The 277,872-nt window shown below is 48.2% G+C and overlaps 13 protein-coding genes and 1 pseudogene across 39 annotated transcripts; 7 read left to right on the forward strand and 7 right to left on the reverse strand.

The window, feature by feature from the left end:
* Positions 1 to 78,133: 78,133 nt before the first annotated feature.
* Positions 78,134 to 93,502, reverse strand: PPP1R3F (protein phosphatase 1 regulatory subunit 3F). Of its 2 annotated transcripts, none has more exons than XM_061137982.1 (4): positions 92,514 to 93,502; positions 83,088 to 83,140; positions 82,791 to 82,873; positions 78,134 to 79,904 (listed from the first exon to the last, which is right to left on the reverse strand). In XM_061137982.1, the coding sequence occupies exons 1-4, from the start codon at positions 93,500 to 93,502 to the stop codon at positions 78,609 to 78,611; spliced, it is 2,421 nt and encodes an 806-aa protein (XP_060993965.1). In that variant the 3' UTR covers positions 78,134 to 78,608. The 2 variants fall into 2 exon arrangements, with proteins under 2 accessions (XP_060993965.1, XP_060993966.1); XM_061137983.1 differs by having other exon boundaries at positions 82,791 to 82,870; positions 92,514 to 93,234.
* Positions 93,503 to 97,056: 3,554 nt separating this feature from the next.
* On the forward strand, positions 97,057 to 112,477 carry FOXP3 (forkhead box P3). Of its 5 annotated transcripts, none has more exons than XM_061137985.1 (12): positions 97,057 to 97,289; positions 105,102 to 105,333; positions 105,853 to 105,957; positions 106,047 to 106,185; positions 106,568 to 106,655; positions 106,725 to 106,829; positions 108,048 to 108,135; positions 108,313 to 108,393; positions 109,161 to 109,311; positions 109,988 to 110,064; positions 111,256 to 111,357; positions 111,550 to 112,477. In XM_061137985.1, the coding sequence occupies exons 1-12, from the start codon at positions 97,270 to 97,272 to the stop codon at positions 111,697 to 111,699; spliced, it is 1,338 nt and encodes a 445-aa protein (XP_060993968.1). In that variant the 5' UTR covers positions 97,057 to 97,269; the 3' UTR covers positions 111,700 to 112,477. The 5 variants fall into 5 exon arrangements, with proteins under 5 accessions (XP_060993968.1, XP_060993972.1, XP_060993969.1 ...); XM_061137989.1 differs by having other exon boundaries at positions 106,089 to 106,185; XM_061137986.1 differs by lacking the exon at positions 97,057 to 97,289 and adding an exon at positions 98,359 to 98,471.
* A 63-nt stretch (positions 112,478 to 112,540) lies between these two features.
* CCDC22 (coiled-coil domain containing 22) lies at positions 112,541 to 127,482 on the reverse strand. Its single transcript, XM_061137984.1, has 17 exons — positions 127,288 to 127,482; positions 126,011 to 126,188; positions 120,164 to 120,296; positions 119,295 to 119,401; positions 119,073 to 119,139; positions 118,793 to 118,971; positions 116,586 to 116,780; positions 116,008 to 116,070; positions 115,795 to 115,914; positions 114,961 to 115,080; positions 114,754 to 114,870; positions 114,547 to 114,648; positions 114,130 to 114,237; positions 113,775 to 113,870; positions 113,496 to 113,555; positions 113,341 to 113,415; positions 112,541 to 112,911 (listed from the first exon to the last, which is right to left on the reverse strand). The coding sequence occupies exons 1-17, from the start codon at positions 127,335 to 127,337 to the stop codon at positions 112,798 to 112,800; spliced, it is 1,884 nt and encodes a 627-aa protein (XP_060993967.1). The 5' UTR covers positions 127,338 to 127,482; the 3' UTR covers positions 112,541 to 112,797.
* LOC133052117 (small ribosomal subunit protein uS2-like) lies at positions 122,590 to 125,104 on the reverse strand (annotated as a pseudogene).
* A 1,310-nt stretch (positions 127,483 to 128,792) lies between the features above and the next one.
* CACNA1F (calcium voltage-gated channel subunit alpha1 F) lies at positions 128,793 to 155,777 on the forward strand. 2 transcript variants are annotated; one of them, XM_061137480.1, is made up of 48 exons: positions 128,793 to 128,867; positions 130,335 to 130,339; positions 130,811 to 130,916; positions 131,355 to 131,494; positions 131,747 to 131,889; positions 131,994 to 132,146; positions 133,392 to 133,588; positions 133,697 to 133,800; positions 134,330 to 134,520; positions 134,771 to 134,854; positions 134,967 to 135,060; positions 135,226 to 135,252; positions 135,401 to 135,561; positions 136,696 to 136,921; positions 137,905 to 138,112; positions 138,210 to 138,330; positions 138,447 to 138,528; positions 139,841 to 139,883; positions 140,068 to 140,119; positions 141,043 to 141,190; positions 141,415 to 141,544; positions 142,036 to 142,095; positions 142,310 to 142,416; positions 142,499 to 142,586; positions 143,179 to 143,286; positions 143,379 to 143,431; positions 144,991 to 145,137; positions 145,919 to 146,120; positions 146,211 to 146,369; positions 147,309 to 147,419; positions 147,868 to 147,951; positions 148,761 to 148,781; positions 148,996 to 149,124; positions 149,449 to 149,514; positions 149,772 to 149,863; positions 150,513 to 150,672; positions 150,903 to 151,030; positions 151,315 to 151,411; positions 151,599 to 151,701; positions 151,986 to 152,087; positions 152,274 to 152,404; positions 152,636 to 152,767; positions 153,252 to 153,421; positions 154,127 to 154,234; positions 154,346 to 154,473; positions 154,579 to 154,691; positions 155,074 to 155,271; positions 155,547 to 155,777. In XM_061137480.1, the coding sequence occupies exons 1-48, from the start codon at positions 128,793 to 128,795 to the stop codon at positions 155,775 to 155,777; spliced, it is 5,718 nt and encodes a 1,905-aa protein (XP_060993463.1). The 2 variants fall into 2 exon arrangements, with proteins under 2 accessions (XP_060993463.1, XP_060993462.1); XM_061137479.1 differs by having other exon boundaries at positions 128,793 to 128,817; positions 130,182 to 130,431.
* Positions 155,778 to 160,451: 4,674 nt separating this feature from the next.
* SYP (synaptophysin) lies at positions 160,452 to 172,433 on the forward strand. Its single transcript, XM_061137861.1, has 7 exons — positions 160,452 to 160,524; positions 161,671 to 161,736; positions 162,927 to 163,051; positions 165,862 to 166,057; positions 166,754 to 166,945; positions 168,253 to 168,583; positions 170,819 to 172,433. The coding sequence occupies exons 1-6, from the start codon at positions 160,489 to 160,491 to the stop codon at positions 168,577 to 168,579; spliced, it is 942 nt and encodes a 313-aa protein (XP_060993844.1). The 5' UTR covers positions 160,452 to 160,488; the 3' UTR covers positions 168,580 to 168,583; positions 170,819 to 172,433.
* A 1,888-nt stretch (positions 172,434 to 174,321) lies between these two features.
* On the forward strand, positions 174,322 to 183,473 carry PRICKLE3 (prickle planar cell polarity protein 3). The gene is made up of 9 exons (XM_061136155.1): positions 174,322 to 174,470; positions 175,951 to 176,036; positions 176,916 to 177,099; positions 179,160 to 179,273; positions 179,596 to 179,733; positions 180,550 to 180,753; positions 180,846 to 181,032; positions 181,789 to 182,088; positions 182,627 to 183,473. The coding sequence occupies exons 1-9, from the start codon at positions 174,429 to 174,431 to the stop codon at positions 183,217 to 183,219; spliced, it is 1,848 nt and encodes a 615-aa protein (XP_060992138.1). The 5' UTR covers positions 174,322 to 174,428; the 3' UTR covers positions 183,220 to 183,473.
* PLP2 (proteolipid protein 2) lies at positions 183,474 to 186,614 on the reverse strand. Its single transcript, XM_061136156.1, has 5 exons — positions 186,387 to 186,614; positions 185,159 to 185,311; positions 184,958 to 185,053; positions 184,090 to 184,180; positions 183,474 to 183,892 (listed from the first exon to the last, which is right to left on the reverse strand). Exons 1-5 carry the CDS (start codon positions 186,480 to 186,482, stop codon positions 183,870 to 183,872), a joined length of 459 nt encoding a protein of 152 aa, XP_060992139.1. The 5' UTR covers positions 186,483 to 186,614; the 3' UTR covers positions 183,474 to 183,869.
* A 2,760-nt stretch (positions 186,615 to 189,374) lies between these two features.
* MAGIX (MAGI family member, X-linked) lies at positions 189,375 to 193,404 on the reverse strand. Of its 4 annotated transcripts, none has more exons than XM_061136603.1 (6): positions 193,269 to 193,404; positions 192,286 to 192,432; positions 191,455 to 191,537; positions 191,141 to 191,377; positions 190,869 to 191,040; positions 189,375 to 190,228 (listed from the first exon to the last, which is right to left on the reverse strand). In XM_061136603.1, the coding sequence occupies exons 1-6, from the start codon at positions 193,315 to 193,317 to the stop codon at positions 189,918 to 189,920; spliced, it is 999 nt and encodes a 332-aa protein (XP_060992586.1). In that variant the 5' UTR covers positions 193,318 to 193,404; the 3' UTR covers positions 189,375 to 189,917. The 4 variants fall into 4 exon arrangements, with proteins under 4 accessions (XP_060992586.1, XP_060992587.1, XP_060992584.1 ...); XM_061136604.1 differs by lacking the exon at positions 193,269 to 193,404 and adding an exon at positions 192,989 to 193,109 and having other exon boundaries at positions 189,375 to 190,243; XM_061136601.1 differs by having other exon boundaries at positions 189,377 to 190,243.
* A 22,546-nt stretch (positions 193,405 to 215,950) lies between these two features.
* GPKOW (G-patch domain and KOW motifs) lies at positions 215,951 to 223,258 on the forward strand. 3 transcript variants are annotated; one of them, XM_061136074.1, is made up of 12 exons: positions 216,415 to 216,450; positions 216,640 to 216,729; positions 217,045 to 217,199; positions 217,299 to 217,423; positions 219,377 to 219,486; positions 220,300 to 220,513; positions 220,920 to 221,049; positions 221,617 to 221,764; positions 221,946 to 222,069; positions 222,158 to 222,227; positions 222,738 to 222,823; positions 222,915 to 223,258. In XM_061136074.1, the coding sequence occupies exons 3-12, from the start codon at positions 217,157 to 217,159 to the stop codon at positions 223,047 to 223,049; spliced, it is 1,185 nt and encodes a 394-aa protein (XP_060992057.1). In that variant the 5' UTR covers positions 216,415 to 216,450; positions 216,640 to 216,729; positions 217,045 to 217,156; the 3' UTR covers positions 223,050 to 223,258. The 3 variants fall into 3 exon arrangements, with proteins under 3 accessions (XP_060992055.1, XP_060992056.1, XP_060992057.1); XM_061136072.1 differs by lacking the exons at positions 216,415 to 216,450; positions 216,640 to 216,729 and adding an exon at positions 215,951 to 216,132; XM_061136073.1 differs by lacking the exons at positions 216,415 to 216,450; positions 216,640 to 216,729 and adding an exon at positions 215,951 to 216,132 and having other exon boundaries at positions 221,617 to 221,743.
* A 3,224-nt stretch (positions 223,259 to 226,482) lies between these two features.
* Positions 226,483 to 229,215, reverse strand: LOC133051559 (uncharacterized). Its single transcript, XM_061136075.1, has one exon. The coding sequence runs from the start codon at positions 228,048 to 228,050 to the stop codon at positions 227,406 to 227,408; it is 645 nt and encodes a 214-aa protein (XP_060992058.1). The 5' UTR covers positions 228,051 to 229,215; the 3' UTR covers positions 226,483 to 227,405.
* A 12,453-nt stretch (positions 229,216 to 241,668) lies between these two features.
* On the forward strand, positions 241,669 to 246,882 carry WDR45 (WD repeat domain 45). 4 transcript variants are annotated; one of them, XM_061136091.1, is made up of 11 exons: positions 241,669 to 241,786; positions 243,232 to 243,303; positions 243,433 to 243,507; positions 243,597 to 243,701; positions 244,479 to 244,659; positions 244,782 to 244,876; positions 245,348 to 245,427; positions 245,540 to 245,748; positions 245,830 to 245,931; positions 246,018 to 246,163; positions 246,410 to 246,882. In XM_061136091.1, exons 2-11 carry the CDS (start codon positions 243,249 to 243,251, stop codon positions 246,517 to 246,519), a joined length of 1,158 nt encoding a protein of 385 aa, XP_060992074.1. In that variant the 5' UTR covers positions 241,669 to 241,786; positions 243,232 to 243,248; the 3' UTR covers positions 246,520 to 246,882. The 4 variants fall into 4 exon arrangements, with proteins under 4 accessions (XP_060992074.1, XP_060992075.1, XP_060992076.1 ...); XM_061136092.1 differs by having other exon boundaries at positions 244,485 to 244,659; XM_061136093.1 differs by having other exon boundaries at positions 244,500 to 244,659.
* Positions 246,883 to 247,220: 338 nt separating this feature from the next.
* PRAF2 (PRA1 domain family member 2) lies at positions 247,221 to 250,129 on the forward strand. Its single transcript, XM_061136095.1, has 3 exons — positions 247,221 to 247,518; positions 248,643 to 248,860; positions 249,296 to 250,129. Exons 1-3 carry the CDS (start codon positions 247,340 to 247,342, stop codon positions 249,433 to 249,435), a joined length of 537 nt encoding a protein of 178 aa, XP_060992078.1. The 5' UTR covers positions 247,221 to 247,339; the 3' UTR covers positions 249,436 to 250,129.
* A 550-nt stretch (positions 250,130 to 250,679) lies between these two features.
* On the reverse strand, positions 250,680 to 267,181 carry CCDC120 (coiled-coil domain containing 120). 13 transcript variants are annotated; one of them, XM_061137949.1, is made up of 11 exons: positions 260,546 to 261,265; positions 257,881 to 258,017; positions 257,662 to 257,752; positions 257,387 to 257,520; positions 256,565 to 256,705; positions 255,691 to 255,988; positions 255,138 to 255,200; positions 254,662 to 254,836; positions 254,427 to 254,525; positions 252,346 to 253,260; positions 250,680 to 251,853 (listed from the first exon to the last, which is right to left on the reverse strand). In XM_061137949.1, the coding sequence occupies exons 2-11, from the start codon at positions 257,932 to 257,934 to the stop codon at positions 251,739 to 251,741; spliced, it is 2,085 nt and encodes a 694-aa protein (XP_060993932.1). In that variant the 5' UTR covers positions 257,935 to 258,017; positions 260,546 to 261,265; the 3' UTR covers positions 250,680 to 251,738. The 13 variants fall into 13 exon arrangements, with proteins under 13 accessions (XP_060993932.1, XP_060993928.1, XP_060993924.1 ...); XM_061137945.1 differs by adding an exon at positions 258,470 to 258,548 and having other exon boundaries at positions 250,680 to 253,260; positions 257,975 to 258,017; positions 260,546 to 261,259; XM_061137941.1 differs by adding an exon at positions 258,470 to 258,548 and having other exon boundaries at positions 250,680 to 253,260; positions 257,918 to 258,017; positions 260,546 to 261,258.
* Positions 267,182 to 277,872: the final 10,691 nt, after the last annotated feature.

The raw sequence follows: 277,872 nt of genomic DNA on the forward strand, positions 1-277,872 counted from the left end.
GAATGCAAACTAGTACAGCCACTATGGAGAACAGTGTGGAGATTTCTTAAAAAAACTGGAAATAGAACTGCCATATGACCCAGCAATACCATTTCTGTGCATACACACCGAGGAAACCAGATATGAAAGAGACACGTGCACCCCAATGTTCATCGCAGCACTGTTTATAATAGCCAGGACATGGAAGCAACCTAGATGCCCATCAGCAGACGAATGGATAAGGAAGCTGTGGTACATATACACCATGGAATATTGCTCAGCCATTAAAAAGAATTCATTTGAATCAGTTCTAATGATATGGATGAAACTGGAGCCCCTTATCCAGAGTGAAGTAAGCCAGAAAGATAAAGAACATTACAGCATACTAACACATATATATGGAATCTATAAAGATGGTAACGATAACCCTATATGCAAAACAGAAAAAGAGACACAGAGGTACAGAACAGACTTTTGGACTCTGTGGGAGAAGGTGAGGGTGGGATGTTTTGAGAGAACAGCATCGAAACATGTATATTATCTATAGTGAAACAGACCACCAGCCCAGGTTGGATGCATGAGACAAGTGCTCCAGCCTGGTGCACTGGGAAGACCCAGAGGAATCTGGTGGAGAGGGAGGTGGGAGGGGGGATCGGGATGGGGAATACATGTAACTCCATGGCTGATTCATGTCAATGTATGACAAAACCCACTACAATATTGTAAAGTAATTAGCCTCCAGCTAATAAAAATAAATGAAAAAAAATTTACAGTTAATATCATACTCAATTGTGAAAGACTGAATCTATTTGCTCAGTCGTGTCCAACTCTTTGCAACCCCATGGACTGTAGCCTGCCAGGCTCCTCTGTCCATGGAAATTTCCAGGGAAGAATACTGAAGTGGGTTGCTGTTTCCTTCTCCAGGAGATCTTCCCGACCCAGGGATTGAACCCACGTCTCATGCATCTCCTGCATTGGCAGGCGGGTTCTTTACCAGCTGAGCCACCAAGGAAGCTGCACATAGCTACAGTAACCAAGGTAATTATTGTGTTAGCAGAGAGATGGACATAGATTAATGAAACAATTAAAAACTCATACAGACTCACACAAATACACCCAACTGATTTTTGACAAAGATGTAAAGGCAATCCAACAGAGGAAGGATAGCCTTTTCAACAAATTGTGCTGGAATAATTGGATATTCATAAGCAAAAATATGAATCTTGGAACTTCCCTGGTAGTCCAATGGCTAGGACTCAGTGCTTCCACTGCAGGGGGCTCAGGTTCTATCCTCAGTCAGGAAACTAAGATCCCATGTGCCACGTTGCCAAGAAATAAAAAATAAACCTTGACCCAAACTTCAGACCTTACAAAAATTAACTCAACATGGATCTTAGAGTTAATGTAAAACTCTAAAATTTTTAGAAACAAAATTTAGGAAAAAATCTTTGGGACCTAGGAGGACTAGGTGAAAATTTCTTAGACTTGACACCAAAAGCACAATCCTTAAAAAATGACGAATTGGACTTTATCAAAATTAAGCACATTTGTTTCATTGAAAAACCCTGTTAAGAAGATGAAATGACAAATTACAGACAGAGAAAATACTTGCCAGTCACACACCCAGTAAAGGCCTTATAACTAGAATATATAAAGAGCTCTCAGAACTCAACAATAAAAAAAAAGCAAACAATCCAAGTAGAAACTGGGCAAAAGACATGACCATTCATTTCACCAAAGTGGAGATATGGATGGCAAATAAGTTTCTGAAAAGATACTCAACATCACTAGCCTTTAGGAAAATGTAAATTAAGATCACAATGAGATCTCAGTAAGCACCTATTAGAACATTTGAAATTTTTTAAAAAATAGTGATAAATATCAAATTCTGGTGAGGACGCAGAGAAATTGGATCTCTATATGTTGCTGGTGGGAATACAAAATGGTGCAGCCAGGCTGGAGAAGAGTTGGGGGTAGAGTGGATATGTACAAAGAAGTAATATGAAGGGACTGTTTTGTGGTGATGGGAATCAGTTCTGTATCTTGATTGTGGTAGTGGCATAGAATACACAGAAAGAGAGAGAGAGATGCAGGGTGGTTTTAATAGTAAAAACTGAATGTAGCCTGTAGTCTAAGAATAACGGACCAATGTCAGTTTCCTAGTTTGATGTTATACTACAGCTATATAAGATGTCAACCACTGGGAGAAGCTGGGTGAAGGATGAATTGACTGTTTTTGCAATTTCCGCTAAGTATGTAATTATTTCAAAATAATTTTTTTAACTTTCAGAAATATATCCCCCCAAAGTCTTTTTGATCTTCTAGAGTCTACTGTTAAAATGCACATATCCCTGAGTGGGAAAAATCCTTAAACAATTGTTTTCCAGCTATAGCTTTATCCAGCTCAGCTTGTTAGGTCATTTCCTGCCCCGAGGGCATGTTGGATTGTATGGGGTACTTCAGGAGACAGAAGGAGGGAGCCCCAGGAGAATGCAGAAGGACCTCACAAGAAGGGTTGCATGTGCCAACCACCGCATTAGCCTGCCCTGTCTCAGTATCTCTGCCAAAGCCCATTGGCCTCATCTATGCACAGAAGCTGCAAGACAGAAGTTAGTCTGCACCTGGATGAGAGGGGAGTTTGGGGAAGAATGGATACATGTATATGTATGGCTATGTCCCTTCGCTGCTCACCTGAACCTATCACAACATTCTTAATTAGGCTATACCCCAGTACAAAATAAAAAGCTTTTTAAAAATAAAAAAAGTTAGCCTGCAACTCAAAGTTTGCTTTGCTGTCACATCTGCCTTATGCTTGCTGTGTGCCTAGATTTCTCCTATGAAGAATAGGAGTCATGCCATTGTGCTGTGGTAGCTTGAAATAAATGACTAAAGAAGAATTGGGGGCTCCCCAGATGGTGCTAGTGGTAAAGAACCTGCCCGCCAGTGCAGGAAATGTAAGAGACTCAGGTTCGATCCCTGGATTGGAAAGATCCTCTGGAGAAGGGAATGGCAACCCACTCTAGTATGCTTCCCTGGAGAATCCCATGGACAGAGGAGCCTGGTGGGCTACAGTCCATGGGGTGGCAAGGAGTTGGACACAGCTGAAGCTACTTAGCACAGCACAGCACAGCAAAGAAGAATTTTAAAGTATCATAATTGTAGTGATGCCAAAAGGGTATTTTCTCACTGTGTGTGTCCCCTTATCCTAACCTTTTCCAGATTCAGTTCCTAGGAGACTCACAGTTTTAGCAAGTACTTTACATAGTTACTAATACTTAAATTGTTGTTGTTCAGTTGTGAAGTCATGTTCGACTCTTTGCGATCCCATGGACTGCAGTACACCAGGCTTTCCTGTCCTTTACTATCTCCTGGAGTTTGCTCAAGTTCATGTCCATTGAGTTGGTGATGCCATCCAACCATCTCATTCTCTGCTGCCCTCTTCTTTTGCCCTCAATCTTTCCCAGCATCAGGGTCTTTTCCAGTGAGTTGACTCTTCACATCAGGTGACCAAAGTATAGGAGCTTCAGCTTCAGCATCAGTCCTTCCAATGACTATTCAGAGTTGATTTCCTAATACCTGAATTGTAACTATACCAAAACATTATATAAAATGCTTCATGCATAATGTAATATTCCTTATTCACAGTTGGAGGAAGATATGATAGTTGGCATATGGAGGTTTGAAACACAGATCGTTTTTATTGCCAGAATTTATTTTTGTTATACTATCCCATGGAGCCTAAAAATAAAAGTATGGTTGTAAAATTATAATAAACTAGAATTAAGAGGATAAAATACTATTTGTGAGTCCCTGTTTTGTAAATATTTATCAGTGTTTAATTTGTACAATGAATCCACAAAAACACAAAAATAAAAGTATCATAATTACAACTTGGATGATTAGAGCAGCTTGGATTTCTGACAGGTTTAGGGTCTGAGCTTCTTTTTCAATTTTTATTGAAGTATAATTAATTTACTATGTTGTGTGAATTTCTGCTGTACAACAAAGCAATTCAGTTATACATATATATATTGTTTTTCATGTCCTTTTTCATTATGGTTTATCACAGGATATTAAATATCATTCCCTGTGCTATATAATAGAACCTTGTTGTTTTTCCATTCCATGTATGATAACTTGCATCTGCTAATCCCAAACTCCCAATCCTTCCCTCCCCTATCAACCCCCTCCTTGGCAACCACAAGTATATTCTCTAAGTTCATGAGTCTGTTTCTGTCTCATAGATAAGTTCATTTGTGTCATATTTTAGATTGCATGTATAAGTGATATCATACGGTATTTGTCTTTCTCTTTCTGACTTATTTCAATAAGTATGATAAATGCTTGTTGCATCCATGTCACTGCAAATGGCATTATTTTTTCTTTCTTATGGCTGAGTAATATTCCCTTGGGGTCTGAACTTCTGACAGAAAAGCATCTGAATTGGAGACAAGGGTCTCCAAATTCTTCAGCACTCAACAGGCTCCTGCTATCACAGTCTAGATTTTTGCTCCAAAGACACCAGGCTTTCAGAGTCACTGAAAAGCTGTCCCCTTGCCAAACAGACAGAAACACATAGCAAACAAACATCGTCCCATTTCTCTTGAGAGGTTCATGTGGATGGCCCAACATCAGGGGAGAAGAAACCCCACTGTTAAGAGGAATTCTGGTTCTGACAATAGCAGGCCATTAATTTGGAGACAGAGATCACTGTTACAACTGAATGCCAGATGGGGAAATGTCAGTCTAACTGCTGACACAGCCTCAGCTGCTGGTATCTAAAACCAGGCCCCATAGAGTTTGAGGAGGGAACCAGAGCTTGTCTGGGAAGATCGAGGGTGACAGGCTGAGGAAAGGAAATATGTGCATTGTGACCAGGAAGAACTTTCTAGTGAGCAGTATTTCTTACACTCAAATTGCTCTGTTTTATGGAGCCTGGCCATGGATGGAACTAGTGCATGAAAAAGCAGAGAAGCACCTGTAAAAGCAAGAAGTTCCGGAATCTAGAAAAATGGTACTGAGGAACCTATTTGCAGGACAGGAATAGAGATGCAGACATAGAGAATGGACTTATGGACACCATGGGGGAAGGAGAGAGTGGGATGAATTGAGAAAGCAGCATTGACATACAGACACTACCATGTGTAAAATAGATAGCTAGTGGGAAGCTGCTATATAACACAGGGTGCTCAGCATGATGCTCTGTTATAACCTATAAGGGTGGGAAAGAGGCTCAAGAGGGAAGGAATATGTGCATACTTACAGCTGATTCACATTGCTTTACAGCGGAAACCACCACAACACTGTAAGGCAATTATCTCCAATTAAAATTTTTTTTAATAAATTTAAAAGAGAAAAAAAATAAGTTCTGAGAGCCCAGAGATAAACTCATGCACCTCTTGTTGTTGTTCAGTCACTCAGTCCTGTCCAATTCTTTGCAATCCCATGGACTGCAGCACACCAGGCTTCCCTGTCCTTCACTATCTCCCAGAGTTTGCTCAGACTTATGTCCATTGAGTCGATGATGCCATCCAACCAGCTCATCCTCTGTCACCCCCTTCTCCTCTTGCCCTCCATCTTTCCCAGCGTCAGGGTCTTTTCCATTGAGTCGGCTTTTCCCATGAGGTGGCCAAAGTATTGGACCTTCAGCTTCAGTATCAGTCCTTCCAATAAATATTCAGGGTTGATTTCCTTTAGGATTGACTGGTTTGATCTCATTGCTGTCCAAGGGACTCTCAAGAGTCTTCTCTAATACCACAGCTTAAACGCATCAGTTCTTCAGGGCTCAGCCTTCTTTATGGTCCATCTCTCACATCCATACATGACTACTGGAAAAACCATAGCTTGACTATATGGACTTTTGTTGGTAAAGTGATATCTCTGCTTTTCAATAAGCTGTCTAGTTTTGTCATAGCTTTTCTTCCAAGGAACAAGCGTCTTTTAATTTCATGGCTGCAGTCACTGTCACCATTGATTTTGGAGCTCAAGAAAATAAAGTCTTCCACTGTTTCCATTTTTTCCCCCATCCATTTACCATGAAGTGATGGGATTAGATGCCATGATCATAGTTTTTTGAATGTTGCGTTTTAAGCCAGCTTTTTCACTCTCCTTTTTCACCTTCATCAAGAGGCTCTTTAGTTCCTCTTTGCTTTCCTCCATTAGGGTGATATCATCTGCATATCCAAGTTGTTGCTATTTCTCCCAGAAATCTTGAGTCCAGCTTCATCCAGCCTGGCATTTCACATAATGTATTCTGCATAGAAGTTAAATAAGCAGGGTGAAATATACAGCCTTGTCGCACTCCTTCCCCAATTTGGAACCAGTCCTTTGTACCACATCCGGTTCTAACTGTTTCTTCTTGACCTGAATACAGGTTTCTCAGGAGGCAGGTAAGGTGGTCTGGTATTCCCATCTCTTTAAGAATTTTCCACAGTTTGTTGTGATCCACACAGTCAAAGGCTTTGGCATAGTCAATAAAGCAGAAGTAGATGTTTTTCTGGAATTCTCTTGCTTTCTCTATGATCCAACAGATGTTGGCAATTTGATCTCTGGTTCCTCTGCCTTTTCTAAATCCAGTTTATACATCTGGAATTTCTTGGTTCACATACTGTTGAAGCCTAGCTTGAAGGATTTTGAGCACTACCTTGCCAGCATGTGAAATGAGAACAATTGTGCAGTAGTTTGAACATTCTTTACCCCTGCCCTTCTTTGGGATAGGAATGCGATCTACTCCTGTGACCACCACTGAATTTTCCAAATTTGTTGGCATGTTGAGTGCAGCACTTTAACAGTATCATCTTTTAGGATTTCAAATAGCTCAGCTGGAATTCCATCACGTCCACTAGCTGTGTTCATAGTAATGCTTCCTAAGACCCACTTGACTTCATACCCCAGGATATCTGGCTCTAAGTGAATGACTAAACCATCATGATTATCTGAGTCATTAAGACCTTTTTTGTATAGTTTTTCTGTGTATTCTTGCCACCTCTTCTTAATCTCTTAATATAGCCCCTTTATTCACCTAATCTCTAAAATGGACACCTGACTGTGATTGTTGTAGCTCTGGCCCTCTTTTCCCTGCTCTGGTAAGAGAACTCCTTTATCCTGCAGGGAATTCATCATCCTTGCTGTTTGGTTGGAGCTGAAACTATCTGCTCCTCCTGGCTGTAGGGCTGGGGCCTCCTATGACCTAAGACAGGCCAGAATCCACCTTCCTCTGAGGCATAGTGCTTGGATGAAGTGAGGGCAAAAAGAGGAGCAAGATCATGGATACTGGACTAGTTATGGAAGCCAAAACTTGGCCTTGTGGGTAATCAGATTAGGGAAAGATGTTAGGATATACTAGAAAGAGACAAACACAGAGTTCTAATCTGAGAGCATCCAGAGGAGAAGACATATCACCATGGCAGGTATCCAAGCTGATGAAACAAGACACAAGTCTAGTTTTATGAAATGGACTAGAGAGACCCAGAACCAATTTAGAAGCAAGCAGAGTCCAATACTAAGCCCAGAATGTTAAAGCAGGGCTCCAGAAGTTTTCCCTGCAAACAGATTGTGTTTGTTACAGAGAATGAGGCAAGATTTAACCTTGAGATGGGAACTGAGGGGTCTTTTTAGGAGAAAAGGCTAATAGTGACTAGAAATCCAGCTGGAAATGTCACTGCTACCACCCTGAAACCTCCTTCAGTTTATGTATGCCACTATTAGAACTGGATTTTGTTTTTACCAAAGGGCTATTTCATTCCATGTAAGAAAAATTCCTATTAGTATTGGACCATCACTTAGATGGTTATTAGCCATTTATACCTTAGTATAAATTTGTTTACATATTTCCTTCTTGAGAGCAGGTTTTGACGGAGATTGGAAGAAATTATTCATATAGCATGAGAGGCTAAGGGCCAGGCACTGTGCTATGCTCTGGAGATAAAAAGATTAAACAAAGCACATGTGCTTTATCCCTGAAGAATTTACAACCTTCTAGATTCAAGATGGGAAGGAAGCCACTAAAAGGAAAAAGATGTGCAACAGGGAACCTGGATAGATTATAGAGAAATATTTTCTTATTTTCTAGTGTTTCCAAATGACTTATTTCTCCATGGAAATGTCCTCACTTCTTCCCTTAGCCATTAGCCTTAACTCTTCAAATAATATCAGGGCTTCTCGACCCATGCTTACAGTCAGGAATAGAGATGCTAAGAAGATCATTTTGTCCAAGGGAAATGGTCTCACAAGGAAAACCAAGAATAGAGAGATAAAGCAACTGGAAGAAATCATGATGGGAGTTCATGACAAAAGTTCATGGGTTCCTCCAAACTTCTCAACAAAACCTTTTCACTCTACCACAGCATCTCCTAACAATAGACAAGGGGTGGGGCTACAATAACTGAGAAACCCCAGGTCACTTGTTCTTCAGTGCACACAACATAAAATTCAAACCCCTCTGCCTGGCTTTCAAAGCTTTCCATTCTCTTTGGTCTTTGTAACTGTACTACTTGATCTTGCATTGCTCATCTACTTCAATTATTTGACTCATGATTCCCAGGATAGAATCTGTACTTTCCTATTTCCATGCCCTTGCTCATGCCATCCTCTCTACTAGATATCCCATTGGCACCATCTCTATATAAAGTATTTCTATCAATTCTGTCACACTGACTCATTCACTATTTCATCCCCAATTTCACCCTCCAGAAAAAATCACTAGCTATTTTTGTGCTTCTACCATTCCAGTGGTTTTTACCACATACCACCTTCTCAGATGGCTGTTTTGTAACTGTCTTATCTATCCTAATGAAAGACAGGGACTCTAATTCGTATTAGAGAACTCTTCCAGCACTCCTAGCACGGTACATTCTGAACATCATAAATATCTGATGAGGGACTTCCCTGTTGGTCCAGTGGCTAAGACTCTGTGCTCCCAATGCAGGGGGCTTGGATTTGATCCCTGGTCAGGGAATGAGTCCCACATGCCACAATTAAGACCTACCACAGTCAACTAACATTTTTTTAAAATCTGATGAATGAATTAATTTGAATTCATGTATTTAGCAGAAAGGTGAAGACCAAATCAAAGCAATTCCAAGGCTTAGCCTGGCAGAGGCAGGCAAATAGGCCAGAGAAGGAGAAACCAGAAGAAGGCTGCAAAGGAGCCAAATAAGTGACCTGTGAGTATCATGGAGTGAGGAGACAAAAGTAGAGATCCAGACAGTAGAACTTGACCTGAATAGGAAAGAACAAACTAGAAAGGCATTTCAAGCCAAGATGTGGGGCATGTAGGAGATGAAGGATAGGGTTTCATCTTGGGTAATTAAACATGGAGGTACCCTGGACGTAATAAGCAGAGAACAATTGCCAAACTGTCTGTGCCTTTTTTCCTTCTTGATTCAAGGTCTGAACTTAGTTGATAATCACTCATTTTTTTTAAAAAAATGTGTTGAAAAGTCTTGGAAACCTTTAAGGCACAGATATGGAGGCTATGTTCCTGGTAACTCTGTCTCCCACGTCCTCTCGTCCCATCCATGCTCTGTGTAGACATCTCTAGGCCACTGGGCTGTCAAATGTCAGTACAGGCAGGGTTCTGGGACTCCAAATAATCTCACTTGGTACTGAATTTTTATTTATCTTCCATTTTGGGGTTTCCCATAAAATGTGTCTTGAAAAGACGATCTGCTGTTTAAAAAGTGTTTCATAATACCCAGAAATTCCATTCCTTTTACAAGAAAATGAAAATATATGTCCATGCCTTGTATGTGAATGTTCATAGCAGCACTGTCAATAATAGCCAAAGAGTAGATGCAAGCCCAATGTCCATCAACAGATGAATAGATAAACAAAATGTAATCTATCCATACAATGGAATATTATTCAGCCTTAAAAAGTAATGAACTACTGAGAATTCCCTGGACTGGCAGTCCAGTGATTAGGACTCAGCACTTTCACTGCAGTAGCCCAGGTTCAATCACTGGTCAGGGAACTAAGATTCTGCAAGTTGCATGGCAAGGTGAAAAAAAGGTGGGGAAGGGGGGAGTGAAAAACTGATCCCTGCTAAAAATGAGTGAACTTTGAAAACATTATGCTACATGAGATAATTCAGTCACAAAAGGCACATATTATATAATTCCATTCACATAAAATGTCCAGAATAGGCAAATTTATAGAAATAGTTGATTAGTGCACCTTGGTGCATCTCCACCTTGGTGCAGTGGAGATGGTGGGGTGGGGGGTGGGAATAGAGACTGACTTCTAACAGGCATGAAGTTTCTTTGGGGGAGGACAAAATTGTTGTAAACTTGGATTGTGATGATGTTTGGTTGACCTTATAAATACATTTTAAAAACCACTTTTAAAGATGAATTGTAGAGGATTGGTTCAAGATGGCAGAGTAGAAGAACATGCACTAATCTCCTCCTGTGAGAGCACTGAAATCACAACTAGCTGTTGCACAACCATTGACAGGAGGACACTGGAACCCACCAAAATCAGATCTGCATCCTGTCCTGATTTGCTGAGTAAGGTTGTGCAAATGATCAAATTGGTACTCAAGGAGGAAGAATGGGAAAAAGTGTCCTCTCTCCTCCAAAATGCAAGACAAATTATAATAATATAAGTAACAAGAATAAAAGAATTCTGTTTCCTAGGGAAAAAAGATACCCCGTGTCCAACGATAATAGAGAAGCCACAGCAAGATGGTAGAAGGGGCACAATCATGATAAAATCAAATCCTATACCCAGCGGGTGGACGACCCAAAAACTGGAGAACAATAATACCAAAGAAGTTATCCTACTATTGTGAAGGTTCTGAACCTCACATTAGGCTTCCCAGCCTGAGGATCCAGCAAACAGACTAGAAATTCCCAGGGAATCTGACTTTGAAAACCAATGGGATTTGACTGCAGGACTTCTACAGGACTGGGGAAAACAGACTCCACTCTCGAAGGGCACAAACAAAATTTTGTGTGCACCAGGACCCAGGGGAAAGGAGGAGTTACCCCACAGGAGACTGAACCAGACCTGCTAGTGTGGGAGGGTCTCCTGCAGAGGCGTGTGTTTGCAGTGGCTCATCACAGGGATGGGGGCACTGTCAGCAGCAGTCCTGGGAGTTGCCCTTTGGTGTGTGCCCTCTTGAAGGTCACCATTAGCCCTACCATAGAGCCTGTAGATTCCCAGGCTGGGTCACCTCGGGCCAAACAACTAACAGGAGGGAAGCACAGCTCCACCCGTTAGCAGACAACTGGATTAAAGTTTTACTGAGCACAGCCCTGCCCACCAGAGCAAGACCCAGTTATTCCCATCACCAGCCCCTCCCATCAGGAAGCTTGCACAAGCCTCTTAGCCTCATCGAACAGAGGGCAGACAGAAGAAGCAAGAACAACTATAGTCCTACAATCTCCAGGACAAAAATCACAATCACAGAAAGTTAATTAATATGAAAATGCAAAGGATCATGTCTCAGATGAAGGCAAAAGATAAAACCCCAGAAAAACAACTAAATGAAGTGGATGTAGACAACCTTCCAGAAAAAGGATTCAGGATAATGATAGTGAAGATGATCCAGAATTTTGGAAAAAGAATGGAGAAGATGCAAGAAATGTTTACCAAAGACCTAGAAGAACTAAAGAACAAAAAGAGATGAACAAAACACTAGAAGGAATCAATAGCAGAATAACTGAGGCAGAGGAATGGATAAGTGACCTGGAAGACAAAATGGTGGAAATCATTGCCACAAAACAGAATATAGAAAAAAGAATGAAAAAAAAATGAAGACAACCTAAGAGACCTCTGGGACAACATTAAATGCACCAACATTCGCATTATAGGGGTCCCAGAAGGAGAAGAGAGAAAGGACCCAAGAAAATATTTGATGAGATAATAGCTGTAAACTTCCCTAACATGGGAAAGGAAATAGTAAACCAAGTCCCAGGCAGGATAAACCCAAGGAGGAACACACTGAGGCACATAGTAATCAAACTGACAAAAATTAAATACAAAGATAAAATATTAAAAGCAAAAAAGGAAAAGTGACAAATAGCATACAAGGAAACTCCCATAAGGATATCAGTTGATTTCTCAACAGAAATACTTCAAGCCAGAAGGGATTGGCACCATATATTTAAAGTGATGAAAAGGAAGAACCTACAACCAAGAATACTCTACCCAGTAAGACTCTTGTTCAGATTTAATGGCGATATCAAAAGCTTTACAAACAGGCAAAAGTTAAGAGAATTCAGCACCACCAAACCAGCTTTACAAAAAATGCTAAAGGAAATTCTCTAGGCAAGAAATACAAGAGAAGGAAAAGACCTCCAAAAATAAACCCAAAACAATTAAGAAATAATAAGATCATACATATTGATAAATATCTTAAATGTAAATGAATTAAATGCACCAACTAAAAGACATAGACTGGCTGGGTGGATACAAAAACAAGACCCATATATATGCTGTCTATGAGAGACCCACCTCAAACCTACAGACACTTACAGACTGAAAGTAAAGGGATGGGGAAAGATATTCTGCACAAATTGAAATCAAAAGGAGTAGCAATATTCATATCAGACAAAATAAACTTTAAAACAAAGACTGTTATAAGAGACAAAGAAGGACGCTACATAATGATCAAGGGTTCAGTCCAAGAAGATACAACAATTATATATGCACCCAATACCCTCAATATGTAAGGCAGCTACTAAAACCATAAAGTGAGAAATCAACAATAACACAATGAGAGTGGGGTACTTTAACACCCCCACTTTCACCAGTGGACAGATCATCTAGACAAAAAGTTAATAAGGAAATGCAGGCCTTAAATGACACTTTAGATCAGATAGTCTTAATTGATTTATAGAGCATTCCATCCAAAAGCAACAGACTACACATTCTTCTCAACTGCACATGGAACATTCTCCGGGATTGACCATATGCTGGGCCACAAGGTGAGCCTTTGTAAATTTAAGAAAATTGAAATCACATCAAGCGTCTTGTCTGATCACAATGTTATGAGACTAGAAAGAAACTACAAAAAATACAAGCTCATGGAGACAAAGCAATATGCTACTAAACAACCAACTGATCACTGAAGAAATCAAAGAGAAAATAAAAAACTACCTAGAGACAAACGAAAATGAAAGTACAGTGGTCTAAAACCTATGGGATGCAGCAAAAGCAGTTCCAAGAAGTTTATAGGATTACTGTCTTACCTCAAGAAACAAGAAAAATCTCAAATAAAAAGCCTAACCTTATGCTTAAAACAACTAGAGAAATAAGAACAAACAAAACCTAAAGCTGGTAGAAGGAAAGAGATCAGAAAGACCAGAGCAGAAGTAAATAGAGACAAAGAAAACAATTGCAGAGATCAATGAAACTAAAGATGGTTCTTTAAAAAGGTAAAAAAAAATTGACAAATCTTTAGTTAGACTCATCAAGAAAAAAAAGGGAGAGGACTACTCAAACCAATAAAATTAGAAATGAGAAAGGAGAAATTATGACTAACTCCACAGAAATACAAAGGATCATAAGAGACTACTATGAGCAACTGTGCCAATAAAATGGACAACCTGGAAGAAATGGACAAATTCTTAGAAAGGTACAGTCTCCCAAGACTGAACCAGGAATAAATAGGAAATATGAACAAACACATCATAAGCACTGAAATTGAAACTGAGATTTTAAAAAACTCCCAATAAACAAAAGTCTAGGACCTGATGACTTCACAGGAAAATTCTATCAAACAGATAGATAAGAGTTAACACCTAAGTGAATCACCTTTCTGTGCACCTGAAATACTGTAAGTCAACTATACTTCAATAAAATATATATATTGAGGCAAAAAAAAATACTTAACACCTGTTCTTCTGAAACTGTTCCCAAAAAACTGCAGAGGAACAAAAACTTCCAAACACATCCTATGAGGCCACCATCACCCTGATACCAAAACCAGACAAAGATACCACCAAAAAAAGAAAATTACAGGGCAGTATCACTGATAAATATGAATGCAAAACTCCTCAACAAAATACTAGCAATCTGAACCCAACAATACATTAAAAAGATCATACACCATGATCAAGTGGGATTCACCCCAGAGATGCAAAAATTTTTCAATATCCACAAATCAATCAATGTGATACACCACATCGACCAATTGAAGAATAAAAACTATATGACTATCTCAATAGATGCAGGAAAAGCTTTTGACAAAATTCAGCACCCATTTATGATAAAAACTCTCCAGAAAGTGGGCATAAAAGGAACATACCTCAACATAATAAAACCTATATATGACAAATCTACAGCTAAAATCATACTCAGTGGTGAAAAGCTAAAAGCATTTCCTCTAAGATCAGGAACAAGACAAGTATGTCCACTCTTGCCACTTTTATTCAACATAGATTTGGAAGTCCTAGCTATAGCAGTCAGAGAATAAAAAGAAGTAAAGGGAATTCAAATTGGAAAAGAAATTAAATTGTCACTGTTGCAGATGGCATGATACCATACATAGAAGGTCCTAAAGATACTACCAGAAAACTACTAGAATTCATCAATGAATTTGGTAAAGTTTCAGGTTACAAAATTAATAGTCAGAAATCTGTTGCATTTCTATATACTAACAATGAAGGATCAGAAAGAGAAATTCAAGAAATAATTCCATTTACCATCACATCAAAAAGAATAAAATACCTAGAAATAAGCCTACCTAAGGATACAAAAGACCTGTACTCCAAAAACTATAATACGCTGATGAAAGAAATCAAAGAAAACACAGATGGAACTATATACCATGTTTGTGGATTGGAATAATCAATATTGCCAAAATGACTATACTACCCAAGACAATCTACAGATTCAATGCAATCCCTATCAAATTACCAATGGCATTTTCCCCAGAACCAGAACAACAAAATCTTAACATTTGTATGGAGACACGAAAGACCCCAAGTAGCCAAAGCAACCTTGAAAAGAAAAATGGAGCTGGAGAAATCAGGCTCCCTGACTTCAGACTATACTATAAAGTTGCAGTCATTAAAACAGTATGGTACTGGCACAAAAATAGAAATATAAATCAATGGAACAGGATAGAAAACCCAGGAATAAACCTACACACCTATGGTCAATTAATCTATGACCATAGGCAAGGAGGCAAGACTACACAATGTTGCAAAGACAGTCTCTTCAACAAATGGTGTTGGGAAAACTAGACAACTACAATGTAAAAAATGAAATTAGATCATTCTTTCTTTAATACCACACACAAAAATTAGCTCAAAATAGATTAAATACCTTAATGTGAGACCAGACACTATAAAACTCCTAGAGACAGAACACTCTCTGCCATAAATCACAGCAGTATCTTCTTCAATCTGTCTCCCAGAATACTGGAAATAAAAACAAAAATAAATGGTACCTACTTAAACTCAAAAGCCTTTGCACAGCAAAGGAAATTATGAACAAAACAAAAAGACAACCCACAAATTGGAAAATATCTGCAAATGATGTGACCAACAAAGGATTAGTCTCCAAATTATACAAACAGATCATGTTGCTTAACAGCATCAAAACAAACAACCCACCCAAAAACTGGGCAGAAGACCTAAATAGACATTTCTCCAAAGACAAACAGATAGCCAGGATGTTCAACATCACTAATTACTAGAGAAATGCAAATCAAAACTACAATTAGATATCACCACACCAGTCAGAATGGCTATCATTAAAAAAAATCCACCAACAATAAATGCTGGAGCAGGTATGGAGAGAAGGGGACCCTCCTACACTGTTGGTGAGAATGTATATTGGTACAGCCACTATGGAGAGCAGTATGGAGGTTCCTTAGAAAACTAAAAATAGAGCTACCATATGTCCGTTCAGTCCCATTCTTGGGCATATATCTGGAGAAAAACATGATCCCAAAGGATACATGCAGCCCAATGTTTATTGCAGCATTGTTTACAATAGCCAAGACATGGAAGCAACCTAAGTGCAACAGAGGAGTGGGTAAAGATATGGTACATATATTTGTTGTTGTTGCTGTTTAGTCACCAAATTGTGTCTGACACTTTGATTCAGCCTTTATGACAAAAACCACTACAATATTGTAAAGTAATTAGCCTCCAACTAATAAAAATAAATGGAAAAAAATAAAGACTTAATTTTTCTTAATAAAAAAAATAAAAAGAATGAAATAATGCCCTTTGAGGTAACATGGATGGACCTAGAGACTGTCATACTGAGTGAAGTCAGACAGAGAAGGAGAAATATCGTATTACATCCCTCATACATGGAATCTAAAAAGAAATTATATAAATGAACTTACAAAACAGAAAGAGACTCATAGACTTCAAGAATGAACTTAAGGTTGCCCGGATGAAGTATGGGGGAAGGGATAGTTAGGGAGTTGGGATGGACACATATGCACTGTTATATTTAAATGGATGACCAACAAGGACCTGCTGTGTAGCACAGGGAACTCTAGTCAATGTTATGTGGCAGCCTGGACGGGAGGAGAGTTTGGGGGAGAATAAGTACATGTATGTGTATGGCTGAGTCCCTTCGCTGTTCACCTGAAACTATCACAACATTGTTTGCTAATCGACTATACCCCAAAACAAAATAAAAAAGTTTTTAAAAAGATATATAGAGTGTTTTTTTTTTTTACTTAAAAATTTAGAACCTTTTACTCTAGGGCAGTGGGCAGCAAGGAGATGATTTTGTCCCCCAGGAGACACTTGGCAATATCTAGAGAAATTTTTTAATTGTCACAAGCAGGGAGGTGCCTCTGGCATCTAGTAGGTAGAGGCCAGTGATGCTGCTAAATATCCTACAATGCACAGAACAGCCCCCACAACAAAGAATGATCTGGTCCAAAATGTCAATAGACCTGAAGCTGAGAGACCCCGATCTAGGGTATAAGGGCTTTAAAAATAAAGATGATTATCCCTAATACTCTCATCAGAGTTTTTTGTTGTTGCTCTTTTATGGCATTTGCACCTGCACCGCCTATACGCCCATCAGACTCTGGAGTTGTTTCGCATCTTTTGTAACTAACCTTTCAGGCTAAAGTGGCCACTGAGATGCATAAATTACTGTGTTTATAGCAGTGATCAGCTCCTCTCTTTTCACAGTGGTTAGAAACCACTTTAGGATTACAGTCAGAGGTACTGAAAATATTTATGCAACAAACAATTTTTTAAGATAGTTATGGCTCTACAAAATGGGCAAGGGCTATCTTAACATTCTAAATAAAGCATCATATTATAGAAAGTAAAGAAACACCCATATTTTATAATCTATAAAATGTAAATCTATGCTTTAAAAAGAGACCTTACATGAAGTGCATACACAAGCCAGTAAGTTTATTTATCAGTATACAGTTGACCCTTGGACAATGTGGAGGATTAGAGTCTCTGACCACCCCAAGCACGTAACTTTACACTCCACTCTCCCCCACACCCTCAGTTCCAGCAGTACTGTAGTGTATAATTTGTCCCAAAAAATTGCATAAATGTAATGGACCCAGGCAGTTCTAACTCCTGTTGTTCATGAATCAGTGGACTATTATACAAGAGGTGTATTGTGAAGCTAGGGGATCTGGTGAGACTGTTTATCAACCAGCTCCAAAAGAAGGCAAATAGGTGTGTGCTCAGTTGTGTCGGACTCTTTGTGACCCCCATGGACTGTAGCCCACCAGGCTCCTCTGTCCATGAGATTTCCCAGGCAAGAATACTGGAGTGAGTTGCCTTTTCCTACTCCAGTGGATCTTCCTGACCCCAGGAATCAAACCTGTGTCTCCTGAATCGCAGGTGGATTCTTTACCACTGAGCTATGGGGGCAGCCCTTATGAAGGCAAATGCCTGTGGAAAAATTTTGTGACAGGCAAGTTGAACTTCATGGAGATAAACTCTGTACAGGGGCAACTCTACAACACTGAGAAACCAGAAATACCTGTCTTCGTGTGTCAGAGCCTCCCTTGCCTGCTATAATGGTTTCCCTCAGGAACAGCTCTCACATGTTAGAAGCCTTGTTCTTTCTACCTTACCTCCATCACACTTCTAACAAAATCAATTCCAATAAAAAAACTCCGACAAGGTCTTCACCTGGAATCGTACATCCTATTGTGAATATGAGCTGGGGGGTGCACATTTCTGTGGGATTTGTTAGCAAGAGCAGTATTTGAACGGCATTCTGCAAAACTGTAGGTCTTACTTCATATAAGCAGAATCATGCAGTATTTGTCTTTTTGTGACAGCCTTATTTCACTTAGTTTACTGTCCTTGAGCTTTAGCCATGTTGTATTGGTAGCATGTGTCAGGATTTCCAGGATCTATATTTTTTTAAGGTATAAGTCTCCACTGAAGATGTCACAGACTTGCTCCAGAACACTTGGAGTCTGAGTTGGGATTCTCCCACTGGGGCTTGCTATAAATTATCCACCATCTTTTCCCATCATTGATATTTCCAACATCCTAATGTCACTCATCTCACTCATCCCAGTATCAGTCATCCTAATGTCACTCATCTCACATGCTAGTAGAATAATGCTCAAAACTCTCCAAGCCAGGCTTCAACAATATGTGAACCATGAACTTCCAGATGTTCAAGCTGGTTTTAGAAAAGGCAGAGGAACCAGAGATCAAATTGCCAATATCCGCTGGATCATACAAAAAGCAAGAGAATTCCAGAAAAACATCTATTTCTACTTTATTGACTATGCCAAAGCCTTTGACTGTGTGGATCACAATAAACTGTGGAAAATTCTGCAAGAGATGGGAATACCATACTACCTGACTTGCCTCTTGAGAAACCTGTATGCAGGTCAGGAAGCAACAATTTTTTTTTTCATTTATTTTTATTAGTTGGAGGCTAATTACTTTACAATATTGTAGTGGGTTTTGTCATACATTGACATGAATCAGCCATGGATTTACATATGTTCCCCATCCAGATCCCCCCTCCCACCTCCCTCTCCACCCGCTCCCTCTGGGTCTTCCCAGTGTACCAGGCCCGAGCACTTGTCTCATACATCCAACCTGGGCTGGTGATCTGTTTCACCCTAGATAATATACATGTTTCGATGCTGTTCTCTCAAAACATCCCACCCTCACCTTCTCCCACAGAGTCCAAAAGTCTGTTCTGTACATCTGTGTCTCTTTTTCTGTTTTGCATATAGGGTTATCATTACCATCTTTCTAAATTCCATATATATGCGTTAGTATACTGTATTGGTCTTTATCTTTCTGGCTTACTTCACTCTGTATAATGGGCTCCAGTATCATCCATCTCATTAGAACTGATTCAAATGAATTCTTGTTAACGGCTGAGCAATATTCCATGGTGTATATGTACCACAGCTTCCTTATCCATTTGTCTGCTGATGGGCATCTAGGTTGAGGAAACAACAATTAGAACTGGACATGGAACAACAGACTGGTTCCAAATAGGGAAAGGAGTACATCAAGGCTGTATATTGTCACCCTGCTTATTTAACTTATATGCAGAGTACATCATGAGAAACGCTGGGTTGGAGGAAGCACAGGCTGGAATCAAGATTGCCAGGAGAAATATCAATAACCTCAAATATGCAGATGACACCATCCTTATGGCAGAAAGTGAAGAGGAACTAAAGAGCCTCTTGAGGAAAGTGAAAGAAGAGAGTGAAAAAGTTGGCTTAAAGCTCAACATTCAGAAAACTAAGATCATGGCATCCGGTCCCATCACTTCATGGCAAATAGATGGGGAAACAGTGGAAACAGTGGCAGACTTTATTTTGGGGGTCTCCAAAATCACTGCAGATGGTGACTGCAGCCAAAGAATTGATACTTTTGAACTGTGGTGTTGGAGAAGACTCTTGAGAGTCCCTTGAACTCCAAGGAGATCCAATCAGTCCATCCTAAAGGAGATCAGTCCTGAGTGTTCATTGGAAGGACTGATGCTGAAGCTGAAACTCCAGTACTTTGGCCAACTGATGCAAAGAGCTGACTCATTGGAAAAGACCCTGATGCTGGGAAAGATTGAGAGCAGGAGGAGAAGGGGATGACAGAGGATGAGATGGTTGGATGGCATCACCAACTCAATGGACATAAATTTGGGTAAACTCTGGGAATTGGTGATGGACAGGAAGGCCTGGCTTGCAGCAGTCCATGGGGTTGCAAAGAGTGGGACACGACTGAGCAACTGAACTGAACTGAACTAATGTCTGCCAAGTCATATGGCCCAAACACTAGAGCTGCTTGAACTGTGCCTTGAACCTGATACAGGGCCCTTTCCTGCTCTGGGTTCCAATCAAATGCAGAAACCTATGCCATCTGGCATGTGGCCCAAAGCTATACCACCAGGTGCTGAACACCCTGCCTGCAAAATCTCCCTCTGGTGGGAGATGCAATATGCAAAAATTAATCTTGTATTTTGGAAGGGATGATCTGGAACTGAACTCTGGACCACCACTGAACTCCAGACATTTTTAGGCATGTGACAGATTCCTGAATTTTCACAATGTTCATCTCTCACCCTCTGGATCACATGTTTTTCAGTCACCCAGTGTTCTTGCCACCTCTTACATGATAACTGATGTGATGAATCAATATGATGTTCTGTGGGGTGGCCAGAGAGTCCTGACTATTTTGTACTAATTATGACAGAAGGCAAGAGAGTTAAAAAGAATTTTAGGGCAAAACTGTAAATTAATATTATTATTCATTCTGTATGACAGTAAACTCTATTTTATCTTATTTTCTGATAGGGATAGTAAAGGATTCATTCAACAAATTGAGGGCCACATACCATGAACCTGAGGCCATGTTAATCTTCTCTAGCAATGATGCCACATTTGGCTGCCACTGGGACTGCTGTTAACTTAGTTGAGCTTGGAATAGTCCACTGTCTGCCTTCAGAATACAGCCAGTTTCTGCAGGAGCCAGACTGACAAGTTAAATGGATATACAATGAGGATCTATGGACACAGATTCGTGACATTGTACAGGAGGCAGTGATCAAGACCATCCCCAAGAAAAAGAAATGCAAAAAGACAAAATGGTTGTCTGAGGAGGCCTTACAAATAGCTGAGCAAAGAAGAGAAGCAAAAGGCAAAGGAGAAAAGGACAGATATACCCATCTGAATGCAGAGTTCCAAAGAATAGCAAGGAGAGATAAGAAAGCATTCCTCAGTGATCAGTGCAAACAAATAGAGGAAAACAACAGGATGGGAAAGACTAGAGACCTCTTGAAGAAAATTAGAGATACCAAGGGAACATTTCATGCAAAGATAGGCACAATAAAGGACAGAAATGACATGGACCTAACAGAAGCAGAAGATATTAAGAAGAGGTGGCAAGAATACACAGAAGAACTATACAAAAAATATCTTCATGACCCAGAAAATCACTCACCTGGAGCCAGACATCCTGGAGTGCGAAGTCAAGTGGGCCTTAGGAAGCATCACTATGCACAAAGCTAGTGGACATGATGGAATTCCAGCTGAGCTATTTCAAGTCCTAAAAGATGATGCTGTGAAAGTGCTGCACTCAGTATGTCAGTAAATTTGGAAAACTCAGCAGTGGCCACAGGACTGGAAAAGATCAGTTGTCATTCCAATCCCAAAGAAGGCAATGCCAAAGAATGTTCAAACTACCACACAACTGCACTCATCTCACATACTAGCAAAGTAATGCTCAAAATTCTCCAAGCTATGCTTCAACAGTATGTGAACTGAGAACTTCCAGATGTTCAAGCTGGTTTTAGAAAAGGCAGAGGAATCAGAGATCAAATTGCCAACATCCACTGGATCATAGAAAAAGCAAGGGAGTTCCAGAAAAACATCTACTTCTATTTTATTGACTATGCCAAAGCCTTTGACTGTGTGGATCACAATAAACTGTGGAAAATTCTGAAAGAGATGGGAATACCTGAACACCCTACCTGCCTCCTGAGAAATCTGTATGCAGGTCAAGAAGCAACAATTAAAACCAGACATGAAACAATGGACTGCTTCCAAATTGGGAAAGGAGTATGTCAAGTCTGTATATTGTCACCCTGCTTATTTAACTTATATGCAGAAACCATCATGCGAAACGCCAGGCTGGTTGAAGCATAAGCTGGAATCAAGATTGTCAGGAGAAATATCAATAACCTCAGATATGCAAATGACACCCCCCTTAATGGCAGAAAGTGAAGAGGAATGATGAACCCTCTTAATGAAAGTGAAGAGCCAAAACGCTGGCTTAAAACTCAGCATTCAAAAAAAGAAGATCATGGCATCTGGTCCCATCACTTCATGGCAAATAGATGGGGAACAAATGGAAACAGTGACAGACTTTATTTTGGGGGGCTCCAAAATCAGTGCAGATGGTGACTGCAGCCGTGAAATTAAAAGACGCTTGTTACTTGGTGAAAAGCTATGACAAACCTAGACAGCATATTAAAAAGCAGAGACATTACTCTGCTGACAAAGGTCCATCTAGTCAAAGCTATGACTTTTCCAGTAGTCATGTATGGATGTGAGATTTGGATCATAAAGAAAGCCGAGTGCCAAAGAATTGATGCTTTTGAACTGTGGTGTTGGAGAAGACTCTTGAGAGTCCCTTGGACTGCAAGGAGATCCAACCAGTCCATCCTAAAGAAATCAACCCTGAATATTCATTGGAAGGACTGATGCTGAAGCTGAAGCTCCAATACTTTGGCCACCTGATGTGAAGAGCTGACTCACTGGAAAAGATCTTGCTGCTGGGAAAGATCGACAGCAGGAGGAGAAGGGGACTATAGAGGATGAAATGGTTGGATGGCATCGCTGACTTGATGGACACAAGTTTGAGCAAGCTCCAGGAGTTGGTGATGGACAGGGAAGCCTGACATGCTGCAGTCCATGGGGTTGCAAAGAAACGGACACAACTGAGTGACTGAACTGACCTGACAATGAGGATCACCATTTCTACATCCTTTATATCTTTAAAGGTATCACTAATCTCAGCCATACCCCCAGGATGTAATATTGCTTTGGATTTAGTACCTTTGATGAGTGAAGGGAAGTGTTATGAGTTGACCTGAGTCCACTTAAAATTCATATATTGAAGTCTTAACTCTCAGTACCTCAGAACGTAACCTTATCTGGAAATAGGGTTGCTGCAGATGTAATTGGGTAAGATGATGTCATACTGGAGCAAGATGAGCCCCTAATACAATATAATCGGTGCCCTTATGAAAGGGGAAATTTGGAGACACACACAAAAAGGGAAAATGAGATGTGAAGATGAAAGCAGAGATCAGGGTGATGCTGCAAAAGCCAAAGGGCACCAAAGATTGCCAGCAAACCACCAGAAGCTAGGAAGAGGCACAAATAGATTCTCTCTCACAACCTTAGAAGAAACCTACCCCCTGTGGAGAAAAGGGAACCCTCTTACACTGTTGGTGGGAATGCAAACTAGTACAGCCGCTATGGAAAACAGTGTGGAGATTTCTTTAAAAACTGGAAATAGAACTGCCATATGACCCAGCAATCCCACTTCTGGGCATACACACTGAGGAAACCAGATCTGATAGAGACACGTGCACCCCAATGTTCATCGCAGCACTGTTTATAATAGCCAGGACATGGAAGCAACCTAGATGCCCATCAGCAGATGAATGGATAAGGAAGCTGTGGTACATATACACCATGGAATATTACTCAGCCATTAAAAAGAATTCATTTGAACCAGTCCTAATGAGATGGATGAAGCTGGAGCCCCTTATACGAGTGAAGTAAGCCAGAAAGATAAAGAACATTACAGCATACTATCACATATATATGGAATTTAGAAAGATGGTAACGATAACCCTATATGCAAAACAGAAAAAGAGACACAGAAATACAGAACAGACTTTTGAACTCTGTGGGAGAATGTGAGGGTGGGATATTTCAAAAGAACAGCATGTATACTATCTATGGTGAAACAGATCACCAGCCCAGGTGGGATGCATGAGACAAGTGCTCCAGCCTGGTGCACTGGGAGGACTCGGGGGAATCGGGTGGAGAGGGAGGTGGGAGCGGGGATCGGGATGGGGAATACGTGTAAATCCATGGCTGATCCGTATCAATGTATGACAAAACCCACTGGAAAAAAAAAAAAAAAAGAAGAGAGGAATTGAAAAAAAAAAAATAAAGCTAAGCTATGATCTGTAAAAAAAAAGAAACCTACCCTGCCAACGCCTTGATTTTGGAATTCTAGCTTTCAGAACTGTGAGATGATAAATCCCTATTATTTAAACCAGCCAGTTTGTGGTACAGCAGCCCCAGGTAATGATTACAGGCAGTTCCAAAGGTTTCCAGTTAGCCTTCCACACTATTACAGCTCTTACCCTACAGGCCAAGGGACCAATATAGGAGTTGTAACTGCCTATGTCAATCTCAATTATACATTCAAAGTCTGGCAAAATGACCACAGGTTGGGACCATGGACTCCGTGCCCCCAGTGTAAACTAGACAGAGTCTCACTGGACTTGGGTCAGGACTCTGTTTATTACCTGGTCCTTATACACCCCCATTCTGACAGTGAGGCCATGATGACACAAAGTTTCCAGTTATCAATGTCAACTCAGACCCTATGTCCAACAGTCCTTAAGAAATATGGATATTTCCCTTCCCCAGTGTAGTTGTCCAAGACCAGTTGCAGTCACAGGGTTTCTAGTTCATCCCACTAATCTCCTTCTTCTAAGTTACCCCTCAGGAACATAGGTCCACCAGAGCTTTGGAGGAGTGGCACCTGATCATACGTGCAGGAGTAGATCCATGTGACACAAGGGGTGGTCTCTGCAGACACAAACATGAGCCTCCCAGGCCTGCTTCAAGCTCCTTTGGTGTCTGCCTCAGCTTCAAAAAACCACCTGGGTTACAGCCCTCCCAGGACTGTGCACAAACAGTGACTGAGGGAGGCAGGAGGGATAAAGGCCCAGCCAGCTCTGCCCACCACAGGACACTCTGATGAGCAATGCTTACTGCAATGGATTGAATGTTTGTGTCCCCCCTGCCACACACACAAATTCATGTATTGAAATTCATGTGTTGAAAATCCCAATGGATAGTATTTGGAAATGAGCCTGGGGGAGATAAATAGTCATGAAGGTGGGACCCTCAAGTGGAATTAGTGCTTTTGTAAAAGAGACCAGATACCTATTGGTTCTTTTTCTTCCAGGTAAGGATTCAATGAGAAGTCAGCAGCATGTGACCCAGAAGAGGGTTTTCACGAGAACCTGATCATTCTGGCACCCTGACCTCAGACTTTAAGCCTCCAGAACTGTGAGAAACAAACATTGTTGCTGAAGCCCCCTGGTCTATGGTAATTTGTTGTAGCAGCCCAAATAGACGAAGACACTTACTCCAGGGTTCCCTCCCAGATTGGCTGGCCAAGGCTTTGTCAGGCTCTCAGTCATAGTTCTACTTCTCCCTCTGCCCATTTCCACTTCTGTCTCTCTTTCACAGGTGTTGGTCCTTAATAAATGTCTTGCTCCCAACTGTCTGGGGAGAATACAACATGTGACATATGTGTTCATTCTATACTTGTATCAGAGTCATGTTTGTAACTTTTAGAAAATTGTACTTTAACAGAGATTTCACAGGCAGTATAGGAGTGTTACAAGTGCAAACTCCTGGATGGAACAAAGAATTAGTTTTTTGTTAAGAGCTGTGTGAGGTCAATTAATGTTTTTAATATCATCTCAAGCAAAACTTATTTTCTGGGTTCCTCTCCTTGGGAACACATGGAGACCAGAGTAGACGGGGAGCTGCACTAAAGAAAATAAAGGGAGGGACTTCCCTGGTGGCCCAGTGGCTAAGACTCCATGCTCCCAATGCAGGGAACCTGGGTTCAATCCCTGGTCAGGGAACTAGATACCACATGCTGTAACTAAGTGTATGCATGCCACAACTAAGACCCAGCACAGACAAATAAACTAATTAATTAAAATAATTTTTTTAAAAAAGGAAAGGGGAAGGAACACTTCTCATAACATTGTAAAACTTGTTATGTTCCTTCGCAGTCTTCACTTTTCTCTTTGAGAACCCTCTCTGCACCCCTCATTCTCCCCCATTTATCATGTGAATGCTCACTGTGACCTGGGTTCCAAGCAAACCTCCAGGAACTTGTCCTTCATCAAACTCTTCTGCCCACCAAAAGTGACCCATTCTTCATCATCCCTGTGGGAAAGTGAAAGGCAAAGGAGAGAAGGAAAGATATATCCATCTGAATGCAGAGTTTTAGAGGATAGCAAGGAGAGATAAGAAAGTCTTTCTAAGTGAACAATGCAAAGAAATAGAGGAAAGCAATAGAATGGGAAAGACTAGAGATCTCTTCAAGAAAATTAGAGATACCAAGGGAACATTTCATGCAAAGATAGGCACAAAAAGGACAGGAACAGTATGGACCTAACAGAAGCAGAAGATATTAAGAAGAGGTGGCAAGAATACACAGAAGAACTATACAAAAAAAGATCTTCATGACCCAGATAATCACGATGGTGTGATCACTCACCTAGAGTCAAACATCCTAGAGTGTGAAGTCAAGTTGGCCTTAGGAAGCATCACTATGAACAAAGCTAGTGGAGGTGGAATTTCAGCTGAGCTGTTTCAAATCCTAAAAGATGATGCTGTGAAAGTGCTGCACTCAATATGCCAGCAAACTTGGAAAACTCAGTAGTGGCCACAGGAGTGGAAAATGTCAGTTGTCATTCCAATCCCAAAGAAGGCAATGCCAAAGAATGTTCAAACTACCACATTATTGCACTCATCTCACATGCTAGCAAAGTAATGCTTAAAATTCTCCAAGCCAGGCTTCAGCAGTACGTGAACCAAGAACTTCCAGATATTCAAAGTGGATTTAGAAAAGGCAGAGGAACCAGAGATCAAATTGCCAATATCCATTGGATCATAGAAAAAGCAAGAGAATTCCAGAAAAAACATCTGCTTCATTGATTATGCTAAAGCCTTTGACTGTGTAGATCACAACAAACTGTGGAAAATTCTTAAAGAGATGGGAATATCAGACCACCTTACCTGCCTCCTGAGAAATCTGTATGCAGGTCAAGAAGCAACAGTTAGAATGGGACATGGAACAATGGACTGGTTCCTAATTGGGAAAGGAGTGCATCGAGGCTGTGTATTGTCACCCTGCTTATTTAACTTACATACGGAGAACATCATGCAAAATGCCAGGCTGGAAAGCACAGGCTGGAGTCAAGATTGCTGGGAGAAATATCAATACCTCAGATATGCAGATGAAACCATCCTAATGGAAGAAAGCTAAGAGGAACTAAAGAGCTTCTTGATGAAGGTGAAAGAGGAGAGCCAAAAAGCTGGCTTAAAACTCTACATTCAAAAACCTAGGATCATGGCATCTGGTCCCATCACTTCATGGCAAATAGATGGGAAACAATGGAAACAGTGACAGACTTTATTTTGGGGGGCTCCAAAATCACTGCAGATGATGACTGCAGCCATGAAATTAAAAGATGCTTGTTCCTTGGAAGAAAAGCTATGACAAACCTAGACAGCATATTAAAAAGCAGAGACATTATTTTGCCTGCAAAGGTCCATCTAGTCAAAGCTATGGTTTTTCCAGTAATCATGTATGGATGTGAGAGTTGGACCATAAAGAAAACTGAGCACCGAGGAATTGATGCCTTCAAACTGTGTTGGAGAAGACTCTTGAGAGTCCCTTGGACAGCACAGAGATCAAACCATTCAATTCTAAAGGAAATCAGCCCTGAATAATCATTGGAAGGACTGATGCTGAAGCTGAAACTCCAATTACTTTGGCCACCTGATGCAAAGAACTGACTCACTGGAAAAGACCCCGATGCTGGGAAAGATTGAAGGCAGGAGGAAAAGGGGACAATAGAGGACAAGATGGTTGGCTTGCATCACCGAGTCCTGGACATGAGCTTGAGTAGGCTCTGGGAGATGGTGAAGGACAGGGAGGCCACGGGGTCACAAAGAGTCGGACACAACTAAGTGACTGAACAACAACATCAACCCCGTAAACAAGTGTGAAGGAAGTAAGTCATTAATCTGGATCAACCAGGCTATTAATAGGTACTAATAGCAATGTAAACAGTCCCCTCCTTGCTTTTTCCAGAAGAGGAGTATAATGCAGGGATTTTATTTTATTTTTTTTTAATGCAGGGATTTTAAAGCCATGTTGGGGCCCATAATGCAGACTGTCATAAGTAGAGGCAACCACCAATTGTGGCTTCTCAGCAGCTGCTTTGACATGGAAAGACAGAGAAAGATCAGAGTGAGATTCTAAAAAAGGATTAATAATAAGCACCATGCTGGGTTATGGCCCTTGGCAGCTAGAGTGACCTGTGATACTCCAGGGGCTGGAGAAATGGTGAAGGGATTGGGGAGGAAAGTGAGACTACTCAAGTCACCTGCTTACCCCATCTGAATCTTGTATTCTGAGGTGAGTCCAGACAAGTAACTGATTTAAACAGGCTGTTGGGACTTCCATAGTGGTCTAGTGGTTAAGAATCTACCTGCCAATGTGCAGGACATAGGTTCAGTCCCTGGTCCAGGAAGATCCACCATGCTGTGGAGCAACTAAGCCCACACACCACAACTACTGAAGCTCCAAAACAAGAGAGAAGCCACTGCAATGAGAAGACCACGCATCACAACAAAGAGCACCCCTGCTCACTGCAACTAGAGAAAGCCCACGCTCAGAAACAAAGACCCAACATAACCAATAAATAAATAGATATTTTTTAAACAGGCTGTTTATTCAGTCTGCCTTTGTCTTGGAGATTGGCTTCAGATAAATGACACCATTCTGATTAAAACAAATAGAAATCATTCAGAAACCTTGACAAAGAAAAAAGACAATCAATTGAATACTGAAGACTGTATTGAATTGAATACTACAGCCCTGCTGACACAGTCAGCGAAAGTTATCTGGAAGACTACTTTTCTCTGTGGATTATCAATTAGATCAAGTGTGAAGTTCATTTACCCTCCTACAGTGGTGGGAATGTAAATTGTCACAGCCACTATGGAAAACAGTATGGAGGTTCCTCAAAAAACTAAAAATAGAACTACCACATGATCCATTAATCCCACTCCTGGGCATATATCCAGATAACACTATAATTCAAAAAAATACATAGATCCCGATGTTCACAGCAGCACTATTCACAATAGCCAAGATATAGAAACAACCTAAATGTCCATCGACAGAAGAATGGATAAAGAAGATGTGGTGTGTATATACAGTGAAATACTACTCAACCATAAAAAAGAACAAAATAATGTCATTTTCAGTAACATGGATGCAACTAGAAGTAAGTCAAAAAGAGAAAGACAAATACCATATGATATCGCTTATATATAGAATCTTTTTAAAATATGACACTATCAAACCAATCTACAAAACAGAAACAGACTCACAAACACAGAGAACATACTTGTGGTTGCCAAGACAGAGGGGGTTGGGGGAAGAATGGAGTGAGAGATTGGAGTTAGGTGTAAGCTATTATATATAAAATGAATCAACAACAAGGTCCCACTGTATAGCCCAGGGAACTATACTCAATGGTGGTGGTGGTTTAGTTGCTAAGTCATGTCTGACTCTTTGCAAGCCCAGGGACTGTAACCCTTCGCACTCCCCCATTCATGGGATTTCCCAGGCAAGAATACTGAAGTGGGTGCCATTTCCTTCTCCAGAGGATCTTTCTGACTAGGAATCAAACCCACGTCTCCTGCTTGGCAGGCAGATACTTTACCAGTGAGCCACCTTGGAAGTCCCAATACAAAATAAAAGTTAAAAAAAATAGCTAAGTTTTTTTTTTTTTAAGAGTGAGGTTCATTTCTGTATGCTTGTATTCATTTTTAGAGTTTGCTTTTCTTCCCATACTATCACATTTTTACTTTTTGACTATGTAGCTTCCCCCACTTTCCTATGCACCACAAGAGAAAATATTGGAAATATATGCAGCAAACACAAGTGTGTGTTGTTGCCTTTAGATAAAGATTCCTGTTGTGTTTTAAAATTAAATTGCTTCAAGATAAACCTGGCTTCAAGATAAAGCTGGTTCGAGGCTTAATGTATTTCTGGAATTAACAGCAAAAACAAAACCCACATGGGGAAATATTTCACTGCCAAAGCACCAACTGCTGGAAAGTGGGTTCTCTAAGCAGCCCTGCTCTGTGGTCCTGGGCTCATGGGCCCTCCACCAGGGCAGGATTTTGTGAAATTTCCCTAAATCTCAAATCCGACAATGCAATTTTAGCAATGGAGAGAATGAATGATGAATGCAAGGAGGTAAAATAAAGGTGCCCGCTGGACTTGTGACTGAGCTTAGGGGCAAATGGGGAATAAGATACTGCAGTTGTTCACTCGTGGTCAACCCCCATCACCCTGCACTCAAAGATATAGTTTTTTTTTATTTTTTTATTTTTACTTTACAATATTGTAGTGGTTTTTGTCATACATTGACATGAATCAGCCATGGATCGGGAATACTTGTAAAGATACAGTTTTAAATTCTGCTACAGGAGAAGCTTCACCACCTTTGACAAGTGAAGAAACAGGCAAGCAGACAAGATTTGAATGCGCCCTATATCCGGGAAGCCCCGCCTCCACAGCCCAGAACTCTGCCCAAGCAACCACCGCGCCTGTGCCAAATCAGCGACCAATGGGAGCTTGGCGCTCGCCGGGGGGCGGGGGCCCTGTGCGCTCAGAAAAAGCTCCGGATTGGTGAAAACCCGCATTGACCAATCAGATCCCAAAAAGAGTATTGAGACCGCCCCCTTCCCAGTTCAGTTCAATCGCTCAGTAGTGTCCGACTCTTTACGACCCCATGGACTGCAGCACCGCAGGCCTCACTGTCCATCACCAACTCCTGGAGTTTACTCAGACTCATGTCCATTGAGTCGGTGATGCCATCCAACCAACTCATCCTCTGTCGTCCCCTTCTCCGCCCGCCTTCAATCTTTCCCAGCATCAGGGTCTTTTCAAATGCCTCTCCATAGATTCAATCGTTTTCTCCATCATGTTCAAACCACTGGTTCAAAGGTAAAACACGTGAAGGGCGGAGACCGAGATGCTGCGAGGGAAGCCTCGGCAATGTGAAAGTCTCAGTCCATTAGAGGCTGCCTGCCAGGGACTCGGATAGAAATAGGGAAGATGGGTGCGGTGTGCGGACGGTCAAGGTACATTCCTGCCTCCATCCGGAGCTTGTGCGGAAACCCCCTACCTGGGGGTGGTAGCGGCCTTTAGTGTCCTTCGCAGTGGTTTGTTCCAAAATAGATGCCACCTACCGAGTGGTACCTCTCAGAACTGACTGTTCCATCTGTGCCTCACACAGTGGTATAACCTGAGTGCGTGCGTGTGTGCTCAGTCGTGTCTGACTCATTGCGATCCCATGTACTGCAGCCCACCAGGCTCCTCTGCCCATGGAATTTCCCAGGCAAGAATAGTGGAGTGGGTTGTCATTTCCTCCTCCAGGGGATCTTCCCAACACCCGGATGGAACCGGCATCTCTTGCGTCTCCTGCATTAGCAGGCAAATCCCTCCCCTGAGGCTCGCTTCCCTCATAGCTCAGTTAGTAAAGAATCCGCCTGCAATGTAGGAGACCCCGGTTCGATCCTTAGGTTTGGAAGATCCCCTGGAGAAGGGAAAGGCTACCCACTTCAGTATTCTGGTACTGGCCTGGAAAATTCCTTGGACCGGGTCGCAAAGAGTCGGACACGACTGAGCGACTTTCACTTTAACTTACCTGAGGGTACTGGTCTCTTACCAACTTCTCATCCCTGCGTCCCGTACGCCCTCTAGTGGTGTGATGAAGGAGGTTTCCATACAGATGCCCTGTGAACTGTTCCTTCCTTAGCCTCCTTCCACCCACTCCCTGGACCCTTCCATCCCTGTCTCTCCCCACTCCACACCCATGTCTCCAAATGGACCGTCCCAGGCCCTGACCCTAAAGGCCTTGCAGAAAGCAAAGGCAAAGGAGTCCACCCCACCCTCCTTAAAGCTGCTGCCCTGGAAGTAGGCTGAGGATGTCAGTAATTTGGAGAGCAGTATGGCAGCATCTATTAAAATAAAAACTGGAAATATCCTCCACTGTAATGTCAACTCCACGAAAGTAAGAGCATGTGGCTTTCTAGTTCCTCGAGTCTCCCCAATGCCTTGAGCATTATCTGGCATGGAGTAGGCACTCAGGTTGTTGACTGACTGACCCCTTTGACTAAGCAGTTCACTTCTAAGACTGTCTGCTGAAGAAACACACACATGTGCACATAGCTGTGTGCACAAGGCTGATAAAGGAAACTAACGGAGAGGGTGGGGTGTACCCTAAATAACCATTTATAGCTGGCTTACAAAGTAAAATTAATGACTAGGGTTCATGTTATACCACACAGCACCTGCTGGGTATGATACAAAATGAGTGGGACCTGTGTGTGCTGACAGGAACAAGGGGGAGTGCCTTCTCCAGAAAACACAGTTAACAAAGAACAGCAAGTGGAGTATGTGTGTTGCAGAGAAAAGTGTCTGACCCGATGAGTCTAGTGCCCGATCCCTGGGGGGAGGAACAGGGACCAGGCTTTTTTCACCACAGGGCTTTCTCAGAGGAGGGGCTTGGGGAGGGCTGGCTTAGGAGCCTGGGAGTGAGCCATTCTGAAAGTCATTCGTTTATTCACAAATGCAGTGGGCTGCCAGTAATCTTTAGGACTTGGATGAAGCAAGCAGCTTATCCAGACTGACAATGGAAGGACAGGAATCCCCAGATCCTGTCTCTGGGTAGTCAGGCCCCTGAAGTGACCTTCAACAGGGCCCAGAATAAGGCCCTAACACCCAACTGGGCCCTTGCATTGCAGGGAAAGGGGGTTCCGTGTCGCTTTGAGAAGGGACCTTAGGGAGACACCCGGAAATCTTGGAGCTACTGTAACAGGCGTGCAGTCCATCCTGCTAAGGAATGGAGACTTAGCCCTAGGACTAAGGCTAGGGCTTTCTTAAAGTGACATGAACACTTTAAGAAAGATGTAACAAAATAGGCACAATAAACTTGGGAGGGTAGTGCTGTTATCATCTCCACTTTACATGTGAGAAGACCTTTATGTCTTCTTCCCCTGTGTCCCTTCTTTAACTTCCATGGGCTGCACTTCTAACTCAATGTTTTGAAAGGGTTTCATTAGCAAGCACTTATGAAATAGTTACTATATACCAGAAAGTGTTTGAATTCTTTTGAAATATTAACTCACATAATACTTCTCACAACAACCTAATAAGGTAGGAAGTGTTGTTTTCCCCTTTTTACAAATGAAGCACCTGGGAAACAGGTTTAGAAACCTGCCAGAGGTCACACAGCTGGGAAATCATGAAGCCAGAATTTGAACCAAGGCCAACTGGATCCAGAGTTCCATCCTCATAACCACATACCACAGTGCCATATCATTTTCTTTTTGTGCTTGTGTGTGTGTGTGTGAGAGAGAGAGAGAGAGAGCATGTGTGAGCCTCCTTCACCAGACTATGTGACTCCTGAGGGTTTGCATGATGCTTGTGGGACTGCCGGCTTCCCAGAAGCCAGAATGTACTTGACATTGTGTGGGCATCCCTCAGCAGATGCTGACTTGATGGGTTAAACCCTCCCCCTTCCATCCTGGAGTAGGCATCCGGAGTGCTCTCAGTGTGGGCATCTAGGGGAGTGAGCTTCTGTGCGCCTCACCCCAGGAAGATCCTTCTGGGCAGCTGGGAGCGGCTGAAGGGCCATGAGCCCATTCTGACTAGTACAGTTGTCTCAAATTTTCTGTAAGATTGAATCATTTCTTGTTTTAAATGAAATAGAAAAGGCTATATCACTACACAAAATCAGAAGCAATGTATTATCACAGAGGATAACTGTAAAAATAAACAATGAAAAATACCATATCTGGTCATTCTAAATGCCTTTTTTTAAATATTTCAACATATCAGAAATCAAGAATGCATCTTACAGTCACTGAGATGAGAAGGCTGTGGTGCACAGTTTAATTTGCCACACCCTTTCTTTCTTGTGTGGTAGTCTGTGTTAGTCACTCAGTCATGTCCAACTCTTTGCCACCCCATGGAAGCCCACCAGGTTCCTCTATCCATGGAATTCTCCAGGCAAGAATACTAGTTATTGAAAATAATGATGTGACACACTGTCTATAGCATCTGAGATTTAATGAGCTATGGTTAATAAACATTCCAAAAGTTTAAATTTTAAATTTAAATAATAATTTTGTTTTTGGTAATCATTGATCTGTCTGATTTGTAGTGTTCTAAGCACTTCTTTTTCCCAACTTTAGTGAGATCTACTTGTTATATACCATTGTATAAGTTTCAGGTGTACAACATAATGATTTGATACGTGCATATATGATCACCACAATCAGTTTAGTTAACATCCATCACTTCACATAGTTACAATTTGTTTTCTTGTGATCATAACTTTTAAGATCTATTCTCTTAGTGACTTTCAAATACACAATACAGTATTGTTAACTATAGATAGTCACCATGCTGTACATTGGATCCCCAGGGTTAATTTATCTCATAACTGGTAGCTTGTACCTTCTGACTCCTTTCAACCATTACCCAGCCCCCACCCCATCCACCCTACCCTCACCCCTACCTCTGACAACCACCAATCTATGTCTGTTTCTATTAATTTGTGGTTTTTTTAGATTCCACCTATTTATAAATGAGATTATTCAGTCTTGGTCTTTCTCTGTCTGACTTATTTCACTTAGCATAATGCACTCCAAGGTCATCCATGTTGTCACAAATGGCAAAATCTCATTCTTTTTTATGGCTGATCCCAAGAATCTGTTAAGTGCCACCTCACTTCATCCTCACTAGGCCCCTTGAAGAAAACCCTGTTGCCCCTGTCAGCGAAGACACTCAGGCCCAGAGAAGGCACTTGACAGACTCCGTTGTCCAGCTCCAGTGGAACAGAGCCTGGCCAGGTGCCAAAGCCCATGAGGACAGCAGTTGGAGCCATCCTCGCGTTCGCGTTGCCCTGGCTCCTCCCAGGGCTGTTCCCTGTCCTCACAGACCCAGCTCTGCCCTGTGTCATCCACCTCCTGTGGGACACTGAGCCCAGCTCCTCTCAGATACCCTCTCCCTTTCCCCCCAACCCTAAGAGAACTACCCTGGACTCCTGGTCTGGGCCTGGATTTTCTCTGGATTCTGGAGAGATTTTCAGTTCCTCCCTCACCAGGACTTTATGACAGACCCCTGTGTGTGGGCAGGAGAGAGGTGTCCTGCAGAATACAGGGAGAAGGCAGGGTCCTGAGGGGATCCTCTGAGGCAGCGCAGGTGCTGGGTGAGAGGCCACAAATGGGGTGAGGGTGTAACTGAGGCCCTGTGATTGGGGCTGGGGGAGGGACTAAAGAGGCCCTTAGGGTGGGAGGGGATGCCTGGTGGCAGGCAAAGGGAGATTTGGGAACAGATGTGTTGAGGTGTCCTTAAGTCCTGGTCTAGACCCCTGCACCGGCCTCCCTCCAGATGCCCACAGGAGACTGTCACTCTCCCTGGCTGCCTCCCCCTCATTCTCAACAATGAGGCCATTTTAATGGGGGACGGGGCTGCAGAGCTTTGTGTAAGGCATGCCTCATGTGTGCTGGGGATCATCATCCCCTGAGTTTTATAGATACATAACCCCTAAATTCTATAGATTAAGCCACAAGTATAACATACCGTGCTCTCTGTGCGCGTGTGTAGGAGACAGACAGACAGAGACATAGAGAATCAGAGAGTCAGAGACACAGAGAAAGGTGGAACCAAATAGCTTCTCTGTAGATTCATAAAAGGTAGTGATTTGGCCACTGCATGCAGGCATGCTAAGTCGCTTCAGTCGCATCCGACTCTTTTGCACCCTCATGGACTGTAGCCTGCCAGGCTTCTTTGTCCAAGGGATTCTCCAGGCAAGAATACTGGAATGGGTTGCCATGCCCTCTTCCAGAGGGTCTTCCGGACCCAGAGATTGAACCCACATCTCTTAGTCTCCTGCATTGGCAGGTGGGTTCTTTACCACTAGTGCCACCTGGGAAGCCCTGATTTGGCCACTAGCAAACCCTAAAATTCATCCTAAAGTTCTAGGGCCATTAACAATCCATTCTAAGGAGGCCTCCCCTGACCTCTGGTGGTCATAGTCATAACTTGAGGCAGCGGCTAAGGGCACAGGCTGTGGAGAAAGCTGGTGTTCTAACCCTGGCTCCTCCACTGTTCCTGTCTGCATGACACTGGGCAGATCATAGAAATTTGCTGGGCCTCAGACTCTCACTTGTAAAATGGAGACAGTGGCAGGTATTATTCATGGAAAGCACGGGCACATGGCAAGCCCAGCACAAACAATGACTCTTAAGATCAACATTGTCACTGTTGTCACTGTTATTATTCCTAGGGCCATCTACTGTTCCTGTATTTTTCTCCTTTGTGGGATGGGGACCTGGCTACTCTCAGAGGTAAGCCCCATCTCTCTACCTCTATGGACCCATTTGGAGACAGTGACAGGCACCACAAGGGCTTGGGGATGGGAAAAGAGGGTGTGATGCACAGAATAATGGCTCCCCCGCGAAGATGTCCATATTCTAATTCCCAGAACCTATGAATGTGTCACCTTTCATGGCAAAAGGGACTTGGCAGGTGTGATTAAGTTAAGAATCTTAAACTGGGGAAGATTATTCTGGATTATCTGGATGGCCCCTATGTAATCACACAGATCCTTATAAATGAAAGAAGGAGGCAGGAAAATCAATGTCCATATGACCAAATTCTGAGTCATAACAAAGTCTTAACAAATTTAAAAGAACCAAAACAATGCACAGTATGTTCTCTGGCTGTAATGGAGCTAAACTAGAAATCAATGACAAAAATATCTGGTAAATTTCCAAATGTTTGAAAATTAAAGACACATAAATAACCCATGGGTACCTCAAAGCAAATTAGAAAATATTTTAATTAAATGACAATGAAAACACAACATAATAGAATTTGTGGTATGCACCTAAAGCAATGCTTAGAGGGAAAATTATGACATTAAATGCTTATGTTAGAAAAGACAGTTATAGGAGTGGGAAAAGTTTCCCTTGACCCTCTTAGGGTCTTTCATGAGGTGGAAGATTAGATCATTGGTGGGAGACTCTGATGAGGTTCCGGACATACTACTTCCAAATATGGCACCTTGGATTTTGAATACTTTAAGCTGAAGGACTCTGAGAAAAAAGCAGAAGTAAGGAAGTAACCCTGACCTTCCCCTAACCCTTCTCAGACTCCCCTGGCTGGGTCTGAAAATTAAAATGACAAAGACATTCACAGGAGAAAATTATGCAAATTTATTTAATGTGAATTTTACATGACATGGGAGCCTTCATAAGGAAATGAAGACCTGAGGAAACAGACCTGAGTAGTTTTATTCTAGGTCTGATGAAGCGAAGACAGAAATATGATAGGATCAGAGAGCATGTGGTAAGTGTAGTAAACTGGGGAAAGTTCACAAGACCTGTTTGTTCAGATGCTCCTTTCTTGTGGGTATAGGGAGGGAACTTCTTATATGAGGGTATATGATCTGTTTCAGGGAAGAAGGGCAGTGGGGAGATCAGGGTTACTTCCATACTTCTGCTGTTTTCTCAGAGTCCTTCAGCTTAAAGTATTCAATATGGCAAGATGCCATATTTGGAAGTAGCATGTCGTGAACCTCATTAAAGCCTTCCATCAATGATCTAAGCTTCCACCTCATGAAATGAGAAATAGGCAAACTTAAGCCAAGCTGATGGGAGGCAATAATACAGAAAATAAGTCAAGAAAACAGAATAATAAGAGGGGAAAAAAATCAATGAGGGACTTCCCTGGTGGCACAGTGGATAGGAATCTACCTGCCAATGCAGGAGACACTGGTTCTATCCCTGGTCCGAAATTCCACAAGCTGAGGAGCAACGAAGCCCATGCACCACAACTACTGACCCCTCGTCTGAGCCCTTGCACCACAACTACCAAGCCCACAGGCTGCAACTACTAGAGCCCATGCACCTAGAGCCTGTGCTCTGCAACAAGAGAAACCACTGCAACCAGACCGCGCACTGCAACAAAGAGTAGCCCCTGATGGCCACAACTAGAGAAAGCCCTCACAAAGTAACGAAGACCCAGCACATCCAAAAATAAATCAATAAAAGAAATGCAGATTCCTGGCCTCTTCCCATCCTAGACCTGTGAATCAGGGATTCAAAAAACAAAAACAAAAAAACTGCCTGCCAATACCAGATAAACATAGTCTTCAATCCCTGGTCTGGGAAGATTCCACATGCCACAAAGCAACTAAGCTCATGAGCCACAACTACTGTGAGCCCTTGTGCCATAACTCCTGAAGCCCATGCACCCTAAAGCCCGTGCTCCATAAGAGAAGCCACTGCAATGAGAAGCCCTCACACCACAACGAAGAGTAGACCTCGCTCACCACAACTAGAGAAAGTCTGCGCACAGCAACGAAGACCCAGCACAGACAAAAATAAATAAATAAATAATTATTTTTAAAAAGCTAGTTCCTTGGAAAGATCAATGAAATTGATAGAACTCTAGCCAGACTGACCAAAAACACAAACAAACAAAAATCAAAGAGAAGACAAATTACCAATATCAGGAGTGAAAGAGAGACAGAGGGAGAAATGGGAAGTTCATGTGTAATGGGTACAGGGTTTCAGTTTTGCAAAATGAAGACTTCTGGAGATGGATGATAGTGATTGTTCACAGTAAGGTAAATGTACTTAATGCCACAGAACTGTACACTTAAAAGTGGTCTAAAAGGCAAAATTTGTGTTACCGTATCTTTAAACGCAGTTTTAAAATAAATAATTATTTAAATGAAGCAATGGTTGTTACCAGGACCCCAAAGCAGAACGTTGCATGCAGGAGGGGTAGGCTGCTTATCCACAACTGCTACAAATGCTTGTCCTGCAGCTATTGGAATTCCAGGTGCCCATGACCCTGACCGACCTGAACTGAGCATCCTGGAGGGGCTGGTGCCTCTTAGGGGAATTCATCCCCTGATCCTCAGCCTCACGATGCCCAGCAGACACAGCTGATGATCTCCGGTCATCCTAATGCCTTTGTTCCTGTGACATAGACCAGTCTGTGCAACTCTAAGCCTTACCCGGGACCTAGATAAGTATCTCTTCTCCAAGGCGCCCTGGCTGAGGGGGGGTTGACACTAGTCTTCAGCAAGGCTTCTGACCCAGATACACAGCTCCTGACAAATGTCTGTGATCCAAAGCCAGAGCAATAAAAAGGGATTTCCAAACACTTTTAATGGGTAGACTTGAGTCAAAACAGACCAGATATCCCCGCCCCACGGTGGGGTGCGAGACATGTGGTGTACGGAAGACCCACTCCCCGGCGCCACTCATGGGGGGCCCAAGTCCTTCTGATCGAGGCCCAGAAAAAAAAAAAAAAAAAGACCAGATGTCAAGGATTTATCTTCTTCCATAAAAATAAAACCCCCCTACATCCCCTCATACCCTGCATTTTCTGTCCTTTGAGTGCCTCTTCACTTGTATTTCTGAATCAAACAGTTATTGGGTGACTTGGGGGGGAAGAGCAAGCATCAGCCAGTTTTCCCTGGCTTTCGGCTCATTGAAAATACTCCAAAGTTGATACAGCTTAAGAACTTCTGCTCCCATGGGCATCTTTTGTCCTTTACAAAAGGTTGTCAAGGCTAGGGAATGCCAGGGTTTGTAAGTCTGTGGGCAACACACAACTCCAGTGCTCTGTAAACTCTTCCACTGGGGAGGGAAAAAATGAATTTTCAAGATTTTGTAGGAATTTGCCGTAATATTGGTATCAGAACTCAACAAAGAGCTCTTAATTGGATTAGGTGTATGCTTATATTTTAAGTATCCATTCATTAGAAAAGTAGAGAAATAGATCTTTTTATTATTTTTTTATTTTTATTTTTGGCCACACCTCAAGGCTTGTGGAATCTTAGTTCCCCAACCAGGGATTGAACCCATGCCCCCTGCAGTGGAATCTCAGAGTCCTAACTAGTGGACTTCCAGGGGATTTCCAAAAAGTAGATTTTTCTTTTTGCTCTTTGTGTGTTTAAATTTTTTATTGAAGTGAAAAAAGAGATTTCAAAAAGATCTCTTGGAAATCAGGTAGCTAATATAAAATATTCAATGGAAGACTTGAAAAAACAAGTTGAGCAAATCTTCCTGAAAGTTGAATAAACAGATAAAAGGAGTGAAACAATTTTTAAGTCTTAGTAAAAGTGATCTAGATTTAGATTTTTAAAACTTTTCAGATACCAAAAACAGAGGAAAAGGCAGGGGAAATTCTCAAAGAAATAATGCAAGAATGCCCCTTAGAAATGAAGGCCATATGTATCTAACACAAATGAATAAAGACTTAGACAAAGAGATGTTACTTAAAATTTCAAAATACTAAGTAAAAATAAATAGTAAATCCTTAAGAAAAAGAAGACAACCCAATAAAATATGTACAAGAAATGTGAACAGACAAGAATACATAGGGACAGACTTCCCTGGTAGTCCAGTGGTTAAGACTCCATCTGCCTGCCAATGCAGGGGACATGGGTTTGATCCCTGGTCTGGGAAAATTCCACATGCTGTGGGGCAACTTAGCCCATGCACCACAAATACTGGAGCCTGTGCACCACAAGTAGAGAAATCCGACATGCAGAAACAGAGACCCAGTGCAGTCAAAAATAAAAGAATACATATGGATGAAAGATTGGCACACGAAAATAGATGCAACATACTGAAATGCAAATTCAAACCCCAAGGAGATGCCACTATAACCCTGCTTTTGTTGTTGTTGTTTAGTCACTAGTATCAACTCTTTTGCAACCCCATGGATTGTAGCCCATCCTCTGTCCATGGGATTTCTCAGGCAAGAATACTGGAGTAGGTTGTCATTTCCTCCTCCAGGGGATCTTCCTGACCCAGGGATCTAACCTGTGTCTCCTGCTTAGCAAGTGGATTCTTTACCACTGAGGCACCAAGGAAGCCCCATACCCCTTTTAGAATGGCTAAAATAAAAAAGACTGACCATCCCAAGAATTAATGAGGATATGAAGCAACCCTCATGTATTACTGGTGAGAATGCAAAATTGTATAGCCACTTTGAAAAAGTTTACAGCAGTTTGGCACTAAAGCTGTAATAAATAAATAAACTCCAGATGAATTAAAGAGAAAGAGTTTATGGCATAAGCAGAAAAAAGAAACATGTATGATGCGTGCAAATTAAGACTGAAGACAATATTTAAAACAAACAGATGGTTATAATGAGAAGTACATGGGCTTCCCAGGTGGTTCAGTGATAAGGAATCCACCTGTCAATGCAGGTTTGATCTCTGAGTTGGGAAGATCCCCTGGAGGAGGAAATGGCAACCCAATCCAGTATTCTTGCTTGGAAAATCCCATGGACACAAGTCCATGGGGTCGCAAAGAGTCAGACACGATTGAGCACACACACAATGAGAGGTACACAGGGGTTCTGAGAGTCCTGGGTTCAAAACTAGCTGCACTGGGACTAGTGAAATGACTTGAAATAAGGTATTTCTCTTATCCTCAATTATTTGACCTATAAAATGAGGATAATAGAATAGTGAGTTTTTTTTTTCTTTAATGAAAGAGGGATAGTAACAGAGAGATGGAAAAGTACTTATAGTCAAACAGTACCTAAAGCACACACATCATCCCCTGGGAGAAGCCATTCCTGACCTCCTGGGTTACGGAGCTCTCCTCTGTATTCTGAGCCTTCCCTGGCTCTCATCATACTTGTTCTATCACAATCTTCTGGATGGTTTTCTACCCATTAACTCTGAACTCCTTTAGAACTTATATCGTCCATTAAGCAATCATTCCTATGTCCTCAGAACCTGCTTCGCCTAAAGCAAGGAGCTTGATTCCCAGCAGGTGCTCAAACAAGATTGTTTTTGGCTTTGGGTTTGATTTGGTTTGGTTTGGTTGGTTGGTTTTATTTGTTGTATGGGTTTTTGTCTGAGTAATGACAACACTAGATACCCAATCAAGTATATTGGATGATGGGGTTCAGGACACACTACCCCAAATATGGTACCTTGGCATGTTGACTATTTCAAGCAGAAGGAATTTAAGAAACAGCAGGTACAGGCAGGATTTTCTGACCTTTCTCTGAAATAGGTCATAAACTGTCATGTGAGAGTTACCTTCCCTCTACCCAGAGGAAAGGAGCATCCTTATCTCAAGACACAGAGACACTGACAAGAATCTGAACAGACAGGCCTTGATGTTTCCCCTAGTTTATTACCCTTGGCTCACATTCTTTTTTTATCTTATCACATTTTCCCAGGACTCTTCATCAAATCTAGCATAAAACGCTCAGGTTTATCCACTTCTTCAGACCTTGTAAAACTTATTAAATGAATTAATATGTTTTTCTTGTTATCTTTTGTTACAGCAGCTCCAGCCAAGAATTTTGAAAGGTAGAGAAAAAAGATATTTTTCCTCCCTACACCATTATTAAACCAGCATTTGGTTATTGGAAATAACACATTATAACCAAGATATCATAGGAAATATCTCTGTAAATTTGTTCTCTTAAAGGGGGGTGTGCAGGAAAGGGTGACCTCAGCAGGCCTGGGTTGCTCAATTCCTACACATACCAAAGAAAAGCCTGCCTCTGGGATTGGCACATGGATGGCTCCTAAGAGATAACTTCTGAGCCCCTGGAATATTTTGCCTGATAAGACTTTTTGTGTGTTTAAGACCTCAGTCCATGCTACCAGCAGGATCGAGTAAGTTTCTCCTAACAATGTGATTCATGGTAAATGTCTGGTTTTGCTCTGGGGAGATATGGTCTGAGTAGCCCGAGATCAGCCACATGAACTTTTGTGTTCCTATGTGACTGACTCCCAAGAAAAAAACATGGACACCAAGACTCAGAGTGTGTCCTGATTGGCAAAACTTCACATGTATTGTCCCACATCATTGCTTGGACAATATATAAGCAATATGTCCCCATGCAACTCCTCTAGGAAGGGACCCCTGGGAATCTTGCACCTGGTTTCTCCTGGATTAAATCCCATACACCTTTTCCCTTTGCTGATTCTGATCTGTATCCTTTCACTGTTATAAACCAAACCATGCGTATAACAGCCTCTGAGTCCTGTGTGTCCTTCTAGCAGATCATCAAGTCTGAGAGTGGTCTTGCACAGGGAGCTTGTGCCCTTTACCCCACACTTTCGACAGAAGTATGACTACCTGTGTATTGCCCACTTTTATATTTTTTTTTCCACTTTTATATTTATAATGAATCTTTGTCACTGCTACTTTCTCAGATCAGCCTTAAGTTTGGCACTGCATCAGCTAACTCACTAGTCTTTCTATATAAAAAAGAGGCCAAGGAACAGACTAGGCTCTCAATGAATACTTCTTGGATAAACACAACACTGTCAATCTTGTTATTTAATATTTGGCTCTGCCAGGTCTTAGTTGTGGCATGAAAACTCCAGCATGTGGGAACTAGTTCCCTGACCAGGGATTGAACCCTGCATTGGGAGTGCAGGTCCCCTGCATTGGGAATGCAGAGTCTTAGTCACTGGACCACCAGGGAAGTCCTTGGTTATTTTAGTTCTAAGTGTAAGGCATAGATGTCACTCAGCCTTATATCAACAGAATCAAGTATGTGAACCCATACTTGAGGTGTGGGAAGTCCAGTTGACCTCTTTCACCCTTATGAGTGTCCTCTCCTTGTTTTCCTCTTGCTTTGTGGCCACCATACTCATCACTTTTTTTCTAGGTCCTTTCCCTGTGTTCCTCCTTTGCACTTCAACTATTCTTGTGTCTGTCTGCCCCATCTGTGTCATATCCCTTATGGCAAACACCATATATATCCACGTTACCTCACTTATTTCACCATAGCAATCATTTAGTGTCAATATTTTCATTCCTATTTTAGAAATGGAGAGAGACCCAAAGATATAAATACCTTTCCTACCATCACACAGTGCATGTCAGAGCCAGGGTCAAAACTAATGGCTAGTTCATGTCATGGCCTATAAAGGAGACAGAGTAGGTAGGACTCAAGTCATTTGGCCTTAGTGAGATGCCCTGCTCCCTTTCCCTCTTCTACCTATGTTCTAACCCTTTCATCCAATTCTACAGCCTAGGGACTTGTCACATATTGTGTAGCAAATTTGGACACCCTACATTTAGTCTTTTTATTTAAACCATAGATTTTCAGTCCTTTTGGGTCAGGAAGTATCTTTATCTCTGTATTAAGAGGGAGAAATAATTACATTTATCATTCCTTAAGCAGAGTAGATTCTCCTCAAGCAGAATCTTAGAAAAAAAGCAGTAGTGTCTTTTTCAAAACTGTTTTCAGGGGTGTGAAAATACAAATGGAAGCTTGGAAATGTAACCTGCTCTTCTTGTACATAGTTGGGGGCTTCTGAGTGAGATCTGTGACTGTTAAGGTAATGGATGATTTTGCAGAGGAAATAAGAGACTCGCGGCTGCTCCCACCCTACCTCTGAATAACTCTGAAGAATACACGTTTACAGGGGACGCTATGGCATTTTGTCAGGAGGCTTGTGGCATAAGTTTTTTCTCTGTCTCCCCATAAATTGTCCCCAAGAGGTTTAGTGTTCTATTTTCTGTAGGTAAGCATAAGGTAAGCATATTATTTTTAAAGGTTTGTTTTTATATCAATGATTTCATCTAGAACACCATCTGGGTCAACACTTCATCTGTAATAGGTAGTCTGTGCTTCACATATTGGGAACTCCTTCAAGAGAACAAAGCCTTTTTTTTTTTTTAACGAAGCCTTTTAAATTGAACAATTTTATATAATTTTTAAATTTTATAAAAAACATCAGATTATAACTGAAGTAGCTCAGATGGTACAGTGTCTGCCTGCAATGCAGGAGACCCAGGTTTGATCCCCGGGACGGGAAAATCCCCTGGAGAAGGAAACCACTCCAGTACTCTTGCCTGGAGAATCCCATGGACGGAGGAGCCTGGTGGGCTACAGTCCATGGGGTCGCAAAGAGTCAGACACAACTGACTTCACTCACTCACTCACATCAAATTATAACTGACACCACCAGTTCTGTATTCAACACTTCCAGAGCTACTCTGAGAAGAGAGCTAGGTTTTTGAACTTCAAACTTGAACCCCCAAATCTACTTGTTACTGCAGTCAAGAGATAACTGTTTTGTGCAAACAAACTCTTTGTGAGGCTGAGGTAATACATGTAAAGAACCTAGCACACATACTCCGTAAATGTGAGTTTTTATAGTAACTCCTATTATCATTAGATAAAAAGAACTCAATAAATTAAGTTGTAGTCATAATTGTTTACAGCTCCAGGGTAGCTTGGTTGGTAAAGAATCCGCCTGCAATGTAGGAAACCCCAGTTCAATTCCTGGATCAGGAAGATCCGCTGCAGAAGGGATAAGGCTACCCACTCTAGTATTCTTGGGCTTCCTTGGTGGCTCAGCTGGTAAACAATCTGCCTGCTCTGCAGGAGACCTGGGTTCAATCCCTGGGTAGGGAAGATCTCTTGGAGAAGGAAATTGCTACCCACTCCAGTATTCTGATCTGGACTGTATAGTCCATGGGGTCGTATTAGAGTCGGACATGACTGAGCAACTTTCACTTTCCAGGGTTCATCAGCCATTTGTGACCAAACAGCACAGATCAAAATCAAGAACAGTGACTTATAATTTTCTGTGTACTGAAGATTGATATCAGCATTGAAACAGGAGCAGATAGTTTTCAGAGTGACAACATCATTAGAAGTATTTGGCAGGGAAGATGGGCACACCTCACAAAATTTGAAGGGATGGGTACTCAGTCTTGCCGCTCTAGAGAATTTCGAGGTCTTACATCCCAACTCATTGCATGAAGCTAGCATAACGTTGATACCAAAGTTTAAGAAAAAAAATACATGAAATAAAAGTATATGCTAGGTCAACTCATGAGGACACACATAATCCTAAACAATTAGGACATAGATTACTCATGACAAAATTGGTTTATATTCGGAATATAAAATTGGCTTAAACACAGAAACCTATCAATGTAATTCAACCCATTATCATATTAATAGAGGAAAATGATCATCTCAATAGATGCACTTTAAGTGTTCTATGAAATTCAACATATAATCAAGATGAATACTCTAAGCAAAGTAACATCGAATGACTCTGATAAAGTATCTACCAAAAAAAAGCACAGTTATACATCATGGGGAAATACTGAAAATTCTCCATTTCTCATCAGGGATAAAACAAGGATGTACACTATCACCAGTTCTATTCAACATTATTTTACTAGGTGGGTCTACCTAATGCCATGAGAAAAAGAAATAAAAGCTATAATGCTTAAAATGACAGGAATGAAATTATTATTATTCAAAGATGATACGATTATGTATGCTGAAAATTGAAAATGACTTAAAGGTAAACTTTTGAACTTAATAAGCATATTTAGCAAGGTTGCTGGGTAGAAAAAAATGGCACACAAAAACATAAAATATCCCCAAAAGGTGTAATTTTCAGTGGCATCAAATACCTCGAAATAAATTTAACAAAAGATGTATAAGACTTCTTTGGACAAAACTGCAGAACTTTATTGAATTTTTTGTTTCAAACTTTAAGTCAATGTTATAGTAGTTTCAGACGCAATACTGCGAGAATTTTAACAGCCACATTTCCGTCTCAAGAACAGCCTGCGTGGTTACAGTTTGTCTTCATTCAAATCTGTGGTTGCCCTTCACCTGTAAGTTAACAAGCATTTGGGATTATTAGTTAGAACTTTATTGACACTAAAGGGATACAGAGAACACTACAGTTTTAGTTTTATAAATTAGTTTTATAAAATGGACTAAAATCGGAACTCTAAGGATGACCAACCCTTGGCTTATCTACAGTTAAACCTCTGTAGAGACTTTGAAGGTAGACTTTCAGGCACATTAACAACATTTGCTAAACACATCACTCTTTCTAGTGGTACAGAGAAACAAAGAGACTATTCAAGTTCATAACAAAACCCAATGCTTCTATTCAGACGTAGTTTTAAGTAGAAAGTACAATTTTTTATATTTTCAGTAAAAATCCAATCAAACAATAAAAAAAACCTAAGAAACAAAAGAAACTTTTGAAAGTTCATTTAAATGTTTTGACTTGAAAAAATAGAACTGCTTAAATGAAAAACAGAAAAGCTAGTACTGCATTTGCTTGGGCTGTAATATAGAAAAGTACAAAAACTCTCTGTGAGCCAGTTTAGCCCTTACCTAGTAGTAGGTTAACCATTTGTCCCTGTTTGCATCCATACTCCTGCTGTAACTAGTGACTCTTTATACACACTTTAAAGCATTCCAGTTTGTATAAATTATGCGGTTATGCTAGTTTTAAGCCATTACCATCAAAGGTAAAAATCACATTGTGAAGGAAAACAGTACCATTTCTCAGTCTAGAAAGAGGAAAAAACCTGGAAAGCCAAATATCCATAGATAAGACAATATACTCAATATTTGTCTTTTTCATAATCCTTATTATGGCTACTTGGAATTTTGTATTTTCTCCAAGATCATTTAAATTAGTGGGTCTTCTACTCACAAATATTTTTTAAAGAGCAATCTCGATTTATGGGTTGTATTACTATTACTTTTCCTTCTCTTAATGATTCATACCTGTCTTAAGAATCCCCTTCCTTTCCCATTAGGTTTATTTTGTTGCCTTTTATTATTTTTTTTTATATTAGATGTTCATGTAGTTTATTACCTTTTCCTTTTTTGATAGCATATGTAATTCAAGGCTACAATCTTCCTATGAGTACATCTTAGCCATGTTCAACGGGTTCCTGAAAGTAGCCTGAAAACTGTCTTATAATGTAAAATATAATGTAAAATGGACCAAGATTATAAAGTGAAAATATTTAGAAGACTAATGCAGGGTAACTTCTTCCCTAAACATCAAGTGCTTCACTTATGATCTTTGAAATTCAATCTTACCAATTTGATGCCTCAAGACACAAAATTTTCATGCCACATTTGACATGGTTAGAGGTGATTATATCAGCGTCCACATTTTATTAAGAACAGTAGCTTATTAAGGCTGACAGTGGAGACAGGGAGCATACTCAACATAGGTTATGTTGCTAACACTAACCTCGAGCATCCCTAACTACATGCACTCTCTCTACTTGATCAGATCAGCAACAGAGATTAGAAAACTAGACTGTTTCTTTTGAGGCTTCATTCAAGAAAGGATTTAAAATGCAACTGTTTACAATTTTGTCAAATATACATAAATAAAACTGGAAAAAATAAAATGCAATTGTCTTTAAGAGCCAGAGAATTCAGAATTCAACAGAATCTGAGGAGAGGCATCAGAACTTGAACAGAAAAACAAACTCAAGCAAAGTGTATTTTGTTCATTTTCTTAGTAGTGATGGAACTTCAAATGTAATTTGACTCAGGTCAGGATTTGATGATTTATAATAAAAAAAATCTCATAAAGCAGCTTATCTTTGTATTACATGCAACAGAACCAGAATAAGCAAAAATGAGAACTAAAAATAATGTTTCAATATCTGATTTGAAGTCACTGTTTTTAGAAGAGCAAAGATGAGTTTAGAAGTTAAGGAGTTTGCCCAAAAGTCACACAAATTACATTAGAGTTGGCACTAGAACCTACTTCAGGGTTTCAGTATATTTCATACAAACTGATGTGTGTTACTGCAGAGCTCTATAAAAGTATCTGAACTGTTGGTTGAAAGGCTTATACTTAAAATTTTTTTTGTAATTCAGTATGGCTTTGACCCAAATTTGTTTCTATACCTTATAAGAGGCATTTAAGTCAGGCATTTAAGCTCTGAACTACATTTCAAATCATCTGTATATGTCAACTGTTATTAAAGTAACAGTAATCCTATCTCTATATTATTGAAAATATTATGGAAAACAGACACTCTGTAATTCACATGCTTAATAAGATAACATACCTGCTTCTGGCATTTTCATGGGCTCTGGATCTGGCAGTACCTTCCCCTCAACATCAGGACCATCTCCATGCTCACCACCGGTCTTCGGCTCAGGCTCAGCCAGTTCCTGTTGATCAGCCTCCAGGGCAGGCCCTTGCAAATAAAAAGTTTATCAAGTTAAGAAATAAAACATTAAAGTATGAATAAAGTTAAGTTGCTCAGTCCTGTCTGACTCTGCGACTCCATGGACTGTAGCCCACCAGGTCTCTCTGCCCATGGGGTTTTCCAGGCAAGAATACTGGAGTGGGTTGCTATTTCCTTCTCCAGGTCATCTTCCCCACCCAGGGATAGAACCCAGGTCTCCCACATTGCAGGCCGATGCTTTACCCTCTGAGACACCAAGGAGGCTGAAATATGAATAAGAGAATGGCAATATTCCTTCAGGGTTATGAATAAGAGAATGGCAATATTCCTTCAGGGTTATGAAATAAGAGCCTTAGGCTACTACGGTAATAAATGTGATGCATGAGAATCACAAGAGCATTATTTCAGGAGTCTGTTACCAAACACCAGGAAAACAGGGTTTCATTACCCCTCTTCCTTTCACAAGACTGCCCTCAAACAAATTAGGTACTTCTTTTGTACTTATGCATACTGTAAATTTGACTGTATTTACCAATGATCTGTTGTATCTGACTAGACTGTGAGCTCCCTTACATGGCATGAGCAGATAATATATAGAGTGGGGGGAAAAAGTCTTCAAAAATGTAGTGTTATGAATAACAGAAAAACTAAAGAACTATTTCAGATTAAATTAAATAGACATAATAACTAAATGCATCACATGATCCTGGACCGGACTCTGGATCAAAAAAAAATTCTATAAAGGGAATTATCAGGACAACTGGAGGTATTTGAACATACACTGTGTATTTAATGATTGCATATTCCCACTAATTTCTTGATTTTGATAACCATACAGTGATCAGCCAAAAAATGACTTTTTTTTTGTTTTTGGGCTATATATGTATTACTGTACTTAGAGTAAAAGGTCATAATGTGTTAACCTTTATCTAAATGACTCAGTATTAAAAATAGCAAACACATCAATAAGTGTGTATATGTGTGTGTGTATATACAGGGGAAGGGAAGAGAATATGAAACCAATGTGGTAAAAACTATTAACAATTGATAAATCTAAGTGAAAAGTATCAGTTAATTGTTCTAGGCTTGCAAATTTTATGTAAATTTTGTTTTAGAAATATAAAGCAAAAATTAAAGAGAAAATACGACATCTGCATTGTACTTCAGGAAGCCAAGAATTATTTTTAATTGTGGTTTAAAGACATATTAACAGGGAATTCCCTGGAGGTCCAGTGGTTAGGACTCCACACTTTCATTGCCAAGTGCCCAGGTTCAATCCATGATCAGGGAACTAAGATCCCACTAAGTCATGTGGCATGCTCAAAAAAATTTTTTTAGACAACAACAACAAAAATTTACCACCTTAACCATTTTTAAGTGTATAGTTCAGTAATGCATCAATTAGCAGAAACTAGAAATGGACTTTACATATTTGTTTTCCTGTATTATGAAACCTTTCTTTTAAATGTCAGTCTAAGAATAATTATTTCTGTATAATTGCTGTAGTGTACTGAAAACAGTGAGCCTCTGCTATCTACAAAGCCTGAAGTCTACACCACATATAGAATTTCAATTACAATTAAAATGTAATTTTCTGAAGGGTTATCTGAGTGGATTTGCAGGTCTATGACAATCTTACATTTGTGATGCCCACCCTCTACTATTGGGATAACCAGAAACTTATTTCATTAAAATAAATAAAAGTTATATTTAAGTCCAAAAGTCCAGTACATGACTTTCCATAAATGAATCCCATTTTTGGTACCAATAGTAACAGCGAAATTATGAATAACAGTCAAATATACAGCGAGGATAAAAGAAGTATGATAGAAGGAAATGAATGGGCATAGTTGCCCATCAAATTCTAGAAACTTTTACTAGTGGCCCGAATTACCTAAATGCTTTGCTTCAAAATACTATATATATGCAGGAGAAATAATTTGTCTTTATGTTAATCTTAGGATAATCAATCTTCTGAGGACTTCCTTGGTGGCACAGTAGAAAGGAACCCACCTGCCTTGCATAGGATATGGGTTCAATCTCTGGTTTGGGAAGATTCCGCATGCTGCACAGCAAACTAAGCCCGTGTGCCACAACTACTGAGCCCTCTCAAGTCACAATTACTGAGTCTGTATACCACAACTACTGAGCACACACACTACAACTACTGAAGGAAGCCTGTGCCCTCTAGGGCCCATGAATCACAATTACTAAGGCTGTGTGCCATAACTACTGAAGCCCGCAGGCCTAGAGCCTGTCCTCCACAAATATAAGCCACCACAGTGAGAAGCCTGCACACTGCAACAAAGAGTAGCCCCTGCCCACAAGAGACAGAGAGCTCACTCTTGTCTCTACTAACAAGAGAGAGCCCACATGCTGCAACAACACAACCAAAACTATTTTTTAAAAAAATCACACTAAACCAGTATGCCAGTACCCTGAACTATTCAGCTTTTATCAAACTTCCATGTAAAAATACCAATTACATAAACAATGGCCATCATTCATGACTCATTTCTGGAGTCTCTGTCCTACTACATTGAACTGGGCCAATACTGAGAAACATTACAGTTCAGACAGTTGAGTTTTAAGCAAAATCATTCCACCTTTTTTACAGCCACATTCACAATAAGGAGACTCAAACTTTGGAGTGAAATACAGATTTTGTACTCAATAGTCAAACGCTCTTTAACACAGCCCTTGAGCCTCAGTTTTCTCATTTATAAAATGGAGGAAATTTATTATAGTGAGGGATCACCCCAAGCTACAAACTATACTCTCTTCACTTTTCCAGCCAATTTTCAGGCCATGTTTAAGATCACTTTCTACTGCTTTCTTTCTTTCTATTACTAGTATATCATAATACATGAGACATAAAAGTGCACGCATGCATGCATCTGTGTACACACACACACCCAGAGGCATTCCTCTTCCCTTTCCCTTCACCTGGAAATGCAGATGCAGATGCTCCTTCATCCTTTCTCTCTTGACGAGGTGGAATGTTCTTACTTTCAATTGTTGGCTCCTCTTCAGGTTCCTCAACCTCGATCTAGGGATGTGTGTGCAAAAATGAAAAGCTGTGTTACTAATACATGTCAACAATATACAGAATATAAACATATATTTGATCATAAATAAATCTAAAGACATTTTCCAATACTATTCACACTTACTCTTAATAAACTTACTCTTCCCACAGTGAGGCTATTCTAAGAACAGCTACCCACAGACTTTAGAAGCTATTTTAATCAATGTTGGGATGAATGTGTGCAATTTTGTTAATAAGCTTGAGAAGAACATCATCAGTCACATTCCCCAGGAACATAACAGCATACATCCAGGCAACACCAGAGTCTAATCCTCCTGGATCAATGTTCCTTATTACATGGAATACCTTTATCATTATATTGTTCAACAATACTTAAAGGAAATTAATTTCTAATAAAAAAAAAACATCAAATGTTAAAACGTTAAAGCCACACTTACAAGTGCCCTGGGATATCCACGACCAAAACCTCTTCCTTTAGGCCTGTATGTTGACTTCATTCTCCGACTCATATTTCCCACTGAAAACAGAATACTGTCATTTGGAAAATGCCCTTAAGAGAAAAATTTTATTTGAACACTTCCCTGGCCAAATGATGATGTATACAATTTTTGTAAAATTGAAAATATTTTCAAAATAACTCTCAAGGTAATTTGTGTGCACGCTTTCCAATTACACCAAATCTGGCAACTTGCAAAAGCAACTGTTTATGTTATGGCTAAGCAGACAGAAAAATCATCCTAAAACACACTTTTTTTTTTTTAAATCACGCCACGTGGCTTTTGGGATCTTAGTTCCCAGACCAAGGTTTGAACCAAGGCCCACCACAGTAAAGCATGTAGTCCTAACCACGGAGCAATCAGGGAACTACCAAGAATACACTTCTGATGAGTTTTGGTTTCACAACTTGATTCACCATCATGGAAACTTAAAACTTGAGTGACTACTGACAAGAGTGTCATATTCTCATTTGCCAAGCCCTCCACCCCCCGCCCCCCCCACCTCCATAAAGCTTTATTGAAACAGAAAACCACACACACTCCTTTATAGTTTGTTTATAGCTATTTTTGCACTAAAATGGCAGACTCGAGCTATGTAAGTTGAGATCTTACGAGACACTCTCCTTCCTTTGCACTCTTTTCGAAGCATTACAAATCTAGCAATTCAGTCCAAAACCCCCACAGCCGTCGGTTTCTAGACCTTTCCATTACCTCCTGCCCCGACCCCAGGTCCCGAGCCCCGAAACCGCCTCTGGATTCTGTGCTGTGGTCAGTTCCAGAGCTTCCAAGAACCAGACACAACAAATAATGTACCCGTGACTCGCCCCACCTTCATCTGACTCACTGACCTCGTCCACCGACCACCCTCCCTCTCCCGCCACCAGGACAAGAGCTGTGGCGGCCACGACACCTGTGAGGAGTAAGACAACTCTAGAACCTTTCTCCCCATAGGCTAAAGACCGCACTGCCCAACTCGCCAGAAACCCGCTGGCTCGCACTCACACGCACGAACGCTCAAACTCGAGTCAGATCTGTGGCCCTACCTGGTGAGTCTCAGCCAAATAGAAAGAACCAGACCTTAAGACGCGACACGAACAGCTGGGAACCTAGAGAACGTTACAAATGTTGCACCCCAATGGCCGACGAAGGGCACGCAACACTGGCCATCCGCACTGCGTCTCGGAGCGCTACGTGAGCTGGATTCCCCGCCCCTCCGCCCCCCCCCACCCCCCCCCCTCCGCCCCCCCCCACCCCCCCCGCCCCGCCACATCCCCTCCATGTGTAACTCCCGTTTCTGTGCTCCATCGTCAGTCCTAAGGCCTCCAGGACCCAGATCCCTCTAATAGCACCCCAAGACTCACCGCCAACCGTCATCTGACGCCCACACCACCACCGCCCACTGTCCTAACCCTGCTGCCACCAGGACAAGAGTTATGGCAGCTGACCTCGAGGGCCTTCCTCTTCAAAAATTACAGATGGCACCGCCTGACACGCCCAAAGCCCTCTGGCTCCCCTTGACACATATGCACACTTAAACTCCAGACAGGAAATATGGATGGGCCTACCCTGTTGGTCAGCCAAACAGAAGGAAGCGAAAGTTAAGATGCGACACGCAGGATTCAACACCGAGACCACCTTGCACACGGCACCGCAAAGGCCGACGGGGAAGTGCGCAACCCTGCGCAAGCGCACTGTCTCTGGTCCGCCACTTGGGCTGGTTTCCCCGCCCCTCCCCTCTCTCCGCAAGGATGATTCCCCCCCACCCCCCGCCCCCGGCCCCACCCCCGCCACCTCCCCTCAAAGTATAACTCCCCTTTCTGTGCTCTGTCGTCAGTCCTAAGGCCTCCAGTACCCAGATCCCTCCAATAGCACTCCAAGACTCAACCCCACATTCATCTGACTCCCTGACCCCCGCAGCCCACTTCCCTAACTCTACTGCTACCAGGACAAGAGCTCTGGCCGCTGACCTCGAGGGCCTTCCTCTTCAAAAGTTAAAGGTGGTAAAAGTTATTTAGCAACTATGGTATTCTTATTCTGAAGATTTTTGCACACTCAGCCTATCTGAGATACTGGTAATGATCCTTCTGTGAAAAATGTACAGAGATGCAGGTCTGTAATATAAAAATTTTAAGACATTAAAAAAAAAAAAAGTTAAAGATGGCACCGCCTGACTTGCCCAAGCCCTCTGGCTCCCCCTGACACACGTGCACACTTCAAGTCCAGACAGGAAATATCAGCGGGCCTACCCGGTTGTTCTCAGCCAAACAGAAAGAAGCAAAACCTAAGATGCAATGCGCACAGTTCGGCACCCAGACCACACTGCACACACCGCACCACAAGGGTCGACGTAGAAGTGCGCAACCCTGGGCATGCGCACTATGTCCCTAGTGCGCCACTTGGCTGGTTTCCCTGCCCCTCCTCCCTCGCCACAAGCATGACTCCCCCTCGCCCCTCCCCCCCCCCACCCCGCCACATCCCCTCCATGTAGAACTCCCGTTTCTGTGCTCCATCGTCAGTCCTAAGGCCTCCAGGACACACATCCCTCCAGTAGCACCCCACGATTCACCCCCACCTTCGTCTGACTCCCACACCTCCACCGACCACTGCCCTAACTCTCCTGCCATCAGCACAAGAGCTATGGCCGCTGAACTCGAGGGCTTTCCTCTTCACAAGTTAAAGATGGCAGCGCCTGACCCGCCGAATGCCCTCTGGCTCCGCCTGACACACACGCACACTTAAACTCCACACAGGAAATATCGGGGGCCTACCCGGGTGGTCTCAGCCAAGCAGAAAAGAAACAAAAGCTAACAAGCGATGTGCAGAGTTCGGCACGCTGACCACATTGCACACACTGCACCGCCAAGGTCGACGCGGAAGTGCGCAACCCTGGGCATGCGCACTATGTCTCTGGTGCGCCACGTGGGCTGGGTTCCCTGCCCCAGCCCCCTCTCCGCAAAAATGACTCCCCCCCGACCACCACCACCTCCCCTCAATGTATAACTCCCCTTTCTGCGCTATCCTTAGTCCTAAGGCCTCCAGGACCCAGATCCCTCTAATAGCACCCGAAGACTCACCGCCAACCGTCATCTGACGCCCACACCTCCACCGCCCACTGTCTTAACCCTGCTGCCACCAGGACAAGAGCTATGGTGGCTGACCTCGAGGGCCTTCCTCTTCAAAAATTATAGATGGCACCGCCTGACCCGCCCAAAGCCCTCTGGCTCCCCTTAACACACATGCACACTTAAACTCCAGACAGGAAATATCGGTGGGCCTACCCTGTTGGTCTCAGCCAAACAGAAGGAAGCGAAAGTTAAGATGCGATGCGTAGGGTTCAACACCGAGACCACCTTGCACACGGCACCGCAAAGGCCGACGGGGAAGTGCGCAACCCTGCGCATGCGCACTCTGTCTCTGGTGCGCCACTTGGGCTGGTTTCCCCGCCCCTCCCCTCTCCACAAGGATGACTCCCCCCGCCCCCGCCCCTCAAAGTATAACTCCCGTTTCTGGGCTCTGTCGTCAGTCCTAAGGCCTCCAGGACCCAGATCCCTCCAATAGCACCCCAAGACTCACCCCCACCTTCATCTGACTCCCTGACCCCCGCTGCCCACTCCCCTAACTCTCCTGCTACCAGGACAAGAGCTCTGGCCGCTGACCTCGAGGGCCTTCCTCTTCAAAAGTTAAAGACGGCACCGCCTGACCTGCCCAAAGCCCTCTGGCTCCCCCTGACACACGTGCACACTTCAAGTCCAGACAGGAAATATCAGCGGGCCTACCCGGTTGTTCTCAGCCAAACAGAAAGAAGCAAAACCTAAGATGCAATGCGCACAGTTCGGCACCCAGACCACACTGCACACACCGCACCACAAGGGTCGACGTAGAAGTGCGCAACCCTGGGCATGCGCACTATGTCCCTAGTGCGCCACTTGGCTGGTTTCCCTGCCCCTCCTCCCTCGCCACAAGCATGACTCCCCCTCGCCCCTCCCCCCCCCCCACCCCGCCACATCCCCTCCATGTAGAACTCCCGTTTCTGTGCTCCATCGTCAGTCCTAAGGCCTCCAGGACACACATCCCTCCAGTAGCACCCCACGATTCACCCCCACCTTCGTCTGACTCCCACACCTCCACCGACCACTGCCCTAACTCTCCTGCCATCAGCACAAGAGCTATGGCCGCTGAACTCGAGGGCTTTCCTCTTCACAAGTTAAAGATGGCAGCGCCTGACCCGCCGAATGCCCTCTGGCTCCGCCTGACACACACGCACACTTAAACTCCACACAGGAAATATCGGGGGCCTACCCGGGTGGTCTCAGCCAAGCAGAAAAGAAACAAAAGCTAACAAGCGATGTGCAGAGTTCGGCACGCTGACCACATTGCACACACTGCACCGCCAAGGTCGACGCGGAAGTGCGCAACCCTGGGCATGCGCACTATGTCTCTGGTGCGCCACGTGGGCTGGGTTCCCTGCCCCAGCCCCCTCTCCGCAAAAATTACTCTCCCCGGACCACCGCCACCTCCCCTCAATGTATAACTCCCCTTTCTGCGCTATCCTTAGTCCTAAGGCCTCCAGGACCCAGATCCCTCTAATAGCACCCGAAGACTCACCGCCAACCGTCATCTGACGCCCACACCTCCACCGCCCACTGTCTTAACCCTGCTGCCACCAGGACAAGAGCTATGGTGGCTGACCTCGAGGGCCTTCCTCTTCAAAAATTATAGATGGCACCGCCTGACCCGCCCAAGCCCTCTGGCTCCTCTTAACACACATGCACACTTAAACTCCAGACAGGAAATATCGGTGGGCCTACCCTGTTGGTCTCAGCCAAACAGAAGGAAGCGAAAGTTAAGATGGGATGTGCAGGGTTCAACACCGAGACCACCTTGCACACGGCACCGCAAAGGCCGACGGGGAAGTGCGCAACCCTGCGCATGCGCACTCTGTCTCTGGTGCGCCACTTGGGCTGGTTTCCCCACCCCTCCCCTCTCTCCGCAAGGATGACTCCCCCCAACGGCCCCCGCCCCCGCCACCTCCCCTCAAAGTATAACTCCCGTTTCTGGGCTCTGTCGTCAGTCCTAAGGCCTCCAGGACCCAGATCCCTCCAATAGCACCCCAAGACTCACGCCCACCTTCATCTGACTCCCTGATCCCCGCTGCCCACTCCCCTAACTCTCCTGCTACCAGGACAAGAGCTCTGGCCGCTGACCTCGAGGGCCTTCCTCTTCAAAAGTTAAAGACGGCACCGCCTGACCTGCCCAAAGCCCTCTGGCTCCCCCTGACACACGTGCACACTTCAAGTCCAGACAGGAAATATCAGCGGGCCTACCCGGTTGTTCTCAGCCAAACAGAAAGAAGCAAAACCTAAGATGCGATGCGCACAGTTCGGCACCCAGACCACACTGCACACACCGCACCGCAAGGGTCGACGTAGAAGTGCGCAACCCTGGGCATGCGCACTATGTCCCTAGTGCGCCACTTGGCTGGTTTCCCTGCCCCTCCTCCCTCGCCACAAGCATGACTCCCCCTCGCCGCCCCCCACCCCCCGCCACATCCCCTCCATGTAGAACTCCCGTTTCTGTGCTCCATCGTCAGTCCTAAGGCCTCCAGGACACACATCCCTCCAATAGCACCCCACGATTCACCCCCACCTTCGTCTGACTCCCACACCTCCACCGACCACTGCCCTAACTCTCCTGCCATCAGCACAAGAGCTATGGCCGCTGAACTCGAGGGCTTTCCTCTTCACAAGTTAAAGTTAAAGATGGCAGCGCCTGACCCGCCGAAAGCCCTCTGGCTCCGCCTGACACACACGCACACTTAAACTCCAGACAGGAAATATCGGGGGCCTACCCGGGTGGTCTCAGCCAAACAGAAAGAAGCGACAGCTAAGATGCGATGCGCAGAGTTCCACACCCTGTCTACCTCACACACACTGCACCGCAAGGGCCGACGGGAAAGTGCGCCACCCTGGGCATGCGCACTATGTCTGTCGTGCAGCTACGTGGGCTGGTTTCCCGGCCCCTCCCCCCTCTCCACACGCATGATTCCCCCCTCTCCGCCATCTCCTCTCGATGTATGTAACTCCCCTTTCTGTGCTCTGTCGTCAGTCCTAATGCATCCAGGACCCAGATTCCTTCAATAGCACCCCAAGATTCACCCCCACCCTCATCTGACTTCCACGCCTCCAACGACCACTGTCCTAACTCTCCTGCCACCAGGACAACATCTATGGCGGATGACCTCGAGAGCCTTCCTCTTCAAAAGTTAAAGATGGCACACCTTCACCGGCCCAAAGCCTTCTGGCTCCCCTTGACGCACATGCACACATAAACTCCAGACAGGAAATATCGGTGGGCCTAACCGGTTGGTCTCGGCCAAACAGAAAGAAGCAAAAGCTAAGACGTGATACGCAAAGTTCGGCACCCAGACCACCTTGCACCCACTGCACCACAAGGGTCGACATGGAACAGCACAACCTGGGCATGCGCCCTATGTCTGTCATGCACCACATGGTTTTGTTTCCCTGCTCCTCCCCCCTCTCCACAAGGATGACTCCCTCCGCCCCTGCCATCTCCCCTCGATGTATATAACTCCCGTTTCTGTGCTCTGTCGTCAGCCCTAATGCATCCAGGACCCAGATCCCTCCAATAACACCCTAAGACTCACCCCCACCCTCATCTGACTTCCACACCTCCAACTACCACTGTCCTAACTCTCCTGCCACCAGGACAAGACTATGGCAGATGACCTCGAGATCCTTCCTCTTCAAAACTTAAAGACGGCACCCCCTCACCCGCCCAAAGCCTTCTGGCTCCCCTTGACACACACACACACTTAAACTCCAGACAGGAAATATCGGTGGGCCTACCCTGTTGGTCTCGGCCAAACAGAAAGAAGCAAAAGCTAAGATGCTATGTGCAGGGTTCGACACCCAGACCACCTTGCACACTGCACGGCAATGGCCGACGGGGAAGTGTGCATCCCTGGACATGCGCACTATGTCTCTCGTGCGCCACCTGGGCTGGATTCCCCGCCCCTTCCCCTGACCTAAACAAAGACTGCCCCCCGCCCGCGGCCACCTCTCCTCAAAGTATAACTCCCGTTTCTCTGCTATGTCGTCCGTCCTAAGGCCTCCAGGACCCAGATCCCTCCCACAGCAAACCAAGACTCACCCCCACCTTCATCTGACTCCCTGAATTTCGCCGACCACTGCCCTAACTCTACAGCCACCAGGACAAGAGCTATGGCGGGTGACCTCGAGGGCCTTCCTCTTCAAAAGTTGAAGTCGGCACCGCCTGACCCGCCCAAAGCCCTCTGGCTCCCCCTGACGCACATGCACACTTAAACTCCAGACAGGAAATATCGGGGGCATACCCGGTTGGTCTCAGCCAAACAGAAAGAAGCGAAAGCTAAGATGCGATGAGCAGAGTTAGACACCCAGACCACCTTGCACACACTGCAACCCAAGGGCCGAAGAAGTGGGCAACCTGGGCATGCGCACTATGTCTGTTGTGCGCCACATGCGCTGGTTTCCCCACCCCTCCGCCCTTTACGCAAGGATGACTGCCCCTGCCCCCGCCACCTCCCCTCAATGTATAACTCCCGTATCTGTGCTCTGTCCTCAGTCCTATGGCCTCCAGGACCCAGATCCCTCCAACAGCACCCCAAGACTCACCCCCACCTTCATCTGACTCCCTGATCTCCGCGGCCCACTGCCCTAACTCTCCTGTCACCCAGACAAGAGCTATGGCAGCTGACCTCGAGGGCCTTCCTCTTAGAAAGTTAAAGACCGCACCACCTGACCCCCCCAAAGCCCTCTGACTCCCCCTGACACAAGCACACTTAAACTCCAGACAGGAAATACCGGGGGCATACCCGGTTGGTCTCAGCCAAACAGAAAGAAGCAAAAGCTAAGATGGGATGAGCAGAGTTCGGCACCCAGTCCACCTTCCACACACTGCACCACAAGGGCCGATGGCAAAGTGCGCAACCCTGGGCATTGACACTATGTCTGTTGTGAGCCACGTGCGCTGGTTTCCCCGCCCCTACGCCCTCTCCGCAAGGATGACTGCCCCCCACCCCCGCCACCTCCCCTCAGTGTATAACTCGCGTTTCTGTGCTCTGTCTTCAGTCCTAAGGCCTTCAGGACCCAGATCCCTCGAATGGCATCCGAAGACTCACCCCCACTTTCATCTGACTCCCTGTCCTCCGCTGCCCACTGCCCTAACTCTCCAGCCACCAGGACAAGAGCTATGGCCACTGACCTCGAGGGCGTTCCTCTTCAAAAGTTAAAGATGGCACCGCCTGACCTGCCCAAAGCCCTCTGGCTCCTCCTGACACACATGCACACTTCAAGTCCAGACAGGAAATCTCGGTGGGCCTACCCAGTTGGTCTCGGCCAAACAGAAAGAAGCAAAAGCTAAGATGCGATGCGCAAAGTTGGACACCCAGACCACACTGCACAGACTGCACCGCAAGGGTCGACGTGGAACTGCACAACCCCGGGCATGCTACTATGTCTCTCGTGCACCACGTGGGCTAGCTTCCTCGCCCCTCCCCCGTACCCATATGGATGACTACCCCCCGTCCCCTCTCCACCACCCCTTGATGTATAACTCCCGTTTCTGTGCTCTGTCCTCAGTCTTAAGGTCCCCAGGACCCAGATCCCTCCAATAGCACCCGAAGACTCACCCCCACATTCATCTGACTCCACACTTCCACCGACCACTGTCCTAACTCTACTGCCACCAGGACAAGAGCTATGGCAGCTGACCTCGAGAGCCTTCCTCTGCAAAAGTTAAAGATGGCACCCCCTCACCCGCCCAAAGCCTTCTGGCTCCCCTTGACACACATGCACACGTAAACTCCAGACAGGAAATATCGGTGGGCCTACCAGGTTGGTCTCAGCCAAACAGAAAGAAAATCTAAGATGCGATGCACAGAGTTCAGTACCCAAACCACCTTGCACACACTGCACCGCAAGGGTCGACGTGGAACTACACAACCCTAGGCATGCGCACTATGTCTCTCGTGAACCACGTGGGCTAGCTTCCCCGCCCCTCCCCCCTCTCCGCATGGATGACCTCCCCCCCCCGCCCCCCCGCCACTTCCCCTCAATGTATAACTCCCGTTTCTGTGCTCTGTTGTCAGTCCTAAGGCCTCCAGGACCCAGATCCCTCCAATAGCACCCGAAGACTCACCCTCACCTTCAACTGACTCTCACACCTCCACCGCCCACTGTCCTAACTCTCCTGCCGCCAGGACAATAGCTATGGCGCTTGACCTCGAGGGCCTTCCTCTTGAAAAGTTAAAGAGACACCGCCTGACCCGCCCAAAGCCCTCTGGCTCCTCCTGACACACACGCACACTTCAAGTCCAGACAGGAAATATCTGTGGGCCTACCTGGTTGGTCTCAGCCAAAAAGAAAGAAGCAAAAGCTAAGATGTTATGCACAGAGTTCGGCACCCAGACCACCTTGCACACACTGCACCGCAAGGGCAGACAGGGAAGTGGGCAACCCTGGGCATGCCTACTATGTCTCTTGTAAGCCACCTGCGATGATTTCCCCACCCCTCCCCTCTCTCCGCATGGATGACGCCCCCCCCGCCCCCCACCACCTCCCCTCAATGTATAACTCCCGTTTCTGTGCTCTGCATCAGTTCTAAGGCCTCCAGGACCCAGATCCCTCGAATAGCACCCCAAGACTCACCCCCAACCGTCATCTGACGCCCACACCTCCGCCGCCCCCTGTCCTAACTCTCCTGCCACCAGGACAAGAGCTATGGCCGCTGACCTCGAGGGCCTTCATCCTCAAAAGTTAAAGATGGCACCGTGTGACCCGCCCAAAGCCCTCTGGCTCCCCCTGACACACATGCACATGTAAACTCCAGACAGGAAATTAAGGTGGCCTACCCGGTTAGTCTCAGCCAAACCGAAAGAAGCAAAAGCTAAGATGCCATGCGCAGAGTTCGGCACCCAGACCACCTTGCACACACTGCACCGCAAGGGCCGACGGAAAGGGTGCAACCTTGGGCATGCACCCTTTGTCTCTCTTGCGCCACGTGGGTGGTTTCCCCGCCCCTCCCCCCTCTCCACATGGATGACGCCCCCCCCACCCCCCACCGCCTCCCCTCAATGTATAACTCCCGTTTCCGTGCTCTGCGTCAGTTCTAAGGCCTCCAGGACCCAGATCCCTCCAATAGCACCCCAAGACTCACCCCCACCTTCATCTGATTCCCATACCTCCGCAGCCCATTCTCCTACCTCTCCTGCCACCAGGACAAGAGCTATGCGGCTGACCTCGAGGGCCTTCCTCTTCAAAAGTTAAAGGTGGCACCCCCTAACACGCCCAAAACCATCTCAATGCCCTTGACACACATGCACACGTAAACTCCAGACAGGAAATATCGGTGGGCCTAACCGGTTGGTCTCGGCCAAACAGAAAGAAGAAAAAGCTAAGATGCGATGCGCAGAGTTTGGCACCCAGACCGCATTGCACACACTGCACCGTAAGGGTCAACATGGAACTTCACAACCCTGGGCATGCGCCCTGTGTCTCTTGTGCGCTGGTTTCCCCGCCCCTCCCCTCTCTCCACAAGGATGACTCCCCCCAACCCCCGCCACCTCCCCTCAAAGTATAACTCCCGTTTCTGTGCTCTGTCTTCAGTCCTAAGGCCTCAAGGACCCAGATCTCTCCAACAGCACCCCAAGACTCACCCCCACCTTCATCTGACTCCCTGACCCCCGCTGCCCACTGCCCTAACTCTCCTGCCACCAGGACAAGAGCGATGGCCACTGACCTCGAGGGCCTTCGTCCTCAAAAGGCACCGCCTGACCCGCCCAAAGACCTCTGGCTCCCCCTGACACAGATGCACACTTAAACTCCAGACAGGAAATATCGCTGGGCCTACCCGGTTAGTCTCAGCCAAACCGAAAGAAGCAAAACCTAAGATGCTATGCGCAGAGTTCGGCACCCAGACCACCTTGCACACACTGCACTGCAAGGGCCGCCGGCAAAGTGGGCAACCCTGGGCATGCGCACTACGTCTCTGGTGCGTCACGTGGGCTGGTTTCCCCGCCCCTCCCCCCTATCCACAAGGATGACTCCCCGCCCCATCCCCCCTCCACCACCCCTTGATGTATAACTCCCATTTCTGTGCTCTGTCCTCAGTCCTAAGGTCTCCAGGACCCAGATCCCTCCAATAGCAACCCAAGACTAACCCCCACCTTCATCTGCCTCCCTGACCTCCGCCGCCCCCTGTCCTAACTCTCCTGCCACCAGGACAAGAGCTATGGCGGATGACCTCGAGAGCCTTCCTCTTCAAAAGTTAAAGATGGCACCCCCTCACCCGCCCAAAGCCTTCTGGCTCCCCTTGACACACACGCACACTTAAACTCCAGACAGGAAATATCGGTGGGCCTACCCGGTTGGTCTCAGCCAAACAGAAGGAAGTGAAAGCTAAGATGCGATGCACAGGGTTCAACACCGAGACCACCTTGCACACACTGCACCGCAACGGCCGCCAGCAAAGTGGGCAACCCTGGGCATGCGCACTATGTCTCTCATGCGCTAAGTGGACTGGTTTCCCCGCCCCTCCCCTCTCTCCACAAGGATGACTTCCCCGCCCCCCCGCCCCCGCCACCTCCCCTCAATGTATAACTCCCGTTTCTGTGCTCTGTCTTCAGTTCTAAGGCCTCCAGGACTCAGATCTCTCCAACAGCACCCAAGACTCACCCCCACCTTCATCTGACTCCCTGACCCCCGCGGCCCCCTGTCCTAACTCTCCTGCCACCAGGACAAGAGCTATAGCGGCTGACCTCGAGGGCCTTCCTCTTCAAAAGTTAAAGATGGCACCGCCTGACCTGCCCAAAGCCCTCTGGCTCCCCCGACAGACATGCACACTTAAAACTCCAGACAGGAAATATTGGTGGTCCTACCCGGTTATTCTCAGCCAAACAGAAAGAAGCAAAAGCAAGATGTAATCCTCAGAGTTCAGCACCCAGATCACCTTGCACACACTGCACCGCAGGGGCCGAGGGGAAAGCTCGCAATCCTGGGCATGCACTCTATGTCTCTCATGCACCACGTGGGCTCGTTTCACTGCCCAACTCCCCCAACGGATTACCACCTCCCCCCAACCACTGATGACTTCCGTATCTGTGCTCTGTCAGTAGCTCCGGTTCTTCCAGGGCAAAGGTGCCTCAAGTAACGCCCCCAAGGCTCGCCCTACTTTCCCTTGTACCTTTCCACTCTGGTGTACTGTTTTCCATTATCCCAGACCTGCCACTAGGCCGAGGGATGTGGTGGCTGCCTGCAAAGTGAGATACAATGCCTGCTAAAACCAAAGTGCAATATACTCCATAGAATTTACAGATTCCCTGGTATCTCAGCTGGTAAAGAATCCACCTGCGATGCAGGAGACCCCGGCTGCATTCCTGGGTCAGGATGACTCCCTGGAGAAGGGTTAGGCTACCCACTCTAGTATTCTTGGGCTTCCCTGGGGGCTCAGACAGTGAAAAATCCACCTGCAATGCAGGCGACCTAGGTTCGATCTCTGCGTTGGGAAGATTCCTGGGAGGAGGGCATGGCAACCCACTCCAGTGTTCTTGCCTGGAGAATCCCCATAGACAAAGGAGCCAGGCAGGTTACAGTCCATGGGGTTGCAAAGAGTCAGATATGGCTAAGCACAAGCCTCAGAACCTAATATTCAAAATGTCCAGCATATGATTCAAAATTGATCAGAAATACTCAAGAAAATAAAATTAGAACTACCATGCGACCCAGCAACCCCACTCCTGAGTATATATATATCCAAAAGAAACAAAAACACTAATTGGGAAAGATGCATGTGCCCCAATGTTCATAGCAGCATTATGTACAGTTGTGAAGACATGGAAACAGCCAAAGTATACCCAAAGAAATGAATGGATAAAGATACGTGATAGATACATACAAGGGAATAATCAGTTCTGTTCAGTTCAGTGGCTCAGTCGTGTCCGACTCTTTGTGACCCTATGAATCACAGCGCGCCAGGCCTCCCTGTCCATCACAAACTCCTGGAGTTTACTCAAACCCATGTCCATTGAGTTGGTGATGCCATCCAGCCATCTCATCCTCGGTCATCCCCTTTTCCTCCTGCCCCCAATCCCTCCCAGCATCAGGGCCTTTTCCAATGAGTCAGCTCTTCGCATGAGGTGGCCAAAGTATTGGAGTTTCAGCTTCAGCATCAGTCCCTCCAATGAACACCCAGGACTTATCTCCTTCAGGATGGACTGGTTGGATCACCTTGCAGTTCAAGGGACTCTCAAGAGTCTTCTCCAACACCATAGTTCAAAAGCATCAATTTTTTGGTGCTCAGCTTTCTTCACAGTCCAACTCTCACATCCATTCACGACCACTGGTAAAACCATAGCCTTGGCCAGATGGACCTTTGTTGGCAAAGTAATGTCTCTGCTTTTTAATATGCTATCTAGGTTGGTCATAACTTTCCTTCCAAGGAGTAAGCGTCTTTTAATTTCATGGCTGTAATCACCATCTGCAGTGATTTTGGAGCCCAAAAAAATAACATCTGACACTGTTTCCACTGTTTCCCCATCTATTTCCCATGAGGTGATGGGACCAGATGCCATGATCTTAGTTTTCTGAATGTTAAGATTTAAGCCAACTTTTTCACTCTCCTCTTTCACTTTCATCAAGAGTCTTTTTAGTTCCTCTTCACTTTCTGCCATAAGGGTGGTGTCATCTGCATATCTGGCGTTATTGATATTTCTCCTGGCAATCTTGATTCCAGCTTGTGCTTCTTCCAGCCCAGTGTTTCTCATGATGTACTCTGCGTATAAGTTAAATAAACAGGGTGACAATATACAGCCTTGACATACTCCTTTTCCTATTTGGAACCAGTCTGCTGTTCCACGTCCAGTTCTAACTGTTGCTTCCTGACCTGCATACAGGTTTCTCAAGAGGCAGATCAGGTGGTTTGATACTCCCATCTCCTTCAGAATTTTCCACAGTTTATTGTGATCCACACAGTCATAGGCTTTGGCATAGTTTATAAAGCAGAAATAGATGTTTTTCTGGAACTCTCTTGCTTTCTCAATGATCTAGCAGATATTGGCAATTTGATCTCTGGTTCCTCTGCCTTTTCTAAAACCAGTTTGAACATCTGGAAATTCTTGGTTCACGTATTGCTGAAGCCTGGCTTGGAGAACTTTGAGCATTACTTTACTAGCATGTGAGATGAGTGCAATTGTGTGGTAGTTTGAGCATTCTTTGGGATTGCCTTTCTTAGGGATTGGAATGAAAACGGACCTTTTCCAGTCCTGTGGCAACTGCTGAGTTTTCCAAATTTGCTGGCATATTGAGTGCAGCACTTTCACAGCATCATCTTTCAGGATTTGAAATAGCTCAACTGGAATTCCATCACCTCCACTAGCTTTGTTCGTAGTGATGCTTTCTAAGGCCCACTTGACTTCACATTCCAGGATGTCTGGCTCTAGGTGAGTGATCACACCATCGTGATTATCTGGGTTGTGAAGATCTTTTTTGTACAGTTCTTCTGTGTATTCTTGCCACCTCTTCTTAATATCTTCTGCTTTTGTTAGGTCCATACCATTTCTGTCCTTCATTGAGCCCATTTTTGCATGAAATGTTCCCTTGGTATCTCTAATTTCTCTAGAGAGATCTCTAGTCTTTCCCATTCTATTGTTTTCCTCTATTTCTTTACATGGATCACTGAGGAAGGCTTTCTTATCTCTCCTTGCTATTCTTTGGAACTCTGCATTCAAATGAGGATATCTTTCCTTTTCTCCTTTACTTTTAGCTTCTCTTCATTTCACAGCTATTTGTACAGCCTCCTCAGACAACCATTTTGCCTTTTTTGCATTTCTTTTCCATGGGGATGGTCTTGATCCCTGTCTCCTGTACAATGTCACAAACTTCCGTCCATAGTTCATCAGGTTCTCTGTCTATCAGATCTAGTCCCTTAAATCTATTTCTCACTTCCACTGTATATTCATAAGGGATTTGATTTAGGTCATACCTGAATGGTCTAGTGGTTTTCCCTACTTTCTTCAGTTTAAGCCTGAATTTGGCAATAAGGAGTTCATGATCTGAGCCACAGTCAGCTCCCGGTCTTGTTTTTGCTGACTGTATAGAGCTTCTTCATCTTTGGCTGCAAAGAATATAATCAGTCTGATTTTGGTGTTGACCATCTGCAATAATACTCAGCCATAAAAAAGAATGCAGCAACATGGAGGGATTTGGAGGGCATTATGCTAAGTGATCTCCTTTCCTGATGCTGGGAGGGATTGGGGGCAGGAGGAGAAGGGGACGACAGAGGATGAGATGGCTGAATGGCATCACCGGCTTGATGGACATGAGTTTGAGTAAACTCTGGGAGTTGGTGATGGACAGCGAGGCCTGGTGTGCTGCGATTCATGGGGTCCCAAATAGTCGGACATGACTGAGCGACTGAACTGAACTGATGCTAAGTGAAATGTCAGAGAAAGATAAATATTGTATGATATCACTTAAATGTAGAATATAAAAAATACAACAAACTAGTGAATAAAACAAGAGAGCAGACTCACATATATTCACAAACTACTGCATACCAGTAGGGGGAGGGGCAATATAGGAGTACAGGCATTGGAAGTACAAACTATAGGGTGCAAGATAGGCTTAATCTATTATACAACAGAGGGATATAACAATAATAACTGTAAAGGGAAAGTAACTTCTAAAATTGTATTAAAATTTTTAAGTGAAAAAAATTGCTCAAAATGTGAAAAACCAGAAAATCTGAGTTTACATGGGAAAGACAATCAACTGACACCAATGTAGAAAAGACTAAGATGCCAAGTATTATCTGACATCATCTTATTTTAAAGATGTATTTATTTATGGCTGTGCTGGGTCTTTATTGCTGCTCATGGGTGTTCTCCAGTTGCAGAGATCAGGGGCTACTCTCTAGTTGTCACGGGTTTTTCACTGAAGTGGTTTCTCTTGTGGAGCACCAACTCTAGGTGCCTGCTTCAGTAGTCGCAGCTCACTGGCCCCAGAGCACTGACTCAGTAGTTGTGGCACACAGGCTTAGTTGTCCCTTGGCATGTGGGATCTTCCTGGACCAGGGATCCAACCTGTGTCCCCTGCACTGGCAGTTGGATTCTTTACCACTAAGCCACAAGGGAAACCCTGATATCATCTTTAAAGTTTGTTTTTGTGTTTTGATTGCGCTGGGTCTTGGTTGTGGCACACAGGCTTTCTCTAGTTGCGGTGTGTGGGATTAGTTGGCCCCGAGGCATGTGGGATCTTAGTTCCTGGACCAGGAACCAAATCTGCCTCCGCTACTTTGAAAATCAGATTGTGAACCACTGTTCCACCAGGGAAGTCCTTAAAGCACCTATTTTTTTAATGCTTCAATAAATTAATCATGAACATTTTTGAAACAAATGTAAAAACAGGAAATCTTGGCACAGAGAGAGAATAGTTCAAGAAATAAATGGAAATTTTACAAGTGAAACATATGATAGCCAAATAAAAATCTCAGTGCATGGGTTCAATGGCAGAATGGGGATGAGAAAATAGTGTTCAACACACAAAAATCAAGCTTATTTCTATATACTATCAAGAGACAAAACCAAAATTTAAACACACACACACAATACTCTTTTACAACAGCTTCTCAAAAAATCCAACAAAACGTGTACAGGATCTGTGGATGTTGAAAACTACAAGAAGCTGATGAAAGAAATAGAAGGTCTAAACAAATGAATGTAGTGTCTATGGACTGAGAGATTCGATGTAGTTAGGATGTCAGTCTTCCCCGAATTGATCTTTAGATTTAATGCAATTCCATTCAAAATCTCAGCAGGAATTTTTTAAATACAGAATAATTGGTTCTAAAATGTATGTGGAGGACGTTCCATGGCTTTCCAGTGGTTAGGACTCTGTGCTTTCACTGCCAAGGGCCTGGGGTTCAATCCCTGTTTGGGGAACTAAGATTGCATAAGCTGTGTTGTGTGGCGTGACCAAAAAACTTTTTTTAATTAAAAAATATAGAGAATAAAATGTATGTGAAAAAACAGAGAACTACAATTGTCAAAATAAATTTGAAAAGGAGGAACAAAACTGGAGGACTAACATGGTTTTTCGTGCAAAGTTGCTTCAGTTGTGTCCAACTCTATGGGACCCTATGGACTGTAGCCTGCCAGTCTCCTCTGTCCATGGGATTTCTCAGGCAAGAATACTGGAGTGAACTGCCATGCTCTTCTTCAGGGGATCTTCCCAACCCAAAGATCAAACCCATGTCTTTTACTGTCTCCCGCCTTGGCAGGCAGATTCTTTACCATAGTGCCACTTGGAAAGCCCCAACATGGCTTTTAAGAATTACTATATAGTTACAATAATCAAGACAGTGTAGTATTGGCAAAGGGTTATAGACACACCTTTGTAAAATATCAGTTGGTCATATTTGTGTGTGAAGGTGTGGCTATTAAAGGACAGCACAAGGAAGCTCTGTAGGGTGATAGGACAGTCATGTATCCTGAATGTGGTGGTATTAAAACTCATGTATTAGAACTCACAGAACTCCCAAGGTCAATTTTACTGTATGATATTTTTTCATTTTTAATTTTTTTGATATTTATTTATTTGGCTGTGCCAGATCTTAGTTGCAGCATGCTTGATTTCCTATCTTCGTTGCAGCATGTGAGATCTAGTTACTTGACCAGGAATCAAATCTGTGCTGCCCCCTCCAAATTGGGATGGCCATCTGCAAAAGACCCTGAGCTTAGACCAGAGTCTTCCAGGGTCCCCCAGGAGCAAGAGGCAGAGCTGACCTTAGGCTGCCCCCAGCTGTCCACGCACAGAGAAGGGGGCTCCAAGGGACACCCAGGCCTGGGGCTCACATACCCAGAGGCCTGTGACCTTCTCAGGTGTGAATGTTTCCGCCTCTGTCCCTCCTCTCTGTTCTCAGACACTTTCCCAGTCTTGGAGATGAGACGCCCCTGCTGGCAAAGGCGGGTGTCACTGTAATGTGGACAGTTGGTGGCTGAGCTGTGCCTGGTGATGCCAAGACCTCCCACGGGGCCAAGGCTTCAGGCTGGCTTCCATGAATGAAAGCAAAAGGCTGATTTAACTTAGCAGCATCCTCGGGTTTGGACCTGGATCCAAACCTGCATCACAGACATCCAGAATGGGAAGTGGGGAGGTTATAGGAGGTGGTCCAGTAACAGCCAGGCTGAGGGTCGAGAGCTCAGGACAGAGAGAGAGGCCACTATGAGATCGAGATACTGGGCCTAGTAATGAGGAGAAAGAGCGAGAGGAAGATCAGGGCTGATGAGAACATGGAAGGCACTCAGAGCCTCAGTTTGCCCATCTGTATAGTGGTGATAAAAGTTGAATTTACATCATGCAGTTGGTGTGAGAAAAGCATGATTCATGTAATGTGATCCGCTAACATCTGGTACAGAGTAATTATGAGGCTAATGGTGATGGTATTGTTATTTTTATTATTACAAGAATCACTCAGTCTTAAATAATTGCTGACATGCTCTTCTCCCTCACGAGGTGGGCACCTTGTCTCCTTCAATGGTAAACCCCATGGTCCACCTCTGTGGCTCCAGTGTGGGAACACTGGTGGTCACCACAGAGGTCTGGTGAAGGAGGGGGTATTTTATAAGGCAGAATAATGCCCCCTCAAAAGATATCCCAAACCACAGGACCTGGAATATGTCACCTTACACGGCAACTGAGACTTTGTGGATGTGATTAAATTTAAGTATTTTGAGATGGAGAGATCATCGTGGATTATCTGGGTGAGCCCAGTGTAATCATGAGGGTCCTTATAAGTGAAAGAAGAAGGCAAGAAAGAGAGTGATTTGATGTGAGAAAGACTCGACTGGTTATTGCTGGCTTTGAAGACGGAAGAAAGGGGCCAAGGACTGCAGGCCGCCTCTAGAAGTTTGAAAAGGCAGGGGAATGGTTTCTCCCCGAGAGTCCCCAGAAGGCCCAGAAGGAACGTAGCCCTGAGGACACCTTGTGAGACTTCTGACCTCCAGAACTGAAAGATAATACATTTGTGTTGTTTTAAGCCACTGAGTTTGTTGTAAATTTGTTACATCACTAATATGAAACCACTAGATGGGGAAACACATATCCTCTCCACTCCCTTCCTTCCTCCTTCTCAGACCCTTACTCTATCAGAAATGCCCAGTCCTGTGGCCCCTGGCCTTGGGATAAGATGGTGGCTCTGTCCCTTCCGTCAGTCTCTGAGACAGGGGGAGACCAGAGGGTGCAGGTCCCCCGAGGAGGGTATATTGGGACCCAGTGCTGCTCAAGGGGGCAGACAGGGAAGGGGCCTGGGACACACAGAAGGCCCCCACGCTGCCCATTATCCACCACTATAATAATACACATACTTGAGGGTAGACACAAAGTGTCATGAGTGTCAGTGATGATCTAGAAGGGGCTGATAACAACTGATGTTTACTTGCTCAGGCCAAGCACTGCCCCAGGTAAATGTGTTATCTCATTTAACCTTCACCACAACCCTGTGAGGAGGGAAAGTTATCACTCCTGATGACAGAGGAGCAAAGGGAGGCACAGAGAGATTGTGTAACTTGCCCATCATGTGACATTGTGGAATTTAGTCCTGGACTGTGTCATTCCAGAGCCCCTCCTCTTGCTCACCCTACTCCACTGCCTGGATTACTAGATTAATCAAATGTGGTCATGGGAAATTCCCTGGAGGTCCAGTGGTTAGGACTTGGTGCTTTCACTGTCAGGGGCCCAGGTTCAATCCTTTATTGGGGAACTAAGATCCCACAAGCTGCATGGTGCTGTGAAAAAAAATGTGGTCATAAATAAGGCCATTACACATGTTTTCTCCAAGGCCCAGTGGGCACTAACCCCTTTTAATGAATGAGAAACAAAGACCAGGAGAGGACAGATGATTTGCCTGAGGTCACACAACCAGGACTTGAGGTTCTGGCCTTTATAGCAGATTTGCCAGACTCTAAAACCATATTTCCTCAGTTATTATGAATGTGAATGAGGTTCAAGGGAAGATGGACTCCAGAGTCTGAGGAGAAAATTAGCAGATCCTATCCATCCCCTCAAATCTGTTGGTCCTAAAGGAAATCAGTCCTGAATGTCCATTGGAAGGACTGATGCTGAAGCTGAAGCTCCAATACTTTGGCCACCTGATGCGAAGAACTAACTCATTGAAAAAGACCCTGATGCTGGGAAAGACTGAAGGCAGGAGGAGAAGGAGACAACAGAGAATGAGATGGTTGAATAGCGTCACCAACTCAATGGACATGAGTTTGAGCAGACTCCGGGAGATGGTGAAGTATGGGGAAACCCGGTGTGCTGCAGTCCATGGGGTCGCAAAGAGTCGGACACAACTGAGCGACTGAACTGATCCATCCCCTCAGAGAGGTATCCCCACACCACCGCTGATGTCAGAAGGTAAAGAATAAACAATTCCCCCAAATATGACTTCCACAGACAGGGCTGAGGGAACGTCAGTAACTTCCAGGACTGAAGGTAAGAGGACTCTGTCTCCAGAGGAGGTTCTGACGGAAGTAGTCTACACTTCGTGGTCTAGACAAGGAAATTGGGGTGGCTCAGAGCCTGTGTGGAGGAGTCACATTACTCCTACTCCTCACTGCATTTTTCAGTTGTTGCTTTGGGGTTTTTTTTTTTTTACTTGAGAAATGTTCATCTTAATGAATATTAATGAATTTCACATCCATGAACAACCACCCCAATCAAGCAGTAGACCATTATCCACATTCCAGAAGTCCTCTGGACCCCTTCCCAATCATATTCTTCCCTCCTCCAGAAGTAAACACTATTATGTCTTGGTGATTATTATTCCCTTGATTCTCTTTATAATTTTACCAGTAGTAATGGATTTGCTTTACTTGTTTTCGAATTTTGTGTAAGTGGGTCATACAGTGTGTAAGCATTTATGTTTGACTTCTTTTGCTCAACAGCATATCTGTGCGGTTCATCCAGGCTGTTGCATGTGTTCATAGATCTTTCATTCTCATTGCACAGTATTCCATTCTACAAATAAACTATTTACACACTTCATGGCACTTTTGGTTTTTCTATTTGTAGTTTTTATATATTCTACATTTGAGTCTTTGATCAATTAAATGTGTTTCAGTTATCTTCTCCCAATTTGTGCCCCAATTTGTGGTTTTCATTCTCTTTATGGTAGTTTTGATTTATAGACATTCTTAATGTAATTGAATGTTTTATAATTGTCATTTATGGTTAGTGTTTTTTCTGTCTTAAGAAAAACTATATACTATATTAAAGTTTTGAAGCTCTTAGTTTTTGTCTTTCACATTTAGGTTTTCAATCCATCTAGTATTATTTTTATTTGTGTTGTGAGGTAGGGATTTGATTTCATTTTTTCAATATGGAAAACAGATTGTTCCATTTATTAGAAGTCTAACCATATTGGAAGTCTGATCTCACAGTACCTCCTTGGCCACATATTCTCTGTCAACATACAAGTGGGTCTGTTTCTGAGACCACTATCTTTCATTGGTCTCTTTGTCTACCCTTGCAGCAATATCATACCATCTTAATTGCTATACCTTTAGAATAAGTATAGGTGCCCTGGCTTGTTGGAACTTCCACATAAATTTAACAATCATCTCGTTATGATACACAGACACAAATCTATTGAAATCATGACTTTATTTGTATTGAACCTATAAAACAGTTTAAAGGGAACTGAGAGCTTTATGACATTGATTCTTCCATTTGATAAATACGTATATCTATTTAGTATTTTAAAATTTCTTTCTATAAACTTTTATATTTTCCCCAAGAATGTTGGCTTCTTTTGTTAATTCCTAAGAAGTTCACAAATGGTATCTTTATTAAAATTTTCTTTGTTGTTAGCATATAAAAGCAGTAGATATTTAAATATGGATTTTGTATCAGAAATCTTAAAATTCTCTTTTTTTTTTTTTTGGCCTCACCGTACAGCATGCGGGATCTTAGTTCTCCCACCAGGGATCAAATCTGTGGCCCCTGCAGTGGAAGCGCAGAGTCTTAACCAAGGGACCACTGAGGAAGTCCCAGAAATCTTAAACTCTTAATAATTCTTATAATTTATCCATGGACTATTTTGAATTTTCTAAATATACAGTGGTATCATCTACAAATGGGGCTTCCCTGGTGGCTCAGTGGTAAAGAATCCGCCTATGATGCAGAAGACCGGGGTTCCACCCCTGGGTCAGGAAGATCCCCTGGAGGAGGGCATGGCAACCCACTCCAGTATTCTTGCCTGGAGAACCCCATGGACTGAGGAGCCTAGTGGGCTACAGAGTCCATGGGGTCTCATCTCAGAGTCGGACACAACTGAAGCAACTGAGCATGCGCACATGCATCATCTACAAATAATGGCAATTCTGTACTTCATTTCTTTCCCTTGCCTTACTGTGCTTGCTAGGCCCTCCAGTACGATGCTGAGCAGAAATGGCGATAGCAGGCATCCTGTGTGTGTGTGTGTGTGTGTGTGTGTGTGTTAGTCGCTCAATACAACTATAGACCATGTGTTTGTGTCCCCTCAAAATTCAGAAGTTGAAACCTAATCCTCAATGTGAGGGTATCAGGAGGTCTTGTCTTTGGGAGGTGACTAGGTCATGAAAGTGGAGCCCTCATGAAAGGGATTGAAAAATGAGAAAGTGAAAATCGCTCAGTCATGTCTGACTCTTTGCAACCCCATGGACTATACAGTCCACGGAATTCTCTAGGCCAGATACTGGAGGGGGTAGCCATTCCCTTCTCCAGGGGATCTTCCCAACCCAGGGATCGAATCCAGGTCTTCCGCATTGCAGGCAGATTATTTACCAGCTGATTAACCAGGGAAGCCCATGATGAATGGGGTTAGTGTTTTAATAAAAGAGAGTCCAGAGAGCATCCTTGTTCCTTCACTGTGTGGGGACACAGCAAGAAGAGAGCCATCCATGAATCAGGAAGTTGGCCCTCACCAGACACCAAATCTGCCAGCAACTTAATCTTGAATTTCCCAGCCTCCATAACTGTGAGAAATAAATGTTGTTGTCTATTAGCCACCTAGTCTACACTATTTTGTTATAGTAGCCTGAACCAAGACAGAAAGTTTTTATTTAATTTAAAACACTTACATCTATTTTCTTTTTTAATATTTATTTATTTGTCTTCTTCAGGTCTTAGTCGTGGCATGTGGGATCTAGTTACTGGGGCCCTGCATTGGGAGTGCAGTCTTAGCAACTGAACCACCAGGGAAGTCTCACATCTATTTTCTAATTAATATCTTATTAATATTCTTTTTTCACTCAGAAGGTTTTAGTATCAGGGTTATATAAGCCCCATAAAGTGAATTAGAAATGCTCCCTCTTTTTCTACAATCTAGAATTGCTTTTATAAAATTGGAATTATTATATAATTATTACACATTTTTATTATTCCTTAGAGCATTTTACCACTGAAGCCATCTGAGACAGTTTTGGCAAGTTATATGTCTGCGAGTGATTTGTCCATTTTACCTAATTTTTCAGCCCAATTGGCATAAAGTTTCTTTTTTGGACACTGAGCAAATTATCACATCAGTGGAAGGCCAAGGGCACATGTCTAAACTTGATACATGACAAAGTCAGAGTATCCTCATTAAAATATGGGTGTGTTGAAAGAATCCTCCTGCCAACACAGGAGACACAGGTTTGATCCCTGGGTCAGGAAGATCCCCTGGAGAAGGAAATGGCAACCCACTGCAGTTCTCTTGCCTGGAAAATCTCATAGACAGAGGAGCCTGGCAGGCTACAGTCAATGGGGTCACAAAGAGTCGGACATGATTGAAGTGACTTAGCACGCACAGCTGTTTTCTTGGCAGAGAAACTTGGGTAAACTCCAGGAGATGGTGAGGGACAGGTAATCCTGGTGTGCTACTGTCCATGGGGTCACAAAGAGTTGGATACAACTTGCCAACTGAACAACAACAAACTGTTTTCTACTTCCAGACCTCAGCAATGCTATTCCCTCTGACGGGACTGCCCTCTCTTCCCTTCATCACATGTTGGATTCCTTCTTGTTTTGTAGGGGAGAAGGAGGGTTATTGTTAGTTTTGTTCACTTTTTTGTGTGCCAAGTGGCTTATGGGATCTTAGTTCCCTGACCAGGGATGGAACTTGGGCTGTGGCAGTGAAAGCGCCAAACCACTGAACTGCCACGAACTTCCCATTTCTTGTTTTTCAAAATGCAGCTCAGGCACCACATCCTCCAAGAAGGCTTTCAGAGTCCCTACACTGGACTGAGCATCTGTCCTAGGGCCCCCACAGCTCACTGGATCCATTGCTGCTAATGCTCTAACCACACTGTGGTACTAACCTCCTCTGTGTCTGTCTCCCCCACTAGACTGTGGGCCCCTTCCTCTATGTCCTAGAGCAGAGCACACATCAACACTTGTGGAGCTGAAGTGAGCTGTAACCACTGAATGATCAGCTAAGTTCTCTAGCCACGTCTCTGTATTGCCCCACATACATTTGTTTGTTCACTTATTTCACACAAAAGGTATTTATTGAACACTTACTATGTGCCAGGTACTGTTCTAGAAGAGTGGTCAGTGGGGAAAGAGGAAAACTTACAAAACTGTGGTATCCTAGAAACCAAGTGAAGAAAGGATTTCAAGGTTGAGTTGATGGTCCACTGTGTCAAATACTGTCAATCAATCAAGTAAGATGAGGTCTGAGATGACTGTCAATAGCATAATGTGAGTATCATCAGTGTCTTCAGCACTTTTGCTGAAGTGGCTAGGCAAAAAAATCCAATTGGGGCTGTTTCAGAAAAGCATTGGAGCCCTGGAGAAGGACTAAAGAAAGATGACATAAAGTTTTGCTGTGAAGGCAAGTAAATAAATATATGGTGTTTTATTTTGCTATATAGAGTTTTTCATTTGCATGCAGTATATACATCTATCCTTTCTTTCAAAGGTTCTGGATTTCCAGTTTTGAGTTAGAATGCAATGTCTTGGACAGCAACTCTACTATGACATATTAAGTCCTCTGTTCTTTCTGAGGCCATCCCAATCTTGAGGGCAGAGGGCTCTCCCTGTTAGTGTCAAAGGCTGTTTTTGTTTTTCATTAACCTCAAAACCTTGTGGCTGATTCACAACCAATATCCCCTCATCCACAGCTGGCCATGTGTCATAGAGTCATATGTGTGACATCAAACACTCATGTGGCCCCCATTCTTCCTCCCTCCCTGGCAGAAGGTAGAAAAGACCAAAGGATCTGGCCCCACTCCCGCAAGACCACCAGACTACACATTAGTACCATAAGGTGAGGTGACAAAGATCCTCAAGGACATATTGAAGCAGCAGCAGCAGGTATGCCCATATCCCACCCCACCCATCCACCCCCACCCACTCTCCACCATGGTCCTTCCACAGATCGTGGCCACCCTGCACATTTAGGCCCAAAGAGGAAAACACTGCACAACAAGACACATCGTTTCTCATAGAGTTCTATTGTGGCATATAATAATAGGTACTCTATATAAATTAAATTAAAAATAAAGCTCCAGCAGGTTGCACAGGTTGGCTGTTAATAAATACATCTCTGGGTAATTGTGCCCCAAGACCAGCTCATGACCACTCTCCCTCAACCAGAGAATTATACAAAAATAAATACAGGCTTGAGGGTGGGGTGGGAGGGGAGGACATGCCCAATTCCATTCTGCAAGTTCTTATACCATCCCCCCATGCCACTTCTCGCCACTGGTATTGCCACAGGGAACCCTATACTGACTGGAGAGCCGAGGGACAGAGAGGCCTCTCTCCAGTCGAGCATTCTCAGAAGCAAAGGACTGTTCACTGAACAGACCACACATCCCATCTGAACCCTCTGGGGAGGAGGGGGTGATGCAGGGGCTGCCCCTCCCCAGAGAGGGGAAACCTGTTATTGCTCATCTCACAAACAGCTCCTACAAGAACCAGACCAGAGAGAGGCACAGTGCAAGCACCAGGAGGGACATACCATTGTTCAGAGCTACAGGGACCACCACCAGCACAGCTAGGACCCCCAGAGTCTGGGTCAGGGGTCCCCAGAGCTGGGGAGGCAACACAGCCACACTCTCTGCAGGGTCTGCTAGGGTAGGAGACCTCTTTGGGGGCTCAAGGCTTGGGCCTGAACCCCCTTCATCCTGGGGGCTTACTTGGGGCCTGGCCAGGCTGGAAGGACAGACTTCAGTCCCTAAGGGACCAAGGAGGGAGAGATCTTGCCCCTGCAGGACTAGAGCAGCTGGCTCCTGGCCAGAGATAGAAATCAACCTGTCTCCCAACCCAGTGGTAAACTCCATCTGGGCTTCCGTGGCCCCTGAGAACCCAGTCACCCCAGATATCATCCTATTCACATGCAAAGAGTCAGAGTCCTTGCTCGTCCCCTTCTCTGGAGCCCCACTGAATTGACCCTCTATACCCAGAACCATAGGGCTGTTACATCCAGAACCCTCCGCCCATGGGAGCCACACATCTCCCATAGTGGCTACCACAGAAGGGGCCCCCGAGAGGATTTCTGGAGGTGATTCCTTAGGGGTGTCCCCTTCTGGACTGGAGGGTATGATGGAGAGTCCCTCTTCCCCCTCCCCCTCCTCATCAGGGTCCTCAGTGTCCTTGATGAGTTCCACACCGCGCCCTAGCCGGGCATAGTGCAGCGTGATCTCCTCAGCCAGGGCACTGTTCAGGGCCCGCTCAGGGCCAGGCCACTTCAAGATCAGGTCACGGTCTGTGAGTATGCCCAGGGGATGGCTGGGGGACACCCCTCCATCTATGGGGCCCTCCCCACCACCTCCCACTCCACCAGCAGCCACAGCAGCCCTCAGGCGGCTCAGGTGGGACAGGTAGAGCTGCTCCAGCTCCTGGTCGATGGTGTCCTCTCCAAGCAGCTCCTCCAACCCACTCACAACCTCCAGCCCCCTGGGAGGCTCGTCCATGATAGCTCCCACTAAGGGCTCCTTTCGGCCCCTTCCATTCTCGCTGGATACTTCCCACGTGGCCTCCATCTGTCGCTGGCTCGGTTCCAGGAGAGGCCCAGCTGCCCCCTCACTTGCATCGGGCCCTGAGGCCTGGTCCCGGGGAGAGCGACCCAGGCCGCAGAGAGAGGAAGAGAGGGGAATCCTGATGGCCGGTGCCTGGGGAACCTCTGTGAAAGTCACAGGCAGGCTGCTTCTGGTGACATCACCTTCCTCTGGGGGTCTGCCAGTCACTGTAACTTCAGAAACCTGGAAACCATGAGGGGAGGAAGTGGGAGGGGAGAGAAAGGGAAGGGAATGAAGAAGCAGGGGAGGCAGGGAAACAAGCAGAGACAGTGAGAACTGGTGACAGCCTGCACCCAGCCCCACAAGTGTTTCCAGATGAAAACTCCTTAAAGAACTATAATTTCCTTAACTCCAAAGACTATGCCTATATTAAAATAGATGGAATAAAAGGGAACTCCCTGAAGATCATAAAGCTAAGGAATTCAGTGGGCACCAATATTTGGTGAACAACTATCAGTAAAAACTATTGGTTGACCTCCAAAACATATCCAGGACATCCATATGAATTCATGTATTTTCTCTTTAAAAAAATTGTATTTCCTAGCACTGTCTTTTGACAAGGCCTAGAAACAATGACCAGTCTAGTAGCAACAAGCATTCCTAGCTCCCAGATCTTGGTTTCTAAATACCATTCTCCACTAAAAGGAACCAGGGATCCTGAAATAAATGACTGTTTTCAAGTCTGGGGCAGGAAAAGCACAAGACGAGGTTGTGACATATTGACATACCAGAATGTGAGAAAGTGCTCAAAGAATGTTGGGGATGTGTCATAACAAGTCTGGAGCCAGTGAAAATAAACTCCCACTGGCCAGAGACAGTTCAACTTATGCAGTTCAATTTATTATCAAAATAAATAAATAGGTGCAATGGGTTGAAACTCATCAAATATGTTTAAAATTCATTATATTAATAATGCCACCCCAAAACTTAAATCCCTAATTGGTCACCTTTGGTGTTCATTTCTTCTGAAAACTGGTAAATGAAAGGGAAAATTTTAAATATTTATCCAGCTTTTTCTATACAAACTACATATATCCTCAGTGTATATATGCTCAAGGTAGCCAAATAGTTGATGTGCAAAAGCCTTTCTTTAGAGAAAAATTCCAGCTAATAAATAAAATGGAAATAGAAGTAAATAGAATTGATTCTATTTAACTTACTTTAATAACAGATTTAATAAATTTATTTAATAAAAATTAATAGATTAATAAATTAACTAAATCTAATATTCAGTTCAGTTCAGTCGCTCAGTCGTGTCCGACTCTTTGTGACCCCATGAATCGCAGCACGCCAGGCCTACCTGTCCATCACCAACTCCCGGAGTTAGATCAAATCAAATAGAATAAATTAATAAAAATAAAGTAGAAATGTGTTTCCACGTGGATGCAATCAGCCAAATCCAGACTGTGGGAAACTCTATAGGACAAACAAGTCTTCTTCAACAAACAAATTGTAAGATAGATTTAAAATTCTAAAAAGACTCATCAACCAAATGCAATGTGTTGACCTTGTTTGGACCCTAAAACACTTCCAATATAAGGAAATTTGAAAACTGACCAAATATTTGGTAATACTAAGGAATTATGTTAATCTTCTGAGGGGGAACAATGCATTGTGGGTTGTTTTTTTTTTTTTTTTGAGTGCTTAATTTTCTGAAATACAAACTGAAGTATTCGTGGATGACATAATGTCTAAATCTTCTCCAAAATAATCTCACAGGGAAGGCAAGAAGAAGGGGTGGGTGGAGTACAGAAAAAGTAGCAATGGATGTGCTATAATTTGTTGAAGCTGGGTGATATGTGGATTCCTTACACTAGTTTCCTTATTATTATTATTATTTTGGCTGCTCCTATGGCATGCAGAATCTTAATTTCCCTGACCAGGGATCAAACCCATGCCCTGTGCAGTGGAAGCATGGAGTCCTAATCACTGGACTGCCAGGGAATTCCTGGTTTCTTTACTTTGATACGTTTGAAAATCTTTATAATAAAAAGTTAACACACACACACACTTACATCTCTAGAATCTCTCTCCCTGCCAGCACCGGCATCATTCACCTGGACCACTGCAGTAACCTCCTCTTCCTAAGGGTCCCCCAGCTTCTGCCCTCAACCCCACGGTCTATTTTCCTCAAAGCAGCCAGAGGGAACCTGCTAAACCCTAAGTCAGATCACAGCCCCACTCTGTTCCCCTGCCATTTAGAGTAAAAGCCAGAGTCCTCTCCACAGCCCATGAGGTCCCACACAATCTGTCCTCCCCAACCTCTCCCACCTCACCTCCTGCCGCTTCCCTGCACTCACTCTGCCCCTCTGCACTGACCTCCTCACTGCTCCTCACACATATTAGCCACAGCCCTGGCTGGGGACTTTGCACTAGCCTGAGATGTTCTTCCTTTAGTTATCCACATGCCTCACTATTTCACTTTCCTCAGCTCTTCACTCAAATCTCACTGACCACTAAGGCCTTCCCTGGCGACCCAATCTGAAGTTGCAAACATCTCCCCTCCTCTAAACCCCCCTCCCACACACAGATCCACACACTCTCTCTCCTTATCCCTTTTTTTCCTTAGCACTCATCATCTAAAATACCATATTTTTAAAATTTGTTTTTTAATTGGTAAAATACCATATATTTTAACTACTACTTTGTTTTATTATGTCTCATTCCACTAAAATGTAAGTAAGCCCCATGAAGACAGTGTTTTTGGTCATTACTGTGTTACCAGTGTCCATAACAGTGCTTGGCACAGAGCAAGCACTCAATAAACATTTGCTAAACAAATGACATTTCTATAAGCCCAGGCAAATAACTGCATTCTACCCTTCCGCCACCAAGTTCTGACTTGGGGGTCTCCCCCGACTCAGTGGACATGAGTTTGAGCAAATTCTGAGAGATAGTGAAGGACAGGGAAGCCCGGTGTGCTGCAGTCCATGGAGTCACAAAGAGCTGGACACAACTTAGCGACTAAATAGCAACAAATTCCTACCTAGGGTTGACCCAGAGCAAGTCAGCCCCCACCACCCAGCCTCTCATCGGGCAGTTCATCCAGAGGCTGCCAGGTCTGCTTACCTGAAGTGTCATCTGGGGCCACGGACGGAGAGGTGTGGGGGCCACCAAGGGACCCACTGTCTCCTGGACATCAGGACGCTCTGCTGGAAAGAGGAGGACAGCGTTGGGGCCAGGCAAGTATATGAACTGGCCTGGTTTGATTAAGAAAATATATGCTTCTAGCCAGTTGTCAGATTTGCCTCTGAAGCTTTCTGTGACAATCTAAGGCAGAGGGTGCCTCTTAATTTATGGAGAAAGGCGAGGAAGATAGAAATGGTAAATATAAGCTAAAATTCCCACAGCCTGCCAATTGCTTACCCACAGCAGGGGTATTATCGTCCGCACTCTTCATCTTCAGCTCTTCGTTAGGCCTGTGGGGCGGAGGAGAGAATGCATGGATCTGATGCCCTGAAAGGCCAGTTCTGCCACCTACCGGCACTTTCTGAGCCTCTCTGCTGGCCCACCCTCACCTGATAGCTGCAGTTTCTCTTCTGCTGCCTCTCTCTATCCTCTGGTCATAAAGTCAACACACTCACTGTAGAAAACTGACGAAATACAGGAACGTGTAAAGAAGCAGGAGAAAAGTCATGCATCAGCCAGAGGCAACCACCATTACTGTTCTGGAAAATTTCATTCCACACATTCTACGAATCATTTAGATTCTACAGGCAAAATTTTGCAGCTGGTTTTGTCCATTTAACAGTAAGAAGCAGAATTATATACTTTTGTAACCATCTGAAATGGCTGCTTACTGCTTCTATCACATGGGCTGACCTTAACGTACATAGTCATTCCCTTCCTACTGGGCAGCTAGGTTGTTTTTTCATCTTGCTCTCACAAAGCAGACTTCAGCAGACACCATTGGACATAGCTTAATGAACATTTTGGATTATTTCTCTAGGGTATATTTCTGGCTGTGGAGGAAACCATCTTTTCCAAGAAATGGCAAGTGAGGACTGTGGGGCACAGGAAACAGCAACAGGAAGGAAGGAAGCAAATGGAAAACGGGAAGGTCAGAAAAAAAAGCAGTGATTTGAGGTCACAGAGGCCTAGGTCCCTCCGCCAACCCTCCACCCATCGCTGTATCAGCCCGGCAGGATACTTAACCTTCCTGAACCTCACCTCCTCATCTTAAAACGGAGCACAGAGGAGCCAGGATGTGTACACCAAGCACAGGGCAGTCGTGGGAAATGAGGACTTCAAGCTAGACACCAGGGCCTAGCACAGAGCAGGGGCTGAATAAATATTTGTTGGTCTTTTCCTCCTTCGCCAGGCAAGTTTGACTCCAAGGTCTGAGTGGCAGAAACCAAGTGTATTTCACCCAGTCCCTACCACAGGTGAGGGCATGAGGATCATGCAGAAATCATTGTTCTCATGAGTATCAGCTGTTTCCAATGAGGGAACCATTAACTAAAATCATGTGGAGACCTGAGAAGAGCTGAGGCAATAGCTCAGATGTTTTTTTCTTTCTAAGAAGTAACAGTATGATATTGACACTTCCGGAAGTGGTTGCAACTTTTTTGAAAACATATAATCAATTATCTTCACAATTACCTATAGAAACAGAATTATCACTAGCTGACCTGAATATATTGCTTACTATGGTACTTCGTAGCATAGCTTCACATAGCTTCACATGTATTCACTTAATTCTCATGAGAACCCTATGAGATACTTTTATTCTTTTGAAGTAGACAGTATTATTATCCTTATCCTTATCCTTATCTTACAGATGATGAAACAGAAGCCAAGTAAACAGCTCAGTCATGCAGTGAAGATAGAAACCTACGCCTTTCAGCTCCTAAGTCTGTGCTCTCAACCAACAAACTGACGAGGGAGGTTGGGATCTTACCACAGCCCCATCTCCAATCCTTTCGAGAGTAGATAAGAAGCAGCAATAATGGACAAGATCCCTCCCTCCATCTTCATTCAAGCTCTGCTTTCGATCTGCCTTTTGCCCACACTGTCATTCTCAGTTTCCCTGCCTTTGTGGGACATGTGGCTAGGAGACCACCAGACACAGAAATGGCTGAAAGAACTGCTTTTTATTAGCACTCTTGGGGAGGAAGCTTGAACAATGCATATGGATCGAGTCTGGAAGATGGGGAGGAAGCTTGAACAATGCACATGGATCTGGAAGATCCAGAAAGGACAATCTGTCCTTCTCCACAGACTGGGGCTCACATCTCCCAGAATCAGAGACTACAGGGCATGCAGTGGGTGACTTTAGGAGCTCAGCCATCATCTCCTGCACTTCATGGATGAGAAAGGGGGATTTGGAGCAAACTGGCTTGGTCCTGCACCAGTCCCCTGAGTAGGTTGAAAATCCAGGTCTTTGGATTTGTGGCCCAACACAATTTCTGCTGACTTCTTTTACTAATGTAGTCCTTCATTAAAGAAAATGTCATCTTCCTAGGGTCTTCTCAAGCATCCTTAAGACCCACAAACAAACAGAGAGGCAACCCTCCTTCCAGGGCAGGACTGAGCCAGCCTTCCCCTGCCATCTGGCCCAGTGCATGTACACAACAATCAGGCTTCTAAAAGCCACTCCAGAGCCCTGGGTGTATATGAGAGATAAGAGAGGGAACTCAGCATGCAGCAACCAGCAGGGAAAGAACTCCACGGTCCATTTGAAGGAAGAGAGAGAAGAAAAACAAAGACATAACAACCCTTCTGCCCCCAGAACATCTCTTCCACAGCCAGGGAGGGTGAGAAGAGGGGGAACATCCAAAAATTGGGTCAAGCAATTCAGCCAATCCCAAGATCCACGAAGCCAGCAGAAGTACACAGGTCACTCTCCCTTCCTCCGACATCAGAGAAATGAAAGCAGGAGGCACAAACGTCTATCGTTCTCCTCCTCCACCATGGACCCTTTTCACTGATACACCTAAGTCATCTGAAAACCTTCATATCTATCCTTCAAAGCAATACCCTTCCTTTTGCAGAAACTGTTCACAAAGGCAGAAACTGGGGCTCAAGGAACTGTCTATACACACTAACTACTTAACTACACACCACTCTGATAACATCCAAAGAACGTTCCATTTTGAAGACAGTTTGAAACTTTGGGCCTTAAAAAAAAACACTATCCTTGAACTGTCTTTCACAGTAAATATTCGGAGGCAGCTAGGATTTTAATCAAAAGGAGGATAGTAAAAGAAATGGGAGTACAAATGTAAACTGACTCACTAATCGGTAACAGAGAAAAGGGGTTCTTAGAAAAATGGAGAGGAAGATTAAGAACAAAACTGTACCTCCAGTGTGCTTGCTAATTTTTGAGAAGGAAACCTGCCCTTTTGGCACCAACCCCACACATGCCACATGGTATCACCTTAAGGGTTATGAGCAGTCACAAGCTGGAGCACACAGATCAGGGGGCATCCTGGGCATGCATCTTCTGGGTGCTCTCCTGAGAGCTAGTCAAGACAGTGTGGCCTAGAAGGGGCCATGTCAGGCCTGCACGCCTGTCTCCTGGGCGTGAGAAGTCTTCCTGCCATCAGGAGACTCAATGGCCTCTGACCTGATGGCAGCTGAGACTGGGAGTGGGGTTTTAGAAAGAGCTGCTGGGGGCCCCAGCCTAGGCCAGCCAAGACAGAACGAAAAAGTGCATCGTCACACAGTGAGTGAGCAAGTGATGGCTGACAACCCCCATGGAGAAGAGCAAAGCAGACTTTTAGGGATGTCATATCACTACCACCACTACCAAGTCCTCTGAGAGCACCCCCCAACACTCGTGTTTTCAAAGAACCTGGCCAGCCCAAAGTGGGTCATGCAGTGAAACACAAAGGGAAACTCAGTAGACTCCAGCTCCCATGCAGTCAGCCCAGAGATAATGCTGACTCTCCAAGGGGACAGGCGGCTTTGGAAACTTGCCCGAGATACTTGGAATCCCAGCTACCCTGAGCCATCTGCTTTCAATGGGGTTTGAAGGAGGCTGTGAAAGCCAAGTTATGTGGGGCACTGCTTTGCCTTCCCCAGCTGTGCGTGTCAGTTCTGGAACTTACGGACAACCCAGTAGGGTGGAGGGAGGAAGCTGAGCAGTTTATTGTGCCATGAGTTTTTGTTAAAGCAATGCCTCTATTCACTTCGCAGTGACCCACAGTAAGAGATACATTTTACATCATAACCCAGCACATGCTCATACATGTGTAAACATATAGACATATATCTGAAAACCAGTTGTTCTTTGAACACTTACCTTTACTACATGTTGTGATGCACTCATTTTCTATGCTGTTTTTTAATGTTTGTTGGAATCCAATAAACTGATCTCACATCTCAATAAAGGGTCATGACATGTAGTTTTGAATAACCCCAGCTCTGCCACCTACCAGCTGTGTGACCTAGAGCAAGTTACTTAACCTCTCTGTGCCTCAGTTTCCTCATTGTGAAGAGGGTATAATAGTAATACCTACCTCAGAGAGCTGTTTGGCAGATTGAGGAAATATTTGGAAATTGCCTTTAAAGTGCTTAACCAACAGTACTCCCCTCCAAATTCCCAATTTCTGAAAGAAACTGAGGCTCTGAAGAGGAAGGAAACTTGCCCAGCTGGTAAGACCCATCACCCAGCCTGGCACAGCAGTTGAGAACTGGGGTGCCAGAGCAGGAGCTGCCAGCTCAGATCCCGGCTGTACCATTTTCATAAAATGTGGTCTCAGGCCCACATCCTTGACCATGATGCCCTACTAGTTTTCCATGGAATAAGAGGATCACTTTCCCACTAAAATCCTCACTCTCCAGACAACTAAGATGACCCCTGGCCCGTCCTGTTTCAACTTTGATTGTTCTGATGTCCCAATTGCTAACTCGGATAGCAAGTCAGGTCCCCAATCATTCGCCTACAGGTACACCTAAAAATCATGGAGGCCTTACTGTGCATCAGCCCAGGGACAGACCCTGGAGACAAAATGGTGAGCAAATCCGACTAGAAGGCTTACAATTCAGTGTGCAGGAAGATATCAAAAAAAGATACTCACACTCATTCTTTCAACAAACATTTATTGAGCACCTGTTAAGTGCCAGGCACCATGACAGGCCCTGTGGGAATACAGCGGTGAACAAAAGCAGACCATGTCCCTACCCCTCACGGAGCTTACAGTCTAGCAGGGCAGAAAGGGTCATCCAATAATCCCCTAATGAACGTCTAAGTACAAACTGAGGCCAGGGCCTTCAGAAAAGTAAAGAATGCCCTCGAACAAGGAGCCTTGGCCCAGACTACAGGGTCAGAGAGGACTTAGGACGCTTAGAAGAAAAATGAGCAATGGAGGGGTTGGGGAGTGAGGGGCTGCTCAGGACTCTATGGAAGAGGTGATGGAGTCAATCTTGAACGAGGAGAGTTTGAGACATCTTTGGGACATCAGCCAAGTAGAGGTACTGAGATAATACATATGAGGCTGAAGAAAAGAGCAGAGAGAAAGAGAAGGGCCAGAGGGTTCAGAGGAAATGCGGCAGAGGGTGGTCCCAAGGCAAGGAAAGAAAGTATTTTAAATAGGAGTGCTCAATCACTTCAAGAACTCAAAAATACCCCTGTGGAATCTGGTAGATGCAGGGGCAGAAGTGAGTGGAGAGGTGTAGGTACCTCTTCAGAGATGGGTCAACAGTGAAGGAGAGAAGGGTGATTGGGTGCTAGCCAGGAGCAGCATGCACAGAAGTGAGGTCAAATGACATATAGTTAAGACAGTAGAAACGCTGGCATGTATAAAGGCCAACAGAGAGGCTCAGCCGAGGAGGGCAGTGAAAAGCTGCCAGAAGAGAAAGTGTAACTGATTAGGTCAGGTTCTGAAGCAAGTTGCAGAAAAATGGAACCCAGAGTGTAAGTAGGGGACTGGCCTAAGGGAGGAAACACAAAGCTGGGAAATCAGTTTGCAGGCTTGGGGGATACAAGTCATAGGGAGTTTCATTCTTATGGTTTCTACTTGTTTTTTTGAAGCAGGAAGTCTGAAGGTAAAGAACATTCAAAAGAGTCACTTTAGGGACAAGAGTGAATCAGAATATAGTAGGACTGCCAGGCAGGGTGGAAAATGATCCTGGATCTGTGGAAATGCTCATCTGCTCTGCTATATGAGTCTCTATCAGGGCTTGCCTGCTTGGCTGATCAGTGCTATAAAAAGACCTGGGCCTGAGGTCATTGGGATGGACAGTCTTCCAGGAGGGGAACTGAAGGATCAAAATGAGGCACTGCAAGGGGCACAGGACCAACATTCTTGGTGAGGGAAACAGCAGGGACAAAGGCTCTGAGGCAGGAAAGGGCAAAGCACCTTGGAAAGATCCTAGTGACAGAAGCTCAGAAGGCAAAGGATGGCGTGAGGTGACACAAGTAGACCTGGAGGCCAGACTAGGAGAGAAGGCAGGAGGTGCTAAAGGACATGCTTAGGCCCTCCTGGTCTTTATTTTTAAGAGGAATAGGACACTTCCCAAGGGTGTATGTCAAGGCAGACCTGGAAGACTCTCCTCCCCACACGGGTCCTGGGATTCTGGACTCTGGGAGCCTCAGTTTGCTCATCCAGAAAAGAAGGAAGAAAACACTCTTTCTCACAGAGAACGTTGAAAGGATTAGATAAGACTGTGCACACAAATACTCTGCAGGGTCTCTGCCAGGTCTTGTTCAACAAGTCCTCCATCCCTGCCCCTCCCACCCAGTTCCACCACCAACCCTTTGACAACTTAGCACCAGTCTGCAGTTTTTGCCCTATTTGAACCTAGCACTGTATCCAGCACATGGCAGGCCTTCAATAAATGCTTGTTGATGGGTCATCTCTAAGCCTGAGGGTTATCAAAAGCCTAGTCTAGCAACTTGAGGAATGCAGCCATTTCAGTTTCTGAGCTGTATCCCAAGGGCTAGCACAGACTTCTCCCATGCCCCAACATGATGTGGCTGTGCTGGTGCACAATGGGCCTGCAGCCAACACTTTCTCAATGGGAAGCCTTCTATGACAGGGCTCCCACAGAAGGCTAGCCCCTAAGATCCTCTACCATCTCCTAAGAGCGCTGGGTCGCAGGGAGTGGCTGTTCTTCAACAGCGCTCCATGTCACCGGCAGCACCCAGGTTTTAAAACAATAAGTTGAAATGTACTCGCCAAGAAAGCCACCGACCTACAAAGAAAATCTTATCACTGATCATCGCTGATCTTGCAATGAGCACCAACCTCCCCTTTGCAAGAGCTAAGATCAAGATAAAGAAACTATCAAAAGCCATCTGCCCACTTAAAATAATATCACAAGTCATGTTAGGAACCACAGACCTGGGGCCAGATACCAAAACAATTGTCTGAACGGGCCGCTTCAATTTCTCCTTAAAACCACCCATGTATTTTAAAAGAAAAACACCCTCTCCACCCACCTTGGCCCTGCAAGCTTTTGATTTCTCTGTTCCCTTCATTTCAAACTCTAAAATGACCAAACTCTGCTACCCAAACTGTCGCGTCTTAGACAGAGCTCCCACGACAGCTGCCTGGGATGACAACTTGGGAAAAGTGACAGAAATGAAGGTGATTCTGGGGCACTGGAACAACTCAATTATCTTGATCTAGGTGATGGTTTCACAAAGGCGTACATATGTAAAAATCTATTCAGCTTTACACTTAAGATCAGTAAAGAAAAAAAAAAAGATAAAAGGAAAGCAAGACATGCTGGAAACATAGAAACACCAGGAGTAAAATGTAGAATTTGCCCTGAATCTTATCAGGCCTTCAAGAGGAACAGTAGTTTTTTAAAAAGTCCCTATCTCTCCTCCCTGGTCCTGTCACTAGCTGAGTATACTTGAACAAGTTGGCTCACTTCTCTGAGCTACCTCAGTTTTCCCCTCTATTAAATGGGCATAATCATAGCATCTACAGCACAGAGCATGCACAGCAGGACTCAAGAGAAGACAAACTCGAAGCTCTCACAGAGATCAGTAAATGCTGGCCACTGTCAATCTTTTGAAGCTGCCACCATGCTTCAATTACCCTGCCCATGCTTGCTGCATCCAATCCAAGCACCAAAGTGACTGTCACTTCCCTTTAGCAGATGGGAAAACTGAGGCTCACAGATGAAGAAACTGATGCAAGGCTACACAGCCGATGACGGGCAGAGCAGAGACGGGGAGCGGAATCCAAGAAACAGTCTGTGATTTCCTAAGTGTTAATATTGACACCTATATGGCCCTGCTAAAAGCCAGGCTCAGTTCCGAATGCTCTTACTCGTCTCCTGTGAAGTAGGTGCAATAATTATCTGTTTTACAGATGAGAGTACTGAGGTACAGTGCAGTGAGATGAGTTACCCAAGGTCACAAGGCTAATAGACAGGACCAGGATTTAAACTCAGGCACTGATGTCAGAATCCACACTCTTACCACTGTAAGGACAGCCTTGCTGCCTGCCCTGTTCAGGTTACTATGGGGCTCACTGGATGGTAAGTGGGTACTTATCTGCTTGCTCACTTACCCAGGCACATCTGCGCACCAGACCCAAGCTAGACCTTTCAAACCACTCACAGCCTAAGACCTTGACAGAATCACAAACATCTTGCTGCAGCCAGAGGCTTCTGATCAAGCATATACAAGATCCAAAAAGCATTTTCCCATTCCAATTTCCAGTCCTCCCAAGAGCAGGGAAATGTATGCATTTCCCACAAGAGAATTTACTTATCCCAGGTTAGACTTAGGTGGTTCCCCTCAAAATCAGGCCTAGCTGCTACTCTTAAAGAACTCACGACTTGATAAAGAAAACCTAGGAGAATCTTATATTAAGACCTTCTGGGGTTAACCGGTTCATTCTCCCAGGACCTGAATGGTCCATCACAGGTGGTACAGCAAAAACAAAGATCAAGAACTTCCAGTTCAGGCCCATCTGGTTCTGCCTCTGCCAGAGGCACTGCTTGCCTGTGAAAGCAGGGTCTCAGCCCCTCAACTCCACAGGAGATATCAGACTATATTAGAGCAAAGCAGGAAAGAGTGCACAGGATTCAAGGTCAGACATGGCTGAACTGGAAAAGCCAGGTGCCATCACTTCCGCAACCAGTTTCTCCCTCTGGAACCCTGGCCTCCTGCTCCATCAAATGGGGATCAGATTCCCCGCCTCCCACTGGCAACACCCTTGGTCCACACTACCATATCACTGCAGTTCTTTTCACTCCAGCACATTATCCTTCATTCACACCAGGTTCATTCCCACCTCAGGACCTTTGCACTTGCTGTTCTCCCTCCCTAGAACACCCTTGCTCCCATTACATGTGCATAGCTATTCCTCTTTATCATTCAGGGCTCAGTTTAAACAGCACCTACTCAGAAAGTCCTCCCTGTTCCCTTTTCTACAACCCCCCCCCCATATCTGTACATAACTCTTTATCAGCATCCAGGATTCACCCCCTCAAAGGCCCTCCCCAAACATCCTGCCTAAAGCAGCTATTCCCTCCCGAACTATCCCCTTACTCTATTTTACTTTTCTCTCAGCAGTTAATCTTATCCTATGTATCTTATATACCTGTGGGTTTTTTCAAACCACGATTATAAAAGCTTGTATGAACCTTGAGGGCAGGGAAGATGTCTGTCTTGTTCAGGGCTTTACAGTGGACCTCAATAAATCAATGAAACCCCAGTAATTAAAACACGGACTAGCACATGTTTGGTCTCCATTACTCTTTGACTAACTGACTGAACATGCCCTCCTCCCTGTCCTGGAGAGCAGGCCTGAGGGCTGTTGGAATGCTTGTCCTCCATCCTAAACACAGCCCTGCGTTGGCGGAGGTGGCGCTGGCAGACATTACCTGCGCCTCATCGGCTTCATGCAGCTCTTCAGCTGCCTGGCCTCAGCCTCCACGGGGCCCTGGCACTCGGGCTGTGGCTCCAGCTGCTGCTGCTGGAGCAGCCCTTCGGCATCAGTGGGAATGGGAGCGGGTGCAATCCGGAGCAGAACTGTGTAGTTGCGGCCGTGGTTGTTGGCCCAGAAAGTGCCCTCGGGGGTCTCATAGCGCACCACGAAGTCCAGGCGCGCCCCATCGCCCGCGCCCTCAGCAAAGGGCAGCTGGAAGGCAAAGCGGTCGGTGCGGCCACCGTCGTCGGGCGAGGAGGCGGACACCTGGCCAGGGCCCAGGCCAAGGCCCAGATCCAAGATGGGATCTCCTGCTCCTGGTCCTCCCGCTCCTGCCCCCGGCGGGCTGCGCGGGACGTAGCGTGCTGGGTGGTCGCAGAAGGAAGCCCAGCCGTCGTGTGAGGCCCGCACGTGCACCACCTTCTCGAAAGAGCGGTTCAGCACGCGGACCAACCCTCGCAGCACTGGCGGGCGCCCCCCAGGCACCCACACCCCGGCACCCCCGGGGACTGCTCCGGGAGGCGGCAGCAGCGCCTCCAGCTCCACCATGACGCGCCCCAAGCGCTCCAGACGGCCCGGCGCGGGCGGCAGCGAAAATGTGGGCACCAGGTAAAACCCCCCGCCAGCGGGAACGGGGCACAGCGGCGAGGGCTCGGGGCAAGCCTCCTCTTCCTCCTCCCCTTCATCCCCATCCTCGCCATCGTCGTCCTCAGCCCCGCCGCCGTCGCCATCTTGCCCGGCCGCCGCCGCCATCTTGCCCGCCCCGGGCCCGCCCCACGGCCGGTAGCGGCGCAGCTGCGCCAGCGGCAGCCCCAGGGCCTCGTCGGCGAACAGCACCCTCCGCGGGGCCACCGCTGCCTCTACTGAGGTGCGGGGCTCGCCCGAGGCCAGCGAGGGGGGCGCGGGATGCCGCAGCGGGGGCTCCACAGGGGCCGTGCGCGCCATATTGGCGGCGGCGGCGGCACCGACGGCACCGGCGGCGGGACCGGCGGGGGCAGGGCCTGAAGGGGCGGGCAGCCAATGGGAAGGCCAGCGCGGGCGGGGGGTTACGACTCACGGGGGACGTAGGCGGTGAGACGAAGACAGGTATAGCGGAGAGCCAATGGGGAGCCGCGCATGCGTGACGTAGGCGATGAAGCGCGTGCAGGGGAAGCACACAACCAATGGGGATGCCCGAGAGTGGGCGGTGTAGGAGGCGGGATGCTCGAGGAATCAATGGAGAGGCCTGAATGCGTCGGGGGTGCGGGCCCGGGATGAAAAGAGCAGACGTAGGATAGCTAATGGGGAAGTGTGAGCTGGTGTGGCGGGGAAAATGGAATGGCTACAGGCGATGGGGGCAGCAGGGAGTGAACAGAAAGGCCAGAAAAGTAGGAGATCCGTGGGTTGCGTAGGTAGTGGGACGGAAGAGAGAGACAGCGAGGAGCCAATGGGGAGCCGCGCGCTGGTGCTGTAAGAGGATGACGATAATAGCTGCAGTGAGCCAATAGAGAGTCTTGTAAGTGTGCACTACGCCTTCAAGGGGCGGTGCCAGAGAAGAAGTAACCAATAAGGAAGCTAAAAAAGGTGAACAGGAGGTGGTGCCAGCAGCCTCAGCGGGGAGGGGAGGGGAAGAGCCAATGGGGTGGGCGATGAAGTAGCAAGGAAGAGCTGCCGGGTAGCCAATGGGGGAGCCAGAGTGAAAGCAGTTGAGACCGCAAAGGGCAGTGCTAGAATGGGATGAACCAATGCCGAAGCCAGAAGGTGTAGAAGGACCCGGAGGCGGGACTGCAAACAGCAGAACCAACTGGGATGTTTTAGGTGTTGTGAAGGAGATGAACAGCCAGTAAGGAGGCCAGAGAAGAGGACAGTGCGTAGGCCGCCTGAGCTGTAGGGTGATCAGGCCACTGATCTGTAGAATGTAGGCAGCCCTTAGGAAGAGTACGCCTCTGATGGATGAATTTACATTCTCCTTAATCCTCTGTGACTCCGTGTTGCCCCAGGAGTGTGAATGCCCAGAGCCCCTGAGAACCTAGATTGCATCCTCGTGTGAAACCTAAGAAGGCAAAACGGACCTCTCCTGTCGCAGTTACTGGGCCTGCCCCACCCAGCTCCAAGCCTTTTCTTGAGCGGTACCACTAGCCACTAATGACCCTGATTATCATCTTCAGTATTCTCCAGACTTGGCATCATTCTTGAGTGAATGGCCAAATGAGAGTCAGAGCTTTGTGGGGAAGATTAGCTTTTTCTAACTCCAGCTCAGAAACACTGAGTGATGACTGTATGCATCCAGGAGTTGGTTGGGCATGTTGGCAGACATTGACTAACGTAATCACAAATCAGAGCCCTGTCTTTCTTGCCTGACTCAAACTCCACACCCCACAGTGGCCTCACCTCCCTTCTTTCTGTCCTGGGTCTCTACTCCTACTGTTCCCTCCTCCAAGAGTACTACTCCTTCTTGGTCATCTAATGAACTCCTCTCACTCCCCTTCCACTCTTACTTTGAGACCCTGCCTCCTGTGGGAATGGAATTATAGCTTGTGTCCACTGAACATGACCATTCATACATTCTCCCTCCATCCTGGGAGGATATTCTGAACACCCACTGTATGGAAGGTTCTGACTCACAACATCCCTAGGAGAAAGGCAGTTCTCCCGGCTGGCTCCCCTCCTCAGGTCTGTGTCCAGGATAGGGTCATGGGCCAGGAACTAATATGTTTAGTTGCAAGTAACAGGGAAATCCACACAAAATAATATGGGCTTAAACAAGATAGAACTTTTTTTTTCTCACATAAAATTTCAAGATGTTAAGTAGTCCAGGAACTCCTTTGTCTGTGTCCTGGTCTGGCTTAAGACTGTCATTCTTCAACAAATCCTGTCAGCTCTCCATTTGCTATATTTCCCAAATATGCCCTCTCCCATTCCCTCCACTGCCAGCACCATTATCAGTCAAGTGGATTGCTGCAGTAGCCTTCCTCTCACTGATGCCTCTGCTTCCACCCTCACTCCTACAGTCCATTCTACACTCAGCAATCAAAGGGATCCTGTTAAATCCTATGACCGTTCACATCTCTCCCCTGCTCACAACCCTCCCATGGCCTCCTACTCACTCAGTAAAAGCCAAGGTCCTTACCATGGGCTATAAGGTCCTGTATGGTTCAATGCCCCTTCCCCCCGTCCCGTCTCTTACCTCACCTCCCACCCCTCTTTCTCTCACTTGCACCACTCTAACCACACGGACCTCCTTGGTATATTTTGAGCAGATCAGGCATACTCCCACATCAGGATTTTAGCACTGGCTATTTCCTCTGGAATTGCTCAGATATCATCTACATGACTCCCCCCTCACCTCCTTCAAATCTTTGTCAAAGGCCCACTTCTCTGTGGACTTTTGCCAACCTCTCTATTTAATCCTGTCCCCTCTCCCACAGAAGCCTCCCCTGCAAGAGGATGTAGTCCAGTGCAGAGAGGTGGTGACCCCGGCCTCTACCCACTTGACCCCTTGGTCCTTGCTGTGCACGAGTCCTGGCCCCCAACAGCAGCAGCATCACCTCTCACTCAGCCTTCTCCCTCCTTTTCTGGTGCTCCTCTCACACAGTGAGAGGATGGGTAGGGGCCCTGTGGGGAGGATGCAACCCACACCTTGGACTCTGAAAGGGAAAAAAGAGCCCCCTCTCTCAGGAGGGAACAGGTCCTGGGGCAGGGAATGGGGCCTCAGCTTCTAGAACTGACCTTGTTTATAGTTATATAGTTCAGACCCCTCAAGTCCACAAGGAGCAAGGGGACATCCGTAAAGTCAGACTCCTTCCTGACAAGCACGTTCCTCACCCCTTCTCTTGCTCTTAACCACATGCCACATCTTTTAAGCTCCTGCTGTATGCCGGATCCCTAAAGGCCTCCAGCCTGAGACCTTACCCCACTTGGTGCCTCCCCTGGCTGCTCGGCACACATGGGCCATCTTTGGGTCTCAGACATGTCCTACCACCTCAAGCGCCTCAACCAGTGAAATTGTTTTGAACTAATGGTAGGGAGAGTTGGTTTTTTTTTTTTTCTTTATTGTTGTTGTTGGCTGGGTTTTTTTTTTTTTTTTAAGATCTTTTTTCTCTATTCACTTTTTTTTTTCTTGTCTTTACAAAGCCAGGCCACCAGGCCCCTCTGCGCTTTTCCAGAAAGGTAAGTCTGAGTGGAGGAAAGAGGCTCTCCTCCTTTTGACAACTTCAGAGGTGATGGGGAGAAAAAGAAGTGAAGGGGTGGGTCTTGGACAGGAGGTTTATACCATGTGAATAAGCTCTTCCCAATTTCTGTTCCCCAGGCCTGAAGCCAGTCTTGCAGACGGATTGGAGTAGACGTTGGATGGCAGAACCCTAGGCTCTGCAGAGCACTGGAGTGCCAGGGGCAGAGAGTCTCAGCCATGGCTTATCTGGAAAAGCCCCTGGGGGCTGCACATGCCTGTTGACCATTGATTGGAAGGAATGCTCACTGAGGTGAGGAAATGCAGCCACCAAGTCTTGGACAACCCGAAACCTTCAAGCCCCCTGAAGAATCTCCAAATCTCAGAACTTCCCTGTCATTGCAGCCTAGAGTGAGACCATTGTGCTCAAGGAAACATGGGGGTTTCAAACTCCACCACCAATGGGACACAGGGCCCCTATTCACCAGCTCTGTGATCCCAGGCACATTGCCGGACTACCTCATGTCTCCGTTTTCCTGATATGTATTAACGGCCGTGATGACAGATGGATCTCCGAGGGCTGTGGTGAGGATTGAACGTGATCCGTTGTGAGAAGTGTTCGGTGCTGTGCCTGGCACATGGAAAATCTGAGATACCTGTCAGCTATGGGGATGATGGTGGATATTTGGAATCCTAAATCCTTAGAAACAGGGATTTGTCAGAGTAGAAAATTACAAAGGCTGAGGGCCTCAGAAGCATCAGAACATGATGTACCTGACCATGAGAAGTTTGGGGTCCCAACGGGCCTCTCCAGGCTTTACGAGGATGGATATGTTAATACTGGGGCCTGGTTGGGACCTTCCTGGTAGTGTAGCCTCTGGGTCAGAGTTCTCAGGCCTTAAGATATAATGAAGCAAGACTTTTCTCCCTTTCCTCATTCAGTGATGTTCAGTGGATTCTGGGAGCCAGTGGCTCCCAGACTCTTGGATTCTGTGAATTGTGAGGGGGTAGGGAGGGACTCCCTGCATTTTTTCTCTGTGAATTAACTTCCATGCCCCTCACCCTCAGTGAGAAGATGGGTTGCAAGAACGTCCAGAGCTCCCCATCCTTGGCAGTAAGAGCGTGATGACCATGTCAATTCCACTTAAGGGTAAACAGGCCTGGACCAGAGCAAGGCCTCTGGAAATACAACCCTATTTCATTTCTTTCCCTGGCATTTCCCATCCATGCATAGCCTGTAGTTCATCTCTCCCTTTCCTCGGAGACCCTCACATATCCCTTCACTCATGGAGTAGCACCTCTACTTACCTGAGAAGCCCCTGTGATTTATTTGAGTTCTTTTCCCTTTTTTTCTAACTCTACACAATTGTTTTAAAAACTGTGGTTTCTCATGAGCCTTGTTATCTCATTGATACCTCTCACCTCTGTAGTGAGGGGAAGAAATCATATTTTCAGATGACTCGTAAAGGGCAAAGAAAAAACCCAAAATTTCAAAATTTCCGTTTAAGTCTCATAATCAAGAAGAGAAGAAACAGAGCAAGCGAGTGAGAGAGAGAGAGAAAAAAAAAAAAACTATGAGAACCCCCCCCCCCACCCCGTGATTATCAGCGTACACACTCATCGAAAAAAAATTGGATTATTAGAAGAGAGAGGTCTGTGGCTTCCACACCGTGGTTTTTCTTCTCGGTATAAAAGCAAAGTTGTTTTGATATGTGACAGTTTCCCACAAGCCAAGCTGATCCTTTTCTGTCAGTCCAGTTCACCAAGGTGAGTGTCCCCACTCTCCCCCACCAGATGTGGGTACAACGGAAGAGACGACAGTGAGGTAGGCATTGAGGGGATTGGTGGCCCTTGGGGACTGTCAAGACGCACACAGCTCCTGTGGTCCTGGTCAGGTAAGGTATTATTTACAGTAATAACAAACGCCAGAAGACTGATAGATCAAGCACTTAATCAGTGCTGAGGCAGAGGCAAAGATAAATAAATGGCTCAATGTGTGGATGGGTAAGATGTTTTAAATATATCAACTGCCAGTTTTTATGAATTGCAGAGCTTTGAACAACTTGAAATACTATCCAGGTAAAACTGGAAATTTCAACTACGTCTGCGGCATCTCTTTGGCTCTTCTCTCTTGATACCTCCCATCCCTCTCTGTCTCATTCTTTTCATGTTTCTCTGCCCCACTCTTTTTCTGTCTTTCCTGGAATGCACAGTCTCCATCCCTCTGTCTCTCTCTGGCTCTGACCATCTCCCCTGTTGCTGTCTCCTCCATCTTGACCGACCACACTCCGTCTGTCTCCTTTCCTCCGTCTCTCCCACCGCCTTTCCCATTCACTCGTCTTGCTTTCTCCCTGCCTGCCTCCCCGCACCCCAACGTCTAGCACAGAACTTTGTACAGTTAGTGGTTAATAACAGCATGTTAAGTAACGTTGAGAAGGACATTTACAGTTTACAAGAATGAGCTTCAATTCTGTTTGCCCTGATCAAAAGAGGAGTTGGGTTGGGCTGAGCCCTTAACATGAACTTGTGCTTGCACCGCATGATAAGAGCCTTCTTATCATGTGAAGTGGGGCACTTCACACCACTGTCAACCATGATTTAGCTGCGGGGTCATACCCTTAGGACCTGGTTTGTGTGTGTGTGTGTGTGTGGCCAGGTGTGTGCGTGTGCTTGCGTGTGTGTGTATGGCCAGGATCCATGTCCAGTAACAGAGCAGATCATTCAGGGTTAGTGTGACCTCGTCTCTGCAGGCTTAGCAAGTGCTCACTGAGTGTTAACTGTTAGTATTTTTTTTAACCAAATTAGAATCATGCTATCTGGCTATCTATTGATTTTGTTTCTGCTTTGTTCAATGAATAGCATTTTTGTAGGTCACTGAAAAATGTTTCAACATAAAATGATCTATTATAACTGTCCAGACTATCCTCACATTGGTGTGAACCACGGCTGGTTTGACCAAGTGCTGATTTTTGGACATTCGGGTTGTTTCTAGTTTTTTCCCATAATCATCCCTGATTAATCCCTTGGATTCCTACAAGTCGAGCGGCTAGGGCAAAGGGTTTGTGAATTTTTAAGGCTTCTGACCCTTTCTACAAATTGTTCTCCCAAAAGGTTGTCCTGTTTTATGTTCCCTCTACTTGAGCTAACCATGGGTGGGTATTATCGTTTTTTAGTCCTTTCTCAACATAACAGGTAAGAAAAATATTACCATGTTGTTGAAATTTGCACCTTTTGATAATTTATACTGTTTGTTGACCATTCATGCTTTTCTCCCCCCAGTTGTCTGGTCATGTCCTTAGTCCTAATAGGGTGTTCATTATTTTAATTTATTGATGTGTCACAGCTCATTATATAAAAGGATATTAACCTTCCCTCAGCCATACATATACAGCAAATATTCTCTCTCAATTCATCATTTGCTGAAGTTGTTTTTCTATTTCTGCTGTTTTGTGATGCTTATGATGTTTTTATATTGTCAACGAGGTTAGTCTTTTCTTCTGTGGTTACTGTCTCTGGTTTTATGCTTAGAAAGCCCTTTCCCACTTGAAAATGAGATAAATGTTCACCTGTGTTGGCTTCTATTCTCTTTTATGGCTTCATTTTTTCCATTTACTTTAGAGGTTAAGAGTGTGGGTATTGGAGCCAGACTGTCTGGGACAAACCCAACCTCAGCCCAGGCAATCTGTGTGATTTTCAGCCAGGCATCTAACCTCTCTATACCTCCATTTCCTCATAGGTACTGTGATGGTTATAATAGTACCAACCTCAAAGGGTGGTTACAGGGATTAAATCTCTCAACCTTCTTAAATGCTTAGCATAGGGCCTGGCATACAGTAAACCCAAGATCAATATAAGATATTATTATTTATCCCTTTAATAGATCTGGAATTTATTTTAGGGTATATGATGAGGGTGACATTTCACACTGGGCGGGGCGGGGGGGTGGTGGGAAAATGGACTGGTCAGTCATTAACTTTATTGTCCCCTTAATTATTCCAGAAACATTTGTTAAACAGTCTCTTTCAATGTCTCCTGGTTTGAAATGCCACATGCCACATTCATCACAACTCCATTCTCTGTAGACGTTGGTCTGTATTTGAGCTTTTCCCCTTCTGTTCTATTCCTCAGTGTCTCTTCTGGTGCCAGGGCCACAGCATTTTGTGATTGTTGCTCTTCGCTCCAATGTAGCACCCACTGAAAGCCCTGGCACCTTGCCCTTTGTTATTCCTTTGTTATTGTGGAATAAAAAAGGATCAGTTCCTCCAGCCAGAGACCAACAACTGTTCTTGCTTGGAGCATCTCTTTCTCTCTCTCCGTCTCCCTCTCTCTCTTTCTCTGTCTCTGTCTGTCTCTCTTATCTGTTTCTTTGCCTCTCCCCATCTCCCTGTATTGTTTCCGTCTATCTTGTTACCTGTCTTTGACGTTCTGCTCCTGTGCGTTCCTTGCTCGTCCTCACTGTCTCTCCTCTCTCATTATCTCTCTCATTCTCTTTGTTTCTCTCTCCAAGTGTCTCTCTCTGTCCCACCCCATGTCTCTCCCATCTCTCTCTGTAGCTCTTGTCCTCTGGGTCTCTTAATTTGCCTATGTCTGTTTCTGTCTCTCTTTGTCTCTCTGTATCCCTGTCTCCAGCCATTCCCCTGTATAGAAGGGCAGTTATTGAATCAAAGGCCTGCAGACACCTAGCCGCTCACTCAGACACCGAGCACAAGGCCCCTGGCCCTCATCCACTCTACACCCCTCCCCGTTCCAGCATACAGAGGGGGCAGATTGAGGCCGGGAGATGGGCAGGAGGACTCCATGAAGCCCTCACAGAGACACAGTGGCAGAGCTGAGACCCGAGCTCAGATCCCGAGACACTCAGAGGGGCCCTGGCTCTGTCTCTCTGCCCAACCGTGGGCCTCAGACTACTCCTCAGCACCCATCACAGGCACAGGGGGACCCTAGGCTGCCTCCCATCTGCTGCCATTCTACCTTCAGCCCTCTCATGAGTTGGACCCTCAGGGTCACAGTGTGGGGCCAGCCTCACAAGAGCTAGGCTGGGTGAGGTCCCAGGGCCCCATGAGTCAGGAAGCCTCATGGCCAGAGGGTGGTGATACTATAGGGACATCAGTCAGTCTGTTTGTGAGTCTGACTGTGGACAGGGCTCAACTATGTCCCCAGAGTTGGCACTGGTCCCTGGGACTCTCTCCTGGGGCCCCTCCAGAGAGCCTGATGGTACACTCTCTATTGGCAAAGACCAGGGCCTTTCCTGCTCCAATCATGAGGTCCTAGCCAAATGTGTGCTGGCCTCAACATCCCCTTCCTTCCCTCCCCATCTCTGGCAAAGTGGCTGAGTCTGGGAGCTTTGTCCCAGAATAGACAGGAAGACAGACCCTTCCCTGGTCCATCTACTGATCACTGACATTTCATTAAGCATTTAGTACACATTAACTTTGGAAGATGGGTACTATTATTGTCTCAATTTATATATGAGCCTGAGGAGAGTTACAGCTGGTTACTGTCAGAGCCTGGTTCCAGGCTGGGGGACGCAGAGGATGATTCTGACCTTCCTGCTTTCCCAGAACTGAGGAGGGAGGCTGAAGGAAGGCTTGCTGCAATTCCAGGCCTGGTAGGGAGGAGGCACTGTGAACTTCAGGAAGTTCCAGTGAATTTGAGCACCAGGGACATTGGCCTTCACATACTGAGAAGTTGAGCCCATGGACCCCACAGAGTCTGTGGGTTTGAGATTCTGGGATCCTTTAAATCTAAGAAATAATGTTCTATGAGTCTAAGTTTCTGGCATAGTACCATTTGAAGACTCCGAGGGCCCCAGTCTCTGTGGGGTCTGCATGGCGCTCCCCAAGCATCAAACCTTGGGCCTCTCCATGGCCCAAGAAGGGCCAGGTCTACAGGGCCCAGGGCTCGTCATGGTGGCCAGATGGACGTCACTCACCACATCCGCCAGCACCCACATCACCCCACCTGGGCCAAACCAGCTGCAGGACGGGATGGCCAATTCTCGGAATGAAACCCGTGGGGTGGGGTACCTGCCCCCTTCTTTTCCTCCTTGGTACTGATGAAGCCCAGTGCATCCGGCCGCCATGACGTCAATGGCAGAAATATCTGGGGAAGTCGGGGGCTGTGACAGCAGGGCTCAGATGCAGACCCCGATACGAAAATACAATCTGTGTCCCAGAAACATCCTCCATGTGGCTTCTGAGAAATAGTCAGAAAGGGACGCCCCAACAGACAGTGCAGGAAGCCAGCTGCCCAGTCTGGTCCTCCAGGTGCCCCACCACCAGACAGACCATATCCACGGCCCCTTTCTGAGAATGTATCTATGCTGCCCTGACTCAGGTGGTTCCAGATGTATCTGGGGAAGTGGCTTCTTATATGCTCTGGCCAAGGGTCCAGGCAACTGGAGAACCAACCACAAGCTAGCCTTGTGGACCAGGCCAGAGCGTTGAGAAACATTCATGCATCCACCAAAATTGGTATTGGTTTGCTCAGGTCTTCTGTGAAAAACTACCACAAACTAGGTGGCTTACACAATAGAAATGGTTTGTCGCACAGTTCTGGAGGCCGAAGTCCGAGATCAAGGTGTCGGCAGGGGTGGTTCCTCGTAGGGGTATGAGAATCTGTTCATGCGTCTTTCATAGCTTTGGATGGTTTGCTGGCAGCCTGATGTCCCTTGGCTTGTTCAAGCCTCACCGTGATCTCTGCCTGCCTTCATCCACTCATTCATTCACTCATGTCTTCAGGGTCTTCGACACTCTCTGGCCCTTGTTCTGCGCCTCCATAGACCCAGGCTCTTAATTCTCAGGCAGTAATGTCCTAAGCCCCTGAAAGACTAGGGGTTTAAATACCTGGATTCTTACCCCTACTTCCTTCAGCACCATAGTTCTGACACCCCCTGTGAGCTGACAGCAAAGGTAAAAGAGCTACTGCCCCCTCAGAACCTTCCCTTTTACTCCCCAGGTCTGCTCTCAGCAGCTCTGTGCCCATCCCAGTGCTGTGGGGTGAGACTGGGACATGAACACACACACAAACACACACACACACACACACACACACTTTCTGGAGAAAGTAGAGTTCTCAAGTCACCATGGGGCTGTGGGACACTGTACCTGGTTAGCCACTTCCATAGAATGGAAGTTGGACTTGGCAGTCCCTTCAGTTCTGGCTTCCTCTCAGACTGGGATTACATGAATCTGAGAAACCAAGGCCCTGCCCGTCAGAGAGTGTAAGGTTCTGGAGCCATTTAGGAGGACTTTCTGGACAGGGTTTGTGTACAGGAAGAGGAGGAAGCATTCTGGGTAGGTCGAATAGCATGAGAAATGGCTGGGAGGCAGGCCTGCAAAGCAGAGATTCCGGTAAACTCTGGTGGGAGCCAAGTCAAGGAGCTCATACCAGCCCCTGGCTCAAGAGAATCTGTATTTCCTCCTCTCTGGTACCTGCCCTGCCAGCTCTGTGCAGGGTGGGAGTGTGGAGATGATCTCAGAGATGCCCATCTAAGCTCCAGACTTCTTCACTCAGCTCCTACCCCGCCTTGCCACTTGCACATCTAATGCCAGACTTCCCATGTCCCTCCACACCTGGATCAGGACCCCCGACCCTGCTCCCCCATGTCTCCCCGATCTCAGGTCATGTCAGTTCTGTCCTTCCAGCTGCCCAGCTAACACCCGTAAGTCACCATGACCCTCCCTCTCTCACCTCCCACATCCAAGCTGCCATCCAGTTCTCCTGACTCCACCTTCAAAACATAACTCAGAATCCACCCACCTCTCGCCATCTCCACTGCCATCAGCCTGGTCTGGACTGTTGCTTGCCTGGACTATTGTAGTAGCCTCCTCACTATTCCCCCTACTTCTACCCTCACCTCCCTAGAGCATTCCCCTTTTACAGCAGCCAGAGGGATCTTTTGAGTCCATGCCCCCCTTTTACTCCCAGATGTGCCCGAGTCACTGGGGTAACAATGCTCCCAGGAGAAAATCAGAACCCAATCCTAGCAGGGTCAGCAAAGGTTGTGTGGCTTGTACCCAGTTCCAGGAGGACGGGAGGGCGGAGGCTTGAAGTCCACCACTCAAATGCTGAGATCTACCCTGACTGAAGCCCCAAAAACCAGCCTGAATTCCCCAGCAGGGTTGTGTCAGTGTGTGCAGGCAGGCTGTGTACTCGGTCTATGTATGTCTGCACGGGGGGTGTGCTTGGCAACATAGTAGGCACACCTGTGTCCCTGACAGCAAGTATGTGCATGCACATGCACACACATGTGACCAGAGCTGGGGTCCCTTTGGGACGGTCCCTGGCCAATGCCTGCTCTGACCAGAGTGGGTGTCCACATGGTTCAAACAGTTGAGTATTTCGTACATGCACAGCCCAGCACACATGTAACTCCTTCTTCTTGTGTCCCTGCAGCCTGCCCTTGGACAAGGACCCAATGCCCAACCCCAGGCCAGCCAAGCCCTTGGCCCCTTCCTTGGTACTCAGCCCATCCCCAGGAGCCTCGCCCAGCTGGAGGGCTGCACCCAAGGCCTCAGACCAGCTGGGCACCAAGAGCCCTGGGACAACTTTCCAAGGCCGGGATCTCCGAAGCGGGGCCCACACCTCCTCTTCCTCCTTGAACCCCATGCCACCATCGCAGCTGCAGGTAAGGCCTAGGGTCCAGGATGGGGCAGGCAGGGTGGGGCACCTGGGCCTACAGGTGCCGACCTTTACTGTGGCACTGGGCGGGGGGGCCAAGCCGGGGCACAGGAAGTGGTTTTCCGGGTCCCAGGCAAGTCTGTGACTTATGCAGATGTCACAGGGCCAAGAAAGTCCCCACATAGCAGGTCTCAGAGATTCGAGGCTCTCACCGACCTCCCAACCCGTATCTCAAGAGAGGAGACCCCATCATCGTCCCACAGGCATAGCCTTGTGTGTCTCCACCCCCATGTGACAAAGGGCTGGGGGCCCACAGAGGTGAGGTGACAAGATGGAAGGCAGCTCCGAAACTTACTAGCTGGCTTGACCTTGAAACAGTCACCCAGTCTCCCTGAGCCTCAGTTTCCACATACGGAAAATGGGGATGGTCATAGTACCTAGTAGGCAGGGTTGCAGTGAGGAGTATAGGGATTAGACATGTAGAACGAGCATAAGGATAGCATGTCACCCACCTGCCTTCCCCCAGATGCCCACAGTACCCCTTGTCATGGTGGCACCCTCCGGAGCTCGGCTGGGTCCCTCGCCCCACTTGCAGGCGCTCCTCCAGGACAGGCCACACTTCGTGCACCAGGTACCAGCTCAGCACGGGTAGGGAGGGTGGAGCAGGCGGGAGAACTGGGGAGGGGACCAGGCTGAACCACAGCCCTCATGTGCCCCTAGCTCTCAACAGTGGACACCCATGCCCGGACTCCTGTGCTGCAGGTGCGCCCACTGGACAGCCCAGCCATGATCAGCCTCCCGCCACCCACTGCTGCTACGGGGCTCTTCTCTCTCAAGGCCCGGCCTGGCCTGCCACCTGGTAACACTGTGCCCCGCAGCTCCACAGAACCCCAGAGCCCGCAATCCTTGAACTAAAGCAGTGTGGGCTGCCGAATCATGGCCCTCGGGGGGCCAGAGGGGTCAGGTCTTATCATCTTGGAAACTCCAACCTCTCAAAAATGTCAGAATCTTAAAGACGCAGAATGTCAAAATCCCAGAACCACAGATCTTTTGCAAAGTTAGTCGAAATGTCAGCACAGTCTTTGAGCTGCTCTACAGAAGCTTCGGAGGTTAGGGACCACAGAGCCCCCTGGGAGTCTGGGCCTGCTAAACTCAGGGGGGGTCGGAAGCTCAAAACGAGAGGCCCGGTTGGGACCAAGCTTCAGAGCCTGGCACCCAGAGGTGCCCTGTCCCCCCTGCAGGGATCAACGTGGCCAGCCTGGAGTGGGTGTCCAGGGAGCCAGCACTGCTCTGCACCTTCCCAAGCCCCGGCATGCCTAGGAAAGACAGGTCAGTGCGCAGGGCTGGGAAGGCTCCCTGCCCTGCCACCCCTGCCCCTGACACTTTTTGTCCCCCCAGCACCCTTTCGACTGTGCCCCAGGGCTCCTACTCACTGCTGGCAAATGGTGTCTGCAAGTGGCCCGGATGTGAGAAGGTCTTCAAGGAGCCAGAGGACTTCCTCAAGTGAGTGAGCCGGGCCCACCGGGCCCATTCTGGTCTGGGGGTGGGGGACAGTTTGTGGGAGGAGGTCTGGGGGTGCAAGTTTCAGTTCAGGCCTCATCCTGATAGGGAGTAAGATGAAAGAGGCAAAAGCTGAGACTGTGGGTTCAGAGCCTGACTCCATCACTCATGGACTCTGATCTTGGGCAAGTTAGTTTCTCTGAGCCTCAGTTTCCTCATCTGTATAATGGGGCATCACAATAGAGGTGTGTGCTATGATTGCCTCCATTTTACAGACAAAGAAATTGAGGCCAGAGCGGTTAAGTGTCTTGATCAAGATCACCCAGCCTCTGAGCGACAGCCAGGCTCCAGAATCCACACTCCTAACTGCTTTGCCCTGCTACCCTGTTATGCCAACACACCAGCCTGATTTTATTGATCCCCAAAGTCCCAGATCCTCACAGTGGCTGTTGCTGCCTCCTCTCAGCCCCATCACACACACACACACACACACACACACACACACACTCTGTTTCCCTCTGTTGCTGCCTCCTCTCAGCCCCATCACACACACACACACACACACACACACACACACACACACAGTTTCCCTCTGTTGCTGCCTCCTCTCAGCCCCATCACACACACACACACACACACACACTCTGTTTCCCTCTGTTGCTGCCTCCTCTCAGCCCCATCACACACACACACACACACACACACACACACAGTTTCCCTCTGTTGCTGCCTCCTCTCAGCCCCATCACACACACACACACACACACACACACACACACACACAGTTTCCCTCTGTTGCTGCCTCCTCTCAGCCCCATCACACACACACACACTGTTTCCCTCACTCTCTCACACCCACCCCCTTCTCCAACCATACCCAACTATCAGTGGCAACTCAGTGCATCCTGTCTTCAGGACCAGGCCTTTGCACAGGCTGTCCTCTCCATCTGGAATGCCTTTCCCACTCTCACTTACCTGGTCTGCTCTCAGCTCACTACCCATCCATCATCATCTCCAGCACCCTGACCATACAGTAGATGCCAAGTGGCATGCGTTGAAGGAATGACAGGTCTGAGAGGGAGACTGAGGTCAACAGAGGGGAGGGAGGCTGAGACTCTGAAGAGAACTTCCTCCCAGAGTCTGAGCCCTTTCCCCTCAGAATGTTGAGCCAGAAGGCTGGGCCCACCATGGTCACCCACGTGGACTCTTCCCCCTACCCAGGCACTGCCAGGCAGACCATCTCCTGGATGAGAAGGGCAGGGCGCAGTGTCTGCTCCAGAGGGAGGTGGTGCAATCTCTGGAGCAACAGGTGATGTGGGGGGGTGGTAAATGGTCAGCCTACCCCATGCCAGGAGCCAAGCTCACCCAGGAAGGGGCCTGGCCTGACGGAAGGAAGGAGGCAGGGCACTCCCAGGGAAGACCACAGCCCGGGCAAAGAAGTGGAGAAAGAGCGGGTCAAGGCCTCACTCTGTGCCTGTCCTCACAGCTGGTGCTGGAGAAGGAGAAGCTGGGTGCTATGCAGGCCCATCTGGCCGGGAAGATGGCCCCAACCAAGGCTCCATCTGCGGTGAGCCACCCCAGACCCACAGGTGGCACGGACGGCTGGGCAGTGGGAGAGGCTCCTGCAGGGGGCAGGGGACCTATCCTTGCACCCAGGTCCTGGGATCTCTGGGCCCCCGTCCCCAGCGCCAAACATACCCAGACCTGGGAATCTGTCGCTTTCAGCTTACAAACTCTCTGATCTTAAGATCCCCAGACATCACAATCTTGAGTTTGCAAAGCAACAGCAAATCACCCAACACTGAACACAGACCATGTGCTGCTGGCAGAACCGCCTATATAATTCACAGAGCCTGGTGCAAAATGAAATCATGGGGCTCGGATTTCAAAATGATGATTGCAGAACATTAAACAAAGTGCCGGGCCCTGGGCACCTGCAGCAATCATATAGAAGCCAGCCCGGGGTGTCAGGCACTGTTTCTCAGCTTTGGTGATGTTACCTTATTTAATTCATGATGCCTGTGTGAGGTATTACTATCATCCCCACTTCACAGATGAGGAACATTGAGGCCAGGGAGGCTTAGGTGACTTTCCCAAGGTCCCAGTTGGGTGGCAGAAGAGCCCAATTCAACCCTAACTTGTGGCCCCATCACTGGTGCTCTACACCCATTTGTCCACACCTCCACTCTAATAAATATGGTTTGTGCTGCTTTGTCAGATTCTACATCAGAGTGGAATTGAAGACACCCTTGCTTTTGTTAATAAAAACACTTATTTAAAATTTAAGTGGAAAGTTTAAGCCTCTGGGTCACCAGCCCCTCCCTCTTCCCCCAGGCATCATCTGACAAGGGCTCCTGCTGTATCGTAGCCACTGGCACCCCAGGCACCACCGTCCCGGCCTGGCCAGGACCCCAGGAGGCCCCCGATGGCCTGTTTGCCGTGCGGAGGCACCTCTGGGGCAGCCATGGAAACGGCACATTCCCAGGTAAGGGTGGTGCATGTCCTACACGGTGCCCCGACCCCTCATCTCCCTACCTAGTACAAGGTGGGGGACCACTCTTCCCTACCACTGCCACCCAGACTTTGAGAAATGTCAACTGCTTGCAAAAGCTTCCTCTCTGGAATTCCATGGCCTCCAAGCCCCCATTGTGGTCTCAGATGTCTAGCCCTGTCTTCCCTGGAGGTTGGGACTCACTCACTCTGGGCTTCAGCTACTCGCTCCATTTGGTCACCAGGAGGGAGAGAGCTAGCTTAATAACTCCCAGGGACTCTTTGTTTCCCCACCACCAAGAAAAAGCAGGGTGACTCGCCAAGCTCACCAATCCCCTGCCACCCACATGGTCTGGGCTATGGGTTTAACAGGGAGCAGGGCCTTTGAGTGCCCTCCTGGCCCCACCACTTAACCAGTTACATCCCTTTGGTGTGGAAGTTACTACTTTTAAACCTTGGGAAGAATAAGCCCTATAGTGGTGGGAGCAGTGTAAAGAGGAAATGGTATCATTTTACATAGAGTGCTTAGCAAACAGTTATTGTGGTCCAGGAAAGCGGTGTACATGGTGGGATTTCAGGCACGCAGACTCAACAGCCAGTGGAGAGCAGAGGGTGGGAGAGGGAGCGAGGAGTTCCCAGATGGCACCTGATCCCTCCCCACCTCTTGACAGAGTTCTTCCACAACATGGACTACTTCAAGTTCCACAACATGCGGCCCCCTTTCACCTATGCCACCCTCATCCGCTGGGTAAGCAGGGTGCCAGGCTGAGAAGGAAGAGAGGGCTGGAGTGGAGGACCTTCCCCTCACTGAACACCCCCAGGGGGGCTCCTGTGTGAACAAACCCATGCCTTAGATGTGATCCCCTATCTACACCCCAAACCCACACCTCAACTGCTATCCAAGCCACGGCAAGCCAAGAGCCGGCCCTAAATCCACCCCTTTCCTAATGACCACCTCAACCCCATGCCTAACTGCCTCCTGGGCCCATAAATAGCCCCCAAACTAATCTTATCTCTGCCCCTTCCCCTATGCCCACCTCAGGTTCACCTTAACTCCTTCCTCAGCCCTGACGTACCCCAGTTTGTCAAGACATCCCCCTGCTAGACCCCATCCCCAACCCCTTCCTAGTAATACCTGACCCTTCACCTCACCCCATCCCAACCCCTTCATCTTAATCTCCCTAATGCCTTCCCGGAGGCTTCACCAGAGCCCACCTGGACCTTCATCCCAGGCCCACACCTAACCCTACACAACGCCACCCGTTCACTTGCCTCACCCCATCCAAACCCGGAGGCTCACCGCAGCCCATGATCACCGACCCCTGACGCAATTCCATTCCTAAATCCAAGCAGATCAAATTCCCAGACCCTCAGTCTCACTCTGCACCCAATCCCAGCCCAGATCCTTAAATGACCACACACAGTCAAGACCTAAATACAATCCAGACACACAAAATAACTAGGCCCATCTCTGCCTCCTGACCTAATGCTACACCCCTCGTCCCTAGACTTACCCCAGCTCATCCCCAGCCTGACCCTTAACCAGTCACGTCTCTGACCTCTAACTCTGCTGGGCCCTTTACTCCTTCCAAACCCCTAAATGTACCCCACCCCTGGCCCTTAAACTTCCTAAACCCTGAAATCTCACCCCACCCCCATCCCGAGAGCTTCAACTCCACCCCAGAAATTTAACTTCACTCCAGCCCTGACCCTGAATCACTCCAACCGCAGCCCTGATCCTTCACCTAACCCCATCCCAGTCCCACCCTCACCCCACTTCTAACCCTGTCTCTGACCCGTCACCCCTCACCATCTCCCTCCCTTCCCCTGTGCCCACAATTCCACCCAGGTCAGAGGCCAGCCCAAGATGGGCCAGTGCCCCTGTCAGGCTGCATTTGGGGGAGCAGCTCCCCTCACCCCTACACCCCCTAACCTCCAGGCCATCCTGGAGGCTCCTGAGAAGCAGCGGACACTCAACGAGATCTATCACTGGTTTACACGCATGTTTGCCTTCTTCAGAAACCACCCGGCCACCTGGAAGGTGAGCTCCTCTGGACGGGGCAGTGGCTGGGAGAGCCTCAAACGCCACCACAGGGGGGCCTGGGAGGGGGCTTGGAGGCGTGTTGGGAAAGGACAGGAGGTCAGCTTGGGGTGGGCACTGCTGGCATCAGTGCCTGATCTGATCCCCCCACCCCCTTGGCCCTGGCCCGGCTGGCTGGTCCTCCTTGCACAGAATGCCATCCGCCACAACCTGAGCCTGCACAAGTGCTTCGTACGCGTGGAGAGTGAGAAGGGGGCTGTGTGGACCGTGGATGAGTTCGAGTTCCGCAAGAAGAGGAGCCAGAGGCCCAGCAGGTGTTCCAACCCCACACCTGGCCCCTGATCTCAGAGCCAAGGAGAGAAGGGAGGACAGGGGAGGGGATCGAAGTGGCTGGGGGCAGGGGTGACCAGCCCTGGACATGCCTGCAGGGACCAAGAAGTAAGGTGTGCACTGTCCTGCCAGTCAGGGACCCCACTCCCCAGCTGACTGCCCTCTTGGATCACACGCTCTGCACCAAGGATGCTCAGAGGGACCCCAGGCCCAGCCCTGCACCCACTCCCCAGCCCCCTGCGACGGGCTCTTCAGCCAAACTGAGAGTTCACAACCAGTCATACACACAGCCTGCCTCAGTCACTCTCACAGATGACCTTGGAGCTGGAAAAGGACACATAAGAGTCGCAATCCTGTCCCCTGGGCTCGACACAAACCCCCAAAACATGAAGAGCCTGCCTCAGTACACTCACACCACCTCAAGTTTGCAGTCACACAGTCACACCCGCAGTCAACCCACATCCCCCAAAGCACACACCCACAGCCGGCTTCCAGGCCCACAGGTGCAGTGTCACATAAGGCAGGCCCTGACAACAACACAGAAGCAGCCTCGGGACCTTCAGGATGTCAGGTTCCAGAAAGCCACCCAGACGCATGCATGCAGGTCACACACGGTAACGCATGGCTCCCAACACACATGCTTGGTCACACAGACTCTGAACTCACCAGCACATCTCATGTGCACATGCACACCCACGTGTGTGGGTGCACAACACCCCGATGGGCCTCTGAAGTCCCAGGCAGACACCAAGGGCTACACACACTGACTCACCAAATGTATCCAGGGTCTCACCTGCCACCTACCCCTTCCCCACCCTGAGCCCTGCACCCTCCTCCATGCCTCAGCTTAGACTGCAGACAGAGCCCCTCATTTATTTGAGATCCAAGACCCCAACCCCCGCCCCGTGCCCTCCACAATAAACTGAAGCCAAGCTCCCACACTCTGGATGATTGCCCCAGATAAGGGTTGGGGTGAGGTGGGTGAGGGTCTGGGGCCAAGGCTGCAGCAGGAAGAACTGGATGGTAATCAGAGGGCACAGCGAGGGCCAGTGCCCCCAGCACTCCAAATCCCTGCCTGAAGCCGGGGGATAGACCTCTGGTGGGGGCTGCTCAGGCCTCACGGACCCGGCCCAGGAGCCCAGCGTTCTCCTGGCGAAGGGCTCGGTAGTCCTCACGGATCTTCTCCAAGTTGCTGAGGGTCTTCTTGCCCATCTCCGTCTCAATCTAAGGCAATGTGAACCGCAGCCCTTCAGCATGCAGGGCCCCTTTCCCAGCTCCTGCTTGCCACCAACACCCCACTGCAGCCACTCAGGGCCCCATTGTGCTCCTCCCACCCCCTGCCCCAATAACAGCCTGCTCTGTCCCACCACCGGGCCTTAGCATATGTCATCCATCCACCTGAAGCATCTTTGGCTGCGTGGCAGGATCACCCAGCCCATACTTAAGCTGAAGCCTCTGCCAGTGGCCCTGGAGGCAGGTATGAGGAGCCTCAGGACGGAAGGCAGGGGTCAGAGCAGGCCACTGGGCGGTTCCAGGTCACACAACCAGTTACTAATGGGCAGGGCTAAGACCCCAGCCATTGGCTAGGTCTGGTCCCACAGCCTCTCTGTCCCCTGGCCTGCCTTGCTGAGCCCTCCCACCCACTGGCCTCACCTGCTCCTCCAGGTCTCGAACCTCCCTCATGATCGTGCCTGTGTCCTCGATGGTCTGGATAAGCTGGCTGCAGTTCTGGGGACAGCAGGAGTGGAAGGCTTACACCCAAATTTGTCCCCTCCCCAGCCAGCCCCCAGGCACACTTCTCCCCTCACCTCGTGCAAGGCAGCTAGATACTTGTAGGCCTTCCGAACAGCATCATCCTTTTTGGCGTCCTGACGAAAGAGGGGATCTTGAAGGTATCAGTGGGCTGTTCCTGCCCCACTCCCACCCCACCCCCACCTTCAGGCCCCCACAAGGCCACCCCTTCCCACTCCCCTGACTTCATCTTCCATGGGGCAAAGCCAGGCGCAAGCGTCAGTGTAACTACAAGACTCACACCTGGTCCAGGCCCACCCACCCCACCCCTACACCCAGCCCGGCCTGCCCCAAACCTTGAACACAAGTTCATCAGTCACTGCAAATGTCCGGTCCAGCTTCCCAGACAGAGAGTTGATTTCCTTTTGAAGCTCCTTCGTGTCAGACAAGATCTGGCAGAGACCAGGGTACTCGTGAGCCCATGTCTGGGGCAGGCAGCCAGCCAGCTGAGGCCATTCATATTCATGCTGTCACATCTAGACAGGCTCAGGGGTGGCTGGAATGGACTGTGTGGGGCTGCGCTGTGCCAAGTCTGGCCAGATAGCTCTGCCTTCCATACGGTGTGAGGTCCCTGTGTCACCCTGCAACACACATCCTGCCCTTGGGCATGTCTGCCTGAGTGACCCACTTTCCACAGCCACAACGGTGTACCTTGGTGATCTCTTCCTTCTGCTTCCGGATGTTGCCCACAATCTCCAGGATGCGCTGGGTATAGGCCAACCGGGACACATCTCTGGGCAGGGTCTCAAGCTCTGACACCTACATAGAGACAGCGGGTGCTCCCCTTGGACCCACACCTCCCCCACTCCAAGCCACCCAAGGCCCCCACACAGGTCTTTGGTTGTTGGTCGATCAGTTGCTTCAGTCATGTCTGACTCTTTGCAACCCCATGGACTGTAACCCGCCAGGCTACTCTGTCCACGGGGATTCTCAAGCAAGAATACTGGAGTGGGTTGCCATTTCCTCCTCCAGGGGATCTTCCTAGATCAGGGATCAAACCCATGTCTCCTGCATTGATGGGTGGATTCTTTACTGTCTGAGCCACCAGGGAAGCCCCATGGGTCTTACCAGCTGCTTGTAGACCTCCTCCTTCCGGCGGGCTTCTTCAGCAGCTGCCCGAACACTCTGGTGCAGCTCCTGGATCTCTGCCAGCCGTCGAGAAGATTCCAGCTGCCAGGGTCCCAAGGAGAGAGGGTAGTGAGGCAGAGCACAGGACTAGCCCCCTAGGGAGGGACTGAACCTACCCCACCCATGGTCTGGGACCCCACCACCTACCTCTCTGCAGTCCTGGAGCTTTCGGAGGTGGCGGTACTCAGCGAGGAGCGGGACCCGGTGCTTTTCCCACTGACCCGCCAAGTGGATGACCCGCTGGGCACTGCTCTCTACCACGAGCTGGAGGGTGGTGGGAGCGGGGCTGTAGATCACACAGGCTGGGCCCACCCAACTCCAACCCTCCCAGCCCAGCCTCAGCACCAGCCCCACCTGCAGCTTGGCGAGGTTGGCAGCCCCGTCGGGCAGCAGCTCCACCGCCTGGCTCTTCAGACGCAGGGCTTGCTCACGCTCCATGATGCTGAGCTCACTCTGCCGACATTCGGTCTCCACCTGGCACCCCAGAAACCCTTAATCCCAGTAAGTAGGGGAGCCCAGCCTGCTGAGCCTGGAAAGCCCTGGCCTAGCCCAATCCCCACAGATGACAATACATCCCTCTAGCCCTTATGGCTTCCCAGGTGGCCCTAGTGGTAAAGAACCCGCCTGCTAATGCAGGAGATGCAAGAGATGGGGGTTCAATCCCTGGGTCAGGAAGATCCTCTGGAGGAGGGCATGGCAACCCACTCCATTATTCCTGCCTGGAGAATCCCATGGACAGAGAAGCTACAGTCCAAGGGGTTATAAAGAGTCAGATACAACTGAAGTGACTTAGCATGTATGCAGCCCCTGTAGGCCCCTCAGACCCCTTCCAATAACGACAGAGACATATAAGCAGAGACAGGCACCCACAGCAGATCCCACTGACTCCTTGACCTCAACACTGACTCCCCTGGAAGCCCCGAGGAGGCCCACAGGCCCCTCCAGTTGCCCATGGACAGTCACACCCCTCCCGACTCTCATAGACAGCAAGGCACCTCTAACCCCTATAGGTCCCACACCCCCCTCTCATTCCCCCCGATTCTCCTGAACCCTCATGAGTCCCACAGGTCCCCAGTGGCTTCCATGAACCTTTCTGACATCTGTAGACCTCTACAGAGTACCCTCAGCCCCAAGTCCCTCTAAGCCCCCAGGCCCGACCTCAGTGGGCAGCCCCTCCCCCACCCTCACCTGCACAAGGTTGATTCCCAGCGTCTTCATGTTAGCTTCAACCTCTTCAATGTTGTGGTTCACCCCCTCCAGCTGCTCCCGAAGAGACTCCAGCTCCTGCTCCTGGGCTGCCCATGTGTCCTGGTAGACACAGGCCAGGCGGGGTGGGGGTGTCAGGCTCAGTAGACAGCCCAGGGCTCAGGACACCACCCCACCCACCATTGCTCTGCTCACCTGTTCAGGCCGCTGGGAGGTGGCTGGCACATCTGACACCTGGGCTTCCTGGGCCTCAGGCTCCTGGGGAGGGAGGAAGGAGCATCCTGGCTGTCGGGGAAGGCCTGGGCCCTCACAGCTAACCTCAGTACCCTCCGTCAGCACCCTCCCAGCACAGTACTCATGTACAGTGCACTGACGGCTGTCGGAATACGTGTGAGGATCAAGGCACTCTCTGTGACCTTAGACTGGAGTGTTTGCTTAGAAAAAACCTCCCTGACCCTGACACAGCTCCTACCCACCTGCCCATGAGAGGGGTGAGGGCCCCTCTGGGTGACCATCCAAGAAGAGATGTCCAGAAGAAACTCTCCAGAGAAAGCTGAGCTTTGCACAAAGAGCAGTCCTACACATTCACACAGCTCCCACCCCCGGACCCTTTCTCCACAGAAGTTCCCAAGAAGCCAGGGGACCCCTCTGGGTACCCACCCCAGTGGGGAGCAGGCAGGTCTGGTGGGAACAGGGGCCCCTTGTGTGGAGAGAGTGTGGTATGTATACCTACAGCAACCCTGGTGCCATCAGCATGCCCTAGCCCCACCTACCAGATGGAAGGTGAACTTCTTGGAATGTGTGAAGCGGGAGCCTTTGGGAGCACCAGGCCTGGCTCCAGCACCCCAGGCCTGCAGCACTTCTCCCAGGTCTCGGGCTTGTTGGGGGGGCCCTGGCCGGCCCCAGGTCTGGCGCAGGTGCTCGGCCAGGTGCTTCTGTAGCCGCTGCCGCTGAGCCCGTGTGTCCTCCTGGAAACAGTGGAAGGGGGTGGAGGTCTGCTGGGTACCCGAGGCCCTGCCTCCACCAGGGAGCTGCCTGACGAGGGGCCACTCCCAAGTCTCACCCACCCTCCAGCCTCTCCAAGAAGAGGACCTAGCCCCACTGTCTGGGCCCACCAGCCTGGGAGCTCCCTGAGGACAGCCCCATTTCTCTCCACCCACTCGCTCTCCACGCTGGAAGAGGCTGTGGGAAGGGAGAGAAGTAAGTCGGCAGCCCCCAAATTAGAGACCAACATTGAAAGGACATGTGGGGACAGAGTGGAGACTGAGTCAGATGAGCTGGGAAAAGAAGGGGGCGGAGGCAGAGTGGAGCAGAGAGATATGAGAACAGAGGCAGTTTTGAGACAACTGGAGAAATCTGATTATGAACTCAGTGTTGAATAGTATTAAGAGGTCACTGTTCATTTTCTTAACTGTGAAGATGGCCTGCTGGTTGTATTAAAAAGTGAATGCCCTGGTGCTTCTCTGGTAGCTCAGTGGTAAAGAATCCACCTGCCGATGCAGGAGGCATGGGTTTGGTCCCTGATCTGGGACAATCCCACATGCCATGGAGCAACTAAGCCTGTGTGCCACAACTGCTGAAGCCTGTGTTCTAGAGCCCGTGAGCCACAACTACTGAAGACCGCATGTCTAGAGCCTATTCTCTGCAATAAGAGAAGCCACCTCAATAAGAAGCCTGCATACCACAACTATAAAGTAGCCCTTGCTTGCCACAACTAGAGAAAAGTCCATGCAACAACAAAGACCCAGCACAGCCAAAAATAAATAAATTTTTAAAATTTATTTTAAAAAAGTGAATGGCCTTTTGAATTACGAGATGTCTGCCGAAGTATTCAGAGTTAAAATGACATGATATGCCCCCCCATCCTGAACCCCCCTCCCAACTCCCTCCCCACCCCATCCCTCTGGGCTGTCCCAGAGCACCAGCTCTGGGACACATGTACACCCGTGGCTGACTCAAGTCAATGTATGGCAAAAACCACTAAAATATTGTAAAGTAATTAGCCTCCAATTAAAATAAATTAATTTTTTAAATGACATGATATCTGGGATTTGCTTTAAAATAATACACACAAAAAATAAAGAAGAGATGAGGAAAGATTGGGAAAATGCTTGGATCTTTTTTTTTCTTTTTTTGGCTGCACCACACAGTTTGCAGGATCTTAATTCCCTGACCAGGGATTGAACCCGGGCCTGGCAGTGAATGCATGGAGTCCTAACCACTGGGCTGCTAGGGAAGTCCCACAAAATGCTTTAATTGAATGTTGATGACAGGGCCATAGGGCTCATGAAACTATTCTCTCTACTTCTGTGTTTGAAGTGCCTGTAAGTTTTAAAATGAGAGAAAAAGATAAAGACAGAACAAATGGCAGTGGGGGAGGCAGAAGGGGACAGTTACAGAGGTAGACAAAGTGGGGAGGGGATGGAGACAGACACTGAGGTGGACAGACGGGATATAGGGACAGATATAGAGGTAGTCAGAGGTGGGGAGACAGTACAGAAATGAGACAGTGGTGGGGAAAGAGAAAGAGGGGCAGCAAAACCACAGGACAAGAAAGCCAGTGGTTGGAAGAGATGGTCAGGGATCTGGAGGCTGTAATCAGTGATGACGACAGAAAGAGGAAGCGAATTGGGGGCAGGAAGGAGGTAATAGAAGCAGGGAGAAAGGGAGGAGATCCTGATGGCTCTGGCTGCCCGTGCACGACCTTCAGTGGAACATCACCCTTGGAGGAGAGCAGTATTACCACCCATGTCTCAGAGCAGGACACCGAAGTCCCGAGGGGCCATACTGACTTGTGTGAGGACTGACTCTCTGGCTCCAGCGTTCTTTCAGGTGGGGAACCAGGTAGTTGCACACAGAGGAAACAATGGAAGAAAGGGACAAAGTGGGGAAAGGAGAGGGGCAGAGGACTAAAGGGAGATGAAATGGGAGCTGCGGGGAGGAGCGGCCTCATCAGCGGGGGCCAAGCACCAAGCAGTACCTGGGCGGGGAGGCGGGATGTCCGGTGGCCCCAGTCCTCGTCCCCAGGACGGTCCCGGCCTGTGTGCTGGCAAAGCTGGATGGCGTGGTGTTCGAGGAGTGAGGCCGCCCTGGCAGCCGGCTGGGGCACCTGGGTGGGGGCTGGTAGCAGCAGGGGACTTGCCTGGAACTCCCGGGACTCTAGAGGCAGCAACAGAGTCAGCCAGCCCTCTGGCCTCACCACACGGGCAGGCCCACCTCTGCCCCTCCCTTCAGCCCCTCTCCACAGCCCTCCTGCTCACCTCCTCTGGAGCTCAACTCAGGCATGACCAGCCTGCTGGCATGGAAAGGCTTCTGGTGGGCTGAGCCCTGGTGGGAGAGTAGAATCAGAGAGCCTCTAGGGTGAATCATGTTTGGTGGGGGGGGCGGGGCAGAGGGAAGGGGCCGAAAACCTGAGCAACCAATTGGGGACAAGGCAGGCAGGGCAGTGACAAGCAATATTAACATAAATTGAGGGGTCCCACCTGGAGGTACTGTAGTTTAGGAGTGCGAAGAAGGGGTGGGACCCAGGGCAGGGCCAGGTGGTCCCGGATTCGGCTCCCGATGGCCCGGAGGAGTATAGCAGATTCACCTAGGGGAGAGGGGAGGGAGTGTCAATCAGGTGACAAAGCCACAACTCCAAAAATGCATATACTCTGGGAAAGCAGCCTGACCCCCTCGCAGAGATACATATCTATGTAGCTATCATTTTCACAGTCATTCAAGGAACACTTATTAAGCGCCTACTCTGTACCAGTCCCATTCTAGACCCTTAGGCTACCTCAGTGAACAAACTGATAAATATCCTCCTGCCCTCCCAGGGCGGCAGGCTGATAGAGGTGAGCATGACCGAGGTCATAAGTACAATGCAGAAAACTGGCAGGTGGTTGTCAGGAAAAGAGGCTAAGGACCAGGGAGAGGAAGATATCGTTTTGAACAAGGCAATCCAGGGAAGGCCTCCCTGAGGTGACACATGAACAGGAAACTCCAAGGGGTAAGGGAGTGAACCATGAGGCTACCTGGGAGAATAAGCCAGCAGATGCAAAGGCCCTAAGGCTGGAGTGGCCTGATGTGTCTGAGGAGCATCACCGAGGCCAGTGTGGTTAGAGTTGGGGCGGGCAAGGCAGGAGGTAAGGCCACAGGACCCTTCTAGCACCAACTCCCCACCTGGGTCAGCCCAAGCCCCAGTTCCCTCCCCCTGACCTGTACCCCTCTCCCCAACCCAGTCCTCCCACTTAGCTCTCCCTAAGACACATACTCCACCCCAACCAGTCAAACTTTTCACCCCTTCCTCTTCTCTCAAGCCCCACAACAACCTCTTCCTCACTCCTACCACAGCCCAGGCGCCCCATACCAGCAGACTGGTCTGCATCTTCAGAGGCATCAGTGGGCAGACGCTCAGCCAAGAACAGAAGCAGGTCTCGGAGGTCAGGCTCACTGGGGTAGAGGAAGTTCTGATAGCCAAGCTCCAACGGGTAGCCCAGGTCCTGGAGGTTGGAAAGGGTGGCACCTGTGAGTCTGGCAGGCAGGATCGTCCTGACCTGAGAGCCTAGGGCAGAGACTGCAAAGGCTACCATGCTATCACCAGCCACCACCCTCTGAACTTTCCCTTGGCTCCCCATGGTCTCCATAACTTTAAAGTTAAAGCTCTCGCCTTGCTAAATATGATCAAAATTCAGAGGCCATAAAAGAGAAGATGAGTGTTTCTGAATACACAAAAAAAATTTAAAGAAAAAATAAAATGAGCAAAGTCAAAAGCATAATAACAAGATGGGAAAAATAGTATTTGGAGTTGATATATTTTTTTTTTAATTTAAGATGTTGCAACTGGCTGTCACATATCCAGCCTCTTGTCTGCATTCTTTTTTAAAATTTATTTATGTTTAATTGAAGGATAACTGCTTTACCATTTCATGTTGGTTTCTCCCATACATCAACATATCAAAGGCAAAGAGTGAATCTACCCAGTATATAGCATACATGCTAAGTTACTTCAGTCGTGTCCGACTCTTTGTGACCTTATAGACTGTAGCCCACCAGACTACTCTGTCCATGAGATTCTCCAGGCAAGAATACTGGGTGGGTTACCATTTCTTTCTCCAGGGGATCTTCCCAACCCAGGGATCAAACCTGAGACTCTTGTCTTCTGCACTGGCTTTACCACTGGTGCTAGGTTCTTTACAACCAGCGCCACCTGGGAAGCCCACCTAGTATATAAAGAGTGTCTAAAACCACACAAGCCGAAAGACCAGCAATACAACAGTAAAGGAGGCAAAAGATAGGAACAGATAGACAATTCCCAGAAAAAGAATGAAAAAATGGTCCATAAACATATGCAAACATGTCCAACCTCACTTACAAGGGAGACTTGAACTGAAAGCACACTGAGCCCCAACGTGAGTATCACTGATCTGGGACAACCTGACATTATGTTCTCCTGAAGTTCCACTTGGGTAGAGAGATAATCACTGGCACAGTTACTGCCCCAGACCTGAATCTAGTCATGAACAAACAATCAGATCAGATTGTGGGCATTCCACGGAATGACCAGCCTCCTCGCTTCAAAGACATGGATCATCACAAAAAAAAAAAGAAAAGAAAACTAAGAAGGACTGCTGTTGGATACAGAAGATTAGAGATATAACAGTGAAATAAAATGTATGATCCTTGATTGGATTCTGTAATTGGAAAAAAAACAGAAAAGAAAAGAAAAACAGCTGTAAAGGATATCTTTGTAACTACTGAGGAAATTTGACCATGTACTAAATATTAGATACTATTATTCTATCGATATTCAATTTCATGGGTGTGATCATGGTACTACGGTTATACTGGTGATTGTCCTTTTATCAATACTTAGGAGAGGTGCACTGAAAGTTTTAGGTATGAAGTATCACAATGTCTGTTGCTTTCAAATGGTTTAGAAAAGAAATGTGTGTGTGTACTCAGAAAAGAATGAAGTAAAATGTTAACAGTATAGAAAGCTAGGAGAAAGATGTTATGTTTCTATTTTCATTTTTTCTTAAATTCAAAAGTTTTTCAAAGTGCAAAACTAGCAAGAAAACTATACAGAGATACTATTCCTCACCTATTGAACAGGCAGAACTCTGGCACTACACTTACTCAGTGTGAGACGCTGTGGGGAAACAGATACTCTCTCATACACTGCTTTCAGGAATACAGAAATTAAACAATCCCAATGAAGGTGATTTGTAAAATCTAACAAAATGACACATGCATTTACTCTTTAACCTAGCAATCCTACTTCTAGGAGCTTACCATGAAGATATGCCTCCAACAATTCATGAATATAGATATGCAAGATTATTCATTACAGCATTACTTGCAAAATGTTGGAAACTCCCTAAATGTTCAAGCATAGGAGAGTAGTTGAATAAACTACAGTGTATACATACAATGAACTACTCTGCAGCTGCAAAAAGGAAAAAAATGAGGAAGAGGTCTATTGTCTGATATGAAATGATTTCCAGGATATGCTGCAAGGGGGTAGAAAGGGTAAGAATTTAGGTATATGTTCTCTTTTATGTAAGAAAGGGAGGAAATAAGAATATATATTTATATTTACTTATATCTTCATTTTTTTCTGAAAAACTGGAAAGATACACAAGAAACTAATCAAAGTAATCCCCCTCTCAGCAGCCAGGTAAGGGTAACCAGGTGAATGGTTTGGAGTGCACATGAGACTTCTCAAGGTATCATGTCACTTCTGTCACACCTTGGAGATTTCTTTTACCCTTTCAGTAATTAACCATCTTTCACCTAGTTAACAATTCTTCTTTTTAAAGAAACTGTTTATTTTCTCTCAACTAAATTTCCATTTTAAGAGTTTGTAGAAGAACAGCTCAAGACCCCTCGGTAGTTATCCCTCCCCATTCAGTGGGCTGGGCAGTGGGAGCTGCAGACAAGTCTTCAGTGGCAGGCTGCTGAATAAGAACAGAAGGCACATGAGCACCTTCAGACCAGTCCACCACCTCAGGCTGAGTTGCAGTCAACTCCAGAGCTGGAGTGGTCCATTCACCCTGAAACTCCTCCTTGGTCACAGTATCTCAGTTGCCACCTGCTCTTCCTTTTCAATCTCTTCAAGATCTCTGTAGAAGTAGAGATCAGGCTACACCTCTCATGGGTATTCATGAGAGATCGTGCCACACAGGAACACAGCATCCACCACATCTGACCCACTGAGTGAGCTCCCTGTTGTTGCATGGGATAGCACTGTCCACATCCTGCCGAGAAGAGTCTGTGTTACATAGAGCAACAGTAGGCAGGTTAACATAAGAGGCTTCCGTGAGAGGCTTGTGGTCAGCCCTGAGGTCAGTAACCACCAGGAGTCTTGGCTCCTGGAAGGCTGCCTGGATCTGGTTAGTAAAGATTCCAGGAGTGAAGTGGCCAGCAACAGGAGTGGCTCCAGGGGCAGCAGCAAACTTTAGCCCAGCTCACTGGCCAGTATTCCTGGAGAATGTGACACTGAAATCAGCTGGGTTTTCAATGGCAACAATGGCATGAGCTGCCAACAGAAGCTTCTCCTAGGTTCTTTTCAGATTTATGATGTAGATGTCATCACTTTTCCTTCTGTAGATGTACTGTTCCATCTGGAAGTTAAGGTGGTGCCACTTAAGTGGGTTCCTGCTGCAAAGAATTCAAGGACATCCTCCTCCTTCATCTGTAGGGTATCAAGGGCTCCAGACACTGGGAAAGTTCCCCTTTAAGTTACGATGGGAATCCAGAACAATGCCATATAGACCCCTGTCTAGATAGTGTCGAAAGGCAACAGTTCTTCATATTAAATTTTCCCTATTCAAATTACTGCTAGGATTTCTGTGTCTGGACTCAACTCTGACTGATAAAAATGACCTCCATAAAACAGTAAATAATGGTTTTAAAAGAGACTATGGGCTTTGGAGTCAAAAAGGTTGCAGCTGAAATCTAGCCTGTGCTACTTGACTCGCTATAAAGCTTTGGACTCGTTATTTAAACACCCAGTTCAGTTTCTAGCTATAAAATGGGGCTGACAGTACTGTCCCTATGTGGATGCTTTAAGGGATTTAAAAAAAGGCTTCCCTGGTGCCTCAGATGGTAAATAATCTACCTGCAATGTTGGAGACCTGGGTTTGATCCCTGGATTAGGATCCCCTGGAGGAGGGAATGACAACTCACTCCAATATTATTGCCTGGAGAATCCCCTGGACAGAGGAGCCTGGCAGCCTACAGCCCATGGGGTCACAAAGAGTCAAACACTTTCATTTTCACTTAAGTGGTTAAAAGGCCCATCAAGGTTCTGGTCTGGAGCTGCATGGATTCTCAAAGCAGACTTTCTGGATTCAAATCTAAGCTTTGCTTCTTACCAACTGTGTGACCACAGGCAAATCACTTAACTTCTCTGAGCTTTACTATCCTCACCTGAGTAAAAGGATACCAACAGTACCTACTTCAGAAAGCTGTCTCAAGAATTCAATGGCTTAATGCCAAGTTACCACAACAGCCAGCACAGAGCAACACTCAGAAAACATCATGATATTATATATAATATAACATCATTATTATACAGATATATGTGTATTTGGTCACAATGTAGGACATATTTATTTCAGAGGGTCACAGTCAAAAAGTGTGAAAACCACTGTCTTTTAAGCTACTTTACTTTGGGTTTTTCCCGACACCTGCAATCAAAGAGTTGTGACTGATACAGAAACTCATTCCAGGAGTGGGGTGTGTGAAATGACAGCCACCAAAATATGGAGGTGGCTGAGTCGCAGAAAGCGGTGTCAGCAGTAGGGCACATGACGAGGCAGACACCAGAAGGCGGCAGTGCTGAGCCAAGGTGGGCTACAGAAGCAGCACCCGGCCGAGTTAAGAGACTTTTTCTACTTGCTCTTGCATCCCCTGAAGAAGGAAACGGCAACCTATCCCAGTATTCTTGCCCAGAAAATCCCATGGACAGAGGAGCCTGGCGGGCTACAGTCCACGGCGTCACAAAGAGTCAGTCACAAAGAGTTGGACACACGGCAGACTTTCTAGCCGCTCAGGCCAAACCAAGACTTTGGGGCCAGACAATCACGTGAACTTCTCCATCACTGAAAAGGCCACACTCTCTTCCCCACGCTAAAGCTAATGTGAGGAAAAGCAGATCACCATCAAATCCAGTGGGAAACAACACTGAGAGAAGCGGGTAACAGAAAACTGGGGGAAGCCTAAGCCCCAGCCACTCCTCAACATGTCCCACTGTGCCCCCTTCGAGACACACAGAGGACCCACGTTCCCTCTTATAAAGTGCCATTCTGAAGAAGACACCCCCGGGCCAGAGGACAGACTGCTTGCCTCGAAGGCCACCAAAAGCCCCAGACAGAAGAACCCAAGAACACCTGAGAGCTAGGTGAACCTGAGAGCTGAAAGCTGGGTAGAGGCCTATTTCTAAGAGACAGAAACTGCACAAGCAAAGCACAGATTCAAGAAACCTGACCACCCTGTCCCTTGGGGCTAAGTGAAAAGTTTCACTGTAGTTAACACCATGGGCCCTCTACCACCAAATACTGGGTATGTTGGGTATGCTGACGTTCATTACATAGCCACAGGCTGTTGGAATGCAAGAAGCCAGATCAAGCCTATCTGGCTAACAGGGCAGAGTGAAGTTTTAGTGCAGACACTGTTTAAATTAACCAGCATATCTTCTTTTGGATGACCCTCCCTCCCCCAACTCCATGTGATCCTGAAGGAGTAGCCAATCACAGTGCCCTATAGGGATGACCATCGGATCCAGGCTGGGCCAATCAGAGAACAGGTGGTTAATTTCAGCCTGAGCATTTAATCAAACAGGGCTGTTTCAGGAACTGGTAAATGGATATTATAGGGTTTAGAAAAGTTCTTGGTGCTAAGCTCAAAATATGGCAGCCAGGAGTCACCCAGGTGCAAACTGGATCAACTCATTTGATGATCCTAACAACCCTACTTTTACCATCCCAATTTCACAGAGAAGGAAACTGAGGGCTACAAGGTTTAGGGTCACACACAGCAAGTGCTGTAGCCAGGGTCTCAATTACTCAGGCAATTTGACCACAGAGCAAGCAGCCTTAACCACTAAGTCACAAGGGGAGGTAGCAGAGAGGAAAGTCAAGAGTTTCAAAGGAGTCTGGCGACTGTAAAGGAGGAAGGAAGAGGCTGTGTATATTGGGAGGAAGGCACTCACCATGCAGGCCTGAGCCAGGCTCATGGCCAAACGGAAACGGGCAGACATGGCAAGAGGCAGCAGGGGGCTGAGGCCAGAGCCCACAGCGGGGTTGATCACACGCAGGCAGCGGACCACAGCTTCTACCACCAGCTCAGTGGTGAAGGCTCGCAGGGTCTGCACATCTGGAGGAACTGCCCTGAGGAAGAAGGGGGCAGGCTCAATGAGGGGGATAAGAGCAGTCAGGAAACAGGAATGAGGCTGAGCCATGCAGTCTCCTGGAAGCCCTAATACTGGGATGGGGGTGCTGAGGATGGACACAGTTCAGACAGGTCCTCAGTGTTGCTGGCTGACTTCCACTTGTAAAACTAAAAATGGTGGTGGTGGTGGGAGGTAGTCCTCAGGTCCTAAGACCTCAGTGTAGAATGGTGGATGGAAGGGATCCAAATTCAAAAAATCTCAAATTTCCCTATGCCTAAAAGTTCCAAATGCCTAGGGTCTGGGAAGGCCTAGGAGCCCAGATGGAATGGTCTCTTGGTTTCTGCATCCCCAGATATCATGTTCCCTGCATGTCAGGGGCCCCTAGATATTGAACTGCTAGGGTTTTGAGACTCGACGTTGGGAAGCTTGGATTTTCAGGAGTTCCAAATGTCAGAGTCCCTGGATATCAAGACCACCTAGTCTCAAGCAATCTGGAAGTCAAGCTCCCTACATGTTGTCATCCTGGGTTTGTAGGACTCTCGAATGCAGGAGTCCCAGTGTATCGGGGTCACCAGGCATTAAGGACACCAGATTTTAAAGTCCTGGGATTTTAAAAGCCTTGGGTGTTGGGAAAAGAGGTTTGAAGTTTCCCAAGTATCCAGCCCCAGAGGTTTTTGGAGTCCCTGAGTGCCAGGACCCCAGGGTTTTAAGTTCCCTGGTTCTCAGGATACAGGTGTTTTAGAATCTCCAGATATCAGGGTTCCAGGGTACTGATGTCAAGATCCACAGATTTCAGGAGCCCAGGCCTTGAGATTGCAAGGTTTTAAGGTCTCGAGGTGCCTAGGTCCTGGAGTTTGGGGTTTACCAAGTGTAGGGGTCAAAGGTTTGGGAGAGTGTGTGTGTGTGTGTGTGTGTGTGTGTGTGTGCGTGCGTGTGCATGTGCGTGTGTGTGTATGGAGGAGGGAGGGTCTTAGGGTCCTGGAGGTTGGATCCCTAGATGTTAAGGTCTGGGGTTTTAAGGTTCCCGGGTGACTGGGTCCGGAGTTTTGGAGTCCCGGATGTGGGCATTCCGAGGTAGGCGGGGGCTGTGTCCTTACGTGCCGGCCTGGCGCAGGGAATGGATGAGGATTCGGTCCGCCTCCTCCATGGTGGAGCCGTTTTGGAGTCCGAGGTTGGGTCCAGGGCCGGGTCCGAGGAAGAGAGGCGCAGCTGAGGAAAGCCCGCTCCCCGCTCGCGGTCCAAGGAGTGTCACGGGCTCCGCTAGGAGAGTCGGGAAGTGTAGTCCCGAGAGCGCGTTTGACGCAAGCCGGATGCCTGTCGTACTGCTGTGAATGGGCGCGTGCACGCTTGAGCGCGCAATGGCTGCTGGGAGTTGTAGGTTCCGTTTTGTTTTGTTTTGCCTACAGCCCAGTGCGTTCTTCCAAGTGGGCAAGGGATTGTACTGAGCACTCAAGAGAAAGAGAGAGAGAGAGAGAGAGGCTTCTTGATTCATTCCTTTTAAGGCATTCATCTTCTAGATTGTAAAAGTGTACAAGTTAATTAAGGCAGGGGCTTTCTCACAAAGCAACTAGGTTTGAGTCTCAGTTCCACAGCCTGCTAAATGTGCAACAGTGAGCAGGTTACATAGCTTCCTTTGTCTTAGTTTCCTCATCTGTAAAATGGGACTATTAATAGTACCTATTTCCTAGGATTAAAGCAGAATTAATTCATGTAAAGCAGCTGTTAAACTGTGTGTGTGATACATAATACGGTAAAAAAAAAAAACACTATGTAAGCTATAGTCACTAGTATTCATGCATTCAATAAATGCTTTATTTTAATGTTATACATATGTGTACACTCCAAAGAATAATTACCTAGTAAGCATCCATATAACCACCAGTCATTAAAAAGACCACCCTGTCTTCACTGATCTGTAGTCCCACATTAAATCATGTGGGGCAAAATAGAGTTTCTCTATTTTGTTCTTAATTAATCGAGCTCTATTACAAGTTTTGATATCTAATATGGCAAGTCCTCCCATCTTGTTATTTTTCAAAGATTTTGCGTTTCTAGGTCTTTTGTATATCAATATACATTTTAGAATCAGTTTGTCAAATGTCAAGGAAAAATCTTTAGAAATTTATTTGGGACTGCATTGAATCTCTGGATCACTTTGGGAGGAATTGGCATCTTCATAATATTAACTATTTCAATTAGTAAATTTAATCTATCTTTCTATTTATTTAGACCCCCTTTAATTATTTGATAATTTTTTCCCATGGAGATCTTGCACATATGTTATCTTAGGTCTATTACTGCATACTTCAAATTTCAGATACTTTTGGAAAACAATTATCATTTTTCTTATTTTAGTTTCTGCCTCTGGTGCTGGTATATATTTTGTAAATATATATATATATATATATATGTATGTATATGTATATTTTTTTAATCAGTGCGTTTTCTGTTGCCATGCTCTGGCCCACAAGTGTCCCATCTTCACCCCTCCTCACCCTCCCATCCGACCCTGCTATGGCCCCGCCCTGTGACCTTAATCCCTCCAAAGCTGGGGGAAGAGACGGGGGCTGTGTGCAGATGGCTCTTCAATCTCGAAAGGAGGATGTCGGCATCTGAAGGCGGGAAAGGTGAGAGCAACCTTCCACCCCTACAGACCCTTGGAGCAAGCCTGGGCTCTGCTCTATCCTCTGCCCCTCTGATCCGCCCACTGCCCACCAGGATCCTACCCCTGGAGAGCCTTTTGGGGACTAGAATCATATTACCCTGTTCCCATCCCAGACAGCCCCAACACAGCCCACAGCCTTAGATCCCAATTTGAACCCCAACCCCAATCTTGGCCCTGATCTCTATCTTAGCACCCACCCCAACTTCAACTCCAATGTCAGCCCCAAGCTTAATCCTAACACAAACTTTACCAATGAGAGGGCAAACCCCTGTTAAAGTCCAAATCCCAACATAGATATAGACCTTACCATGAGCTCTAAAGTCACCTAAACTCAACCCCAACCCCTGGATATCAACACTGTTGGTGAGTGGTTCTCTGACTTTCCAGAAAGACCACAGACCCATTTTTAAGGATTAGAGAGAAAGACAGAATGCATACTTGATGGTAGTAGTAAGTCATGAAGGTTTAGAGTCAGAGACTTCCTGGGTTTTACTCCCAATTCAGCCACTTCTTCAAATCACTTAACCTCCTTTTGCATCAATTTCTCCACCTGAAAAATGGGAATAATACTGTGTGTCAGACATTCTCCTGAATGCTGAATTCATTTAATCCTCACAACAACTCTATGTTGTAGGTACTCTTATTGTCATCTCATTATACAAATAAGGAAATTGAGGCTCAGAGAGATTACATAATTTGCTCAAGGACACAGAAAGCTACCAAGTGGTAGAATCAGGATTTAAACTCAAATAGCTTTTTTCCTCCAAAGCTGATGGTATCTTAACCAGGCCAACCCACTGCCCCTTGGAGGCTGAAATAAGACTGTGGGAATTGGGAATGGATTTAGCTGAAAACTCCAATGTAAAACTCAGATCCCACCTGAACTCAAACTCAACTTTAACCCTAACCTTGATCCTAATTCAAACCCCAACTCATTCAACTATCTAGGCCTAACCCTAAATCATATTTTAAGTACACTTTACTCCCACCTTAATTTAAACCCAACCCAAAATCTACCACTCGGGTTTAACCCTAAATTTGCTTCCAGCTATAAACTCAGTCCTACCCCATGCAAATTTAAGCTCTCTGCCCCCCAAATCTAATGCAAACCCTGCTTCAGTTAGAAATATAATCTCACCCACCTATAAACTTGCACTTTACCCTCAGTCAATTCTAATACCCACTCATCCCCCAATCCTTAACTCAGGTATCCTCAACTCTCCCTAATTTTACATGCTCTTCTCTCCTTCCCTCAGATAGAAGAATAGGATCAGGTAGGAGGCAACCAATACCTTGTCCTCACCCTGACTTGGTTTCTTCACACAGACACCACCCCAGAGCCCTGTCCAGTCAATGGGACAGGCCCTGGGCCCGAATGGGGGCTGTGCCCTGGGCCCCCAGCATCAGATGGTGAAATCAGCGGGGCATCGGGCCTAGGGACGCCTAAGCGGAAGACTCAGCACAGTAAGCACAAGACAGTGGCAGTAGCCAGTGCCCAGCGGTCACCCCGGGCACTCTTCTGCCTCACCCTGGCAAACCCCCTGCGGCGGTCCTGCATCAGCATTGTGGAATGGAAGCATCCTTGAAGGCCAGGGGCAGGGCTCAGGGGTGAAGGTCACCAGGGTACCAAGAGTCAAGGTTCAAGCCAGGGTAGGAATAAAAGAGGGCTGAGATCATCAGGGATCAAGGGTTAAAAGCTGGATTCAAGGGAGAGTTGAGAAAGATGAAGGTCTGGAGGAGGGGGTTTGTGTCAAGGGTCAAAGACTAAATCTCAGCCAGACTTGAGGATGCTACGGTTTTCCGGGGGGTCAGAGGCAAGGCCTTGGTCAGAGCAGAGGCCGGGAATGTCAAGGTTGGTCATCTTAGGGTTGAGTCAGCACTGGGTGGGGAGGGCCCCAAGAGAAGGTCACATTCTGAGGCCACTCTGCCTGGGTCCTTAACTGTGTCCACCTGAGGCCCTTCGACATCCTCATCTTGCTGACCATCTTTGCCAATTGCGTGGCCCTGGGAGTCTACATCCCCTTCCCAGAGGACGACTCCAACACTGCCAACCACAACCTGGTGAGGCTTGCCCCGCCCCGCCTCCAGCTAGATACAGCTCCAATAGAGCCACACCTCAAGCCTTCCAGCCAGGCCCTGCCACTGCTGACCCAGATGACCCTCTCCTGCCCAGCCCCACCCTCCGTCCTGCTTTGCTGGCCTCCCCATGAAGTGAAAGTTGCTCAGTTGTGTCGGATTCTTTGTGATCCCATGGACTGTAGCCCGCCAGGCTCCTCTGTCCATGGAATTCTCCAGGCCAGAATACTGGAGTGGGTAGTTGTTCGCTTCTCCAGGGGCTCTTCCCAACCCAGGGATCAAACTCAGGTCTCCCACATTGCAGGTGGATTCTTTATCCTCTGAGCCACCAGGGAAGACCCGCCTCCCCCTACCCCCTATCAAACAAACCCCACTCCCAAATAACTTCCCAATCTCCCGCCTCGCCCCCGGCTCTGCCCCCAGGAGCAAGTGGAATATGTATTTTTGGTGATTTTCACTGTGGAGACGGTGCTCAAGATCGTGGCCTACGGGCTGGTGCTCCACCCCAGCGCCTACATCCGCAACGGCTGGAACCTGCTCGACTTCATCATTGTTGTGGTCGGGTGCGCATCTGCAGGGGACACCCCCACCCTAGTTCAGCTTCCCACCACAGACCCGCTAAATTCAGGGCTCAGGGAAGTGACTGCTTCAGACTGCCCCCATTTGGCAGCCAGAATCAGGAATATTAACATATTTTAAACCTATTTGCATTTCCAGTTACAGGGATTTGTACTTCTCGGAGGAGAAGGAAAGGAAGGGAAGTGGGGATCCCAAGGCCTGACCCCCTACTTCCTCTTCCCGTGCTCCCCCATCAGGCTGTTCAGCGTGCTTCTGGAGCAGGGTCCCGGACGCCCAGGGGACACCCCGCATATGGGAGGAAAGCCAGGGGGCTTCGATGTGAAGGCATTGCGGGCATTTCGGGTGCTGCGACCACTGAGGCTGGTGTCTGGGGTCCCGAGTGAGTGGCACATCCCCCGGGCTTGGAGGTGATGGAGGGCAGCGGGAGGGGTTGGGGGCTGAGTTGACCCCACCCCTACTTTGCCCACCCCTCGCTCCCTACAGGCCTGCACATAGTGCTCAATTCCATCATGAAGGCTCTGGTGCCGCTGTTGCATATCGCACTTCTTGTGCTCTTTGTCATCATCATTTACGCCATCATCGGACTGGAGCTGTTCCTTGGACGCATGCACAAAACGTGCTACTTCCTGGGATCTGGTCAGCAAGCCCACCCATGCCAGGACAGGACATGCCCCCTCCCTTGGCTCCTAAGCCCCACCTTGTTCTCAAGGAGACACACTCAAATACACGAGATTCTGCTCCCCGGTTCAGGCTCTGCCACCAGATCAACAAGCCCTACCCCATATATTCAGGCTTCCCAGTGGCGCTGGTGGTAAAGAACCTACCTGCCAATGCAGGACACATAAGAGTTCAATCCCTGGGTTGGGTTGGGTTGGGAAGATCCCCTGGAGGAGGAAATGGCAGTGCACTCCAGTATTCTTGCCTGGAGAATCCCATGGACAGAGGAGCCTGGTGGGCTACAGTCCATGGGGTCTCAAAGAGTCGGACATGACTGAAGCCACTTAGCACACACACACAGCACACCCCATGTAGTCAAGACTCTACCCTTAATCTCAGACCTTTCTGTGACCCCATGGACTGTAGCCCACCAGGCTCCTCTGTCCTTGGGATTTCCCAGGCAAGAATACTGGAGTGGGTTTCCATTTCCTTCTCCAGTGGATCTTCCAAACCAGGGATCCAACAGGTATCTACCGCATCTCCTGCATTAGCATTCTTTACCACTGAGCCACCAGGGAAGTAAAGACTCCTAGGCAGGCCTTTTTTATCCAGACCCAAACCCAAGGCTTGCCCCCACCCTTCTTTCAAATGACCCTCTGAAATTCACAAGACTCTGCTCCTAGGCTCATGGCTCACTGTTATTCACAAAATTCTGCCTCAGACTTTACAGTCCCACTCCCCAGATCTCTGTGGTTGGGCCTCACAGCTTCCCAGGGGTTCAGAGTCCTGACCCAGCAGTCAGAGGCTAAGGGTTGTCTTTTTTTTTAATTTCATATATTTATTTATGGTTGTGCTGGGTTTTTATCACAGTGTGCAGGCTTCTCTTGTTGTGGCTCAAAGGCTCTAGAGTGTGGACTTCAGTAGTTGTAGTTCATGGGCTCAGTAGCTGCGGTTCTCAGCCTCTAGAGCACAGACTCAATAGTTGCAGTATTCAGGCTTAGTTGCTCTGAAGTATGTGGAATCTTTCTGGACCAGGGATCAAACCCCGGTCTCCTGCACTGGCAGGCAGATTCTTTATCACTGAGCCACCAGAGAAGCCCTAAGGGTTGTCTGATTTAGAAAAATCTAGAACCCTGAGGCAAACTTCCCAGGTAGGCGGGCTTCCAAGGTGCCATGACTGTGGGTGGGTGCACTTCAGATTCCAGAGCTCCAGTCTTCCCACAGACGTAGAGGCGGAGGAGGACCCGTCACCCTGTGCATCCTCAGGATCAGGCCGTGCTTGCACGCTGAACCAGACAGAGTGCCGTGGGCGCTGGGCAGGGCCCAACGGAGGCATCACCAACTTTGACAACTTCTTCTTCGCCATGCTGACAGTCTTCCAGTGCATCACCATGGAAGGCTGGACCGACGTGCTCTACTGGGTGAGGTGGAATGACAGACACCCAGTGCAGAAGCTGAACCTGCCTTTCCTCCCTGAGCTCAGGCAGGAGGGCTTGCATACACTGAGAGATGCATTTCCCCCTCCCCAGATGCAGGATGCCATGGGGTATGAGCTGCCCTGGGTGTATTTCGTGAGTCTCGTCATCTTTGGATCCTTCTTCGTCCTCAACCTTGTACTTGGTGTCCTGAGCGGGTGAGGAGCCTAGACACTTACCCAACCCCTCAGCCCCTGTCCCTTTACTTTGTTCCTAACAAACTTCTAGGCATCCTTCAAAACCCATCTAAAATACCCCTTCATTCATTCAGTCAACACTGAGCATCTACTGTGTGTGAGGCACTGTTTTAGGAATAGAACAAGAGACAAAAGTCTCTGCCTTATTGGATATTACATACATACATACACACATATGTGTTTTGTCTTATATGAAATATGTACTCTGGAAAGAAAGGAATAGGGAGATATTGTAATTACAAATAAGGACAAGCAGGGATGGGCCTCCTTGAGAAGGTGTTATCTGAGTAGAAATGGGAAAAGATACTAAGCCATGTGAATATCTGAGGAAAGAGTGTTCCAAGCAAAGGGAAGAACCAGTGCAAGGTCTCCAAAGCTATAACGTGCTTAGTGTATTCAAAGAACAGCAAGGAGGTCAGTATGGCTGGGATGGTGATGGCAAGGGGACCAGGGTGGTTCCTCTGTCTAGCCCTCTATTCTCCTCCCTCAGGGAGTTCTCCAAAGAGAGGGAGAAGGCAAAAGCACGAGGGGATTTCCAGAAGCTTCGGGAGAAGCAGCAGCTGGAGGAGGACCTCCGGGGCTACCTGGACTGGATCACACAGGCAGAGGAGCTGGACATGGAGGACCCCTCAGCTGCTGGCAACTTTGGTTCCATGGCTGAAGAGGGCCTGGCCGGCCACCGTAGGCAATCTCAACCCAGCCCACGCCCTGCCTCATGCGTCCCTCAGATGTGGGCTGCCCTCCTGAGATCTAGCCCTAGCCCTCAGCAACTCTAGGCCCAACCTCTGGTTATGGTCTATGACCCAGAACCCAGACTCAGATACCCTTCCCAGACTGTACCCAGAACAAAGACTCCAAATAACACCCCTCATCCTAGAGCCCTAACCTCACCCCAGACCCTGTTCCCCAAATGTCCTCCCTGTGCTTACAGGGCCACAACTGGCAGAGCTGACCAATAGGAGACGAGGACGTCTGCGCTGGTTCAGTCACTCCACCCACTCCACCAGCAGCCATGGTGAGGATCCAACCAGGTTGAGGAGGGGGTGGGATGAGTAGACAGAGGGGACGGCCAAGAGCAGAACCCTGGCATCTTCATGTGCTGACCTCTTCTCCCTTCCTGCCCACAGCCAGCCTCCCAGCCAGTGACACTGGTTCGATGGCAGAGACCCAAGGAGACGAGGAAGAGGAAGAGGGCACTCTAGCCAGCTGTACACGCTGCCTGTGAGGCCCCCAGCCCTCGACCCCTGACCCAGCCCAGAACCCGGAACAGATCCTGGCCCCAGTCCTGACTTCAGCCTCCAACTTCCTAGCCCTGACCTCCAACCCCTGCTGCTGAGTGCCCTTCAGCCCCTAATGATGCCCACCTCCCATCTTCCCCTTTTCCAGAAATAAGATCATGAAAACCAGCGTTTGGTGAGTTGGGAAAGCTGTGTGACTCCCAGACCCTATGACTTTGTGAACCCCACCTCCAAGCCCCCCATGACCAACAGGCTCCCCCACCTGAGCCCCCAGGACAGGTTCAGGTAAGTGATCTCTGTCAGTGGGCTCCCTGTCCCCACAGTCGTCGTCTCCGCCGAGCCAACCGGGGCCTTCGGGCACGCTGCCGGAGGGCTGTGAAGTCCAATGCCTGCTACTGGGCCGTGCTGCTGCTCGTCTTCCTCAACACTCTGACAATCGCCTCGGAGCACCACGGGCAGCCCTTCTGGCTCACCCAGATCCAGGGTGCACCCCTCAGCCTGCCAGCCCTCTCCCCAGCCCCTAATCCCTTCCACCCCAGAAGCCCAGATGCAGGATCTCCTGGGTCCTGATATGGCCCCAGATACAGCCCTCCCACCCAAGTAAATGCAGAAAACCTGTCCCGTCCTACCTTGCAGCTTACACTTAAGTAGCGCTTGCTGTGTGTGTCAGGCTCTGTTTTCAGCAGTTTACACGTACTCACTCAATTTCTCTTTACTGCAACTTTATGTGAATTAAGTACTAAGGCACAGAGGCCTAGCACCAAGGTCCTGAAGAGTTAAATGATTAACCCCAGGACTCAGCTACTGAGTGGCAAACCTAGGCAGCCTGGCTCTAGAGTTCAGGCTCTTAACACCCCACTGTCTGGACAAGTTAAACCCTCTGTGCCTCAATTTCCCCATCTACAAAATGGGGATAGTGATAGTATCCACTTCATGGGATGCTAAAAGCAAAAGTGAAAGTGTTAGTTGCTCAGTTCTGTCTGATTCTTTGAGACCGCATGAACTGTAGCTTGCCAGGTTCCTCTGTCCATGGAATTCTCCAGACAAGAATACTGGAGTGGGTAGCCATTCCCTTCTCCAGGGAATCTTCCCAACCCAGGGATCAAACCCACGTCTTGTGCATTGCAGACAGATTCTTTACCATCTGAGCCACCAGGGATGGTGGGGAGGATTAAATGAGTTAAAGTGAAAAATGCTTAGAACGTTGCCTGACCCACATGGAGTTAACACTGTATAAGTGTTATTAATAGCCCTTACTATTATTCATTTTAATCTCAGCCCCAACCTGGATACCGAGCACACTTCTAACCCCAACCCTCAAACCGGCCCCAGTCCCAGCTAAACGCTAGGCTCTAAGTCTACCCATGAATCAGAGATTTTCTGTATTCACAGAGGCTAACTGAGGCCCACACCCCAGCTCTGCCCTCACCCCAGGTCCAAAACTCTCAAAACCTCATGCACCCTGACCTACAAACTCACCCTATCCTCAATCCTAACCACATCACCAGCCTGTGCCTGGTCCAATACCAGCTGCCCCAGATCGCTTCATGGCCCCTACCTCCCCACATGTCACCACAAAACCTGGCTAGCCCACTCACCCCTGCCCCTCTCCCCACAGAGTATGCCAACAAAGTGTTACTCTGTCTATTCACGGTGGAGATGCTTCTCAAGTTGTATGGTCTGGGGCCCTCTGTCTACGTGTCCTCCTTCTTCAACCGCTTTGACTGCTTTGTGGTCTGTGGGGGCATCCTGGAGACTACCCTGGTGGAGGTGGGTGCCATGCAACCCCTGGGCATCTCGGTACTCCGCTGTGTGCGCCTCCTCAGGATCTTTAAGGTCACCAGGTATGTGGGGGTGGGTGGGTGAGGGGGTGTGTTTGTTTGTGGCGAAGGGTAAAGACTGAGACCCCAAACACAGCTGCAACAGCCACCACCCCAGCTCCAATGATGACTATATTTGTATCACCATTCATTTATCAAATATCCATTGAGTGCCTACTGCATACAAGTTGTCCTTCCAGGCCCTAGGGAAACACCAGGAATCAAAGCAGACACTAGCTCTTGCCTTCCTAGAGATTAAAGTCAGTTGGGGAGGGTGTCTACTCCACTTCCCTCCCTTTCCTCAGCCTCAACTTCAGCTAGAATATGATTCCCAACCCCATCTCCAAATTCAACCCCATACTCATCACCAACCCAAACCCCACCCCTCACCCACAACCATAACACTATCTCTAACTCCAACCACCAGCCACTCATCTTCCACAAGGTCATTTACAGCCCCAATATCCAAGTCCAAGCCCAGCTCCACCTCTAACCTCATTTCTAACTTCCAGATACATCCCCATCACTAACCACAACCCCCACATCCCAAACTCATAACCATTAGCCTATCTCCAACTGAAAACTCGTCCCCAATCCCAGCCCTAATCTCATCCCCATCCATCCTCTCCTCTATCCCAACCCTCAACCACAACCTTATCCCCAACTCAGTCATCTACAACTCCAAATATTCCCCAAGCCCATCCCCATCTACCCATCCCTTACCCCAAACCCAGTCCCAGGCCCAACCTGAAACCCAATTCTAGCTTCACCAACTTCCATATACCCACCATACTAATCTCATCTTCCCTAACACCACCCTAACCTCAAATACAACCTTCCCCTTCCTTCTTATTCTTACCTCACTCTAACTCCAAAATCACATCCAACAGTGACATCAAAGTTCATCTTAACCCAGTCTGCCCCAGAACATCCCAAGCTAAAGCCCTGCCCTGGCTCCTGACTCACCACTGAACATGTCAACCCTTCCCCCTCCATCTCTGCTGCAGGCACTGGGCATCTCTGAGCAATTTAGTGGCGTCTCTGCTCAATTCAATGAAATCCATTGCATCCTTGCTGCTTCTCCTCTTCCTCTTTATCATCATCTTCTCCCTGCTTGGCATGCAGCTGTTTGGGGGCAAGTTCAACTTTGACCAGACCCACACCAAGCGAAGCACCTTTGACACCTTTCCCCAGGCCCTCCTCACTGTCTTTCAGGTGGGACCTGGAGATGATGGGATGGGTGGGCAAGTAAGGAGGGATGCAAGGTTGGGGAGAGGGTCCCAAGAGCTTCATGGTGACTTCCCACCCCTAGATACTGACGGGTGAGGACTGGAATGTGGTCATGTATGATGGTATCATGGCCTATGGCGGCCCCTTCTTCCCAGGGATGCTGGTGTGCGTGTATTTCATCATCCTCTTCATCTGCGGCAATTGTATCCTCAGAGCCTTGGGAGGCTGGATCATGGCAGGGTTGGGGGAGGATAGTGAGGACCTGGGCACTCTGTAGGCAGTCTGCTTCTCCATCCTCTCTAGCCTGAGCTCACCCCAGACATCCTATTGAATGTGTTTCTTGCCATCGCTGTGGACAACCTGGCCAGTGGAGATGCAGGCACTGACAAAGATAAGGGCAGGTGAGGTCTGACTCTGCCTCCAAGACACTCTCGCCCTGGAATCCCTGACTGGGACCCTCACACACACATCCCACACCACCAAAGATGCCTTGGTCTCCCTGGAAATCTCCATCTGCAGATCCAACCTGCCAGTCCTCATTCGCTGGACATGCATTTACTGAGCACCTACTTTTTACCTGGTAGCTCAGGGCTTCCCTAGTGGCTCAGATGGTAAAGAATCTTCCTGCAATGCAGGAGACTCATTGTTACCCAGTTCAATCCCTGGGTAAGGAAGGTCCCCTGGAGAAGGGAATGGGGAGGAATACCCACTCCAGTATTCTTGCCTGGGAAATCCCATGGATAGAGGAGCCTGGAGGGCTATAGTCTATGGGGTCCCAAAGAGTCAAACACAACTGAGCGACTAATACACACATGTACACTTTTTGCCAGACCCTGTTCTATATGCTAAGGAGACAGCAGTGGTCCAAGTAGACAGAGTACTTGCTTTCATGGAGCCGACATTCTAGTTGGGAAAGGCAAGCAAAACACAAACTAATGAATATATAATAATATAATTTAATTAAATATATATTTACAATATGTAAAGAAGGAAAAGAAAGCAGAATAAGAGAATAGAGAGATATGATGCTTGCTGTTTTGGTTAGAGTAATCAAGGAAGGTGACTGTTGAACAGAGGCCTGAAAGAAGTAGGGGAGTGAGCCATGCCGATATCTGGAGTAAGAGTGTTCAAGGCAAGGGGACAGCAAGTGCAGAGGTCTTGAGGTGATAATATTCTTAGCACATTTAAAAAACACCATGGAGGAGTTTCCCTGGTGATCCAGGGATTAGGGGCCCATGCTTCCACTGCAGAGGGGCAGGGGGCATGGGTTCAATCCTTAGTCAGGGAACTAAGATGCCACATACTGCTGGGAGTGGCAAAAAAAAAAAAAAAACTCCATGGAGACACCATGGATGCCATGGAGTGGCATGAACAAGGAGAGTGATAGGGGGTGAGTTCAAATAGGGGGAAATAGAGAAGCCAGATCAAGGGTATCTTGGGCCATGGTGAGGACTTTCAGTTTTTCTCTGAGTAAGGGGGGAGCCGTGGGAGGGGTGTGAGCAGAGGAGGAATGTCCCAGACTTAGAACTTAACAGGATCTCTTCTGCTGCTGTGAGAATAGACCAAAGAGATGAGGGAAGAAGCAGGGAGGTTCTATGGGACCTAAGAAAGGTCTGTTCTGACTACAGTAACCCCCTCCTCCACCAGCCTTGCCTATCTGCTTCAATCTTTAACAGTTACTGCCCACCCCACCCCCAATATTTCTTTGCTCAGGGAGAAGATCACTGAGGAAACTCCACAGGAGAATGGAGCACTGGTGAGTTAAAAGTCTGGACACTGTCTACACCCACCACTACCACCAGTATCTGTCTGTGTGCGTGTCTTTAACCCCCATCCTCTGCCTATTCATTCCTTCTTTATTGCATCCCTTCTGTGCCTCCCCCGTGTCCATCCCCTGGTGAATCCCCCATCATCGATGACCCCCATCTTCCTGTCCCCAGGTGCCTGGTGGGGAGAATGAGGAAGAGGAATCTGCAAAAAATGAAGGAGCAGGCAAGTGGGCAGGGTCAGGTGGAAGAGGAGTGGGACCTTGGGGAAACCACCCAGGCAGACCTTGTGACCCCTGAGACACTCTTCTCTGGGGAACAGCCTTCTCTGAGATGGTCTTGAAAATAATGGACTTGGTGAGTGGCCAGGAAGTTTCAAGACACTGAGATTAAAGACGTGCTTAGTCACTCAGTCATGTCCAGCTCTTTGCGACCCCATGGACTGCCGCCCTCCAAGGTCCTCTTTCCATGAAGATTCTCCAGGCAAGAATACTGGAGTGGGTTTCCATGCCCTCCTCCAGGGGATCTTCCCAACCCAGGGATCAGACCCAGGTCTCCCACATTGCAGACGGATTCTTTACTGACTAAACTACCAGGGAAGCCCAAGAAGAGAAACCAATATTTTATTTTATTTTATTGCAGAACTTCTCAGAGCCTTTATTATAAAATAGTGTGTAAAATGCCTGAAGAGGGGCTTCTCCGGTGCTTCAGATGGTAGAGAATCTAACTGCAGTGCAGGAGACCTAGGTTCAATCCCTGGGTATGGAAGATCTCCTGAAGAAGGGAATGGCAACCTGCACCAGTATTTGTGCCTGGGAAATCCCATGGGCAGAAGAGCCTGGTGGGCTACAGCCCTGAAGATGGTGATGTTCACCCAGCACACATTTACTGAGCCCCTAACTGTGTCCCAGGGCTTCCCTTGTGGCTCAGCTGGTAAAGAATCCACCTGCAATGCGGGAGACCTGGGTTCGAGCCTGTGTTCTAAGTGCTGAGGACACAGAAGTGAACAAAACGAACTGAAATCCCTTCTCCAAGAAGCTGCCATTCTAGCAGGGAGATGAGAATTTACCATGGGAAAGCACTATTCTAGGTGCTCTACAGACATCTTCTCAATTCATTCTCTCTCTTTTGATCTTCTTCTGGTGCCAGGCATGGAGGAAGAGGAGGAGGAGGAGGAAGAGGAGGAAGAGGAAGGGGGGGCCGGGCATGTGGAACTCCTGCAGGAAGTTGTACCCAAGGAGAAGGTGGTGCCCATCCCTGAGGGCAGCGCCTTCTTCTGCCTCAGCCAAACCAACCCGTGAGTGCTGCGAATGTGCTGGGTGGGGGGACAGGACTGGGGGGGCAAAGGAGGGGAGGGAAACAGGAGGGGCTGGGGTCGGGAGAGGGGGAGGACCAGGGAGCAGCCTAGGCTCAGGTGGGGTGCACAGCCTGATGCAACAGGGCCCAGGCTGTCTCCCTTGGGCTCCCTCAGTCACTTCTGTGGTCCTGGGTTCTGACCACGGCCATTTCTCCACTCCCCAGACTGAGGAAGGCCTGCCACACCCTCATCCACCATCACATCTTCACCAACCTCATCCTGGTGTTTATCATCCTCAGCAGCGTGTCCCTGGCCGCGGAGGATCCCATCCGAGCCCACTCCTTCCGCAACCACGTGAGCCTTGGGCTGGGGGCTCAAGGGGCCACTCCCAGGGCTGTCCTACTGGATACAAGCTATGGCCAGGGTGCATACAGGGACAAGTCCCCCTAGTTAGGCAGAGAGACGAGAAATAATGGTAGGTGCGGCAGTACTAGCCTTTATTACGTGTGCAACACCCTTGGGGAAGCGCCAGGGAGGTGATCAGTATTTGGCAGAGGAGGAAGCTGTACTCAGAGGCTGAGCAGACCAAGGGTGCCCATGGAGCTGGGTAGAAGGAGAGGAGGCCAGATCCGAAGCCTTGTCTTTCTGATGGCCACGGTTTTTGCCTTGTAGAGAAGTCCTTGATGGTGATGAGAGAGAGGAAAGAGAGGGAGGGAAGGAAGGAAGGAGAGAGTGAGGAAGAGAGGAAAGGAGGGAGGAGGAACAGCAAAACCTACAGAGAGGGACACACAGCTAGGATCCCCCTCAGCCATGACTTGGTGTCCCCCCTCTTTCTTGCCCCCCAGATTCTGGGGTACTTTGATTATGCCTTCACCTCCATTTTCACTGTGGAAATTCTACTAAAGGTATGAATGGGCCCCTGAAGTTCATGGGGTCACAAAGAGTTGGCAGGTATGACTCAGCAACTGAACAACAGTTGATATGCCCCCATCACACCCCCAGTTGCCCCAACCTACTCCCCACCCACCCTTGTAGCCCACCATTCCTGTTTCCATCCCCAACTGCCCTCCCCATCTCCAGATCTGGGGTCTAACTAGACTTATATCCCCCACTCCCAAGATGACAGTGTTCGGGGCTTTCCTGCACCGTGGCTCCTTCTGCCGTAGCTGGTTCAATCTGCTGGATCTGCTGGTGGTCAGCGTGTCCCTCATCTCCTTTGGTATCCAGTGAGTGACACCTTGCCCACTCCATCCCTCCAAGAGCCAAGGCCAGGCCCCGGCCATGGCCTGAGGACTGCCCTCTCCTCAGCTCCAGCGCCATCTCAGTGGTGAAGATTCTGCGTGTGCTCCGAGTACTGCGGCCCCTTCGAGCCATCAACAGGGCCAAAGGACTCAAGGTATCCACATCCCACCCAAATCCATGGGACCCAGACTCTGCCCCACCCCTAGGGCCAAAGATCTTGGTCAGAATGGCCACTCGCAGGGATGCCTGACCCTCATAGTTCAGTCAGTAGAGAATCTGCCTTCAATTCAGGAGACCTAGGTTCGATTCTTGGGTGGGGAAGATCCCCTGGAGAAGGAAGTGGCAACCCATCCCAGTATTCTTGCCTGGAGAATCCCATGGACAGAGGAGCCTGGCAGGTTACAGTCCATGGAGTCTCAAGAGTCAGACACGACTTAGCGACTAAAACCACAACCTGACCACATAGCCTGGAGCTGATGTTGTAACCACCCGGCCCTGAACACTGGGCACAGTTACAAGTGACTGTCCATTCCTTACCAAAGGCCACATTTCTATGATCCAAGTTCCTGATGTGTGGACTCATACCCATCTGGCAAACACTTAGTTCCAGTTGGTGCCCACATGTCCTTCACCCAAGACCGCATGTTCTCAACCCAAGTCCCTGAGCCCCACACATGCCAAGAGTTTGTGTCCCCTGGCTGCCATGGCCTGCGGTGTCCATGAGCCATATCTGTGGGTGCCTGCAGCACGTGGTGCAATGTGTGTTTGTGGCCATCCGGACCATCGGAAATATCATGATCGTGACCACGCTCCTGCAGTTCATGTTCGCCTGCATTGGTGTGCAGCTCTTCAAGGTGAGAGGAAACACTGGAAAGACTCAGATGTGAGTCAAGGCGGGGAGCGGGGGATGAAGGGTGAATCTGTTTGACAAATATCATCCCTGCAGGGGAAATTCTACAGTTGCACTGATGAAGCCAAACACACACCCCAAGAATGCAAGTGAGTGCCCAAATCCTGCCCTCCATGCAGCCCAGGACCCCCCTAGAGTCCAAAGAGGTCCCTGGATCTCACCCAGGCCTCTGAAACCCCTAGACCTTCCTCCAAAGAACTGCAGAGACCCCCAGAGTTTTAAAAATACTTATTTGGCTGGGCTTCCCGAGAGCTCAGTGGATAAAGAATCCACCTGCTGAAGCAGGAGACACAGGAGATGCTGGTTCGCTTCCTGGGTTGGGAAGATCCCCTAGAGGAGGGCATAGCAACCCACTCCAGTATTCTTGCCTGGAGAATCCCATGGACAGAGAAGCCTGGCTGGCTATAGTCCAAAGGGTCACAAGAGTTGGACATGACGGAGCGACTACACACATACACACACACACATATTTATTTGGCTAAGTCAGGTCCTAGCTGCAGCACACAGATCTTCATTGCATCATGTGGGATCTTCCTCTGCAGCTGCAGTGCACGGAACTCTTGTTATGGCACACAGGCTCAGTAGTTACAGCCCGTTGGCTCCACAGCACATGGGCTTAGTTGCTCTATGGCATGTGGGATCTTAGTTCCCCAACCAGGAATCAAACCCACATCCCCTGCATTGCAAAGCAGATTCTTAACCATTTGACCACAAGGTAAGTGCCACCACCCCCAGATTTTATCAAGGCCCCCAAGACCCCAGAATTCCTCAAGGTCCTAAGATACACCCTGAGAATTCTAAGAATTGCAAAGGCTCTCAGAACTCTAATCCTTAAGATACCCCCAGTAACTGCCCCAAACCCCTCTTCACATTCCCCAGAGTTACCTCCACTCCACTCCAATCCCCCCAGCAATTCCCAAACACCCACCACCACCACCACCGAGTCCCCAGCTTCCACCTTGAGACTCCTGTAGAGGGTAGCTGATATTTATCCACTAAGCCATGTCTGACTCTTTTGCAACACCATAACACTGTAGCCTTCAGTCTCCTCTGTCCATGGGGTTTCCCAGGCAAGAATACTGGAGTGGGTCCCCCTACTTCAGGGGATCTTCCCAATCCAGAGATCAAATCTGCATCTCCTACATCTCCTGCATTACAGGCAAATTCTTTACCACTAGGGCACCTGGGAAGCCTGTAGTGGGTAGTAGTTAATTGTATTAGACATTCCTGGTTCAAATTCATCTCATGAGACTTAGTGCTGCATATACTTAGTGCTGATAAATGTTGCCTATTATTAGTATTGCTTTTTCCTGGATGACAATGATGATGATAATAATGGTGACGATAGCTAACGTACATGGTCCCAACAATGCACCAGACACTGTTTTCATTGATTGACAAAATTAACCCTTGTAACAAACCAGGAAATATGTTCTGTCATTATCCTTATTTCATAAATGGGGAAAACTGAAGCAGAGAGAGGCTAACTGCCCAAGGTCACCCAGACAGTAAATGGAAGTTCAGGATTTGAACCCAGGCTATTCACCTCCACCATTATGTCCTGCTGCCTCCATGCTGGAGACACCAGTCACCTTTCCATAGCTCCCCACCCCTCCTCACCCATCCAGCATGTCTGCAACATCCACAGGGGCTCCTTCCTGGTCTACCCCGATGGAGATGTGTCAAGGCCTCTGGTCCGGGAGCGGCTCTGGGTCAACAGCGATTTCAACTTTGACAATGTCCTTTCAGCCATGATGGCCCTGTTCACTGTCTCCACCTTCGAAGGCTGGCCTGCGTGAGGGACAGGGCCCTAGGGATGGGCAGGGGATTGGGCGAGAGTCTCTAGTGGATTGGCTTGGGATATCCTGGGGATGGGTGGAAGGGTATCTTGAGATGTGATGAAAGTCTCTGGAGAATGGATAGAGCTTTCTGGGGACTGGTGTGTGTATCAGATGACTAAGTGGGGAACTCCTAGAAGTTGGTTGAGGGTACTTTGGGGACCTGGGTGAGGGGGCTTCCAGGAATTAAGTAGAGATCTCTGAGGCACTAGGTGGAAGTCTAGAGAGGACTGGATACGATTTAGAGGGTACCCAGTAGGGGTCTGTGGGGACTGGGTGGAGGTGTTGGAGGAGATGGAGCTGGAGATTCAGTGGTTTCCAGATACCTGCACAAGTCTTTGGGGTATTAGTCAAAGATGTTTGGGGGGAGATGGAACAAGGAATTCAAGCTGATGGGACAGAGGACTTAGAGATCTTTGGGGGCTTGTGTGGGAGTTCTGGGGAGCTGCATAGGGACCCCAAGATGGCTGGAGGAGTATTGGGCATCTGTGGGAACTTAAGGGATTTGAGGGTCTCAGAGGGCCTGATTGGGGAATTCTCTGGAGGGTTGGATGGGGATCTCTGGGTCTCTGGAGGGCTGGGCTTTGGAGTCTTTGATGACCTGATGTGGAGGTCTCAGGCAATTAGGTCAGGGGGTTGGGGGATATTTGAGAAGGATATTCTGGGGTATCTAAGGTGTCTATGGGTAGGTCGGAAGTGTCTGGGATATCCCCCCACTTGCCCCCACTGGCTCCCCAGGCTGCTATACAAGGCTATTGATGCAAACGCAGAGGACAAGGGCCCCATCTACAATTACCACGTAGAGATCTCAGTATTCTTCATTGTCTACATCATCATCATTGCATTCTTCATGATGAACATCTTTGTGGGCTTTGTCATCATCACCTTCCGAGCCCAGGGCGAGCAGGAGTACCAAGACTGTGAGCTGGATAAGAACCAGGTGACCTCTGACCCCTGATTCACCAACTCCCCTCCCCAACTCCTTGCCTTGGGACACCACCGCTCACTCATGCCTTGCACCCATATGCAGCGCCAGTGTGTAGAATACGCCCTCAAGGCCCAACCACTCCGTCGCTATATCCCCAAGAACCCACATCAGTATCGTGTGTGGGCCACTGTGAACTCTGCTGCCTTCGAGTACCTCATGTTCCTGCTCATCCTGCTCAACACGGTTGCTCTAGCCATGCAGGTCTGAACTCCCCACCCTGCCCCCTGCCAGACACCTGACCCTATTCTATCCACACAAATCCCTGAGAACCATCAGAAATGCTTTAGGCTACAAGTAACAAAACCCCCAACTGACAAAAACTTAAGCTTTGAAGATATGTGTCACATTTTTTCAAATTACAGACCTATTCACCCTAATTTCAGGGATGTGAGAATGTGAAAAAATATGGCAGATGGTAAATGTAAGTTGCCATTGACTGTGAAATGCACCCCAATTTCAGAGATTCTAAAATGTGAAAAGATGTGTATCTTGGAATCAATAAAATGTGAGTTATCTCATATACCAAGCATTGCAGAGGTAGGCTATTTGCTTATTGCCCACCAGGGACCCAGGCTCTTTCTGTTCCACTATTCTTAGCAAGTTGGTTTTCATTCTCATGATTGTTGCTTCATGGTCACAAAATGGCTGCCATAGCTCCAGGCATCAAAACCACATTCAAAGCAGGAAAAAGGAAGGAAGGTTGCAGTAAGGGACTTTCCACATTTGACCCTTTTGTTGTTTAGTCTCTGAGTTGTGTCCAATTCTTTGTGACCCCATGGACTGTAGCCTGCCAGGCTCCTCTGTCCACGGGATTTTTCCAGGCAAGAATACTGGAGTGGGTTGCCATTTCCTTCTTTGATCCTTTTATTGGAAATCAAAAATATTTTTCACAGAAGCTGTCCAAGCAGCAGCAATCTTATGTTTCAGTCTCATTAGTCAGAACTAGCTGCAAGGAAAGCTAAGAAATCAAGAGCTGGGCTTTCCAATATCCATAATGGGAGGTGGACAGTGTGAGACTTTTGGCCAACTCATCGTGCTGCCACATCCCCAGACTCACCTCAGTCCAAGCCAGAGAATATTTGATTGTTATGGGGGTTTTCTGCCTCATGCTATATCCCCACATCTGATTTTCTCCTGCAGCACTATGAGCAGACTGCTCCCTTCAACTATGCCATGGACATCCTCAACATGGTCTTCACTGGCCTCTTCACTGTCGAGATGGTGCTCAAAATCATTGCCTTCAAACCCAAGGTACCCCCCCACCAGACCTAATCCATTCCTTAGGGTGGAGCTCATTGCATACCTCTCAGGGGGGACTTCCCTCATAGCTCAGTCGGTAAAGAATCTGCCTGCAATGTAGGAGACCTGGGTTTGATTCCTGGGTTGGGAAGATCCCCTGGAGAAGGAAATGGAAATCCACTCCAGTATTCTTGCCTGGAAAATCCCATGGACAGAGGAGCCTGGTGGGCTACAGTCCATGGGGTCGCAAGAGTCGGACATGACTTAGCAATTAAACCACCACCACCAGGGGGGGCAGCAACCAGCGAGTCATGAGACTAAGGAGGAAGAGGGATATAGATGCAGCCCTATCATAGTCCAACCCAGGCCCTGCCTCCCCAATGTCCCCAACCACTACTAGCCCCATACCCTAGCTTGCTAGCTCTGAGAAGACAGGGCAATGCTTTCCTCTTGTCTACAGCATTACTTTACTGATGCCTGGAACACATTTGATGCTCTTATTGTGGTGGGCAGCGTAGTGGACATTGCCGTCACTGAAGTCAATGTGAGGACTGGCCTCTCTACTAACCCACTCTACTCCTACCAACCTTCTCTCACCTCAACCCCAGGGCTTTCTCTCATGGGGAGGTGGTTCCCACTCATATCCTACTCACTCCCAGAGACTCAGAACTCCTTCCTCTAGCTCCATCTTTTCTGAGTCTCTGTTGGGTTCAGCCAAAGCCCTCTTCTCCCACCCCACCCCCATTTATTTGCAAGTTATGCCCTGCCTCCAGCAGCTCCTAAAACGACTCTCTTGTTTTTACCATTATTTTCTTCATTGCCTCTACACCCACCTCCATTGGCCCCATCATCTCCACCAACTCCTGCTTTGACTCCACCATCTCTTCTGATTCCTTTATTGGCTCCATTTCCTCCACCAACACCATCGTCTCTGACACTGGGTCTTTCACGGCTCTGTCATCACCACTGATTGCACCATTGGCTCCATCATCTTCTTCATTGGGTACTTCGTGGTCCTCCATTGACAATGCTGCCGGGTCCATATCTCCATCACTGGCTTCTCCATTGGATCTTCCATCGGTTCTCTCATGTCCATGAAACCACTGGCTCCACCATTTCCTCCACTGGCTCCAATATCTCTCCTCCATCATCTTCTGTACCTTCTCCTTTCCCTTTCACACTTATTACCAACTTTTCCTTCAACCATCCTGATCCATTATTACATAACCTTCCTCATCATCCCTGAATAATAACTCTGCCATCCACTATCCCTCATATTTGCTCCATCATTTCTCCTCTTGTTCATTGGCCCTGTGATCTCATCACCTCTGTTTTGGTAATATCTCCATCCAGAATGGTGGCCACCTGGGCGAGGTAACCCCCCCCCCCACCTCACAGCAGGGACTCTATGCCTGTCTCTTCACCTACCATCCTTTCCTTTCTGCCTGAAAGTCCTTAGAAATGTTCCCTAATCACTCTGGGGCCTGGGTTCTGAGGGATTTGATGGCTTGGGGAGGTCAAAGTATGAGACCGGGAGGTGGCTGAAGCAAATGTGAACTGAGCATACTCACCACAAACTCAACCCCAGAGCTCTGAGGACAGTTCCCGCATTTCAATCACCTTCTTCCGCCTCTTCCGAGTCATGCGATTGGTCAAGCTTCTTAGTAAGGGTGAAGGGATTCGCACATTGCTTTGGACATTCATCAAGTCTTTTCAGGTAACTCCACCACTCCTTTGTCCACTCCTCATCCCTACCTCACACCTCTCAGCTTGTCCTTTTACCACCCCCAGAACTACCCCTTCCAGCATGTCATACCCATCAGCAGCTTACTATTTCCAGTTTTCTATCTTCCGTGGGCTTTCAATTCCCAACATGTCTTGTCCTTACAGACCTTACTCTATTGTATTTAATACTGTGTTGTAGGCACCTTGGGGATGGACCACATCTCTCATATGGCTCAGGCTTGAGGGAGCAGTGCATTCTGGGGCTTACAGTTCTCTGCCTGGACCTGAGTACCTATCGTCCTCTCCACCCCCATAGGCCTTACCCTATGTGGCTCTTCTCATCGCAATGATATTCTTCATTTACGCAGTCATTGGGATGCAGGTAAGTGCAAACACTAGGGAGCATCCCTCGGGCATTCTTCTGTTGAAAGGGGTTAGACAGGAATGAGCCCAAAGTGGGGGTATAAAGACAGACAAGCCACATAACCCTGAGTCAGTCCACACATCTGTGTAATGGGGTCAGCAGTGCCTGCTTGTCAGCGTGGTGAGGATCCTTTGGGTATTAGGTGTTGTGAAATGGGTGGGATCCTGTAAAGGGCACAGAGTCACCCCTCTGACACAGCCCTTGTGTGCCCACAGATGTTCGGCAAGGTGGCTCTTCAGGATGGCACACAGATCAACCGAAACAACAACTTCCAGACCTTTCCACAGGCTGTACTGCTTTTGTTCAGGTGACACAAACACCCCTTCCCTGCTGCTTTGATCTCCAGCATGCTTTTGGGAGGGGCCACATAGCCTCTCTGGGCCCCAGACTGCCTGAGTTTTGGAAATAACAGGGCAGCATGGGACTCCATGTGGTGTCCCTGGTAGTTCAGATGGTAAAGAATCTGCCTGCAATGCAGAAGACCCAGGTTCGGTCCCTGGGTAGGGAAGATCTCCTGCAGAAGGAGATGGCTACCCACTCCAGTGTTCTTGCCTGGAGAATCCTTTGGACAGAGGAGCTTGGCAGGCTATAGTCCATGGGGTTGCAAAGAGTCAGACATAACTGAGCAACTAACACTAGTGCTGGTGCTATGGGACTCCATATTGCCGGAGACCTTTTCTTGTTGTGTTCTAAAGAATCTTTTAGAATAGTCTAGCCTCAGCCATCCTTTTTCTGGCTGCAAGATGTATACCTTTCATAGACCTTGCATCTATAAAATGAAAACATGACTGTCATCAATATGGCCACACCAGCTGTTAAAATATTGAAATGCTATCTTTACCAGATGTTGCGCCTGGCAAGAAGTAGGTCATCTCCTCACCCCTCTGGCCCCTACAGCCCCTTGTCATGATGTCACAGCCTCCCCTCCAAGATGGCATCCCTGTGTGACCCCCCAGGTGTGCTACTGGTGAGGCATGGCAGGAGATAATGCTTGCCAGCCTTCCCGGAAGCCGGTGTGACCCTGAGTCTGACTTCGGCCCTGGTGAGGAGTTTAGCTGTGGTAGCAATTTTGCCATCGCCTATTTTATCAGCTTCTTCATGCTCTGTGCATTCCTGGTAAGGACCATTTCCCAACCACTATTACCACTATCCCAGGGGCTGGCTCTGAGGAAGTCCGGGGATGAGGTGGGGAGCCCAGATCTTCAGAGCAGATGAAAGGGCTGGCCTGACAAGATCAAACCAAGGACTCCTGAGTCAGTGACCATATAAGCTTACCTCAGCCTCCCACGAAACCCACATACCCTGCTCTGCCCTTCACCTAACCTCTCCTACTCACTGGCCCACAGATCATAAATCTCTTTGTGGCTGTGATCATGGACAACTTTGATTATCTAACCAGAGATTGGTCCATCCTGGGCCCCCATCACCTCGATGAATTCAAGAGGATTTGGTCTGAATATGACCCTGGGGCCAAGTATGCCCTCTAACCCCATACCTGGGATCCCAGAGGACAGTGTACTGCCCCACACAGTCCTCCAACCCCAGAACCACTCACCTGTGCCTCCCATTACCCAGTCAGTAGATGCTCCAAGGTTCCCACTGCTGCTGTCCTCTGCCTTTTCCCCTCCCAAGGCTTCCCTGGCAGGCTATGGGGTGTTGGTGGGGGGAGGGAGTGATGAGCTGGTAGGACCTTGAGTAAGGACTAGAAGGGTTATCTCCAACCCAGTGGTGCCTCCTATCCACCCCTACCTTCCCCAGAGGCCGCATCAAGCACCTGGATGTGGTTGCCCTGCTGAGACGCATCCAGCCCCCCCTGGGATTCGGGAAGCTGTGCCCACACCGAGTGGCCTGCAAGGTCTGTGCACCTACCCACCACTGCCTCGGAGAGGACTGTCCACCATATGACCGGGGTGGGCAGGGACCCTGCCTTGGGCAGAGAAGGGGTGTTTGATGACATCCTCAAAGGCTTCTGCCCTTGGGCATCAAATGCCTGCATCCCTGGCATTTGCCCAAAGTGGCTTCCATATCCCTGCTGTGCACAGAGACTTGTGGCGATGAACATGCCCCTCAACTCAGATGGGACAGTGACATTCAACGCCACACTCTTTGCCCTGGTTCGGACATCCCTGAAGATCAAGACAGAAGGTGTGTGGGGAAGAGGGGGAGGGGCAGGGGGAAGTGGGGGAGGGGCAGGAGGGAGAGGGTTCCTGGGGAAGGTGCCAGGAGCAAACTAATTGGAGAATGGGCCCCACTCCTAGCTCTGAACCTCAAAATAGGTGAGTTTGTCTTCTCCAGGTCTGTTTTCCCACCTGTCCAACTGGAGCAGTGTGTGGCTGCAGTAGAAGCTTGTGACGCCCCCTCCAACAGTGAGGGAGTAACTGTGAAGTGTTCTTCCCATTGGCTTATGCCCATATCCTCTCCCGATGCAGGGAACCTGGAGCAAGCCAATCAGGAGCTGCGGATTGTCATCAAAAAGATCTGGAAGCGGATGAAGCAGAAGCTGCTAGATGAGGTCATCCCGCCGGCTGACGGTGAGCTGGCTCCACCCCAATTTCTTAAGCCCGCCTCTGAATGTCGAGGATTTGCTCACCGCCACCAAACCATCCCTGGCTACAGACTGAGGGGTGCAGGGGGGGGGGGGAGTCCAAGCCTTGGTGGGAGAGGCGGGGAGAGCAGAGGACTTCTGTGTGACCTTGCATCTTCTCCCTTGCTCCCAGAGGAAGAAGTTACCGTGGGCAAATTCTACGCCACATTTCTGATCCAGGACTATTTCCGCAAATTCCGGCGGAGGAAAGAAAAGGGGCTACTAGGCACCGAGGCCCCCCCAAGCACCTCCTCTGCCCTTCAGGTCTTGGGAGCAAGGGCTGAGCTGGGTGGGAATATGTGGGAGCATTGTAGCTGAGGCTGACTGCCTTCTTGATCTCATGGAAGCCATGTCACAGATGAAGAAACTGAGGCCCCAGGACCCATAGAGGATCAGGGGTGGCTGTGGGCCTCCTTTCCCACCCCACACTCCTACCCAAGGGCAGAGGAGTTTAGACCCTGAGCTGCCCGTTTCCCTATTTTTCTACCCCCACAGGCTGGCCTGAGGAGCCTACAAGACTTGGGTCCGGAGATGCGGCAGGCCCTCACTTGTGACACAGAGGAAGAGGAAGGGGAAGAGGGGCAGGAGGGAGAGGAGGAGGAAAAGGAGGACCTGGAAACGTACACAGTAAGGACAATAAGCTTTCACTCCCCCAGACAATCTTGATTGGAAAATATTGGGTTGGCCAAAAAGTTCGTTTGGGTTTTTCAGTACCTTGTTATGGAAAAACCTGAACGAACTTTTTGGCCAACTGCATCACCAACTCAACGGACATGAGTTTGAGTAAACTCTGGGAGTTGGTGATGGACAGGGAAGCCTGGCGTGCTGCAATCCATGGGGTCACAAAGAGTCGGACAAGACTGAGTGACTGAACTGAACTGAGCTGAATACTCACTCAACCCTTTGAGTGACTTCCATACTGCCTCTGGGAAGAAGCCCCCCAGAGAAGACACCCTACAGTAGACAAATGTTTATTTGGTACCTACCACCCACTGTTGGGTTGGGGGCAAAACCCAGATTCAGCCCCTGGGGCACTTGCTGGATACACACTATTTGACCAAGTGACTTAGTTACAACCTGGATGCAATCCTCAATCCTGTGATTTCCATAGGCCCTGATGGGCTCCCAGCCCCCATCTCGCCGGAGCTCCGTGATTTCTGTGTCTCTGTCTGCTGGAGACAAACCTCCAGATTCACTTTCCCTTGGACCCAGTGATGACGATGGGGGAGCTCCCAACTCCAGACAGTCCAATGTTCCCCAGTCTGGGTCCCATGCCCACAGGTATGGCCAAAGCTCTGTGGGAGGCTTGTGAGGGAAGACAGGGACTAGCCACTATATGGGGACTTCAGGGGCCAGAGGTGGTGAGCATAAGAGGGCCTTCAAATGGAAATGTGGGGAGGAATGGAGGGGATTCAAGGGCTCTAGTGGGAACAGAGGATAATAAGAGATTCATATGAGAGAGCCAATACAGAGGTTTAATATACAAAAACATATGATGTGGAGCAAAATGGGTTTAAGTTCAAATCCTGGCTCTGCCATTTGCTAAGTGACCTTGAGCTAGTCACTTAGTTTCTGTGGTCCTCAATTTCCTCACCTGTGAATGGGGAGTGATGGTAGCACTTACCTCATGGGAATGATGGATGAAATGAGGTCACACTAGCTTTTACAACCTCCCCCTCCCCACCTCCCCAACACACCCCCAGTTCTTGTGTTGAAGCTCTCTCTTCAGCAGGCCAGAGAGAGAGTCTGCTTTGATTTTTTGGAAACTTTGGGTACTTCCAATGAGACAGACAACTGTTAAAAGAAAGCCTATGTTTGCCTTAAAATGATGACATGTTAACTTTATGTTTTGTGAATTTTCTGAATTAGGAAAAAATTAAAAGTCCGGTGTTTCTGTAGAAGGTAGGGCATGGAATGAGAGGGAATCAGGGGCTCAGGACCGCATTGAGAGGATCTGGTCTGCCTAACTTGCCTCATTTTCCCCAGGAGAAGCTCTGGGGTTCTCATTTTCACCATTCCAGAAGAAGGAAGTTCTCAGTCCAAGACAACCAAAGGGCAAGAGAGGCAGGATGAGCAAGAGGAAGTCCTGAGCCAGCAGTCTGGCCATGACACGTAGGATGAGCCCATGAGCCCATGTGTGGGAGGGATGGTAACCCACTGCACATGCCCAGACCTGAGCTCACCCCAGCCATTCCTCATGAACAGGCTCTCCTACCTAGATGAACAGGCAGGGACTCCCCCACGCCCCATCCTTTTGCCATCTCACAGACCCCAGAGATACGTGGATGGCCACCAAGCACCACGCCGTCGTCTGCTGCCCCCAACACCTGCAGGTGAGAGTAGACATGGGCCCGGGCCCCCCTCCCTGGGCCATCAGGGCAGAGGGCTGGGGAGGCACTGACATTCCTCTTTGCCCACGGTGCCCCCCACACCCCCAGGTCGGAAGCCGTCCTTCACCATCCAGTGTCTGCGGCGCCAGGGCAGCTGTGAAGATTTACCCATCCCAGGCACCTATCATCGTGGACGCAACTCAGGGCCCAGTAGGGCACAGGTGAGGTGGGGGAGGGAGGCTGAGGTCTGGAGGGGTGGGGGCAGCCGAGGCTGAATTTATCAAATACCCTACATATCAGGTCCTTTTGAAAAAGGGGGCACATATGAATTCACACAATCCTCACTGTGCCCATAAGGTGGGTACTATTAGCCCCAGTTTACAGATGAAGAGACTGAGGCCCAGAGAGGCTTACCCAAGATCACACAGCTAGTAGGTGGCAAACCCAGGCCTTCTGTGCCTTTAAATAAACTCAAGTCTGATTTATACCCTTTCGGTTTGACTCCAGTTGTGGTTTGGGATAAGAGGTAGGCACAGGAGTAATTCCTAGATCCTCATACCCCATCCATCCATCACTATGCCCCTGATGTTTATTCTGGTCCAGGGTTCCTGGGCAACCCCTCCTCAGCGGGGCCGACTCCTATATGCCCCACTGCTATTGGTGGAGGAGGGTGCAGCAGGAGAGGGATACCTCGGCAAGTCCAGCAGTCCACTGCGCACCTTCACCTGTCTGCATGTGCCTGGAACCCACTCGGACCCCAGCCATGGCAAAAGGGGCAGTGCTGACAGCCTGGTGGAGGCTGTGAGTCCAGAAGGGGAGGGGGCAGGGGGGACGGGAGAGAAGGGGAGGAGGTGGGAGCTTGGGAAGGAGGGGAAAGGGGTCCCCAGTCTTTGTGTTGTGCATGTAGCTATCTCTTTGCAACTTCTGCTCAGCAAGATGTGTGCCCCGCTGTCCCCCACAGACATCCCCGTGTGCCTTCATGGGTTCATCACTCATTCACAGCAACCCTTCTGTGCCTACTGCCTTGTTTCCATGCTGCACCCACTGTCAACACAGATCCCATCTGTGCCCCCCAGGTGCTCATCTCTGAGGGTCTGGGCCTCTTCGCCCGAGACCCACGCTTCGTGGCCCTGGCCAAGCAGGAGATTGCAGATGCATGTCGCCTGACCCTGGACGAGATGGACAGTGCTGCCAGTGACCTGCTGGCACAGGGGACCAGCTCACTGTATAGTGATGAAGAGTCCATCCTCTCCCGTTTTGATGAGGAGGACCTAGGAGATGAAATGGCCTGCGTCCATGCCCTCTGAAGTCCTACCCCTCCCCCACTGCTCAATAAACTTCCTTCCCTCCCTTCCTCAGAAGGAGACAGCCGTGGACCACACTCCTGGATTTTAGTGTCTTTGCCCTGGAAGCCTGGGGCTGCCCAGCGGCTCCCATCTATCCATCCCCTGTATCAGCCCTGAGGCACTGCCCACACATGGGTATTTCCAGAAACCAGGACAGCCAGGCCTGATTATTCAGCGTCAGGGAAGGAGGGAGGAGGAGGAGGAAGAGACAGCAGCCAAAAAAAGCTGGAGACAAAGTGGAGGTGCTGGGGGAAGGGAGGGTACTAGACAGATGGAGGGAAGTGGAGAGAGAGAGAGAGGATGTGTGGGGGTTTGGATGAGGGGTGGAGGAAAGTCAGAGATTCCACAAGGGGTCAGGCAGATCAGACGGAGGCAGGACAAGTGGATGGAAAGGAAAGATATGGAAACCTCCAGGCAAGGCCTGCTGGTAGTAAGGCTTGGAGGCTAGAATTAGCCTGGCATGTGATGTGTCTTAGGCAGAGGGGCCCTCTGACAGTGTCAGAGAGGGAGACTAAATTGGGATCACCCTGTCTCCTACTTTGCCTCTTCTGCTGGAACAAAAGGAAATCTAAGACTCCCCTGGTGGTATGATGGTTAAGATTGCACTTCCACTGCATGGGCGTGGGGTTCGATCTTTGGTGGGGAACTAAGATCCCGCATGCTACACAGCATGGCCAGAAAGAGAGAGAGAGAGAGAGACAATCTAACTCCATTTGTAAAAGACATGGGTGACAGCTTAAGGTGAGGTTTCCAGCCTGGGAGAACCCACTCAGGGCCAACCTGGCTTTCCCGAGGCCAACTTAGAGTACCCCATTCCCAGATCCCACAGCTCCTCTTTCTGCTTCTTTTCCTATCTTTAGTCGTTGCCCAAACTTTGGGGTCTCCTTCATTCAGTGAAGGTTTAACAGGCATTTGTTTTGTGCCCGGCACTGTTCTGGGTTTCCCTTACCACAAACTGAGCTGGCTTAGACCTGTGTCAGGACTTGTCCAAAGTGTTAGTCATCCCCATGCCAAAGGAATTGAGGTAGTGTTGGAAGTGGCACAGGATGGGCCACCTGCGGGGAACGTCTGACCTAAGGTCTCCCCCCAGCTCTCAGAGCGGGGGTTTCTCATTTGTATAATTTGTGTCAATTGAACCAGGACTGAAATTTGAGAGAAACCAAAATTGGAGATCTGGGATTCAGAATATAGAGTTGCATTAGGTCTGGAAACAAAGGCTTAGGGTGGTTGGGCTTGTGTATGGTGGGAAAGTAAGTTATGGGTATGGTAAAGAGAGGGAAGGGAGTTGCTGAGGGATGAGGTGGGACAAGCCACCCGAGGCCAGATGATGCAGACCCTTGAATGCCAGGCCCCAACCCCTGGGGTTTTTCCTGAACGCAGTGGGGAGCCATGAGAGGAATTTGAGCAGGGTAGTGATATAGTTAACTTTGCATTTTAAATAGATGCTCTGACGTTTGTGCTGAAAACAGAAGGGAGGGGGAAGAGACTGGAGATGCTAAATTTGGCAGGAATGATGGTTGCCTTAGCCAGGGGAGGTGGCAGAGGAAATGGAGAGAAGGGAGTAGGTTCCAGAGATGTGTAGAGGAAAAACGAACCATTTACTGGGCCCCGAACTAGGTGTGTTACAGTGATTATCTTATTTAATCGGTGCAACTATCCTATAAGTACCATTTTAAATTATCTTACCTGTCCAAAGTCATACAGGAACAGATATTAGAGGTGGGATGCAAATTCCAGCAATTAGATGCCAAAGCCCATGCTCTTCATACATACATTTGAACTATACATTCAGATAGTTCAAAATTCAAAAGTACAGAGGAGTATAAAGTGAAAGTTTCCCTTCCCTCTGGAGGCAACCAGTGTTATCAGATATCTTTTATACAGTTATAGGATGCTGTACTGATAAGTTAGCACAATGGCTAACAGTAACAGATGCTGGAGCCAAACTTCCTGGGTTCAAATCCTAGCTCCGCCACTTACCAGCTGTTCAAAGTTCAGCCACTTACCAGCTATTCAAATCCTAGTTCTATCGCTTTCCAACTGTATTACTTTAGAAAATTCCTTCAGCTTAGTTTGGGATAGTAGTAGTACCTGACTCATAGAGTTGTTGTGAGGATTTAAATGAGTGATATATAAGAAGCTCACAGAATTGCCACAATTTGAAATGTTAGTTATTCTATCATTATGATACAATCCCTTCATTCTGTTTGTACACAATTCCCACATAGTTTGGCCTCTTGCATTTCTTACTTAAGTGTCTTGGATATCATTACACAGCTCCATATTATTAGTAATGACAGCTACATAGTACTCCATTTTGTGGCTCTAGCTGAGTTTTTTGTTAAACTGGCCACCAGTAATGAGCACTTGGGAAGTGTCCACATTTCCTTATTTTTATAATAAAAAATAAAGAGCACGGCAGTGTATCATCTTATACATACCTTCTTTAGCACATGTATGAATCTCCCTGCAAGACAAATTCCTACAAGTGTGAAGTGCTGAGCCACATATATGGACTTGATAGTTTTCTATATCCTGCCAAACTATTCTCTACAGAAGTTATACCAATTTAATTTCCATGGGCAATTTATGAGAATGCCTATTTCTGGCCAACCCGCTAATATTGAGCATTATCAAACTGTCTTATATTCCCCACCCTCAAAGGTGAAAAACAATGTCTTGGTAGCTTTTATAGGCATTTATTTTAGTATGAGTGAGGCTTAGCATTTTAAATTCCAACTGTATTTATCCATTGGCTTCTACAACGTGGCAATTGCCATTGACCTCGGTGGGCCTCATTTTGGCAGCATGAAGGAGGTGTAATCCAATTAAGAGAGGACTGAGGAATAAACAGGTTGTAACAAGTGTAGCGAAAAAGCAAGAGAGTTCCAGAAAAACATCTATTTCTGCTTTATTGACTATGCCAAAGCCTTTGACTGTGTGGATCACAATAAACTGTGAAAATTCTCAAAGAGATGGGAATACCAGACCACCTGACCTGCCTCTTGAAAAACCTGTATGCAAGTCAGGAAGCAACAGCTAGAACTGGACATGGAACAACAGACTGGTTCCAAATAGGAAAAGGAGTACATCAAGGCTGTATATTGTCACCCTGCTTATTTAACTTATATGCTGAGTACATCATGAGAAACACTGGGCTGGAAGAAGCACAAGCTGGAATCAAGATTGCTGGGAGAAATATCAATAACCTCAGATATGCAGATGACACTACCCTTATGGCAGAAAGTGAAGAGGAACTAAAGAGCCTCTTGAGGAAAGTGAAAGAGGAGAAGGAAAAAGTTGGCTTAAAGCTCAACATTCAGAAAACTGAGATCATGGCATCTGGTCCCATCACTTCATGGGAAATAGATGGGGAAACAGTGGAAACAGTGTCAGACTTTATTTTGGGGGTCTCCAAAATCACTGCAGATGGTGATTGCAGCCATGAAATTAAAAGATGCTTACTCCTTGGAAGGAAAGTTATGACCAACCTAGACAGCATATTAAAAAGCGGAGACATTACTTTGCCAACAAAGGTCCATCTAGTCAAGGCTATGGTTTTTCCAGTGGTCATGTATGGATGTGAGAGTTGGACTGTGAAGAAAGCTGAGCACTGAAAAATTGATGCTTTTGAACTGTGGTGTTGGAGAAGACTCTTGAGAGTCCCTTGGAGTGCAAGGAGATCCAACCAGTCCATCCTAAAGGAGATCAGTCCTGGGTGTACATTGGAAGGACTGATGCTGAAACTGAAACTCCAATACTTTGGCCACCTTATTCGAAGAGTTGACTCATTGGAAAAGACCCTGATGCTTGGAGGGATTGGGGGCAGGAGGAGAAGGGGACGACAGGATGAGATGGCTGGATGGCATCACTGACTCAATGGGCATGAGTTTGAGTAAGCTCCGGGAGTTGGTGATGGACAGGGAAGCCTGACGTGCTGCAATTCATGGGGTCACAGAGTTGGACACAACTGAGCGACTGAGCTGAACTGAACTGAACAAGTGTAGAGTTGGAGTAGGGAGTTGACTAAGTTGTTCCTTAGTCAAAGCAACACTTTGACTAAGGAAGAGAGAAACAGGGGAGATAGTTGGGAGTGGGAGGGTGTTTTGGTTTTTTTTTTTTTTAATGTGCTGAAAATGCAGAAAAGAAGAAACCCTCAAGACCCTGAACTACGTTTAAATTGCAGGGATTTGGGGAACTACGTTTAAATTGCAGGGGCTTTGGGCACTGTCAATAACTAGCTGGGTAACGTTATACAAGTCGCTTAACCTCTCTGGGGACTAATTTTCCTCACTTATAAAAATGGGGACAATGGTCCCTACCACATAGGGACGTTCTAAGGATTAAATAAATGAACACATTCAACAAATTCAGTAAAGGGCTGGCAAACTGTCATACTGTAGGACGGAACGGTCCGCCTCCCCAGATCTCTAGCCGTGTTTTCAGAGATCACGACCTTCCCAGAGAATTCTCACGGTTCCAACCTCCCGGCTGGAATGGCGACCAGTGAGATTTAGACACGGCCGCTGTGCGCAGGCTCCCTTGGCGAGTGAGGCGGGGGTGCGAGGGGCGGAGCTGCGGCCTCCTGGGCTGTTCCGACGATCGAGCGCCGCCCCCGCCGCACCCTGCGCCCGCCCTTGCTAGCAGGCGCCTCCCGCCCCCTGCATTGCTGATGCTGCTGCTGGCCGACATGGACGTGGTGAATCAGGTACGCGTTCCAGCACCGCGGACAGAGCCCGCCGCTGCCCGGCCTCCTCGCCCGGCTCGCAGTGAATCTGCCTACTCTAAGAGGTGGTGGCCAGAATTCTAGCAGCGGACGCCTGGTCCCCGGCTCTGGGGCTGGGGTCTGCGGCAGACGAGGGGAGGGAAGGGGAGGTGGAGAAAAGGAGTGCGCCCTTTGCCGCAGCGAGGGCTGTCCTCACTGCCGCAGCGGGAGCCTCCAGAAGCCATTTCCTTACAGGCGAGCGAGGAAGAAGAGGGGTCTTAGAGCTAAGGTATAGGCAAGGAGGGAAGGGAAGGGAGAATGGAAGGAAGATTGGAGGGTGCTGCGGATGAGCTAGGAAATAGAGCGACAGAAGGAGTGGGGGCGGGGGTGCAAGGGAGGGCTGACACCTGCCCCTTCCAGACCCTTCCAGATGGTACCCTGGTAGACGACCACCTCTTCCCCCAGAGCAGACCAAGGGGGACGATCGGTTTCGCTTCTCCCAAACCCCTAGTCTCCCTTCCCCCGGCACATATACAGTGAAGCCATGTCCCAGCTCTCCTCCACCTTAATCAGTCCAGACCTTTTGCCATCGCGCTCTTCTTCACCACCTTAGAACCTCGCCCATCTCTAACCAGGACTAACCCCTCCCCATCCTCATCATCTCAGACACCCCACCACCATCATCTGACTCACCTTTACCGCTGCAGACCCCTCCCCCACCCTAGCCAACCCCACTCCCTCCCTGTTGTGACTCACCTTCACCATCCAAGACCATTTCCCCCACCTTAATGAACCCCAACTCCTTCCTCACTCTCTCCACCTGATCCCCTTTGCCATCTGACTCATCTTTAAGATTTCAAACCTTCTCTCCTTCCTTAATTAGTCCTGACTCCATCTCCATCTTCCTCACCCTTGAACCCCTCTTCCATCTATCTCCCCACCTCCCTGAACCCCAGGGATCTTCTTCAGAGACCCTGAGCTCACACCTTCCCCAAAGTGTCGCTTTCTCCTTTTCACCTTCTCTCCAAATGTCACTCTCTCCCCGAGATCACATGCCTTATCCCCAGGGGTTATTGCCTGGTGGCCTTGTCCCTCACCTCCCTCTCCATCCCCAACAACCCCACCCTTCCCCACTAATTCTCTCCTCAGCTGGTGGCTGGGGGTCAGTTCCGGGTGGTCAAGGAGCCCCTCGGCTTCGTGAAGGTGCTGCAATGGGTGAGTGTGGTCTGAGCTGTGGGGAGAAAGAGGGAGGTACTGGGATTCGGAAGAGCAGAGGTGGAATATGGATGGAGAGGGAGGAATAGATGGGTGGGTGGGGGGCAAAGGGTATGGGGAAATTGGGCTCCAGGGTGAAGTCCCAGGGCATTGGGGCCAGAGAATGGATGGGCCGTGATGTAACATCACATAAAGCCAAGGGTACCCACATCATGAAGTGGAATATTGTGATGTGCTACTTGCTCTCCTGAGGTGAGAGAGGGGCAAGGGAGGTGAAGCCTGAAGCTGGTTGCTCCAGGGAGAGACACAAAGCCAGAGAAACCCATAGACAGTGAAGGAGACAGAGAGAATGGGAGATCAGGAATGATGGAGACAGAGATGGAAATACCCAGAAAAAAAGATATAGAGATGAGAAAGAGACAAAGAAATGGGAGACAGAGAAAGATGAACAGAGATGCAAAGAGAAACAGACACAGGAAGAAGAAGAAAAGTGGGGTGGGGAAGAGGAAGAAAAGTGGGGTGGGGAAGAGAAAGAGGTAGAAGGAGAAGAGACCCACTGGGAAAAGAGAAAGAGATAAATTGATAAACAGAAAGGCAGGAGGGAGATAGAGAGAGCACCGTAGAGACAACGAGTCAGAGACAAAGCAGGGAGTTAGAGACAGATCAAGAAATAGAAAGACACACACAGAGAGACATACATTCAGAGAGAGATATAGATAGAGAGAGAGAAGAGGCGGAAAGAGACACACATAGATACTAGAGAAGTAGAGAGAGAAACAGAGAGACAGAGATATTTGAGGAAGACAAAGACATTGAGAAATAGAGAGAGAGAAAGAGACTGAGAGAAGTAGAGACACAGAGGACAACAGAGACAGGCAGAATACAGAGAGAGAGAGAGAGAGAGAGACAGAGACACAGAGAGAGAAATAGAGACTGAGCCAGAACAAGGGGAATCAGAGCATTATTGAGATGTAGAGCCCAAGAGAGACAGTGGGAGAAAGACTGGAAGAGATAGTCACACCCCTCTAATCAGCTTGTCCTTGGGCCCCATGAGCCCTGATTAGGGGGTGGGGGTGGGGACTAGTCCATCTGCTGCTGCCTATGCTGGGTCCTGATCTGTCCAGAGGAGGGCAGCCCCATCCCACGTGCACACAGGCTCACTGTGGCCATCCCCACCCCTACTGCCCAAGGTCTTTGCCATCTTCGCCTTTGCCACATGCGGCAGTTACAGTGGGGAGTTCCAGCTGAGTGTGGACTGTGCCAACAAGACCAAGAGTGACCTCAACATCGAGGTCGAATTCGAGTACCCCTTCAGGTGTGCCCCCACTCTAGCCCACCCCTGGGATCCTGACAGGCCTGGGATGGGGGTGGGGGGTTGGGACTGGCCGACACTTCCACCCCAGAGGCTCCTGCCCAGCCTGCACCTCGAGAGACCACACCCACTCAGGTCACTGCGCATGCACTGAGCACCTACCTTGTGCCTGGCACTGCTCTGGACATCTGGGACACGTGGTGACCAAGACAGGCATAGGCTGTTGCCCTCTGGCTATGTTCTAGTGAAGGGGAGGGACAGGAGACTAGCAATAAATAAGATTCAAAATTATATATATATATATATACACACACACACATATATATGTATCCTTAATGCCATAGGATAATAATGTTAGCCAATATTATTATTTAATTCCCATTCATTCATTCCATATACATTTCTTGAGAACCTATTTTATGTCAGGTACTGCTCAAAGTGCTGGGGATAAAACAGTGAACAAAACAGACCAAGCTACCTTATGGAGCCAACATTATAACAAATAAACAAATTAATAAAGATAATTGCAAATTGGGAGAAATCCAAGGAGGGGATCCTCCTGCAGGGTCTTAAAATAGAGAATAATGAGGAGGTGCTGCTTAGCCATAGGGAAGGATTAAACCCAATTAAGCAGTTCGAAAAATTATTGTGCTCTCACCGTATGCTGGATGCTAGGTACACGAGAGTGAGCACAAGCAGGCAAAGTGGCTGCCCTAATGGAGAGGCTTCCCTCCTAGCCATGGAAAGACAGGGACTTACAAGAACAATTTCAATGGAGGCTCCTGAGGCTCTTCCACTACTAGGACAAGACACATACCTGCTCCAGGTCTCCATTTCTTCATCCGTAAAAGGAGATAATAATACTCATCCTATAGGGTTATGATACATATTAAGTGAATTAATACTTGTAAAATGCTTAGCACAGTGCCAGACACACAATAAGCACTCCATAAGTGTTTGTTAAAATAAGGGAAATAAAGAAGTTTAAAGGACTCAGGAAAGAGGTCAGGGATTGAGTTGGAAATTAGGGATTTTTGAGCATTAAGGGTAAATGTAGGTTCAGGAGATCATCCAAGGTGAGAGGGAAGACTGAAGAGAGGATAGTCCAGCAGTGGTCCTGAGCAATAATCAAAAGAAAAGTGCCAGGGAGGCATGGTCTGAGAGGCTGGGGAGGGGGCATGGCAACCAGGGATCCACCAGCTCACAGAAGCCAAGGGAATTTGGGGAAGGAGTAGGGGTTGCAGCATGGGATACTTTGGAATCTAGAAGGCCACAAAAATCTGTGGCCCCCAACACCTCCCATGCCTAGAGCCTCAGGTCCTGAGGATCTGCCCTTTACCCACAAGTCTGCCAGGGAAAAAAAAATCTTTAGCCTGTGTTCCCCTTGACCAACCCTGACACTGCCCCAATAACCCCCCTTAAGGACCCCTCATTCCCCCTAGAAACCCAAAAACTCAAACCAGACCCAACTCCTAGCTCCATCATTTAGCAGCCTTGCAGCCCCGGATAAGTAACTTAGTCTTGCAGAGCCTTGGTTTGTTCTTCTGTAAAACAGGTATAATAATGCCTCCTTTAGAGAATTGTGGGGGAGGGTCCTTAAAAGAGGCAATTATGTAAAATGCTTAGAGCTGATCAATACATTTAAGCTTTGCTATACAAGGGCACTGGCACCATTTGCTTATCTCAGGATCCTGCCCTCCAACCTGAGGTCGGAGCTCAGGGACGTCACCCCAGTCTTTCTCCCCACACACATTCCTCCTTATGACCCCTCTTCCCTCACACCACATGTCTTCGCAGTTTGCCCCCACCCGCCCCACCCACACCTCACATACACCCATACCGTTCTTGCATCCCTTCTACCCTCCCATCTTTCTGTCCGTCTCCTCCTATCTTGTAGTCTCTGGGCTCTCCTCAGCTATGTACACATTTGTTTTTCTTTTGAGGACCTGAAGTGAGGTGGAGAGAAGAGTCAACATGACATAGGGGGAAAACACAGGATTCAGATCCCAATTCTGTCATTCCCATGCCAGCTGTGTGACTTTAGGCAAGTCAATGCATTTCTTGAAGCCTCTGTTTCTGCCTCCACATATTTCATTTAATAAATACTTATTGAGCGCCTACTATGTGGCAGCACTGTTCAGAGACTTAAGGGCATAACAGTGAACAAAACCAAGGGAAAAGCCTTGCCCTCTTGTGCTTACAGCAAAAATCAAGGGAAAAAGTAACATACATGGTATGTCCAGGGGTATCACAGTTACAGAGAAAATGGAGTAAAGAAGGGGCCTAAGGAGTGCTGGGAGGGAATGGTTAGATTTAATTTTAAATAGATCAGGGAAGACCTCACTGAGAAGATGACCAGTGTAGCAAAGCTTGAAGGAGATGGAATGAGTAAGATATGAGATATCTAGGAGAGCATTCTAGTGCAAAGATCCTAGGGTGGGAGGGCGCCTGGTGTGTTCTGCAAAGTGCCTAGATTGGAGTGAGGGCTGAATAACACCTATTTCACCGGGATGTTCTCAGCAATCACTGAAATGTGACTGCAGGACTTTCCCGGTGGTCTAGTGGTTAGGACTCTATGCTAGGGTTCAATCCCTAGTCAGGGAACTAGGATCCCACAAGCCCTGTGGTGCAACCATAAAAGCCAAACAGCAACAAATAATGAAATGTGACTGGTACACAGTAGGTGCTCGTGAATGGTTATCTCCTCCTCTTCCTGGGACCATGTCAGAATCTGGGAGGATCCATGCCTGGGAAGGGGGGAGGGGAAGGGAGTTCTTAGGGCCTAGGCCACACCTGCCCACCTCTCTCCACAGGCTGCACGAAGTGTACTTTGAGGCACCCACCTGCCAAGGGGACCCTAAAAAAATCTTCCTGGTGGGGAACTACTCCTCATCAGCTGAATTCTTTGTCACCGTGGCCGTGTTTGCCTTCCTCTACTCCATGGGGGCTCTGGCTACCTACATCTTCCTGCAGAACAAGTACCGAGAGAACAACAAGGGGCCCATGCTGGTGAGCTCCCACAGCCACTCACATGCATGCAGGGGCCAGGGGACATGGAGCCTTGGGGACGCAGCCATTTTCACAGGCCGCACCAAATTCCAGACAGGCTCACACGCAAGCACTGCTGCTACGAGCATCAGAGACATTGACTCATAGAGTGACAGGGACACATCTACAGCCCACACGGAATCCCAGACACCTGGAAACTTACCACCTCTCACCAAACCCCACAGCCTAGATGAAAGAAAGGAGCACACAGAGGTTCATTACGTCAGTCATGCTTGTCATCCATCACACCACACAGACACACTGATTCCTATACAGCCGTACTCATACACCCTCATTCCAGATAAAAATGACACAAATCCCCACATTAAGACATAAGTGGAAAGACACACTACTTGCCACAGATTAGACAACCAACTCAAAGAACCCTCCTCACACACACACACCCCCCCCAACATACCACAATCACACTCTCACACCCTCTGTGTCACATATACACACAAATACACACACATCCAAGCGAGAAGGGCCACCTTCAAGTGAGCATTGGGGGCTTCAAGAGCTGGAAAGGCAGGGGAGAGACAGCCTCTTCTGGGGGACCCTCCTCTCCCAAGAAAGCCTGGGATCTGAGGAGGCCCCACAGCCCAGCATGACGCAGCCCACTCATGGTGCTGTATCCTTCTCCCCTGCCTGTCCTAGGACTTTCTGGCCACAGCAGTGTTTGCCTTCATGTGGCTGGTTAGCTCATCGGCCTGGGCCAAGGGGCTGTCAGATGTGAAGATGGCCACAGACCCAGAGAACATTATTAAGGGGATGCATGTCTGCCACCAGCCAGGGAATACATGCAAGGAGCTGAGGGACCCTGTGACCTCTGGCCTCAACACCTCAGTGGTAAGTCCTGGGAAGCTGGCTGGGCCAGCTAGGGAGGGTGGCTGGGAAACTTAATCTGGCATGGGGAGTGGGGAGTAGTGGAGAGAAAAAAATGAGAGGAGAATTCCAAAGAAATCCAAGAGGGCTCCCTGGAGGAGGCATGCAAACAACAGCACCTTGAAGGATGAGATAGTAATTGTAATCACTGTGACACTACAAACTGTTCCCAAAAGGGGAACATGAGATTTTCTGTCCAGTTAGGTCCTGGATCCAAGGCTCAGCCTAGTCATGTAGAATCTCTGGCAACTCAGTGAGTACCCTCTAGGGACCCGTTTCCTTACATGCAAAAGAAAAGAATAACTTGAAATGTTTCTCATCTGGACGCCCCCTACTGGCCAGAGTCAGGCTGAGCTCAAATCCCGGTTCTGCCACTTGCAAGCTCTATAACCTGTAACCATCAATAGATAAGTCTCTCAGACCTCAGTTTGAGCATATAAATTGAAAACAAGAGGTCCTGCTTCAAAGTTGATTAGTGGAATAATAACATGCAAAATGCTTAGAAAAAGACCTGGCACATGGTAAGTCGTATACACGTGTTACAGATGTTAAGGTTCCATTTTTTTCTGTCAATTGCTGGCTATCAGACCAGCCACTTAGCTTCTCTGGGCCTCAGTTTCCTCAACTGTAAAGTAGAAATATTACTTTCTGTCCCCAAACTGAATTACATTGTACGTACTTATACAAATTCCATATCTTTGTTTTAGTATAAATCATATATTTATATACTTTACACATATGTATTTATACATAAGCCCCTGGTGGCTTAGTGGTAAAGAAACTGCCTGCAATACAGGAGACGTGGGTTCGATCCCTCGGTCAAGATGATCTCCTGGAGAAGGAAATAGCAACCCACTCCAGTATTCTTGCCTGGAAAATCCCGTTTATGTACTTTATACATATGTATTTATACATATGTGTGTATGTGTTTATTAGTGTTATGCCTACATATTTAATAAAAATTTATGCTTAACATTTTACTATATCTTACAAAATTAGATTCATTTACTACATTCTGTACATGTATAAACGTGTATATATGCAAATACATAAACACATATATCCCTGGGAATGTGAATTCTAATCACCCCCACCAAGGTGATTTTTTTGCACATAGACATTCATGTGCTGGGACTCGGAGGGTCAGGGTCTCAGAAACCACCACCCTCCGGGCGCCCGCGAATCCAAGCCCGATGCAAACAGTCTCAATGATCCCCGGGACCACCAGGGCAATGGGTGCTAGATGACAGCAGAGCTTTGTCTCCCCGCAGGTGTTTGGCTTCCTGAACCTAGTGCTCTGGGTCGGCAACCTGTGGTTCGTGTTCAAGGAGACAGGCTGGGCCGCCCCATTCCTGCGCGCTCCTCCCGGTGCCCCCGAGAAGCAACCAGCGCCCGGGGACGCCTATGGCGAGGCAGGCTACGGGCAGGGCCCCGGCGGGTACGGGCCCCAGGACTCCTACGGGCCCCAGGGCGGCTATCAGCCAGACTACGGGCAGCCGGCCAGCAGCGGTGGCGGTGGCTATGGGCCTCAGGGCGACTACGGGCAGCAAGGCTACGGCCCTCAGGGCGCACCCACATCCTTCTCCAATCAGATGTAGTCTGGTGAGTGACAGACGGGTGAGGTGGCCAATGAGCGCTCACGAGAGGAGATGGGCGGGTCAACGAACCAATAAGAGGCAGGAGAATATGTACATAGGACGCTAGCTGGACAAGTAAGGACGGCCGTTTGAAGGCGCCAATAGAGAGGCGGAGCTACATGTTAAGGACGAGTAACTAGCCAATGGTGGAGAGGAGATGAGTGGCTTTTGAAAATAGGCAGAATGAAGAGCCAATGGGAGAGAGGTGGAAGTGCTGCTCTGGAAGGGAGGAGAGAGAAGCGGGCAGAGCAACCAATGAAAGGAGGAATAACAGGAGGATTTGCGTACTGGAAAGTCGGCTGGGCGCAGGCGCCGAAGAGGGAAGAGGAGGTGGGTCTTAGCCTATGTGTTATAAGGCCAATGGATGATGAGGATAAATGGGCTTGAATCATGAAGGTCAGCGATTACTAATCTGGAAAGAGGTGACAGATCTGCCACCTCTCCGCAACCGTGGAGATGAGGGGGGTGGTGTGGAATTTCCAAGAAGGAAAGGGGCGGGGCGGAGCGAAGCAGGGGGCATTGGAAAGTCTTGCCTGCCTTGTTGGGACCCTAAAGAGAAGCGAGATGTCCCTCGCATCTGAGAGGGGAAAATGGGAAATAGAGACAGGCTGATGGCGTTAGAGGGGAAGGCAAGGAAGTGGCAACACAGGTGGAGGTAGCTTCTGGCACTTGGCCAGGATGGAAAGGGCAGGGAGGAGTTTATTAGGTATCTCATATACAATTCATTAAAAATTCCTGTTGGCTCTACCTTCAAAATATATCTATAATCTTCACACTGTCCCTCTGGACCTCTTCACTGGTTTCCACTCCCATTCCCATTATATGTTGCTCACAGCTTGGGGAACAACCCTGTTAAATCCTAAATCAAGCCACAGCTCTCCTGTGCTCAGAACTTAGATCTCTGCTGGGGCTCACTCAGATTAAAAGCCAAAGCCTTCACTATGGCCCACGAGGCCCTACACAATCTAGCCCCACCCCTCATTTCTCTGACCTCTCATCCCCAACCACTCCCCCTGACTCTGTTCCTGCCACACTGGCCATCTCGATGTGCCAGGCACAGTCCAAGTTCATGGTCTTGGTACTTGCTTTCTCCTTGGAGTTTCAAACCCACACACATGATAACCTTACCTGGCCAACTCCTTACAAGTCCCTTCTCTTACCTTTCCCTATGTTTTCTTTATCACAGTCTGTAATTATTAGTTTATATATATATATTTTTTTTTTAGTTTATATATTTATTTACTATCTCTTCTACTAGATTAGGGGATGTCACCATGACTAATTCATTCCATAGATAAATCAGAGCACTACTAATGTTAAGAAACATTTACTGAAACAACATAGCATGAAACATTTTACTATCATTTTAAAATTTCCCCTTGATTTATACCTGATCCAGAGTCAAAGCTGAAGTCCTCACAACTTTGTCCACAAGGCCCTATGTGACCCCATTACCTACCTCTCTGACATCACCTTCTATCACTCTCCCTTGCTCACTCCAATGAAGCCCCACAGATCTCCTTGCTGTTCCTCAAACACACTAGATGTGGTCTCACCCCAGGGCCCTTGCACTGGTGGCTGTGCTCCCTGCCCAGAATGTATTTCTCCTTGGTTATCTGCATGGTTCATTCCCTCACCTCCTTAAGTCTTTATTCCAATGTCACTTCTTCAATGAGGTCTTCTCTGACTACCTACTTACTAGAGCAACCTTTCTTTCCCTACTGGCACTCCTGGTCCCCCTCATCACAGTCTACTTTTTGTTTTTCCATTTCACTTATTATCACCTTATGTCATACTAGATAGCTTATTTACACATCATGGTCATTGTTTGAAGTCTCTCTGTCTCCCCTGCTACAATGTAAGCTCCACAAAGATATGGATCTTCGCTCTGCTCAATGTAGTTTTTCAGCAATGAGGAGAGCAGTACCTGTTAACAGATGTTTTTGGATTAGGGGAAACCAATCCAAAAGGAAACCATAATTTCTTTGGTACCTAATCTAGTGGAGGTAAGGTATATCTTCCCAACAGGAGCAGCTGGGATGAAGCTGATCCCAAGACTATAAATGAAGGAAGAAGGAAGGAAGAAGGGCATGGCAGATAGAGGGTAAAGCCTGGGCAGAGGCATAGCAGCCCAGCCCTTCTCTAAAGGCACTACCTGTGTCTGGACCACCTCTCCTTTTTGTGTCTTTTGTCTCCACAGGTCAGTGCAGCCTGGGAGGACCCCATGGGTAGGCAAGAGCTCAGGAGAAGGCCTGCCCCCACTTACCACCCCTACACCCCAGGTCTCCACCCCTCAAGCCAGGAGACCCTTAACTGTCTTTGCTGTTTATATATATATATATTATATATAAATATCTATTTATCTGTCTAAGCCCTGCCCCCACTCCACTCCCCTTGTGCATTAAGGACCCGATCTTGAGTGGGCCCTTCTCTTACCCCTACCCCTTCCCCTTCATCCTTTGGCCCCTCTCTGTTCTCTGGCCCTGTGCTCTAAGGTTGGGGGGACTCTTTAAGGGGCACAGGGAGGAGACAGAAGGCTGCGTGGGGAGGGTGGGTGTGAGTTCAGACTATCTCCCCTTTCTCCCTCTCCTCCTCCTGACTCTGGCCTTGATTTCCTCCAGCAATTCCTGAACAGGGGCCATTAGGGAAAATCCAACACTGAAGAGGGGAGACTGGGTGATCCTGGGACCCAAGGTGGTCTTGGAGAGGAGCCCTGGAGTGGAGGGGACTAATCAGCAGATGGATTGGGTTCCAGACATATTGGATTTGGAGTCTCAAGAAGAGGGGTGCCCTACAGCATTCTAGAATGGGGCTTGGAAGGAGGCTGAGGGTGGGGGTCTAGAAGGGGTGGAGCTTTGAGTGAGGCAGTGGTAGGGCCCACAGTGGGCAGGGGTTAGAGTAGGACAGAGTTCTAAGGAAGGAGTGTGACTTGGGACCTGGGAACCAGGTAGAGAAAAACGCTGAGGGCTGGTTTTAGAGAGGCTGGGGCTTGAACTAGACAGTGGGTGAGGCTCCAGAGAGGGCGGGTCTCGGATTGGGACCAGAATCTATGAAAGGGGTGTGACTTGGAACTTTCCATAGACTGAGTTTGATTCCAAAGCGGGCAGGGCAAGCCTAGAAGTGGGATTCAGGAATGGGCCAAACTTGGAGTGAGGTTATGGTCAGGATTCTAGACAGCTAGGGACTCATAGTGGGGGCGGGGCCTGCCTGGTGGTTTCTAAAAGGGCAGCCCTGCCCCCGCAATGGAGCAATGAAGAAAAATATATTTTAAAGTGGATGGGCTTGGCAGTGGGGAGGGTAGGATGAAAGGCTTGGCTGGGGCTGAGGGATGGGTTTTGTTAGGGGTGGGGGAATATCTTTTGCCAAGGCTGGGGACTGAGGGGGCCCAGAAGAGCTGAGAAATAAAACTTGGAGGTTAAGGGGTGGGATCCAGAGAGAGGCACCCCCCACACACTTTTGCCCACCCTGAGATGGGCCGGATAGGCAATCAGTGGACAGAGCCAGAGGGTCTGTGGGGCCAACCCACCCTCTCTCCCCGATTCCCTTGCCTCCTCCCTCCCTCCACACCCGCTTCCGTCCGTCCCGGGGTGGTTGGAGGCCCGGTCTGGAGCCCCTATCCTGCACCCTCTGCTGTGTCTGTGGCGTCCGTAGTGCCTGTGATCGTGTGTTGCCATTTTGTCTGGCTGTTGCCCCTTCCCCACCCCTCCAGACCTTCTCCCTTTCCCGTGCCCTTCGATATTGTTTGAAGACTCCCTCCCCGAGGAAGAACAAATATGATTAATTCTCCCCTAAATAAATTCCTCAACCACCTAGTCCACACGGCTCTGACTTCTCAGTGTCTTTTGGTGGGGCGGGGTGGAGGGGGGCGGAGGCGGGGGACAAAGGGAAAAGAAGGTGAGAGAAAGCTCCACCTCCGACCTGCTGGACACCGTTCAAGAAACCCCATTTTCGGCCCCTCCAACAGTGCTTTGCTGAGCTGCATCCTCTGTGAAGCCTCGCTTGCCGATTGTTCTAAGTCACACTCAGAGTAGCCCTGCCCACTGCCCTACTAATGGCCACCGAATGCCCAGTCGTATCCCGACTCTGCAGTCTCTTGGACAGTAGCCCACCAGGATCCTCTGTCCATAGAATTTTACCAGGCAAGAATACTGGAGCGGGTTGCCATTTCCTCCTCCAGGGGATCTTCCTGACCCAGGGATCGAACCCAAGCTTCCTGTGTCTCCAGCATTGCAGGCGGATTCTTTACCACTGAGTCTCTCTACAGTTCGGTTCTAATTTGGGTTCTTTAGACAGGCCCTTTCCCAGACTCTGGGGAGCCCTGTCCTTGAATCCCCAAAGGGTTCAAATAGGATCCCCATGCTTCACAAGGAGACTTCACGAGTCACCCTTCTCGCTTTCTTCAGACCCTGCTGTCTCTCCGTTTCCTTGCCTGCGCTCCTACTGGAGAACCGGGAGACCGCCTAGGCAGTAAGGTGGAGGCGGGGTGCTGAGGAGACTAGTTAGTTCTTTCATTCATTTCATAACCTGTCCTGGCTCCTCCCTGGGGCAGGGAGGGGCGGGAAATGACCGGGTTTGCGTAATGGGTCCGGGGTGGGGTGGGGTGGGTTAGGGTAGGGTAGTGGGGTGGGGTGGGGTGGGTTAGGGTAGGGTAGTGGGGTGGGGGGCTGGGGTGGGTTAGGGTAGGGTAGAGGGGTGGGGGGCTGGGGTGGGTTAGGGTAGGGTAGAGGGGTGGGGGGCTGGGGTGGGTTAGGGTAGGGTAGGGGGCTGTGGGGCTGGGGTGGGTTAGGGTAGGGTAGGGGTCTGTGGGGCTGGGGTGGGTTAGGGTAGGGTAGGGGGGTGGGGGGCTGGGGTGGGTTAGGGCAGGGTGGGGGGGGCTGGGGTCCCCGGCGCCCACCGTGAAGGGCTGGTGGACCGCTGCCCATTGTGGTGCCTACCTTGGCCGGGCATTGGAGTTCTGACTGTGTGCTAGGGACCCCCTCTTCCCACCCCGAGGCATAGCCAAGCCTGAGAGGGCGACGGAGAGACTCATAGCTCAGGGAAAGAATACCTGGAGAGAGAAAAGCAAGAGCTGGGAAGAGAAGCCTTTAAAATCTATTTCTGAGGACTTACGGGGCCTCGCAGTTGGAACTATAAAGATGGGAAGAGGGCCGCGGAAGTTTAAGCCCTTTCCCATAAATCTCAAATGACCCTGGCTCTGTCTGAAAGCGGATGTGAGCGAGGACATAGGGAGCGGGGGTGTACAAGGTCTAGCTTTCAGACGGGGCTGCAATAGGGTTGGAAACCATTCGTGCAGCATTAATCGGAGGGAAAGAGACCCGCAGATCATCACCACTGAGGGGAGGACAAAGAGGTGGCTTTAACCCATCCCCCAAATAAACATCCAAGATAAATTGACACAAAGTGACAATACAAGTACTGTAGCGCACACTCCTTGCAGTCAGGTCACCACTTCCAAGTTCCCCTCCTCCACAACGGAGCCCTCCAGCCCTAGAGCATCTAGTGAGAGATCATATGGAACCCTGGGGTTCTGGGGGCTGTGATTTCTGAGGCCCAGCTCCCGCCCAAGCAGGAGTGCCGGGAAGCTGTCACGTACTGCGCTCCTGGGCTGCGCGGCCCTCACCTCTAGGCAGGGGGCGCCTTGGCCCGGGAAAGACACCAGGCCCAGGGGCGGACCCCGCTGGGCGCGCTCCTCCTACGCCGGTGTCAGGTTTACGGAACCGAGAGCTCCCCTGCCGGACGCGCGGTGGCCAGACGGCCACAAGGATTCCGTTCGCCTGACCCGGCCCGGCTGGACCCTGCCTGGGCGCGCCATGTTCGCGCGTGGGTCCCGGAGGCGCCGCTCCGGGCGCGCGGTGAGCGAGACTCGGGGCAGCGATGGGGGTCGGGGTAAACAGAGACCCAGGAGAGGAAGCAAGGGATAGAGAGGAGGTGTTCCACAGAGGATTTGGGAATCCCCATCCCCAAGATACCCAGACCGGAGGGCTGCTGGAAGCATGTGGATGAAGGAACGTGGAAATCTGGTGGCCCTGGCTCCCTAATCACCTTTCCGCACACCTTTGTCAGTATGCAGGGGACTTGGTGCACTCCCCTCTTGGGTGAATTATGGGAGGGGATTCTGAGAGCCAAAAGATTGGGTCCTGAAGTCCTAAATTGAGCAGAGACCTCCTGAGCTTCTGAAGAAAGGGACCTCCCCCTGTACCTGGGTGGAAGGTGAACTGAGGGGCAAGGCCCTACACTCCTGGGGTGCCCGAATATTGAGAGTCAAGTGGTTGGGATATGGGGGTAAGAGAGCTTCCAGGCTTCCACTTGAGTCACAGAGCTTTTGACTTCCTAGATGGGAGGGTCTCTCTCTTCCTTTGGAGGGGCTGTCTGGGTGGGGTCTGGTCCAGAAGAGTGAATAGCCCTAGGATATGAGGGATAAGGGCCAAGGCTTCTTGGGGTGTGAGTTTCTGAATGGCTCAAGGGCCTCCTGAGATCCCAGAGGAGGGTCTCGGTTCCTTGGGTTTGAAAAGGTGAAGCCAGGGTTTGGGGAAGAGCTCTTGCTGCTGCTGCTGCTAAGTCGCTTCAGTCGTGTCCAACTCTGTGCGACCCCAGAGACAGCAGCCCACCAGGCTCCCCCGTCCCTGGGATTCTCCAGGCGAGAACACTGGAGTGAGTTGCCATTTCCTTCTCCAATGCATGAAAGTGAAAAGTGAAAGTGAAGTCGCTCAGTCTTGTCCGACTCTTCGAGACCCCATGGACTGCAGCCTACCAGGCCCCTCTGTCCATGGGATTTTCCAGGCAAGAGTACTGGTGTGGGGTGCCATTGCCTTCTCCAGAAGAGCTCTTGAGCTTCTGAAAATAGGAACAGGGTTCACGTGGGGATACCAAGTAAGGATGGGGTCTCGGACTCCCAACTTGTGGAACTGGAGTGCTGCTGGTTCCTGAGTGGAGAAGGGGCCCAGCGAGATGAGGCCTGGGAAGAAACACCCAGATTAGGGCCTCTGCTCTAGTGGAGAGAGTACTCTGAGTTCAGGTGTTTTGAGGCCTAAAGGATTCAGAGGCTGGTGAGAGGTGTCCAGGCTGGGTGAGGGGACTCCAAGGCTGGCCCAGGGAGGGGAAATTCCCTGAAAGGGGGGCATGTAGGGAGGTAGCCTCAGCTGCCCCGCCTCTACCTCGGTGGTGTCCCCCTCTGCTCTGGGCTCTGTCCCAGCCTGCCTGGCGTTGCCCTGGTGGGACAGGCCCTGGCCTGTGGTTGCTGTCCTTGGAATGGAGAGGCGGGCGTTGATTTCTCTCTCCCTCCCCGCCCGCGCGCACCTCGCCTGGTCCCGCGTCTGCCCCCGCCCACTACAGCCTCCAGAGGCAGAGGACCCAGACCGCGGCCAGCCCTGCAACTCCTGTAGGGAGCAGTGCCCCGGCTTCCTGCTACACGGCTGGAGGTAGGTGACCTTGCCTTCGTCAGGGTCCTGCCCTTAGGGGAACGCACCGAGACTTAGTCCACTCCCCTAGCCTGGAGCCCGGTCTTCGAGAAAGCTCAGGTCCAGAGCCCTCCCTCCCCAGACTCGGTCCTAATTGTGGCGTTCCCAGGAGATCTCCGCCTACTACATGTCCCCGCCCCCAGAAGTATCCTAGTTTCCGAGCCCTGTCTCTAGGGAGAGCCTGAGTCCCGGGTTTTGAGCACCGCCCACTGACCTCCAGCCCCATTTTTGGGCTCAGAACTCCTCTCCCACACCCAGGTCCTATCCTCTTAGTGAAGGCCTGTACCCAAAACCTCCCATAGAATACAACAGACAAGAGCCCGACCCACGGGCTCAGAGCCCGACCCACTCACGAGTTCAGAGCCTCAGCACAAGCTAGAGCCCGCCTCTAGGAAAAGTTCCCTCAACAACTTCCAAAGTCCTGAGGGGAAACCCCTAGATTTATAACTCCAACCTCAGATTCAGCCCCGCCCCTACTCAAGTCCGCTGCCAGGAGAGTGTGGCCCAAGTCCCAGTGCTGAAAGTAAGGGCCTTGAGACCTCCCACAGCCCCACCACTCGCTTCACATCCTCTGGCCAAGCCCACAGCCCCACTCGCAGCTCCCAGCCCAGGTGGCCGCTCCGCCCTTCACAGCCCCCGCCCACTCCCCCACAGTGGTTTGGCTCACAGCCTCACGTCCGCTCTGCACCTCCTCCAAGCCCAGAGCTTGGAGCTCAGGCTCCAAGTCTTTTGCTGGCGATAATCTGCATGTCTCTGCCCCTCAGTTAGACTTTCTTGGGCCGCCAAGGGGGTCCCAGTGGGCTATCCCTTAGGAACTGACCCCCATCCCGGCCCCCACAGAAAGATCTGCCAGCACTGCAAGTGCCCGCGGGAGGAGCACGCCGTGCATGCAGTGCCTGTGGACCTGGAACGCATCATGTGTCGGCTAATCTCAGACTTCCAGCGCCACTCCATCTCCGATGATGACTCAGGCTGTGCCTCAGAGGAGTATGCCTGGGTGCCCCCTGGTCTCAAGCCTGAGCAGGTGACCAAACGCCACCACCCACTCTTGCTCATCAGTGGGCATGCACACACACATACTCACACACACACTCAGGTGGGAAACTATTTCCAGGGAAACACAAGAGTATGTGGTCAGACTGTGCATGTCCTTCTGACCCCTCTGTGATCCAGCAGGGAACCCTGATTGATCGCTGGGCCAGTTCCTCAGGACCTGATCACCCCACTCCTGTTCTCACCTTACCTCAGGCCTTATCCCAGCACTTTTCATTCACCATATTTCCATTGATTCATTCATTCATTCATTCAACAGTCACTGAGCACTTACTGCATGTCAGACACTGTTCTGAGAACATAACAATGAACAAAAATCACACACAAAAATACACCTGCCCACATGGAGGTTGTATTCCCAAAGGGAACAAGAGACAATAAACAAACCTACAAAAATATGTCAGATGGTGTAAGAGCTATGGAATAAATAGAGCAGGAAAGTGGGGAAGAGACAGAGATGTTGGAATTGTAAATAAGGTGTCCAGGTCAGCCTCTGTGACAGTATGATGTTTGAGCTTCCTGAAGAAGGTGAGGATGTGAGCTATGCAGATATCAGAGGTTAGAACAATCCAGGCAAGGGGAAAAGCTAATGCAAAGGCCCTGAGGCAGGAGTGTGCTTGGCATGTGTGAGAAACAGTGAGGAAGCCAGTGTATGTGGAACACAGTGAGCAATGGGGCCAGTGGTTGGAGGTGAGGTCAGAGATGGCGGGGGCCATGGACACACTTTGACTTCCACTTTGAATGAGGGAGAGGACACCAGAGGTTTGTGAGCAGAGAAGGGATGTGATTTGTCTTAAGATTTAACAGGATTCCTCTGGCTGCTGAATGTAGAATGGACTGTGAGAGTGGAAGCAGGGGATTAGTGAAGAGGAGGCAACTGCAGTGGTCCAGGTGACTGATCCTGATCGTGACATTAGCAGTGGAAGTAGTGAGCAGTAGTCAGAGTCTAGTTATATTTTGAAATTAGAGCTTAGAGGATTCTCTTGTGGGTATGAGAGAAGAGTCAAAGATGACACAAAGGATGGATGGATTGACTGATATGGGGCAGGCCAAGGCAGGAGCAAGTTTGAAGGCTAAGAGCATACATTCGGTTTTGGCTGTCTGGAGTTTGAGATGCCTGTTGGACATCTGAGTGGTCACATGAAAATGGAACTCAACAAGAAGTCACAGGGCTAGAGGTATGCATTTGTGAGTCATTAGCCAGGAGATGGTATTTATAGCCATGAAGTTGGATGTCATTCCCAAAGAACTGAAGGTAGACAGAGGGAAGAGGACCAAGGACTGAGACTGAGGACCTTCCCACATTTAGGGATAAACTAGCTGAGGAGGAACCAAAAGAGGGACAGAGAAGGAGCAGTCAATAAGGTAGGAGGAAGCAAACCCAGGGCAGTGTGCTCTTGTGGAAGCTAATAGAACAGAGTGTTTCCAGGAACAGGGAGTGATTGGCTGTGTCCAGTGCTACTGATGGGTCACACTGGATGAAGACTGAGACCTGAGAAATGAGTTTAGCAATCTGGATATCATTGATGACTATGACAGGAATAGCTTTGGAGGAAGGACAGAGACAGAGGGGATGGAGAAGCCCAACTGGAGTGGGGTCTAGAGAGAATGGGAGGAGACGAAATGGAGATAGGAAACACATACATTTTTGAGGACTTTTGCTGTAAATGGGGAAAGAAAAGTGAAGCAGCAGATGGAGGGAAAAGAAGGGTCAATACATGAAGGAACTCTCAGTATGTTTGAGAGGTGGCAGGAATGATCTGGCCTGTAGGAAGGAGAGATGGAGGGGGGTCAGTAGAAGTTCCCTCCTGATGACTTTAATTTTCTCAGAAAAGTAGGGATCCACCAACACTGACTCAATGGACATGAGTTTGAGCAAAGTCTGGGAGATAATTAAGGACAGAGGAGCCTGGTGTGCTGCAGTCTATGGGGTCACAAAGAGTCAGACACGACTGAGCCACTGAACAACAACCACTCCACTGCATCATCTCTAGTCTCAATTATTTTCACCCATCCCCTATGTTCCTCCAGGTATACCAGTTTTTCAGCTGCCTCCCAGAAGACAAGGTCCCCTATGTCAACAGTCCTGGGGAGAAATACAGGATCAAGCAGCTGCTGCACCAGCTGCCCCCACATGACAGTGAGGTGAGGAGGCAGAAGACAGGAAGGGCATGCCAGGTAGGGGGCACAGCCTGGACAAATGCTGGGAGCTGGAAAGCAGTGGGCAGGCTCAGAGGAGGAGAGGTGAACTGATCTGAGGGGACAGGCCTAGACAGGCAGGGGCGATCAGGGGACATTCCTTGGTAAAAACCACAGCTGGGCCTTAGGAGAGGAGGTAAGGGGTGGGTATTTAAGGCACCTATACAAAGGCCTAGAAGTAAACTTTCTGAGCAAGGATGAAATCTGGAAGAAGGTCGGGGTGGGGCAGGCATCAGGGGAAGAGCCTGGAAGACCCCTGCTACTCCAGGCACAGTACTGCACGGCACTGGAAGAGGAGGAGAAGAAAGAGCTCAGAGCCTTCAGCCAGCAGCGGAAGCGGGAGAATCTGGGGCGTGGCACCGTGCGCATCTTCCCTGTGACCATCACTGGGGCCATCTGTGAGGAGGTGAGCCATGGAGGGCCTCAGTGAGTAAGTGGTGCCTTTGCTCCAAGCCTTGGGGTGCAGACCCATCTCCCAGGCCCTGGGAAGATGAGGCTGGCCACTTAAGCCCTAGTGGTCTGTGTAGTGTCCCCTCTGGTGGGTGGGGTCTTTTCCTCATGTTCTGCTGTTGGACAGGGACCATATCTAAGGCCTCCCTGACCAGCCAGGTCTGTCTGTAGGGCCCCCTGGTGGACTGGAGCCTGTTTCTCAGATCCCATGTCAGGTATGGTCTACCTCTAAGGAGAGCTTAGTAGACCTTCTCTATTCATTTTCTCCCTTCCATGCTGTGGACATGGGATGTGGGCTATCTCTTTGGCCCTCTTATGATCAAGACTTGTTCTTAAGAACCAACCCACAGGGGCAGGGCATGTCTTCAGAGCTGAGTGATGAGTGGAATTTGTCTCTGAGGCCCTCCTGGTGGGTGGACCCTAACCTTAGATCTTACTGTTAGGTGAGGTCTGTTGCTAAGATACCCCAACTGGGCCTGACCTGTCTCTATGGTTTTCTCAACCCCCTAAAGGTGAGACTTGCCTTTGAGGCCACCCACAAGAGATAGGGTCTGTCTCTGTGGTTTTCCCCAGGAGCAGGGTTGTTCTCTAAAGGCTCCTGCTCTCACCTTCACCCGCAGCCATGTAGGCAGGGCCTATCTTGAAGTTCTACCCCCTGGATGGGGCTGGTCACATAGGCCATGGGGAAGGCCCAGGTGTGACACACCTTGGCTGACCCCCATCCATTTGACCATCTTGGTGATGGTGACCGTGTTCACCTGTCATTTCACAGTGTGGGAAGCAGATTGGAGGTGGGGACATTGCCGTGTTTGCCAGCCGTGCAGGCCTAGGCACCTGCTGGCACCCACAGTGCTTTGTGTGTTCCACGTGCCGGGAGCTACTGGTGGACCTCATCTACTTCTACCATGCTGGCAAGGTCTACTGTGGTCGCCACCATGCCGAACGCCTGCGCCCACGCTGCCAAGCCTGTGACGAGGTCTGTGCCTTTCTGCCCAACGGTGGGAATGGAGGGTGGGCAGGGCCAGGGGCAGACCCTTCTGATGGCCATGGATGGCCTTTGCCTGCCAGATCATCTTCTCCCCTGAGTGCACGGAAGCCGAGGGCCGGCACTGGCACATGGGTCACTTCTGCTGCTTTGAATGTGAAGCATCGCTCGGGGGGCAGCGCTATGTCATGCGTCAGAGTCGCCCCCACTGCTGTGCCTGCTATGAGGCCCGCCACGCGGAGTACTGTGATGGCTGCGGGGAGCACATTGGTGGGTGAACATGGGACTGGCTGGGCGATGGATGGACAGCTGGGTCATAGCCCCACCCCCAGGATTCCTTCTGTCTTCCAGGCCCCATCTCCCATTATACCCCATACTTTAATTCTAGCCCCAGCACTGTAGCCCTATACCCTTCACTGCAATTCCATTACCGATGTCCCCCATCATGCCATCTTTTCTAAACCCACCTACACTAGGCACCACTACATATCTAGACCCACCTCCAGAGTGCCCTCTAATTTCTAGCACCTTCCCCCCAAGTTACTCTCCTACCCTCTCAACCTAGCCCCTACTCTAAGCTATGCCCTGTTCTCCCACACTCTCCTCCATCAGCCTAGGTAAACCCTACCTTCTAAGCCAGACCCAACCTTCTAAGATCTACTACTCCCTTCCCACCAAAGCCACACCCTACCTTCTCTGTTCTGCTGCCACCACCCAGGTCTCTTCTTCAGGTCTACCTTCCATTCTCCTTCCACCTGAAGCCACCTCTTAATGTCTAAGCCAGACCCACATCTTAGAGTCTAATACCCACTCCACTCTGGGAGGGGCCACCTGGGGAAAGAAAGGGAAGCAGAGGAAACATTTATCAGCCAGTTTCCAGGAGAGGAGAGTGAGGAAGGGCCCCAATCTGGAGAGGTGGGGGAAGAGGGCATCTCCAGGGACCCTGCCCCAGATTCCCAAGAAGGGCCCCCATTCAATAGGGTCGGGGATATGCCTGAGTGTTCCCCCTCCTGTCCATCCCTGCAGGCCTGGACCAAGGCCAGATGGCTTATGAGGGCCAGCACTGGCACGCCTCAGAGCGCTGCTTCTGTTGTAGTCGCTGCGGGCGAGCTCTCCTGGGCCGCCCCTTCCTGCCACGCCGTGGCCTAATCTTCTGCTCACGAGCCTGCAGCCTGGGGTCTGAGCCCACGGCTCCAGGGCACAGCCGCCGCAGCTGGAGCGCAAGCACGGTCTCCACACCTCTCACAGCCTCTACAGCCTCTTTCTCTGCTGTGGAGGGGGCATCTGAGACTACCACCAAAGGCACCAACACCGAGGCAGCGCCTGGTGAGCCACCCCACCTCCCCCAACCCTGTCCCTTCCCCTTGACCAGCCCGGGCCCTTCACCCTGGCATCCCTGGCCCTACCCCCATCTCAGTCCTGGCTTCATCCCCAAACCATTCCAGGCCTAATCTCCAGCCCAAACTACACCCCATGTGAATCCTGGTTCCACCCCACTTCTGTGCAGGGCCCTTCCCCTACCTCAACTTGTCCCAGCTTGAGCCCAAGTTCCTCCTCCAAACCCCTTGACCCCTCACCCTCTGTTCCCCGGCCCCACCTGGATTCTGCTTCATCCTATACCACGCCCCCACCCATGGCCATACCCCATATGCCAATCCAGTCCTGTTACTCCTGCTTTCACCTCCACCCAGAACCTGCCTAAGACCTCATATTCCCTGGATTCCCCACCTTTCTGCCCCACCCCGATGCCTGCCCCCATTTTCCCAGTCTTGATCAGGAAGAAAGAAGGTCCTTTCCAGAGGCCTCTCCTGGGTGGGGTGGGGGTGGGGCAGGAGGTATAGGGTGACTCCCCATCTTTTTCCAGCTGCAGGTCCTGAGGAGCCCACTCACTTTCTGAGGGGGGCCCCCCACCGCCACTCCATGCCTGAGCTGGGGCTCCGCAGTGTCCCCGAACCACCCCTGGGGCCTCCCAGCCAGCCGGATCCACGACCAGAAGATGGTACCTTTGGTCGCCAGAGCGCCCCTCGTGTCAGCTTCCGAGACCCCCTAGTGTCTGAGGGAGGCCCTCGGCGGACCCTGAGTGCACCCCCAGCCCAGCGCCGCAGACCACGCAGCCCCCCGCCCAGGCGCCGCCACCGCCACCACCACCATCATCACCACCACCATCACCACCACCGCTGCCACTTTGGCAGACGTCGCCACCATCAATGTGACTTGGGATCAGGGTCGGACTCAGGATCTTGCTCCAGCTCACCCACCAGTTCCAGTTCTGAGTCCTCAGAGGAGGATGGCTACTTCCTAGGGGAACGCATCCCGCTGTCCCCGCACCTGTGCAGGCCAGTGCTTGCTCAAGACACCATAGCTGAGACCGCCAACTCCCCATCTCCACAGCTCCCTGGGAACTCTCGCCCAGGAATGTCTCGACAGGCCAGAGATAAGAACTGCATCGTGGCTTGAAGGAGTGACAGTTCTGGGGGGGGGGGCTTCATTCTCAAGTCAGTGTAGATGATGACCTACACCCCAACTTAAGTCATTGATCCCCTTCCTTCCTCCCTCCTTTGTCTGTTTGTATTACTGAAGTAATTTAATATTTGTTGTAAAACAGGCTTGTCCTTACCTCTTTGCTCCAGCATCCCCCCTCCCCAATTTTCCCCCTACTGATGCTTGAGATTTATCTACATTTAATCAAAGGATTAATTTATTCACTATCATATGTTCTAATAATCTGCATAGTATTTATTTATTGCTCCACAGAACACCCCCACCCCCTACACACTGAGGAGGTTATTTAGAGTGGGTTACAACACGGGGCCTGGAGTCTGAAATCTGAGGTACCCTCTTCTGTCATTTTGTGACTTAGGTGGGACATTGTCCAGGCAGAACTGATGTCTCTGTTTGGATACTGCAGAAGGGGGCCCTAGGCACGCCCATAAAGGTAGCCATACCCAGGAGGGTTGATTGGCAGGCTGGAAAACAAATTCCATGGTAAAGGCACTTTTACCTCAATAGGGAGCTGGGAGTTGGCTGGGAGTGTTGTAGGGGTGGGGAGGAGTTATTTCAATAGAGGTGTTGTTTGCAGATTGCTGAGAGAAATGAAGAGAGTACACCTACACCGGGCCATCTGCAGGGTCTGCAAGAGGAAAAGAAAGAAAGCATTGGCTGGATCCATATGCCTGTTTTACAGATAAGAATACTGAAGCTTATGGAACTTATTGGCACTAAAGCCTTAAGTACCAATAAGAGACAAAGTTGGTATTCATGCCCCTTGGGAAACCCATCTTCTTCTCAGCCCCCTTAGCAACACCCCCAGCACACCCACACACTTACCAGTAGGGGCTGCTGTATGTCTCTGCTGCCGCAAGGGGAAGGTAATGTAGGCGTCATAGCCAAAGAGGCCTGCAGCGCATAGGCCCAGTACCTGGGGATGGGAGTGAGGGTGGGTAGATTAGACTGGTCAGCCTACCAAGCCTCCTATCTCCTTGTATCCACTGACTAGCCCAGTGACTAGCCCATGCAGGGATGATGGTTAAAGCCACAGGTGGGGATCCCAGAGAGCCCCGGGGAAAGACCAGAGACTGGATTCTACCCCACCCTCCTTCTTCCTAGTACATCTCAACACAGTACAGCGACACAGTGGCCCCGTATACGTTGTTGTTGTTGTTTAGTCCCTCAGTCATGTCCGACTCTTTTGCAACCCCATGGACTGTAGCCCACCAGGCTCCTATATCCATGGGATTTCCCAGGCAAGAATACTGAAGTGGGTTGCCATTCCCTTCTCCAGGGAGTATTCCCAACCCAGTGATTGAACACAGGTCTTCTGCATTGCAGGCGGATTATTTACTACTGAGCCACCAGGGAAGCCAGGCCCCACATATAGGGGATGCCATTCATACTGTGCATTGCAACAAAGCTCTAGCAGATGGTTTAGTCTAATTATTGACATTGATAGTGCTTTGTGCGTCCACCTCTATGTGCTTCCCACAAAAGTCCTTGTGTTGGACAAGGGACGGCTCTAATTTACAGCAAATGATGATTTGGGGAGGAAAACCAGGGCCTCAGTTTGACTTCCCTGCAGGCCCTGAGGACAAGTGTGACCTGTGAGTCACACACTTTCTGGCAGAAGCAGAGGCAGAAATAGCCCCAGGATCCTCAAACCCTTCTCTCTGTGCTTAGAAGCTGACTCCACAGCCATTACCCCTGCAGCGATTTTGGAGTTGTTTCCTCTCTCAACGAGCACCACAATGGAGGTGATCAGGTAGAGAATGACCGCTACAAGGGTTCGGAAGAAATCCTGTGAGGTGTAGGGAGAAGAGGGAAGTCAGCATTCAGAATTGCCCTGCACAATCACAACTTCTGTTATCCCTCCCTAGCCCTGCCATTATGGCCCCTTTCTCACACTCCAAGGCCAGTTGATGATCTGTATCTTGGTGTGCAGGTCACACATGTAGACAACAAAGAAGACGGCGGCAAAGATCATCTCTATCACCGACAAGAAAGAGTACCCTGATGTCGAGGTGCTAAAGCAGATCAGAATCACCAGGCATAGTATCTGGAAGGACATGTGAAAGGGGGCCTCAGTCAACTCCCAGGACTGAGGGGAATGGTTTCAACTAAGTGGGGGGGGGGGGGGGCGGGTCATCTCAAACTTAGGACTGGGAAAATGACAAATAGCAATAGCTAAACTCTTAGTGTGTGCACACTGTGCTCCAAATGTTGTTCTAAGAGCTGCACAAGTATTAATTCACTCAGTCATCACAATAACCTAGTGAACTGGGTACTATTATTAGTACCTTTATTTTTTATACATGAGGACAGTGAGGCACAGAGATGTGAAGTGACTTATCCACAATCACCCAGCTAATAGGTAGAGTTGGGTGCCTCGGTTTCCCATCTTTTTCCTTCTAGGATGCCCTGTGGGGAGTATCGCCTCCAGCACTCGGGGCACCAGCTTCAGGGCTTTGACAGGGCGCGACATGCAGTTCCCCCAGCAACCTCTCTAGGAAGCGGTGAGAGGAACACCAGAGGGGCAGGGCTCCATTAAAGGCTCTGCACCTTTTACAAAGGCCTCAAAGGAAGCGCCCACTTTGAGGAGTACGGGAAACCTAGGCTCCTGAGCGGCCCAGATAGCTAAAGACCTTCCGCCCCACCACAGAGGGGCTAGGAAGAACTGGGGGAGGGCTAGTCACTTACCCCGCGGGACTAGAGCGCGCGGGGCCCCACCCCAACAGGTCCCGCCCCTGGGCGCTCTGCCAGCCCGCCCGCCTGTGCCCAGGCCGCGCCACGCCCTGCCACGGGATGTCCCCCCAACACCCAGGACCTGGGGACACCTTCGAGGAGACCACCGATAAGAATACTGGGTCTCTCTCCACCGGGCCCGCCATACGCCCCGTGGGCCTCTTGCCTGACCGCGTGGGCCAGCAGCTCCTGACCACCTTCTCCAAGACCTCACTGATTTGGCCCTGCGTGCGCCCCTGGTTTCGGGCCTCCGCCATCAACTCACCCACTTGGCGCCCCACTGCCGAGAGCCCTCGGCCGCGCGCCTGCCTCCCCCGGAGCTGCCCCGCTTCGCGTGCTGCTGCCACCCCACCCCGCCTTTGCCCACCCGCCAGTCCCGGGACGCTCACAATCTCAGCAAACAGAAGAAATCCCTTTCGGGTGCGCGAGAAGCTGGTGCAGGCGGCCCAGCAGCCGGGGGCCGAGAGGCGCTCGGAATCCGCCATGGTGTGGACCCGAGTCCCAAGAGGCGCAGAAGACCTGCTCGCTGGCTCGTGTTTTCGAGGACGCTGCACACCCAGCCGTCTTGCCAGCCGTCTGGCCGGGAAGGGGGCCCCCGGGGCGAAGGAGGGAGTGAATCACCGCGCAGAGCAGAAGCGGGCGGGGCTTCAGCGGGTCGGGCCAGGTGGCCACCGCCCCGGAAGCCCCCTCGCCCCGCCCGCCAAGGTTTCTCCCCGCCGGGCGCTCAGCCCCCGAGGCACCCAGTCTTCAGGGGCGCCAGTTTGTCAGTTCTGCGGTTTGGCAGATCTGCGAACCAGAACCGTGTTCCAATGGAGAGACCCTTCATGCTTTTTAGAATACCAATGCGCCTGGGACTGCCTCAGAACCGTGGAGATCTGGCTTTGGGAGGGAATGCCTCAGTTTCCTTAGCTGTAAGAAACTGCCCAGGCCAAGGTTAAACTCAGGTATGTTTACAGAATTCGGGATAATTCAGATTTTGGAAAATTTCCCAATGCATACAAGGTATTATTGAACACTCTCAGTGGGATCTGAGACTGCCTCGTTTAAAAACAACAACAGCAACACACACACCTGTTAATATTTCCTCAAGGAATGATGTGGACCTTCACAGTAAGTGGGATAAGACAGGACCAAAGAATTGTTTCTGGTTAAGTCAGGTCAAGTTTTGTAACCAAATGGTACCCAGCTTGTGGGAAATCTGTTGGTTTCCAAAGCTTTTTGGATTTCAGGATTGTGGATAAAAGATAGTGGATCGTGGAATAAACCTCTTAGATAGGGATGAGACCTTGCCAGGTGGAGAGAGAACAAAGCCTGCTGTGCATCAAGCTGCTCCCTAAATGAAGAGTGGGCATTATTAACAGTGTCAGAGCCCAGGGTCTGTTTCTCTGTTCTGCAATTCTGGGGAGGTCCTGGCCCCAAGTGTTGGGCTTCTGTTTCCTGGTTCTACATAAAGGGGCTGTCAGCCCAGTCTTAGATGAAGAATGCGGAAGGAGCACAGTTTTGTTTATTGCTGTGAGCTTGGCAAAATGAGGGGAAGGCTCCTGGGTGCCAGACTGAGCGAAAAGGCTGATGACATTTGAAGAGTGAGTTATCCTGAGCAAGTAATTTCTCCTGACTCAGCCTCAATTTCTGCGTCTGAGACCTGCACCTGGTAATGGAATCAGGCTATCCCCCAAGATGTGCTCCTCTGGCACACTCTCTCCAGAGTGGGTGTTGGTTTCATTCTCATTTGAGGTGAGGAGAGCCATGGCTGGAAGGCCAGAATGGTTCAACCCAAGGGCCTGCCTGCTTTCCCCCGCTGAACCTTGGGTCCCACAAAGCCAAGTAAGGGGCTCTCCTCAGTCCAGGTGGCTGAAAGAGATTGGTTAGTGGATATGAAGCATACCTTTCCCAGGGCTGAGTGTGTGCTTTCCAACTCTGTGAGGCCATGCCTGAGTTTCTAGAACAGAACAAACTCTCTTCCACATCAGAGCCTTTGAACTTGCTTCTCCCACTGCTGTCAATGCCCTTCTCCCCACCCCCACTCCCACCCCACCCCTTCAAACATCTAGCTTCTGGTCACTCAGGTCCCAGATCAAATACAATGTCTTCAAAGAGGTCAGCAGCCCACCATCATTACCTCCCCCAACATAACCTTTTGCTATCTTCATAACTCTCACTTCTCTCTGAAATTCTTTTATTCATCTTCTTGTATCTTTTCTGACATCAGTCTACCCCCCTCCACTACATCAGCTACACAAGGATAGAAATCTATGTTTCATCCCTCCAACATTTCATCAGTGCCTATCACAGTGCAAGGTAAGTAGTTGGGGCTCAGTTAATACTTGTCAAATGCAGGTGAGATTAAGAGGACAGGCTTGGGAATCGGGCAAGATTAAATCTTGCTTCAGTCCTCAACTTCCTCAAGCTATTTATACTCACTGGGCTTCATTTCTCTCCTCTGTGAAATGGACACATCAGGATTGTTGAGTCAATGTGTAACTAGGTAGAAATAGTGCCAGTAAAGCCAGTAGCCAGGATAAGACCAAGTAAATGGTGGTTGGGGTTACTATTGTTAGACTCCTGGATGTGACTAAGGCTCTGAAGTCCTTTCTTGACTTCCCTAGAGCCAGCAACACCTTCTATCAAGTTGAGTAAGGGTCAGCTAGAAGCCCCAGCGCACTCCCCCACAACTGCTACAGCGCTAATCATTCAAGGGTTCACCTCTTCACCTCTTTATACCCCAACTCCCAGCCTAGTTTTACAGTCCCTCTCCCCTCTCCAGCGCCGCCCTGGACACTTCCACGAGGGTCCTTTACTTTCTCCCACCTCTCCAGCCCCTCCCCATAGAGGTGAGAGTTGCTCATTCCCTCCAGACCACAGCTTCCTTCGTTGGGGGCATAGGACCAAGTGTCGTGGGTGTGGTGACCACGGAGGTGACTGGACATTGCTGAACTCAGTCAGCGCCGGCACTGGGGCTACACTGGAGCCCAGCTCCCCATATAAGACCGGGCTTTGGGGCTCTGTTCCCAGGACGGAGGAAACTCTCGCCTCTCCCAGGACTGGGAACGCCCAGCGTGTAGCGTGTGCACACAAGCCCAGCTGCAGTTCGTCACCATCTGTGGAAGAGGGGGGCGCGGCTCAAAGGTTCTAACAGCCGTTTTTAGCCCAGCCTGCTGACTCACACCTTCCTGGCTCCGCCCCGAAGGGGGCTCCGGGGCCCCAGCCAGTGCCTTGAGGGTGGCAGTCTACAGCCAGCTAAAGCTGGCCGACCAGGCCGGAAGTGAGTGACCGCAGGCTCTCGGCGAAGGAAGCTGCCAGGTTCTAACTTTGCTATCTAGTTCACTAGAGGGTCTGGACGATTCCCGGCCGGCCAGGGTTGTGGGTAAACCGGTGCACTCTCGCCACAGCAGGCCCACATCTGCATCCCCCACGCCATGCGCAATAATTAGCTGTGAGCCCTGTACACCTCCAAAAAAGTGAAATGAATGAATGGGGAAAGAAGCAGGAGTTGGCAAAATGGGAACGGAGTGGGTCCAAAGCGCGCCGGCAGAAGCAAAGAGCTCTTTAAAGGCATGAAAGAAACAGCGTGAAGTAAGCTTGCCGATGGTTGCTTGAAGAGGCCTTCCTCGAAACCAGATCGACCCTCCCCCTCCTTCACGTGTGGGACTCGGGATCTCCACCTGGCCTGGAGCACTTGGCAAGTCAAGACTGGATTGAACCATTTTATTACCTCCCCGGCCCCGAAACAAGAAGCGCCGGGCAGGCCGGTTGGGAAGGGCCATACCACTGACGCCGTGAGGGGAGCGCGGGCGGGTTGACTGCGAAGTAGGATGGAGGGGACAAGACCAAGGAAGTTCTCCCAGTGATACTAAGTGAGCGGCGGGGGGAGCACGCCAGATGGAGGTTGGGCAATGCCAAGTGAGCCTTCCGCTGCACGCTCAATGCCTCCGCCTTCCGGCTGCCATCTCCAGGGCGAGCTGCGCGGCCCCCGGGACCCCTAGGGCCCGCGAGAGCCGTTCCTCGCTGGGCGTCAGCCAGGGTCCGGGGGAATCCGGAGTTTGGTCGTTAGGGTCCTCCGTGCGGCGCTCTGCAGCAGGAACCGCGGGGCCATCGGCCGCCCCTTCTGGGCGAGGCTCCTGGCTGCCCCGGTTTTGGGGGGTCATACGTGGTCGTGGGTGCTGAAGTGGGGAGGAAGTGCTGGCGCTGCGAGTCTTCGTCATCTCTGGTCCCCCAGGATCTGGAATGCGATCTGGGGATGGCAGGACTGCGGATAAGATTGGGCGATAGGGTGGGCAATGGGGATGGAGCTCTTTGACAAAGGCATGGACACGCCCTCCAGGAACAGGCCACCCTCAAGACCCGAAGTTTCCTTTCCCCTCCTTTCCTGGATCCTGAACACTCCCCTCAGAAATCAATTCCCAAAACCCCCAAAGGCAGTCAAACCCTCCCATCTAGGATCCCAGACTTTCTGCTTGCTCATTCCATCATCCTCAACCCCCAGCCCTTACCCTAAAGGATCCCTCGTTTTCCAGGGCTAGTCTCCCTACCCTCTGGTTCCCTATCCCATCCCCTCTCCTCTTAGACCTACTCTGTCTTCCCATCAGAAGACCACAACTATTCCTTCTGAACACCCATTTTTACCCCAAACACCATCTTTTCTCTTCTCTCCCAGTACCTCAAAACCCTTCCCTCTGAAATCCACCCTTACTCCTACCCTGGGACCCCGGTCTTCACCTCCCCTTTTGAAAATACCATGACCCTCAGACACCGAGCCCCGATCCTCCTGGTTGAGACTACCAAACCCTTCTAACGAGGTCCCCAGCCTCTCCACTCTGTAACCCTCTTCTTTCCCTCACAGATCCCTGACCCTTTTCCCCTTGGAAACCTACCATCTTCTTTCTGGGGCCTTCCCACCACCTCAGGCTTGCCAGGGTGGGTTTCAGGAGGCCTGCTTAGCACGAGGCAAAGGCGGGGACCACCTCTACGAATCCGATCCACGACCTCAACATGACTGAGGCCCTGAGTTGACTCTCCATTGATGTAAAGCACGAGGTCGCCGGCCTGCAAGGCAAGGGGTGTTGTAGGAAGGTCAAAATGGAGAGCACACCAATGGGAGAGGGCAGGGCTGGCACCATCGAATGGAGGGTGCCTTACAGTTCACCTGCAAGCGACCGCAGCGCTGGGCTGGTCCATCCTTCAGCAGCCGGCGCACTGCCAGTGGAGCATCCCCACCTGCATCTCGGCCTCCACTTAATGTGAAGCCAAAGCCGGCGGAACTGCGAATGAGTTCAACAGAGAACTGACCAGAGGTCTGGGGTGACTTCAAAGGAGGACGAACCTTACCCTGGGTCGCTTGGGGCGGCGCGGTACGTATACCCATGTTCTCTGACCGACGATGCTGGAGTAAGGACACAAGTGTACATACACTGCCAGTCCTGAGGCAGGTGGCCTTAGATTAAGAGGACAAGGTGGTACCTGGGGACGCTGTTCCACGAAACTGGCATTAGGAAGGCGATTGTCTGTGACCTCTATCTCGGCAGAATACAGCATGCTAATGGCTGGGAGATGAAAAAGGCAGTCGGAAGGGTACTATAAAGAAAAAAGGACCTGTCTATTGAATTAATATTCTAGCCTCATCTCATTTCCGTGCCTTTAGGATGCACAGACTTGCTCATTCATTTAACTAAGCTCCGCCCAGATGAATAACTATCCTGGTTCCACTTTCTTAACTAATAATCCTGGCAACAGCTATTCCAGTATTCCCCAAACTTTCCTACTAATAATATGCAGATCCTAGCTCTAATATTAAAACCCTTAGGCCCACCCTACACGTTGCTTCTCCAGGATTCCAGCTGGTGAAGATTTCAGGCCTTGCTCTCTAATTAGCCTATAAAACCTCAACCTATTCCTGACAATTCCAGCCGCTCCCCTAGTGCGTTTATAGACTCCACCCCCTTGACTAACATTCCAGGCCCGCACCTCAGCCAAATGCCCGCTCCCAAACCTCTCCAGGCCTGGCCTCCTCAGAAATGCCACTTGAAACCCTTCTGAAGAAAGTAAAGATCAAACTCCGCACCAACAGCTAATCTTGCAGCGTTCACCTTCTGCAATAACCCTCTCTATGTCACCTCCTAGAGGAATATTCTAGTCTAACCCTAGCAGCCTCAAATCACAGCCGAGCCCGGGCCTCTCTACTCACACTCATTGGTCACACCAAGGGGAGTAACTAACAATCCTGGGCTCGCCCCCTCGGAACCTGGCTCCACTCCGACCACGCCCCCCGAAAGCCCACGCCCCATCACGCACCCTCCTTGGGGCGCAGGCGCAAGGTGGCGCCCGCCCTGCGTACCAGCGCCGCCACGTCGGCCGCAGCTCGGGCCGCCAGGGGGCGAGCTTCCAGCCGCGCCAGGAACTGTCTGGCGCTGGGACCCTCGGGCTGGGGACCGCCACTGCCTGCGCGAGTGAAAAGAGCAGATCAGGGCCCACCCTGAATCTCAGCGAACCCTCACGGGCCCCTACGACCAAAGACCTAGAATTCCCCTCAAGATCCCCGAGGCCACTCTTTTTCATAGTTCCGAAGGTCACCGACTGTGCCTTTCACCTCCCAGGACCCCTGACTATCACGGGAATGCCCGTGGACCCCCGCCTGCTCCCACGATATCCCTGGAGAGCTATTTAACTCCAGCACTCCTGGACACCTCCTAACACCCTGTGAATATCTCTGGAGGTTTCTGACGCCCACCCCTCCCCCCTCCACACATACACAACCCCAGATTCCAAACTCTGCCCCCAACATCCAGAAGGACTGCGATTCTCCCAGATGTCCCAACAGAACACGGTCTGCTCCCTGTGGCCCAGGCACCCCCGATTGCGCTCTAGATGTCCTAGGCAACCCTGCTGGTCCACGTAGCCCCAGATGGCCCCTCCACCTATCCCCAGAGGCTCCAGCCTAACCTCCCACAATCCACCACCCCCAGTGCCCAGGTGTCCCCAGTGACCCTGGGCAGACCCCTCCAGCACATCTCCCCCGAGACTCCCGGGAGTCCCGGGGTCTGGTGCTCCGCCCCGCGGCGCAGGTGTGGGTGCGGGTGCGGCTCCTCGAGCCCAGCCGGGGTCGCTGGGCCGCTGCCCTCCACCGCCGCCGCCCCCGCCGCTCGCCGCCGCCGCCGCCGCTCGGGCGCCAGGGCTGCTTTGTTTACCACCTGTCAGAAGGAGAAGGTGAGGAGCAGACAGGAGGCGCGAGGGCTGGCAGGGACGCGCCCACTACCCTCCCACCCCGAGCCTGGTACCTCTTCTGTTTCCCCTAGGGTCCGTGCCGCCCCCCGGGCGCCGCTCCATGACCTGTACTTGGCCTGGTGGACGCACGGCCGCCCGCGACGCGTTTGGAGCGCTCGGGAGCGCTCACCTGGTGGCCGGCCCGGGCCTGGACGTGGCTGAAGCCGGCTGGTCCCGTGCTCGGCGCCCCAACCAGCGCGGTGACCTACCTGGCGGCCGCCAAGGAGTCCTGGCCCTGAGAGCCAGCGCGCACTCTTGGCCTCGCCCTGCCTCAGCCGCTGCCTCTCTTTCCCATCGCCAAGGGAAAACTCTTTCCACCCAGGGGATGTTGTTATTCCAGTGTCAGAGGGGAAAGTCGAGGCCCAGAGAAGTTAAAGGCCCCACCTGAGCTCTGACAACTAAAAATGGGGTGCAAAACCGGAATCCAGGTTTACCGAGGTGTACTGAGGCCTCCAACAGATCTTTCCACATCTTAGGTGGAAAGTCGCTCAGTCGTGTCTGACTCTGCAATCCCATGGACTGTAGCCCACCAGGCTCCTCTGTCCATGGGTTCTCCAGGCAACAATACTGGAATGGGTTGCCATGGCCTCCTCCAGGGGATCTTCCCCACCTAGGGATGGAACCCGTGTCTCCTGACACTGCTACATTGGCAGGCGGATTCTTGACCACTGGGCCACCTAGGAAGTCCCTTCCACATGGTAGACACTCAGTCAATCTGCACTGAACGTTTCCCTACTGGGGAACTGGAAGAGTATGGTGGCCTGAGGAATGGGGGCACCCTTGGAGTCTTTGGGAGCCCTGGGAGGTGTCAGGGCCCTGAGCATGATAGGGTTGGGGACCCCAAAAGTAGGGAAGGGCAGGTCTCCTGGAGAGTGGAGGGGCAGTAGGAGCCTGGACTTGAGGAAGCTTTGAAGGCATATGGGGTATGTTGGGGGCAGGGACACTAGCCACTGAGAGGGGAGTAATGAGGCCCCTCCTAGGTTTGAAATGGGGTGAGGGTGTCTGGAGACAAAGCCCCCAAGATGGAAGCCCATGGGCAGAGTGAGTGCTACTCTAGTGACAGGAGGAATGGAGAGGGGTGAGAGAAGGCCTGTGGCCACCACTTTGTGGAGGAAGAAACAGGCAAAAGATTTGAACACAAACTTTACCAAAGAACATATACAGGTGGCAGATAAGCATGTGAACCCTGCTTAATATGATTAGGCTTTAGGTAATACAAGTTAAAATCGTGGCAAAATGGCACTACACACATATTAGCATGGCCAAAGTTAATTAAATGCCTGACCATACCAACTGTATGTGAAGATGTCCAGGAAATGGAACTCTCCTTTATTGCTGACTTTTTTCCCCCTCTGGCTGTACCTCGAAACTTGTAGGATGTTAGTTTCCTGACAGGGAATCTAACCCAGGCCCTGGTCTGCAAAAGCCCTGAGTCCTAATCACTGGTGCTTCAGGAAGTTACCCCATATACTGTTAATGGAAATGTAAAATGATATATGATATCTTTAGAAATCAGTTTGGCAGTATCTTTAAAAAATTAAACTTACACATATGATCCAGTCATTCTACTCCTAATGTATTTACGTAAAAGAAATGAAAGCATATGTCTCTATAATATTTGTGTACAAATGCTCATAGCAGCTTTATTTTTTGTCTTATTCATCTCAGGTTTCATAACAAAATACCATGTGACTTAAAATTTATTTCTCAGGGTTCTTAAAACTGGAAAGTCAAAGATCCAGCTGCTTTCCAATTTGATTCCTGGTCAGGGCTCTCTTCCCAACTTGCAAATGATCATGTTCACTCTGTATCCTCATGTGGGACAAAAAGAGAGAGAGAGAGAGTGAGAGAGAGATCTTCCTCTTTTTTATAATTTTATTTATTTACTTATTTTGGCTGTGGTAGGTCTTTGTTGCTGTGCAAGCTTTTCTCTAGTTGTGGAGAGCGAACAGGTACTACTCTCTAGTTGAGGTGCATGGGTCTCTCATTGTGGTGGCTTCTCGTGTTGCAGAGCCAGTGCTCTAGGACGTGCAGGCGTCAGTAGTTGTGGCAGATGGGCTCACTATTTGTGGCTCCCAGGCTCTAGAGCAGAGATCATTAGTTTGGCACATGGACTTAGTTGCCCCATGGTACGTGGGGTCTTCCTGAATCAGGGATTGAACCCGTGTCTCCTGCAATGGCAGGTGGATTCTTTACCATGGAGCCACCTGGGAAGCCCCCCCTTCCTCTTCTTATCAGGCCATATCCTATCAGATCAGAACCCCAGTCTTATGACATCATTTTTAAAAAATTTTAGCCATGCCCTGTGATTTCTGGGATCTCAGTTCCCTGACCAGAGATTGAAATCGGTCGACAGCACTAAAAGTGCTGAATCCTAACTACTACAGGACCAGGGAATTCCCATCTTATGACATCATTTTACCTTACTTTTCCTTCTAAAGATTCTATCTCCAGCTGCCCTGAGGCTGCTGGGCCAAAGAGAGCAAGAGGCCCAACTTGCCCCTAGGTCGGCTCTGCCCCTTCCCACACAGGCAGCCAGCCCAGCAGCTGCCTGGCAGACTCTGGCTCCCCCGAGCTCTCTGCCAGTGCAGGGGGCAGGAACAGACGTGTGCATGTGGTTCTGCCTTGGCCTGGGAGTGTGGAACCCCTGCCTGGCCCCCAGGCTCAGGGGAAAGGGCACGGAGAGAGCACCACCCCGAAGCGCTTTTCTCCCGTGCTTGGGAGCATTGTGCGTGCCTGGCGGGATCAGCGCGCGGGAATGCTTGGAAACCGGCCTTGGGGGTTGTTGCTGAGTCCCTAAGTTGTGTCTGGCTCTTTTCAACCCTATGGTTGAAAGCCTAGCACACTAGGCTTCACTGTCTTTCACTATCTCCCGGAGTTTGCTCAAATTCATGTCCATTGTGATGTTATTCAACTATCTCATCCTGTCATCACTTTCTCCTCCTGCCTTCAATCTTTCCCAGCGTCAGAGTCTCTTCTAATGAGTCGGCTACTTGCGTTAGGTGGCCAAAGTATTGGAGCTGCAGCTTCAGCATCAGTCCTTCCAATGAATATTCAGGGTTGATTTCCTTTAGGATTTGCAGTCCCAGAGACTCTAAAGAGTCTTCCCCAGCACCACAGTTCGAAAGCATCAAATTGGGGGTTGGGGCTTTAATATATGAATTTTGGGGAGACACAAGTCAGTCCATAGAATATGTTAATAGCCAAAAAGTGAAAACAACCCAAGTGTCCATCAATAGGTGAATGGATCAACAAACTGGAATATTCATGCAGTAAAATCACACACTGCAATAAAAATGAATGTAGAATTTGGATGGATCTCAAAATAATTATATTAAGTGAAAGAGGCAAGACTTATCTCTCCCCACAGAGTACATTGTGTATGATTACATTTATATAAAAATGTCCTCTTATCCTTATCCATCAGAGGAGAGACAGAATGAAAATTACAATCAGAGAAAGCTAATCATATCTCACTAACTCAGGTATCCATATGATCAGTTTGGTTAGTTATCTGTTATCATGGTTTTCCTTCTGTTTCCCTTCTGATAGATGAGGCTAAGAGGCTTGTGCCAGCTTCCTGATAGGAGGGACTGGCTGTGGGGAGAACTGGGTCTTGCTCTGGTGGGCAGGGCCATGCTCAGTAAATCTTTTTTTTTTTTTTTTTCTCTCAGTAAATCTTTAATCCGATTTTCTGCTGGTGGGTGGGACTATGTTTCCTCACTGTAGTTTGGCCTGAGGCAAAACTATGGTAAGGGTAATGGTGACCTCCTCCAAAAAGACTTATGTCAGCATGCTGCACCTCCCAGGACTGCTGCAGTCACTGTCCCTGACCCCGTGGCAGGCCACTGTGGACCCACACCTCTACCAGAGACTGAAAACACTCACAGACAAGCCTGGTTAAGTCTCTTGTGAGGTCACTGCTCTTTTCTCGTGGGTCCTGGTGCACACAAGATTTTGTTTGTGCCCTCCAAGAGTCTCTGTTTCACTGGTCCTGTAGAAGTTCTGTAATCAAATCCCACTGGCCTTCTAAGTCAAATTCCCTGGGGGTTCTCAGTCCCTTTGCAGGATACCCAGGTTGGGAAATATGTTGTGGGCCCTAGAACTTTCCCAACAGTGCGAGAACTTCTTTGGCATAATTGATTTCCAGTTTGTGTGTCGCCTGGTGTGCAGCTGTTTAGTGGGGCTAATGGCGACCTCTTCCAAGAGGACTTATGCTACATGCTGCACCTCCTAGGACTGGTGCTGCCAGAGGCCCTGTCCCCACAGCAGGCCACTGCTGACCTGTGCCTCAGCATGAGACACTCAAACATTCAAAGGCAGGTCTGGCTCCGTCTCTTGTCGAGGTCATTGCTCCTTTCCCTGGGTCTTGGTGCACACAAGGTTTTGTTTGTGCCCTGGTAAAGGTCAGTTTTCATTCCAATCCCAAAGAATGGCAATGCCAAAGAATGTTCAAACTACTCACAATTGCATTTATTTCACATACTAGCAAGGTCATGCTCAAAATCCTCCAAGCTAGGCTTCAACAGTATGTGAACCAAGAAATTCCAGATGTACAAGCTGGATTTAGAAAAGGCAGAGGAAACAGAGGTCAAATTTCCAATATCCATTGGATCATAGAAAAGGCAAAATAATTCCAGAAAAACATCTACTTCTGTTTCATTGACTATGCTAAAGCCTTGACTGTGTGTATCACAACAAATTGTGGAAAATTCTTAAAGAGATGGGAATATCAGACCACCTTACCTGCCTCCTGAGAAATCTGTATGCAGGTCAAGAAGCAACAGTTAGAATGGGACATGGAACAATGGACTGGTTCCTAATTGGGAAAGGAGTGCATCGAGGCTGTGTATTGTCACCCTGCTTATTTAACTTACATACGGAGAACATCATGCAAAATGCCAGGCTGGAAAGCACAGGCTGGAGTCAAGATTGCTGGGAGAAATATCAATACCTCAGATATGCAGATGAAACCATCCTAATGGAAGAAAGCTAAGAGGAACTAAAGAGCTTCTTGATGAAGGTGAAAGAGGAGAGCCAAAAAGCTGGCTTAAAACTCTACATTCAAAAACCTAGGATCATGGCATCTGGTCCCATCACTTCATGGCAAATAGGTGGGGAAAGTGACTACAGGCTTTATTTTCTTGGGTTCCAAAATTTTCTTGGGCTCCAAAATGACTGTGGATGGTGACTGCAGCCAGGAAATTAAAAGACACTTGCTCCTTGGAAGAAAAGCTATAACAAACCTAGACAACATATTAAAAAGCAGAGACATTATTTGCCAACAAATGTCTGTATAGTCAAAGCTATGGTTTTTCCAGTAGTCATGTATGGATGTGAGAGTTGGACCATAAAAAAGGCTGAGCGCTGAAGAATTGATGCTTTTTAACTGTGGTTTTGGAGAAGACTCTTGAGAATCCCTCGGACTGCAAGATCAAACCAGTCAATCCTAAAGGAAATCAACCCTGAATATTCCTTGGAAGGACTGATGCTGAAGCTGAAGCTCCAATACTTTGGCCACTTGATGAGAGCAGCCGATTATTTATCAGGGAAAAGACCCTGGTGCTGGGAAAGATATAAGGCAGGAGGAGGAGGGGATGACAGAGGATGAAATGGTTGGATGGCATCACCAACTCAATGGATATGGGTTTGAGCAAGCTCTGGGAGATGGTGAAGGACAGGAAAGTCTGGCATGCTGCAGTCCATGGGGTCACAAAGAGTTGGACATGACTGAACAACTGAACAGCAAGTAAAGTACAAACTAATACACAGTGGAAGGAAGTATATCAGTGTCAGGGGTGGGGAGGACAGCAGTAAGGAAAGAAGACTCACACAGGGCAGGAAAAACATTTGGCAGTGAGGATTATGTTCCCTCTCTTGAGTGTAGTGATAGTCTCACAGATGTAAACACTTTGAAACTGTGCCCCATAGGATCAATGTTTCTGTTCTGGTGACAGATTCTTGAGCTTATCTTAAAGAACAGCAGATATGGGAACAGCTTGTTAAAGACTGATATGCTTTATAACCTGCCTTACTGACCAAACTTGCCTTAATTATTTTTTGACTCCTTAACCACTCCCTATAATCTATAGGTGTTATCACACCTCTGACATATGGGTTGCTATAATAATGAGGGCTTTGTGTTGTTTTTCAGGAACTTGGAGTTAGATCTTGTCCAGTTCAAACTGGCTAAGATTGGTTGGGACCACCGACCCCACACTGGGCCTGCACAGGAGTTTGATGGATGACCTTTTCACATCAAATGGTTCACCTTCAGATCATGGTGCACCTCCATTTTTGCACATGCATCCCCTGAAGCAGCATAAAACTCATATACACCACACAGAACACCTGTTAGGTCACCTTTTCCCGACCTCTAATCACTTTTCCCTGGGCCAAAGACAACCCTGCTTCTTTATCTCATAAATATCTCAAGCCCTGTGCCTTTGGGAGGCACTTTCCTTTCTCTGCTGCAGATCTTGGTGTCTCATCATTTGACTTGCTGCATGTTGAGCAAAGGAAACTTGTTTTGTCACAGGTTCAAAACCTATCAAATTTTATGTCAATTAACCTGCAATCTCTTAAAGAAAAGAAAGATTTGCTTAAATTAATAAGAATTGGGTGGGGTTGTTAGAGGGACTGACCTACATCCATGAACCAAGTGATGCTAAAAGGGGCAAAAGGATTATTTTCAGGAAAGGATGCAGCTAAGAGGGGCGCTGGATTTTTTTCTTGCCCCACAGGGCATCTTAGTTACCTGAACAAGGACTGAAACTGGAAGCAGTATATGAGAGTTCCATCTCCTGGACATCTTCACATACAGTTGGTATGGTCAGGCATTTAATTAACTTTGGCCATGCTAATATGTGTGTAGTGCCATTTTGCCACGATTTTAACTTGTATTACCTAAAGCCTAATCATATTAAGCAGGGTTCACATGCTTATCTGCCACCTGTATATGTTCTTTGGTAAAGTTTGTGTTCAAATCTTTTGCCTGTTTCTCCCTCCACAAAGTGGTGGCCACAGGCCTTCTCTCACCCCTCTCCATTCCTCCTGTCACTAGAGTAGCACTCACTCTGCCCATGGGCTTCCATCTTGGGGGCTTTGTCTCCAGACACCCTCACCCCATTTCAAACCTAGGAGGGGCCTCATTACTCCCCTCTCAGTGGCTAGTGTCCCTGCCCCCAACATACCCCATATGCCTTCAAAGCTTCCTCAAGTCCAGGCTCCTACTGCCCCTCCACTCTCCAGGAGACCTGCCCTTCCCTACTTTTGGGGTCCCCAACCCTATCATGCTCAGGGCCCTGACACCTCCCAGGGCTCCCAAAGACTCCAAGGGTGCCCCCATTCCTCAGGCCACCATACTCTTCCAGTTCCCCAGTAGGGAAACGTTCAGTGCAGATTGACTGAGTGTCTACCATGTGGAAGGGACTTCCTAGGTGGCCCAGTGGTCAAGAATCCGCCTGCCAATGTAGCAGTGTCAGGAGACACAGGTTCCATCCCTAGGTGGGGAAGATCCCCTGGAGGAGGCCATGGCAACCCATTCCAGTATTGTTGCCTGGAGAACCCATGGACAGAGGAGCCTGGTGGGCTACAGTCCATGGGATTGCAGAGTCAGACACGACTGAGCGACTTTCCACCTAAGATGTGGAAAGATCTGTTGGAGGCCTCAGTACACCTCGGTAAACCTGGATTCCGGTTTTGCACCCCATTTTTAGTTGTCAGAGCTCAGGTGGGGCCTTTAACTTCTCTGGGCCTCGACTTTCCCCTCTGACACTGGAATAACAACATCCCCTGGGTGGAAAGAGTTTTCCCTTGGCGATGGGAAAGAGAGGCAGCGGCTGAGGCAGGGCGAGGCCAAGAGTGCGCGCTGGCTCTCAGGGCCAGGACTCCTTGGCGGCCGCCAGGCAGGTCACCGCGCTGGTTGGGGCGCCGAGCACGGGACCAGCCGGCTTCAGCCACGTCCAGGCCCGGGCCGGCCACCAGGTGAGCGCTCCCGAGCGCTCCAAACGCGTCGCGGGCGGCCGTGCGTCCACCAGGCCAAGTACAGGTCATGGAGCGGCGCCCGGGGGGCGGCACGGACCCTAGGGGAAGCAGAGGAGGTACCAGGCTCGGGGTGGGAGGGTAGTGGGCGCGTCCCTGCCAGCCCTCGCGCCTCCTGTCTGCTCCTCACCTTCTCCTTCTGACAGGTGGTAAACAAAGCAGCCCTGGCGCCCGAGCGGCGGCGAGCGGCGGCGGCGGCGGCGGCGGTGGAGGGCAGCGGCCCAGCGACCCCAGCTGGGCTCGAGGAGCCGCACCCGCACCCACACCTGCGCCGCGGGGCGGAGCACCAGACCCCGGGACTCCCGGGAGTCTCGGGGGAGATGTGCTGGAGGGGTCTGCCCAGGGTCACTGGGGACACCTGGGCACTGGGGGTGGTGGATTGTGGGAGGTTAGGCTGGAGCCTCTGGGGATAGGTGGAGGGGCCATCTGGGGCTACGTGGACCAGCAGGGTTGCCTAGGACATCTAGAGCGCAATCGGGGGTGCCTGGGCCACAGGGAGCAGACCGTGTTCTGTTGGGACATCTGGGAGAATCGCAGTCCTTCTGGATGTTGGGGGCAGAGTTTGGAATCTGGGGTTGTGTATGTGTGGAGGGGGGAGGGGTGGGCGTCAGAAACCTCCAGAGATATTCACAGGGTGTTAGGAGGTGTCCAGGAGTGCTGGAGTTAAATAGCTCTCCAGGGATATCGTGGGAGCAGGCGGGGGTCCACGGGCATTCCCGTGATAGTCAGGGGTCCTGGGAGGTGAAAGGCACAGTCGGTGACCTTCGGAACTATGAAAAAGAGTGGCCTCGGGGATCTTGAGGGGAATTCTAGGTCTTTGGTCGTAGGGGCCCGTGAGGGTTCGCTGAGATTCAGGGTGGGCCCTGATCTGCTCTTTTCACTCGCGCAGGCGGTGGCGGTCCCCAGCCCGAGGGTCCCAGCGCCAGACAGTTCCTGGCGCGGCTGGAAGCTCGCCCCCTGGCGGCCCGAGCTGCGGCCGACGTGGCGGCGCTGGTACGCAGGGCGGGCGCCACCTTGCGCCTGCGCCCCAAGGAGGGTGCGTGATGGGGCGTGGGCTTTCGGGGGGCGTGGTCGGAGTGGAGCCAGGTTCCGAGGGGGCGGCCCCAGGATTGTTAGTTACTCCCCTTGGTGGGCGGGCTTCCCTGGTGGCTCAGAGGGTAAAGCCTCTACCTGCAATGCGGGAAACCTAGGTTTGATCCCGGGTCAGGAAGATCCCCTGGAGAAGGAAATGGCTAACCCACTCCAGTACTCTTTCCTGGAAAGTTCCACGGTCAGAGGGGCCTTGTAGGCTACAATCCATGGGATCGCATATAATCGCACACAATTCAGCAACTTCACTTTCTTGGTGGGACCAATGAGTGTGAGTAGGGAGGCCCGGGCTTGGCTGTGATTTGAGGGTACTAGGGTTAGACTAGAATATTCCTCTAGGAGGTGACTTAGAGAGGGTTATTGGAGTAGTTTAACGCTGCAAGATCAGCTGTGGGTGCGGAGCTTGATGTTTACTTTAGTCAGCGGGGTTTCGAGTGGTATTTCTGAGGAGGCCGGGCCTGGAGAAGGTTGGGGGCGGGCATTTGACTGAGGGGCGGGCCTGGAATGTTAGTCAAGGGGGTGGAGTCTATAAATGTACTGGAGTTGTGGCTCGAATTGTCAAGAATAGGTTGACGTTTTATAGAATAATTGGTCTTCTCTCATAGCTCAGTGGGTAAAGAATCTGCCTGCAATTAAGGTAGACCCGGGTTTGATTCCTGGGTGGGACGATCCTCTGGAGTAGGAAATGGTAACCCATCTAGTATTCTTGCCAAATCTCATGGACACAGGAAGTCTGGCGGGCTACAAATGCGTGGGGTAGCAAGTGTCCGACACGACTTAGTGACTACAACCAAGCTAATTAGAGAGCAGGACCTGGAATCCTGGAGAAGCACGGTGTAAGATGGGTCTAAGGGTTTAAAATGAGGGGCAGAATCTGTGTTTTATTTGAGGGAGGTAGGAAATCTGGAGGATTGCTTGAATATTTGTTGCCAGGGTTGTTAGCTAAGAAGGTGTGATCAGAATGGTTGCTCGGGTGGGTGGAGCCTGGATGATTACTTGAGGGTCTCGGTTTACATAGTAAGAGTGGTGAAACCCAGATGTGAATTCAAAGAGAAGCGGCTAGAATGTTTATATAGGGCGAGAGCCCTAGCCAGTGTCACAGGACCGTCATTAAAGATTTTCTTTAGCAATGTGGGAGACCTGGGTTTGATTCCAGTAAGATCCCCTGGAGAAGGGAATGGCTATCCACTGCAGTATTCTTGCCTGGAAAAGCCCATGGACAGAGGAGCCTGGCCGGCTATAGTCCATGGGGTCGCAAAGAGTCAGGACTGCACGACTAACACTAGTCTCTTTTATTCTTTAGCCCTTAGAATACGGGAAGGACAATGACATCATGGATTTGTCCCAATATCCCCTTGCCTCCTAGGAAGAGTTCCTGGCATGTCAAGTACAGTCAGTTTTAAAAGCCCTGCGTTGTACTTCCCTGGTTGTGCTGTGGCTAATGTTCAAGGCTCCCAATGTAGAGGGCCAGGTTCAATTATGCTGGGGAATTGGATCCTAAATAACTACTAAGACCTTGCACAGCCAAATAAATAACAATAAGTATTAAAAAAAAAAAAAAAAAAAAAAAACCTTGTGTAGTTTTGGGAAGCTTGAACCGTCCATCTTGCCAAGATTTCCTTCATGAATCTTGGGGTCTTGGATTGGGAGAGAGGGTGGAAAAGGAGGATGAGAGCTGCAGGAGAGCATTGAACAGGGCCATGCTGAGAATCCAGCACAAACCTTGAGTCAATATTGGATGTCTCTCCATTTATTTAGGTCTTCTTTAATTTCTTTCAACAATGCTTTGCATTTCCTAGAGTACAATTTTTATGCTTCTTTTGTTAAATTTGTTCCAAAGTATTTTTATTATTTTCAGGCTGTTGTGAATGGAGTTATTTTTTTATTTCATTCTTGTCTATAAAATACAATTGATTTTTTTTTTACAATTGATTTTTGTATATTGATTTTCTATCCTGTAACCTCGTGAAACTTGTTATTAGTTCTAATTGTTTTTCAGTTGGTTCCTTAGGATTTTCTATGTAATGACATTTGCAAATAGAGATGGTTTTATTTCTTTGTTAAAGAGGAAACAATCAATGCAAAATGGAGTGACTTGTGCTAAGCTCCACTGATATTTAATATCTAACCTAATTGTACTTGCAGGCTATCCTAGGAATTGAATTTTAAGCCAACTAGTCTGTGAGATTTTTTTTTTCCTGGTCAGCACTAGTGAGGTAATCTGCCTAAGACATCCTCCCTTGCCTTCCCCGGAAGGGAAGGTGACCTTCCCAGAAATAATACACTGTTTAAATTGTGGTTTAGTCACTAAGTCGTGTCTGACTTTGGGACCCCATGGACTATAGCCCAGTCTCCTCTGTCCATGGAATTTCCCAGGCAAGAATGCTGGAGTGGGTTGCCATTTCCTTCTCCAGGGAATCTTCCTGACCCAGGGATTGAACATGCATCTCCTGCATTGCAGACAGTCTCCTGCATTGCAAGTGAATTCTTTGCCACTGAACCACTTACTTGTCCTTTCTTTTATCAACACTTTCCAATATGGATGCCTTTTATTTCTTTTTCTTGCCTACTTTTCCCAACTAGAACTTCAGGTACAATATTGAACAGAAGTAGCAAGAGCAGACATTATTTTATTCCAGATCATGGGTACAAAGTATATAGACTTTCATGATTGAGTAAGATTTTAGCTGTTTTCTGGACCCACTGTTTATGATAAGAAGCCTGCTTGGGACTTTCCTTGTGGCCTAGTGGATAAGAATCCTCCTGCCATTGCAGAGGACAGGGGTTTTATCCCTGGTCTGGGAAGATTCCACATGCCAAGGAGCAACTAAAGCCCTTGAGCCACAACTACTGAGCCCGAGTGCTGAAACTACTGAAGCCCCTGTGTCTAGAGCCTGTGCACCGCAATGAAAGAAGCTATCCCAGTAAGAAGTATGTGCACCGCAAGGAAGACTAGCCCCGACTCACCACAACTAGAGAAAGTCAGTGAGCAGCAATGAAGACCCAGTGGAACCAAAAAAAGAAGACTGCTTGTAATATTATTTGGGTTACCTTGTAGATGAGTCATTTTTCTCTTTGTTCTTTCAAGGTTTTCTCTTTGGATTTTAACATTTTTGAATATGATGTGCCTAGGTATCTATCTCTTTGCATTTATCCTGCTTGGAGTCAGTTAAGCTTCTTGGACATGTAGATTTTAGCTATTACTTCTTTGAATTTTTTTTGCTCTTCTATCTCCACTTCTGCTTCCCCGTTACACATATGCTGGTGTACCTAGTTGTGTCCCATATTTGTCTGATGCTCTATTCATTTTTTTCTTCATTCCATTTACAATCTGTTCTTCAAACTGCATAATTTGCACTGAACTCTCTTCTAGTTCACTGCTCCTTTCTTCTGCTAGCCCAAAAGAGCTACTTTTAGTCCCTCTGCTTATTTTTTTCATTTTGGTTATTGTCCTGTAGATGAAAAACTAATTGGTTGATCCAAAAAAGAAATGAAAAATTTTATTCAAGTCAAATTTGAGGATTATAACCTGGGACGAGCATCTCAGAAAGCTCTGAGAACTCTTCTGGCCTTTAGAAGTCAAGATACAGTTACATGTTTTTTGAGACAGAGGGCTATACATCAAGTGATGTATGATGATTTACATAATCCAGATCTAAGCATCATCATGGTAGGTCATGTTACAAGATCAAGAAGGAATATTGTCTTTTAAGGAGTTGTCTTGTTGATGCTCGAACCCACTGTCTTTTAATTAAAATTTTTGCAGGAAGGGGGACCCGTTCCAGGGCCTCAGAGTGGGCTCTTGCCTAACACTCCGTTAGACAGTTCACTCAGAAAGGAATTGTCTGAGGAGACCCCTGTGCTGACAAAGCAAGAGACTGTATTGGGAAAGGGCATCTGGGTGGAGAGCAGGAGGGTGAGGGAACCCAGGAAAACTATTCTGCTACGTGGTTCACAGTTTCGGGTTTTATGGTAATGGGGTTAGTTTCCGGGTTATCTCTAGCCCATGACTCTGACTCAGGGTCCCTCCTCCATGGCATGCACATTGCTCAGCCAAGATGGATTCCAGCAAGAAGGTTTCTGGGAGGTTGGGAGGATATACAGACTGGCATCCCCTCTCTCCTTTATACCTTTCCTGAATTATTTCGGTTGTTGGTAGCTTGTTAGTTCTGTGTTCTTTTTTTTTTTTTTTTTTTTTAGTTCTGTGTTCTTTACCAGGACCTCCTGTTGCTAAGATAGTTTATGCAAGTTGTTACTGTGTGCCTGGCCAGGGCAGGCAGTTTCAGTTAGTGCTTCCCTAACAAAATCACTCACCTGGCATCAGAACTTACTGAAGCTCAGGTTCTTTATGTCTCAGCACAGAAGGAATTCAGAAAGAGACAAAGCAATAGGCAAGAAGTAGGCGTATTAATATAGGACACTTATGAGGGAGACAAATGTGCAGGCAAGGGGCACTGCCCCAGGAACTAAGTGGGAAAGTAGGTTTATTTAGGGAGATACACACTCCATAGATGGGCTTCTCATTGCTGTGGCTTCTCTTGTTGTGGAGCATAGGCTCTAGGGTGCACAGGCTTCAGTAGTTGTAGCATGAGGGCTCAGTAGTTGTGGCTCATGGGCTTAGTTGTCCCATGGCATCTGGAATCTTCCCAGACCACGGATCAAACCTGTGTCCCCTGCATTGGTAGGTGGAATCTTTACCACTGAGCTAGCTTGGAAGCCTTGTAACTTAATTTCTTTATTGATATCCTCTATTTGATGAGATACTGTTTTCATACTTTCCCTTACATCTTTAGACATGATTTCTTACTTCTTTGAGCAAATTTAATAGCTGATTTTGAAACTGAACACCTCAGATTGGGACTCAAACCCAGCTGAGACCCAGACTGGACCTTAAACCCATTACCTTCTCATTGAAATCACACACCTGGTCTCAGCACTTAATGAAGTTCAGGTTCTTTATATCTCATCACAGAAAGAATTCAGTGAGAGACAAAGTGATAGGTAAAAAGTGAGTGTATTTAGAGAGATATACATTCCATAGACAGAATGGAGTCCATCTCAAAAGGCAAGAGTGGCCTTGGGAGAAACACACTCCACAGACAGAGTGTGGACCATCTCAGAAGGTGAGAGGCCCTGAAATAAGGTGTGGTTAGTTTTCATGGGCTCAGTATTTCGTAGACAAATGACTGGGAGGATTATTCCAACTATTTTGGAGAAGGGGCAAGGATTTCCAGGATTTGGGCCACCACCCACTTTTTGTTTTTTTATGGTTGATCTCAGAACTGTCATGGTGCCTGTAGGTGTGCTGTTTAGCATGCTAATATATTAAAATGAGCATATAATGAGGCTCAAAGTCTACTGGAAGTCAAATCTTCTGCCATCTTGGACCTAGTTGGTTCTAGTCATTTTATGTCATATCCTCAACTGGTATGTAATTCTTTTGAAGGTCGTGCCCTGCCCTCTTCCCTCCTGTTTCACTTTGAAGTTTATCTGCTAGGTCTAACATTTGAGTCCTCTAATAGTTTCTGTTTCCTGCTGTTCCTGCCACTTTTCTTGTTTCTTTGCATGTTTCATAATTTTCTGTTGAAAACTAAACATTTTGAATAATATATCATAGCAACTCTATATATAGAGCTGTCCATTTTGGTTATAATTTCCTTGTTTACTGTTTAGTGACTTGACTGGACTAATTTAGTTGAATCTGTTTCCACCTTATAAACTTCTTCAAAGGGTTCAGCTTTGGGCATGAACATAGTCCCTTTCATGGATCACAGCTTTGTCATGGTGAAGGGGCTTGTGTAACTCAGTGAAGCCAGGACCCATGGAGGGCCACCCAAGACAGATGGGTCATAGGGAGGAATTCTGACAAAACCTGGTCCACTCGAGAAGGGAATGGCAACCCACCCCAGTGTTCTTGCCTGGAGAACCCCATGGACAGTATGAAAAGGGAAAAAGATATGACACCGGAAGATAATCCCCCTAGGTCAGAAAGTGTCCGATATGCTACCGGGGAAGAGTGAAGAGCAATTACTAATAGCTCTAGTAAGAATGAAGTGGCTGGACCAAAGTGGGAATGATGCTCAGCTGTGGATGTGTCTGGTGGTGAAGGTAAAAGTTGATACTATAAAGAACAATATTGCATAAGAACCTGGAATTTTAGGTCTAAGTGTTAGTTGCTCAGTTATGTCCAACTCTGTGACCCCATGGGTTGTAGACTGCCAGGCTACATTCCTGAGTCTTAGTCACATAAAATGTTTTTTTTTTTTTTTTTTTAAGCCCAGAGCTGATGATTACACAACAAAACAACTCAGCTTAAACTCCGTACTAAGGTACTAAGGATTATATTGGCTTCCCTTGTGGTTCATTCTTTACCACAACAACATGCGGTAAAGAATCTGCCTGCAATGCAGGAGACCTGGGTTCCATCCCTGGGTTGAGAAGACCCCTGGAGAAGGGAAGGGCTACCCACTCCAGTATTCTGGCCTGGAGAATTCCATGGTCTGTATAATCCATGGGGTCGCAAAGAGTCGGACATGACTGAGTGACTTGGGCTTCCCTTGTGGCTCAGCTGGTAAAAAATTGCCTGCAATGCGGGAGACCTGGGTTCAATCCCTGGGTTGGGAAGATCCCTTGGAGAAGGGAAAGGCTACCCACTCCAGTATTCCATGGACTGTACAATCCATGGAGAATTCAGTCCATGAAAAATTCCATGGACTGTACAACCAGGGGTCACAAAGAGTCTGACAAGACTGAGTGACTTCACTTTCACTTTTCACTTTCAAGGATTAGATAACAATGTATCCTGCTTGAGGATAGTTTCTCCTTCTTAAAAACCTTCTGACAAACCCTGTTATCTTAAAATGTATATTATGATAGTGGGTCTGGTATGATCTTTCTATTGTTAGTTCTAATCCTGTCATCTTAAAATTTAAATTGTGGGAGTGGGTCTAGGAAGATTTTTATAACCTCGAGATATTCTTTTGATTTATTGTAATAATCAATTTAAAAAGTATACAGCTCCCTAGCTAAGACTAGCAAGTGGGACACTCTCCACCCCTTTCTGATGTCTATGTCAGAAGCTTCCTCTGTCCCTTTTCATTGTAACAAAACTTCTGCCACACAAGAGCCCTGAGTGGTCAAGCCTGGTCTCTGGTCCCAAATCTAAATCTTTTTCTTCAGAGATCACGAATCTGACATCATTCACCGTAAGCTATCAATACTATACCTAACTTAACTGCCACTAAAGTTTTACAATACTCTGGGGCATAACTTGTTCTAATTAACCAATTAAAATCTTATTCCATTAAATTCAGGCCCCTTATTCAACTAAAATATGGGGTAGTCTTTTTTAATCTTTTTTTAAAGTTAAGTATAGTTGGTTTACAGTGTTTAAGGTGTAAGCATGGTGTAGCCTTTGAGAACAGCTTTTTTTTCTTGAGAGCAGTCTTTGTAGCTTGCTCTGCCCCTAGAAGGACTCTTGTCAGCTGTTTCTCCCTGTTTTTCCTGTTGCTATCTTAATGGTTTCTAAAGCCCTTGTTCAACTTCTTGACTTCCTGTTTCAAATAAAGTCAGTCCTCTAAGGGAGAGCTGTTAAACTCTCTGTTCTTTATATTCTCCCTCAAGAGTTGTAGGTCTATCAGAAGCCCACCTCTCTTGGAGTGACCAACACTCCTTTTCTATGAGCAGGGAGCTGGGGAGGTTATATCCTTTGGTATTATCTGCTTGTCTTTCCCAGTGTGGAACGTCCACTCTAACAGTAAGCTATGAAGTGGGCAATTGGGGCCTGATATTCTTGGTCTGCCATACTGGGGTACAGTTTCATCCTTATGAACAGGGTCTGGGTGGTGGAAGAGAGCCCCAGACCTCTTAGTCATGCCTTCCCAGAATAGAGTTTCTGTAATATGGGGCTGAGCAGATGAGACATATTGGTTACCCGCCCCTCCTGAGGAGAAATCACTGTCCTAGACCAGGAGCTGGCAGGGGGAGAGCCCCATGTACTTGGTCACACTCTTGGAGTAGAGCTTCTATCACACTGAGATGGCATGCATGGAGGGAGCAAGTCATAATTATAGTGCCATAATTATAGTGGTGTTTTCATAGTGATTTATTGGATTTTCTTGAACAAATGTTTCTCCGTTTCCTATATGCCCTTATGCAATTCCCAAAGACTTTACAGGGTTGGTTAAACTCAACATAGCTCATTATTAGAGAAATGCAAATCAAAACTACAATGAGGTATTACCTCACACCAATCAGAATGGCCATCATAAAAAAAAGAAAACTACAAACAAAAAATCTTGGACAGGATGTGGAGAAAAGGAAAACCCACTGCATGGTTTGTGGGAATGTAAATTGATATAGCCACTATGGAGAACAGTATGGAGATTCCTTAACGAACTAGGAATAAAAGTACCATCTGTGTGCTTAGACACTCAGTTGTGTCTGACTCTTTGCGACCCTATGGACTGTAGCCCACCAGGCTCCTCTGTCCATGAGGATTCTCCAGGCAAGAATACTGGAGTGGGTTGCCATGCCCTTCTCCAGGGGATCTTCCTGACCCAGGAATCAAAACTGGGGTCTCCTGCATTGCAGGCGGATTCTTTACCAGTTGAGCTACCAGGGAAGCCCAATCCCACTACTGGGCATATACCCTGAGAAAACCATAATTCAAAAAGATACATGTACCCCAATGTTCATAGCACCACTATTTACATATTTACAACAGCCAGAACATGGAAGCAACCTAGATGTCCATTGACAGATGAATGGATAAAGATATAGTACATACATACAATGGAATACTACTCAGCTATAAAAAGAAACAAATTTGAGTCACTTGTAGTGAGGTGGATAAACCTAGAGTCTGTCATACAGAGTGAAGTAAGTCAGAAAGACAAAAACAAGCATCATATACTAATGCATTTATATGGAATCTAGAAAAAATAGTACTGATGAACCTATTTACCAAGAAGTCATGGAGACACAAAGAGAACGGACTTGTAGACACAGCAAGGGAAGAGAGGGTGGTGCTAATTGAGAAAGTAGCATTGATTTATATACACTATCATGTGTAAATTAGACAGCTTGTGGGAAGCTGCTATGTAACAGGGAGCCCAGCCTGATGCTGTGTGACCACCTAGAGGGGTGGAATGTGGGGGTGTAACTGAGGCTCAAAAGGGAGGGGAGATATATATAATTATGACTGATTTGCACTGATGTATGGCAGAGACCACCACAACATTGTAAAGCATTTATCTTCTAATAAAAAAATAAAAGAATAAAAAGAAGTAAAAAAAAATTTCACTAGTGTTTGTTGCTTTGTTGAGGATAAAGCCCACCAAGCTCCTAGTACTACTATTCTGGAATTCTCTATTTTTAAAAATAGTGAAATATACCTAATAGAGAACATACATACAACATACATGAACAGTTTGACAAACTGTAAAATCAATACCTGTGTAACTCTCACTAGGTTAAATAAGACAACATTATTAATTTCCCAGAAATTCCTACATACTCCTCAAATTGCTTTTTCCATTTAACACAATACTGTAGCTATTGTTCCTTGTCAAACCACGAAGAATTTTTAAACCTTTTTAGTCAGGGTATAATGTAGATTCACTCATTAGCATACAGAATATCCTGCTCCAATTTTCCATTCTTTCCTTCAGATCTATTCTTAGAAATGGAGTCACTGAGTCAGGGAAGGCATATATATTATTATACTGCCCTGGATAAATGTTGAATCAATTTGTGCCCCTATTAGCAGTGTATGAATGTGCGCGTTTTCTTCTATCTTTAGTAGCTCTAGGATTCATTCATAGTACTTACTATTTTGTGATCTTGGCCAACTCAGCCTCTCTGGGCTGCAGTTCTCTTACTTACTTACTTAAACACTTACTTAAATACTTACTTACTTAAAATAGTCCCTACCTCATAGAATCCTTGGAGGGCTAAGTGAGTGCTTAGATGGGCAATTGGCATAGAGAACCCACAGTAGAAGTGTTTGTCTTTTTAATTTTACCAATGAGTTAAGAACAACACTTTATTATTTATTTGCATTGCTTTAAGTGTTTATTTATTTATTTGGCTGTGCCGGATCTTAGTTGCAGCACGTGGGATCTTCAGCTACAAGACCAGGGATTGAACCTGGGTCCCTTGTATTGGGAGCCCAGAGTCTTAGCCACTGGACCACCAGGGAAGTCTCTGCTTTGAGTATTAGTGAGGTTGAGAATCTTTACACATGCTTCATGACTATTTGTATTTCTCATTTCGTGAACCATCTAATTCTGTCTGCTCCCATTTTTCAGTTGGGAATTGCTTTCCTTTTATAGTTATTGAACTACAGGAGTGCTTTGTCTATTGAGCACATTGTCTCTATACCTTTGATATACATTATTTTTCTAAAATACAAATTTTGTCATGTCACATAACCTTCTCATGGCGCCCTTATTACATACAGCAGAAAGTCCTTAATTTGAGGATTTGAGTCAGTTGTAGTGAGGTGGCCAAACTCCAACCCATCACTCCAGCTTCACTTCCTGCCATCTTTCAAAATGCTTTCTGAATCTTCATCCCATCTTAGAAGTGGTATCATGTAAACTAACCTCCTCTGTCTTCTCAGCCACCCCTTCCCACAGTCCTGTATGTCTGCAGTCATAACTACACTTGGAACCATGGATTGTCCCATTATCCCATATGAGTACCTGGAAGGAAGAGTATATATCAGGGTAGGTGCTCAATTCATGTTTATTCAATGAACAAAAGAATAAATGGTTGAATGTGCAAAACTTTCCTATAGTCTTCTTACACTGCATGGTAAGCAAATACTTTTCTTAATGCTTGGAAATAGAAAAAAATTCCTGATTTTGTTTTCAGAATAAAGGAAAAACAGAAAAAAAGTGTCTTTTCTCCCACTATATTTTCACCATGAAGTTTTGCATCAGACTAGGGTAGCTTGGTACATGTCAGGAGTAAGTCACAGATCAGGTGTGAACCAGCTGAGAAGGTAAGATTCTCAGGGACCTCTGGCCCTAGCCTGTGTAAGCCTGTATTATCTCAAGTGGCTGCTTCAGGAAATGGGTATCGCTTCAGCCATGGACAGCTAGCCTCCCAGGCAATGTTCACATCATTAGTAATAAGATAGAATGTTGTTGGGACTTCCCTGGTGGTCCAATGGCTAAGACTCCTTGCTCCCAATGCAGAGGGCCTGGGTTCCATCCCTGATCAGGGAACTGGATCCCATATACCACAACTTAAAAAAAGACCGTGAATAATGCAACTAAGACCCGAGGCATTCAAATAAATAAATATTTTTAAATGATAAAAGATATAATGTTGTGAACTCTCTAATATGATGTGATGACAAAGGCACTTCAACTCTGTGGCATTCTTGTGAGGAACTCATAACCTCATCCTAATTATAAGAACTCATCAGACAAGTCCAACCTGAGGGACATTCTACAAAATAACTAAACTGTACTTTCCAAAAATGTTAAGGTCATGAGAGACAGAAATTTTCACAGACTTAAATTTTCACAGACAGAAATTTTCAAAGGAGAAGACTTAAGAAGGCATTACAGGGACTTCTTTGGTGGTTCAGCGGTTAACATTCCATGATTCCACTGCAGGGGGTGCAAGATGCCACATGCTATGCAGTGTGGCCCAAGAAAGAGGCATTACAATTATATGGAAAGTATGAACCTAGATTGAATCCTGAAACAGAAAATGATCTATTGTTCAGTTAATCATAGCATAAAGGTTAATTTCCTCATTATTGGCAATTACACTAACATTATATAAAATGTTTAGGGGGATCTGGATATACAGGGAAGTGAAAGTTGCTCAGTTGTGTCCAACTCTTTGCAATCCCATGGACTATACAGTCCATGGTATTTTCCAGGCCAGAATACTGGAGTGGGTAGTCTTTCCCTTCTCCAGGGGATCTTCCCTACCCAGGGATCAAACCCAGGTCTCCTACATTGCAGGCATATTCTTTACCAGTTGAGCCACAAGGGAAGCCCATATAGGGACTCTACTATTTTTCCAACATTTCTTTTCAGCTTAATGTATTTCAAAATAAAAATTTTAAGATTTTGTTGTTGTTGTCTATTTTGAAAACCACAATGGCTTCTCTCTTGAGATTTCAGGGCCCATCCCAGCATGCGTAGGGCTTATAAGCCTGAAAGCATAGCCACAAAATTGATTGAATATTGGATTACCTGTTTTCAAGAGCTTCCTATAACCCACTAAATTATTATTTGGTTTCCAAACACTGTGACTATGTCCTCATTTATTTAATTATAGCTTCACATTTAAAAGCTCTGTATTGGTTCCATCCAAACCATATGCTCTAATTCATTTAGCCCATCTCCTTTTGTTGTTCATTTTAGTGGTCTTCAAGCTTTTGCTACAATAAACAATACTCTGATATAAAATACTTCTTAACATCTTGGATGGTTTCTTTGGGATGAATTTTTAGATTTGTGTTTTCTTTCTTATGACTATTTAAGTATCGGTCTTCTACTTTACAAACTCTTAAGGTCCTACTCGGAGGAGTGTCTCATTAATCTTCTGAGGCCTTAGGAGGTGGCTCTCACAACATTTAAAGTTGGTAGAAACATTTTTTTATCCGTTTTGAGTGTCATTGTTTCCCACTAGACTTGGAGTCTCAAGAGAGGAAGCCAGACTATTTTATTAATACAGCTGACATTTGAACGATGTAGGGATTAGGGGCAACAATGCAGGACAGTCTAAAATCCTCCTATAACATTACAGTCAGCCCTCCAGATTCTGCATCCTCGGATTCAACCAACCTTGAATCCAACCAACCTCACATCATGTAGTAATGCAGTAGGTTATTTAGTGAAAGATATCCACGTATAAATGCACTCTCACAGTTCAAACCCATGTAATCCAAAGGTCATCTGTATTTGAATCTAGAGTTTGTCCACTATTAAATCTATCATCTTGTAGGCACCACTTACATGTCTATTATTTATTATTGTACACAACTGGCACTCACAGATTTTTTTCTTAATCATTTATTTTACCTAATTTCCCACACCAGTAGGGCAAAGCAGGCGATTAATAATGCCCACAGATAGGAATGAATACTTGGCAAGAACGAACCCATCTTCTATCACGCCTACCTTCCCCAAGAACCCACCTGCCAACGGAGGAGACGTAAGGGACGTGGGTTCCATCTCTTGGTCAGGAAGATCCCTTGGAGGAGGGCATGGCAACCCATGCCAGTATTCTTGTCTGGTGAATCCCATGGTCAGAGGAGTCTGACCTATGGGCTATGGTCCATAAGGTCGCAGAGTCTGACACGACTGAACCGAACCGACTTAGCACGCATACAGCTTCCCTAAGAACTACATTTCCCTCCATGCTTGGTGTCACGCGCTCCTGTAAAGTAAATAGAGCGGCAGTTACTTCCTACGGCCCCTATCCGCCTTCGCCGGCCGGTGCCGCAATGCTTCATGGGAAGGGTAGTTCTACCGGTCGTGCTCAAGGCCCCGGCAAAGTGAGCGTAAACTAAGCTTCCCAGCGAGCAGCGCGACGGCCTGGGAAGAGGGGCAAGATGGCGGACGCTGAAGATGGTGTTTTGCGGCCGGTGGGATCCTCCACTGCCCCAATTTCATTCAGCTTCAATCGCACGTCCGCCCGCAGATGGCTTGCGGGAGACGCGACTCCGGAGGAGAAGGATTTCTTGAAGACCGTGGAAGGCCGGGAGCTGCAGAGGTGAAGTGCTGGGTCTTTCATCCCTTGGAAACCGGTGCGGTGGGTGCCTGCGGGAGGGTGGAATCAGTTGACGTCTTGGTGACAGTGGCCTGGGAAGTCTGAAGGACAGCCAGAGAAAATCTGTGGAGGAGAAAAGTCGGGAGTCAGTAAGAGAGGTGGGGAAATTGGATCTGTTGGCCTAAGGGATTGAGAGGAGAAGATGTATTCCTGAGAGAGAGTGTCTTTAGGAGTCGAGGGACCCTGCGGAGCGTGTGTTTGTGTTCTGAAAGAAGAAAAGGAATGGTGAATGACAGGACTCCTAGTGGCCCAGGCGAAGCGGTGAGGCTTCTTCGATATGGGGACTGGAATTGATCGCCAGATTCAGGTTCGGGGGGAGGCCATCATCAGCTTAATTCGGAATGGACAGTTTGAGGGAGGGGCTTCCAGAAGAGAATCAACCATCCAGGAGGCTGGTGTGGAGCCTGGAACTGAGGGGAGAGAGTCTGGGCTGAAGATTGTGATTTCTAGGTCCTTGTGGAAGCCACAGAAGTGGGTCTTGAGATGAACAGAGGGTCCAGAACTGAGGACTGATTCCACGAAGGCACTGACATTTAAGAGGTGGGGAGAGAGGGTTCTCTGGTGGTCCAGTGGCTAGGACTTTGTGTTTCCACTGCAAGGGGCCCGGGTTTGACCCCTGGTTGGGGAACTACTATCTCGCAAGTCACCAGGTGCAGCCAAAAAAAAAAAAAAAAGTTCGTGGTGGGGGAGAGACTCCAAAGAAAGCACCACCAGGGTATAACACGAGAACGGAAGGCGTGATCCATGGGGCTGGGGGTGAATGTGGCTCTTGTGTTTCTTCTGAGTGAAGGGTTGTGGCTCAGGCCTCACTGTTTGTGCTACTCTCTTAATTTCACTCCTCTGTGTCCACATCAGTGTGAAGCCCTCAGAAGCCCCCAAGGAACTTGTCATCCCTTTGATCCAGAATGGCCATCGAAGGCAGCCACCAACCCAGGCCCCTGGGCCATCCACACATACTGAGGTCTTGATGGATGGGATGCTGTCCCAGGCTGTGAAGGAGCTCATTGAGGGTGAGTAATCCCTCCCTTGCCTTGCCCTAGTGAAGGAAGAAGGGGAGGAAAATGGAAGGAGAGGGTGGGACCTCATTGCTCCCTCCCATTCTTCTTCAGAATCCAAGAAGTCTCTGGAGGAGAGAGAGAATGTGGGTGTCGACCCCACACTCGCTATCCCCATGATCCAGAAAGGATGCACCCCCAGTGGAGAAGGGACAGACAGCGAACCCCAGGCTGAGACAGTGAGCTGGCCCCTCACCTCCCCGCTTCCCCAGTCTCTCAATGCCCTGTCTGCCAGGCTTGTCTCCCTGCACACAGCAGGAAAAGTCTATGTATACTAGAGGTCTGCCGCCTCTCCCTTCCTCCTTCTATCCTTTTTGGAAGCATTGACAAATGAATCCAGATACTGAGGTGTGAAAAGGTAACTGGACTCTGGGATTATCTGAAGGAGATGAGGAGCAAAGGGAACAGGAAATGTAAAGATCCTAAGGGTAGACTCTGCTTGGAGCACTTGAGGAACACCAGGGAGATCAGGGTAGCTGGAGTGGAATGAGTGAGAGGGAAGGGTAGCAGATGAGGTCATAAGTGGGCCACGGTGAGGACTTTGGCTTTTACTCTGAGTGGGAGGAGAGCCATGAGAGGGCTCTAAGCAGAGAAGGGACAAGACTTATGACTTGACAGGCTCTCTCTGGCTGCTGTGAGCAGAACAGACTAGTAAGCAAAGGTGGAGGCAAGGAGAGCAGCAGTCCATGCTAGAGGTGACGGAGACCCAGACCAGAGTGGTAGGAGTGAGGCCAGGAGGATAGGTAGGGTTTAATGAGAGAGGGAAGAGGAGGGTGAGTGCTCCTAATGGCAGTAACCACCCAAACAATGGCATAGTGACAGGAAATCAGCATGGTGTATGTCCCTCAGTGACACCTTGATGTGTCTAGAGTGAATATAAAGAATTAAGGGAATGATGATGGGAGGTGATAACAGGAGAGGTGAGGGGTGTGTCCACAGAAGTAACCAAGTCTGCCTTTCATACTCGTGGACCCTACTTTCCACCTCTTCATTCACGATTTTTTGGCAATGCTTATTTGGGTTCTAGTTCTCCTACAGCCCCAAAGCAGAGAGACTCTTTCAACTGAACTGTTCTCCTCAGTCTTCAGACAAACCTCTGGGTTTCTTTCATCTTAAAAAAGACCTTCAAAAAATAAAAAAAAATAAAAAAGACCTTCACTTCATTCTCCATCCTATTCCAATTTTGGCCTCCTTTCTCTGATTTTTCCCTCCTCTCAGAGCCTTCCATATCTCAGTCCATCACAGTTCCATCCATCCTTCCTCTCACTCAGCCTAAAAACCTTAGAGTCATCCTTGAATCCCTTCTTTATTTCATACCCTATATACTGTCTGTCAGCAAAATCCTGTCATCTCCCTTTTCCACATATATCCAGAATCTGACCACTTCTCTCCATTACCACTACCACTCCTCTGGTCTGAGCCACCAGCATTTCTCATTTGGACTATTGCAGTAACTTTTTCACTGGTCCTTTTGCAGCTGCCACCCTATCATAGCTTCTGGCTAGCTCTCCTGATTAATCTCTTACCACCCCTCTTTGCCTCCACATCTGTTTCAATCGCTTTGGCTTTCATGATGCTCTTCACACACAACAGATCTTGTCTTGCCTTGGGGCCTTTGCTTTTACTGTCCTCTCTGGAGCACTCTTCCTGTATCTTCAGGGTTCCCTCTGTCATCTCCTTCGGTCTCTACTCAGATATCAACTTGGTGACACTCCCTTCTCCATCCTCTGCATCCCCTTAACCTGCTTTATTTTCCTTCATCTGACTTATCACTACCTGACATATCATGTTTTAGGCATTTCATTTATTCTATCTCCACAACTAGAATGTAAGCCACACAAGGGCAGGAGTTTTTGTCTGTTTTGTTCACTGCTTTATCCTCAGCACCTGGAACAGTAGCTGGCACAGAATAGATGCTTTATAAATATTTGTCCAAGGACTGAACATGGAAGAGTAAAGTAAGGGATGATGAGAGAAAAGAAAAACTCACCCTTAAAAAAAAAAAAAAAGAAAAACTCACCCTTGAGCTGACTGGAAAAGAAGCCTCAAGTGTCACTCAGTGGGTGATAGCAAGTACACTTCAGCAGGCCCACGGTAAGCCAAGCCTGACCTTCCTCTGCCTAAACCCATAGGTGCCGGAGGAGGCTGATTACGAGGCAGTCCCTGTTGAGGCCTATGGGCTGGCCATGCTGCGGGGCATGGGCTGGAAACCTGGCGAGGGCATTGGCCGAACCTTCAGTCAGTGAGTTTCTCGGGTAGGGACAGGGGACAGCAGATAGGCCAGGGGACAGCTGATGGCCAGGGAACAGACCCCCATGGTTACTGCCCACCCAGAGCCGTCCAGGCAGAGAGAGGGCACAATACCACCCTAAGTATTTCGGTAGTCCCTTCTGCTGCTGTTATAGCCTCCTGTTTGCCCTTTGAAACTCCATTAAGAGATCCTATTTATGGAAACATTGCCTCCCTGGGCATCAGCTTCCTCATCTGAAAAATGGGGGTAATAACAGTACTGACCTCACTATTCTAAAAAGTTAAGTGAAATAATACACATGAAGCACTTATAATAGCCCTTGGTCACAGATAAAGCGTAGGTTAAACCCTTGATATTGTCATGATCATACAGACCTGCAATCCCTTCTCTACCGTTCCAAACTCTAAAGAATTCTGAAAACCAGACTTTTTTTTTTCATGAAATATTTGATAGCCAAATGTGACCTGAATTGACATTGAGCATTTTACAGTCTATTTATCTTGTTTGGTGTGAATAGTTTCCCGTGTAGAAATATTGGTATATTTGGCTGTTGGGATCTGTCTCAGAATCCACTCTAGATACCATGTCATAGATGGTATACTCAGCATGTTATTCGGTTGAACCAAATGAAATTGCCATTTCTCTAGGTCAGAAATAGTCCTAATATGAGATTGGGAAGGATATTCTTGAACATGTTGATAGGATGGGAGTTAAATAGTGGTTGGGGATAGGGGTGGGGAACAAGACATTGAAGACTGATGTACCCCCCCCCCCCAACAAGTCCATATTCTGTGCTCCCTGCAGAGTAGTGAAGCCCCGTGTCAATTCACTGAGGCCCAAGGGATTAGGGCTGGGCGCCAACCTGACCGAGGTCCAGGCCCTGGCCCCTACCAGCTCCTACCGCCTGCCAAGGCCAGATGAGGAGCAAGAGAAGGATAAGGAAGACCAGCCTCAAGGACTGGTGCCTGGAGGAGCTGTGGTGGTTCTTTCTGGCCCCCACCGAGGCCTCTATGGGAAGGTAAGGAACCTTGATGTGCCTGGAGCCAAAAACAGGTAGCAGGGGAAGATTGATGTGAGGGTCAGAGGGAGGCAGAATTGGGTGTGGAGTATAAAGGCTGGAAGGCCTTGTCTTTTAGGGCTGCTAGACCCACTATCTCATTCCATAATTAAGGACTACTTGCCAGGCCTTTCTGAGCCTCAGTTTTCAACTAAAAGGGAGAGAATGCCATATGCCACAGGTCCCTGAGGATTAGATATTTAAAATGTATCCAAGCCTCACAGTCTGCTGGGAGAGACACAGGAGTCAGGACTATTAGAGATAAGGGTGGACAACTTGGTCCTAGGAACATGGGTCAAGTCTGCTCAATCCCTGCCTCATTTCTCTCCACTCCACCCCCCCCTCCCCGCACACACACACACTTTAGGTGGAAGGCCTTGATCCTGACAATGTTCGAGCCATGGTCCGTCTGGCTGTGGGGAGCCGCATGGTGACTGTTAGTGAGTATTGCCTGCGGCCTGTCTCCCAGAAGGAGTTTGACAAGAACGTGAATCTCAGTAAGTGAGCCTGTTACTCAGCTGGGGGAGTTGGAGCAGTGTTCCTGGGGGTGGGAGTTAGATCTGGAGAGGGATGGGACAGTGTCTGCATGGCAAGCATGCCTTCTGGTCAGAATTAAAGAGGTGAGAGTGAACATAGTGGTTTATACAGTTTGACTGAAGAGAAGTTTCTCTAGTAACCCTGGGTCTTTAGCCTCTTTCTAGGGAGGAAGCAACAGGAATGGAAACCAGTTCCTACCTTTGGAAAGTTTTTGTCTCTTGGGTGGTGGACTACTCTATTGCTAGGGATGGAAAACAGCTAGGACTAGGGCATGACAGGGAGGAAGGCATTCTAGGCAAGGATGGACCAGTTTGGCACATGGGAGATGAGTCGAGCAAGGCCTTCTGAAGGAAGCCGAGACAGCTGAGAGGAAGCAGGCAGCGTTCTAATAGCCAAGGCAAAGGCTGGATGGTGAGCCGGGATACTCTGGCAGATGAGAGGTGGCCTGAGACTGAGGTGTGGCCTGGAAGGGAAGCGAGTGAGACACCAAGGCTGTGTCTGGGTTCCCTTCACACCCTGCTGAACAGGTCAAGTGAGCAGAACTTCCCCTGGGGAACAGCACAGAACAACCTCATCACGGAAGACCGTCCAGGATCAGGACAGCCACATGTGGTGGGAGGATTCAGAGAGGAAGCGGAAACACCATTCAGACCGGTGGGACACTGAGCATCTCAGGTGTGGGGGTAGGGGACAGGACAATGGGGAGGCTCCAGCAGAGAGGGCTTCCAGGGCAAGGCAGGTACCTAGAAGGAAATAGGAATGGCATTATGGGTGGGTTTCAAAACATTGGCAAGGTGGGGTGACTGGAACATGCCCCCCATAAAGAGCTATGCCTGCTGTCGACCCCTCTCCACAGACAAGATGGGCCTGCAGCCAAGAAGGAGAAAGCAGCCCCCCAGAGTCAGCACTGGCTGCACAGAGATCTGCGAGTGCGGTTTGTGGACAAGCTGCACAAGGGCGGCCAGTATTACAACACCAAGGTGGGAACCCCACACCTGGGTCTGCTTCTTCCCCTGGGGAATGGGTCCCCTTAGCTAACATTCTCATATCTGCCGACCTTTTCCCCAGATGACAATTGAAGATGTCCTGAGCCCAGATACCTGTGTGTGTCGGACAGATGAAGGCCAGGTCTTGGAAGGTGAGTCTGAGGGATGGTTGCTGGGTCTTCATCATCCCGGAGGCAGATGAGAAGACTATCTTGGGTCAAGAGCCTGACCCAGGCAGAGGCTCGGAGTTTGGGCAGAATTGGTTTTTTTGTAAGGCTCAACACCCTCTGACAGATCATTAGACACTTCTATCATGGTGAATATCTGAGCCCCACTTGCCTCTTCTGAAAAATTATCATGGAGATAACCTATTTCCCCCTCTTGTGGCTGGTGCCTTGCAGAGATGTGTGTAAGCTCCCCATGCAGGGCAGGGCATACAATGGGCCCTCAATAAATGGTGTCTGTTATCACCCCCCCACTCATCATTGTTGTACATAAATGTACAACTCTTTATTACAACTTTATTACAACTATTGCCCGGCATGGCTCCTTGGGTCTCCTCCTCTAGAGTGGCTCCAGGGAATACAGGAAAGGCCCTTCTGACAGGACCCTGGCTGGGCTGGCCCTTGCTGCAGGTCTCACTCCCCTCTCTTTGTCCACAGGCCTGAGGGAAGACATGCTGGAGACCCTGGTCCCCAAGGTCCCAGGCGACCAAGTGATGGTGGTGCTGGGGCAATGGGCTGGAAGGGTGAGTTGCAGATCTAGGAACGGGGGCAGGGGCACATGGGAACGTCTCTGGTCTGGCTTGGCCTTGCTGACTCGACCCACTCCTACTGTAGGTGGGCCGTCTGCTGGACCGGGACAGAACACGGAGCCGGGCTCTGGTACAGCTGCAGAGAGAAGACAGGGTGGTGGAGCTTCACTATGATGCCGTCTGCCAATTTGTGGGTCTCTGGGACGTGGAGGAAGACTGACCTCTGGACTTACTCCCATCCCGCAGGCTGTTTCCAGTCCTGTACAATGTGAAAAACCCGCCTTTGTGAAGGTGGGAGGGTGGTCATGGTTTGCCCTCCACTTCACAGTGCAGCCCTGGGACAGGATGGATCAGAAGGGAGGCTAGAAACAAACCCAGTTTACCAGAAGTTAGTATATAATAAAAAGTTCAAATAGTTCGTGAAACAAAGAGATCATAAATGGTGTTCTGAGCTGTGAGTGGAGATGGGAACCATTCCTGTTTTCAGCACCACCGCCAAGCTTGGGCTGCCAGCCAAATGGAAGGATCCATTTGCTCCTGAGCCCACTGTCAGAATCCCGAAGCTATGAACCCTGTCCCTGAGCAGAGACTAGGGATTCAGGAACGCTGCATCTCTGGAGAACTTTCTAAGGAAGAATCTTGGAGGCTCTGCCTTTGGTCCACAGAAGATGCCCACAGGGTATCTTGAGCCTGTGACAGGATTCAGGCTGAAGGGAGGCTTCTCCCCACCAATAGGACATGTTAGCACTACTTTCCGGAGGAGCCAGTTAATCTCGGGGCCCCCGTTTTAGTCCCAAAACTTTGAAGGTAAAAAAGTTTTGTGTATCTTGGGCAGAATTTCTCTGGTTTCTCCAAGTAACTATATCCTCAAAAGGTTATCTTTTTCCCTACTAAAGGATTCCAGAGAATCCTTTTCCCTGTTTAATGTCCTAAGATAGAAAATCAACAGGGAAGAAAAAAAAATCCACAAGGGAAGTCAGAGTTTAGGCACAACTGTTTGTAAATCATCCTCAGTCATTAAATCATTGATATAATTAGTGGTGTTTGCATTAGATCTAGGCTTCTGGTATACACTCCTGATGCTTCAGAACAGGACACCACTATGGAGAATTTGAATACTTCCCCCTCAAGAAGAATAATAAAGGTAAGCTGCTATCTACATCAAGCAGAAGCAGATTATTGTTCTGAGCCAAAATGAGCAGGTATAGAAAGACAATGAGTTGGCCATAGGCCCAGTAAACTAAGGGATTAGAAAACCTAGTATAGTCACCCCAATATGAGGGACACTTGCACAGACTGGCTTATTTTTTTTTTAATCATCCCAAATTAATTCCAGAACTCATCTGTTTTCAAGATTAGCTGAACAGGGTTATTAAGGCAGATACCAGAGAACAACCCCACCCTCAGTCCCTCCGGTTCTTGTGTCATCACTGTGATTGTACACACTGCCCTGGAATTACAGGCTGACTTGTGTTTTTAATCTTGGAAAGGGTTGGGAGTTCTGTGCCTAGTCGCTCAGTTGTGTCTGACTCTGCCACCCCATGGACTAGCCCACCAGGCTCCTCTGTCCATGGGGATTCTCCAGGCAAGAATACTGAAGTGGGTTGCCATTTCCTCCTCCAAGGCTTCCTCCCAACCCAGGGAATTCTACCGTCTGAGCCACTAGGGAAGCCCACATCCAGAAAACAGTTTCCTATGTTGTTAAATGCTTCACCCAGTCAAGGCCTCCTCTTTTCTCCAAATCATAGTAAATCTGTCTTGGTAATGCCCTGGAGGACATAAAGCTCCCCAGGGAATGGCCCTGGTGCCGTGTCTGCCCTGTAATGAGACATGATCTGACAGTTTCAGACAATTCCTCTATCTCCTCTGTGCACCTTGACCCTTAAAATAGATCTTTTATCAGATCCAATTTCCTGGAGTTAATGTTTCTCCTGAGCCCACCTTTGGAAATGGGACCTGAAGTTCTTGAATACAACCCTGTGTTCAGAAGGCCTAGCCCCTGCCTGAGGGCCTGGTCCCCCCGGGCAGATCATTGGGGCTTTTTGTGCTTCCCCAAGAGGATCCCTCCTGATCCCTCAGTATGAAGACAGGCCTCCTTACATTCTAGGAAGCACAGACAGTACGAGGAAGCCCTCCCAACCTGCCCCTCGTTCACTGTGCACAAACACCTTCCGAGTCTGCATGGTGTTCTCAGCTGCTACACGCGCTGCCAGTGTTGCCTCCTCGGCAGCAGTTACTGCAGCAACAGCTTCCATGAGCCCACGAATACTCCACAGACCACTCACAAGCAGGGGACCATGACCTGTACCATTTGTCCGGACTGGCTTTTTTTCCATCACAGGGTCTGAGCGAGATGTGGGTGAAAAAATATCTGCCTCTTTTGCCAAATCTCCAGAAGTTTTCCTTGCAGAGTGCTTCCCTGTTAGGAAGCTGTCCAGACACTGAGCCAGCCTTTGTGGCAGACTCTGGAAGCAGCTTCTCTGCCTTTCTGAGAGAAGTCAGTTATTTGGGTGACTGGGGCTGCTGTCTGGGGCTGAGCTTGGGGGCAGATATATACAGGTAGGCCCCTCTTTTCTGACATGGCTTCCTCAGCCCCAGGGTGCTCCCCTCCACTCCCACAGTGGGGCCTCTTAACTTCCGTGTTTGTAGCATCCAGCAGAGAGAGTAAGTAACAACTTGAAAAACTACTTCCTTACCAAGAAAGTTGGTATTGCTACTTCCTATTGCTCCAATTGCTATTGCTATTGCTATTGCTCCAGTTCATTCAGTGGGTATCTGTTGAACCCCTACTGTATGCCAGGTACTGTTCTGCATGCTAGGGATACATAAAGGATACATCATTCATTCAACAAACATCAAGTCCCTATTCTATGCCAGGCTTGAGTCTAGTTACTGAAGATCATGAACAAAACAAGACAGATCCTTGCCCTTGTGGAGCTGACCTTCCAGTGGGGCTGAGAGGCAATAAGCATGAGAATTATCCAGTATGTTAAAAGGTGTGAACAACCATGGAAGGGGGTACAGGGAGAAAGTACAGCAGGGTAAAGGGGATCCAGAGTGGGCAGTATTCATAGGATGATCAGGGAAGGTTTTATTACAAAGGTGGCATTTGAGCAAAGATATGAAGTGGTGCTAGTGGTAAAAGAATCCACCTGCCAATGCAGGAGACCCAGGTTACTTTTTTTTTTATTGGCATATAGTTGCCTTATAATGTTATTTTAGTCTGCTGTACAGCAAAGTGAGTCAGTTGCATGTGTACATATATCCCACCCCCGTTTTTTTTGGATTTCCTTCCATTTTGGTTGCTACAGAGCATTGAGTAGAGTTCCCTATGCTATACAGTAGGTTTGCATTGGTTATCTATTTTACACATGGTATTGTAAATATCTATTATCTATTTTACTCATAGTGTAAATATGTCAGTCCCAAGCTTCCAGTTCGTCCCACCCCTTTTCCCCTTGTTATCCAAACGTCATTTGTTCTCTACATCTGTGTCTCTATTTCTTCTTTGCAAATTATTCATCGATTCCATTTTTTCTAGCTTTAAGAATCTTTATGAAGATTAGAGATACACCACCCCTTTTTTAAAAATTTATTTATTTTAGTTGGAGGCTAATTACTTTACAGAGGATGAGATGGCTGGATGGCATCACCAACTTGATGAACTTGAGTTTGAGTAAACTCCGGGAGTTGGTGATGGACAGGGAGGCCTGGCGTGCTGTGATTCATGGGGTTGCAAAAGGGACACGACTGAGCGACTGAACTGAACTGAATTACTTTACAATATTGTAGTGGTTTTTGCCATACATTGACATGAATCAGCCATGGGTGTGCATGTGTTCCCCATCCTGAACCCCCCTCCCACCTCCCTCCCCATCCCATCCCTCTGGGTCATCCCAGTGCACCAGCCCTGAGCATCCTGTCTCATGCATCAAACCTGGACTGACGATCTGTTTCATACATGATAATATACACGTTTAAATGCTATTATCGCAGATCATCCTACCCTCTCCTTCTCCCACAGAGTCCAGAAGACTGTTCTGTACATCTGTGTCTCTTTTACTGTCTCACATATAGGGTTATCATTACCATCTTTCTAAATTCCATATATACGTGTTAGTATACTATATTGGTGTTTTTCTTTCTGGCTTACTTCACTCTGTATAATAGGCTCCAGTTTCATCCACCTCATTAGAACTGATTCAAATGTATTCTTTTTAATGGCTGAGTAATATTCCATTGTGTATGTGTACCACAGCTTTCTTATCCATTTGTCTGCTTATGGACATCTCAGTTGGTTCCATGTCCTGGCTATTATAAACAGTGCTGCGATGAACATTGGGGTACACATGTCTCTTTCAATTCTGGTTTCCTCATACACCACCCCTTTTGCCATATCTTATTAATAGACCTTTCAAAAAGCAGTTCTTATTTCCCAATCTTCTGGATACAGACACTTTATCAGATATATGCTTTGCAAGTATTTTTCTTGGCAGTCTGTGGCTTGTCTGTTCATTCTCTTAACAATGTCTTTTTTTTTTTCTGAAAAGGTTTATTGTGCACAGAGGGGAAGGGCTCAGTCCTTCTTGGCTGCTACTTTCCTCATGGTGGCCAGGACATTGCTCAGCCCCTTTCTCTTCCTCTTGGCACAGATGTATGTCCCCACCCTTTTCTTGATGAACTTGAGGGCCTGCTTGTCCTTGGAGACTTTGAGCAGCTCCATGGGCGACCGCTCATAAGGGGTGAAGCTGCACACCTCCCGGATCATGTCCCGCATGAACTTGGTGTGCTTGGTAAGGCGCCCGAGGAGGTGGCTGTGCCTCAGTTTGCTCACGTTCTTGGTCATCTTTTGGCCCTTGTTGAGGCCCATGGCCATGGGGAGGAGCAGAGCCACAGCCACTGCTCTGCAATGGCTGGTGAGGCAGAAAGTTAGCAATGGCTTTTGAAAAGCAGAAATGTTCAATGTTGATGTAGTCAAATTTATCAATTTGTTCTTTTTGGATTGTCCTTTTGATGTCTTATCTAAGAAATCTTCGCCTAATCCAAGATCACAAAGGTTTTCTACAAGTTTTATAGTTTCAGATAATATATTTAGGTCTTTAGTCCATTTTGAATTACTTTTTGCAGTGCAAGAGACCCAGGTTTGATCCCTGGGTTGGGAAGATCCCCTGGAGAAGGGAATGACCACCCACTCCAATATTCTTGCCTGGAGAATCCCCATGGACAGAGGAGCCTGGTGGGCTACACTCCATGGGGTCTCAAGGAGTCAGACACAACTGAGCAACTAACACATTGTATATAGTAGGAGGTATGAATCCAGGCTCCTTCCTTTGGGTATGAATATCCAACTGTTCTAGCACCATTTGTTGAAAAGACTGTCCTTCTTCCACTGCATGGCTTTGTGCCTTTTCAAAGAAATCAGTTATCCAGGACTTCACTAGTGGTCCAGTGGCTAATACTCCACACTCCCAATGCAGGGGGTCTGGGTTCAATCCACATGCCACAACTAAGGCCCAATGCAGCCAAATAAATAATTTTTGAAAATCAGTTCGCCACATTCTTTTTTTGGCTGTGTCATGCAGCATGTGGGATCTTAGTTCCTCTGCAATGGGAGCTCCAAGTCTTAACCACTGAACTGCCAGGGAAGTCCCAAAGTACAATTGATTTTTGTACATTGATCTTGTATCCTCCAACCATACTAAAATAACAATTTTATTACCTTTTTTATAGATTCCACTGGGTTTTCTACTAGATAATCATGTTTCTGCAAATAAAGACAGGTGTATTTCTTTCCAATCCAGATGCCTTTTATTTCTTCTTGCTTTTATGCATTGACTAGAATCTTCAGTACAATGTAAAAGAGCAGTAGTGAGAGTAGATACGTGTCTCATTCTAGGTGTTAAGGGGAAAGTATCCAGTCTTATGCCATTAACTGCACCATTAGCTGTAGGGTTTTCTTCCCTCTCCAACATACTTGTCATTTATTAAACAGACATTTAGTACCAAGCAGGTTCAATTCCTGCTAATCCTAAACCTGTTTGTAAACTCAGCAAAGTCCCAGCTTCCTGTCCTTCTAGGGACTCTGGCTATATCTTGAATCAAAGGCTCCCATGAGGAGGTTAGGACAATACTCCAGGGGCAGAGTTTTATTACTTTGTGGTATCAGGCAAGCAGTGATTCTCAAAGTGTGGACCCCAGACCAGCAGCAGCAGCAGCAGCATCACCTGTAAACAGGGCAGAAATACAAAGTCTCGGGTCCTCTCTGGACCTAATGAATTTGACATTCTGGAGTTGGGAACCAGCACTCTGTTATAATGAACCCCCCAGAGGCTTATGATACAAGCACCAGTTACAAACCACTCTTTAAAAGAAAACTGCAGGGCTTCCCTTGTGGCACAGTGGATGAGAATCCACCCTGCGAATGCAGGGGACATGGGTTCCCTGGTCCAGGAAGATCCCACATGCTGCAGGCCCACCAAGCCTGTGTGCCACAACTACTGAGCCCATGCTCTGGATCCTGGGTGTCGAAACTACTGAACCTACTCGCCTCGACTACTAAAGCCTACATGGGCCCATGAACCACAACTGCTGAGCCCATGTGCCCAGACCCTGTGCTCTGCAACAAGCAAAGCCACCTCAATGAGAAGCCCACATACCACAACTAGAGAGTAACCCCTACTCTCTGCAACTAGAGAAAGCCCACTAGCAACAATGAAGACCCAGTGTGACCAAAAATAAAAATAATTAATTTTGAAAAGCATTTAAAAGAAAATGGCAGACCCATTTCAGTGTCAAACCTTGGGCAATGTCTCTAGGACAAAGACCATAGTCACAACTAGACTCTCATTGATGCAAAATGGAGAAGGCTTCCAAAATAGATTAACCAATCCATATTTTTTTTCTTCCAAAGAGCTTTATTTTTTAGATCTTATTGTGATGAAAACACTCAACATAAGATCTCTGCTTTTAACAAATTTTAAGTATATAATACATTATTGTTGACTACAGGTACAATGTACAGCAAATCTCCAGAGCCTATTAATCTTACCTAACTGAAACTTTATGCCTGTTGATTAATAACTTCCCATTTCTCCCTCTACCCAGCCCCTGTTTACCACCATTCTAGACTTTAATTTTATGAATTTGATTATTTTATTTTTACCATTTATTTATTTGGCTGTGTTGGGTCTTAGTTGTGGCACGTGAGATTTTCATTGCATCATGCAGGATCTTTCATTGCAGCACCCAGACTCTCTAGTTGTGGCACATAGGCTTCAGTAGTTGCAGCATGCAGGCTGTCTCACAGGCTCTAGAACTCATAGGCTTAGTGGCCCTGTGGCATGTGGGATCTTAGTTCCCTGACCAGGGATCAAACCTGTGTCCTCTGCATTGCAAGGTGGATTCTTAACCACTGAACCACCAGGGAAGTCCTGAATCTATTTTACATACCTCATATAAGTGGAATCAGGTAGTACTTGTCTTTCTGTGTCTGGCTTATTTCACTTAGCAAAATGTCCTTGAAGTCCATTAATGTTGTTTCATATGGCAGTGAGAGTGTTAGTCGTTCAGTCGTGTCCAACTCTTTTGTGACCCCATGGACTGTAGCCCGCCAGGCTCCTCTGTCCATGGAGTTTTCCAGGCAAGAATACTGGAGTGGGTTACTATTTTCTACTCCAGGGGGTCTTCTTGACCCAGAGATCAAACCTGCATTCTCTTGCGTCTCCTAGATTGGCAGGCAGATTCTTTACCACTGCGCCACATGGGAAACCCGCTATCATTTACATGTGACTCTTACATGTGAAATCTAAAATATGATACAAGGACTTCCCTAATGGTCTAGTGGTTCAAAATCTGCCTTCCACTGCAGGCGGACGCAGGTTCAATTTAACCTATGGGAACTAAGGTCCCACATGCCCTGGGGCAATTAAGCCTGCAAATAACTAGAGAGGCCTGCATGCTGCAACAAAGACCCAGCAGAGCCAAAAAATAAAATATGATACAACTGGACTTATTTACAAAACAGCAACAGACCCACAGACATAGAAAATAAATTTATGGTTAACAAAGGGGAAAGGGGATGGAGGAGGGATAAATTATGATTTTGGGATTAGTAGATATATATATACTTTTTTTTTTTTGGTTGCACTGGGTCTTAATTGTGGCATGCAGAAATTTTAGTTGCAGCATGTGAACTCTTAGTTGTGGCATGTGGGATCTAGTTTCCCTGACCAGGGATCAAATCTAGGCTCCCTGCATTGGGAGTGCAGAGTCTTAGCCACTGGACCACCAGGGAAACCCCAGAATATATATGTTCTTAATCACTGATGCTGTACACCAGAAACTAACACAACACTGTAAATCAACTATACTTAAAAATAATCTAAAATATAGTACATCCAATGTTTGGGCTTCCTTAGGGATGGTTTCTATTTAGTGACTTTTCCCCTGTGTATGGTTTATACTTTCTTTTTATGTATTTATTTTTGGTTGTGCTGGGTTACTCTGTTACTGTGGGCAGGCTTTCTCTAGTTGTGGTGAGCGGGGACTACTCTAGTTGCGGCTCTCTAGTTCCAGTGTGTGGGCTTCTCATTGTGGTGGCTTCTCTTGTTGCAGAGCAAAGGCTCTAGAGTGTGGGCTCAGTAGTTGTGGCACATGGGCTTAGTTGCCCTGCAGCATGTGGGATCTTCCTGGACCAGGGATCAAACCCATGTCCCCTGCATTAGCAGGTGGATTCTGAACCACTGGACCACCAGGGAAGTCTGGTTTATACTTTCTATTTTCATTGCAATTTAAAATGTGGACATTTGAAATAATGTGGCAGCTCTGGAATTCAGATTCTCTCCTCCCTAGGGTTTGTTGTTGCTGCTGTTTAGTGACTTTTCTTAACTGATTTTGTAAAGTCTATATTCTTTGTTGTGTGTGCTCACCAAAGTGACCTTCATTAACTTAGTAGCCAGCCAATAGAGATTTCCTTAAGTCCTTTGAACCAGGTCTTCAACCTTTGCCTAAGGTTTCTGGGTGTGTCACTGCATGCTTTGAAAACTCCAGCAAGGTAGTTTACAGATCTGCCTTAGAAGAGTTTTCCACAGGGTGTCAAGATCACCCAGAGGTGGAAACAATGCCATTTGTAGCAACACAGATGGACCTAGAGGTTATCATACTAAGTGAAGTAAGTCAGGCTTGGAAGGACAAGTACCACATAATACCACTTATATGTGGAATCTAAAAAAAAGAATGATACAAATGAACTTAAACAGACTCACAGATCTCAAAGTCAAATTTATGGTTTACCAAAGGGGAAAGGTGGGGGAAAGTGATACATTAGGAGACTGGATTGGTCATATACACACTGCTGCTGCTGCTGCTGCTGCTAAGTCGCTTCAGTTGTGTCTGACTCTGTGCGACCCCATAGATGGCAGCCCACCAGGCTCCCCCGTCCCTGGGATTCTCCAGGGAAGAACACTGGAGTGGGTTGCCATTTCCTTCTCCAAAGCATGAATGTGAAAAGTGAAAGTGAAGACGTTCAGTCACATCCAACTCTTAGCGACCCCATGGACTGCTGCCTACCAGGCTCCTCCATGGGAATTTCCAGGCAAGAGTACTGGAGTGGGGTGCCATTGCCTTCTCCACATACACACACTACTATATATAAAATAGATAACTAATGAGGACTTACTGTACAGCACAGGGAATTCTACTCAATGTTCTGTAATAACCAGTATGGGAAAAGAATTTGAAAATGAGTGGCAATACATATATATATATATATATATATGGATAACTTACTCACTTTGCTGTACACTAACACAACATTGTAAATCAGCTATACTCCAATAAAAAAATCACCCAGAGGTGAAAGCATACGGTCTCCTCAGTTCTTTCCTGGGCATGCTTGCAATCCTGCAGTTGCACATGCATGTGGCCTTCCAGATTCCCAGAAATATGTCAGAGTTTTTCAAAGGTCCCTCTGGACATCTCACTCCCAGTTTTTCATGATTTTTTGGTCAACTTGTTGATTCCAGCTGTTATCACCACCTCAGGCAGATGTGATTCAGAGAGAGCTCTGTATCAGGTCAAATAAAGACAAGCCCTGTAAGTGAAGGTTTCCAGGGAACTGCCATACAGATCAAGAATGACAATTCTCTGGGCCTCACACTCATTAGGATGGTTACTATAAAAAAGAAAAGAAGTGTTGGTTCAGATGTGGAGAAAATTAGAACCCTTGTGCACTCTTGGTAGGAATATAAAATGGTGCAGCTTCTATGGAAAAAAAAATATGGCAGTTCCCCCAAAATTAAAAAAAAAAAAAAGCAGAATTACTATATGATCCAACAATTCCACTTCTGGAAAAATATCCAGAATAATTGAAAGCATAGTATGAAATAGGATTTGCATACCCATGTTCATTGTGGCATTAGTCACAAAAGCCAAAAAGTGGAAGCAATCCAAGTGTCCATCAATAAATGAATGGATAAGCAAAAAGCGGAATATTCATACAATAGAATATTATTCAGCCTCTAAAGGGAAGGAAATTCTGACACATGCTGCAATACGAATGAACCTTGAGAACACTGTGTGAAATAAACCAGTCATAAGAAAACAAATACTGTATGTTTCCACTTATGTGAGGTATCTAAAGGAGTCAAATTCATAGAAATGTAAAGTAGAAAGGTAGTTGCCAGGGACTGGAGAGGGGCAGGAGGCTGAGTGGGGAGATGTTGTCTAATGAGTCTAGAGTTTCAGTTTTGCAAGATAAAAAAGTTCTGAAGATTTGTTTCACAACAATGTAAATATTCTTAACACTCATGCACTGTATACTTAAAAATGGTTAAGGTAGTAAATTTTATGTTATGTATTAAAAAGTGAAAGTGTTAGTCGCTCAGTTGATCCCACAGACTGTGGTCCACCAGGCTCCTCTCTCCATGGGATTTTCCAGCCAAGAATCCTGGATTGGGTAGCCAGCTATTCCCTTCTCCATGGAATCTTCCCCACCCAGGGATCAACTCAGGTTTCCTGCCTTGCAGGCAGATTCTTTACCTTCTGAGCCCCCAGGAAAGCACCTTGTTGTGTATATTTTGTTACAATTAAAAGTACATGGACACCTACTATGTGCCTGGCATTCTGGTTCATCTTTATACACCCAGTGCCTGCATATCATGAGTGCTCCTTATCATTCCCTCTCAGCAACATTTGACTCCCTTCTTGAAATGCTTTTTCTCTTGACTTCCAGAAATCCTTCCTTGGTTCTGTTCCTGCCACACTGGCTGCTCCTACTCAGTCTTTTGCCAGTTCCTCCTCATGACACTGACTTTTATACCTTGGAAATGCCCCAGGGCTTAGGCTTCTAACCTCACCTACTTTCACTTCCTAGGTAATTTCCTCTGGCTGTAAATGAATTTGACCTTCTGATGCCTCCTAAATGTGTTGTCTCCAGCCTGTACCTCACTCCTGACCTTTAGTCATATCCAATCACCTATTTAACATCTCTAAATGACATTTCAGAAGCATTTCAGAGTTCACAAGAACAATACAAAACTCCTAATCTGCTTCTCCAGCTCTCAGCTTAACTAAAACCTTCTGAGTCTTTCTTAACTCCTATCATCCACACACCCTGTATCTAATCCATCAACATAGTCCTTCAGCTCTACCTTCAAAATAATTCCAGAAAACATCTCCTCCACTGCCTAGTGTCCAAGGCACCAAAAACCACTGCATGATTTACTGAAATAGCCCCCTGTCTTTCTTGCTGCCCCTTCCCTTACTCCCTGCCTTCTGTGTGGTCCACACACAGAAGCCAGTCTGATTATGTCTCTCTTCTCTGCCCCAAACCCTCCAAATGGCTCCCTATCCCACTCAGAATAGGAGCCAAAGCATTTCAAATGGTGGTGAAGCCCTGCATATTCTGCCCCCACAACATAACTTTTGTGACTCACTTGCTCAGGATGCACTGATATCTTTGCTGTTCCTTCTCCCAGAATGCTCTTTCCCCAAACTTCCAAAGACTTCATTCCCTCAGGTTTCTACTCCAATGTCACCTGATCACAGAAGTTTCTGTGATCATCCCAGATAAGATAGCAACCCTTCCTATCTCCTAATCCATTTTCTCTCTAATTTATATATAAATACATGTTTACTCATCCATTTATTCACCACCTTTCTCCTCCAAGGACATTGTTCTGTTTATTGTTCCATTCTCCAACACTTAGTACAGGTACCTGGTGTGTTGTAGGCACTCAATATACATTGGATAAATGAACGAATAAATGTTCAGTAATTAGCTGTTAAATGAAGATTAGTATGTTACTTTTCAGAACATCAGAGCAAAACTTAATTTCTCAATTGCCAAACAATCCATTTTCCAGAATGTGTTAAGAGAAAATTAATTCATTGAGTCATATCCACAAAAGAAGGCGAAATGTTCCAAGGAGAAATTCTAATATTAAAGTTGACCCAACCAGGTTTGAGCAGAGCCATGTTTAACTTCAAGATTTCTGTTTTAAGAAAGATTTTGACTGAGATATATATACTTGAAACTCATTCCCACAAATCTGGAATGCCTAAACGTTCATCCTAGTTTGGATTTCTTCCACATGTTACTCAATCATGACAGGTGGGTCCTTTTTGATCCTGACGGCCTTCCTTGTGACAACTTGGCATGACAGGCATGTGCATCATTCTTCATTCTCTGGTGACTGTCCTGTTAATATACAGCAGTAAGTAAATAATCAGACTGCTGGTTTGAAAAGCAAACTAAAAAAGGATTAAAGACTTAGGAATACATCTTAATTCAAATAAGATGCTAAGTCCTATTTGCTCCAGGAAAAAAGGTGAGGTAAAACACTCACTGTGGAGGTGAAGGGGGGCGGTGGTACTCCTACTATCAGAAGTTTTAACAGCACCAGGAAGGTTGTTGAAAGTCAACCTTGTGTTGAAGGACAGTTCAGTTCAGTCACTCAGTCATGTCCAACTCTTTGTGACCCCATGGACTGCAGCACGCCAGGCTGCCCTGTGCATCACCAAATCCCGGAGCTTACTCAAACATCATCAAGTCGGTGATGCCATCCAACCATTTCATCTTCTGTCATCCCCTTCTCTTCCCACCTTCAATCTTTCCCAGCATTAGGGTCTTTTCCAATGAGTCAGTTCTTCCCATCAGGTGGCCAAAGTATTGGAGTTTCAGCTTCAGCATCAGTCCTTCCAATGAATATTCAGGACTGATTTCCTTTAGGATGGACTGGTTTGATGTCCTTGTAAAAGCATCAGTTCTTTGGCGCTCAGCTTTCTTTATAGTCCAACTCTCACATCCATACATGACTACTGGAAAAACCATAGCCTTGACTAGATGGACCTTTGTTGACAAAGTAATGTCTCTGCTTTTTAATATGCTGTCTAGGTTGGTCATAACTTTTCTTCCAAGGAGCAAGCGTCTTTTAATTTCATGGCTGCAGTCACCATCTGCAGTGATTTTGGAGCCCAACAACATAAAGTCTCTCACTGTTTCCATTGTTTCACCATCTATTTGCCATTAAGTGATGGGACCAGATGCTATGATCTTAGTTTTCTGAATGTTGAGTTTTAAGCCAACTTTTCTACTCTCCTCTTTCACTTTCATGAAGAGGCTCTTTAGTTCTTCTTTGCTGTCTGCCATAAGGCACAAAAAAACACTGATTTACTGAAATAGCCTCCTAATTGTCTTTCTTGCTGCCCCTTCCCCTACTCCCCACCTTCAAAAACAAACAAACAAACTCATAGAAAGATAGCAGATTTGTGTTTGCCAGAGGTGGGGGTGGGAAAGGGGGAATAAGATGAAGATGGTTTAAAAGGTACAAACTTCCAGGTATATGATAAATAAGTACTAGGGATGTAATGTACAACATGATAAATATAATGAACACTGGTATATGTTATATATAAGAGTAAATTATAAGAGGGTCACAGGGAAATTTTTTTTCTATTTCCTTAATTTTATATTTATATGGAATGATGGATGTTCACTAAACTTGTGATAATCATTTTACGGTGTATGTAAATCAAGTCATTATCTGTACACTTCAAACTTATATAGTGCTGTCAGTTCAGTTCAGTTCAGTCGCTCAGTTGTGTCCGACACTTTGCAACCCCATGAACTGCAGCACGCCAGGCCTCCCTGTCCATCACCAACTCCCAGAGTCCACCCCAACCCATGTTCATTGAGTCGGTGATGCCATCCAACCATCTCATCCTCTGTTGTCCCCTTCTCTTCCCGCCCTCAATCTTTCCCAGCATCAGGGTCTTTTCAAATGAGTCAGTTCTTCGCACCAGGTGGCCGAAGTATTGGAGTTTCAGCTTCAACATCAGTCCTTCCAATGAACACCCAGGACTGATCTCCATTAGAATGGACTGGTTGGATCTCCTTGCAGTCCAAGGGACTCTCAAGAGTCTTCTCCAACGCCACAGTTCAAAAGCATCAGTTTTTTGGTGCCCAGCATTCTTTATAGTCCAAATCTCACATCCATACATGACTACTGGAAAAACCACAGCCTTGACTAGATGGACCTTTGCTGGCAAAGTAATGTCTCTGCTTTTTAATATGCTGTCTAGGTTGGTCATAACTTTCCTTCCAAGGAATAAGCGTCTTTTAATTTCATGGCTGCAGTCACCATCTGCAGTGATTTTGGAGCCCCCCAAAATAAAGTCAGCCACTGTTTCCACTGTTTCCCCATCTGTTTGCCATTAAGTGATGGGACCAGATGCCATGATCTTAGTTTTCTGAACGTTGAGCTTTAAGCCAACTTTTTCACTCTCCTCTTTCACTTTCATCAATAGGCTCTTTAGTTCTTCTTCACTTTCTGCCATAAGTGTGGTGTCATCTGCATATCTGAGGTTATTGATATTTCTCCCGGCAATCTTGATTCCAGCTTGTGCTTCCTCCAGCTCAGTGTTTCTCATGATGTACTCTGCATATAAGTTAAATAAGCAGGGTGACAATATACAGCCTTGACGTACTCCTTTTCCTATTTGGAACCAGTCTGTTGTTCCATATCCAGTTCTAACTGTTGCTTCCTAACCTGCATACAGGTTTCTTAAGAGGCAGGTCAGGTGGTCTGGTATTCCTATCTCTTTCAGAATTTTCCACATATAGTGCTGTAAGTCAACTGTATCTCAATAAAACTGGAAGAAAAAATAAAGATTTTCTCCTCATTGGTTTGGAGCAATTTTATTACAATGTGCCTTTGTGTAGTATTTTTCATGCATCTTTTGCTGGTGTTCACTGAATTTCTTGGATCTGTTAGCTTATATTTTTCATTAATTTTGGAAAGTTTTAGGACTTTATTCTTTACACACTTTTTCTGTCCCCTCTGCTTTTCTTTGGGGTTTAGATTTCCTGCATATTAGGTCACACAAAATTGTTCCACAGCTCATATATGCTCTTTTTATTTTTGGAGATTCCTTTTCCCTTTTTCATTTTCTTAGTTTCTATTGCTAGGACTTTAAGTCATTAATGTTTTTCTTCTGAAATGTCTAGTCATTAATCCCATCGGGTGTGTTTTTCATCTTTAGAAATTCACTTTGGGTGAATATTCCATGTCTCTGATAACTTTTTTTAACATATGGAGTGCAGCTTTTAATAACTTTTTTTTTAGCATTATTCTCTCCTAATTCTAACATATGTGTCCATTCTGGGTCAATTTCCATTGATTGATTATTATGGGTCCTGTTTTCCTGCTTTAAAAAAAATAACATTCTTATTGAGATATAATTCACACACCACACAATACACGATTTAAAGTGTACAGTTAAATGTTCTTTTTAAAGGATACTTACAGGCTTGTGCAACCATCACCACAATCAGTTTTAGAACATTTTCAGCACCCCAAAACCCCATACTCCTTAGCAGTCATTGTCTTTTTTTCCCCCAGTCATATCCCGCACCCCACCAGCCCTAGGAAACCACTAATCTACTTTGTATTTCACTTGCCTATTATGGACATTATTTACAAATGGGATCATACAACATGTGGTCCTTTGTGACTGGCTCTTTACACTTAGCATATGTTTTTCAAGGTTCTTCCATGTTGTAGTATGTACCTCTTCCTTCTTTTTATGCCTAGTCATTTTTTTTTGGTGGGGGGTAACAGACAGTGTGAATTTTACCTTATTAGGTACTAGGGTTTTATTATTATTATCCCTATGAATCTTCCTTATCTTTGTACTGAAATACAGTTACTTGGAAACAATTTGATTTTTCAGGTTCTTCCTTTAATGATTTATTAATTGGGTATGGAGTGGTACCAAGTCCAGGGCTAATTATTCCCCACAACCTTCCTGTGTATTCCATGCCCTGTGAATTATGAGTTTTTCCAATTGACCTATGTGCCAGGCCTGTTTTTTTTTTTTTTTTTTTTTTTTACGTGTAAACACTGCTATATTTATTTATTATTTATTTATTTTTGGCTGCACTGGGTCTTCGTTGCTGTGTGGGTTTTCTCTAGTTGCGGAGAGCAGGGGCTACTCTCTAGTTGTGGTGCATGGGCTTCTCATTGTGGAGGCTTCTCGTTGCAGAGTATGGACTCTAGGCGCACAGGCTTCAGTAGTTGCAGCACTTGAGAGTTGTGGTGCATGGGCTTAGTTGCTTCACAGCATGTGGAATCTTCCCAGACCAGAAATAGAACCCATGTCCCCTGCATTGGCAGGTGGGTTCTTACCCACTGGACAAACTAGGGAAATCCCAGGGGTTGTATCTGTAATACCATTTTGACATGGTATCAACAGAATTTGCCAGTGACAAAGGAGAATCAAGCATGATATATCTGATCTTTGGCTTGCATGACAAACTTGGTTGAGATGAGGGTGACAGGAGGGTGTTTGAGTTAGGGAAATTCAAGAAATCTGTTTGGATGGGTTAAATCTGAGATGCCTTATGAGACATCCATGTGAAAATGTGCAACAAGCCATAGCATATACGAGTCTGGTAACATCTAGGCCAGAGACCGAAATTAGTGAATCTTACAAATATTTGCAATAATTAAGGCTAGGAGACAAGATGAAGTCACCTAGGGACAAAATATTGGCTATAAAAGCAAGGGGGCCAGGAGCATGGCCAAGGATACACCAATATTTGGAAACGATAAAAGTGGAGCAGTAGTCAGAGATACAGGAGAAAACCAAGAGAGTAAGGGCAAGAAACTGTGGAATATGCTGAGTGGTCACAGGAAGGGTTAGAAGTAACTGCCGGTTTGGGAAGATTGTTAATCATCAGTAATCTGGTTAAGAGAAGTCTCAGAGACAGGGAGTGATAGAAGCCAAACTGAATTAAGTCAAATATGCCTTAGCAAGTCCCTGATGGCCCACTGGCTAGGACTTGAAGCTTTCACTGCTGGGGCCTAGGTTCAGTCCTTGGTCAGGGAACTAAGATCCTGCAATATGCCAGTGGCACGGCAGGAAAAAAAAAAGTTAAATATGCTCTGGGTTGTGAGAAAGTGGAGACTGAGGAGAGCCAGAAGATTGGCTTTGTGGAGGAGCATAACAATGGAGTAATGCCTAGAATAGTAGAAAGAAAGAAAGTGAAGTCACTCAGTCATGTCCGACTCTTTGTGACCCCATGGACTGTAGCCTACCTGGGTCCTCTGTCCATGGGATTTTCCAGGCAAGAGTATTGGAGTGGGTTGCCAGTTCCTTCTCCAGGGGATCTTCCCAACCCAGGGATCGAACCCAGGTCTCCTGCATTGCGGGCAGACGCTTTAACCTCTGAGCCACCAGGGAAGCCCATAAAGTAGTATATGGGGCCAAAATTCACAGGTAAACATGCCTGTGGATGTTGACAACACAGTCCATTGAACAATCTAGATGGCTATCAGTAGGGGAAAAAACAGGGAAGTTGCTCAGTCGTGTCCGACTCTGCAACCCCATGGACTGTAGCCTACCAGGCTCCTCCATCCATGGGATTTTCCAGGCAAGAATACTGGAGTGACTTGCCAGTTCCTTCTCCAATCAGTAGGGGAACAGCTAAACAATTATACATTTATTCCATGGAATACCATGAATCAATTAAAAAGGATACATTAAACCACTGTTCGTTATATATTAGTAACTTTTGAAAGTATCAAAACAACACTTGAAAAAAAGTAAATGATGGGTGGATTCTATCAATATCAAATGTATCAATATTCTGAGTGTAATATTTTACTATAGTTTGATGACACGTTACCTTTAGGGGGAAGTGTTTAAGTACATGGGATTCTGTATTATTTCTCAAAACTACACGAGTCCACATCTCAAAATTTAAAAGTTGAATAAAAAAAATATTTCCAGTACGTACATAATTGGGGTTTCTTAAGCCCCACAGAGAACATTTATCTTGCCATCAAAAAAAAATTTTTTTTTTCACTTTGTGAATAAAACGAAGAGAGGTTGGGATGGGGAATCTCAACGTGGTTTCCCCTGGCTATGGGGATAGACAGCTTTGAAGGCTTCCAGAACCGCCCCCGCCTCAAGGGTCCTGGGTCGCCCCTCCCTAGGAGTGTGCGGGAACTACAAATTGCTAACGGGGCGGCCCCTCTAGCCCACCTCGGAGGTCCACGTCTTGTTAGCCCAGAAGATAACACCTCTAGCTGTCCGAACTGGACCGAATTGAAGAATTTTCGCCCTTTTCCGCTCAGCGAGGGAAAGACTCTCTCTCGCCCACCCGTCCGCGGTTCTCTCAGACAGTCATGCCTTGGCTGAGCATCCTCTGCTTCCCGCGCCCTCCTGGGAGGACGCCACGCTCACTCTCATTGTTCCAATGACCCAGAAGCTGGGCTAGGAGGACTGGCCGCGTTTTCTGGGCAGGGTGAGTCATTTCCGGTCACAGGCTCCCTCCCCCGGAAGTGAGGCCTGATGTAAACACCAGAGCAGGGCGTCAAGGCCCGGGAGGTCAGAAAGCCGGGCCGCGGGCGGCACCGAGAACTGGAGCTGGGATCGGGGACGCACAGTGTTCAGGTCAGTGCAGGCGGCAGGGATCTGGGGCATGGTCCCAAAATTGGTTGCGGTCTAGGAGACAAAGGGGTTTTTTGAGCAGGGGTTTTGGTTGATGGAAGGTATCTAGGACAAGCATCTTAAGTAGGTGCTGGCATTGGGAGGCGTATGAGAGTGGACTTGCACATAAGGGGTGGGGGAGCTATGTGTGAGGAATCCCTGGGCAGGGTTCTTGGGTGGCACAGGTCTTGGGATTGGGGGTCCCAAAGAGGAGGTCTTGGAAGTTTGGGGAATCTCCAACGAATGGGTCTTTGTGTGGGGGGGGTGGGGCATTAGGGAGTCCAGTGGAGGTGGTATGAAGAGGTGAGGGGGACATTTGGAGGGTGGGAAGAGGGTGTGCCTGGGCAAAGATTTGGGGAAGACGGGTGTTTAAAGGGAGTATGGGGACTCTAGGGCAATAATATTAGGGGAATCTGGGGCAGGCATCTTGCTGGGGGGATTGAGTAGTCCCAGGTAGGAGTTTTGGAAAGTCTGTGTCCTGGGCAAGGGTCTTGAGGCAATAGGGTCCCCTGGGGCAGGGTCTTGGGAAGAGGATAGGGAGTCTGGAGGAGGGATCTTAAGGGGTATGCAATTCCTGGGGGTAGATCCCAGCCAACCAATGTCAAAGTCAGGGATAGCAGAACACATGCAAGGGTATGTCCCAGGGGTGGGGCATCTGAGTGATAAGGGAATTCTGAAGTAGGGTCTTTAGGGCATACAGGGATCTGGGGGAAGGTCCAGGTTGTCCATGATTGGGCAGAAGTTAGCATGTCATGAGAGGGGTTGTCTGGAGGTAGGAATGGGATCCTGAAGGTATTTCGGGAAGCCTGTGAGGAGGCAAGGTGTGAGAGCTCGGGAGTGATAGAATAGGTTGGAGTAGAAGGACATGGAAGGAGAGACCCTCAGAATGGTGGACCAACCATAGGAGGTCTCAGGGCCAGGTCGGGGAGGTGCAGGAGGAGGTGGGTGCTTGAGCTCCCTTTCCCATTTATTGACAGGCAGACTTAGGTGCTAGGTCCAGGTGTAAGAAGAGAAGTGTATGGGGTGGTTCCAGGCTATGTTGGGCACCAAGATCAGGATTGGCTGGGGATAAAGAGGAGACATCACTGAAATACCCCCTACCTCATTATTTCCTGAGAAACAGTCAGGGCCGGGGAGTAAGGAGGAGGGGCAGGGGTGGTCGAGGTCAGAGTAGGCCCAGGTCAACCAAGTGTGAGAAGATGGGACTGTTCCTGGCCATGCTCCTTGGGGTCTTGGGAGCTTAGATGGAGACCCTAGGATTCTCCCCATGATTTTGTCTTCTCTGCAATACTACTGGGGTTAGGTAGCAGAGTGGAAGGAGGAAGAAGTAATCAGTTGAGGACAGGAGTTCTAGGACTCAGAGAACAGACCAAAGGACTCTTCCCAACCCTACCCCCATTTGTGTCCAGGGAAGTAATCCTGGACCATGACTCAGCAGCCACTTCGAGGTGTGACCAGTCTGCGTTTCAACCAAGACCAAAGTGAGAGAGGCTTGTGCCTGTGCCCTTTTTGGAGTTGGGGGAGGGAGAGAATGGCTACAGGTGGATGTTAAGCCCCTAGCTTCCAACTTGGGCATCCTTTGAGGCAGCCCGGATTCCTCCCATCCCCAGGCTGCTTTTGCTGCGCTATGGAGACAGGTGTGCGCATCTACAACGTGGAGCCATTGATGGAGAAGGGGCATCTGGGTGAGCTGTCGGTGAGGGAGGTGCAGTGGGCAGAAGGGATGGGTTGGGCATTGGCACCCACCCCTACTGACACCCTGGTCCTTGTTCAGACCATGAGCAGGTGGGCAGCATGGGCCTGGTGGAAATGCTGCACCGCTCCAACCTGCTGGCCCTGGTGGGCGGTGGTAGCAGCCCCAAGTTCTCAGAGATCTCAGGTAAGTGTCCTCATCCCATCCCACCCTTGGCCCAGATTCCCTAGAATCCTGGCCTCCCAGAGGCACTGGCAAATGAAGAGTAACTCAGAGTCACACAGTGAGGCTTACCAGTCTTGGATCTCATTGCTTGAGAAGCTTGGTGTTTTGTCTTCATTTAACAAACACTTGTTAAATGCCTCCTGTATGCCATGTGCTTACCTATAGAGCGCTTGCTGTGATCCTGGTGCTGTCCTAACCACTTTACATGTATTAACTCATTTAATACTCATAATAACTATGTGTGGTAGGAAGTATCATTATTCCCGTTTTTACAGATAAAGAAACTGAGGCCCAAAGAGGTTAAGTGATTTATCCAAGGTCATACAATCAATAGGTTTTAAAATCTTGGGGCAGTCTCCCCAGTGCCCTCTTGCTTTGAGTCTCAAGCACCATCTTGTGTTCAGGGTTTTTGTTTATCCAACTGGGGCATGGCAAGAGAAGCCCTAGGATTCCTCACAGAAATCTTCTGGAGGTGTATGGACTGGGACCCTGGAGGCAGAAATGGTTACCAATGGGAAGTTCCAGGCCTGGGTATGAGTCCCTGCTTGGTTACTAATGGATTGTGAGGTCCTTGGCCAGATAGCCAGCTCCTTTGAGCCTCAGCTTCCTCATCTGTAAATGAGTGTAACAGTTTTAAAACCTGTCTCCTGAGGAATCACAAGTGGTCATGCTGTGTGAGGATCACATGGGGTGCTAGCAAAAGGTTAAACAAGTGGGTTGAGGTCCCATGGGGAGTAGGGGTAGGTCTTGTGTCACCAGGGCTGCCCCTCACCCTACACGTTGGCCCCGACAACACACCCACCTGCCAAGCAGTGCTGATCTGGGACGATGCCCGGGAGGGCAAGGACTCCAAGGACAAGCTGGTGCTGGAGTTCACCTTCACCAAGCCAGTGCTGGCTGTGCGCATGCGCCATGACAAGTGAGCCTGAGGTGGACTGGGGGTGGGGGAGGTAGGAAGTCCCCCCAGCAGGTGAGAGGGTTCATCCTGCATGGGTACCCTGCCCTCTCTCACGACCATCCTGTGTTGTGTGATGCCCACAGAATCGTGATCGTGCTGAAGAACCGCATCTATGTATACTCCTTCCCTGACAATCCCCGAAAGCTGTTTGAATTTGACACCCGGGACAACCCCAAGGGTGAGAGGACCCTGAGATGCAGATGTAATGGCAGGAGGCAGTGGATGGGGAAGAGGGACATGCAGAAAGGAACTGGGAAAGAGAGGCAGGTGAGGGAGTCTTCATGGATATGCTCTGATGGGCTGAGACTCCCAGTGTATCCATCTTCCCATCCCTTAGTCAGTTCTCTCTCCCCACTCTTGGCCCTGTCCCACCCCTGGCTATCTGAGATCACAGAGCAAAAAGGCTCAGTAAGGACATTTGCGGGTATGCCAGGGATTCCTGGGCCTCCTGGGACTGCCACAAATGCATTGGGAGGTAGGTAATCTGCCTTGATGGTGGAGAGCACAGCCAAGGACAAGCCCCCTGTGGGTTCTGTGGGTAACATGTATCGTAGAAGGTTGAAGTCCAGCCTTTATCCAGCTCTGTCCATCTGAGACCCTGCCTGGCCCCATCATCCTCTTTACCAGCCCACTCTCCCTCACACCTTAGGGCTCTGTGACCTCTGCCCCAGCCTGGAGAAACAACTGCTAGTGTTTCCAGGACACAAGTGTGGGAGCCTACAACTTGTGGTGAGCTGTCCAGTGGGCAGGGATGGGTAGGTGGACTGGCTTTCCCTGTGGACTCTTGGCCACTTACCTCCTTACTACCTACTCTAAGCCTGAACCGCTCCTTCTACCATAGGACCTGGCAAGCACAAAGCCTGGCACTTCATCTGCTCCATTTACCATCAATGCACATCAGAGCGACGTGGCCTGTGTGTCTCTGAACCAGCCAGGCACGGTAGTGGCCTCGGCCTCTCAGAAGGGCACACTTATTCGCCTTTTTGACACACAGTCCAAGGAGAAACTGGTGGAATTGCGTCGAGGCACTGACCCTGCCACCCTCTACTGGTAAGCACAGGGCATGGGTGGTAGACCCTTGACCCCATGCCCAGCATGACATGTGGGCATCACTGCTGGTCTGTCTTTCAGCATCAACTTTAGCCATGATTCCTCCTTCCTGTGTGCATCCAGTGATAAGGGCACAGTCCATATCTTTGCTCTCAAGGATACCCGCCTCAACCGCCGTTCTGCGTGAGTACCTCCTGCCCTGCCCTGCCTTACCCCCATCATCCTCCTGCACATATACCACACCTGAGCTTAGCCAGTATTGCCTGCAGGCTGGCTCGCGTGGGCAAGGTGGGGCCTATGATTGGGCAGTATGTGGACTCTCAGTGGAGCCTGGCGAGCTTCACCGTGCCTGCTGAGTCAGCCTGCATCTGTGCTTTTGGTCGAAATACTTCCAAGAATGTCAACTCTGTCATTGGTGAGTAGGAATAGCCCTTGACTGGGGGTACTGCATGGGCGGAGGCCTGCAAATTGAACCTGAAAGAATTTTAGGTCATGGGAGGCCTGAGGGAGCAAAATGGATGGGTCACTTCCATCATCAGTAAGAGATGGCAAAGAGATGGGCAAAGGCCTGGAAGTAGACCGTAGGCTATGGGACACCTGAGAGAATTAGAGTGTGGCATTCGCAGCCCCTAACCTTTTCCAATCCTCCCCTCTCTTCCAGCCATCTGTGTAGATGGGACCTTCCACAAGTATGTCTTCACTCCGGATGGAAACTGCAACCGAGAGGCTTTCGACGTGTACCTTGACATCTGTGATGATGATGACTTTTAAGGACCCTGTGGGTTGTGCTAGGGACCTTCAATGGCAGATTGCAAAGCCTTTGTGGGGGTGGGAGTGCTGTGGAAGCGCCACCCAGGATACATTAATGGAGCGGGTGCCCACTTTGCACTCTTAAGAGCAATGCCCAAACAGCTCAGTTGCCCCAAGCACTTCCTGATGACTGTGTGCCTGCAGGGCCAGGCCAGGGACCCAGGGAGACAGTGGACCCCCTGGAGCTCCCAGCCTGAAGAAAACTATGGACCCAGAGTGGGTACCCTAATCAAACCTGTGGGGATTTTTAAAAAACTTCCCAGAAAGAGATGCTCTCTGATGTGATGAATATAAATAAAAGGCCCTTAATAGTATTTATGACTGGACCTTGGGAGTGGGGCCTAGAGAAGATGAGGCTGAAAAGACCCTGCAGGAGTTTCCTGAAAGGTGTGACCCTCTTGGACCTTGACGGGAAGGAAGTGGGATCTTGCTCAGGTTCTTCTGACAGTCTCTGCGTGTGCTTTAAGATCTGGCTACTGGGGTGTCAGAACAGCCAGCATCTCACACAACCGTCCCTGTGGCGCCCCCGCGTGGGGGTGGATGGGAATGTCTCGCCCCATGGCGCAGACTTAATTTCCCGGCAGCCCCCGCTACCATACAGTTCCGGTTTGTTGTTTGCACTTCCGGTCACGTGCATCGGTGCACATGCGCAGCCACTGGGTCTTCCTAGTAGCGGCTGCAGGGTCGAGACTTCATTTCCCGGTGTGCCTCGTGTTGGCGCGGGGTGGTACGGGTGTTGTAGTCCGACCGCTTCTCTGGTCCAGCTACAACGACAGGCAGGATGTCGGAGGTGCGGCTGCCACCGCTACGCGCCTTGGACGACTTCGTTTTGGGGTCGGCGCGTCTGGTGGCCCCGGATCCTTGCGACCCGCAGCGATGGTGCCACCGCGTCATCAACAACCTCCTCTACTACCAAACCAACTACCTTATCTGCTTCGGCCTTGGTCTCGCTTTGGCCGGGTGAGGGAGGGAGGGAGGCGCCGGTTGGCCGGGGATGCCCACTGGCATGGAGGGTGGGCCCGCGGGATTTTTAGAGGGATGCAAGACCTTGAAGGGCGAATTCAGTAGTATGAGGAACTGAGGGGGAAACTGGGTGACAGAAGCTCTCGAAGAGGGCTGGGCCTTTGCAAAGGTTTGGGGACAGGTTGGGATGGGAGCATCGGCTGGAATAGGTCCTGCGGGGGTAGGGTTAAGTGTGGATCTGAAGATAAGGAGGGCCTGAAATTGGGACATGACTGCCTGAGGGGTGATGGGACCAGCTTTAGGTGGCCTTGAACAATTTACTGCAGAGACAGGGGCTGGACTTGGTCAAGTTGAAGAGTGGACTTGTGGAGGATCTGGACTTGGAACCTGGCTATAATTGGAATGCTCCAGGAGCAGGTACTAGTTGGGAAACTTGAGTCATGAGCAAGGACCCAAGGATGGAAGGCCTGAGACGAGGGACAGATGGAGAACCCGGAGGAAGGACTTGGTCAGGATTGGAAGTTAAGAGTGGTACTGAAAGCCTGGAAGGGGTTCTAGCAATGATGGAGGGATGAATCTGTAGGAAATGGGAGCCTGGAGGGGGAATTTCAAGGAAAGGAAGTCTGGAAGGGACTCTGGGCCTGGGGAGTGGGAAATGTATGGAAATAGGACCGGAAGAGGAATTTGCAAGGGCTGGGCCTTTGCAAAGAGTGGGTTTGGGATGCGGCTGGAGTGGGTCTTGCGGCGTGGGGGCGGGGGGCGGGCAGGGTCAGAAGGAAAGAGCAGGGAAAGGCTGCGAGTCTGGGTGTGTGTGTGTGGAGGGGGGTTGCAGGATGGGAGGGTCTGAAGCCAGAAATCTCAGGAAGATGGGACTGTAGGATTGATTTAAAAAAAAAAAAAAAAAGGATCCACAGGGGAGCCCAGGGCTCCCAGAAGTTAGAAGACCTGAAGGGTGGGAACAGGGCTGGAGGGAGTATCTGCCGAGCTGGAGGATCCAGAGCAGGGGTAGAGGTGGGAACAAACCAAAGCCCTTGGGGCCCATCCAGGCTTTGGTGGACGGCGGTCTGGGAGGCCCTCTCCCCGCCTGCCCGGGGGCTAGCTTAGTTCCATTGTCCCCACAGGTACGTGCGGCCGCTGCACACCCTCCTAAGCGCGCTGGTAGTGGCGGTGGCCCTTGGCATGCTGGTGTGGGCGGCTGAGAATCGAGCCGCCGTGCGCCGCTGCCGTCGCAGCCACCCAGCCGCCTGCCTGGCCGCAGTGCTTGCCATCGGCTTCCTCGTTCTCTGGGCCGCGGGCGGCGCTGGCACCTTCCTGCTCAGCATCGCCGGGCCAGTGCTTCGTGAGTCTTCACTACCCTGAGATAACCGGGAAGACAGCCAGCGCTCGCGAACGGCGCCAGGCCTGCCCTACCCCGGTTCTTGGGCTGAGAGGGGGCTGGGATACCCGGCGGGCAAGGCCACACCCCTCCTTTATAAAGCGCCTTCCCTGGCTTTGAGCCCCTCTCTGGGAACGCCCCTCTTACTACCCGCCTTTCTGGGCGTCACTGCTGGTATGAAGTGCTTTCCGCCGGCCACGTCCCCATTGCTGTGCACCCTTCTGGCCACGCCCCTGTTGTGAAACGTATTTCTCCGCCATATTAGCAGGGTTCGGAGGCGACCTGGCTACCGACCATTCCGTTGGTCTGTCAGTGTTCCAGTTCCTTTCTCTGGCCCCCCATTAGCTAAAGGCAGATGTCCCATCCCACTGACCCCACTCCTCTCGGTATTGCCCACAGTGATCCTGGTGCATGCGTCACTGCGCCTGCGCAACCTCAAGAACAAGATTGAGAACAAGATCGAGAGCATTGGTCTCAAGCGGACACCAATGGGGCTGCTACTGGAGGCGCTGGGACAAGAACAGGAGGCTGGATCCTAGGGGCCTGGGATCTGTACCCAAAGGCGTGGAGAATGCCATCCCCACCCCAGCCCGAACCCAGAGCCCTTTCCCAGCCCTTAAAATAGGAGCCTCCCACCCAGTTCAAAAAATAAGACAACTGCAACCCTTTCCACAGGTCCCAAACTGGGATATTCCCTCATACACATCCCCACCTCCCATTTTAGGAAACCAGAGTCTTCCCAGCCCTGAACTTGGACCCAGAGATACATCCGGCCCAAAACTGAGGGTTGGAGACCAGAGCATCCATAGCCAACCTCAAACTCTAGGCCCACACCCCCAACCCCAATCTGGGACCCGTCTATCCTCCATGTTCAGTCCCAAAGCTGGAGTCTGGGACCAAGGCATTCTCAGATCCTGAACCCTGAACCAAGGCTTTTCCAGACCGAACCCCAGCTTTGAACCTAGGATCCAAGTGTTCTCAACCCCCATCAGGGTAGAGGATTCAGGTATCCTGACCCCATTGAACCCTTGGTCCCAGGTGACCCCAACACTCACCAGTCCCACTTGTCTCCCTCCAGCTCTGCTTAGGAGTTCTGCCACCCCCCCCAAAAAATTCCACAGTGACAAGGACCAAGGGGTGAGGTGGGGTGGTGTGGGGGTAGCCCTAACCAGGAATGGGGCATATATAGCAGTATTGCTGCAACAATAAAGGCTGTTGCATTGCTCAAGCCAATTTGGGCCTCTTGGGTAGTCTGTGTGTTTCAATGGCCAGATGCTTTTCAATTCTGCTGGAGACTTTTCTGACTGAGTCTGTCATATATGTGAGCTGAAAACACTAGCTTTCAGTTGCTTTCTCAAACCTATTACCTCTGGAGTGGCGGGTTTTTTTTTTTTTTTTTTTTTTTCAGTGCTGAGCAGCTTGTGGGATCTTATTCCCTGAGCAGGGGTTGAACTTGGCCCTCCAGCAGTGAAAGTGCAGAGTCCTAACCACTGTTCCACCAGGGAATCCCTAGAATGGCATTAACACACAAGATAGTTAAGGGCAAGGAGTGTTTGCTGCCATCATTTGTATCTCTAAGGGCTCTTGCCTAGGAATCTGGGCATGGACAGCTGAAGAAGTTGCCCCACATCGCAAAGCAAATAAAACCAAAGCAGATTACGTTATCAAAGGCTGTTTCCACAGCGATATATATATATATATATTTTTTTTCTTGTTAAAATATGTCATCTTAGGTAAAGATGTGGGCCCCCAAGGCAAGGCAGATAGGGAAGCAATACATGGGTTCAGTTTACACATTTATTATAGAAATCCCCTTCCAATGTGGGTAGTGTTTTGGGTCCAGATCCATTGGTACAAAAAGAAAAGTTTTCACACCAGGTAAAGGGGGTAGAGGAACCCCCAGCTTCAGAAAGTCACAGAAAGATATCATAGAAAACACAGCTTGTGTGGATTTTTTTTTTTAAAAAGTGGTGGATGGAAGGAAAGCCAGGGAAGATGTGATGGAGCCAGTGGCAAGACGTCACTTGAGGATTTCATTGGCATCTACTAGATGCTAGGTTCCACCACCGCAGCATTCCAGGACACACAACACCCAATAGCTCTGCCCTTCGGTCCTCCTGTGGGGCTTCCCGATTGGGAAGAGGGCAGAGGCTGCCACCAAAGGCTGAGCCATCTGATTCTGTGGGCAGAGGCAGCGGGCACAGACAGACAAGGTCTGGGGCACCTGCAGGCACCCCTGGGGAAGGGAAAATGAACCCAAGCCTCCCACCCAGACTTCAGTCCTTCCACACGTGGGCAGAGACTTCATTCCTTCCAAATGTGGGCACCTCTGCCAAGAAAACATTGTCCCAGTGGGTGGGTGGCAGGGAGTTCTGTTCACATCAGTCTCCTGACTGCCCTAAATTGGGCCCCAAGACCCTATCTGGTCCATTTTGTGGAGGGGGCTCCTGAATGGAGCAGGCTGGGCACAGGGACAGGAATGAACCCAACCAGGATGAGATCACAGTTTCCCTTTTTATAAAATGTCAAGTGTTGGGGGAAGACAGTGAATACCTAAATCACAACTGTAAACAGAAATGGAGGAAGGGGCTTGGAGTCTCCATTACATCACCTCCTCTCTTTTAAGCTGGAGGAGGGCCCCCCAGTCCCCAGCACAGCATGAAAGGAGATGCAGGGTGTCAGACACCATTATGGGCCCACGGGGAGCCAGGGGCCTTGGAAGATCAGGTTGGTGCCCACCTCCAGGAGGGACAGCAACCCTATCCCAGGGCTCAGCGAGGTCAGCTGTGCGCTCCCCAAACTGGAGTCTTGCCCAGGCCAATAAGGGGCATGTCAGAAGGGGTCAGACCAGTGTTCCTGGGGTCTGGGGGTCAGAACCGGAGGACTGCTCCCCCTCTAGCGTCAGGTCACTTAAACGAGCGCTCAGCTCCGGGGGGTACAGGAAGTCCGCGTAGTATCTTTAGAAGGGGTAGCAGGAATCCAGAAGACAGGGTGGGAAGACCGGACAGAGGAAAAGACGGACAAGACACAGAAAGAGGAAAAGAGGCTCGTTAAAGAGGTGGAAGCAGGCACAGGAGAGTACCTTTAGGCTCGCAGGTGCGGGGCGTGGTGAAAAGAGGAAGAGAAAGGTGAGGGGCACAGGACAACCCTTCCTCCCAGCACCCTAGTTTCAAGGCTCATTTTCAGCTGACATGCACTGGCTGTTCAACTCTTACAACTCTTGAATAGTTCGGTGAAGAACTGCTGCTACCGGGGCCCAAGATACCCCTCCGCCGAGACCCCACAGATTAACGCGGGTCAGGCAGGGCCCAGGGACCACAGGCCAAGGCTGCAGCTACTTCTTTCGTGGTCCCTGTCATTAGCTACCATGACTAGCTGCTCCCTGGCCTGGACACCTTTGCTATCTGCCTCAAGAGACCCCTACCCATCAGTAAAAACACCCCCCATACCTGCCGGAGACAGGGGGCGCCGTGAAACTCCTCGAGTGCGGGAGCGGCGCCTGGCTGGGGGCCCCGTACAGTGCCTGGCCCACCTCATAGCAGCGGGCATGGAGGAAGGGCGGGTGCTGCGGGCCCATTTGGGGGAGCCCAGGCCGGCGCTGGGGCCCCGAGGCCAGTCCCGAGTTCCGGATGTACCAGTCCCGCAGCCCCTCCAGGGCAAGGTTCTTGTGGCCGCTGCGCTCACCGGCCGGGGGGATACGGGCGGGTGGGGGCATCCACAGCAGAGGGTTGGGATGCGCCTCCAGGCCCTCGGCGGCCTCCGGGGGCAGACCACAGGGCTTGGTGCGGGGGGCACGGCTATGGGGGTCCTTGCTGCGGAGGAGGGGGCTGTTGCCGTCAGCTGCATACACAGGCGGTGGGCCTGGGAGCATGGTGACGAGCCCATCCCGGCGGGAGAGGGGTCCTGGAACCTCAGCTGTGGGCAGCAGCTCCCCCCAGCCTGTCCCGCCGCCCCCGCGAGGCAGGCCCCGGTCCAGGGAGTAGTCCAAGAGGAAGTCCCCACACACGGGTGGGAGCCGGGGGGCCCCGCGGGAGGCCGGCGCGGCTGAGCTGGGCCGGGCAGCGCGGGGAGGGTCTGGGAGGCCAGCCGTGCGGGAGGAGAAGGCGGGGATTGGCTGGGGGCGCTCATATAGCACCTCACTGCTCTTGCAGACTGGGGGACCGGTGGCAGGGGGAACCAGAGGTGCCGGCGGGGAGCCAGCTCCCCCACCCGCTGCCCGGTCCACCAGCAGGGCCTCGGAGCTATTGCTGCGGCGGGTGCGAGCTGCGAAGAGGGAGGTGCGGTCGGAGACAGGGTCCACCCGTGGGAAGCCCATCTGGGAGTCCTGGCTGCTGGACCACTGGCGAGAATGGAGGCCTTCGGGTCTAGGGGCACAGAGGTGGGGGTGATGGGAAAAGGGTCAGAAATATCAGGCAGATGGGATGAGTACCCTCCACCTCCCCCCACCAACACATGCCTCTCTGGGTCATTTTCACACTCCAAAACGGGCCCCGGACTAGAAATGGGACTAGAAATAGGGTGTAAAGGCATTAGGGAGTGGCACATAAAGAGCAGCAGAGGTCCTAGCCAGGACTGGGGAGCAGAGGGGTTGAAAATGTATGGGGGTGCCTGGGGCTGTTAGCTCCGAGGGAGATGGAAGCAAGGGGCTCCAGAGGAAATGCTAGCAGGGGAGGACACTATTCATAGAATGCAAGCGTCACAAGGATGGGGACTTTTGTTCACAGCCTGGAAAAAGTAGGCACTTGGTAAGTACATTATTTGTTTAAGGACTAGGAGACTACCATGGTTAAAAGCACGGACTCTTGAGTCAAATTTGTCTGGGTTCAAATACCGGGTCTTTGGTTTACCAACAAGTTAGTTAACCTCTCTGTGTCTCAGGTTTCTTATCTCTAAAATGAGAATAATGGCATCTACCTCACAGGGATGTTGTGGTAACTAAATGAGTTTGATACCAAGTAAAGGACTGATTCCTAGCAGATGGTAGGAATGCAGCACATGTTAACCAGAACTCATTTGTGCCTACAGCCTCTTCCAGAGAAGACATTGATATGCCTGTTTCACAAATGAGGAGACCAAGATTCAGAGAAGGGAAATGACTTGCCCAAAATGCACAGAAAAGCCCATACTCAAACTTTGATGCTTCTGCCCCAAATCCCCACCCTCTTTCTCCACCAAGACAACTCCTATTCACCTTTCAAAGCCCAGCCTTTCTTTTCTTTTTTTGGTCAATTAAAAAATTTATTTATAATGTGATGTTACACATACATATGTATGGAATATTCCAAAAGATATTTTACCTATATTTCTTTATCATGTAATAGGATGCATTTTGAACAAAAGTTCTGAAGCATAAACAAAATTCTTGCTTTTTCATACAACCTACACAGAAAATCAGAATAAAACTGATGGATTCAAAGCCCAGTCTTTCATGTCCTACACTCTTGGAATCCAAATACTCTCCCCAGTACCCACTGTGAGAACTACCAGTTCCCTCCTCTGGTCCTCAAACTCACCCTTAGAGTCCACTTACTTGCAGAGCTGGGGGCCAGCGCCCCGGGTGAGGACGGGAGTAGCAGGCACACTTCGCCCCTCAAAACTGGAGGCACTCCTGGGCAGTGAGCGTGTAGGGCTAGACAGAGACATGCGGGCCCAGGGTGGGGGTGGGGGCCAGGTTAGAGACCGTACCTCCCAGCAGGTCCTCCTGCCCACCCAGGCTCAGCCCCCACTCCTGGCTCTGTGGAAGGAGTGGAGGGGCTCACCCTCACCTGGTGGGGCTGGCCACAGAGTTTCGCCGGCCCTTCAGATCCCCATAAAGATCGGATGGGGGTGGTTTCCATGGGGTTCGCCGCTCAGGGCTGCCCCCAGAGACTGCCCGCAGCTGGTCCCAGGCCTTGGGCGGTGAGGGGCGCTCAGCCAGAGGGAAGCAGCCACGGGGCTCCTCTGAGGGGAAGGGAGAAAATGGTGGAGGTGGGGATTCAATGGGAGGGTTGTGGACAAAGCAAAAGGCAGGGGCTAGGGAGGTAGGGAGGTGCAGAGGGCTAAGCAGGACAGGACAGGTGGAGGAGGAACCAAGGAAGGAGGGCAGGAACTGGGGCTGATGGGAGGGACAGCCGGGAAGGTGGTGAAGTGAGGAAGATGGGGGCTCCACCAGAGGATGGGGTGTGACTAAAGAGGAGCTGAAGAGGGAGGGCAGGGGCAATGCATCAAAGAACGGGAGAATTTAGGGGACAAGGGTTCTCACCATTATCGTGGCTGGCCCCAGACTCTGAGAGGGAGCTGCTCTCCGAGTGCAGAACTACGTCCTCTACAGGTGAAAAGGGGAAAGCCAGGCTGATCAATGCAAGGCCTGGGTGCCACCCCCTTACACCACTGGACCGTCTCCTCCCCACCTGGTACACTTGCCAAGAATCCACCTTTACCTAAATCCAAGACCACCAGGGGCTTAGTCCCTCACTTTTTTTTTTTTTTTTGGCTGCCCTGAGTGGCATGAGGGATCTTAGTTGTTGTGACATGTGACAAAGATCAAACCTGTGCCCCCTGCAGTGGAAGTGCAGAGCCTTAACCACTGGACCGCCAGGAAAGCCCCTGTCCCTCACTTTCCTGAGGCCTGTTCCCAATGTCTCCACCCTTGCCTGGGAGCAGTCTACAACAATTCCTCTCACAGCTAGGGCCCCCTAAGTCCTGCCTACCTCCCCCAATCTTCACTGGCTGCTCATCCACTCCACCCCTACCAGGTCCCTTAGCCAGTGCCCACCTTCCCGCTCTCGTCGGTGGGATAACAGGGCCTGGCTCACCATGGCTGAGCTGAGCGAGGCGCGTGCCCAGGCAGACTCCCTGGGTGGTGATAACGGCTCCTCCGGTGGACAGGGGCAGGGGCTGGGATGGCGGGAGCCCCGAGAGGCCAAGGCGGGCCCGGACCTCCCCAAGCTGCTCCTCCAGCTCGTGCAACCTCCGAAGGGCATCTGCCTGGACTTGGCGCCGGCGCCGGCGCTGCTCGGCACTGAGCTCGGGAGCCAAGGCCAGGCGGCGGGCAGCTGCGGCGATCTGCTGCTGCACAGACACCTCTCGCTCCAGGGCCTCAAGCGCCAGCTCCTGCAGGGCCCACCCGAGAGGGTGTGACAGGACCAGATGTTGGACATAGAAATGCCAGGTGCCAGGACCAGGCGGTGTCAGAGCCTGGATAGGCTGGGGGCGGGGCCTGCCCCTCCTTGGGGCGCCTACTGCTCCTCTGGGGGCAGGGTTTGTGTGCATTAGAGCTGCACCTGCTCATCCTTCTGGGGCAAGGGGAAAGGCTTATCGTGACAGTTAGGGACCAGCATCTTCTCTCAGACCTGGAAGCCACCTCCCTTAAGCTCCTTCCCTCCCTACCTTGAAAGTGAAAGGTGCTCAGTTGCGTCCCACTCTGTGACCCCATGGACTGTAGCCCACCAGGCTCCTCTGTCCATGGGATTCTCCAGGCAAGAGTACTGGAGTGGGTAGCCGTTCCCTTCTCCAGGGGATCTTCCCCATCCAGGGATGGAAACCAGGTCTCCCACATTGCAGGTGGATTCTGAGCCACCAGGGAAGCCTTCCCACCTTAGTCTCTCCTTTCCCTGGCCACAAGCCCCTCTCGGCTTCCTCCGGGATTCTGTCCCACCCCCACCTTGCTCGGCGTGCCCATCAGCTCACCTCGGCGGGGCACAGGGAATGGTGTGCTGGGTTGGGGTGTGGTGGCGGGTAGGCGCGGGCTGCAGGGGGGCGCCGGCGGACCAACTGGGGTCGTTCACCAGGCTCCAGTGGGCACTCGGGAGGCAACTGGCCAGTCAGCTCCTGGGTGGGGTCAGGGGTTGGAGACTACCAAGGGTTAGTTGGGGGAATGGGGCAAAGCAGTCATGACACATGAAGGTACAGAAGTCCGACTAGGAGCCCAGCCCTGCTCAGAGCCCACACCTGTTATTTCTCTTCCTCCTCCTAATTCTCCACCAGGTGGGTGTGTGGCACACTCTCTGCCCCTCCGTGGCCCAAAGCCCAGGGCCGGTGGGCATGGGAGGCAGGGAAGCCTGCTTTGGAATCCAGAATCTCACAGTTTTTATAAAGGTGACACCATCTGTATACTACATATTATATGACACTCCCTTCAGGGCCTAGGCTGCATGCTCTGAAATGCATTACCGTTTCTGGCAAACTGTGTGGACATTTGCAGCAAGAGAGGTAAATCAAAACTATAAATCAGCCCATGTCACTTCTGGTCAGGTTTTACTGCCACGTTTGGGAAATAACTTGTCTTTGAGGCTTTTCTTCTTCCTCTTCTTTTTTGGATTTCAAATTGTTGATAGGAGATTGTGGTAAAATATTACCGTGTTCGAAGACACCCAAGCTGAGCTTTGGGGAATCTCCAGCTCAGACAAGTGGCTCAGTCTGCCTACCTCGTCCCTGCTCCTCACCCCCACCTCCCCCCAACCCCTCCACCCCCTTTCCCCACCACAGACGCCCTTAGATTCAGGCCCTCACCGCCTCCTGGAGACACACTTTCCGTAGCTCCTGCAGTTTCAGGCTCAGGGCCTCCTGCAGCGCCCGCTGCCGGTCGAGCAGACTCCGTAGACGCTCTGACTTCATCTGGGGGGCAGCCTCTCCAAACAGGGCAGCTGGACACAGAGGGAGTGAAGATCAGGGGGTGGTGGGGCATCCTGGAGCAGCTGTGGGGTCAGGGCCCACTCTTTCCCACACAGGCGAGTGGTAACTCAGAGCAGGGGAGGAGGCAGCAGGAGGGGGAACCAGACACCGACCTGAGGCGTTGAAGGTGGGAGAGCTGATCAGCTGACCTTTGACTTCCATCCTGAAGCTGTCAGGATGCCGTGACTGATGGCTGGACAAGGCCTAGCAGTGATGCAGGGGAGCCACTGGGGATCATCCGGCATGCGCCCCCACCCTCCACCCCTACCCAGGTTCCCGTGCCCCAGCTGTGAATAAGGAGAACCCTGACCCCACCCACCTGCTTGGGCTGCCCTCTCAGATTCTGTGCCAATGTCAAGGCCCGGGTACCTCGGTTCCCTTCCCATTGAGTGGGAGCACAGCAAGTGGGGAGCTGGGCGGACTTACAACACCTCCTCAGAGGCCCATGGGCCACCGTCAGGAGTCTTGCCTGGGAAAGGAGAATTAATGGTACAGATACAAGCAACTGGAACAACAGTGGGCCTTTATTAACCACCTGGGGGCCTGAAACAGTTACCTTATATGTCACATTTAATACTCACAACCACCCTGCGATGGCAATTTCTGTGATCATCATTACCTCCATTTTAGAGATGAGAGTAAGACACGAGAGATGAAATAATCTGCCTACGGCTAAGGATGCAGCCAGGCCCACCCTCTGGTCCAACACTCTCCCTCCCCAGAGGTGCTGAACCTCACAAATCCCTCATAACCTCTCTGCCCATCAGGGTTCCAGGCCTTCGCGCAGGCTGCGGCTGCTGTCTGGAGTGTACTTTCCCCTCTGGCCACTCCAGCCCCTGGTTCTCTCTTATATTCTGGGGCTTCAGTGTGACTTCCAGAGGTGGGCCCCCACACTATGTCAAGACTGTGCCTCCCTTGTACCTTTATGAGAACAGAAAATGTATCAGTATCTCTGGCATTCAGAATACTTCCGGGTACACGGCAAGTGCTCAGGGAGTGTCTGCTGGGTGAATAAACGAATGACTGCAAGGTCTGTGAGTTGCTCCTTGTCCCAACTCCATCCTGTGGCCCTGGTGCAGCAGCAAAAGTGTTCGCTTGGCCGCAGGACCCATCCAGCCCCACCCAGCATGCCAGCCTGTCCCGCACAGGCATAGGGAAGTCACCCTGCCAGGACTGGGAGTGGCAAAGTCCACAGCTGCAGATAACAAGCGACTGCCTCCTTCTCTGCCCCAGACACCCTGGCTGACCATGGAGCTGGCCTTGGCTGGTTGCCAGGCCTGCCCTCATCCCTTCCTCTGGAGTTTGCTCCCTCCCTCCCACAGCCTGCTCAGTCCCCAGCTGGGCAGCTAGGTGACATCACCTCCCACCACCTGGTCTGACCTCGGCAGCAGGCAACTGGGAGGACCTCCTGAGGCTACGGAGGTTCCATCTCTACCTGCCTCCGCCATCCCCAGCTTGTCATTACGTGGTGGCCGGGTGTGGAGAAGACCCAGGCAGCCTTGGTGGGGTGGGTTTAAGCCCCTTCCCCATGTGTATCTTGGAGTACATGGCCAAGCTGCTAATAGGGTGCCAGCAGTTTCTCAGCGGGCCTCTCACCCACCTCTTAGGGTCTATGCCCCTCCAACAAAGCAGGGGTTCCTCATCCTCAAAATCAGGGGTGGGGTCAGTCCCTAAAGCTATTTTGCACCTCCAGGCAACAGCTGCCTTCCAAGATCTGACACTGTCTGGCATGGCAGGCTTTCCTTGAGGTCCCAGCTTAGATTCCTCTGCTCCTTGGCTCCAGGGATTCCTTCTTCCCCAGCTCCCATTTGGGTTTGAGGAGGGTTCCCCTAAACCTTCCTTAACCCCAACAGGAGCCTCAACTCCTCCCCAATGGGCCCGTTCACCAGGATGACTCCTACATCCCACACTGGGCTGCTTCATCTTCCTTCCATCTCCCTCCGCCTTTCTTCCCTGGGAGCTTGTAGAGCTTGTGGCATCCTGGAAGTCCACACGGGGTCCAGACAGGAACCCTGACTCCACACCCTGTCAGCCTGACCTCAGGGACATAGCTAGGGCCTGAGTCATGGGGTCATCAGGCAGGTTAGACACAGGTCAACGCCCCACACCCCCACACTCTCACACCCGCTCCCAAGCCTCTGCCTCCACTCGCCTACCCTCTACACACTGGCCTGGGGGCCTGAGGCAGCCCGGTTCCCACCCAAGGATGGTGAGAAAGAGGGGATCCCAGTAGTTCCCTCCTCAACACACTCCCAACCAGCCCCTGGGTCTCCCCACTGGTGACCCTGTGTCCCTGTCCTATCTGAGGATGGGCTGCAGCGAGAGAGCTGCAAAGGGCCCCCCCACACACACCCAAAGGCGGCGGGCCCAGCAGGTTTTTCAGGTCTGCCCTTCTGACACCACAGCGGAGAAAGAAATTCCTGGCTGTAATGACTGTTTACAACCAAGACACCTCACTTGGGTGGCACCCCAACACCCGAGTGGGACCCCCATTTCTACATCCTGCCATCGCTGGAGCAAATGACAACTCCTCATGTATTGGACTGTTCCCCACACTGCCCAAAAGGATCCCCGGGGGCCCCCTCTAGGGGAACAGATAGGGGTGGTGGGCAGACAGGTGTGGAAGGCAGTTTCTCAAAACCCCAGTCTACGCTTTCCTAGGGGGCTGAGCCCCGGGTTGAAGGAGGGCAGGGGCTATCCCGGCAGTGGAGGAAAGGGGACAGGAAGTAGCGGGGAGTGGAGAAGGGGCACTCTTCTGTTAATAGGGTGCCAGCCTCTCTTCTCCCCCATCCCTTCCCCTCATCCACTTCCAGCAAGGACCTGGCTTTATGCCAGGAAAGGAAATTGGACATTTTAGGCTTTGCCCCTTTAGCCAGGCCCTCCTTCCTGGTTGTGCCTCTCACACAAACCTTGCTCTCTCTGGCAGGAAACTTCAGGATACCCATGCCCTTCTCCCCTCACCCCTCGCCCATGGTCCCACTGCTCCCGGGTGCTCACCAGTCAGAGAGGTGCTGTGGGGTGGCCTCAGGTACCTCAAAAAAAAAAAGTTGCTTCGACCAGGCCCTGATCCCGCTGGTAGTGGCAATAAGTGGTGAGCCCAGTGGCGGAGGTCTAGGCCACCTCCCACTAGGTAATGGCCCTGCCTACCTGGCCAGGGACTGGCCCAGCCCATACCTTTTAACCCTTGCCTGCCTGACACCAGGGCTTGGGTCACCCTTAAGAGCTGTCTTGGAGTCATATCTCACCCGGGAGTCCAGCATGGCCAAGAAGAGAGCCTGGACCTCCCCCCTTACCCTGTATACCTAGCAGAGGACCAAGGAGGAAGGGCTAATGGTCGTGGGAGTGGTAGCTGCTTCTGGCGCTGCCCAAGTGACCAGATTTCAACCCTGCCCACCCTAGGAGCCAAAGGCTGGAGGCCTGGGGAGAGGCTAAGAAAATGGAAGGACTTGGGTGTACACTGGGTGTGTGTCTCTTGTGGCAGCACCCATCACTTTCTGGAGACCCTTTACCCTTTCCTCCCCAGGCGAGGCAGGTGTGGGAGAAGGTCAGAAGGCAATTCCCACCCTCGTTGAGGTAACAGTTTCCCAAAGTGGGACAAACAAGGTCCACTTTTCTAAGAGAGACCATGTCTCAGGACTCTACAACCTTCTGCAGCATCACAAGAAATCATCCCAGCAAAGGGCAGAAACACACCAGTGGTTTAACCATCCCCCCCGCCCCGACCCCTACACACCCGAGAGGATGGCACAGACCCAGCTCCACAGAGCCAGCTTGGAGAGATGAAAGCGGGGGGGGGGGGGGCCCACACAGGTGAAGAGGCCCAACTCTGATCACAGAGGCCTGAGAGCAGCTACAATCAGAACTGCGGGGGCGGAGTGCTGGATTGCAGGTTGACAGAGGCAACTCCGGCAGGGGAGGAGGAGTGGGGGCAGTTCACGCTTCATATCCAGGCTGGGTCTCCCCGACCCCCTGGGGCATTTCTGGCTGGGAGTCAAGGAAATGGGAGGCTATCAGTCTCTGCGATGGACCAGACCGATGGACCGACTGTTTCCCCTACACCACCACCTGGGCTTTGGGCCTGCCCCAGCACACCCCACACACATCCTGAGCTCCATTAGGGACCATCTGCTCTGTGACCTCAGGGCCCAAGCCCAGCCCAGGCTCCAACAGCAGCCCATGCCCTGATGTGAAAGAGCAGAGTGAGGAAACCTCCCTCCCCACTTGACAGGTGGGCCAAGGCTGGAAAGGAACTTGCTCTGTATCAGCAACGCCCCATGTGCACGCTACAGGCCTCCTGCTACCCTGCCCACCTTTCTTCCTGGCTGTGAGATTTCCGGCATGGGCCACAAAGGCCACTTTCATCACCCCGCTTCTCCCTCCCTTCACTGCCTGGGGCTGATGGAGGCAGAAGCCACAAGCTGGGCAGCTGGGTGTTGGTGGGGAGTTGTCCTCTCAGCCATGGCCCCCCACCCCCCATCTTGTGAGACACCAAGGATGCTCGGAAGGGGGATGTTTATAAAATCAGGGCTGAGAGGGACAGTGTATCTGGCCGGAGATGTAGACTGAGTCTCAAGGCTTAGGTTTCCGCATCTGGAAAACAGGTAAATGGCGCAAACACAACGGAGGCCAAAATAACTTTGGAAGACACTGCAAAATGCAAGGAAACTCACACCATGTCATTCACAATTGCTAATAACTACATAAGAAACTTAGGCAGAGGTGGGTTGGGGCGAGAGCAAGGAGGGAAGAGCAGGTAACTGGGGCTCTTGGGAGAGGCAGGGCAGAGTCACCCACACACGTCATTGGCCTGGTCCATGACTTTTAACAGCCCCCACAAGACAAAGATGGGCACAATAAAGGACAGAAATGGCATGGACCTAACAAAAGCAGAAGATATTAAGAAGAGATGGCAAGAATACACATTAGAACTGTACAAAAAAGATCTTCATGACCCAGATAATCAAGATGGTGTGCTCACTCACCTAGAGCCAGACATCCTGGAATGTGAAGTCAAGTGGGCCTTTAGGAAGCATCACTATGAAAAAGCTAGTGGAGGTGATGGAATTCCAGTTGAGTTATTTCAAATCCTACAAGATGATGCTGTGAAAAGTGCTGCACTCAACATGCCAGCAAATTTGGAAAATTCAGCAGTGGTCACAGGACTGGAAAAGGTCAGTTTTCATTCCAATCCCAAAGAAAGGCAATGTCAAAGAATGCTCAAACCACCACACAAACTACCACACTACCTCATCTCACATGCTAGCAAAGCAATGCTCAAAATTCTCCAAGCTGGGCTTCAGCAGTAGATGAACCATAAACTTCCAGGTGCTCAAGCTGGATTTAGAAAAGGCAGAGGAACCAGAGATCAAATTCCCAAAATCTGCTGGATCAAGAAAAAGCAAGAGAGTTCCAGAAAAACATCTATTTCTGCTTTATTGACTATGCTAAAGCCTCTGACTGTGTGGATGACAACAAACTGTGGAAAATTCTTCAAGAGATGGGAATATCAGACCACCTGACCTGTCTCCTGAGAAATCTGTATGCAGGTCAGGAAGCAACAGTTAGAACTGGATATAGAACAACAGACTGGTTCCAAATCGGGAAAGGAGTCTGTCAAGGCTGTACATGGTCACCCTGCTTATTTAACTTATATGCAGAGTACATCATGAGAAATGCTGGACTGGATGAAGTACAAGCTGGAATCAAGACTGCCTGGAGAAATATTAATAACCTCTGATATGCAGATGATACCACAATTATGGCAAAAGTGAGGAAGAACTAAAGAGCATCTCGATGAAAGTGAAAGAGGAGAGTGAAAAAGTTGACTTAAAACTCAACATTCAGAAAACTAAGATCATGGCATCTGGTTCCATCACTTCATGGCAAATAGATGGGGAAACAATAGAAACAGTGACAGCCTTTATTTTGGGGGGCTCCAAAATCACTGCAGAAGGTGACTGCAGCCATGAAATTAAAAGACGCTTGCTCCTTGGAAGAAAAGTTCTGACCAACCTAGACAGCATATTAAAAAGCAGAGACATTACTTTGCCAACAAAGGTCAGTCTAGTCAAAGGTTTGGTTTTTCCGGTAGTCATGTATGGATGTGAGAGTTGGACTATAAAGAAAGGTGAGCGCCAAAGAACTGATGCTTTTGAACCGTGGTGTTGCAGAAGACTCTTGAGAGTCCCCTGGACTGCAAGGAGATCCAACCAGTTAATCCTAAAGGAAATCAGTCCTGAATATTCATTGGAAGGACTGATGCTGAAGCTGAAACCCCAATACTTTGGCCACCTGATGCAAAGAGCAGACTCAGTGGAAAAGACCCTGATGCTGGGAAAGATGGGAGGTGGGAGGAGAAGGGGACGACAGAGGATAAGATGGTTGGATGGCATCACCGACTCAATGGACATGAGTTTGCGTAAGCTCTGGGAGTTGGTGATGGACTGGGAAGCCTGGCGTGCTGCAGTCCCTGGGGTCGCAAAGAGTCAGACACGACTGAGCAACTGAACTGAATTGAGAAGACAACCACCTCTAAGCCACACCCCAGTGGGGACCTGAGCCTCCTGTGGCCTCTTCCTGTAGGGCTAGCAAGTGGTGGGTCTGGGATTCAACTCATCTCTGCCACTGCCCGGCTGTGTGACTGCTTGGGCAAGTCACTCACCTTCTCTGTAACTCAACATCTTCATCTGTAAAATGGGGGTGATGACAGCAGTATATAACTCACAGGGTGATTGTAAGCATGACATGAGCTAAGACATCCAAAGCTTGCTTGGGACAGTTTAGGACAGCCTGGCCCATGGTAACCGGTCAATATGCACATGTACTATGTCATACATAATTGTTTCTTCCCAGTCCAAACTCAGGAATCAAATACACACACACACACACACACATTTCAGCCTCAAAACCCTCCCTACTTGCCACCCAGATATAGAACCCTCTCTACTTGCCAAACGAGACATATTTGAAACAGAGCTGTTTTTCCTCATTATCCAGCCTCTCCCTACTCAACATCAAAAATGTAGAAACCAAATATATTCAGAAAAATTGTCTTAACTCTCACTATCCAAATACAGGAAGTGAATGGACCTTGATACATTTCTGAGATAGGACTCACTCTCTGAGCTGTCCTTTTCCTTTTTCACACTTTCCCTTTTCCTTTTTCTCACTCTCTGAGTTTTCCTTACTCACCAGGCAAAATAACAGGAACCAAACATATTTCTGTAACAAGATGCCCTTACTATCCCAATCCTTGCCACTGGAGCACAGGAAAGTTAGTAGATCTGAACATCTTTCTGAGTTAAAGCCATTATCTTTCACTACCTGAACTCTCCCTACTCACTCTGTAAAATGCTAAAACAAAATACCTTCAGATAACTTAGTATGTTTCACTGTCTGAACTATTCAAACTCTCCTCTCAGAACTTGGGTACCAAATACACTAGGATAGTGAGAGATGTTTGTGTTGTCATTAACAGGTTTGGATAAATGAAACAGGTCCATTATTTCATTATTCAAACTATTCTCTATGAGAAATACAGGAATAAAACAGAATTGAACGACATGTTATCTCCTCACTACTCAAATTCTCCTTGTCTGTCCTCAAAATCAAGGAGATTCAGACAGTGAGAGAACTTCGTATTTTTTCTTGTTATTACTGTCACTACTGGATGGGCCTGATTCTAACAAAGACCCCCACCACACACCCAATACACACAGACCTTCCCACAGAGGTAGGATGGACTTAGCATCAAGATTTGTATTGCTTCCTGCTGAGAGGAAAAGGATAAACTCCTGCTTGCATCCTACCTCTACCAAGCCCTGAAGCCTCTGGCCTAGAATGGACTTTTTTCAGGCCAGGAAAGCAGGGATCATTGCGCCCAGGATCAAGACCAGGAGATGGGGATAACATGACCTAGAGGACTCACATCAGCCCCCAACCTAGGAAGGTTGGAAATATGACCCAGACTTCACAGACTCCCAGAGAGTCACTGAATAATTTAGGGTGCTCTTTTCACACTTGGGGAGTGGGGGGGGGGGCACAGGAACAGTTCCATGCCCTCCTGGGGCAGGGAAAGAAATGCAGTTTCTGTGTGAGATCACTGGGTGGGGGATGAGAGAAATCACATGTGAAAACTCCCTCAGTCGCAGGGGGCCCACAAGGTTGTTTGCTATTTATTTGCTCATGCTAAGAAAAGCTTCTGGGATGAATTTCAGAGATAATCGGTACAGTGGAACCTCCAAGTTCAAGGGGAAGGTATAATGGGACCCCTGTCCTTCTGGATTCAGAGATGGAAAGTGGATGTTACGAAGAAGGGAGATCTGAATGGCATGGAAGGACATGGTAAGGGGCAGAATAGGGGCCTGGGGTTGGGACAGGATGAAGGGACAGAACAGGAAGGAGTATAGGGAACAAAACAGAATCAGAGTCATTGTAGGATGGAGGTCAAAAGATAAGATGGAGGAGGAGCCAGGACACTGGCCAGAGAATGGGATAGAGTGAGGTTCAGGACAAAGGCCAGAGAAAAAGTAGGGACAAAAGAGCAGGACAGGGATCAGGGTCAGTATAAAAGGGCAGTCAGAAGACATGATGGAGGACAGGCCAAGACAGTAGTCAAGGAAGAGGGTAGGGAAAAGGGCAGGTTCAGGATGGGGGTAAGGAACAGGAAAAGATCTGGACAGAATGAGGATAGGAATGAGGACAGTGGTGGGCCTAGGGAAGACAACGGGAAACAGCATAGATTTGGGGGCAGGGGCATGGCAGGAGGCAAGAGGGAGAGTCTAAAGGTGATGGGCCAGGATGGAGTTCAGGAGTCAGGAGGGGGACCTGTGGGAGAAAGTAGAGAAGTCAGAGGTTGGGAATCAGGACAGACCTGGATCAGACTGGAGTTTAGCAGACAAGACATGACTGGTAGGGGTCCAGAGACTGGGCTAGAGTTTAGGGAACAGGCATGTGAAGCATCAGGACAAAAACTGGGGTGATCAAGACAAGGCAAGATGAGCTTCGGAGATGGAACAGGGTCAGGCAAGGATCTGGGGTCAGGTCAAGGATGCTTTGGGGTCAGGACTGGATTTAGGGGGGCAAAACAAAGGTTGAGGATCACGCCAGGCCAGAATATGGTTAGTCAGGGGTCAGTCCAGAGGTCCTTGGACCAAAACTGGCAGGGGTTCCAGATTAAAAAGATGTAGCCAGGTAAGTCAGTGGTTGAGGAGGAGACCACGGAGTCAGAGGTCGGGGGTGCGAGCGCAGGTACATCGCTGGTCGGCGTTTCCGGGCCTTCACCCGACCCTGTCTCCTCTTTTACAACCCCAAGCCGGCTTTACTCACCTAGTGTCCGCGCCCGCGGCGTAGGCGGTGTCCGTGCAGGCAACGGTGGAGGGGGGCTCCCCTCCCTCGCTGCCCCCAGCTCGTCCCCGGGCTCCTGCCTACTCCCTTTCCGCGCCCTGCCCGCGGGCCGCGTTCGGCCGCGCGACTGTGAGCCGTGGGGGCCAGACTGGGGACGGGGGGAGGGTAGGAGAGGAGTACCCGCTCCGTCGCGGGCGGTGGACCCCGGACCCCCACCTTCAACTCGGGTCGGTCGGCTCCCGACTGCACCTCCACCTCCACCTCCGCCGCTGAGCGCGAGCCTGGAGGGGCGGGGTCGGGGGGGCGGGGGGGAGACGGGGGGCGGGGCGCGAGACCACAGCAGCGGCGGAGTCCGAGTGCGCAGGCGCAAGTTCGGGTCTTCGATTTTCCTGCCCTGGGAGCGCCAGGAGCGAACCAGCTCGGAGCGCGTGCGCACACGCTTTCTCGAGGCCGTGGCGCTTTCTCATACCAAGGCCACGCCCCCTCAGTGATCAGACTAGTGTCCTCTCACCCCAAGTCACCCCGCGACGAACACCCCAAACCTCCTTCTGTCAGCCGCCAGCACACCTCTGAATTCCCCCAACTGCCCTCCGTGCCCCAAATGCACTCCAAATCACATTTCACGTCTCCCAAATTGTATCCCCAAACTACTGTCCATGGATCCCAAAGCAGTACCCCAAATCTACCTCCCTTGAACACCCAAGCTGCACGAATAAGCTACCCTCCAATACCCCAAATTGTTCCCGCAACCGTCCACAATCAGCCCTGAAACCTTGAGTGTCCAAAGAGCACTTCCAAATCACACTCATCTCCCCCGATATGCACCCAAAACACCCTGCATTGACCCTAAACCACTCTCCACGTACTCTTCTAACCGTACTTTTTTGACCCCCAGATGGCACTCAAGCCACTCCAAACACTCTCAACTACCTTTGAATGTGAACTTCACCTGCACCCCAAATCAATTCCAACAGTCACCAGCTCTAACCCCAAACTCCCTACCACCACCAAGCCTTTCACTGACCAACCTACTCTCAGCAAAACTAACTTCCAAAGCCCCTATCACTATTCCATATACCCCCAATTACTCAAAGTGAGATTCCCCCAACTGCACTTCAAACTACCCTCCACACCCTCTCCATCTCCAAATCATACTCCACTGATCCAGACTCTGACCCCAGAGTACTCTCCAACAGTCCTCAACAGTGTCTCCAAATAATCACTAACTTTCTTTCTGCAGTTACCTTCAAATCATACTCCAGTGACCCCAAATGTGTCCCTCAAGCCTTCCAATGACTCTTACCCACACCCTAAATCATTCTTAAGTGACCCTATTATATTACAGAGCATCCTTCAATGATCTTTACTTAAAACAGCTTAATTGAGGTATAATTTGCATACCATAAAAGTCATTGACAGAATGTGGTCCACTGGAGAAGGGAATGCCAAACCACTTCAGTATTCTTGCCTTGAGAACCCCACGAACAGCATGAAAAGGCAAAAAGGAAACTGAAAGATGCACTCCCCAGGCCAATAGGGGCCCAATATGCTATGGGAGATCAGTGGAGAAATAACTACGGAAAGAATGAAGAGACAGAGCCACAGCAAAAACAACACCCAGTTGTGGATGTGACTGGTGATGGAAGTAAATTCTGATGCTGTAAAGTGCAATATTGCATAGGAATCTGGAATGTTAGGTCCATGAATCAAGGCAAATTGGAAGTAGTCAAACAGGAGATGGCAAGAGTAAGCATCAACATTTTAGGAATCAGTGAACTAAAACAGACTGGAATGGGTGAATTTAACTCAGATGACCATTATATATCTACACTGTGGGCAAAAATCCCTTAGAAGAAATGGAGTAGTTATCATAGTAAACAAAAGAGTCTGAAATGCAGTACTTGGATGCAATCTCAAAAATGACAGAATGATCTTTGTTCGTTTCCAAGGCAAACCATTCAATATCACGGTAATCCAAGTCTATGCCCTGACCGGTAATGCTGAAGAAGCTGAAGTTGAACGGTTCTATGAAGACCTACAAGACCTTCTGTAACTAACACCCAAAAAAGATGTCTTTTTCATTATAAGTGACTGGAATGCAAAAGTAGGAAGTCAAGAGATACCTGGAGTAACAGGCAAATGTGGCCTTGGAGTACAGAATGAAGCATGGCAAAAGCTAATAGAGTTCTGCCAAGAGAACGCACTGGTCATAACAAACACCCTTTTCCAACAACACAAAAGAAGACTCTACACATAGACATCACCAGATGGTCAATACTGAAATCAGATTGATCATATTCTTTGCAGCCAAAGACGGAGAAGCTCTATACAGTCAGCATAAACAAGACTGGGAGCTGACTGTGGCTCAGATCATGACCTCCTTATTGCCAAATTCAGACATAAATTGAAGAAAGTAGGGAAAACCACTAGACCATTCAGGTATTACCTAGCTCAAATCCCTTATGATTATACAGTGCAAATGAAAAATAGATTCGAGGGATTAGATCTGATAGAGTGCCTGAAGAACTATGGACGGAGGTTCATGACATTGTACAAGAGGCAGTGATCAAGACCATCCCCAAGAAAAAGAAATGCAAAAAGGCAAAATGGTTGTCTGAGGAGGCCTTACAAATAGCTGAGAAAAGAAGAGACGTGAAAGGCAAAGGGGAAAAGGAAAGATATACTCATTTGAAGCCACAGTTACAAAGAATAGCAAGGAGAGATAAGAAAGCCTTCCTCAGTGATCAATGCAAAGAAATAGAGGAAAACGATAGAATGGGAAAGACTAGAGATCTCTTTTAGAAAATTAGGGATACCAAGGGAACAATTTCATGCAAAGATGGGCACAATAAAGGACAGAAATGACATGGACCTAACAGAGGCAGAAGATATTAAGAAGAGGTGGCAAGAATACACAGAAGAACTATACGAAAAAGACCTCATGACCCAGATAACCATGATGGTGTGATCACTCACCTAGAGCCAGACATCCTGGAATGTGAAGTCAAGTGGGCCTTAGGAAGCATCACTACAAAAAAGCTAGTGGAGGTGATGGAATTCCAGTTGAGTTATTTCGAATCCTACAAGATGATGCTGTGAAAAGTGCTGCACTCAATATGCCAGCAAATTTGGAAAGTTCAGCAGTGGTCACAGGACTGAAAAAGGTCAGTTTTCTTTCCAATCTCAAAGAAAGGCAATGCCAAAGAATGCTCAAACCACTGCACAATTGCCCTCATCTCACATGCTAGCAAAGTAATTCAAAATTCTCCAAGCTGGGCTTCAACAGTAGATGAATCATAAACTTCCAGGTGTTCAGGCTGGATTTAGAAAAGGCAGAGGAACCAGAGATCAAATTCCCAAAATCTGCTGGATCAAGAAAAAGCAAGAGAGTTCCAGAAAAACATCTATTTCTGCTTTATTGACTATGCCAAAGCCTTTGACTCTGTGGATCACAACAAACTGTGGAAAATTCAAGCGATGGGAATACCAGACCACCTGACCTGTCTCCTGAGAAATCTATATGCAGGTCAGGAAGTAACAGAACTGTACATGGAACAACAAACTAATTCCAAAATTGGGAAAAGAGTACGTCAAAGTTGTATATTGTCACCCTGCTTATTTAACTTATATGCAGAGTACATCATGGGAAAAGCCAGGCTGGATGAAGCACAAGCTGGAATCAAGATTGCTGGGAGAAATAACAATAACTTTAGATATGCAAATATCTGCATCCTTATGGCAGAAAGCGAAGAAGAACTAAAGAGCCTCTTGATGAAAGTGAAAGAGGAGAGTGAAAAAGTTGACTTAAAACTCAACATTCAGAAAACTAAGATCATGGCATCTGGTCCCATCATGTCATGGCAAATAGATGGGGAAACAATAGAAACAGTGACAGACTATTTTTTGGGGCTCCAAAATCACTGCAGATGGTGATTGCAGCCATGAAATTAAAAGACACCTGCTCCTTGGAAGAAAAGTTCTGACCAACCTAGACAGCATATTAAAAAGCAGAGACATTACTTTGCCAACAAAGGTCTGTCTAGCCAAAGGTTTGGTTTTTCCAGTAGTCATGTATGGATGTGAGAGTTGGACTATAAAGAAAGCTGAGCGCCGAAGAATTGATGCTTTTGAACTGTGGTGTTGGAGAAGGCTCTTCAGAGTCCCTTGGACTGCAAGGAGTTCCAACCAGTCAATCCTAAAGGAAATCAGTCCTGAATATTCATTGGAAGGACTGATGCTGAAGCTGAAACTCCAATACTTTGGCCACCTGTTGTGAGGAACTGACTCACTGGAAAAGACCGTGATGCTGGGAAGGATTGAAGGCAGGAGGAGAAGGGGACGACAGAGGATGAGATAGTTGGATGACATCACCGCCTCGATGGACATGAGTTTGAGCAAGCTCTGGGAATTGGTGATGGATAGGGAAGACTGCTACAGTCCATGGGGTCGCAAAGAATCAGACACAACTGAGCTACTGAACTGAAAAGTCACTCATTTTAAGCATGCAATTTAATTATTTTAGTATAGTTACCAAAATGTGCACTAATCACCACAACCCAGTTTTACACCATTTTCATCATCTCTATAAGACCCCTCATGCCCAAATACATTTAATCCCTCTTCACATTCCCAGTCCCAGGCAACTGCTAATCTAGTTTCTGTCTCTATAGATTTGCCTTTTCTGGATAGTGCATATAAACGCAATATATGGATGTTTGGTATTTGACTTCTTTCACTTAGTATAATATTTTTGAGCTTCAGTCATGTTGTAGCATGTATCAGCAGTTTGTTTCTTTTATTACTGAGAACAGTATTCCATCCAATGATCTTTTACCTGCTCCCCAAATCAACCATTATTAGATCTACAACTATAATGCATAAAATCCCTCTGACACCCTGACCTCAAAACAGGCCCGTAAACTGCATCCCAGACTGTACCCGCCAGCCTTCAACTATATCCCTAAACCGTGCTATTGATCCTTAAACTTCATCACTAAACTATCCAACCAGGTCCTCATCTTCACTTCCAAATCTTCCTACACACCTTACGTTACCCTCACACTGCCCTCTAACTCCCAAGAATATCCCCAAATTGCCCTTTCAATGATACCCAACTCTAATCACAAACTACTCTCCAACAATTATAAAACTCATCTCCCAAATTTCCCTTCCAAGAGCCCCCAACTCTACCTCTAAATACCCCTTAACTACCTTGCCTTGGTCCCACAGCTACAGCCCCAAACTATACCTCCAAGCCACACTTCAGTAACAGCTATAGCTGTCTTAAATTACAGTCTGCCTCCATATCCACTAGCCCCACATCTGGGAATAGGGATGGCCAATTGTGTTATGCCATTTTATATAAGGGACTTGTGCATCCTTGCATTTTGGTATTTGTGCATGGGGGTGTCCTGGAACCAATCTCCCCTTGGATACCAAGGGGCGACTCTACATGCAATACACCCACAAAACATTTTCCAATTTTCTCCAACTGTACCACCCAAACCACCTTCCAAGGATTCCCAATTATACTTCCAAACCTCTGGGAGTCATCCTCTGGTGATTCCCCCAGCACCACCTCAATCTTCCCTTTGATGGCTCCAACTGCACCCAAACATTTTCTTTTTTTTTTCACCCAAACATTTTCTAATGCCCCCATTATACCCTCAAACTGCCCTCAATAAACTTCAAGCATACCCTTGAGTCCCTCCGACAACCCTCAAATCTACCCCTAAGCTTCCTGTGGCTACTGTGATGAATCACCACACATTTGGTGGTTTAAAACGTAAAAAGTTTAAGATAGTTGATTCCCTCAGTTCTGAGGGCCAGAAGACCAAAATTAAGGTGCCAGCAGGGTCATGCTCTCCTCAGAGGCTCCAAGGGAGAATCTGCTTGTTGCTGCTTCCTCTTTTGATGAATATCAGCCTTTTTTTGGCTTGTGGTCATTTCAGTACAATCTCTGCTTGATGGTCACATTGCCTTCTTTTCTGTCAAATCTGCCTCTGCCTCCCTCTTAGGAGGACACTATGGTTATAATTAGAGTCGCTTGGACAATCCAATATAATCTCTCTATCTCAAAATACTTGCCTTAAGCACATCTGCAAACTACAGAGCCCTTGGTCTTTTTCTTTTCTTCTTTTTTCTTGTTTGAGATAAATTCAAAGGTTACAGGGATTAGGATGTGCATATCTTTTGGTGAGGACATCAATCAGCCTACAACAGTACACGCTTTGGCCTCCAAAGATACACATCCACTCTATGTGAAAAACACATACCTTATCCCAAAACTCCCAGAATTTCAACCCATCACAGCATCAAATCAAGTTCAAAATCTGGGTTTAATATCATCAGCTCAGAAATTTCACATCTCATCATCTAAATAATGTAAATCATGTATGAGTGAGACTCTGGGTATGATTCACTCTGAGGCAAAATTCCTTTCCATCTCTGGACTTGTGGAAGTAGAAAACAAGTTATCTGTTCCCAAAGTACATTGGTGGGACAGGCATAGGATAAGAGTTATAGATATTCTTATTCCAAAAGGGCAAAAACAGAAGGAAAAAAAAAGGGTGTGACTGGTCCCAAGTACTTGTGAAATCCAACAGGGCAAGTTTCATTTAGTTGCAAGGCCTGAGAAGAAGTCTCTGTGGCTTGAGGCTTCACATGTGGGCTCAAGGCTGTGCCATCAGAGTCATTCTTCCTTTCCCTTGAAGGGTAGCACATGTTTGCAGCTAAGTAGTTTTAGCCTGTATCCTTCCAGCAAAATTTTGAGAGTCCAGCATCATTCCTTCATTTCATCCTGCATCTGTTATTTTTTCAAACCCATTAGGCAGTGCTTCTGTCTGCATAACATTCTGAAAAAATCTTTTGGGTCTCCCATGGGAGGCACAGAGATTCACATCATTAGACAAGAAAAGTGGAGAAAGTGTCAGTTGCTCAGTTGTGTCTGACTCTTTGAAACCCCATGGACTGTAGCCCAACAGACTCCTCTGTCCATGGGATTTCCCAGGCAAGAATACTGGAGTGGGTTGTCATTCCCTTCTCCAGGGAGTAGAACCCACATCTCCTGCATTGGCAGTCAGATTATTTACCATCTGAACCACCACAGGAGCTCATTAGACAAGAAGGTCCTCCTCAAATTTTCCATGGATAATCCCATCTCTATTCCTGACTTCTTCTGAGATGGTCGAGGGGATCCATGAGTCACACAATATCTCTTTCCTACTAGCAAAAGGCTGTCCTGCCACACCCTTAGCTTTCTCTATAGAGCATACTTTCCAGACAATTAATATGCTAAATTTTGTGTCTTTTGCAATCTGGGCAGCCTGAGAATTTTCCAAATCATCAAATCCTGGGTCCATTTTGCTTAATAGTTCTTCCCTCTTTCCTTTTACATTTAACCACAAGCAGCAAGAAGAAACCAGGGAGTACCTTCAACATTTTCCTTGGAAATCTCCTCAGCTAAATATACATCACTTACAAGCTCTGCTTTCCATACAACTGTAGGACATAATTCAGCTAAGTTTTCTGCCTTTATGCAATAAGGACTTTCTTTCTTCTAGTTTCCAATAACATGTTCCTTGTGTCCTTCTGAGCCCTCACCAGCAGCACCTTTAACATTAACATTTCTATGAGCATTCTGTTTATCATATATATATATACACACACATATATATATATATATTTGTTTTCTCTAAGGCAGTATATACTTTCCCTGCTATGCTCCTCACTTCCTTCTGAGCCTTCATCAGCAGTGCTTTTAACATTCATATTTCTACCAACAGTTTATTGAAGACAATCTAGGCTTTTTCTATCACGTACTTCAAAATTCTTCCAACCTCTGCTCACTAATTCCAAAGCCAGTTCAATATTTTCAGGTACTTGTTACAATATATTATGGACTTATGTCTACCCTACCCCACCCCCAATTAATTTGTTGAATCCCTAACCCCCAATATGATTGTATTTGGAAATAGGGCCTTCAAGGAGATGATTAAGGTTAAACGGGGCCATAAGGGTAGGGTCTTTATCCAATAGAACCAGTGTCCTTATGAAAAGAGGAAGAGACACCAAGAGTGCACATGCACAAAGGAAAGAGCACGTGAGGACACAGCAAAAAGCAGTCATCTGCAAATTAGGAAGACCACTCTCATCAGAAATCAGCCCAGATGGCCCATTGATCTTGGACTTCTAGCCTCCAGGACTATGAGAAAACAAACTTCTATTGTTTAATACACCCAGTCTGTGTATTCTATTACGACTGCCCAAGCAGATTAAGACACAGCAGCATCTCATATCCAGGTACCAAAATCTACTTTATGTGACTGCTGTAACTAATCAACACAAATTTGGTGGCTTAAAAATATAAGAACTCTACTCTTTCATAGTTCTGGGTCATAAGTTCAAAATCCGTTTCACTGGGCAAAATCAAGGAGTCAGCAGGGCCATACTCTCCCTGGAGGCTCTAGGGGAGAACATGTTGCCTCTTTCAGCTCCTGGTGGCTGCTGGCATTCCTTGGCTTGTGGCCATATCACTACAGTCTCTGCCTCTGTGGTCACATTGTCTTCTCCTTTACGGTTTGTCAAATCTTTCTCTGGTTTCCTAGTATAAGGACATGGGGTTACAATTAAGTTCCATTCAAATAATCCATGGCAATCTCCCGATCTCAAAATCCTTAATTTAACCACAATTCCCATCTCTTTGCCGTATAAGGTAACATTTACAAATTCCAGGGATTAGGACATGGATATCTTTTGGGGGGCCATTAGCACACCACACTATCTTATGACAGTTAACAGTTCTATGAAAAATTCCTTAAACTACAAAAGACCAAACACTAACTTTCTATACTCCCTCCAACTGCATCTCAAACCATCTTCCATGCACCCTCCCCAAAAGTATTCCAAATTTACCCTCCAGTAGCTCCTACCTACACTCCTATACCGTGCTCTAGTAGCCCCATTTCTCCTGAAGATGTGATTCTTTAGTTGTGTACCAACTGTCCCGTAATAGACACCAACATCACCCCACGCCATCCTCAATCACCACCAACATCTTTTTATAAATATCCCCAATTTCACCACCCAAATGCCCTCTCTTCTTTCTCCATATCTCCCATTCACCCTACTCTTCAGTTGCATTGCAATGAAACCCCAGCTTCCAGAGAGAGACTGAGACAGAGACTGAGAGAGCAGTGTTGAAAAAGTTGTGACTTGTGAGCAAGAGATTAAAAGAGACAGACAGATGGAGGATGGATGCAGGGCATGTGATGGGGACACACTTGTCATGGAGATATTTGGGATGTGTGTATGAGGCTGGTGTTTGTAGAATTGGGGTATGTGACAGGACAGCTAATTTTTGGGTTTAATGCTGTATTTTTTTTCTCTCAGTCTGCTGCAAGTCTTTTAACTGTTTATAGCATCTTTCATCAGATTATAGTTTTATATATATATATTTTTTTTAGTTTTATATTTTGATGGGTAAAATTGGAGAAATTGTGGAGCACGGTGATAAAGAGTGCCTGGGTTCCATAGCAGGTTTTATAAACTGAGGTGACCTAGGGCAAGTGACTTAACTTTGCTGTACTTTGATTTCCTAATCTGAAGGATGAGTAATAAATGGAAGCCTCCTCAGAAGTCTGTTTTGAGAATTAAAACGAATTAATACAGATAAAGTGCCAAGAATGATTGATAAATGTTGTTTATTGTTATTTCCTTTATAGGTTTGCTTTTTGTATCCTGTTTAAGAAGGCCTTTTTTTTTTGCCAAAGACTTAAACATATTCTCCAAACATATTTTTTTTCTGATATTTCTTACAGGTGTTTTGTGTTTGGCCATGGCACGCAGCATGTGGGATCTTAGTTCCCCACCCAGGGATTGAACCTGGGTCCTCTACAGTGGAAGCACAGAGTCTTAGCCACTGGACAACCAGAAAAGTGTGATAAGTGGTATTCTTTTTTAATGGTTATGTCTTTAGCCAATTTAGAATTAATTTTTCTGAAATGAGTAAAGTGAAATCGCTCAGTTGTGTCTGACTCTTTGTGACCCCATGGACTGTAGCCTACCAGGTTCCTCCGTCCATGGGATTTTCCCGGCAGAAATACTGGAGTGGGTTGCCATTTCTTTCTCCAGGAGATCTTCCCAACCCAGGGATTGAACCCAGGTCTTCCACATTGTAGGCAGACACTTTACCGTCTGAGCCACCAGGGAAGTCGAATTGAGTAAATTAGGAATCTAATCCCTCTTCCCCAGAGGAGAGTCATTCTCCCCAGACCATTTTAGTAAATAGTCCATCTCCCAGTGACTTGAAGTATCACTTTTGTCATTTACTAATGCCCATAATACATTGATCTAGTTTTTCTATTCCTATTCCCATATTACAATGTTTTAATTACTAGAACTTTGTCAGACATTTTGAATTTGGTTAAGACAGTGCCTTCCTCTTTCTTCTTCTTTTATAAAATTAGATATTCTTGCATATTTAAGGCACCATAGGAACATCAGGTCTGCAAGTTCCATTTTGCAGTTTTTATTGGTAATGTATTGATTTTTAAAAAAATTAATTTGGGAAAGAGTTGTCATCTTTATTATTGGATAATGTTTGTAAGCGTAGAGGGATGTGGGTGTTTCCAAAGCCAACTAGGGAAATAAGGGTGCCAGTACAGGAAGGTGCAAGGCAAATGGGAGCCCAGTGAAGTTCCCAGTGGTCCAACTGATGGGCATGGTCTTGGGATGTTGGGAGGGATAAAAGGAGGGCTACAGGTCCTGGTGTTTTGTGAGCTGACTGTGCATCTGAAGATCTGGGTGGGACTCTCTGCTGTGTGCAAGCCAGCTCGTATATATCTAGCACGCAGAGGAGCTCAATAAATGTTTGTTAAATCAGTGTACAAAGGAGTGAATCAATTAAATTTTGGAGAGATTATTGTATGAGAAACAACCTGCTAGCACTATTCATAATAGTGTTAATCTTCATAATAACC

Source organism: Dama dama, chromosome X (genome assembly GCF_033118175.1).
Source record: "Dama dama isolate Ldn47 chromosome X, ASM3311817v1, whole genome shotgun sequence".
Classification (NCBI taxonomy): domain Eukaryota; kingdom Metazoa; phylum Chordata; class Mammalia; order Artiodactyla; family Cervidae; genus Dama; species Dama dama.

What these genes read in the sequence shown, in the direction of transcription:
- CACNA1F (XM_061137479.1), top strand. Translation starts at nt 128,793, where the DNA reads ATGTCGGCATCTGAAGGCGGGAAAG. An exon ending in CTGTGGAAATTCTACTAAAG is followed by an intron (nt 142,096 to 142,309) that starts GTATGAATGGGC and finishes CCCACTCCCAAG; the next exon opens with ATGACAGTGTTCGGGGCTTT. An exon ending in ACCTTCGAAGGCTGGCCTGC is followed by an intron (nt 145,138 to 145,918) that starts GTGAGGGACAGG and finishes CTGGCTCCCCAG; the next exon opens with GCTGCTATACAAGGCTATTG.
- PRICKLE3 (XM_061136155.1), top strand. Translation starts at nt 174,429, where the DNA reads ATGTTCGCGCGTGGGTCCCGGAGGCGCCGCTCCGGGCGCGCG. An exon ending in TTCCTGCTACACGGCTGGAG is followed by an intron (nt 176,037 to 176,915) that starts GTAGGTGACCTT and finishes CGGCCCCCACAG; the next exon opens with AAAGATCTGCCAGCACTGCA. An exon ending in CTGGGGCCATCTGTGAGGAG is followed by an intron (nt 179,734 to 180,549) that starts GTGAGCCATGGA and finishes GTCATTTCACAG; the next exon opens with TGTGGGAAGCAGATTGGAGG.
- GPKOW (XM_061136072.1), top strand. Translation starts at nt 215,972, where the DNA reads ATGGCGGACGCTGAAGATGGTGTTTTGCGGCCGGTGGGATCCTCCACT. An exon ending in TGTGAAGGAGCTCATTGAGG is followed by an intron (nt 217,200 to 217,298) that starts GTGAGTAATCCC and finishes ATTCTTCTTCAG; the next exon opens with AATCCAAGAAGTCTCTGGAG. An exon ending in TGACAAGAACGTGAATCTCA is followed by an intron (nt 221,050 to 221,616) that starts GTAAGTGAGCCT and finishes CCTGCTGAACAG; the next exon opens with GTCAAGTGAGCAGAACTTCC.
- PLP2 (XM_061136156.1), bottom strand. Translation starts at nt 186,482, where the DNA reads ATGGCGGATTCCGAGCGCCTCTCGGCCCCCGGCTGCTGGGCCGCCTGC. An exon ending in TCATCAACTGGCCTTGGAGT is followed by an intron (nt 185,054 to 185,158) that starts GTGAGAAAGGGG and finishes TACACCTCACAG; the next exon opens with GATTTCTTCCGAACCCTTGT. An exon ending in ACTCCAAAATCGCTGCAGGG is followed by an intron (nt 184,181 to 184,957) that starts GTAATGGCTGTG and finishes TCCCATCCCCAG; the next exon opens with GTACTGGGCCTATGCGCTGC.
- FOXP3 (XM_061137985.1), top strand. Translation starts at nt 97,270, where the DNA reads ATGGATCTCCGAGGGCTGTG. An exon ending in ATGGATCTCCGAGGGCTGTG is followed by an intron (nt 97,290 to 105,101) that starts GTGAGGATTGAA and finishes GTGTCCCTGCAG; the next exon opens with CCTGCCCTTGGACAAGGACC. An exon ending in CAACCAAGGCTCCATCTGCG is followed by an intron (nt 108,394 to 109,160) that starts GTGAGCCACCCC and finishes CTCTTCCCCCAG; the next exon opens with GCATCATCTGACAAGGGCTC.
- SYP (XM_061137861.1), top strand. Translation starts at nt 160,489, where the DNA reads ATGCTGCTGCTGGCCGACATGGACGTGGTGAATCAG. An exon ending in ACATGGACGTGGTGAATCAG is followed by an intron (nt 160,525 to 161,670) that starts GTACGCGTTCCA and finishes TTCTCTCCTCAG; the next exon opens with CTGGTGGCTGGGGGTCAGTT. An exon ending in TCGTGAAGGTGCTGCAATGG is followed by an intron (nt 161,737 to 162,926) that starts GTGAGTGTGGTC and finishes CTACTGCCCAAG; the next exon opens with GTCTTTGCCATCTTCGCCTT.
- PPP1R3F (XM_061137982.1), bottom strand. Translation starts at nt 93,502, where the DNA reads ATGGCGCGCACGGCCCCTGTGGAGCCCCCGCTGCGGCATCCCGCGCCC. An exon ending in ATGAAGCCGATGAGGCGCAG is followed by an intron (nt 83,141 to 92,513) that starts GTAATGTCTGCC and finishes TCCGCCCCACAG; the next exon opens with GCCTAACGAAGAGCTGAAGA. An exon ending in CGATAATACCCCTGCTGTGG is followed by an intron (nt 82,874 to 83,087) that starts GTAAGCAATTGG and finishes TCCTCTTTCCAG; the next exon opens with CAGAGCGTCCTGATGTCCAG.
- LOC133051559 (XM_061136075.1), bottom strand. Translation starts at nt 228,050, where the DNA reads ATGGGGATTCTCCAGGCAAGAATATTGGAGTGGGTGGTCATTCCCTTC.
- CCDC22 (XM_061137984.1), bottom strand. Translation starts at nt 127,337, where the DNA reads ATGGAGGAGGCGGACCGAATCCTCATCCATTCCCTGCGCCAGGCCGGC. An exon ending in GCCTGGCTCAGGCCTGCATG is followed by an intron (nt 120,297 to 126,010) that starts GTGAGTGCCTTC and finishes TCCAACCTCCAG; the next exon opens with GACCTGGGCTACCCGTTGGA. An exon ending in AGATGCAGACCAGTCTGCTG is followed by an intron (nt 119,402 to 120,163) that starts GTATGGGGCGCC and finishes CCTCTCCCCTAG; the next exon opens with GTGAATCTGCTATACTCCTC.
- PRAF2 (XM_061136095.1), top strand. Translation starts at nt 247,340, where the DNA reads ATGTCGGAGGTGCGGCTGCCACCGCTACGCGCCTTGGACGACTTCGTT. An exon ending in CTTGGTCTCGCTTTGGCCGG is followed by an intron (nt 247,519 to 248,642) that starts GTGAGGGAGGGA and finishes TTGTCCCCACAG; the next exon opens with GTACGTGCGGCCGCTGCACA. An exon ending in CATCGCCGGGCCAGTGCTTC is followed by an intron (nt 248,861 to 249,295) that starts GTGAGTCTTCAC and finishes TATTGCCCACAG; the next exon opens with TGATCCTGGTGCATGCGTCA.
- MAGIX (XM_061136601.1), bottom strand. Translation starts at nt 193,317, where the DNA reads ATGGAGCGGCGCCCGGGGGGCGGCACGGACCCTAGGGGAAACAGAAGA. An exon ending in TCGTGGAACAGCGTCCCCAG is followed by an intron (nt 191,378 to 191,454) that starts GTACCACCTTGT and finishes TCCTTACTCCAG; the next exon opens with CATCGTCGGTCAGAGAACAT. An exon ending in AAGGCCCCAGAAAGAAGATG is followed by an intron (nt 190,244 to 190,868) that starts GTAGGTTTCCAA and finishes TCTTATCCGCAG; the next exon opens with TCCTGCCATCCCCAGATCGC.
- CCDC120 (XM_061137937.1), bottom strand. Translation starts at nt 260,786, where the DNA reads ATGACTCCAAGACAGCTCTTAAGGGTGACCCAAGCCCTGGTGTCAGGC. An exon ending in TGAGAGGGCAGCCCAAGCAG is followed by an intron (nt 257,753 to 257,867) that starts GTGGGTGGGGTC and finishes CATCACTGCTAG; the next exon opens with GCCTTGTCCAGCCATCAGTC. An exon ending in GCTGGCCCCCAGCTCTGCAA is followed by an intron (nt 253,261 to 254,426) that starts GTAAGTGGACTC and finishes CTGTGCCCCTAG; the next exon opens with ACCCGAAGGCCTCCATTCTC.
- WDR45 (XM_061136091.1), top strand. Translation starts at nt 243,249, where the DNA reads ATGACTCAGCAGCCACTTCGAGGTGTGACCAGTCTGCGTTTCAACCAA. An exon ending in CAAGTTCTCAGAGATCTCAG is followed by an intron (nt 243,702 to 244,478) that starts GTAAGTGTCCTC and finishes CATGGGGAGTAG; the next exon opens with GGGTAGGTCTTGTGTCACCA. An exon ending in GAATGTCAACTCTGTCATTG is followed by an intron (nt 246,164 to 246,409) that starts GTGAGTAGGAAT and finishes CCTCTCTTCCAG; the next exon opens with CCATCTGTGTAGATGGGACC.